The sequence below is a fragment of the Hyperoodon ampullatus genome, assembly GCF_949752795.1.
Source record: "Hyperoodon ampullatus genome assembly, chromosome: 18".
Lineage (NCBI taxonomy): Eukaryota > Metazoa > Chordata > Mammalia > Artiodactyla > Ziphiidae > Hyperoodon > Hyperoodon ampullatus.
The window spans coordinates 31,794,977-32,083,334 of NC_136931.1; the positions used below are offsets into that span (position 1 = coordinate 31,794,977).

At 37.9% G+C, this 288,358-nt stretch overlaps 1 protein-coding gene across 7 annotated transcripts; it reads right to left on the reverse strand.

Annotated features, from left to right (window-relative positions):
- Positions 1-22,129: 22,129 nt before the first annotated feature.
- CHD9 (chromodomain helicase DNA binding protein 9) lies at positions 22,130-186,930 on the reverse strand (the record flags this gene model as incomplete). 7 transcript variants are annotated; one of them, XM_079723134.1, is made up of 38 exons in its annotated part: positions 22,130-23,096; positions 25,409-25,513; positions 28,411-28,539; positions 34,387-34,608; positions 35,161-35,300; positions 39,778-39,946; positions 40,687-40,959; positions 41,702-41,865; positions 42,810-43,718; positions 45,922-46,124; positions 48,789-49,008; positions 50,145-50,187; positions 53,805-53,862; positions 54,506-54,623; positions 55,128-55,231; positions 67,700-67,789; positions 68,237-68,396; positions 73,028-73,227; positions 73,691-73,887; positions 78,619-78,729; positions 92,849-93,028; positions 93,721-93,888; positions 95,146-95,341; positions 97,214-97,424; positions 98,512-98,767; positions 98,864-99,007; positions 100,361-100,537; positions 104,632-104,875; positions 108,054-108,175; positions 117,489-117,626; positions 117,855-117,941; positions 120,883-121,000; positions 121,679-121,734; positions 121,818-121,886; positions 122,827-122,973; positions 126,512-126,623; positions 139,278-139,609; positions 185,458-186,930. In XM_079723134.1, the coding sequence occupies 38 exons, from the start codon at positions 186,913-186,915 to the stop codon at positions 22,218-22,220; spliced, it is 8,709 nt and encodes a 2,902-aa protein (XP_079579260.1). In that variant the 3' UTR covers positions 22,130-22,217. The 7 variants fall into 7 exon arrangements, with proteins under 7 accessions (XP_079579260.1, XP_079579264.1, XP_079579263.1 ...); XM_079723138.1 differs by having other exon boundaries at positions 34,387-34,581; positions 40,735-40,959; positions 41,702-41,862; positions 185,458-186,915; XM_079723137.1 differs by having other exon boundaries at positions 40,735-40,959; positions 41,702-41,862; positions 185,458-186,915.
- Positions 186,931-288,358: the final 101,428 nt, after the last annotated feature.

The window sequence follows — 288,358 nt, forward strand, 5'->3', positions numbered from 1 at the left end:
CCTGCGTGTACTTATCTAAAAAATAAAGATAATAGTAAGGGCCTGTCTGCCTAAATTCAAATTTCGGCGTCATTCCTAATTCTAGTTCTTTCCTATGTTTTAATTTTATTTGCGACTTTCAAATAATTATTGGATTTTTTTAAAGTAGTAATTCTTTTTTTCCCCATAGGGTGAATTTACATTCACTATAAGTGACATATTTGTCCTACTTTCAGTCACCCAATTGGCTTAAATTTACATTTCCTTTATTTTTATTTTCATTTTGCTTTCCCTTTTCAAATCTATATGAATCACTTTGTTTCCAGTCCTCTTTGATTTCTTAAAGGGGTATGGTATAAAACGTTTTCATGCACGAGGAGCCCTAAGGCATTTCTGGTTTGCTATGGGGTCACTTTCTCTCTTCATTGACCCTTTGAACCCAGCCACCATGCTGTGAGGAAGCCCAGGTCACTTAGAGAAGCCTATTGTCGAAGATAAACAAAGCTAGAAGTCAGTGAGAGGGATGAAAACATTTTATGCAGTCATCCCTGACAGTAGGGGAAAGTGTTGGACTCTGTTCTGATTTGTGCAGAGATAATTGGGGATTTAAAGGGAAAAGGAAAGAGTAGAGATGGGTGGGGAGGGAGCAGAGCTCAAGCAAAAAGTTACAGAGGGTTGGTCACTATATATGTGATTAGGCCAAGTGGGCCTGCTAGTTATCAATTTGTTGAAGTTAGGATTGTATCCTCCCACAGAGACTGGGAGTCAGAGACTCTATACTTCCTGATGATTACATTTCAAAGGAATGGCTTTCAGGTCATTGAGAAAGACACTCCTGATTTGTAGGATATACAGTTGGTCAAAAGTATTCGCAGGTTGTGCATCCGCAGGTTCAACCAACTGTGGATCAAAAATATTAAGAAAAACAAAAACAAGGACTTCCCTGATGGCGCAGTGGTTAAGAATCCGCCTGCCAATGAGGGGACATGGGTTCGAGCCCTGGTCTGGAAAGATCCCACCTACAGTGGAGCAACTAAGCCCGTGCTCCACAACTACTGAGCCTGTGCTCTAGAGCCCACAAGCCACAACTACTGAGCCCGCATGCCACAACTACTGGAGCCCACACGCCTAGAGCCCATGCTCCGCAACAAGAGAAGCCCCCACAATGAGGAGCCTGTGCACCACAACTAGAGAGAAAGTCTGCGTGCCCCAGCGAAGACCCAGCACAGCCAAAAATAAATAAATAAGTAAATTTAATTAAAGAAAAAGAAAAAACACCCCACTGAAAACAAGACTTTTCCTTTAAAAAAAAAAAAGAACAAAAACAAAACAAAACAAACAAAAAACACACAACAATTCCAGGAAGTTCCAAAAAGCAAAGCTTGAATTTGTCATGTACCCTGGCAACTATTCACTTAGCATTTACATTTATATCCCGCTCACATTTTATTAGGTATTATAAGTAATCTAGAGATGATTTAAAGTTTACAAGAGGATGTGCATAGCTTATATGGAAATACTATGACATTTTATATAAGAGACTTGGGCATCAGCAGTTATTTGTATCTGCAGGGCTCCTGGAACCAATCCCCGCAGATACCAGAGACAACTGTACATCTCAAAAGGACAGAGGAAGGTATCACAATTGTAAGCCCTATTTAGTAAATGCTATAAGAAAGGGAAGGCTGAGGCCTTTCCTCAGGTGTTGGCAAGAACAATCTTTAAATTCTGGAAGCATTGAGGTTTCTCAGGCAGGCATTTTATCAATAATAGGGGCTGGAGTCACCCTAGGACACAGCCTTATGCTGCTAGAAGCCATGCTAGAGTTATGGCATCTCAGTGCAGGGGTTTGGACGAGAGTTCTGCTGTTCTCACCATGCACATAGGACCTGAGACCCCTGGCCCTCAGCCCCAGCCATGTTGAATGAGCCTGTTTACAAGCAGATCCTCCAGCTTCCAGTCAAGCTGTCCCAGCTAATGCTGTATGGAGCAGAGATGAACCTTCCCGCTGATCCCTGCCCAACTGCAGATCTGTGGGCAAAAGCAATAATTATTTTGTTTCAAGTCACAAAGTTTTAGGACCGTTTGTTATGCAGCAATAAATAACTAAACACCTGTTAAGTGTAAGACATGTATCTATCAATTATCATGAAAGAAAAAAAATCACTTAATAATTGAATTTTTTCTTGGTAATTTTTTATGCCTCCACTAGTCTCACCAATAGATTAAATTTTTTAACTTTGAAAAGCTAAAATTACTTAATAATTGTCATTAACATTCCTTAAAAAAGAAAAAAGAAAAAAGAGGCACTTTTAATGATGGAGATTAACTGACTTAGGCATAGTTAAGAAAAGAGTTGAAACTGAATTTCTAGACTACGGGTACAAAACATTTCTATCTCTTATCGTATCTCCTTCTCCTCCAGAAGTTAGAGTGGCCATCTTAAAACACAAATCTGATCACCTCTTTCCCCTAGTTAAATGGTTTCTCACTGATCTTAGAAGTCAACATCCTCCATGGCGTACAGGTTCCCTCCCACCTGCCTCTATATTCTCATTGAAAATTGCTTTCCTTCAGTCAAGTACCACCTTCAATGTCAATTTCTCGGATTTCCCTATTAAATATTCTCATGACACATTATAGTCATAGTGAATTATTTATACATGTTTATCTTTCATGTCTATTGTCCTCATTATGTGTTAAGTGCTATGAGAGTAGCAACTGTGTCTGTTTAGTTCCATCCTGTGACCTCAGAGTCTAATATGGTCCTGGGCATCTAGTTGACTTGCCAAAATATTTATTGAATAAATGACTGATTATGATAATCAAGATATATCTTGTTCTTATTGGAGTCTCAGGTTTTGTGCATGTAAAATCCTTACTCTGGCTGTGATCTGATAGTCCAATAGAATGTCAAAGACCATAAATGGCAGTCATCTAAAAATAAATTTTACCTTTATATTATTTATATCACCCTAAAATATATGACTTAACTGTGAAACATCACATAAACATTTTCTACAATGAAACATAGTGGTCTTTAAATGCTTTGGTATGTCCTCCTAAAAAAATCACCTTCTAGCATACTTTAAAGTTGACATCTAAAAGGTTTCATTAAAAGTTTGATCAAGAGCAAAGGATGTAACATCCAGCATGTAACTATAGACCTTTTAAAGTGAAACTGTTACTAAACTTGAAATATTTCCATTGGACCCTAAATATCATAGCAGATACTCATTATCATTCGTTTTAAAAATACATGAACAGGGAATTCCCTGGTGGTCCAGTGGTTAGGACTCTGCACTTTCACTGCTGAGGGTGCAGGTTTGATCCCTGGTCAGGGAACTAAAATCTGGCAAGCTGAGCAGCATAGGAAAAAAGAAAGAAAGAAAGAAAAAAAGAAATCAAACTTGCACACAAAAGACCCTGAATAATCAAAGCAATCTTGAGAAAGAAGAACAAAGCTGGAGGCATCACACTTCCTGATTTCAAACTATATCACAATATTACAAAGCTATAATAATCAAAACAGTATGCTATTGGCATAAAACAAACACATAGATAAATGGAACAGGATGGAGAGCCCAGAAATAAACTCACGCATATATGGTCAATTAATTTACAACAAAGGCGCCAAGAATATACAACGGAAAAAAGATAGTCTCTTCAATAAATTGTGTTGAGAAAACTAGACAGCCACATGCAAAAGAATGAAACTGGACCACTATTTTACACCATACACAAACATGATTTCAAAATAGATTAAAAACTTGAACATAAGACCTGAAACCATAAAGCTCCTAGAAGAAAACACAGGTGGTAAGCTCCTTAACAATGAATTTTTTGGATTTGACACCAAGAGCAAAAGCAACAAAATCAAAACAAACATGAAGAACTATATCAAGGGACTTCCCTGGTGGAACAGTGGTTAAGAATCTGCCTGCCAATGCAGGGGACATGGGTTCGATCCCTGGTCTGGGAAGATCCCACATGCCATGGGGCAACTAACCTTGTACACCACAACTACTGAGCCTGTGCTCTACAGCCTGCGAGCCGCAACTACTGAGACTACATGCCACAACTGCTAAAGCCCGCGCACTCTAGGGCCCACGTGCCGCAACTACTAATCCCGTGTGCTGCAACTACTGAAGCCCACATGCCTAGAGCTCATGCTCCACAACAAGAGAAGCCACCACAATGAGAAGCCAGTGCACCACAACGAAGAGTAGCCCTCGCTCACCGCAACTAGAGAAAGCCTACGCGCAACAACAAACACCCAACACAGCCAAAAAAAAAAAAAAAAAAAACTGCATCAAATATATATATATATATATATATATATATATAAACAAAGTGAAAAGGCAACCTACAGGATAGGAGAAAATATTTCAAATCACACATTTGAAAAGAGGTTAATGTCTAAAATATGAAAAGAACTCATATAATTCAATAGAAAACAAACTATCCCATTAAAAAATGGATGGAGGTCCCATTTAAAATTGCATCAAAGAGCATAAAATACTTAGGAATAAACTTAACTAAGGAGGAGAAAGACCTATACTCTGAAAATAAAACATTGATGAAGGAAATTGAAGATGATACAAAGAAATGGAAAGACATCCCATGTTCATGGGTTGGAAGAGTTAATATTGTTAAAATGTCCATACCACTCAAGGCAATCTACAGATTTAATGCAATTCCTATCAAAATACCCATGACACTTTTCACAAAATAGAAAAAATAATCCTACAATTTATACAGAACTACAAAAGACCACAAATAGCCAAAGCCATCTTGAGAAAAAGAAAACAAACTGGTGTGTCAAGCCCCTTGACTTCAGACTATACTATAAATCTACAGTAAGCTAAACAGTATGGTACTGGCACAAATACAGACACAGAGATCAATGGAACAGAATACAGAGCCCAGAAATAAACCCATGAATTTATGACCAATTAATTTAAGACAAAGAGGCAAGATTATACAATGGGGAAAAGACAGTCTCTTCAGTAAGTGGTGCTGGGAATACTGGATGGCTACATGCAAAAGAATGATATTAGAACATTTTCTCACACCATATACAAAAATGAACTTAGGATGGATTAAAGACCTAAATGTAAGACCTAAAACCATAAAACTCCTAGAAGAAAACATAGGCAGAACACTCTGACATAAATCACAGCAATATTTTTCTGGCTCTGTCTCTTAAGGTAAAGGAAACAAAAGCAAAACTAAACAAATGGCGTCTAATTTAACTGTAAAGATTTTACCCTGCAAAGGAAACCACTGACAAAATGAAAGGACAATCTACTGAATGGGACATGACTGATAAGTGGTTAATATCAAAAACACATAAACAGCTCATGCAACTCAATATCAAAAAAACAAGCAACCCAGGAATTCCCTGGCAGTCCAGTGGTTAGGATTCAGAGCTTTCACTGCCATGGGCCCAGGTTCAATCCCTGTTTGGGGAACTAATTACCCACAAGAAGCACCATTCGGCCAAAAAGCAAAACAAAACAAAAAACAAAAATGAAAACAAACAAAAAACAAAAACAAGCAACCTGATTTTAAAAATCAGCAGAAGACCTGAATAGACATTTTTCCAAAGAAGACATACAAATGGGCAAGAGGCACATGAAAAGATGCTCAGCATTGCTAATCATCAGGGAAATGCAAATCAAAACCACAGTAAGCTCTCACCTCACACCTGTCAGAATAGCTATCATCAAAAAGACTACAAATAACAAATGTTGGCAAGGATGTGGAGAAAAGGAAAACCTAGTACACTGTTGATGGGAACGTAAATTGGTGCAGCCATTATGGAAAACAGTGTGGAGTTTCCTCAAAAACAACAACAACAATAACAACAACAAAAACAAATAGAACTACCATATGATCCAGCAATTCCACTTCTGGGTATTTATTGGAAGGAAATGAAATCACTAACTCAAAAAGATATCTGCACCTCTATATTCATAGCAGCATTACTTACAGTATCCAAGACATGGAAATAACCTAAGTGCTCATTGACAGATGAGTGGATAAAGACATTTGTGTATAATGGAATATTATTGAGCCATAAAAAGAAAGAAAGCCTGCCATTTGTGATGACATGGAAGGAACTTGAGGGTATTATGCTAAGTGAAATAAGTCAGACAAAGAAAGACAAATACTGTATGATATCACTGATATGTGAAATCTAAAAAAAAAAAAAAAAAAAAAAACCAAAAACCAAACTCCTAGATACAGAGAACAGATTGGTGGTTGCCAGATGTGGGCAATAGTGGGTAAGTGAAATGGGTGAAAAAAATGGGTGGACAAAAGGTACAAACGTCCAGTTATAAAATAGATAAGTTATGGGGATATAATGCACAACATGGTGACTATAGTTAACTATACCATATTGTGTATTTGAAAGTTGCCAAGAGAATAAATCTTAAAATTTCATGTCACACACACAAAAAATTTGTACCCATGTGTGGTTATAGATGTTAACTAAATTTCTTGTGATAATCATATATATATATATATATATATATATATATATATATATATATATATACACACACATATATTAAATCACTATGTTGTACACCTAAAACTAATACAATGTTGTATATCAATTTTATCTCAATTTTAAAAAGAATTAAAAAAAAAGAGAAATCAATCTTGGTTATTCCAGAGGTTTAGTTCTTGGGGTCTGATTATTCTTTCACTCATTTATTCATTAATTCAGTTAGCCAGAGATCCTGTCATCCATCCACTCAAATATTCAGCAAATGTTTAGTGAGTGCCTACTATGTGTCAAGTACTTTGCCAAACACTGAAGATATAGTAGTGAATGGTATATGCATGGTCTCTGCCCTCAAGAGCTTATGATCTCATGAAAAAAAAAGACCTAGAACAAGTAATTATCAAGTGTGAATATATTACCAAAAAAAGAAAGTCAGGGAACTACAGGATTGCATCCCAGAAGACCTTTCTCAGGCACAGGGGCAGGAGTGCCTGGGTGGTTGGAGGTGGACAAAGGCTTTCCCTTCTTCCCCTTCATTTCCCTGAGGAGAAATCTAAAAGTCATAACTAGAAGAAGGAAACGGTTCATTTCAGGTAGAGGATAAAGCTTTTTCAAAGACCTCGAATTGGGAAAAAGCAAGGGTGGTTCAGGGAGTTATAGGAATACGAATGTGGTTGAAGTGTAAAAAGCAAGAGGAACAGGAGGTATGGATAGAGATGAGGTCAAAGCTCTGGTTAAGATTTTGGACTTGATGCTAAAGGTGATTGGATGCCACTTAAGGCTTTAGGGTAAGGAGAACAGTGACACTCTGTCTCCAAAACCTAGAACAGTGTTGATCACTTAACAGTAGTTCAATTAATATTCATTTAACTAAACACCTAGTTTGACTTCAAGGCCACCACTGAATTCTGTGAGGCGCAGTGCTCCTGAGATGAAATTGACCAGGCTGATCAGACTGATTTCCTGTTTTCATTAAAAAAATGCAAACCCTTGCATAGCACATTTATAATAATCTGTAAGGGAAAAGAATCTGAAAAAGAATATATATATGTATATATATATATATATATATGTATATATATATATATGAGTGTGTGTGTGTGTATAAAAAACTGAATCACTGTTGTACACATGAAACTATATATATATATATATATATATATATATATACGTGTGTGTGTATAAAAAACTGAATCACTTTGTTGTACACATGAAACTAACACAACATTGTAAATCAACTATACTTCAATTAAAAAAAAGAAAAAAAAATACAAACCCTTCCAGTCATTCCTCTCTTGAGTTGCTTTGGTCAGGATGAAATATCTTTCTCCTCCATGACCACCGAATCCTTGTGTGCTCTGGAACTCCCAGCATTTCCTCATATCCCCCAGGCTTCAAGGCCAGGAGCAGGGGCTCTGTCCTCTCTGCTGTCCCCTGTGCCCACTGAACCCTTACTCTTCCATTCTCAGGTCATCGAAGCCCATCCCCGAACTCCATGGTCTCCATTTTTCACCCCTCAGGAAAAGGCAACATCATTCTTCCAGTTGACTAGGCCAAAGAACTTTGGAGTCATCCTTGATTCCTCTTTCTCTCACCTTCTCCATCCAATCCACCAGCTCAGTCTTCACTTACTCAAAATCCATCCACCTCTCAGCTCCTCCATTGCCAGTCGTCTGATCCAAGCTTCCATCTTCTCTTACCAGCATCCTTGCAATGTCCTTCCATCTGGCCTTCCTGCTTCTGTCTTTCCTTTTACCACAATTTCGTCTTAACATAGAAGTTGTGATGGTTAAGTTTATGTGTTAACGTTACTGGGCCACTGTGCCTAGAGATTTGGTCAAACACTATTTAGGATGATTCTGTGAGGGTGTTTATGAATGAGATTTACATTTAAATTGGTGGACTTTAGGTAAAGCAGATTGCTCTCCATAAGAAAACCACATTTCCAAAAGATACCTGCACCCCAATGTTCATTGCAACACTATCTACAATAGCCAAGATATGGAAGCAACCGAAATGTCCATTGACAAATGAGCGGATAAAGAAGATGTGGTATGTACATACAATGGAATGTTACTCAGCCCTAAAAAAGAATGAAATAATGTCATTTGCAGCAACATGGATGGACATAGAGATTATCATACTAAGTGAAGTAAGTTAGACAGAGAAAGACAAATATCATGATATCGCTTACATGTGGAATCTAAAAATAAAAGATGATACAAACGAACTTATACACAAAACAGAAATAGATCCACAGACATAGAAAACAAATTTATGGTTACCAAAGGGGAAGGGGGAAGGACGGATAAATTATGAGTTTGGGATTAACATATACACACTACTCCATATAAAATAGATAATCAGTAAGGACCTACTGTATAGCACAGGGAACTGTACTCAGTATTTTATAATAACCTATAAGGGAGAAGAATCTGAAAAAGAACTTATAAAAAAACATATAACTAAATTACTTTGCTGTACACCTGAAACTAACACAACATTGTAAATTAACTATATTTCAATAAAAATTTTTTTAAAAGGAAAAAAATAATTAAAAAGAAAGACTGGATGAGATCACCTTGGGAATAAATGCGCAGAGGAGGAGAAGAGGTTCCAGAACTCTTGCTTTTCCCCTTGGTCCCCAGGGAGTGCTTTAGTAGCAGGAGCTGCTAGCTAGTTTGAGCCTCATGGATCAGAAAAAGGGGTAGGTGGAGGGGGCAGAGGTTTCCACATGTCAGTAGGAACTCCAGTAGAGGGACAAAGTGGGTACTTAGTAAGGTTAAAAATTTAAAGATTTTACATTGAGTTTGTACATTTTACTTTCTGTCAGTTCTTAAAAGCAACTTTATTGAGATACAATCCATACACCATACAACTCACCCATTTAAAGTATACAGTTCAGTTGTTTTCAGTATATTCACAGTTATGGAACAAACCAAAATCTGTTTAGAGCATTTTCATCATCCCATGAAGAAACCCCATAACCATGAGCAGTCCAACACCTCCAATCCTAGGCAACCACTAATTTACTTTCTTTTTTAAAAAATTTATTTAATTAATTTATTTTTGACTGTGTTGGGTCTTTGTTGATGCATGCAGGCTTCCTCTAGTTGCGGTGAGTGGGGGCTACTCTTCGTTGCAGTGCATGGGCTCTAGGTGCACAGGCTCAGTAGTTGTGGCTCGCGGGCCCTAGAGCACAGGCTCAGTAGTTGTGGCGCACGGGCTTCGTTGCTCTGCAGCATGCGGGATCTTCCTGGACCAGGGCTCAAACCCATGTCCCCTGCATTGGCAGGCGGATTCTTAACCACTGCACCATCAGGGAAGTCCCTCTATTTCTTCTTGATTCAGTTTCACTAGTTTGTGTCTTTCTTGAAATTTGTCCACTTCAATCTAGGTTATCTAATTTATTGGCATACAATTATTCATAATATTCCCTTATAATGATTTTTATTTCTGTAATATTGGTAGGAATGATGTTCCCTTTTGATTCTAGTAATTTTTTTTTTTTTTTTTTGCTGTACTACTCAGCTTGCAGGATCTCAATTCCCCAGTCAGGGATTGAACTCAGGCCCTCAGCAGTGAAAGCACAGAATTCCAACCACTAAACCACTAGTGAATTCCCTGGTTCTAGAAATTTGAGTCTTCTCTTTTTTTGTTGATCAGTCTAGATAAAGGTTTGTCAATTTTGTTGATATTTTTAAAGAATTACCTTTTGGTTTCATTAATTTTCTCTATTTTCTATTTCAGTAATTATGCTCTAATCTTTATTTCCTTACTTCTTGCTTTGGGTTTAGTTTGAGCTTTTCCTAGTTTCTTAAAGTGCAAAGTTGGGTTGATTTGTGATTTTTTTTCTTAATGTAGATATTTACAGCTATACATTTCCCTTTGTGCACTGCTTTGGTTATATCTCATATGTTTTGGTATATTACTTGTTTGTTTCCATTCATCTCAAAATATTTTTTAACTTCTTTTGAGATTTCTTCTTTGACTACTTATGTATGAGTATGTTGTTTTTCACATATTTGTAAATTTCCAAGCTTTGTTACTGATTTCTAATTTCATTCTTTTGTGGTTGCAGGGCATACTTTGTATGATTGAATCTTTTTAAATTTGAGACTTGTTTTATGACCTACTATGTGGTCTATCCTGCAGAATGGTCCTTGTGTGCTTTATGAATGTGCATTCTGCTATTGTTGAGTGGTGTCCAATAGATGTTTCTTAGGTCTAGTTGATTTATAGTGTTGTTGAAATCTGTTTTCTTGTTGACCTTTGGCCTTCTTGCTCTATTTATTATTGAAAGTGAGGTATTAGTCTCCAAATATTATTGTTGAATTGTATATTTTTCCTTTCAATTTTGTTAGGTTTTGATTCATGTATTTTGTGGCCCTGTTGTTAGATGCACACATGTCTATAATTGTTATATTTTCCTGACAGATTAACCCTTTAATCATTGTAAAATGTTCTCCTTTATTTCTAGTAACTCTTTTTCTTTTGGTTTGTTCTGAAGTCTATTACTCTTTTATTAGCATAGCTACTCCACTTTTCTTATGGTTACTCCTTACATGATATACTACTGATATATCATGTGTATCTATGATAGATATGGTCTAAATCATATATACCTAAATAATTCACATATACATATACATGTATGAATTACTTAGACTATGACCAATGCAGGTACATCAAATTAGTGGAGAGATTATATACTACATGATGCTGGGACATTGCATAGCTCTCTAGAAAAATTCAAATTAAGATTCCTATCTTATACTATATGTTACCAAAATAAACTAAAAAAAGAGTCTACTTTTTATGTATCAAATTGACAGAGACTTCAAAAAAGTTATAATGCCCAGTACTGCTAAGGTGACATAGATAAGAAAGTAGTTTTATACTCTACTGTTGGGGTATAAAATGACAACAATCAAACGGGTCTTAAAATTTGAACATTATTATTTCATGCCTAGGTATTTATTCTAATAAAAAAAATCAGTGTATGCAAAGATTTGACTACAAACACATTACTGTTTAAATAGCCCCAAACTGAAAAATATCTAAATGCTCAATAATTGGGTATTAAATAAATTATGATGTTTCTACATATATATAAATGTGGAATGAGAAACCACTTAAAAATGTGAAAGAGAGGGTAGACAGCAGAAGCAAGAAGAACTACAGTCCTGCAGCCTGTGGATCAAAAACCACATTCACAGAAAGATACACAAGATGAAAAGGCAGAGGGCTATGTACCAGATGAAGGAACAAGATAAAACCTTTGAAAAACAACTAAATGAAGTGGAGGTAGGCAACCTTCCAGAAAAAGAATTCAGAATAATGATAGTGAAGATGATTCAGGACCTCGGAAAAAGAACGGAGGCAGAGATCAAGAAGATGCAAGAAATGTCTAACAAAGACCTAGAAGAATTAAAGAACAAACAAACAGAGATGAACAATACAAAAACTGAAATGAAAACTACACTAGAAGGAATCAATAGCAGAATAACTGAGGCAGAAGAATGGATAAGTGACCTGGAAGACAGAATGGTGGAATTCACTGCTGTGGAACAGAATAAAGAAAAAAGAATGAAAAGAAATTAAGACAGCCTAAGAGACCTCTGGGACAATATTAAACGCAACAACATTCGCATTATAGGGGTCCCAGAAGGAGAAGAGAGAGAGAAAGGACCCAAGAAAATATTTGAAGAGATTATAGTTGAAAAATTCCCTAACATGGGAAAGGAAATAGCCACCTAAGTCCAGGAAGCACAGCGAATTCCATACAGGATAAACCCAAGGAAAAACACGCCGAGACACATAGCAATCAAACTGGCAAAAATTAAACACAAAGAAAAATTATTGAAAGCAGCAAGGGAAAAATGACAAATAACATACAAGGGAACTCCCATAAGGTTAACAGCTGATTTCTCAGCAGAAACTCTAAAAGTCAGAAGGGAGTGGCATGATATACTTAAAGTGATGAAAGGGAAGAACCGACAACCAAGATTACTCTATCCGGCAAGGATCTCATTCAGATTCGATGGAGAAATCAAAAGCTTTACAGACAAGCAAAAGCTAAGAGAATTCAGCAGCACCAAACCAGCTCTATAACAAATGCTAAAGGAACTTCTCTAAGTGGGAAACACAAGAGAAGAAAAAGACCTACAAAAACAAACCCAAAACAATTAAGAAAATGGTCATAAGAACATACATATCGGGCTTCCCTGGTGGCGCAGTGGTTGAGAGTCCGCCTGCCGATGCAGGGGACACGGGCTCGTGCCCCGGTCCAGGAAGATCCCACATGCCACGGAGCAGCTGGGGCCGTGAGCCATGGCCACTGAGCCTGCATGTCTGGAGCCTGTGCTCCGCAACGGGAGAGGCCACGACAGTGAGAGGCCCGCGTACCGCAAAAAAAAAAAAAAAAAAAAAAAAAGGAACATACATATCAATAATTACCTTAAATGTGAGTGGATTAAATGCTCCAACCAAAAGACACAGGCTTACTGAATGGATACAGAAACAAGACCCATATATATGCTGTCTAAAAGTGACCCACTTCAGACCTAGGGACACATACAGACTGAAAGTGAGGGGATGGAAAGAGATATTCCATGCAAATGGAAATCAAAAGAAAGCTGGAGTAGCAATACTCATATCTGATAAAATAGACTTTAAAATAAAGAATGTTACAAGAGACAAGGAAGGACACTACATAATGATCAATGGATCAATCCAAGAAGAAGATATAACAATTATAAATATATATGCACCCAACATAGGAGCACCTCAATAGATAAGGCAACTGCTAACAGTTATAAAACAGGAAATCGACAGTAACACAATAATAGTGGGGGACTTTAACACCTCACTTACACCAAAGGACAGATCATTCAAAATGAAAATAAATAAGGAAACAGAAGCTTTAAATGACACAACAGACCAGATAGATTTAATTGATATTTATAGGACATTCCATCCAAAAACAGCAGATTACACTTTCTTCTCAAGTGCGCATGGAACATTCGCCAGTATAGATCACATCTTGGGTCACAAATCAAGCCTCAGTAAATTTAAGAAAATTGAAATCATATCCAGCATCTTTTCTGACCACAATGCTATGAAATTAGAAATGAATGACAGGGAAAAATATGTAAAAAACACAAACACATTGAGGCCAAACAATACATTACTAAATAACCAAGAGATCACTGAAGAAATCAAAGAGGAAATAAAAAAATACCTATAAACAAATGATAATGAAAACACGATGATCCAAAACCTATGGGATGCAACAAAAGCAGTTCTAAGAGGGAAGTTTATAGCTATACAAGCCTACCTCAAGAAACAATAAAAATCTCAAATAAACAATCTTACCTTACACCTAAGGGAACTAGAGAAAGAAGAACAAACAAAACCCAAAGTTAGCAGAAGGAAAGAAATCATAAAGATCAGAGCAGAAATAAATGAAATAGAAACAAAGAAAACAATAGCAAAGAGCAATAAAACTAAAAGCTGTTTCTTTGAGAAGATAAACAAAATTGATAAACCATTAGCCAGACTCATCAAGAAAAAAAGGGAGAGGACTCAAATCAATAAAATCAGAAATGAAAAAGGAGAAGTTGCAACAGACATCGCAGAAATACAAAGCATCCTAAGAGACTACTACAAGCAACTCTATGCCAATAAAATGGACAACCTGGAAGAAATGGACAAATTCTTAGAAAGGTATAACCTTCCAAGACTGAACCAGGAAGAAATAGAAAATATGAACAGACCAATCACAAGTAATGAAATAGAAAATGTGATTAAAAATCTTCCAACAAACAAAAGTCCAGGACCAGATGGCTTCACAGGTGAATTCTATCAAACATTTAGAGAAGAGCTAACACCCATCCTTCTCAAATTCTTCCAAAAAATTGTAGAGGAAGGAACATTCCCAAACTCATTCTATGAGGCCACCATCATCTTGATGCCAAAACCAAAGATACTACAAAAAAAGAATATTACAGACCAATACCACTGATGCATATAGATGCAAAAATCCTCAACAAAATACTAGCAAACAGAATGCAACAATACATTAAAAGGATCACACACCATGATCAAGTGGGATTTATCCCAGGGAGGCAAGGATTTTTCAATATATGCAAATCAATCAATGTGATACACCATATTAACAAATTGAAGAATAAAAACCATATGATCATCTCAATAGATGCAGAAAAAGCTTTTGACAAAATTCAACACCTATTTATGATAAAAACTCTCCAGATAGTGGGCACAGAGGGAACCTACTTCAACATAATAAAGGCCATATATGACAAACCCACTGGAAACATCATTCTCAATGGTGAAAAACTGAAAGCATTTCCACTAAGATCAGGAACAAGACAAGGATGTCCACTCTCAACACTATTATTCAACATAGTTTTGGAAGTCCTAGCCACAGCAATCAGAGAAGAAAAAGAAATAAAAGGAATATAAATTGGAAAAGAAGAAGTAAAACTGTCACTGTTTGCAGATGACATGATACTATACATAGAGAATCCTAAAGACGCCACCAGAAAACTACTAGAGAGCTAATCAAAGAATTTGGTAAAGTAGCAGGATACAAAATTAATGCACAGAAATCTCTTGCATTCCTATACACTAATGATGAAAAATCTGAAAGAGAAATTAAGGAAACACTCCCATTTGCCATTGCAACAAAAAGAATAAAATACCTAGGAATAAACCTACCTATGGAGACAAGAGACCTTTGTGCAGAAAACTATAAGACACTGATGAAGGAAATTAAAGATGATACCAACACATTGAGAGATATATAATGTTCTTGGATTCAAAGAATCAATATTGTGAAAATGACTATACTATCCAAAGCAATCTACAGATGCAATGCAATCCCTATCAAATTACCAATGGCTTTTTTTACAGAACTAGAACAAAAAATCTTAAAATTTGTATGGAGACACAAAAGACCCCAAATAGCCAAAGGAGTCTTGAGGGAAAAAAATGGAGCTGGAGGAATCAGACTCCCTGACTTCAGACTATACTACAAAGCTACAGTAATCAAGACAATATGGTACTGGCACAAAAACAGAAACACAGATCAATGGAACAAGATAGAAAGCCCAGAGATAAACTCATGCACCTATGGTCAACTAATCTATGACAAAGGAGGCAAGGATATACAATGGAGAAAAGACAGTCTCTTCAATAAGTGGTGCTGGGAAAACTGGACAGCTACATGTAAAAGAATGAAATTAGAACACTCTCTAACACCATACACAAAAATAAAATCAAAATGGATTCGAGACCTAAATGTAAGACCAGACACTATAAAACTCTTAGAGGAAAACATAGGAAGAACACTCTTTGACATAAATCACAGCAAGATCTTTTTTGATCCACCTCCTAGAGTAATGGAAATCAAAACAAAAAATAAACAAATGGGACCTAATGAAACTTCAAAGCCTTTGTACAGCAAAGGAAACCATAAACAAGACTAAAAGACAACCCTCAGAATGGGAGAAAATATTTGCAAACGAATCAACGGACAAAGGATTAATCTCCAAAATATATAAACAGCTCATGCAGCTCAATATTAAAGAAACAAACAACCCAATCCAAAAATGGGCAGAAGACCTAAATAGACATTTCTCCAAAGAAGACATACAGATGGCCAAGAAGCACATGAAAAGCTGCTCAACATCACTAATTATTAGAGAAATGCAAATCAAAAGTACAATGAAGTATCACCTCACACCAGTTAAAATGGGCATCATCAGAAAATCTACAAACAGCGAATGGTGGAGAGGGTGTGGAGAAAAGGGAACACTCTTGCACTGTTGGTGGGAATGTAAATTGATACAGCCACTATGGAGAACAGTATGGGGGTTCCTTAAAAAACTAAAAATAGAACTACCATATGATCCAGCAATCCCACTCCTGGGCATATACCCAGAGAAAACCATAATTCAAAAAGGCACATGCACCCCAATGTTCATTGCAGCACTATTTACAATAGCCAGGTCATGGAAGCAACCTAAATGCCCATCGACAGACGAATGGATAAAGAAGTTTTGGTACATATATACGATGGAATATTAGCCATAAAAAGGAACGAAATTGGATCATTTGTTGAGATGTGGATGGATCTACAGACTGTCATACAGACTGAAGTAAGTCAGAAAGAGAAAAACAAATATCGTATATTAACGCACATATGTGGAACCTAGAAAAATGGTACAGATGAACTGGTTTGCAGGGCTGAAGTTGAGACACAGATGTAGAGAACAAACTTATGGACATCAAGGGGGGAAAGCCGCAGGGTGTGTGTGTGTGAGGATGGTGGTGTGATGAATTGGGCGGTTGGAATTGACATGTATACACTGATGTGTATAAAATTGAGGACTAATAAGAACCGGCTGTATAAAAAAATGTGAAAGATTCTTTAATGGTATGGGAAGATTATTATGATATAGTAAATGAGAAAAAGGTTACAAAATGGTACGTACAGTTTAACTTCACTCGTATTAAAATAATACATAATATGTATATGCAAAAAAAATGATCCAAAGGTTAACAATTATGTCTGAGTATTCAACATTATGGGTTTTTTGTTTACTTTGTGCTTCTCCTCCTCTCTTCTTCCCCATGATTTTCTATAACATCCTGTCTTATTTTTTACTAAGAAAAAGGAAGAATGATTTAAAAATTCATTAAGATGTTAAGATGTGGATACACACACACACACACACACACACACACACTGGAATACTATTCAGCCATAAAAAGAATGGAATTTTGCCATTTGCAGCAATGCAGATGGCCTTGGAGGGTATTATGCTAAGTGAAATAAGTCAGACAAAGATAAATACTGTATGATACCACTTACATGTGAAATCTAAAAAATAGAATGAATTAGTGAATTTAACAAAAATGCAGACTCAGAACTATAGAGAACTAGTGGTTACCAGTGGGGAAAGGGAAAGGGGGAGGGGCAATAAGGGGGAGGGGATTAAGAGGTACAAACTACTGTGTATGAAGTATGCTACAAGGATATATTGTACAACATGGGGAATATAGCCAATATTTTATAATAACTATGTGGAGTATAACCTTTAAAAATTGTGAATCACTATATTGCACACCTGTAACATACATAATATTGTATATCAACATACTCCAGTTTTTTAAAAAGATGTTATTTTTGCCTGTTAGTAAAGGCAAAGATGATTTCAAATGCAATACACAGTATTGGTAAGAATTTGGGGTAAATGAGCATGCACAAAATGTATGCTGCTAATAGTAGTATAATGTTACTAATTGTTACTAATTAGTAACATTGTTACTAATGTCATTGGCACTCGCAACACAAATCAAAAGCCTTAACAAAAGAAGTATTTTCACTTCTAGGGGTTAAGGAAATCATTAGGGATGGATGCAAAAAATGCATATATAAACTCAAATGTCCATTTTTCGGTTCCTGGTTAAATAAATTACACCTGTATGAGCAATATATGTATTAAAAATCACATTGCAGGATACTTACTGACATAGAGGCCAGTATATTAAAGGCAAAACAGCCAATATTCTGTCCCATATAGTATTGATTTAATATGAAAATGTATGTTTCCTAAAGCTACCGTAACAAATTACCACAAACTGGATGGCTTAAAACAGCTGAAATTTATTCTACCACAGTTCAGGCCAGAAGTCCAAAATCAAGGTGTTGGCAAGGTTGGTTCCTTCTGGAGGCTCCGGAGGAGAATCTGTTCACGCTTCTCTCCTAGCTTCTGGTGGTTGCTGGTAATCCTTGGTGCTCCTTGGCTTGTAGCTGCACAGCACCAATCTCTGCTTATCGCTTCGTGGCCCTATTCCTTGTGTTTCTTATGTCCCCTCCTCTTCTTATAAGGACAACAGTCATTGGATTTAGGGCCCACCCTAATCTAGTATGACTGCATCTTAACTAATTTTATCTGCCAAGATCCTATTTCCAATTAAGGCCACATTCTGGGATTCTGGGTTGACATGAATTTTTGTAGGACACTATTCAACCCACTACATGTATATAACATACATATAAAAAGATTGGATAGCTACATGAACAGTATTTTAGGGTGTGTTTATGGATGATTTAAGTATTTTTTTGTTTTTCTGCATTTTAAAATAAATAGCTTACTGTACTGAAGTTGCATTTATGTGGAGATTAAATTCTTAATTTATTGAATGAGGTGAACATTACTTGTAGTCAAAAATTACTCTCCCCCCAAACCACTTTTTTCCCTCCTACAGCTCAAAATATATAGAATACATCATTTTATACAGTGTATCTTCTCTCAAAAACATCCAACATAGCCAATTCTTCCTCCAGCAGTGGAACATATTACTGATCCTCTGGGTGAGCACCAGATGAAGCTGTTGACTTGTGTTTACTATATTTTACAAAAAAGAAAGGTTTTCTAACGCATGGCAGTATAGTTGAATGTGTTCAAGTTAAATGAGGGGTGATGAGACTCCACTGTTCTACTTTTGTAGTTCGAGGAAAAACAAATTTCTTTCATATTAAAAAAACATCGCAAAGGGCTTCCCTGGTGGCGCAGTGGTTGAGAGTCCGCCTGCCGATGCAGGGGACGAGGGTTCGTGCCCCAGTCCGGGAAGATCCCACGTGCCGCGGAGCAGCTGGGCCCGTGGGCCGTGGCTGCTGGGCCTGCACGTCCGGAGCCTGTGCTCCGCAACGGGAGAGGCCACAACAGCGAGAGGCCCGCGTACAGCAAAAAAAAAAAAAAAAAAAACAACAGCAACAACAAAAAAAACATTGCAAACAACAGTGATGAATTAGGAAAGTCTCTAAGACCAAGGGAAAAAATAATTACTGATCTTCAAAATGGACTTCTTTAAGAGGTTAGGTATATCTCTGGGTCTTTCTGGATTTTTAAAGGTCCAGGGGAAGAAAACTTCAGGAAATAATAATATTGTGGATATAATTATAGCCAACTTCTGTCTCTTAAAAATTCTTCCACTTTCCTTTTAAAGATTTATGACTATGGTTTCTTTCATAACTGGAATAAGATAAATTATATATAAAAATAAAAAAACATTGTCATGTACAGAGGCTGACATCATGGGTAGTCAAAGAATATGTTTAATAAAAAATAATTAAACTTCCATTTGCTCTATAGAACATCATAGAAAGTAATTTAATAAATTACAAATGACTTTTTAAGACGTTTGCTCAACTACAGAAAGCAAATTCAGACTACACAAAACACAACTGGTAAATATTGCAATGTCCAAAAGAAAAATTGGACTAAGACTTGAATCATGAAACCTGAAACAAGGGCTATAAATACAAGGCAATAACAGCTATAATTCTTTTAGTAACTACCAACACATACTTGGATATCCTTTCAACTGCAGCTTTAGTATTATGTAATTCTACTGATTTCTTTTCTTATAACCCTTAACTTTACACAACCATGTTTGCATGTTTTTTTAAGCTGATAGCTGGACAACTTTTCCCCAATCAGTACTAGATAGAAGTGTCTTGAAACCCAAGAGAATGTTTAAAGTTAATACTAGCCTTAATGCTTTGAAAACTGCAACTGCCTTATTACATAGAAAGAGAATCACTAAAATGTTAACCAAATTCAATTGATCATAATTAGGAAAATACTTTATCTCATAAATTTGATATAAATTAGATTTTAGTGACAAGATCTAGGGCTTTTTCCCCCTTTATTTTAAATTGGAGACAGAAAGGAATGAAGATCATGTGGGTATAACTAGGGAGAGAGAAGGGAAATGTGGATGGTGCTGAAATACTTTACTGGCAAACTAAGTTAACTGTGTTTGAAAAACTTTGGCTATCTCATAGGTGTATTCTAGTTAAACAAAGGTGCAATACTGCAAAGGGAAGATACTAAATATGTAATATATCATTTTCATGATGAAGAATTACTACCCACTTCTCCTGGAAGGGCATTATAGTGACTATTGCTAAGACATTGCATAAAGGACTATCAATTCAAAGTACTATTTCGGGAAAATACAAAAATCAATACAATCCCAATGGAACTTATATAATTTTGTAAATACATATAACACTGTCTCTCTAATAAGGGGTTAGTTATTTTACATACAGAAACATAATTTACTGGTAAAGGTCTTGGAAAATCCAATATAATTGCTTAATTCATGACAAAGCAATAGAGTTCTATCAAAACATACTAAAAGTTATTTTTTCTCTGGGAGAGAAGTTGGGTACTTTTCCCCTCGCAAACTTTATCACTGGCTTATTTAAGTACCAGAAAAACGCTAACACTTATCTCTCCTTAGGATGTAAATGACATTTTCTTTCCAATTCAGTTCTAATTGTTTTAAATGTATATGAAGGTGAACCTGGACCTCTACCTTGTCAGAATAATAGCAGCTTTAGCAGGAGAAATTGTATCACAAATCAAACATCAGACAAATTTTACATGGTAAAGGGTTCTAAGAAATTGATCAGAAGCCTTTGGCTTCATTTTTTGTGGTTCATAGGAGTAATGTATATTTTTTTGAGATTATTCAAAGTGCATTTTCAAAATGGGCAACTCAGTATATTTAATATAAACTGATAACCCAACACTGATTCTGGGCAACATTTAGTCTGCTTATACGTAGGAAACTCAAAATGAATTGAGACTATCTGCATATTACTTTACCCTATTATCTGTTAATTCTGGAATATTTCCATGACGTAAAACACAAATAGAAACTACACAAATAAAGCAAACAAACAATTTCTTTTACATGAAGTATGCTGTGTTGAAAGTTCTTTTCAGTGGCATTTCATGAGTTTGCCTTTTCTGAACCCTGGAAACAGACATTACTCATCTGAGACAATTATTTCTAATAGGAGGCCAAACTTTGAAGAGCTGAAACTAAATATGTCTAGAGGGTGCCAAAATTACATGACACAGGATTATTTCATGACTTAATTTTACTGATTTTAAGAGTTAAGCTCAGCAAAAAGCAAGTCATATTTCTTGCCAGATTAACATGATATATAGGATGTGTTTAAAAAACCCCTGAAAACAAGTATAGAATTAGAAACGAATGTAAACTTCCTAAACTAACTCAGCTGAGGTAACAGGTAGCCAGTTAAATTGGCTGATTGGGAAACTTATTTCTTCTTTAAAACACACTTGTACCTGAATTGGAAATATCAGCAGTGCATCACAACACTAGAGCATTTTCATGTAATTAAAGCAATGGATGGTGATGTAGATTCTACAGCTTTCATGACATTCATTAGCTGCCCAAATTATTGCTGAGTTTTGATCTGTAAATTATAGGTGTCAAGGAGGCTGTAAAACTATATTCAAATTAAATCAGTAATATGCATAAAGTATTCTGTGTTCACTGCAAATATATTAAATATACAACTCTTATTGAGCATAATTTTCATAAAATTAACCCCCAACAAAATTATAATGCCTTTTGTTGTAATTTTACACCTTTATGTATTTGATAGTACATACGAGTTCAGAAACTTATGAATCTTAAGAAATATTACATGCAAAACGTCTCTGAAAGCAGTTTGCACTTCTAAACAAATAACTGAAATGTTCAGTCAGTAAGTTATTGATGCACTCAACACTGGGGTATTTACAATTAATAATTAAAGAAAAAAAATCCAAAATCAGTTCATAATTTAAGTGCAGTCTGGGAATCAGTCTTCATTACTAGAATCTGAATCCTCAGATGACGATGGTGTACTATCAGATCCAGATGAAGCATCGGCTTTCTCTGAACCCTCATCTGTGCTGTTTTCATTGAGAGGACTCGGTTCAGTTCCCCCTTTGTCTTCCTGATCTCTAACTCTGGAATCTTCTTCCTTTACTTCTACAGTCTTAGACGAGCCTAAGTCACTGTTTTTATTTTTCTGTACATCAAAAGTATTGGACTGGGACAAAGTTGGAATATGAAGATTAAGGCCTGGAGTGAGAAGCATCCCTGGATAAAGTATATTAGATAGTAATAGTGGGTTAAGAGCTAACGGGTTGGCAGCTGCAGCTGCACTTAATGCAGCAGTAGAGGATGCTGAAGGAGAACTTGACACAGAGCTTTCACCACCATTCTCTGAATTTTGGCTCTCTGTCCTTTCTTTTTTTCCTTCTAGCTCCGTAGAGTCATTTCCCTTTTTTTCTTCTGTTCCAGATTCTGTAGGCTTTGTCAGGAGTCCTCCCATGCCCAACAGATTTGGCAATCCAGTCATTCCTGACAGCAGCATGGGGAACATGGCAGCCATGTTTTTAGCTTCTCCTCCAGAAGAAAGGCCAGCAGGCATTCCCATCAGCCCTGCGGTTACTTGCAGTGACTGCAAGTTTTGTAGGTTTTGTTGTAAGGCCTGAAGAGTTGTGAGGTCCACACCTGGAAGTAATCCATTGGCTAATAAAGGATTGCCTGAAATACTGGTGGCAGTTGCAGCTGCTGCTGCCGCAGTGGCCTTTGCAATTCCACTTTTAGGCCGTCTCCCTCGCCTGCTTACTTCCTCTCTCACAACGGGACCAGTGAGAATACGTTCATACATACTTTCTGGAAGAAATCCCTAAAAAAAGAAAATTCATCAATAATAACCATTTTCAAATAAAATCAATAGCTATTAGTTTGTGATACAAATAAGCTATTAAAAATAGGTAATCATTCATAAACTTATTCTGTATTGATATAACATAACCAATTATGAGAGAGATAACCTAATTTCATCTTAGTATAAGTAGTGGCTTGAAACAGCTCTTCTCATTTTATCTTAAGAGGGCAGAAAGAGGTCTCTGGCCCTCTTTTATACTGTGAGGCATAAGTTAGTAGAATAGTTCTGGAAAACAGAAGGTCTGAAGAAATTTTTTCATGAGGGTTATTACTGCCATGCCCTTACATTTTTCACATCACCAATTGCTCTAGAAGACTAAAGAAGTGCCCCTCTTTTAATCTGGAAGAACAATAAGGAAAGGACAGAAGAAGTAAGTAAAGATTAAAATGAGATGCTTCATATGACTCTTTCCTGACTATCACTTTGGGAGTAAAGGAGACAGAGCCAAGCCGAAAAAGAGAATCAACAGGGGGGAAAAATCACTTGGCTCAGAACAGCAGTAGCACCTGCAGACCGGGAAGCACCAAGTCGAGGGCAATGGAGGGCAACCTATGCTACTTTCTTGAAATTCTCCCATGATTTTCTCGGGCTCAAAACTCCTAGAAGTAAAAAACAAACAAATGAGCCAAAATTCCTAAAAGTTTTAGGAGTTTAGAACCACTAGACCAGCACTGTGCAATAGAAATAATGTAAGCCACATATGTAATTTAAAATTTTCTAGTAGCCACAATAAAAAAAAGGTAAAACAGAAATACGTGACACAAATTTTAGCAATATAGTCTATTTAACATAACAAAACATTGTCATTTCAATATGTAATCTATGAATATTATTGAGATATTTTATATTCATTTTTCCAAACTAAGGCTTCAAAATCCATTAACAGTGCTTCACACTTACCACACCTCCTACTTCAGACTAGCCAAATTTCAAGTGCTCAATAGCCACATGTGCCTGGTGGCTACCATTTGTGACACTGTAGCTCTAGACAGTGGTTTAAGTCTCTCATGGGACTATTTTTAAATTCTGTTTTGAATTGATCAACTTATTTGTTCTCTTTACAAAAGCATTAGGGTTCACTACAGAAAACACGACAACAAAAAATACAAAGAAAAATATCATCCATAGTTTCACTGTTCAGAGATAACCACTGCTAACATTTCAGGATGTGTGCTTCCATCTTCCCCTTGTGCATATAAACAGATTTTACAATTCTCTTCACCTCTTTTCTAAAATTAAAAAAAAAAAAGAATCATACTGCACATAGGTTTACTGCCTGTCTTTTTCATTTAGACACCTGTAGACATAATAGCTATTATTTATCCAGCACTTACCACATGGTTAGGCTTTGATACTCCAAGAGCTTAACTACTACCCCATTTAACAATACTGTGAACTTTTTCTCCCTTGTCATTAGATGTTCTTTTAAGATATAATTTTTTAAATAGTTGCAGTTTTTCAATACATTGATGGACCATTGGTATATTCCCAATTTTTATTACTATATTATGATGAATAACCTTACATATATATATCTTTCTCCATCTTTGTTTTCTTAATATGCCTTTTAATCAATCAATCAATCAATCAATTAGGCCACACTGTGCAGCACGTGGATTAATTAGGCCAGGCTGTGCAGCACGTGGGATCTTAATTTCCCAACCAGGGATCGAACCCATGCCCCATGCAGTGGAAGCGCAGAGTTCTAACCACTGGACCGCCAGAGAATCCTGCCCCTGCCGCCCAATATCTTTGACTATTCATTGTGGCATTGCTCAAACAGTATCTTAGAGATTAAAATAAACACAAATCAGCATATATTGATTCTGCATTCTAACTCAAAAGCATCTGAGAAATTTGTAACATATTCTGCAAAACAAAAATTGTGAACTAAAAAATATCTTCACATATTCTTGGAATATTTTGTTAATTTTTTAAAAATAAATTTATTTATTTTTGGCTGTGTTGGGTCTTCGTTGCTGCGTGTGGGCTTCTCACTGTTGTGGCTTCCCTTGTTGCAGAACATCGGCTCTAGGCGCGTGGGCTTCAGTAGTTGTGGCGCACGGGCTTAGTTGCTCCGCGGCATGTGGGATCTTCCTGGGCCAGGGATCGAACCTGTGTCCCTTGCATTGGCAGGCAGATTCCTAACCACTGCACCACCAGGGAAGCCCTATTTTGTTAATTCTTAACTTAAAATTTAATCTAAGTTATCATTAAATGGCATCTAATTTTAAAAATGATTTCTGAATTAGCATTTATGAAATACTCACAGACTGCTTAACAACATCTCCCCATTCAGGAGCTACTCCATATTCTGTATTTTCTTTCAGGAACCGACATAAATCTTTCAGAGGGGGAGCAAAGGCACCTCCAACCTATAAATGAAAAACAGATTGTTAGACACTTAAAAGCACTATTAAATATGAAGACATTTCTTGCTTTTATTCTGTGCTGTACAGAGTTTATTTTTTTAAAACACATGTATTCATTGAACCACTTTTGACAATCTTTATTACATTAAAAAGGACTACCACAATCCACAAGAACTATTAATATACTATATAAACATGTGCTAATGTAAATTTTAAATGTTTTTTTTCCTTTTAAATTAATTAATTAATTAATTTTGGCTGCACTGGGTCTTCATTGCTGCGGGCAGGCTTTCTCTAGTTGCAGTGAGCGGGGGCTACTCTTCGTTGCGGTGCACAGGCTTCTTACTGTGGTGGCTTCTCTTGTTGCGCAGCACGGGCTCTAGGTGTGTGGGCTTCAGTAGTTGTGGCACGCAGGCTCAGTTGTTGTGGCTCGTGGGCTCTAGAGCGCAGGCTCAATAGTTGTGGTACATGGGCTTAGTTGCTCCGTAGCATGTGGCATCTTCCTGGACCAGAGATCGAATCTGTGTCCCCTGCATTGGCAGGAGGGTTCTTAACCACTGTGCCACCAGGGAAGTCCCTTAAATGTTTTTGAGTTACTGTGCCACCAGGGAAGTCCCTTAAATGTTTTTGAGTTACTGGAACAGTAAAATAAATAACTACCATTTACTGTGAAATTACTATGTTGGGTAGGCAGTGTAGCCTAGTTAAGAGTATATGCTTTGGAGTCAGACGTACCACCTACATGAACTAGGGTAAATCAGTAAATCTCTTTGAACCTCAGTTTTCTGATCTGCAAAATGGAGATAACAACAACACCTCCCTCATAGGGTTTTATGAAGATGAGATAATTCAAGTGCCTCAGCAAAGGTTCTGGCACATAATAAATATAAGCTATTATTATTATTATCATATTACCAACTATTGTGCTAAGGACTTTAGAGTACATAATTTATTTTAGTACTCACTACATCCATTTGAGAATGTATTATTTCTATTTTTCAAATGAAGGAACTAAGCCTCAGAGAAGTTATACAAGTTGCCTAAAGCTAGCTAGTAAGTGTTAGGATCAGCTTTCAAACCCAGGTCTCAAAAACCCATGCACTTATCTATTATGTAAACTGATAGCCTAAAAAGTATAAAAATATACATATCCCTTTAAATGTTTAAATGATTTGAACCTACCAATTTAATGTTCCTTTGGAGTCTAAAGATACTTCTTGAATAATTCCTTTTTCCACACCTTTTTGAATGAATACATACTGTATCTTGTTAGGATATAGACAGGGTTTAATATGGCCAGTTATAATACCTATAGGTATTCTTATCTAGTATTTCCTATAGTCTTTACTTAGCCTCTTAAGTTTCTGTTGCCATCTCCTTTTTATTATGACCTTCATTAAGCTCCAGTTTAAACTGGAGGCCCGCTGTATGGTTTATGGGGATTCAGCAAGTGGATCTTTTCCTTAGTAACTGATCAATCCTCAAGTCTGTACTCTAGAAACTCAGAACAATAAAGAAATCTACAAACTAAAGGAAATGAACAGGACTTTTATCAGGTTACAACAATGAAAAATAAAATTTAGGGTGTTTAATGTTAAACCTAACAAGTAAAAATTTAAAAAATGGTTCCATTTCCTTAAAACTGGCTAACAGAAATTTATTCATATCTAGAAATGCTAATTTCATTATAAGATGAAGTGCAAAGATTTGTAACACAATCTATGCAAGCATAAAATTAAGTAAAATGCAACTAAAATGTCTTCTTGTTCTTCCCCTAATATATCTATGACATCACTTTAAAGCACTAACAAAAGCTGAATAAGCTATCTCTACAAAATTGGGGAAAAATCAGTATTAATTTTAATGAGTTAGTGCATATGATAATATTAAGACAATTGTTATTTTAAAGGTAGTTTTCTTCCAATTTCAGTATTTCTTCTGAGAAAGTCAAATGATTTCATGTATTTTTATACTAGCAGTGAGGTCATTTAACAGAGAGCAAGACAGAACTAGGCAATTAATGTGAGCTATGTAGGGTAATTTAATTTGTGAGTGAAGGAACTCAATGAGAAATTTGCTGTTCTTACTCTGAGGCCATTTCTTCTTTCTTACTTATTTTGTTGCTTGCTCATCAGAATAGAAAACAATAAAAATGTCAAAGCTATGAACTTACAAAAGGGTGCCACAAGTGTTCTATCATTTACTTTAGGAGGTAAAGGAGACATATACCAATCCAAACATAAAACAGACACAATTCGGGGAAACAAATGTTGAGCCACATTTGGTTCAGAAATAGACTTTGGAAAAACCTGACTGTTACCATTCATCAATCAATAAAGCAAGAAGGTAAACACAGGGATACTATTAGTGTATAAGGTACCTTTGTTTAAGACATTTTATTTCCATCTATCAGAAAATTATGTAATATGCCAATTTTGATAGAACAAGACACTTAACAGCCAAATGATGGAAAATCACGTGATAAATATATAAATCTAAAATGGTCATGATCAGAACAGTGTCTCCTTTCAACAGAGTTTCTCAAATTTTGCACTACAGACATTTTGGACTGGTGTTGTAGGGGTTGTCCCCTGTGCTGCAGGAGGTGTAGCAGCATTCCGGGCCTCTACCCACTAGAGGCCACTAGCATCCTCTTGCTCAGGGCCACTGCTTAGGCACAGATAATGTAAACTAACTTGCTTATTTCATTCAACAGCTTAGACAAAGATGTGGGATTTGAAATTAGACTGCATAAAATTGTAGTCCATGTCTTTTCCTGCAAATCTTCTAGATTTAACCCAACCAGGTTTGTTAGAAAATACTGCATAACGAAATAAGTGTTCTAGAGATCTCTTAAGCAGTGAATCAACATGAAAAATTAACAACAAATATATAAATACCTTTCTGGCATTTCTTCTGTTTATCAGCTGAACACGTTCTTCTCCAGTGAGACTATTCACATCTAGTTTATTGGGGTTTCTGCAACGATGCCTTTTTTGCTTGGGTCTCCCCTCATGGAGCTGCATTCTCTAAAATATATGGACAAAGGAATGGCTTGAAAATCTAACTGTGCAACTAGTACAAATAAGCTGATCCAAGAAATTTAGTCATATAAAATTGAAGATATGTTATAGATAAGATATATTAATACAGTTGACCCTTGAACAGCATGGGTCTGAACTGTGCAGGCCCACTCATATGTGGATTTTCTTCAATAAATACGTACTACAGGACTACAGCATCCATGGTTGACTGCACCCAGGGATGCAGAACTGAGGACATGGAGGCTAACTGTAAAGTCATACTCAAATTTTTGGCTGTGGGGGTGGCATGCATCAGTACCTCTGACCCCCATAGTGTCCAAGGGTCAACTGTTTATATTACATATTGAAGATTTATATTATATCTTACATATATTCTATCACATATCTTCAATATATCATATTAAAGAATTTACCCCATAGCTATACGTTAAAAATATTTAAGGTTTAAATATTTTTATATTAATAAAAATGCTGAATAAGACAATGTTACATGAACCTTTTCCTCAAATTATATATTTAAACAATTATTCAAGGCAATTATTAATAATGATCAGTATTATCTTTCTGTATGAAAGTAGGCTCCTGAAATGAGGAGGACATTGCTAGTTCTTTCCTTAAATGCCCTCAAAGATCACTGTATTTCTAGAGTGTTACCTGAAGGAGTTATCAATAATGCTGGAAGAGCTTCCTCTTTACATTTTCTCCTGATGAATTTCACTTGAAACATCAGATTTTCTCAGTGCTCTGATACCATTTATATGTGTACACTAGTGGCTTTCATTTCTCTTCATCTCACTTATAAACTTTCTTATCTCTTTTCACATAATCCTCACAATACTCAAAGATATTATTCTTTTTTAAAAAAATGTATTCATTTATTTTGGCTGCTCTGGGTCTTCGTTGCGGCGTGCAGGTTCTAGAGTGCGCGGGCAGACTGTACAGCATGTGGGCTCAGTAGTTGTGGTGTGCAGGCTCTCTAGTTGCGGTATGTGGGATCTTAGTTCCCCGACCAGGGATCAAACACGGGCCCCCCTGCACTGGGAGCACAGAGTCTTCACCACTCGACCACCAGGGAAGTCCCCCAAAGATATTATTCTTTTTTTTTTGCAGTTCACGGGCCTCTCACTGCTGTGGCCTCTCCCGTTGCGGAGCACAGGCTCCGGAAGCGCAGGGTCAGCGGGCATGGTTCACGGGCCCAGCCGCTCCGCGGCATGTGGGATCTTCCTGGACTGGGGCACGAACCCGCGTCCCCTGCATCGGCATGCGGACTCTCAACCACTGCGCCACCAGGGAAGCCCCAAAGATATTATTCTTATTTTACAAATGGGAATCAAGGCTCAGAGAAGATACCTTCTCCTCAAGGTCATGCAGCTAGCAGGTGGCAATAAAAACTCTTTCCATCAAACCATGCTGCTCACCTCTGTTAACAACTGTTAACAAAGTAGGGCTTCATGTCTATAGTCATTTCTAAACAATTAGAAATTCCAACAGACTAAAACTCAAACTCTTCAGCATGGCACACCAGTCACATCACAGCCTGGACTGAATTCACCTTTTCTATCCAATTACTATTACCCCACTCATTCCCTCACATACTCTGGAATATCAGACTAGTCACTGTTTTATGACTATATCCTTTTTAGACTCTCTTCATAATTGTTCTATAATGCCTAGAGTATCCTCCTCTTATCCTGCCTAGAATAAGTAGGCATTTGACCAGTATTAACCTGGTCAAATGTCTACTTATTCTTTTATCATCCACCAGTCATAGGTCAGCTCTATTTTCTATCTTTTCCCAGATACTTTGCCTGGGCAGAGGAATTATTCTTTTATCAGTTTCCATGGCAGTTTATACATACCACTGGTATAGTACATATACCACGTTATGATCATTTTGTTGTACAGATACCACAGCAAAAGTGTGAGATCCAAGACACCATTAATGTGAAGTGCCCTTGGGAAATCATACCAGTTGTTATCTTGTATTCTGTACTCCAACAAATGCTACTTATAACAATGTTTTAAAATCTTAATAATAAAGTTATATAAAAAATTAGGACAAAAGGTTTATTTGCAGGGAAAGTGATGTACTTCTGTAAGTTAAAAAAAAAAGTAATAAAGATTCCTTTGCAGTGGTAAGAGAAAGGTATGACAATCTTCAGAGACTAGAGTATAACTGCCACGAGGGCAAGAACTTTATATTGTTCAGTTTTATCCTAAATCCCTTTAAATAGTAACTAGCACAAAATAGCTGCTCGATAAAAATTTACTGACTGAATAAATGAATGTTATTTTCTAACATGTTAATAAGTATAGGGTTATGGGCTTCCCTGGTGGCACAGTGGTTAAGAATCTGCCTGCCAATGCAAGGGACACAGGTTCAAGCCCTGGCCCAGGAAGATCCCACATGCCACGGAGCAACTAAGCCCGTGCACCAGAACTACTGAGCCTGAGCTCTAGAGCCCGCAAGTCACAACTACTGAGCCCACGTGCCACAACTACTGAAGCCTACGTGCCTAGAGCCTGTGCTCCGCAGCAAGAGAAGCCACGACAACGAGAAGCCCGCGCACTGCAACAAAGAGTAGCCCCTGCTCACCCCAACTAAAGAAAGCCCGCACAAAGCAACGAAGACCCAACACAGCCAATAAATAAATAAATAAAATAAAATAAAAATAAGTATAGGGTTAAACTAACAATTCTCATTATTTTTAGAATTGCAATACTCATTTTATGATTGCTCACCTTACTGACAACCCTTCCTCTCCTAATTACAAGAGCTTTATTTGGCTTTTTTTTTTTTTTTTTTTTTTGTGGTACGTGGGCCTCTCACTGTTGTGGCCTCTCCCGTTGCGGAGCACAGGCTCCGGATGCGCAGGCCCAGCGGCCATGGCCCACGGGCCCAGCCGCTCCGCGGCATGTGGGATCCTCCCGGACCGGGGCATGAACCCGCGTTCTCTGCATCAGCAGGCGGACTCTCAACCACTGCACCACTAGGGAAGTCCTGGCTTTTTTTTTTAAATCAAAAGAATTAAGAGAAAGTTTATTTGAGAATTTGTGGCATCTTTTGAAAAAATTAGGGATAGGAAAGCCATTCAAAAGCCAAGACTGAGGCTCCCTATTTTAGACTACCAGGTTATATCTTGGGGACAATAATAGCAATGTAAAATATTAAACTAAATATATATTACAGATACAAATATATAAAAATATATAAATTACAGTCACATTCTAGGGACTGGAGCTTTTGTGGTTCTTTTGCATGAAAAAATAAGGTAATGAATTTTTTTCTGTTAATAACAATCACTTTACCTTTATATAGTACTTTTTAGTCTCCAAAAGACTTTCATTTTTAATTTTTAAAATCACTGACTCAGTAAATATTTACAAGGAGCTAGATACCATCCTCTGTATCAGGAATTACGTACTAAGTCCTGGGGATACAAGGTGAATAGGACAGCCCTTAAGTTCATGGGGTAGGGGACAACTTCAATAGGTTATCCAATTAATCTTCATAATGGAAGCAGATAGAACAAGCCCACTAACTTCATTATACAGAGGATATGCCATTACTCTTTTACCTTCTAAAATATATAGAAACATCAAGGGAGACTGATACAAAATTTGGTACATCAGCATCTGACAGTAAAGCATTACAAACTTAAATAATAGATTTCTATGAGTAAGAAAGCCATACGCCCATAAGATAGTGAGTAGAAAGTATTTCAGAGGATAAGAAAAATGCAAATGAATATATCTGTTCTCATCTTTGACTAATATAAACCATGCATCTGAAGAGAACCAGAAGGTGTATTCTTATGAGATCGTTTTTGTTTTGTTTTGTTTTGTTTTCGGTACGCGGGCCTCTCACTGCTGTGGCCTCTCCCGTTGCGGAGCACAGGCTCCGGACGCGCAGGCTCCGCGGCATGTGGGATCCTCATGGACCAGGGAACAAACCCGCGTCCCCTGCATCGGCAGGCGGACTCCTAACCACTGAGCCACCAGGGAAGCCCTCTTATGAGATCTTAAGTGTAGTAGTTTGGACAGTGGATTTAAGACTTATTAGCTGTGTGGCCTTGCACTATTTATTGGGTTGGCCAAAAGGTTCGTTTGGTGTTTTCCATAAGATGGCTCTAGTAGCACTTAGTTGTCTTTAACTTCATTCGAAACAATTTCGTTAGACTGTATTGTGACAGCTGTCATATCAGCATGCATTAAAAAAAAAACTTATCAAAATTGGTGAATTTTTGCGTAGCCATTTTAATACTGAAGGTGGAAGGAAAAAAAGCAACATTTTCAGCATATTAAGCTTTATTATTTCAAGAAAGGTAAAAACACAACCAAAACATGAAAACAGATTTGTGCAGTATATGGAGAAAGGGCTGCGAGTGATCGAACGTGTCAAAAGTGGTTTGTAAAGTTTCGTGCTAGAGATTTCTCGCTGGATGGCGCTCCACGGTCGGGTAGACCAGTTGAAATTAATAGTGATCAAATTGAGACATTAACTGAGAACAATCAACATTATACCACGTGGGAGATAGCCGACATACTCAAAATATCCAAATCAAGCGTTGAAAATCATTTGCACCAGCTTGGTTACGTGAATCGCTTTGATGTTTGCGTTCCATGTAAGTTAAGCGGAAAAAAACCCTTCTTGATCGTATTTCCGCACGTGAGTCTCTACTTAAACGTAATGAAAACGTTCCGTTTTTAAAACAAATTGTGACAGGAGATGAAAAATGGATACTGTACAGCAATGTGGAACAGAAGAGATCGTGGGGCAAGCGAAATGAACCACCACCAACCACACCAAAGGCTGGTCTTCATCCAAAGGAGGTGATGCTGTGTATATGATGGGATTGGAAGGGAGTCCTCTATTATGAGCTCCTTCCGGAAAACCAAACGATTAATTCCAACAAGTACTGCTTCCAGTTAGACCAACTGAAAGCAGCACTCAATGAAAAGTGTTCGGAATTAGTCAACAGAAAACACATAATCTTCCATCAGGATAACGCAAGACTGCATGTTTCTTTGATGACCAGGCAAAAACTGTTGCAGCTTGGCAGGGAAGTTGTGATTCATCCACCATATTCACCAGACATTGCACCTTCAGATTTCCATTTATTTCGGTCTTTACAAAATTCTCTTAATGGAAAAAATTTCAATTCCTTGGAAGACTATAAAAGGCACCTGGAAGAGTTCTTTGCTCAACAAGATAAAAAGTTTTGGGAAGATGGAATTATGAAGTTGCCTGAAAAATGGCAGAAGGTAGTGGAACAAAATGGTGAATATGTTGTTAAATAAAGTTCTTGGTGAAAATGAAAAATGTGTCTTTTATTTTTACTTAAAAACCAAAGGCACTTTTTGGCCAACCCAATATTTAAAATTTCAGTATTTCCATTTCTTTATAAAGTTATAATGATGCCATTCTGATAAAGTTAGGGGGTGTTAAATTAGGTAATCCATGCTAAGTATAAAGCCAGGCACACAGCTAAGTCTCAATAAATGTTTACTATGATCATTTTTATTATTTTAAAACAAACTATTTGTGGGAAAAGATTGCAAGTTTTGTAACTTTACAACCTTCATTGAGTCTATGATAGTACTCTGTATATGAGAGGTGATTTTTATTACTTAAACACTTATTGAATACAGAATGGAAAAATGGAAAATGATATTGTATTGTATCATGGGAAAGATAGTCATTATTTTTTTCTGCTAATTTTCCTAAATCTTGGGCAGAACACATAAGTGGGAGAGAATTTATGCTTCATCATTATAGGTGTGACCAATCATAGAAGTAAAATATACCAAGTTTTATAAGGCATCACCTACAGGAATAAAAGCTCCTAAATCTTCCACATAACCTGGGTGCTCCTTAAGCCATTTTTCCAAATCCTTTCTCTTCGGTGCATCATCGCCTGCAAGTCTTGTCCCATCTTTAAGATTAATAACTGGAACGGGACTTTCTGTATCAGGAATTCCTTGAGGTTGAGTATAGGATAGTGCTGGATTTATCCCTGTAGAAATCTGTGAGGTGGTTAAGCCTAAAGTAACCTGTAGAAAAACATCAAATGACAATTTTATTTCCATGCTTTAGCATTCTGATTTTGGTCCAATGAAGCAATTCTTTTTGAAGAGGAAAAAAAAAGTTGTTTGAAGTTCTGCTAAATCTTTCAAATTTAAAATTTTTATGAATCTTGGCCAGTGCTGGATTCTACTGAGATACAATCTAAAGCTATATAGTATACTCCTAATTTTCTAGTTATCTTTATTATTCTACAAAACATTCACAAACAGCAATATGTATATTTACTAGAATTGAATTTTGGACTCAAGGATCAGTAGTTTGTTTTTTTTTTTGTTTGTTTGTTTGTTTTTTGCAGTACGCGGGCCTCTCACTGTTGTGGCCTCTCCCATTGCGGAGCACAGGCTCCGGACACGCAGGCTCAGCGGTCATGGCTCACGGGCCTAGCCACTCCACAGCATGTGAGATCCTCCCGGACCGGGGCACGAACCCGTGTCCCCTGCATCGGCAGGTGGACTCTCAACCACTGTGCCACCGGGGAAGCCCAAGGATCAGTAGTTTTTAAGCATTACTTTACTTACATGATTAGGTGGTTTATTTCTGTTGAAAAAGAGGATGTCAACACCTTCTACATTCTTCCTCCTTCCCCGCCTTTTTTTGACTACAGGCTGGTTGTCTAATAAAACTCCATTGGCACCAAGGGTTGATTGAATGGGAGTACCTAACAAATTAAAAATGCAAAAGAGTGATAAAAATCTAGTTCTTAAATTACAAGTAATTACTTTTCTAAATACATAGACATTTTGCGGGGGTTGGGGAGGGATGGAGTGGGAGTTTGAGATTAGCAGATACAAACTATTATATAGAGAATGGATAAACAACAAGGTCCTACTGTATAGCACAGGGAACTATATTCAATATCCTGTGATAAACCATAATGGAAAAGAATATGAAAAAGAATGTATATATATGTATAACTGAATCACTTTGTTGTACAGCAGAAATTAATATAACATTGTAAATTAACTATACTCCAATAAAATAGAATAAAATAATGCTTGTAATGATACTCATGATCAAAGAAAAAGTTTATTTAAAAAAATACACAGAAATTTAGTTCTTATTTTACAAGCAGTCAGACTAAATCAAGCAATTCTTGGACTAAAAATACCACCTCATTTCTCATTTAAAAACCAGGAGAATTGTAATCTAGGTCTCTTTCAAGTTTTGACTTGTCTCCTCAAATTTTTCCCCTGGATAGTCACACATCTTTTCTTTTGTCCCCTTTTCGAGGAAGAACCATGCCTTTCTCATGTACAAGACAAACCTTTCCCCCTTTTTGAACCCATTAATTCCTACTTTTTCTAAAAGTTTGTTTTATCATTTATCTTTGTTTTTTTGTGCCAAAATATCTTACTCTACATTAGATTCTTATCAACTTAAAAACATGGCCCAACTCAAACAAAAAATAAACTTCTTTCCGCTTTTTCATAACTTTCAAAACTGTTGAAAAGTTGGTTGCTATTATGCTCACCTTTCTCACGACAAACTCACTCCTCAAAACAGTCCACTCCTGCCCCAGCCTATTTAAGGTATTTTCTTTAAGATCACCACTGTTTCTTGCCAAATTAAACTGACCCTTCTCACTCTTCATTTCAGTAGGCACTCACTAAAAAATGTTTGTAAGAGGTATGAATGAAACAGTTCCATGCATTCATTTTTTTCCTAATAAATAAATACACATTTATCAAACAGCTATGTACAAAGCACTATGATGATTCAAAGGTAAGGCACAGTTCCTGTCCTTAAAGAGTACGTAATCTAGAACACTCTTATAAAAGAAAATATTAAGAATGAGATATTTGCTTAAAATGGTTCACAGTTTGTAGCAAGAAATGCATTTTCAATCATTCAAGGAGAATTTTTGACCAAGTCCTGTGTAACCCTGAAAGACATTTCCCGACATTTCCCCTTGGTTGGCTGTGTAACCTTATGGAAGTCACTCTCCTCACATCTCAGTTACAAAAAATACCTTAATTCATAATTAGTAAGGAATAACTAATTACAGTGAATAAAAATTATTTTTGCATATGAAAGCACTGAGGAATGTGACATAACATTATTAAAAAAGAACAGCTTTCATTATTTCATTAAAATCAGATTAACAAAATATTATGAATATTTGAAAATACTTTCACTATAGTACATTTTTAACTGTAATAATAGAATAACTTTCCTAAAATACTACTTTTAAAAGTACTATTCTGTTTTATAAGAACTTGTCGTGGCTTCCTATTCTAGTATGAATGAAATGCCTTACATCAAGCCTCATTCCTGCCTGACCACCAACCCAATCCCCTCCCCAGCTCACTTTTTGATGTTACCCATAATCTAGATTTACCTTTGCTAAGCAGTTTTTGACCTTATACAAATATCTCTCCAGTAAGAATTTAAACAGTAGCTAGGTCAGTCTTATCCTAAAACCATACAATTTTCCCAACATCAAGTCTCTAGTTCACGCTATTCCCTCTCTCTCAATGTCATTTTCCAGAAAGACCACTATCTAATCTTCCTCTTAAAAATTCTGTTCAATTCTGCCTCTTCCACAGGGCTCTGCCTAAGTCTCTAGACAGCAGTGACTTCTCTCTTTTCCAATATTTATTAACTATAATGCTGTGTAGCAAGATATATTATCTTGTTTTTAACGTATTGTCTAATATTTTAACATGTAGGTCTAGTCTACCAAGCAACTGAAAGGCAGAGACGGTCTTAAGTTTCTTTTACTTTCCCTTCACTGCTATCCCAGTGTTATATAAAAAGAAAAGTACTTAATACAATTATCTATGGAAAAACATTAGTATACACTCCAAAGTATGTATTTATAAACAAATCCTATTTGATCATTTATAAACATATCCAGTTTGGCAAATTATATACTCCCTTGACTTCTTTCGTTTTTTAAAACAACAACAAACCCAGCTACCCTGACTTCTCTTTGAGAGTGATTTTAATAAACATTACTGATTTATTTTAACCTAGAATCCAAAATGGAAAATTTAACCTAGTCTACTCTATAAAGCCTGTGTTGTCTTTATCTTAGATGTAATTACAACAATATTAAAAATACCTTCTTTCTATTGAATGCCTACTAGGTGCCATACTCTGAACTAGGTTTTACAAATGTTTTCTTAAATTACCAAAAACAAAACAAACAAAACACAGAGGTATTAAGCCCATTTTATAAATGTGATCAGAAACATTATGTCTCAGGCCCAATGTCACAACAGTGGTAAATGACAGAATTCAAATCCAGGCTGTTTGGCTCTACCATCTTTTGTGTACTATTCCAGGTGGTTTCTGGAATAGGCCCTTTAGTTTTGTCCTCTTATAATTTATGCTATTTTACTGTCCTTCATTAATTAATTTACATTATATGACGTATCTTCACTCAAAGCTTTTAGATAAAATTCAGGGGTGCCCATACAAACATAAAAAGGGCTTAATACGAAGAATTATAATAGCAGTTGTTGAGCATCTAATTCTAAAACCTAATTTTAACATCTGTTTAGCATCTAATTATGTGCCAATTTCCATACTAGTCACTTTACATATATTATTTAACCCACCTAACAATGCTACCTCTCCGTTGACCCCAACTCCTCACTTCACGAACAAGAAAAGGTTAAAAAATGTTAGCAGGTTTCCTAAGAGTCATGTAGGAAGACAGAGCTAGATTTCACATTTACAGGGACTTCTCTGGTGGTCCAGTGGTTAAGACTCCGATCTCCCAATGCAGGGGGCAAGGGATCAATCCCCGGCTGGGGAACTAAGATCCCGCATGCCACATGGCATGGCCAAAAACAAAAATAGATTTCACATTTGCAATGATCAAGATGGATGAGATACAATTCTTAGATAATTCTATCTAGTTTTAATGTTTGAGGCTTTTTAATATTTGGTATAGGTGCAAATTAGTGTTATAATTACTACTGATACTATTAAAACAGTATTATTTACCAAAGAATTACTTATAGGCAAAGACTGTACAATCTTCAGCTGCAATAGCAGTAAAATGTTCAGACGTATCAATCCCACTTTATAGAGTTATGGACTTATCAAGGTACAAGCAGTGGTATTATTAAACCCACTTAGGTTAGGCAAAAAAGCCCAGATCTTATCTTCCCCATCTCTTCCCATTTTCTCACGAAAAAAAAAAGAGCTCCTTGCCATTGTAAATCACAATTTTGGGGATTTATACTTCATTAAGAGAACTGTAGCTCATTCATACGTGTCTGAAAGTCCAGTAACTGGAGACTTACACTGAATGGTTAATGAAACCATAAGAGACAAAAGTAAGTCTGATGACTCTAATTTATAATTTAATTATAATTTATAATTAGAAAGTGGTAAGAGCAGCAACTGGAAACAGCGATCAATTTAACACCTATAATAAAGCACTATTTCCCCAAACTTCAGGAATTCCACACATTGTACATAGACAAAGGAGTTTTGAAATGTTTACAAGTTATTGTATGGCGAACGAATTTAGTAGAATACTGAAATAGAGTCCTTAGCCTTATGTATATGGAGGTATAAAGGAAATTCCAGTCACTTACCTGCTTTTAATTGAAAAGTTACATTTTTTACGATTAGTATGCTGTGGTCCATACATTTTAAGACTCAGCTGCTCTTAACTAAAATTATCAATTCTTGACAGCATACTTTAAGACGGACACAGAAAAAATTAAAGTACAACTAGATCAAGATAAACAAAATAAAAAAACTGCTTATGGATGGATTCCTCAGTGCCTAGAGAGCACAGAACACAGGGCACCAATTCAGTATTCAATAAATACTTGTTGATTCAAATAGTCAAAAGGTTAGTACAAAATATCGTCCCAAGGGGAGATATGATCATTTTTTCCAAATGTTAAGATTATCATGCAGACATAGGACTAGGTTAATTCTGTGAGGCCTTTGAAGACAAAACTTCAGTCACTGAGAAGAACCAATTGCAGGCAAAGTTTGCTTCCATCCAAATAAGAAGAAATTTTGTGATAATTAGAGCTTTCTAATAATAAGAGGGCTGTTTAAAGTAGTAACAATCTGGTTCTTTTAAGTGTCCTATGAGTAAGTAAAAAAGGATTTGCAAATGATGGACTATTTCATGCTGAGGCAATGATTACTAGCATATTCACCTGATACTGGCATGGATTTTGGAAAACTGGCGAGGCTGGTCTCTGACGCACCTTGAAGGTCCCGAAGTCGAGTGAGGTACTGCTGTTGCCCTAGAGCACCATCTTCACTGTCCAATGGCCTTCTCTGAGCAAGCCCCTGCTTCTGAAATGTCAACTTCAAACCACCTTCCTGTTAAACAAACACCATTAATAAGAAAGAAATGATTAAAAAAAAGAAACTCGTAGTATATTGAGAGAAATCTTTTACTTAGAAAAAGTGAGGTTAAAAACCCTGAAAAGTTAATCATGTTCTCCTATTCATACATCAATTGGAGAAAAACATTTAATCAATTTTTATAATGAATATTAAAATTTCTACCTTAAATGAAAAACATCCAGGTATTACATATACTTTTCTGAGTAAAACAAAGCTTTTCATGTGACTAGCACATTGTAACCTTTTCAGCTTCTGACCTATGTCTCTGTGTACACTATTCACATGACATATTAGAAGATATTACCCATGTTTTAGACACTGAGTAATCAATTTAGCTTCAAAAATCATACTGAACAATGAAATGTTACTGATAACAGGGCATGCTAAATGTTTAAAACAGGAAGTGCACTGACATACCATGTGAATACTATATAAAAGAACCAAACAATAAGAAACTGTCAGACTGTTTAAGAAAGCATCTTGATCTGCAGAAGGACTATTTTCAGAAGTATAGGTAGAAAAACATATTTAATGATGATTCCTCTAGTAGAATATTCAAGTTTAATAACCTGGATATCTAAAAGAAAACAATCCAAATGCCAGAAAACAAGTATGTGAAGGAAGTAAGAGTAAGAGCAGGCAGCCATTTGCAGGAAAAGCATGCTGCACACCGCAATCGCAATCAGGTCCTAGGGCAATAAAAATAAACATACGTCTTTGATTTTCACTGTAAACTCCTTTTCTCGTACATGCTTCTTCACCTTTGACATCTGTGTTGACTGATCGTGTTCTTCTTTAACGCCAGCACCTGCAGGAGTGGGCACGCTGGGCTCGTTATATTCTGTAGCTGCGCCAGAGCTGTCCAGCAGCTTTGTGGTATAGAAAGAAGCCACTGCATTGGCATCATAACTTCTTCTAGCTGAAGGCCACTTCCCTTTCAGGACTGTTTGACAAATACTGTCCAACCGGTTGATCATCACACGGTCCTGGAAAAGCATGAGCATCAAAGGATAATTTTAATAACTGAGTCAGAACTTTGGGGATCACAGCCTTGATGGATTTTACCCTGGTACAACATATGTGTATTTGGTATGCATACATATTCTCACATACATTTACAATTCTATACAAATTCCCATTGGTGACATTAAAAAATATTATACTATAAAGATATTTTTCTGTTCTTTTGTTTTTATAAGAGTAACACAGGTTCCTTGTAAAAAGTTCAAATAACTCAGAAGTATACAGAAGAGTAAAGAGTTCTCTCCTCTCCCATTTATTTCCCAACCTCACTCCTAAAGGTAAGTACTCTTCTACTAGCCTAGTCACATACTGGAAGAAGAACTATCTTAATCCAATCTGAACCCCCACCACTATATGTACATGTACTTAAATGAACCTTTTTTCTAGGTCACATATGGCTTGGTAAATTTCTTCAAGAAGACCCACTTAAAAGCACTTAATTCATAAAGAAGCACCTAAATACTAACTTGTATGTGAACATAGCATTCATTATCTTTTCTTCTAAATATTCTAAGGTTATATTGAGAAACACATACATTTAAGTAGACCTAATTTACTTGATAGTAATATTTGATACTTTTAATGCTAACACCAAAATGTCATCCCACATATAAGTGACCTTTTTTTACTACATAATATCTATCATTAAAGAAATATAGAAAAATACTCAAAAAAACCTATTCCAGCAAGAAATTACTCATTTACCTTTGGCCAGTATGAAGCTGCCAGCATGTATCCACCTTGTAGGATGTAAGCAGACTCTGGGGTCCCGTTGTTCATCTGGAAACTATCCTGGGTCTCATCCTGGGTAGTGCTCAGTGATGCGACGCTTTCTTCATCATAGGCTTTCACGTGAGGGGTACCTTCTGCTAAGAATAATTATAACCAATTATAACTGTTTTAAAAAGACTGCATAACTCAATTTTACATATACTTTTCAAATCCTATGTAATTATTCAGATATATTTGAAAATGAAAAGTTAGAAGTAAAAAAAATTCACCTAGAATACAATAAAGTACTCATTATTTTAAAAATTGAAACAAAAGCATAATAAGTGGCATAAAGGAGTTTGAGGAAAAAAGTGTTAACAAAACATCCCTTTCTGCATGAAAATTTGCCCCATGGTTAACACTCTAGGTCTGTTTCCCTGGAAATACATAAACTCTTGATTGGTAAACTGTATCTGGACTGGGAGGATACAAATATTGCTGGGGAGGCTATCATTCTCTGAAGAGGGGACTCTCATAATTGGGCATGTCCCTTGTGGTAACCCTGAAAGTCATGCTTATGGAGTTGTTACAGGAGATTCTCACTCTTGTGGGTATCACAGTGGCTCCTGTGTCCACTTGATGTTGACTCATTTCCTAAGCTGTTGGACTGCTATAAGGACACCCGCAGAAGAGGACCACCTAACACTACCGACAGGCTGAAGTTCCTATGCTAGATCTTTCTAAGTAGGGCCAAGTAGGGCCTATGATACTCTTGTAAGTTGGATTGGTGGCTGTTATAAAATATTACCTTTATTTGTTCACTGATCAACTTGTTCCAGGCAAGATGTAATACTAAATTTAAGGCAATCACAAAGTAATAAAATTACTGTGCCAAGTCACTAATCCGGCTTAACTAACCCATTTTTCAATGTGAATATTGAATACGGAGTAAGAACCAGGAATTTAGCTGCGTTTTCAGTAGTCCTTCTCTAAGAAAATCTGTACACATAAAATTTAAATATGCTTAAGTGATCCAAATCAATTCTTTTCATTTTCATGTGAAATGCTGTCTTAAAAGAGCAAAAGCACTTTATGCATATACCTCGCTTTTGGACTTCCTCTTCTTCACTGTCACTTTCTTCTGATGAAGATGAGGAGGATGATGAGGAAGAGGAGGACGAGGATGAGGATGAAGATGATGCTGAAGAACAAGAGGAGGAAGAAGAAGAGCTAGAGCCTGATCGAGAGTGGGAACAAGAAGAAGAGGAAGACGAGGAAGAAGATGATCTGGAAGAACAGGACGATCTCTCAGAATCAGAGTCAGAATCAGAACTAGACTCTGATCCTCTTTTGTGGACTCGCTGCTTCTTAGAAGCTGGGTTTGGAGTTAGAGGCTCTGTTCTGGCTGCAACCATGCGTCTGTCTGTTTCACCTTTTCCACCAGATTTCTGGTCTCCAGTAGCCTGTGGTAAAACACCATTCTTTGGACTTACAGGCTCAGACTTTATTAGTGTCCTGGTTTCCTCAGAAGTCATAGATTCTTCTTCAGAAAACTGAGGCTCCTCTTTAAGGTTTTCACTTTTAACTTTCACATCCTCTAGAATAATACCTTTAGGATCTAGGAGCCTAGGTAGAGAGGTAAGAGGAGAAGCAGAAAGTGCTACTTGATATTGCTGTAAAAGTGGGGTAGAAGTCCTTGAATGAGCCATCTTACTTTGACTGTAGTTCCTTTGAGCTGCCATAAATGAGAGTTCAGGATCACGAAGAATGTGATAGTCTGTTCGGCTCACCCCGTGTTTAGCAGCTCCAATGAGCAAGTCCCTATCATGAGGGCCACACTCCCACCAGACTGGTAAGTCTGGATTTGGATGGCAAAGCTTCAAGCGCTCAAACAACTGTGGATGTCGGAGGGCCTGTTCCCTTACTTTCCTTAGAAGTTCAATGCGATATAAAGTCCTAGAAGCACGTTCTTCTGTGATTGGCTGGATAAAAATATTTGGATCCACCAATTCTACATTGAAACAAGAACAAACATATTACACTCAAAGATACTTCATTATAGATTTAAAACAAATAAAGCAACTTCTAAAATGCACCTCTACTCAATATCATTGTATACTTTCCAGAAATTCTTTTTAACATTTTTAAATGAGGAAAAATATAAATTTTAGAAAAAAGTACTAAAAATCATGTAACATATAACATTGGATCTATAGAAAGTTAAGTAAAACATTAAAGTTATTTTGGAGGTGTGTTAATATAACTAGGAAGTTACTTTTAAGAAATTCCCTATGAGCTAATGTCATACTATTATGTGTTTTAATCAAAGAGAAAAGCACTCAAATTCATTTATAAATACAAATTAAAACTGTTAAATTAACACCCCATAAGCAAACCTAAGTCCACATATCCTTAACTGCACCAAGGTAACTCAGGGCATTACAGTGAACTCACAGGGACAACAAAGGCTTTCTTAAAATTTGATGGAAACATGGGAATAATTGTCAAACAGTGTATGAACTACTAGCCTGAGATAGTTCAGTTTCAACATCAGACCATACTCTCTTCCTTTTGAGGAGGTCTTATCTTTGTGAGCAGAGATACTGGCAGTTGAGAAGTCCTCAGAAAAAGATAGTGGCTTGTTGAAATAATGTAGAGACCACCTGAAGGAGTTACTAATGGCCAAATGTGGAACAATTTGAACATCAAAATGAATTCTGATAGTATTGGATTATAACCTACAGAATAAAAAATAAATACCCAAATGAAAAAATACTAATATGAATAAATAACTAAGCAGACTAGGGAGAAGGAACAGCTTTTCCTTGCAGGAGAACTGCATAGTAAAAACTGTTGCAGACAAGATCTACTGATGGTTACTGAAATCAATGGGTGAAAGTTTGAGTAGAACAGGATCTGTGTTGTCTCAAAGTATCTTCTTAAGATATCTGTTAACTACAGGGGAGAAGATAACAATTTTACACTGGAAAAATGCAGCACAAACTAGCTAATCCAAAGAATCAAGGGCAACATCATCAGTAATAAGACATAATGACATCATGAACCCCTTGACATTACATTCCAAGAAGGACACAAAATCATTTCTGAGGTATTCTTGCAAAAAAAAGGCATAACCTCAATCCAATTGTGTGAAAACACAAGACAAATCCAAATTGAGGGGTTTATGGCAAAACTGATCAAAGGTATCAAGGTCATTAAAGAAAACAACAACAACAACAACCCCAAAACTGAGGAACTGTTACAGACTGCAGGAGGCTAAGGAGAAAGAACACCAAATACAATGTGGGCTCCTGGAACAAAAAAGGACATCAGTAGAAAAACTAGTGAGATTTGAATAGGTATTTAGTTAATGGTATTGTACTAATTGGGCTAATAATTATACTATAACTATAGTCATGTAAGATTTTAACAATAGGGAAGAGTGAGGGATATATGGAAACTCCCTACATGGGCTTCAAAAACAATTAAATTCACCCCAGAACAGTCCCTTAGCTGAGCATTAGCAGCTCTGATTGTTTTCATTTTGTTTTGTTTTTTTGAAGGCCCTGGGTGTTTTTTTCCTATTAAAACTCTTTAAAATGTCTTTTGAGTGGAGGCCTCACTTCTTGCAAAATTACTTGTGTAAATAAGCCCTCTAAGCACAGTTCCTATAAGACGGACTAAACATACACATTAGCTCTGTTTACCAAAAGCTACCCTTTATCTTCCACCTCCCACAATCATAAATCTAAATCTAATAAAAACACTATTTTCTCAAAATTAAATGTGTACCTTTATTCTCTTTAGATCTCATTTCAATAGTAGAATTAATGAGTAAAGGATCTTTTTTTTTTTTTTTTTTTTTTGTGGTATGCGGGCCTCTCACTGTTGTGGCCTCTCCCGTTGCGGAGCACAGGCTCCGGATGCGCAGGCTCAGCAGCCATGGCTCACGGGCCCAGCCGCTCCGCGGCATATGGGATCCTCCCAGACCGGGGCACGAACCCGTATCCCCTGCATCGGCAGGCGGACTCTCAACCACTGCGCCACCAGGGAGGCCCTGAGTAAAGGATCTTTGAGCAGAGTTTATTTACAATTCAGAAAAACTGGTGAAATGCTGAATTAGACAGTACTAAAATAAAATAGCTGGAAATTTCTGAATTTTACTAATTTTGCTTCTTTGACTGAAACAAGGAAAAAAGAAATTTTATACATACCGTCTTTGGAAGGAAGACGACAAACCCTCCGACACATAGACATGAATGCATACAAATATTTCTCCAAACTATCATCAGTTTTCTTATGTAGCCTAGCCATAGCTCTAAATTTTGTCCAATCAAATTGGCCTCTGTCAGGATCAAACACCACTCCAAATGTAGATACAACTCTATAAAAGTCAGCTTCTTCTCTTCTTGTCCATCTATTTTGAATAGATTAAAGAAAAAGTCACATTTCTCACGGAAATAAATAAATATTAATGCAAAATACAATGACTATAATAAAAATTTTAAACCATTTCAAGTACCTAACACTTGAAAGGATTAAATCCAGGGCTATTTCCTTAGAAATAGATTTTAAAATGCCAGCTGACTCATCTATCCAAACGTGCTTCTTTTCCTTCAGACAATAATAGTTTTTTGCATACTTACTGTGCAAAAAAATATGCATGGGATACAAGATTGTATAGGATATGACGACCCTCCCTTTGGGAAAAAGATAAAGCATTTCAAACATATTTACAGTATAAGGTAGTATTTTACAGTTGTATGTATTATAGAAACCATGAATTTTAGGACAGCACAGAAGATGGAAGGATCTATTCAAACTTGAGTGATGAAGAAAGGCATCACAGAGTAAGTGGCATTTAAGATGGAACAAGGTTAAGACTAAGGGAGGGAACTAGAAAGAGGGCACAGAATAAGCAAAGTAGGAAGTAATCTACATTTTAAGGGGATGATGACTATTCCAGATTGAAAAGGAGATGGCTCATATTGGGGACAGAGGGAGATAGGCTTGGGGTCAGTTTATAAAACACTCTTAAATATCTGGCTAAGAATAGTCTCTATTCAGTTGAAAGTTCCTGAAGATACTTTAAGAGGGTAATATCCTCACACACCATAGATCTCCAAACACAGTAGAATATTTTCCCTGGTTAACAATCACAAGTTTGTTATGTAATGAGAAAAAGCATATGAGAAAGACCTTTGAAAAACATTAACAGGCCATTTTTATCATAATGATACATTAAGAAGATTAATGATGATGTAAAAATAGTCATTCTGGGAAACCAACCAATCAAGTCATATGAACCTTGTACCTGAGTGATAAAGTAGGAATGGAAAAGAAAGGGTCAATTCAAGGATTACATAGGACACAAAAAATGACACCTACCTTCAAAGAATTTACAAGTTAGAAAGGTAAGACATGGAAAGGAAAAGATGAATGTCATTACAGTATCTTTTATTATTTTGAAAATGAGTAGTTTTATTTAGATAAGTGCTATATGAGTGCAGAAAGCAGAGAGAATACTATGAGCTAGTCTGGTTGAGAAAAAAACTAATAGAGGAGATAGAACATGTGTTGAACTCAAGGAGTAGTAGGGCGAGGTATGGACTAAAAAGTAGGAAGAAGGGTATTCTGGGTGATTGGAACAACTTAAGTAGGGTACTGAGTCAAGACTAAGTGGGGCACTCAGGCAGAGGGAACAGGAGAGAATAAAGTTAGTAATGCATGCTGAGGCCTAAATTGAAGAGACTCGAATTAATTAAGCAGTTAGATTTTATCCCTATACTAAATAAAGAGCCACTGAATATCATGATAAAACTAGTACTTTAGGAAGATTATCCAGATCTGCCAGAGCGAGGGAAAATGTATGCGGTAGATTAAAGATGGTCATAAAGTCTTTGCCACAGTTCGCTTTGAGAGATGCAACCTATTTCCCTTTCCCTTAAATCCTGGTTGGCCCTGTGATCTTTCTGACCAACAGTAGGTGGCAGAAGTGACACTATGTAACTGCAGAAGCTGTGTCTTAAGAAATCTGCAGCTTCTGCCTTTGCCACTTGGAATGCTCCCTCTTAGAATATGAGCTCCCAGCTGGCAGTCAGCACCAACTGCCAACCATGTGAGTGAGGCCATTATGGACCTTCCAGCCCTCGCCTCACTCCAGCCAACACCACGGGAAGCAGAAGAACCACCTGGTAAACCCACAGAATAGTGACAAACAAAAAACTGACGTTGTTTTACATCACTATGTTTTGGGGTGGGTTGTTATGCAACGATAGATAACTGAAACAGTAAATTTACATAGGTAGTAGTATTTGAAGATTATGTCTAGGATAGCTAAAATCTTAAGTGTCAGACTAAATTCTGGTTACAATGAATGTGCTGCAAATGAAACAAAGGAACAATGATTTATCTTTCAGAAAAAAATCCAAAGATCCAGGTTTAATAAGGAGGCCAGGTTATTGCTAAACTTTCTTATTCTTTTCCATGTATTCTATCCTTTTTAAGAAGTTAAAGCTTTTGGAATGAGAGAAGTTTAAGTGTCTTCCTAACAAGCCTCTTGCAAGAAGTTCTACTACTATTTGTTCCCCTTTGACATCAGTAGTTTTAAGCGTTCATCCTCTGTAAAAAGCATAGATGAACTTCTCTTCCATACATTCTTATATTTCATTAATGTCATCATGTAAAATAAGATACAGTGGAATTTATTTCATATAATTTAAACATACGTTTCATTGATAATTTAATGAGTTTAATGAGTATTTAATGATAATTTAATGAGTCTTGAATTTGCACCTTCATTTTTCCCCATACCTCAACTGTTCATAAACATGACAAAAGAATGATTAAATATAAAGTATGGACTAATAACTATAAAATGCAATAATCTGTATTAGCTTAACCATATTTGTGTGTACATATATTTATATACATGTATATGTATGCATAAAGCATTTTGCTTTGACCAACTTCTCTACCTACATACGTTTTTCACAATGTGAGATAATCATACCCTAACAGACTTCAGAATGAACACTATATTTAGATACTATATATTAACAATTTAGTGCTATTGTCTTACCTCTGCTGTCTTTCTATCTTGGCTGCCATTTTAGGATTAAGAGTGGCTTCTTCATAAAGAGGCTGCATAACAGTGGCAGGCACTGAGAAAGTAGGTTGTATCTGCTGGATTTGTCTGTTTTTATTGGTACGCTGATATGCAGTGATGAGACGCCTCAAACGTGTGGTTAAAGCTGACTGAGTAGGCCAATAAATTTTATCACCCTCCATCAGTTGACCATCTACATTTAAAGAAACTCATGTCAATAAAAAAAAAAAACCAAAAACCCAAAACTAAACAGATACTGTCATGAAGCTCACAAAAGCAGCAAAATTTCCCTACTTAAAATTTTTTCTTTCAATCTGATTATGTGAAAAACATAAACAAAACAAATCTCTCAAAAAAGTTTTAACTATAGCTCTAAAAATTACAACAAACTTCAAGATCAAGCTCAAAGAGTAGGTCACAGTGGAATAAAGAACTACAATGTTATATATTTAAAGAGAATTTCATTTGCACAGAAAATACAACTCTTGCATTTCCAGGTCTAACATATCTTACTGGAAGGCAAATACTCAATGCCTTAACTTAAATAAATTAAAAGTCCAACTGAAATCCATTGAGAAGTTGAACACTATAAACTCTTCAAATTAAAGCTTTCTGTATTAAGTTTATCTCAATTTAATTAGAATGAAACACGTAAAAAGTCATCAGGGAGGAACATATATTTTAAAAAATTCAATATGACAGTGCTGTAACTTTTAAGTTTTCATTCACCTAATAAAAGTACAAGATCTAACTCTATATTTCTACAGTGTAATATAATCATATATACCATAATCAAGTGGTAATCATTCATGCTAAGGAAAAACTACTCCGTTATTCCTAATTGAATTACAGGAAGGTGAGGCACTATTCCCCTTGGGTACCAGCTGGGAATGAATGTACTCTAGCGACAGTAGGTTTCTATCTTGATATCAGAAGGAAGTAGAAGCAAGACTGTGTACAGAAAAGCCTGTAGAAACTGACTGATAAAAGAATGTTTCTCAATGTGTGTATGAACAAGTAAGAAATGGATTATTAAATTAACACTTTTGGTGTGTTTAATGGTGAAATGTCACATACTAGTGTAATAATCAAGCCAAAAAATCATCAAAGCTCCTATTCTATAAAAATTCAGTGAGTCACTGCGTAAAGATTTACAACTAAAAATATTGTTAAATTTCCAATCAACTTTGTTCTATAATGATTGCAACTGTCTTCAATAAATTTCACATACATTTGAGACATATAGAAGTGTATTAGTTTACTGATCTCATGGTATCATGGGAATGTTAATTTACAGTAATACTATGTAAAGAAATAAATGCTATTTACCTCCATCTGCTATAACAAGATCTCCTGGTGAGGAAACATCATCCTTTTAAAAGAAAACAGAAATTTGTCACAGGGTAACTGGGTCAAGATATAATAAGAGAATCGATTTTCTTTATAATAGAATACTTTCTTTTGCAATAGAATTTTAAAAATTCAATTTATTTAAACTAAAAAAACCCAAACCAAAAACATTTCACCCATTTCCATCCTGCCTCTAACCTCAAGCCTCTGGCAACCACAATCTGTTCTCTTTATCTATCAACTTAGTTAAAAAAAATTTTTTTTTAGATTCCACATATAAGAGACATCACACAGTATTTGTCTTTCTCTGACTTATTTTACTTAGTACAGTGCTCTCAAGGTCCACCCATGTTGTTGCAAATGGCAAGATTTCATTCTTTTTAAAGACTGAATAATATTCCATTGTGTATACACACACACACACATATATATGAATATACATGTGTGTATGTATACATATATATATATCTATATATCAATCTCTTTATCCATTTGTCTACTGATGTACACCTAGGTTGTTTCCACATCTTGGCTACTGTAAATAAAACTTCAAACCACATGTGATCGGGCTGCATATATCTTTTCAAATTAGTGTTTTCATTTTTGGGGGATAAATACCCATAAGTGTGATTGCTGGGTCATATGACAGTTCTATTTTTAATTTTTTGAGGAACCTCCATACTGTTTTCCACAGTGGCTGCACCAATTTACATTCCCACCAACAATGTACAAGGTTCACTTTTCTCCACATCCTAGCCAATACTTGTTATTTCTAGTCTTTTTGATAATAGTCATTCTAACTGGTGTGAGGTGATATCTCACTGTTGTTTTGATTGGCATTTCCCTGATGATTAATGATGTAGAGACTTTTCATGTACCTGTTGGCCATCTATATGTCTTCTTTTAAAAAATGTCTATTCACATCTTCTGTCTATATTTTAATCAGATCGCTTGGGTTTTTTTGCTATTGAGTTGTATGAGTTCTTTATATATTTTGGATATTAGCCCCTTATCAGATGTATGATTTGCAAATATTTTCTCATATTGAGTAGGTTGACTTTTTCTTTTGCTGATGATTTCCTTTGCTGTGCAGCTCTTTAGTTTGATGTAGTCGCACTTGTTTATTTTTGCTTTTGTGTTTTTGTTTTTGGTGTCAGATTCAAAAAACTCATCACCAAGACCTATGTCAAGGAGCTTACCAACTAAGTTTTTATTCCAATGACTACTAGTTTCTACTTTTGTCTTAGGAAGCCCAAAGTTAGAATTATCATCATTCCTTTGTAGGTGGGTCTTTTTCCTCTGGTTGTTTTTAAAAACATCTTCTCTTTGGTTGGTACTTGCACCAGGATGTTTCTTGAAGTGGATTTAGCTTCACTTATCGCTGCAAGATTCACTTTACTTCTTGAATCTAAGGATTCATGTATTTCATCAAGTCTGAAGAATTCTCAGCTGGTAACTCTTAAAATAGAGCTTCTCCCTTATGCTCTCTAGTCTGTCCCCCTGGAACGCCTATTAGACATACACCAGACATTATCATGCTATATATACTCTTCGTATCTAAAAAGTTTTTTTATATACTCCATTGTAGTGGTTTTTGGTTTGTTGCCTCTCAGCTCTAAATTTACTGCCTCTCATACCTTTTGCCAGCTCTAAGAGAAAAAAAAAAAAATGGATCTAGGCTCTTTATTTTTTCTTAGCCAGCCAATGTGATATTAAGCTTTGTCAGTAGTGGGAGCTGGAGAAGAAAGGCATTTTACTTCCTGGTTGTTGTGAGCTCCTCCACTGCTCAGCTCCTACAGCACATGCAACTTCCTCAGGGCCCAGCTCTTGAAGTTCAGGCAGTTTCTTTAGCACCTCTTGTCTGGCAGCTTCTCCTGAGCGACCTCCCCCTGGGTGGTTTTGTAGTGGAATGCCTCTGGTGAGACACTCCCCCAAGAAAATCTTGGCAACCCTAGAGGGTGGATTTCCAGCAAGTTGCTCAGGTGTGGCAGCACAACAACTTTTCTTCCATCTAGTGAGCTGTGGTCATACCCTCCCCAAAAGGTCAGAACCTCAGCCCTGGTGGGGACAGGACCCTTCCTCGGGTGCTGTATCTCAGCCTTAGGAATAGTGGCTATTCCTATATTCTTTCGAGTTCTTGTCACTTCTTTATAGTCAATCTCTCAGTATTTCAACCCCCCTATTATAGTCAATAACTCTTTACATTAAACTTTCCCTGTTCAAATTACTATGTGGTTTTTCTCTCCTGATTGGCTCAAACTGATTCATCACGCTACATTATGGATAACTTCCTCTATTTTCTAAATAATTTCTTCTCTCATGAGCTGTGTCTAATCTGCTTCTCCAGCAGGATGTTTAACTTATTTGTTGAGTTTTAAATTTCAACGACAGTATTTTCCACCTCTAAAGTTACATATAATTCTCTTTCATATGTCGTCATTTAAAATCTTATCTTGTCTTTCTTTTTTTCCTAGTTCTTTCTTTAATGTCTTTAATCATTTAAAATTTTATTTATTTTCTATTTCAGGAGATATATTAACAGAAATTCTTAAAGATCTAATCTTGTTTTGTTGTACTGCTAACATTCACTCATGGTAAATTGCTCCTCATAAATTAAAAACTTTTGGACTTCGACCTCATTTTATGGAGGGCTTTATCTTCAAGACTCAAGTGTAATCTAGACTGAAGTCGTTTCTTCTAACTGTTCTTTTTCTTTGTTTGTTTTTACCAAGTACCCCAAGGGTATTACCAGCTTGGGATCTCTTTTTATATTACATTTTTGCCTTGAGAGTTCCTGGACCATGCAGATTAAGTAAAAGAAATCAAACCATAAACTCAAGAGAAGGCAGGCCTATGGCTATGAATTCTCAGGGGAAACAATTTTCTCCCTACCCAGAAACCATGCTGAAATAAATTTACTTGTTTCCCTGTGCTGTTTGGCAAAAAGTACTACCCTTTAAGGGTTCTGACTTTACTGGATTTCATTCTCATTGCTACACACTGGCCTAAGCCTCATCTTTCTTCCTCATATAGGCATCAATATCCAATTCCCTTGGCAACCAAGACCAAAAAACCCTACCTGACAGCCATAGCATTGTCTAGTCTTTACTATATTCTCACAAATATTACAGAAATTCTTCTCCTCTTTTAACATCATTTTCCCAACCCAACAGATTATATTCTGTACTTTCAACCAACTCTTTTTCTTCCTTTTGACTTTCTATAAACAGAACACTTAGAACTATGCTTTAGCAGCTCAGAATTCCTCTGGCTCCACCCTCTACTTCAGATTGCTTTATCTGTTGCTGTGTACTTTTAGTATCCAGCTCTTATTCTGCTTTGAGATTTTGCCCCTGAACACTGTGTTTCTTTGGTTCCTAGCAGTGTAGCATGTTGGGAATCCCCATTTCATCCATATGTCCAAACCAGCCTCCAGCTTGTCTAGAAGAGGAGATCAAGCACATTCTGAATGGTTATTTGTGATGTCTGGCAACCTAAGTTGGTCACTAACTTAGCTAATGTTCTAAGAAATGATGCATAATGAAAATATATGAAGGAAAAACATACAAAAGAAATAGCAAGCAAAAGAAAACATGGATAACTAGATTTGAGGATTTAAAATCATGATCCAAAGCATACCTCTATATCATCTTTAAAGATAGCTGGGGCAGGTTTGTATTCTGGATCTTCCACATCCCTGTTAAATACCAACAAATGCTATAATTATTGTACTGAACTTCAAATTTCTCGTGGCAGGACAAACAAATGGGGTACTGTTGGAAGGACTTCTTCGTATGTTTTAATGGTCTGACTGAAGCCTCTGTTCTTCAGCCAGAGGAGCCCAAGCCTAATAGCGTGAAGGCTATTTACATGGCAAGTCAGAAGAAAGCTAGTTCTAATTTACTCTTACTCCCAAGTTCACTTATAAATGTGGTATTAACCTTAACATAGTCTCTTACTTTTCTCTTTTGGTAAGAAAAGAAAGATAATAAAGGCCTCATAATAGGTATAATGAACATCATATATTTCTCTTCAGTTGTAATATGCTTAGCTTTCTTCTTCCCTCTTAGGTCCCTAAAATTTTATAGTCTTATTTGTCATGACCATTAAGAATGGAAAAATGAAGGACTCATCAAAAGAATGGGTGTGGGGAAGGTCCAGTCTTCCTTCATTGCACTCTGTTGGACAAGTGCTAACTTATTAGAATATAAGTAGCTCTTTTGAATTGTAAACTCCAATTCTCGTACTACTACATTATTTAAAGAGAAACATCACCGACATAGAATATGCTGATGTTGATAGAGCTATACGGAGAATGCATGACACTGAAATCCACGTACCCATCCATGTAATCATTCGCCCTCTGTTCTGCAGCAACTGCTTTCTCATCAGGTTTTCCCACTCTTTCCAAGAAGCATAATGCCGGGTCTGCTCGGATAGTGTTATATTTTTCGTAACCTAGAGGGATGACCAATTATGAAAGTAAAAAGGATAAAAAGAAGAAAAATATATAAATGTAAGCATTCCTCATTTATGATGAGTGATATTTCTGCACTGAAGGGACCATATATTAAAATGATATAGGTTAAACATGTTTTCTAGAAATTATCACAAACATTACATGGTCTGGCAATATGTATATTTAAAAATCTAGATTAAATATATCAGTTAAAAGGAAAAGAGGAAAAACTGACCACACATAACATATTTCACATAAAAACTCTTCCTGAGAGAGGACGTTATGTGAGACTTACGTCCAAGAGAAGCAATTCACATATGCCACCCATTCATGAGGAAATGTAGTGACTGACAAACATAGTTTGGGAGTGTATGCTTTATATGATGTATATAATAATATGGGTGTTACTGGAATAAAGCTGTAAGTGGAAATCAATAAATTGAGAAGTAGCTGAATTACACTATACGTAGATGAAGACTCTACTTATCTTACTTCTCACTTACCATGTTTAAAAACTCCAATAAGGAGTGACTTATCAGCATCAAAATCCCACCATTCAGCAGGAACTTCTGAGTGGTCTGGTTCTGGGACCCAAACATCAATGTCACTTAAAAAAAAATCATGACATGACTTTATGAGTTACTATAAACAAGTCTAAGAGGGGTCAAAATTTTACATAGCTTCTAAAAAGCATTGTGGTTTTTAAGAAAAAGAGGATACAATTTTATTTCATTTTAAAAAATTTTCCACAATTACCACATATTAAAATTACAAAAATGCACAATAACAACAAAGGTACCATAAAATGAATTAATATTCTTAAGCGCAACAGAAGAAATAAGTTTCAACAGGTTTACTTTATTCTTAAGGAATCATATTCTTTGCACTAATTTCCTTCAGATATAGACAAAAGGTTCTATCAGAAAGTAGGGTCTTATGTCAGCAAACAACTTGGCAAAAATCATCTAGGTCAAAAATTTCACTTTGTATATGAGGAGACTGAGGCCCTAAAAAAGCAAATGAATGGCTCTAGGCTGTAAAATAAGTTATGTCTCTTTTAGACCGCTATTGCTAGGAAAGTCACACTGAAAAATTAAGCACTGCTTACCAGTAAAGGAAGCCTAGCAAAGAGTTAATAATGTTTGACAAGGATTAGCAAATAAGTATCATTAATTTTGATATAAATACACGTCATTCTTATATTGTACTCAACAGTCAAAGAGATTGGATAGGGTAAATTACCTCAGGGAATCAAATATTCTACTTGAGATTTTCCCTATGACATTAATGTATTATCAATTTCCAAAGAATCAGAGATATAATAAAAAACTTAACACAAATTATATTAAGTAGAATTTCATCTCTTCATCATGGCACCATAAATTTTATAAATTAATTAAGGAAGGCCTATAGGTGTGAAGAAATGGAGCATTTCCTACTCATAACTAAGTTGTGTGGCAAAAGTTCATCTGTATGTTGGTTGTCTTTGGGAATGCAAAATAAATTTTCATACAGATATAAACTGATAAATGGTCAATATGTTCCTGGGCAAGTCCACAAGAACCCAACAGTTAACCACTAATATAGATGAAATAAAAGATATTGACATGCACTGCTGGTGGGAATGTGAATTGGTACAGCCACTATGGAGAACAGCATGGAGGTTCCTTAAAAAACTACAAATAGAACTACCTATGACCCAGCAATCCCACTACTAGGCATATACCCTGAGAAAACCATAATTCAAAAAGAGACATGTACCAAAATGTTCATTGCAGCTCTATTCACAATAGCCCGGAGCTGGAAACAACCTAAGTGTCCATCATCGGATGAATGGACAAAGAAGATGTGGCACATATATACAATGGAATATTACTCAGCCATAAAAAGAAACGAAACTGAGCTATTTGTAATGAGATGGATAGACCTAGAGTCTGTCATACAGAGTGAAGTAAGTCAGAAAGAGAAAGACAAATACCGTATGCTAACACATATATATGGAATTTAAGAAAAAAAATGTCATGAAGAACCCAGGGATAAAACAGGAATAAAGACACAGACCTACTTGAGAATGGACTTGAGGATATGGGGAGGGGGAAGGGTAAGCTGTGACAAAGCGCGAGAGAGGCATGGACATATATACAGTACCAAACGTAAGGTAGATAGATAGTGGGAAGCAGCCGCATAGCACAGGGAGATCAGCTCGGTGCTTTGTGACCACCTAGAGGGGTGGGATAAGGAGGGTGGGAGGGAGGGAGACACAAGAGGGAAGGGTTGTGGGAACAGATGTATATGTATGACTGATTCACTTTGTTATAAAGCAGAAACTAATAATTTTTTTAAAAATCAATTTTTTACATGTGAATGAGAAAAAAAAGATATTGACAATTAAAAATAATTTTAAGTTTTATAAGTAAATAAAACATAAAAAATGGATTAAAAAATTACTTTTTATTTTTCCTAAGTGTTTTGCCAGGAGACAAAAAGAAATTTTTCAACAATCTAAATGCACACCTCATTATATTTTATTTTGTCACTATCTCAATATTTTTTAGCTTAGTGCAGAAAGAGAGAAAGAGGAAGAGAGATTTTCCAGTGATATGGCAAAAGTTGAAAAATAGATGAGGAAAAATATAGTTAAAGAAGGTATTTATTTTTTATTGCATTCCTGGTCAGGATTAAACAAAGCAGAAGCACAGAAAGACAAAAGAAAGAGGAAAGAACACTGGAGACAGGATGCCAAAGGGGGAAAAATAAAGTGGGTCAGATACTGTACTTCCTCTTACCAATCATCAGGTAGCACTCTAAAGCTCAAAATATTTTGACTGTCATCTGAGGTGGAAGGTTTTTCCTGTTTTTAGAGAATAAAAGGCACTAAATATTATACCTCATGGGTTTTTAAAAATATATATTTATTTATTTTAACATCTTTATTGGAATATAATTGCTTTACAATGGTATGTTAGTTTCTGCTTTACAAAAAAGTGAATCAGCTACACATATACACATATCCCCATATCTCCTCCCTCTTGCATCTCCCTCCCACCCTCCCTATCCCACCCCTCTAGGTGGTCACAAAGCACCAAGCTGATCTCCCTGTGCTATGCGGCTGCTTCCCACTAGCTATCTATTTTACATTTGGTAGTGTATATATGTCCATGCCACTCTCTCACTTCCTCCCAGCTGACCCTTCCCCCTTCCCGAGTCCTCAAGTTCATTCTCTACATCTGCGTCTTTATTCCTGTCCTGCCCCTAGGTTCTTCAGAACCATTGTTTCTTTTTTTTGGATTCCATATATATGTGTTAGCGTACAGTATTTGTTTTTCTCTTTCTGACTTAACTTCACTCTGTATGACAGACTCTGGATCCATCCACCTCACTACAAATGACTCAATTTCGTTTCTTTTTATGGCCGAGTAATATTCCATTGTATGTATGTGCCACATCTTCTTTCTCCATTCATCTGTCGATGGACACTTAGGGTGCTTCCACGTCCTGACTTTTGTAAATAGAGCTGTAATGAACATTGTGGTACATGACTTTTTGAATTATGGTTTTCTCTGGGTATATGCCCAGGAGTGGGATTGCTGGGTCATATGGTAGTTCTATTTGTAGTTTTTTAAGGAACCTCCATACTGTTCTCCATAGTGGCTGTATCCATTTACATTCCCACCAACAGTGCAAGAGGGTTCCCTTTTCTCCAAACCCTCTCCAGCATTTATTGTTTGTAGACTTTTTGATGCTGGCCATTCAGACTGGTGTGAGGTGATACCTCATTGTAGTTTTGATTTGCATTTCTCTAATGATTAATGATGTTGAGCATCCTTTCATGTGTTTGTTGGCAATCTGTATTATCTTCTTTGGAGAAATGTCTATTTAGGTCTTCTGCCCATTTTTGGATTGGGTTGTTTCTTTTTTTGATATTGAGCTGCATGAAGTGCTTGTATATTTTAGAGATTAATCCTTTGTCAGTTGCTTTGTTTGCAAATATTTTCTCCCATTCTGTGGGTTGGCTTTTCGTCGTTTATGGTTTCCTTTCCTGTGCAAAAGCTTTGAAGTTTCACTAGGTCCCATTTGTTTATTTTTGCTTTTATTTCCCTTTCTCTAGGACGTGGGTCAAAAAGGATCTTGCTGTGATTTATGTCACAGAGTGTTCTGCCTATGTTTTCCTCTAAAAGACTGATAGTGTCTGGCTTTACAATTAGGTCTTTAATCCATTTTGAGTTTATTTTTGTGTATGGTGTTAGGGAGTGTTCTAATTTCATTCTTTTACGTGGAGCTGTCCAGTTTTCCCACTACCATTTATTGAAGAGGCTATCTTCTCTCCATTGTATATTCTTGCCTCCTTTATCAAAGATAAGGTGACCATATGTGTGTGGGTTTATCTCTGGGCTTTCTATCCTGTTCCACTGATCTGTATTTCTGTTTTTGTGCCAGCACCATACTGTTTTGATTACTGTAGCTTTGTAGTATAGTCTGAAGTCTGGGAGCCTGATTCTTCCAGCTCCATTTTTCTTAAGATTGCTTTGGCTATTTGGGGTCTTTTGTGTTTCCACAGAAATTGTGAAATTTTTTTTTCTAGTTCTGTGAAAAATGCCATTGGTAGTTTGACAGGGATTGCATTGAATCCGTAGATTGCTCTGTATAGTAATTTTCATAATGTTGATTTTTACAATCCAAGAACTTGGTATATCTCTTCATCTGTATGTATCATCTTTAATTTCTTTCATCAGTGTCTTATAGTTGTCTGCATACAGGTCTTTTGTCTCCTTAGGTAGGTTTATTCCGAAGTATTTTCTTCTTTTTGTTGCAATGGTAAATGGGAGTGTTTCCTTAATTTCTCTTTCAGATTTTTCATCATTAGTGTGTAGGAATGCAAGAGGTTTCTGTGCATTAATTTTGTATCCTGCTACTTTACCAAATTCATTGATTAGCTCTACTAGTTTTCTGGTAGCATCTTTAGGACTCTCTATGTATAGTATCATGTCATCTGCAAAGTGACAGTTTTACGTCTTCTTTTCCAATTTGGATTCCTCTTATTTCTATTTCTTCTCTGATTGCTGTGGCTAAATCTTCCAAAACTAGGTTGAATAATAGTGGTGAGAGTGGGCAACCTTGTCTTATTCCTGATCTTAGTGGAAATGGTTTCAGTTTTTCCCCATTCAGAACAATGTTGGTTGTGGGTTTGTCACATATCACCTTTATTATGTTGAGGCAAGTTCCCTGTATGCCTACTTTCTGGAGGCCTTTTATCACAAATAGGTGTTGAATTTTGTTGAAAGCTTTTTCTGCATCTATTGAGATGATCATATGGTTTTTCTCCTTCAGTATGTTAACATGGTTTATCACATTGATTGATTTGCTTATATTGAAGAATCCTTGCATTCCTCAGATATACCCCACTTGATCAGGGTGTATGATCCTTTCAATGTGCTGCTGGATTCTGTTTGCTAGTATTGTTTTGAAAATTTGGCATCTATGTTCATCAGTGATATTGGCGTGTAGTTTTCTTTCTTTGTGACATCTTTATTTGTGATACCACCCTGTGGTATCAGGGTGATGGTGGCCTCGTAGAATGAGTTTGGGAGTGTTCCTCCCTCTGCTATATTTTTGAAGAGTTTAGGAAGGATAGGTGTTAGCTCTTCTCTAAATGTTTGATAGAATTCGCCTGTGAAGCCATCTGGTCCTGGGCTTTTGCTTGTTGGAAGATTTTAAATCACAGTTTCAATTTCAATGTTTGTGATTGGTCTGTTTATATTTTCTATTTCTTCTTGGTTCAGTCTTGGAAGGTTGTGCCTTTCTAAGAATTTGTCCATTTCTTCCAGGTTGTCCATTTTTTTGGCATATAGTTGCTTGTAGTAATCTCTCATGATCCTTTGTATTTCTGCAGTGTCAGTTGTTATGTGTCCGTTTTCATTTCTAATTCTATTGATTTGAGTCTTCTCCCTTTTTTTCTTGATGAGTCTGGCTAATGGTTTATCAATTTTGTTTATCTTCTCAAAGAAACAGCTTTTACTTTTATTCATCTTTGCTACTCTTTCCTTCACTTCTTTTTCATTTATTTCTGATCTGATCTTTATGATTTCTTTCCTTCTGAAAACTTTGGGGGTTTTTTGGTTCTTCTTTCTCTAATTCCTTTAGGTGTAACGTTTGGTTGTGTATTTGAGTTGTTTCTTGACACAGGACTGTATTGCTATAAATTTCCCTCTGAGAATTGCTTTTCCTGCATCCCATAGGTTTTGGGTCATCATGTTTTCATTGTCATTTGTTTATAGGTATTTTTTGATTTCCTCTTTGATTTCTTCAATGATCTCTTTGTTATTTAGTATCATATAGTTTAGCCTCCATGTGTTTGTATTTTTTACAGATTTTTTCCTGTAATCAATATCAAGTCTTATAGAGCTGTGGTTGGAAAAGACACTTGATACGATTTCAATTTTCTTAAATTTACCAAGGCTTGATTTGTGACCCAAGATATGGTCTATCCTAGAGAATGTTCCATGAGTACTTAAGAAGAAAGTGTATTCTGTTGTTCTTGCATGGAAGGTCCTATAAATATCAATTAAGTCCATCTTGTGTGATGTGTCATTTAAAGCTTGTGTTTCCTTTTCCTTTTCATTTTGGATGATCAGTCCATTGGTGAAAGTGGGCTGTTAAAGTCCCCTACTATTATTGTGTTACTGTCGATTTCCCCTTTTATGGCGGTTAGCATGTGCCTTGTGTATTGAGGTGCTTCTGTGTTGGGTGTATAAATATTTACAACTGTTATATCTTCTTCTTGGATTGATCCCTTGATCATTATGTAGTATCCTTTTTTGTCTCTTATAATAGTCTTTATTTTAAAGTCTACTTTGTCTAATATGAGAATTGCTACTCCAGCTTTCTTCTGATTTCCATCTGCATGGAATAACTTTTTCCATCCCCTCACTTTCAGTCTGTATGTGTCCCTAGGACTGAAGTGGGTCTCTTGTAGATAGCATATATACAGGTCTTGTGTTTGTATTCATTCACCCAGTCTATGTCTTTTGGTTGGAACATTTAATCCATTTACATTTAAGGAAATTATCGATATATATGTTCCTATTACCATTTTCTTAATTGTTTGGGTTCATTATTGTAGGTCTTTTCCTTCTCTTGTATTTCCTGCCTAGAGAAGTTCCTTTAGCATTTGTTGTAAAGCTGGTTTTGTGGTGCTGAATTCTCTTACCTTTTGCTTGTTTGTAAAGGTTTTAATTTCTCTATCAAATCTGAATGAGATCCTTGCTGGGTAGAGTAATTTTGGTTGTAGGTTTTTCCCTTTCATCACTTTAAATATGTCCTGACACACCCTTCTTGCCTGCAGAGTTTCTGCTTAGAAATCAGCTGTTAACCTTAAGGGGATTCCCTTGTATGTTATTTGTTGCTTTTCACTTGCTGTTTTTAATATTTTTTGTTTGTATTTAATTTTTTATAATTTGATTAACATGTGTCTTGGTGGGTTTCTCCTTGGATTTATCCTGTATGGGACTCTGTGCTTCCTGGACCTGTTTGGCTATATCCTTTCCCATATTAGGGAAGCTTTCAAGTATAATCTCTTGAAATATTTTCCCAGTCCCTTTCTTTTTCTCTTCTTCTTCTGGGACCCCTATAGTTCGAATGTTGGTACATCTAATGTTGTCCCAGAGGTCTCTGAGACTGTCCTCAATTCTTTTCATTCTTTATTCTTTATTCTGCTCTGTGGTAGTTATTTCCAGTATTTTATCTTCCAGGTCACTTATAGATTCTTTTGCCTCACTTTTTCTGCTACTGATTCCTTCTAGCGAATTTTAAATTTCATTTACTGTGTTGGTCATCATTGTTTGTTTGCTCTTTAGTTCCTCTAGATCCTTGTTAAACGTTTCTTGTATTTTCTCCATTCTATTTTTAAGACTTTGAATCATCTTTACTATCATTACTCTGAATTCTTTTTCAGGTAGACTGTCTATTTCCTCCTCATTTGTTTGGTCTGGTGGGTTTTTACTTTGCTCCTTCATCTGCTGTTTATTTCTCTGTCTTCTCATGTTGCTTAACTTACTGCGTTTGGGGTCTCCTTTTCACAGGCTGCAGGTTCGTAATTCCCATTGTTTTTGGTGTCTGCTCCCAGTGGGTAAGGTTGGTTCAGTGGGTTGTGTAGGCTTCCTGGTGGAGGGGACTGGTGCCTGTGTTCTGGTGGATGAGGCTGGATCTTCTTTCTGGTGGGCAGGACTGTGCCCAGTGGTGTGTTTTGGGGTTTCTGTGAACTTATGATTTTAGGTAGCCTCTCTGCTAATGGCTGGGGTTGTTTTCCTGTCTTGCTAGTTGTTTGGCATGGGGTGTCCAGCACTTTACCTTGTTGGTCGTTGAGTGGAGCTGGGTGTTAGCGTTGAGAAGGAGATCTCTGGGAGAGCTTTCGCCGTTTGATATTATGTGGGGCCGGGAGGTGTCTGGTGGACCGATGTCCTGAACTTGGCTCTCCCACCTACAAGTCTTAGGCTGACACCCAGCCGGAGCACCAAGACCCTGTCAGCCACATGGCTCTTACATGAGTCCTTGGCACATAGAAAGCACTTGATAACTGTGAACTAATACTGCTATAACTGTAATTACAGGGACAAGCTGGGGGAGCGATTCATCTTCCTGCTAGTGTTGAATGGTCTCCTGCAGAGGTGGGGGCTGGCTGTGACTCATCATGGGGAGAAAGACACTGGCAGCAGAAGTTCTGGGAAGTACTCATTGGCGTGAGCTCTCCCAGAGTCTGCCATTAGTCCCACCAAAGAGCTCTACCTCACGGTTTAAATGTGCCATATGCATGTTAAGTGTTCCTTAACTGCTAGGGGAAGAAATACAATAAGGTGCATGTACTCCTATTGTTGATTTCTGCTTTTAGAGATTCAGTTCATGTGCTATCTCTTGCATAAAGCCTCTAACTTCCCCAGGCTAGATCATCCATTCAGAATAGATTTTAAATCTATTTGGATTTAAATATTCACAGTATTCACAATGTGCCAACAACGGCAATAGTAAGACAGACATATCCTTGCCCTTTTGAAGAGGTATCTGCAAAACCTCTTCAATACCTGTGATGAGTGCTGTGACAGGGCACTCTGGGTATGTGCTTTACCCAGACAGGAGAGGACAGGGATGCTGAGTTGATGTTGGCTGAGCAGTAAGAGAGGGAAAATGAAAGAAAATGGGAAAGAGAATGTTCCTGCAAGAATGCAAAGGCCTGGAGGCATTAGTAAACAAGGTATATTTGACAAATGCAGATCTAAAGTTCAGAAGAGAGATGTGGGCTAGAATTAGGTTTGGAAGTCATCAGTGTGGAAATATAAATTGATGCTGCAGAAAAGATGTGAACACCCAAGAGTAAGTGATGCGAGGGCCTATGTGAACACATTTAAGAGACAGGTAGAAGAGAAGGCTGAAAATGAAAAGTGGCAAGCAGAAAGCTAAAAAGAAAATCTGCAGGAGAATGGTATCACAGACACATTCTAATAATATGGAAGTGGTCAATAAAAGTAAATAAGATAAACATTATGATATATCCATCAAATTTAGCAGTGAGAATGTGGGTGAAGAACTTCTTAAAGTAGGTGGTGGAGTGAGGGGGTAGAAGCTGAATTGTAGTGGAATGTACAGTGAATGCGAGAAAAGAAAAAGAGGTCAGCAAATACAGATACTTCTTTAAAAAAAGTTTGGCTGTGAAACCAAGGAGAGTAATAATATGGTAGTCTGAGGAGAACTGGGTGCAAAAGTGGTGTGTGGGGCCTCCCTGGTGGCGCAGTGGTTGAGAGTCCGCCTGCCGATGCAGGGGATACGGGTTCGTGCCCCGGTCTGGGAGGATCCCATGTGCCGCGGAGCGGCTGGGCCCGTGAGCCATGGCTGCTGAGCCTGCGCATCCGGAGCCTGTGCTCCGCAACGGGAGAGGCCACAACAGTGAGAGGCCCGCATACCACAAAAAAAAAAAAAAAAAAAAAAAAAAAAAAAAGTGGTGTGTGTGTGTGTGCATGCACATGTGTGTGTGTGTTGAGAGAGATGTAAATATCTTAAAATCCAAATGAGAAGCCAGAGAGGGAAAGAATAATGAAAGAGGATAATTCATAGATCACAGTACAGTTCCTGGGAAATCACAAGGAGATTGAATGCAGTCAGACCAAGGAAAAAGAGGAGCCAATTAGTCAACAAATATTTACTGGGTGTTACTATCTCTCAGATTCTAGGGGCTGGGAACACAATGATCAATAAGACAGATAGCATACTTCACCTTCAACCAGCTTAAATTGTAATGATAGGGGAAATACAATTTAAAAAATAAATATAATTTTTAATACTAGTAGGCAACATGAATGAGATAAAATAAGGTTAAGTAATAGTGGGTGACTGGTAGGCTGCTTTAGCTAGGGTGGGCAGGGAAGGCCTATCTGAAGAGATGAAACTTAAGCTGAGACCTGCATGATATGAAGGGACAGTTTTGTGGAAGATTAGGGGAAAGAATATTTGTAGTACGGGGAACAGCATAGAATGAGCCTGACATGTTGGAGGAACATTGTGGATGAGGGACAGAATGGAGGAAGAGGTCCCAGAGTTATGTAGGGCACTGTAGGATTGGGCTTTATTCTAAGAGAAATGAGAAGCAACTGGAAGGTTTTAAGAAGTGCCTTGGCCTGATTTTTGCTTTAGAAAGATCACTCTGGCTGCTGTGTGAAGGTCCAACTGTAGAGAGGCAAAATAAGAGGCAAAGATGGGAAATCCCTGGTGGTCCAGTAGTGGTCAGGACTCTGTTTTTCCACTGCAGGGGGCCTGGGTTTGATCCCTCGTCCGGGAACTAAGGTCTTGTATGCTGCGTGGCGCAGCCAAAAAAATACCCAACAACTCTTGAAAAAGAAGAGGCAAAGAGACTCACTTAGGAGGCCACTGAAAAAGTCTAAACACGAGATAATGTTGGCTTGGACCAGGGAGTTAGCAGAGGAGAGAGTGAAAAGTGTTCAGGTTTGGCATATACTTTGTCAAGCTAACAAGTCTTCCTGTAGGGTTTGAGGGGAAGAGAAGAATCAAGAATTATACCAGAGCAACTGGGTGGTACATTTAGTAGGATGGAGAAGGCTTGTATGTGGGAAGGTGGGGAGGAAAGAATAGGAGACAGATTTGGGAAATACACAGGAAGTTTGAGCTGTTAATTAGATTTTTCAAGTGGAAATGTTTAGAGGCAGCTAACTCAGAGCTTAGAGCTGAGGGGAAACGTCTGGGATGAATATGTAAATCTGACTGTCATCTGTGTATAGATCATATTTACTATGACGAGGTTGCATGAGTTTACCGAAAGGGAAAGTACAGATAAAAAAGAAAGCTGAGGACACACGTCTTGGTCAATCCAACATCTAGAGATCTATTAGAGGAGTAAGAGCTAGCAAAGGAAAATGGAAAGGAAATACCAATGTGGAAAAAAGGACAACCAGGTGGGTGTAGCAGCAAGGATGCCTACCGAAGACATCACTTCAAGAAGGGAGAAGTAGGGTTTCCCTGGTGGCGCAGTGGTTGAGAGTCTGCCTGCTGATGCTGGGGACACGGGTTCATGCCCCGGTCCAGGAAGATCCCACATGCTGCAGAGCGGCTGGGCCCGTGAGCCATGGCTGCTGAGCCTGTGCATCCGGAGGCTGTGCTCCACAACGGGAGAGGCCACAACAGTGAGAAGCCCACATACCACCAAAAAAAAAAAAAGAAGGGAGAAGTAGAATAAGTTTAGAGACTGATCTCATGGTAGGTTATTAGTGGCCTGATTAAAAATCATTTCAGTGGGAGAGTGGAGATGAAAGATTAATTGGAATAGATTGAAGAGAAGATGCAAGGTAAAGAAGTAGAGACTGTCAACACAGACAACTCTTTATTTTCATGAAGGGGAGTGGAGAAATGGAGTCGTAGGATGTATGTATGATACATGATATTAAGGAATGTATATATGCCAAGAGAATGATTCAGAAGGCGATTACAGGCGTAAAGTCCTTAAAAGGTAAGAAACAAGTTCCAAGCATAAGGGTTGCTCTTAGGAGGAGGAGGATTTCTACTGCATCCTAAGGGAAGGAATAAATAGGGGGACACATACGACATAAGAGAACTGAAGGTAGCTCTTGTCTGATTGTTTCTGTTTTCTCTGTGAAACATATGGCAAAGTCATTATTGGAGGGTGATGCTGGTGGGACAGAAAGATGGCTTGAGGAGAGAGGTGTGGAATGGTCCTCTTGAACAGTAGGTAAGTGAACATCCTAGTCACGGTGGTTAAACAGCTTACTTGTGTTTAATTTTGCTTGAGATCAATGCTCATAAATTTGAAGTTAGTCATTCGGCAGGGTTTGTGTGATTTTCTCCAGCCATGTTCAACTGCTTAGGTATAGGCAAGGGGTAAAACGATTTTTTGGTTTAACGTGAGTTGGGGTTGTGCCACGAATGTCGAACAGAGGGGAAAGCAGGCAAAGAATCTCAGTTAGTGAGTACAGTGCTGGACTACAGAATGAAGGTTTATAATGAGGAAAGTGGGGCATGAAGGTGGAGATGGATAAGATGGGGGACATCGTGATGAAATTAGAGAATTAGAGTGAAAAGTACCCAAGTTAAGTGAGTCTAAAGGAAATAAGTGACAGCTGAAATGCAGATTGAAGAGTTAATGCTGTTACTGGTGATAGTAAGATTAAGTATATGATTGTGTGCGTGTGTGGCTGTGGTGGAGAGGAAAGAAGATTGTAGATAAAGGTCAAGGAACTGAGAGACTAAGGTGCTGGATGGATCATATAAGGACGTAAAAGTCAGTCACTGCAGTAAGAGGGAGGAAGGTTAAGTTTTAGATTTGGTAGCAGGAAGCTATTACTAATGCTGATGTTATTATTCTTATGATAACTTTCAGTGACAGAGCCAATGATGAGATTAATAGACGAAAGGCAACAAAATGGCAAGGGTCACTCTAAGTTCAGTAGATTTTTCTTCCTGTGAATTTCACTGAATAAGCATTCACTTAATATACAATTTTCTGGTCATTTAACTTTTGCCTCATTATGTTGTTGAAAAATAAACATGCTATTTAATTTACCTTGCATCAACTCCGTCAAACACTTTCTGACACTCATTTCCAATGACTTCTTGCTTTAGATAATACAGCATTCTTACACGAAGCAAAACTCTAAAAATGAGGGGAAAGAAATTCAAAAGACACAAAGACATTAATCAGTAAAGAATATTCATCCACGGGGTTAAAATTAGAAAAGAATTTGTATACAAAATTTTTATAATGAAATAATAATAATTACTTCTGATTAAATAAACCTCTTACTATCATATACATAAAATAGGTTTCTTCAAAATCTTTACAATCATCATTATTTAATATCCAAGTAAGATATAATGAGATCACTTGGAGGCCAGTTTTTTTTTTCTCTCTCTGCTGGTGAAAAGTGACGCAAGAGGTACCATGATTTGCTGAAGGTACCATGATTCTTACCCTGATAATAAGATTAGGATTGGTCCTAGACCACACTGTCTCTGTACTCAAAATCAGCATGCTTTACGACTGTTAATAAATTCAGAAGTAACTTGTAATGGGTTGTGTTAAAAATACCCTACTACCTACTTATTACAGTGGTGTTTTATATGTTTTTTGTAGCCTTCATCTTGAAGTAGCTGCTCAGGGTTGTATTTTCGAAGCCATTCTGCTTTTTGTATATCAAATGAGCTTGTTTGAGTCTTTACTTTCTTCCCTTTTCGACCTCTGGGTACAGGGGCTGACAGGCCTGTTAAAATGAGAAGGACAAATGAAATCAGGGATAATTTGTATAAAGACGTTCAATTCGAAACATTTTTTCAATGGAAGAAATTTCTGGAGCCTTTCAGATGTCTGTGTAGGCTATACAGAGATCTTTGAAATATTAATGGTAACAATATAAACTCAATCACAAGATAAGTCCACGATACCACACACATATTAACAGAATTTCTGCCAACCACCCAATTTCACCCAATTTCATATCTCCAATTAACCATTCTGATTACCTCTATGTTGCAAAACATTTTTTTTCCAAATGTAAAAACTGAAAGATCAAACCTTTCCCTCTGCTTTACTTTTTGCTTCCTTAGTTACAAAAACACAAGTTGTGGCCTCTTGATTTTCAAAACTGATTGTTACTAATAACATGGATTAGGTTTTGTGGGGTTCCTGTTTAAGAGAGCTAAATTCATTTGACTTCTTTGACATTTTTGTTGTGAAATATGTAAAAAATAAAAAAAGTATTCCCACTCTTAATCTTAACATATTCCATATTTGGTCAGTTTTTTAAAAATATTTATTTATTTATTTATGGCTGTGTTGGGTCTTCGTTTCTGTGCGAGGGCTTTCTCTAGTTGTGGCAAGCGGGGGCCACTCTTCTTCGCGGTGCGGGGGCCACTCTTCATCGCGGTGCGTGGGCCTCTCACTGTCGCGGCCTCTCTTGTTGCAGAGCACAGACTCCAGACGTGCAGGCTCAGTAGTTGCGGCTCACGGGCCCAGTTGCTCCGCGGCATGTGGGATCTTCCCAGACCAGGGCTCGAACCCGTGTCCCCTGCATTGGCAGGCAGATTCTCAACCACTGCGCCACCAGGGAAGCCCTGGTCAGTTTTTTATTAAAGGAAATAATACATAAAGTCCAATTCACTCCTTCCTTCCCAGAGATAGTCATTACTCTGAATTTGATTTTCATTTCATACACGTTTATACTTGTGTGTTGGAAGAATGTTCAGTATTTAAGCTTTCATTACATTATACATGCAATTCTGTAACTTATTTATTATTTTTAATTTTTTTCTGAGATTTATAAATACTTGCTGATTCATGCAGGCTCTAATTCATCCATTTTAACTGCTGTGTAAAAATCTATTCTATGACTATATCACCTGCTTATTATTCTTCAACGATGCTGGAGTTGTTTCACTTATAAGTTTTCACGATTACAAATAATACAGTTGCAATTCTTCCTTTCTTGTCTCATATCTTTCCCCTGCCATATTCTACCAGCTAGGAGTTTTATCACAATGGTAAGTAGAAGCACTACGTAGGTTTGTCCCATTTTTCCTTAGGATTTTTGCCTATATATTTTGATACTATTTTGTTCAGTGCATACAAGTTCATATTTATTATATCTTCTTTTATGGATTAGTCTTTTTTATTAAGTAGTATCCCTTTTTAATCTCAATTAATGCTTCCATCTTAAATTGCACTTTAGTCTATGTTAATAATGCTCTGTATTCTAGTCCTCCTGACCCTTGCTGGTTTGGAAACTAAATAGTGCATATTTAAAAATATACATATTGGGACTTCCCTGGTGGTCCAGTGGTTAAGACTCTGTGCTCCCAATGCAGGGGGCCTGGGTTCGATCCCTGGTCAGGGAACTAGATCCCGCATGCCACAACTAAGACCCGGTGCAGCCAAATAAATAAATAAATAAATATTTAAAAAAAAAAAAAAAAAAAAAAAAATATACATATTGAAACTTTCCTAATAAAATATGGAGATGTTTTATATTTTTAAATTTCTCCCTACCATAATTTCCTCAGATTCATCATTTAACCCTATTTACTTTTTCATGTAACTGCATGTTAACTTTTACATGTTAATTTGTAATTTTTAAGAGGTCTGTGCCTTGAATGTTTCTACAGTACTTTAGTCTTTTTTCAAATCATAGTATATCTGAAGTATCTTTGCAGATATTAATGATATTTTTTTAAAAGTTGTCTTCTCCTTTCATAATCTTTGTTTCCTACAAGTTCATTTTAGTGGTTTCTTTTTAGTCTCTCTCTCATGTTGGAGACGTTCCTCAGATGCCTGATGCCCTTGGTTATTTGCTCATATTTAAGAATGACAGAAAAGTTGATAGGCAGGCTGAATGAGTGGAGCTGACTGTTGACTCTTTGAAGGGTAATCCGGCTGGCTTTTTCCTGTCATTATCTTTAGGTTTTGGTCTGGTCATATTCACCAAGGACAATTCCTTAGTTTTCTTCCTTGAGTATGACACTGTCCAGTATACATATTCATTTAACAGCCATTTAGTAGCTCCATGTTGCAAATACCAATGAAACGCAGACATTCTCTATTTTATCTTCTCCAGAGAATAAACATTCAGTCGGTCTTCACCATGGCTACATGGAGTTGAAAAGGGTATTTAGGGATATGATCCCCCTTTTAAACAACTTTTAATCAAAGCCCCTGTCCTTTATATCCACTCTCAGAGGTCACGGATGTCACAAACTCCTGAAACTTTTAGATAATCTATGAAGCAAATCAGTTGGCTGTTGCCCTTCCCTACTGTTGACCTAAGATTCAGCTCTCTCTGGTTTGTTAAGTTAGTCATCACTAATCTAGTGCTTCTAGGTCCCAAAATTCCTTTTCCATTCTCTCTACTTTTAAGGGTTTATCCTTATTTATTTTTAAATTATGGAATTAAGCATATACAAACATAGATGGAATAATATGATGGATCACTGGATCCTATCATCCAACTTCATTAATTATCAATTCATAGCCAATTTGGCTTCATCTATATCCTGTTTGTTCCCCAACCTCCAACACTATTTTGAAATAAATCGAAGACAACCACCACTTCATTAATAAATGTCTGAGTATCTTTTAACATATCTAAAATATAAGGCTTCCTTAAAAACAAAACAAAAATCTACAATACCATCATCAGCCCTAAGAAATGCAATAACACATACTTAATATTTAGTATTCAAATTTACAATTATCTAATAAAGATAATAGACAAATTTCTCCTGGGCTGTTTGTTTCAATCAGGATCCAAATAAGGTCCACACACTGCAACTGGATGACGACTCATAAACCTCTTTCAGGTTATAGCAGGGTTTTTCAATCTTGGCACTGTTGCTATTTTCAGCTGCACAGTTTTTCACTGTAGGGGCAGTCTGTGCTCTTGTGGCCTCTACAAACTAGATGCCATTAACATGCTCAAAGCTGTGACAACCCAGGGTGGGAACAACATTGGGGCACAAGATCATGTCTGGTTGTGAACCAATGGTTTATAGATACCCTCCCCATTTCCTCCTCTTCTACTATTTATTTGTTAAAGAAACTAAAATTTATACCTGTATAATTTATAAAGCTTAATGCCTTGAATTTTTTTCCCTTTATTGACATATAAGTTGGGTTTAAGGAAGAGTGAAATTATATTTGTGTGAATCTTCCATCTTTACCAGAAATCAGCTCTTCACATTAATAATTTCATTGCCTCCTATTAAGATAGACCTCCAGTGATCACCCTAATCTAAACTAGGTGCTTTCTGTTGTCCTCAATCTCAGTACTTAGTTTATTTATTTCACAGTACTCATCATAATCTATAATTATTTAGGTAATTTATCTGCTTTCTTATTATGTCTGTCTGCCTGACCAGAATGTAAGGTTCATGAGCTCAGGGATCTTGTCTGTGTTGTTCCTTCTCATCTTCCCAGTACTTTGCACAAGAAGTGCAGAACAGGCACTTTAACAGGTATTTGTTGATTAAATAGAATAAAATTGTAACACCAATTTAAGGGCATAGTAATCTTTTTATCTTTATAGAAAATTCAATTATTTTACACAAAAAAGAATGTTCATAGGGTTATAGAGCAAATCCTAGTAGGGTTATGGAGCAAATGCTACTTGTATATACCTCTGATGGGACTATAAATTGACACAGCCACGTTTGACAGCAAATTAAAATAGTTATAACAATTTTAAATGTATATACCACAGTGTTCCAAATTTTAATATACATACTAATTGCTGAGGAACTTGTTAAAATGTAGATTCTGATGTAGTAAGTCTGAGGTCTAAGATTCTGCATTTCTAAGAAGCTCCTTGGAGATGCTGATACTGTTAACACACAGACCACATTTTAGGTCCTAAGGACGTATATATGCTGTACCTCAACAATTCAATTTCTTGATATTTACTTTAGTAGAAGGTTTATTCCTGTGCACAAGGAGGAACGTAAAAGGATCTTCACTAAAACCTGTTTTTCAATTATCTAAAATTGGAAATATCCTAAATGCCCATCATCAAAGGAGATGCTAAATGAATTAAGAAATATCCATACTATGGACTACTAAGCAGGAGTTTAAAAAATAAAATAGATCTACATGAATACAGATGGGATGACCTCTAAGACATACTATTGGGTCAACAACTTGTAAACAAATACATGTTTGATAACAGTATATAAAACCCAACCAAACTGATAACACTGATCTTTTCCAACATGGAACTTGAATTGAGAGTGAAGCTTAAGGGTTCTTTACCATTACCTGAAATGTTGCAATATTTTATAGGGTACTATGTTAAATGCTACTTCCATAACTAAAACTAAATTTAAAAAGGAAATAAAAGAATGTTCTTACCTAGATGATTTTGTAGCTCTCGTGTCTGCCCATCTTCAGTTGGAGTAATGAGATCCCATATGAAGCCTTTAATTTTCTCATCTCCTCGGTAGTGAACAAGGCAATAAGCTAACAGGGCTCGGCAAATTATTTCCACATCGTGCTCATTTAGCTGCCTTTTAAAACGGCCGTGAGATAGAATCTCTCTCCATCGGCCCCACCTAGTTAAAAAAAGGTATATTTATATTAAGATTGGGTGAAATTCTAGAGAAAACATAACTCATGGATAAAAAGCCTGAAACCTGCAAAAAACCCACTTTGTCACTGATAGGATTTACCTACTAAAGTTTTTTCCCCCATAGAATAAACTGCAGAGTCATGGTATAGTAATTTCTAGTATATTTTATTCAATAATGGATAAAAACATTATCCATTTTGTGTTACTGAATATGCAAATCTAAGAACAACAAGGAGTTTGATATTAGCAATACATTTATAATATTAAAATTTAAAGGTATCTTATCAATTGCTATTAAGTATATGTTAAATATATAAATGCATGGTACTTAAAAAATACATTTCATTAATTCTAACAAGATAAAAAGTATATTAGAATATAGTATATGTTTCCTGTAAATTTGTACACCAGACTACTAAGAGTAAACATTAAAAATAATATTTTACCCATAAACTAGTAGATTTTTCTCTACTCGAAAGCATTCAGTTCTTCCATAGCCATTCGAACGCTCACAGGGTCTCCGGAGTTTGGGCTTTTCATCTCCTTCACTTTCCGCTTCAGATAATTCAGCCAATTCATCTTTTGTGGCACTGAAGGGTCTTGTTTGCTTCCTAATTCTTGGAGTGTCAATAACCAAGCTGTTCTGTAAAATTTAACAGCTATTACTTGAAGGTCCTTTTATTATTTTGCTTATAACAATATTTTACATTTCAAACCGTACAAACAATAAAATAATTTTATAAAGCCAGAACAAAGAAATTACTAACAGTTCCACTGACTTACCAAATCAACATAAAAATTTTATATTCCTTTAAAATCCTTATTACCATTTGTCATAATTTCATATTACAATCATAGGATAAAAAAATTTGGTATATGGCTTTATTATTAATATGAAAGTTACTGTATTGTGCTTCTACAACCATAAACTATATTTTAAACTGAATTTATGCATCATAATTTTCTTTACCTAATTCATAATGTAATTTGAATTAATACAAATAGATTGTTTAAAATTTTTTAATATATAATGCTAAAAAGTACATCTTTGTAATCTAAGTTTATCCTAAAGATAAGTCCAAAGGAAGTGAAATATCCAGAAATGGAAATATTGGTCAAAGGGCATAATTATTTTATGGATCTAGAATCATGTTTCAGTGCTTTCCAAAAGACTTACACTAATCTACAACAAGCCAAGTAATAAGTATATGAACCTCACTATGTTCAATGCAGTTTAATTCATTCAAAACAACGTAAGTTGACAAACTTTTATCTTTATTGAGCAATTTCTCTAAGTTAGGCACTATGTTATGGGCTATGACTAAGATAGCTTTCTGCTCATGAGAAATTCACAGTCAAGGCTCAGTTTAATGTGTAAACAAATAAATGCTATTCAGGATGCAATATTTTATAAGATGGGTGCCAAAAAAGTCAGAAAGATTTACAAAGTAGTGATACTAGAAAGAGATCTTCAAGAATGAGAAGTAGTTTGCTAGGCATCCAAGGAGGAGATGGCATTATAAGTGAAGAAGACAGTAATGGACCTGAAAAGGTATTCTATGTTCAAGTCCTAGAGCAGGAGAGGGTAAACGCTAGGAGGGGAAGCAGGGACCAGACCACATAGGTTCTGCTGTCCCACAGTAGTATGAACACAGTGCACTGAACTTAAAGGGGTACATAATGTTAATAGGTCTTAATACTGGTGACATTAACCTTCTCTATTAACTTTTTCCACTGTAAACTTACTAGTTCTCCTTTTGTAATTAATAAATATTTTGAAAGATATACTTTGAAGATACATAAAACTTCTGTTTCTCCTTAAATTCTACACACTAATTTTAGAATTCATCAATGGGGTGGATTAATTGAGATTTTCTGTTTCTCTTATTCCTTCTACATTTATTAGTTGGCACCTTCTACATAAGAAAGAGTTGATAAGGACCTACTGTGTAACACAGGGAACTATACTCAGTATTTTGTAATAAGCTTAAAAGAATCTGAAAAAAAATTATGTATTTATAACAAACACTTTGTTGTACACCTGAAACTAAAACATCGCAAATCAACCTACTTCAATAAAAATAATTACTTAATTAAAAAAAAGAAAGAGTTGTCCCTTTCCCTGGTCCCAACTTAAAAAAAAAACAACCATAATTGTATTTTCTCTTGAGTAAATTTTCAAGTGTTTTTTGCCCATAATCTTTTTTTTTTTTTTTTTTGCGGTACGCAGGCCTCTCACTGTTGTGGCCTCTCCCGCTGCGGAGCACAGGCTCCGGATGCGCAGGCTCAGCGGCCATGGCTCACGGGCCCAGCCGCTCCGCAGCATGTGGGATCTTCCCGGACCGGGGCACGAACCCGTGTCCCCTGTGTCGGCAGGTGGACTCTCAACCACTGCGCCACCAGAGAAGCCCTGCCCATAATCTTTTAAGGTTTTGATTTATTTCTACTTGTGATCAATTTACATTAGCTTTTATATAATAAAAATATTAACTTTCATATATACTTCTGCTACAAATAGTCACCAGCAGTCTGATCGCAATTTTATTTTTCCATTACATAATTTTTAGTCATATATTTGAATATGCCAATTATTTCCTTTGTGGTTTGTTTCTAATTTAGAATGCTTTCCCACCAAATATTTGATAAAATAGAAATCTATTTTTACTATTTTTTCATGCTTTGTTTCAAAAATAATTTTTTATCACAAATTGGAGTTTACTTGGTATAGAGTAAATTATTAAAATGTTCCCCCAATGCTAATTCAAATTCTAATCATGATTATTAAATAATCCCTTTTTCTCTAATGCTATTTCTTTATTTACATCCTATAATTTGATCTTCTCCTGTTCTTATTCTATTCTTTGCTCTGTATACATTTCTCTCAGTATCATGGTTCCTTTATAATATGTTAATATGCTTTTATGTTTTAACATATAGTAAGTAATGCCAGTCTGTCTTCATGGTACTTCTTGTCAGAAAATTATAAAATTTTTGAAGAGTACAAATTAGAAAACATAACTGCAAAGTACTACATGACTATATGCTTATATAAGTTTATTTATAAAATCCATAACTCCTTAGGATAATCTATAAGGCCCTATTGATATGAGCCATACCTATCACCTCTGACCTAACCTGTCACCACTCTCACTACCCCCCTTCATTCTGACACAATGCCATTTCTATTTCTGGAACACTGTAAGCTTATTTCAAACAATGTCTCACTGCCATTCCCTCTAACTTGAAAGCGTTTATCTCATGTCTTTACACTGTTGGCTGGTTCTCATCATTCAAGTCTTAGCACAGATGTCCCCTCAGAGTGACCTCCCTTGACCACTTTCCCTAATGCTATCTCCACTCCTCCAGGCATTCTCTACCATCTTACCATTTTATTTTCTTCAGTCTCAGAAATTATCTTATATATTTGTTTACTTACCCACCAGAATTTGAAAGCTCTATTGAAGCAGTGCTTCATCTGTCTTGTTCATTTTAGCCCTAATGTGAGAATGGTACTTGGCTCACAGTGTGCTCTAGTTGGATCCAGCACAAATGTACGAGTGTCTGTGTATTACCATTATACTTTTGAAAAATCATAAACAAACATCACATTGTAAGTATTGTTCTATTTCTTTTCTTTTCTTTTTTTTTTTGGTGGTACACGGGCCTCTCACTGTTGTGGCCTCTCCCATTGCGAAGCACAGGCTCTGGACACGCAGGCCCAGCGGCCATGGCTCACGGGCCTAGCCGCTCCGCGGCATGTGGGATCTTCCCAGACCAGGGCACGAACCCGTGTCCCCTGCATCGGCAGGCGGACTCTCAACCACTGCACCACCAGGGGAGCCCTCTCTCTTTTTAAAGTTAACTGTCTTGTCTTAGAGCTCTATGTGAGTACATAGGGATCTACATGATTATTTTTACTTACTCCGTTAGACAGTATAAAAGTACCAATTAGTTTCTAATTTTTTTCTAAAATGAAAAATGTTGCAATGTACATCACTGTACTACATTATCATTGTACATGTGTGATTATTGCTGTAAGACGGATTCCTAAAAGTGGATTTAATATTGTTGAGTATTTATTTTTCCAGGGGAATTTTAGATTTTGTCTGGTTATATGAACAAATTATTAACATTTTGATTGGGGCTGCATTTCTATGTTTATTAACGCAACCTAAAAATGTTTAAAATATGTAGTTTTTCTTCCCAATTGACAAATCTCACAATTAAGTTTGGTAATTCACTTTACTGAAATCATATACGTCCAGTAGGTGTTCCCCTAAGTGTTCTAAATCTTCTTTTCTACTACAAAGTAGACTTCCTCTTCCATATATTTTTCTACTGCTGTTAGTACTGATATTTAAGAAGGCTACAGAGCATATTTCTCTTCTATCAGTTAATTCACTAATTCATCTATTAATTTTATAGTGGTTTGCAAATTCCATTGACTTTTTAAGGTATATAAACATGCCAATATGAAACAGTAATATTTTAATAAATATCTCTTTCTACTTTACTTTTTTATAATGTTTCATACAAAATTATACCTATTTCCAAAATATATAAAATAATAATTATTATTGGGCAGTGGCATTATTCCTCCTTGTAAAGTTTTACATCTTATAAGGTTATTGATTAAAATAGATCCCATGTATCAATGCTTAATATAAATTTCTTTTAATCATTTAGCAGTTATTTTGGAAGTAGGTAAGGCTCACAAACATTGATTCCTATAAATTATTAGACAGGTAGGTGTCTTTTGAAGTGAACAATTATGTTATTATCAGTTCCATGAATTCTGTGCTAGCTTTTTGGCCCTTTCTTCCTTAACTCTGAGGGATGTTATAAAAGAAAATTTAAAAATGCCACTTTCTTTATTTTTTTAATTTCATAATATTTACTAAGCATAGCTAGATCTATGAACGTAAGTAGGATTGGATCTTAAATTTTTTATAGTTCTTTGTCAGATTTTGAAGATGGCACTTTCCTGACTGCTTTTTTTTCTCCTTTTGTATTTGACTAGATCATTATTAATGGTATCTGACACCAAAATGACAAAAAAAAGGTTAAAAAGCGAAATAAAAGTAATCCATTATTTGAAGACATTTTAAGAATTAAAAAACATATTATAATTTTAAGAACATAAATACCCTCCAAAATTAAACTTTACCTGTATTACAACCTATCATGACAAATATCAGAAGAATTGAACAGAAGCAGTGCCTGACTCAATGTTATCATACTACAGCCCTGTATCAATTTATTTATGCAGATAAATTTATTTCAGTAAGTACATAGAGGAACACCTTAAAATATTATAATAATATTACCAAAGTATTCCCACAGGCAATATTTTTAATGGGAAATATATACTTACTCTACCACTGATGGCATCTATATCTATTTCTGCCTTTTTCGCCCATTTTTGCCAGAAGTTGGGATCATCTAAGGAAATATCTGTTCGATTTCCAGATGCCACAAAACTTGCCTGAAATACATAATGGTAGTTTTTCAAAATGTTTTGAAACTTAGAGGAAAAATCTATCAAAGTATATCTAAAATGTTATCTCTTCACATTTAGTGTGGATAGAATTTGAATTCAACATATACACACATACACTCACAGTACGTTTCAAACTTTAACGGTCTGAAACATAGCACAGCATATGCTTAAGGCAAAAGGCTTAATACCAACACAGGCTGGAGTTTTAGGAGCAAAATTAAAGAAGTTATTATTGTTGTTTCACTTTTAAACTTTGGGTAAGCAGGGATCAAATTTTTTTGGTCAAAAAACCATACAGGATACAAAATTGCATTTTAGAAATACTACACAACTACCCAGCAATCCCGCTACTGGGCATATACCCTGGGAAAACCATAATTCAAAAAGAGTCATGTACCACAATGTTCATTGCAACTCTATTTACAATAGCCAGCACATGGAAGAACCTAAGTGTCCATCGACAGGTGAATGGATAAAGAAGATGTGGCATATATATACAATGGAATATTACTCAGCCATAAAAAGAAACGAAATTGAGTTATTTGTAGTGAGGTGGATGGACCTAGAGTCTGTCATACAGAGTGAAGTAAGTCAGAAAGAGAAAAACAAATACCATATGCTGACACATATATATGGAATCTAAAAAAAAAATGGTTCTGAAGAACCTAGGGGCAGGACAGGAATAAAGACGCAGACGTAGAGAATGGACTTGAGGACATGGGGAGGGGGAAGGGTAAGCTGGGATGAAGTGAGAGAGTGGCATGGACATATATACACTACCAAATGTAAAATCAATAGCTAGTGGGAAGCAGCTGCATAGCACAGGGAGATCACTCGGTGCTTTGTGACCACCTAGAGGGGTGGGATAGGGAGGGTGGGAGGGAGATGCAAGAGGGAGGAGATATGGGGATATATGTATATGTGTAGCTGATTCACTTTTTTATAAAGCAGAAACTAACATACCATTGTAAAGCAATTATACTCTGATAAAGATGCTAAAAAAAATAAAAAAGAAAGGAAATACTACACGAATAGGGACTTCCCAGGTGGTCCAGTGGTTATGACTCCGCACTCCCAATGCAGGGGGCCTGGGTTCAATCCATGGTGGGGCAACTAAGATCCCAAATACCGCAGCTAAGCTCGTGCACTGCAACTACTGAGCCCGCACGCTTTAGAGCCCTCACGTCACAACTAGAGAAGCCCGTGTGCCGCAATTAGAGAGCCTGTGTGCTACAATGAAGACCCAGTGTAGCCAAAATAAATAATTTAATTAAAAAAAAAGAAATACTACATGAATATTAAGAAATTAGGTTACAAGAAGAATTTCAAACCTATCTGCCCTAGACAGTTCATTTTCTGGTACTATCCTACTTTATTTCCATCCCATTTTTACATAGATATGTCTCCTAAAAAATGCAATACAGAATATGAGAAATACAGAAAAATGAGTCACTGCCTATCTTTATTTATTTATTTATTTATTTATTTTGCGGTACGTGGGCCTCTCACTGTTGTGGCCTCTCCCGCTGCAGAGCACAGGCTCCAGACACGCAGGCTCAGCGGCCATGGCTCATGGGCCCAGCTGCTCTGCGGCATGTGGGATCCTCCCGGACCAGGGCACGAACCTGTGTCCCCCACATCGGCAGGCAGACTCTCAACCACTGCGCCACCAGGGAAGTCCCCTGCCTATCTTTATTTTAAAAACTCTTTTCCTTACAAAAAAAATACTGCATAAGCATTGTAAAAACTTAAGAAGTTACAGAGGAATAAAAGAAAATATAAATGATTTATTTTCTTAAATGTTGCAGAAATTATAAAATCTTTTCATTGGACCTAATTTCAGATATTACAGTTCAACACTGTGATTCATAAATAACCATTATTTGCAACTTAAGTTCCTAAAAATAGATATGCTGCTTCAAAGAAAATTTATCAAAGTGCTTTAAAAAAATGAAATACAGAGTGAAGATATATAATGCTTTAACAAAAGGGCTTGAAAGATGCATGCTAAACTTCTATAAGGATAAATGGAAGGAGCTTCCAGGTGTCCACTCCTCTGGTGAGATGGAGTCGGGAGATGCTCTCCTCAGCTCCTTGCCTGGGTGGGGAAGTCAGGCTGTAGGGCCGGCAGAAATCCTTATTTGAGGGCCCCACCTAATTCCCCAGTCAGAGTGTTGCAGCTGAGTGGAGCGGCTGCTTGGGACTACTGCTCGGGTGCTGCAGAAAGCCTTCTTGGAATCTGACATGTAATCACTTTGGGACTGTTGGCCAGCTGCTCCTAATCTGGCCACATGAAGGCTCAGACTGTTCCAGTCTCTGAACTGAAGAGAATCAACACTATCAGCATATCTCTCACCACCATGAATGCAAGGTATTTCAATGAAGAGTATAAGGAGGACATATACAAATCCCAGACTGGCGTGTGCAAGTTCTGAGGAATGGTGGAAAAACCCAATGTATCTGGGTGACCTTTGGAGACAGCTGAGACAGAGCTACAACAGGGCAGTGGTTGACACCCAACTCATAGCCCAGTTTTGTCAGCCATGTGGCTGACAAGGTCTTGGTTGTCCAGCCGCTCCAAGTGGCTGTCAGGCCTGAGCCTCTGAGGTGGGAGAGCCGAATTCAGGGCACTGGTCCAGCAGAGGCCTCCCGGCCCCACGTAATATCAATTGGCGAGAGCTCTCCCAGAGATCTCCATCTCAACGCTAAAACCCAGCTCCACTCAACGACCAGCAAGGTAAAGTGCTGGAGAACCCATGCCAAACAACTAGCAAAACAGGAACACAACCCCACCCATTAGCAGAGAGGTGGCCTAAAGTCATAATAAGCTCACAGACACCCCAAAACACACCATTGGACACAGTCCTGCCCACCAGGAAGAAAAGATCCAGCCTCATCAACCAGAACACAGGCACCAGTCCCCTCCACCAGGAAGCCTACAGAACCCACTGAACCAACCTTACCCACTGGGGGCAGACAATAAAAACAACGGGAACTATGAACCTGCAGGCTGTGAAAAGGAGACCCCAAACGCAGTTAAGCAAAATGAGAAGACAGAGAAATAAACAGCAGATGAAGGAGCAAAGTAAAAACCGACCAGACCAAACAAATGAGGAGGAAATAGGCAGTCTACCTGAAAAAGAATTCAGAGTAATGATAGTAAAGATGATCCAACGTCTTGGAAATAGAATGGAGAAAATACGAGAAACATTTAACAAGGACCTAGAAAAACTAAAGAGCAAACAAACAGTAATAAACAACAAAATAAATTAAAAATTCTCTAGAAGGGATCAATAGCAGAATAACTGAGGCAGAAGAACAGGTAAGTGACTGCGAAGATAAAATAGTGTAAATAACTACCACAAAGCGGAAAAAAGAAAAAAAGAGTGAAAAGAATTCAGGACAGTCTCAGAGACCTCTGGGACAACATTAAACGCACCAACATTCGAATTATAGGGGTCCCAGGAGAAGAAGAGAAAAAGGGACTGAGAAAATATTTGAAGAGATTATACATGAAAGCTTCCCTAACATGGGAAAGGAAATAGTCAATCAAGTCCAGGAAGCACAGAGTCCCATACGGGCTAAATCCAAGGAGAAACATGCCAAGACACATATTAATCAAACTATAAAAAATTAAATACAAAAAAAAATATTAAAAGCAGCAAGTGAAAAGCAACAAATAACATACAAGGGAATCCCCATAAAGTTAACAGCTTATCTTACAGCAGAAACTCTGCAAGCCAGAAGGGTGTGGCAGGACATAATTAAAGTGATGAAAGGGAAAAACCTACAACTAAGATTACTCTACCCAGCAAGGATCTCATTCAGATTCGATGGAGAAATTAAAACCTTTAGAGACAAATAAGAATTCAGCACCACGAAACCAGCTTTACAACAAATGCTAAAGGAACTTCTCTAGGCAGGAAAACAAAGGAGAAGGAAAAGACCTATAATAACAAACCCAAAACAATTAAGAAAATGGTAATAGGAACATAAATATCGATAATTTCCTTAAATGTATATGGTTTAATGCTCCAACCAAAAGACATAGAGTGGCTGAATGGATACAAAAACAAGACTTGTATGTGTGCTGTCTACAAGAGACCCACCTAAGACCTAGGGACACATACAGACTGAAAGTGAGGGGATGGAAAAAGGTATTCCATGCAAATGGAAACCAAAAGAAAGTTGGAGTAGCAATTCTCTTATCAGGCAAAATAGAATTTAAAATAAAGACTATTACAAGAGACAAAGAAGGACACTACATAATGATCAAGGGATTAATCCAAGAAGAAGATATAACAATTGTAAATATTTATGTACCCAATACAGGAGCACCTCAGTACATAAGGCAAATGTTAACAGCCATAAAGGGAAATTGACAGCAACACAGTAATAGTAGGGGACCTTTAACACTCCACTTTCACCAATGGACAGATCATCCAAACTGAAAATAAGTAAGGAAACACAAGCTTTAAATGATACATTAAACAAATGGACTTAAATGCTAATTAGAGGACGCTCCATCCAAAAACAACAGAATACACTTTCTTCTCAAGTGCTCATGGAACATTTTCCAGGATAGATCATCTTGGGTCACAAACCAAGCCTTGGTAAATTTAAGAAAACTGAAATCGTATCAAGTATCTATTCTGACCACAACGCTATAAGACTAGATATAAATTACAGGAAAAAAAGTGTAAAAAACACAAACCCATAGAGGCTAAACAACACACTACTAAATAACCAAGAGATCACTGAAGAAATCAAAGAGGAAATCAAAATATACCTAGAAACAAGTGACAATGAAAACACGACGACCCAAAACCTATGGGATGCAGCAAAAGCAGTTCTAAGAGGGAAGTTTATAGCAATACAATCCTACCTTAAGGAATAAGAAACATCTCAAATAAACAACCAAACCTTATACCTAAAACAATTAGAGAAAGAAGAGCAAAAAACCCCCAAAGTTTGCAGAAGGAAAGAAATCATAAAGATCAGATTAGAAAAAAATGAAAAACAAATGAAGGAAATGATAGTAAACATCAATAAAAGTAAAAGCTGGTTCATTGAGAAGATAAACAAAATTGATAAACCATTCACCAGACTTATCAAGAAAAAAAGGGAGAAGACTCAAATCAATAGAATTAGAAATGAAAAAAGAGAAGTAACAACTGACACTGCTGAAATACAAAGGATCATCAGAGATTACTGCAAGTAACTATATGCCAATAAAATGGACAACTGAGAAGAAATGGACAAATTCTTAGAAAAGCACAACCTTCTGAGACTGAACGAGGAAAAAATAGGAAATATGAACAGACCAATCACAAGCACTGAAATTGAAACTGTGATTAAAAATCTTACAACAAACAAAAGCCCAAGACCAGATGGCTTCACAGGTGAATTCGATCAAATATTAAGAGAAAAGTTAACACCTATTCTTCTTAAACTCTTCAAAAAAATAGCAGAGGGAGGAACACTCCCAAACTCATTCTACAAGGCCACCATCACCCTGATACCAAAACCAGACAAAGATGTCACAAAGAAAGAAAACTACAGGCCAATATCACTGATGAACATAGATGCCAAAATCTCAACAAAATATTAGCAAACAGAATCTAACAGCACATTAAAAGGATCATACACCCTGATCAAGTGGGGTTTATTCCAGGAATGCAAGGATTCATCAATATACGCAAATCATCAATGTGATAAACCATATTAACAAACTGAAGGAGAAAAACCATATGATCATCTCAATAGATGCAGAGAAAGCTTTCGACAAAATTCAACACCCATTTATGATAAAAACCGTCCAGAAAATAGGCTTAGAGGGAACTTACCTCAACATAATAAAGGTCATGTATGACAAACCCACAGCCAACATCGTTCTCAATGGCAAAAAACTGAAACCATTTCCACTAAGATCAGGAACAAGACAAGGTTACCTACTCTCACCACTATTATTCAACATAGTTTTGGAAGTTTTAGCTAAAGCAATCACAGAAGAAAAAGAAATAAAAGGAATCCAAATTGGAAAAGAAGTAAAAGTGTCACTGTTTGCAGATGATATGATATTATACATAGAGAATCCTAAAGATGCTACCAGAAAACTAATAGAGCTAATCAATGAATTTGGTAAAGTAGCAGGATACAATATTAATGCACAGAAACCTCTTGCATTCCTACACACTAATGATGAAAAATCTGAAAGAGAAATTAAGGAAACACTCCCATTTACCACTGCAACAAAAAGAATAAAATATCTACGAATAAACCTACCTAAGGAGACAAAAGACCTGTAGGCAGAAAACTATAAGACACTGATGAAAAAATTAAAGATGATACAAACACATGGAGAGATATACCATGTTCTTGGATTGGAAGAATCAACACTGTGAACACGACTATACTACCCAAAGCAATCTACAGATTCAATGCAATCCCGATCAAATTACCAATGGCATTTTTCACAGAAGTAGAACCAAAAATTTCACAATTTGTATGGAAACACAAAAGACCCCGAACAGCCAAAGCAATCTTGAGAAAGAGAAACGGAACTGGAGGAATCAGGCTCCCAGACTTTGGACTATACTACAAAGCTACAGTAATCAAGACAGTACGGTAGTGGCACAAAAACAGAAATACAGATCAGTGGAACAGGAGAGAAAGCCCAGAGATAGACCCACGCACATATGGTCACCTTATCTTTGATAAAGGAGGCAAGAATATACAATGGAGAAAAGATATCCTCTTCCTCAAGTGGTGCTTTGAAAACTGGACAGTTACATATAAAAGAATGAAATTAGAACACTACCTAACACCATACACAAAAATAAACTCAAAATGGATTAAAGACCTAAATTTAAGGCCAGACACTATCAAACTCTTAGAGGAAAACATAGGCAGAACACTCTGTGGTATAAATTACAGCAAGATCCTTTTTGACTCAACATCAAAAAAACAAAACACCCAATCCAAAAATGGGCTGAAGACCTAAATAGACATTTCTCCAAAGAAGGTATACAGATTGCCAACAAACACATGAAAGAATGCTCAACATCATTAATCATTAGAGAAATGCAAATCAAAACTACAATCAGGTATCACCTCACACAGATCAGAATGGCCATTATCAAAAAATCTACAAACAATAAATGCTGGAGAGGGTGTGGAGAAAAGGGAACCCTCTTGTACTGTTGGTGGGAATGTACACTGATACAGCCACTATGGAGAAAAGTAAGTAGGTTCCTTAAAAAACTACAAATAGAACTACCATACGACCCAGCAATCCCACTATTGGGCATATACCCTGAGAAAACCATAATTCAAAAAGAGTCATGTACCACAGTGTACTGCAGCTCTATTTATAAAAGTCAGGAAATGGAAGCACCCTAAGTGTCCACTGACAGATGAATGGATAAAGAAGATGTGGCACATATATACAATGGGATATTACTAAGCCATAAAAAAATGAAACTGAGTTATTTGTAGTGAGGTAGATGGACCTAGAGTCTGTCATACAGAGTGAAGTCAGTCAGAAAGAGAAAAACAAATACTGTATGCTAACACATATATATGGAATCTGAAAAAAGAAGAAAAGAAAATGGTCATGAAGAACCTAGGGGCAAGACGGGAATAAAGACACAGATATACTAGAGAATGGACTTGAGGATACAGGGAGGTGGAAGAGTAAGCTGGGATGAAGTGAGAGAGTGGCATGGACATATATACACTACCACATGTAGAATGGATGGCTGGTGGGAAGCAGCTGCATATCATAGGGAGATCAGCTCAGTGCTTTGTGTGTGTGGTGGGATAGGGAGCATGGGAGGGAGATGCAAGAGGGAGGGGATATGGGGATACATGTATACGTATAGCCGATTCATTTTGTTATACAGCAGAAACTAATGCACCATTGTAGAGCAGTTATACTCCAATAAAGGTGTTGAAAAAAAGAATAAATGGAAGAATATGGCCACATAAAATGATTTTCAAAGGAGAATATAATTAGTGAATGGCTGTAGGATAATGTCTAATTATCTGGGATAAAATGAAATGATAAAAATCTTCATTAAAGAACCCATTTCGATGGAATTTTAAAATGCAGAAAATTACACATAGGAAAGGTAATAAAACTATTACAAGCAAAGAAGGCATTTATGACATTCAAGGTAACTGAAAGTTTTAACACTCGGAAATTAATGATATCAGGAATCAGTGTTGGGAATTCCCTGGCGGTCCTGTGGTTAGGACTCTGTGCTCTCACTGCCAAGGGTGTGGGTTCAATCCCTGGTTGGGGAACTAAGATCCCACAAGCCGCCTGGTGCGGCCAAAAAAAGAAAAAAAAGGAATTAGTGTTAATTTTATGTTAAAACGTGATTAATAGTATCATGGTTGTGTTAAAGAAATCTTTATCTTTAGAGGTACAGATGGGAACATTAATAGAAGTGATGATACTGTGTCTGGGGCTTGCTTTAAATTAATATGATATGCAAACTATTATATACAGAATGGATAAACAGCAAGGTTCTACTGTATAGCACAGGGAAGTATATTCAATATCCCATAATAAACCAAAATGGAAAAGGTTATGTGTATATATATATATATGTATAACTGAATTACATTACTGTACAGAAGAAATTAACATAACATTGTAAATCAACTATACTTCAATAAAATAAATTTAAAAAAATAAAAGATAAAAAGTAAAATAATATGAAAGATGGGTAGGGTCGTGATGAAAGTTTAGTATGAGTAAATAATTGTTGAAGCTGGGTGATAAATACACAGGTCTCATTATACTATTATGCCTATATTTGTACTTTGAATGTTTATAAAACATCTAAAAAATTCCTAGGACAGGACTTCCCTGGTGATACAATATTTAAGACTCTGTGCTTCCACTTCAGGGGGAGTGGGTTCGATCCCTGGTCAGGGAACTAAGATCCCACATGCCACGCAGCATGGCAAAAAAAAAAAAAAAATTAAAAAAAAAAATAATAATAAAAATAAATAAATAAAGTAAAATGAGTAGGAAAAAAACTAAAATCCTAAATGCTTCTTGCTGAACTTTGCAATGTCTGTTCATGACATTGTTTACCAAGTAATAAATACATTCATTCCATCATTCTTTTGAGACTGGGTTATTAAAATGCTTGTTTATAGGAAGTATTTAACTATTATAAATGTTTAAAAATATGCATTTTTCTGGCATATTTATGAAACAAGTCACAGAAATAAATGCTTTAACAAAATGAATTTAAATTCCGTTTTTTTGTTTGTTCTAAACTGTAGCTTTATTATTATGAAACTACTAAAAAAAGCAATTTTTTATTTCTTTGAAATGATGAGTGTGGTAGGCTGAATAATGGCTTGCAAAGATATTTAGGTCTTAATTTCTGGAACCTTGTGAATGTTAGTTTATATGGCAAAAGAGCCTTGGCAGATGTGCTTAAGTTAAGGATCCTGAAATGGGGAGATTAGCCTATATTATCAAGGCAGGCCCTAAATTCAATCACAACTGTCCTGAATGCAAGAGGAAAGAAGAGGAGATTTCACTACAGAAGAGGAAAAGCCTGTGTGACAACAGAAGCTGAGACTGGAATAATGTGGTCACAACCAAGAAATGTAGGCACTCTTAAAAGCTGGAAGACATTAGAAACTGATCCTCTCCTAGAGCTTCCAGAAGACATCAGCCCTGCTGACATCTTAATTTTAGCCCTGTAAGACTCATTTTGGAGTTCTGGCACTCAGAACTATAAAAGAATAAACTTGTGTTGTTTTAAGCCACTAAATTTGTGGTAATTTGTTACAGTGGCAACAGAAAATAATACAGTGAGATACCTCTTAATGACAAACCACGTATTCTAAAAACTCATAATCAACTTAAAAGAGTAAAGGTTAACTAGTTTGATAAAATGAAAAGTAGATAGCCCTCATCACCTGCATAAAAGTATATGATGACAATTCATCAACATGGTATGAATATGAGTAACAGACATCTTAACTATACCCAAGTAATTCCAAATCTATGAAGGGACTTCATTTTGTTAATTCAGAAATGAATTTCTAATTGAGGACAAATAATATCCACATTTTCAAATCTTCATTAATATAAGCTCATGAATTTTCAGGAACAATGAAAAGTTCACTGAAATTCACAGGGTTTTATTTTGTCCTACAGTTTCATTGATATATGCTTCTTGAGAAGCCATTCAATATGAAAAGTCACTAAAAGGAAATAATTAGATTTTTGAAACATACTACTTTATGGTTGCTTACCTTAAAAAAAAGTTCTATGTTACAGTAGATAATCAATTTTGTGCTGCTACCTTATAACTGTTGATAATTAAAATAACTTGCCCAGAAGAAACTATACTTCACAATTAAATGGCTTTTAAAATATATATTCATTATAAGAAAAATGATAAATTCATTTTTCAATCTTAAAAATTTTTAATATTTGTAAATAATTCCAGATGCTCTTGTTAACTGACATATAACCTACTTTCAAGATGACATATAAAATTCTCAAAGTTCTTTTTTGCGGGGGGTCGCGCTGCACGGCATGCGGGATCCTAGTTCTCCCTGCAGTGGAAGCACGGAGTCTTAACCACTGGACCTCCAGGGAAGTCCCTCTCAAGGTTTCTAACAATGGATTAATGTCTACAGAAATGAAATGCCTGTTGTAAAAGATTCCATCAAGTACCGGTTTACTGCCTACTTTCAAATGTTAAATCTTAATATCCCAGTTCCCCTCAAAATATTTTTCTTAAAATGTATTCATTTAATCATTAAATTCCTTTATTATTTGCAAGGGAAGTTTTAAATGGTGAAGTCTATCTTCCTATATTGGAAAGTAGCAGAATATCTTAGGTGCCAAAGAAGGGCCCTTGTAAGTAAGCAATCCAACTGAAGCTTGATTTAGACCACTTTGTTTTCTTTTTGTAAATTAAGCAACTCAAAGCCTTTTGTTCTACACCAAATTTAACATCAGACCAGAAACTTTTCTGTTTCTAGGATCCACCTAACTGCCCTTATGAAAATCTCTCAAAACAAGATTTACATGATATAACCACTTGTAAATGAGGTTACCAATAATGAGTTCATCGATGGATATATTTACTAACTCTAATTAGTCTTATTATGCACCCTACTCCGTAAATGTAGCTTCTTATCAAAAACTCTTTGATAATACGTAGAAACATGGATTGGAATGACATTTACCAAAACCACTGAAAATAACTGCTCAGCTGAAGTTTCTGGACATTCCAATGAAAAGCAAAAAATAGTATCAACTTTATTCCTTTGGTGCCACTATACAGTAGTGCCATATTCCACTATGCCAAATGCCCACCATGTAGTGGCATTCCCACACAATTATGGAAATGAAAAAATTATAATACAAGTACAGGTTTATGTGGTACCTCTTCAGCTACTGCGGTACCTTTTCAGTAAGCTCTCTTTTCAAATGCAGCAATTACTCGCTGGTCTGAGGGTTTAAAACAGATACTTAAGTGCTTAAGTATTTCACGTTCTTAGAGTATAGCTGATTATGATTAGAGCATACCTGAGTAAAATAATACTCACATAGCACTTTATAGTAAAGTAGGAAAGGTCAAGCATGATTATTATGCTCTCCTTTTTCAGGACAAGAAAGACTCATAAAGGTTAAGTTAACTGTCCAAGGTCACTAAGCTTATGAGTCAGAATTCAAACCCTGAAGTTCTGACTTTCCATGATTATTATCATTAACATTGTAAATGAGGATATGCCTTCATTAATTAAAAACAAAAAACAAAACCCAAAAAACTTTAAGGAGAGTATCCCTATACTTGGCCTAATCAACAAAGGTGATTTCTGTGACTAATACCTTTTGGTTAAATTAAATTTCGGATAATTTCAGGCATAAGGGGAAAAGTATATGTACATAGTGTGTTGACAACTTGAGTAAGACCAAGGAATCCAAAGGAAACAAGATTTCTCAGGAAAGAAGAGAGAGCCAGGGTGTATCTATCCAATCGTGACCAGTTTTAGTTCTCAACCTTATACTTTACTTCTGCAGTATTCCTTTTGTTTCCACAATACTACTTTCTTCTGCTTTTTTAACTCCCAAATCTATATCTAGCCAACTCTCCTGGACATCTCCACATGGATGCCCTGTAAAAGCCACAAATATAACAGCTCCAATATTTTATTTTCTCCATATAAACTTCCTTCTCCTGAATTCTCTATCTTACTTAATGACACCATGACCCTCCTAGCTATTTGGGCCAGAAATCTATCTTCAAGTTATTTTTGACTCCTCCTTCCACAAATTTCTAACTGGTTATCAATTCCTGTTAATTCAAGTGGGTCTCCAGTGCCCTGGTTTGCCCATCGTCACAGCCTATAGAAGCCTCTTATCTGGTCTCTATGCCTCTAGTCTTTCTCATTTCAATCTCATTCTCTACACTGCTGCTAGAGTTAAATTTCTAAACCAGAACACATTATGCCCATTTTCTGCTTGAAGGGATTTCAAAGCTTTTTAACTGCCTCAGGATCAAGTTCAAATTCCTCACAATGGAATTTTTTGAGCCCTTCACAATTTGGGTCCAACGTCCCTAACCTTCATATTCATCTCCATTTAATTTACACTGTGCATCCATACACACCTACGCCATAGTTCTTGAAATCTTCCTTGTAGGTTAGTAACATATAATTCATTTATGTGCCTTTCTCTTTTTGTAACACAACGGAATTAAAACTTCCTTCAAGACTCAGCTCAAATGTTATCTTCTCTGAAAAGGCTTTCTTGATTTACTGTTCTCCCATTTTACGCAGAATTAATACTTTCTTTACTTTTTTCAGCAACTAGAATCCTTTCATTTTAGTGTTCCCAACACTTAGTAAAGTACCTAACACAAGATTACATTAGTTTCCTGAATGAATGCAAGAAAAAAATTTTCATATGAAGATTGGTATCATTACTTTTGGTGTAGCACCTGGACCACCTGCTATATACTACAGTGCTCTCCATAAAGATGAAGAAAGACTTCTGGGTTGGAAGTGGAGAGGGGATGAATGAAGAAAATGTAGAAAGAAAGTAAAGTGGAAAGGAAAAAACCTGTATGAATCAGTGCAGGTGGGAGAGAATACTGCAATAAAAAACTCTTCAGATAAATGCAAGATACAGGTTTACCATGTCTCTATTGGGGGTTGGGGGGAAGAACATACAGGCAGTTAGTAAACTTTTTAAATGTTTTCCCCAAATAGGGGTGATACAGTTATTAATATTTCTTTTCAAGACACAAATTTCATTTTATCCTCCCCAAACTTGATTTAAATATTTAATTAGAAATCCTTTCTCTCCTTGAAGTACTTTAAATTATTATAAGTTAATGTAAGATGATTTAACCTCCTACATTATATTACTTGTATTTTGCTCTGACTTTGGCATATATGTTCTTTTTAAAAAAAATTTTTATTTATTTATTTATTTATTTTTGACTGTGTTGGGTCTTTGTTGCTGTGCCTGGGCTTTCTCTAGTTGTGGTGAGTGGGGGCTACTCTTTGTTGTGGTGTGTGGGCTTCTCACTGCTGTGGCTTCTCTTGTTGTGGAGCACGGGCTGTAGGCACACGGGCTTCAGCAGCTGTGGCTCACGGGCTCTAGAGCTCAGACTCAGTAGTTGTGGCGCACGGGCTAAGTTCCTCTGTGGCCTGTGGGATCTTCCCGGGCGAGGGCTCAAACCCGTGTCCCTTGCACTGGCAGGCAGGTTCCTAACCACTGCACCCGCAGGGAAGTCTGGCATATATGTTCTTTGATTTCTAAATTTGACTTCAAATTATCTACCATGATTAATGCTTAGAACCATTTCTAGTTATTACTCCTATTCCATTTCACTAGCATCAGAAGAGTACATGTGAAATTTGATGTGAGAGATCAGAAATAAATGAAGGAAAAGAATATAATACCTACTTCTTTTGAGTAATTCAGTTTATATAAACATTAAGTAGATGCTCCTCAAATAATTAGTAGAGTAAGAGACAGTTAAATTTTTTTTATGAGAGAACATTACAGGTTTTTTTTTTTTAATAAAATATCACTCACTGTTACCTTGGCAAATGTTGACCCACGTCCTTCTGATTCAATTGTAATGGTTTTTGTACGACGTAGTAAAATCTGATCAATATCTTCTTCACAGAATTTAGAGCCTTCATCTTCTTCTTCCATAATGGCACCATAAGCACCTCTTCGAAGCAGATCTTCTATTTCCTTTTTGGAAAGCTGTTGAATCTAAAGAGACAAAATTTTGGTAATAGTTTTTTCAAGTTCATAAAATGAGAAAGTATCCCTAAAGAATGTTAAAGAACACAGAAGTCATGTTTAAATTGCATTTGGGGCTTGGGATGTACCTGAGAGAATTCTCTGAAATAACATATTGAGGTTGTTGACTCTTTACTATCTTTAAAGTATAATTTGCCATTTGCCTAAAATAACTCCAGTTAAAACAAAACCTCTGGGGCAGGTAACCTCTCAAGGTTCTTTTTAGTACTAGGATTCGAGAGTTGTTATAAGCACAAAATATAAATAAGATCTTGAGGGGAAAAAATGTCAAAAACATCATTTATAGCAAGAGAAAGCCAACGCTAATAGTTTGGCCCTAAAAAAACAATTTGAAAAACTGTTTATAGAAAAAATGCAGAAAAACACAAATCCTACTTTGCTGTGCCATGATACAAATGTCCTGAAAGGAAGAATTTCTACTTGAAAACACATTCTTAGAATTTACAAGCATTGACGCTATATAGACAGAACAGCTTCCAAAAGTACTAACTAAATATAGCTCTATTCTGACATTCCGCCTTACATAAAAGTATCTATTTACTGTTTAGTATGGATCAAAATTAAATAATATGCTATCTGAGGTTTAAACTAAATGTAAACAAAAACAGGGAAACTCCAGGTGAAGAAGAAAATATACGTACACCACCAACATTACTTTCTCTTCCACTCATGCTCTGTAATACAGCCTTATCTAGACCCAGTTTCAGACTGGCTCGGTCAAACATCTCTCTTTCATATGAGTTACGAGTTACTAGTCGGTAGACTTTAACTGCTTTATTCTGACCGATTCTGTGGCAACGAGCTTGGGCCTATAAAAAATGAGAAGTTATAGATTAAATTAATTTATAAAGTAGCACAAAAGGCATTACGCATTAAACTATATTGATGGAATATAAAAGTATGTGCAAGAATTTTCAGACACTCTTGCTATTGAATTGCATATAACCTTTCTCTGGAAATGAAGGTAGAACTTACTAAAATGAGACATGATTCCACAATCAGCAATAAATTAAAATTTAAACATATTTGAGAGACTATAAATCCATGAAGAAATACTATTTTTTAAAGAGGGTGTCATCAGCATAATTCTAGACAGGAACATAAACTCTGTGAACAGACGTTTTTTAGCCTCTGGTTTTAAACTTAAAATCTAACCCTAAATTTCTAATTTTTTTTCTACTACATTATCAAGAATCTTTTCAATGTATTTTAGTTAAGCTGGGTAATTCTGAGGGGAGTAGAAACCTAAGGTGAACAACTCTGGAGGCCTAAATTTTATTTAAACAAAGAAAGAACTAATTATCTAATATGCGGACATGTTGGAAGTAGAGACATCAGAGATCACATAAGAGCTTCACATTTTATCTCGGGTTCCTAAACTTAAAACTTGTCTGATAAATTTTGAACTGAATTATACACATGAGAGGTTAAAACATCTTTTATTAAGTCAGGTATATTCTCAAGAATAATATCAATTACAGTACTACTGAGACTATCATGAACAATAAAAGAAGAATTTCTCCAATACTTTGTTCTCTTCTCATATCCTTCCTAGATACACATTTTCTGTAAACTTTGACTCACTCTAATCACTAATTAATATTCCTATGTTCCAACAAAGTTCAAGTACAGTCTTAATTTATATGTATACATTAATTTTCTACAGTATTTCATAAAAAGGCAATTATGTCTCAACTCCATGCATACTATATTATGTAATGATTAAGAAGATGATATCAGGATAAGCAAGTACTTATTTTTAAGGAAGTAAAATAAGTTATTCTTAAAGTATAGGCCTTTCTCAAATTTACATGATATACTTTGAACAATACTGAACTTGAGTAGGTAAACCTTTTTTAGAAGTATGATACGTAACCTAAACAAGTATTTTTTATTTTATTGTCATTAAATTAAAATAAAAATAATTTCACCTATTTTATTTGGCATAGATATTTCTTAGGGAAACATATATGTTAGTTTGTCCATATAAAAATAAAACAGGTGGATTATCAAAGATAGCTATGGGAATTTAAAAAAAAATTCTCTTAGCCAAGAAATTTGTTCACCTGAAGGTCGTTTTGAGGATTCCAATCAGAATCAAAAATTATACATGTATCAGCTGCAGTTAAGTTGATGCCCAACCCACCAGCTCGGGTACACAGAAGAAAAACAAATCGATCTGAATCAGGTTTACTAAATCGATCTATAGCAGCTTGTCGAAGATTCCCTCTGACTCTTCCATCAATTCGCTCATATAAATATCTATCAAATGAAATGCAATAAATTTAGATAGATGAGTATAATGAAAATGAAGGCATTCTATCAAATGTGACAGACACATATCTGTTTTCCTGCAACATTATGTTTACTACAAAATTAAGAAGTGATATTATCCCAACTAGTTTCTATGGTTTTATTCTTCTCAGTGTTGGTGCTAAGTAGGAAACACAAAGTAACACAAAGTTACAAAATCTCTGCATTCCTGGATGTATAGGTAAAATACCTTTATAATTAATATACTTTATTGATCTCATTGTAACAAACGATTTTTTTTGGCAAGAAGCAAAGACTTTCATAAAACTTGATATAAGAAGCTTAAAAACATTTCTCTCTACCTCAATCATGCTATTCTCTCAACTGATGTACTTGCTTGTAAACTATAATTTATTAAGGGCAAACTATAATGCTAATCCTTTACAGTCATCACTGCCAAGCAATTGAATTTTAACTTCTTGTATCCTTCCTCATTTAACATCAATAAAAATAAAATACATAAAGATTTAGGAACTAGAAGAGGAATACACATGACACTTGCCACACCTCTTCTGGTTCAAGACACTTCTTTCCACCTATAATTTACTAGAGTCTCAGCAGCAGCTCCACTGTTATCTCTAGTACCTGTGAAACGGGGGTGTGACTCCTAATAATGTTACTTTTGACATTACTTTTGACATTAAAGAAATTTGAGGTTTTCCATGAAATTCATCATAAGTCAAATTTATCTTTAGCTTACAAAGTTCTTCATGTAAAGACATCAAGAAAATGCAAGAATGGCTATTTTAGGAATACTGCAATTTAATCTCCTACTTATGTGGTGTAAAACTGAGAATAATACACATTTTGGAATAAGACTAAATGAAAGGGACACTGACACTAAAAGTGGAACTAAAAACAAAATGAAAAATAAAAATGAACTACAAAATCTCTGATAATATAAAGTAGTATAGACAGATCTTTACTTATTAATAAGGATCAAAATATAGTAAACTACAATTACAGCTGAATCTTCAGATTCTCTTTTTGTATTAATGTGTTGATTTCTAATTGACCCATAAAGTGCTCTGATAAATATCCTATGATAAATATTCTATTTATCCAAATACCGATTAGACATTATTTAAGACTATCTTACTGTCATGCACCAAAAAACCAAACCAAAACAAAAAACCTACATTAAACACATCAGAAAAACTTAAAACATGAGCAAGTATTATATAGTGTACAATAAGTCAAAGTGCAGCAAGTTCAGGTTCTAATTTTAACAATGAAAAAGATCTGAAAAAGATCTTGAATCATTTTAATTTTGAAGATAGTTATAAATCCATTTAAAATGTTGCTACTACAAGATTAACAAATCAAATAAAATGTACACTAGGGCTTCCCTGGTGGCGCAGTGGTTGAGAGTCCGCCTGCCGATGCCGGGGACACGGGTTCGTGCCCTGGTCCGGGAAGATCCCACATGCCGCAGAGCGGCTGGGCCCGTGAGCCATGGCCGCTGAGCCTGCGTGTCCGGAGCCTGTGCTCCGCAACGGGAGAGGCCACAACAGTGAGAGGCCCGCGTACCGCAAAAAAAAAAAAAAAATGTACACTAAAAAACCCATTTGTAGGTCAACAAATACCTGTCAATTTGCAAAATTTTCTTAATCAGTCTCCTTAGCCCTGTCTACTATTGCAACATATATAGGTTAGGAAAACACCTGACACATAATCTTAAACAATCTTTATGCAGAGACTTAAATGGATTCTTACCTAGATAAAGAGGAAGATGTGAATAAAGTTGGGTTACAGTACAGTGCTGCAAAAAACTTAACAACATATACTTAGCATAATTCAGTGGTGAATTATATGCCTTACCTTTTATGTATAAGATAGTCCTCCAGGATATCAAGGCAGCGTACCATCTGAGAGAAGATGAGCACTTTATGACCCCCTGCTTTCATTTTAGGAAGCAATTTATCAATAAGGACCAATTTACCAGCAGACTGGATCATTGCTTGAAGATGAAAATCAGAAGCAGCTGGATTATATGTATCTCTAAATTCTCCAAGTATTTTCTCCTCAGCACCTGTCAAAGAAATATAAGACAGCATCAGTGCACAAATGCAGATGACTCCCAACTACTTTTTTAAAATAGTGCTCCTCTGTGCTTCTGTAACATTAAAATTTTCTAATGGTAGGTACACTGCTTTTATTAGAATTGTTTGTGGCTAAATCCCCACAAATATCAGCCTGTAACTGAGGATATGGACAGTGTCTTAAGCACTTTTTATCTCCCAAGACACTGGGCATAATGTCTTATATAAATTTTATGTTTGTTAAATGTTTAATGAATGCTATTAGGAAAAGTATTAATGAAAATGTGGTTCTAACTTAGGTGAGTAAACACATATTTTTAAATAAACATCTAGTATTTAAACACCAATGTAACAGTGATCATGACTGAAAGGTGATCATACTTAATCTGGATGGGCATCTTGCTTGCCATCAAAACAAACAAACAAGAAAAATTAAAAGGGAAGTCAAGTTACAGGTCTTTGACCATACTTCTTCCAGAGTCTAGATTAGCATTAGGGGCTCTCTGCTTTCCTTCAGCCTATCTAGCCATAAGAGTACCAGGATTGCAAGTGAGTTAGTTACTAGTCTAAGAAATGGCTTGTCTTGGATAAAGTTAAGAGTATATTCCCAGGAATAAGTGAAAATAACCAAATGTTGTACAGAGAGACCATTAGTAGAGAAGCTGACAAGACCTTAAAAAGTAATGTTACTAGAACATAAAAATTGAGAGACAATAACTAGGGTATCCAGACTGAAAAGAAACCAGGAAGAAAAATGCAAATTCGGAGGTTCAAAGACAGGCTTTGCTGTCTTTGTCCATAAGGAGGATTAAACTGGAGGAGGAATTACAGTCTACGTTAGACTGAACACAACTCCTGCTTTTGTAATCTGGTGATGCTAACATGGGACACTGTAATGAAGTAGCTCACACTGCCCCTGACTCCGGAACACTTGTAATCCCTCAGAACACCAGGGTGGTGAGTTATAGGATCACTGCTTCTCTTTATAACAGCCACTACAGCTGTAGTGGTGGTGTGTTATTTTTTCATGAGTGTTTGTTGACAGAAGGGAATTTGTTTACAGTCCTTTTAAGCTACCTTTGATAAGATATGGGTGATTACAGCACTTCCTGAGCTCCATCATGGTATTGACCAAGTTGGGTACATTAGTCTGCCCTGCTCCTTTGGATAAAAACGAAAAGTTCTTCTCCAGAATAGCCCGGTAGTATTTCTTCTGAATGTTAGTAAGTTCCACTTCAATGATGGTTTCTTCCTTAGGTGCCAACTTCTTTTCCACGTCTTCTTTCAATCGTCTCAACATCATTGGTTTCAAGATAGCCTGAAGTTTCTGCACCTGCATAAAAAATGATGAAAATATATGTAGCATACATATACATAATTACAATGAGAAGAGATTTGATGTGCTTATTTACAAAGACCAATCGGACACCTGTTCCTCTGTTTTCAGATCCCCAAATTCTTGCATGAACGTTGATTCAGAAGGAAACCTTAAGGGTTCCAGAAAGTGAAGAAGACTGAATAGTTCTTCAACTGTATTTTGGAGAGGTGTGCCAGTCAAAAGCACCTTGTGCTCCTATATAAAGCAAGAATAACATGTCAATAACATGTACTATAGTGTTCATGTCAAACACCATAGGACTAAAATTATACGAAAGCTGACATAGGTTATCAAAATTTTCAGTGTTTGAAAAGCAAATATTTTTCTGACCATAATTTTCAAGAGTCAACCCAATACATCTCTACCCATACATGATCATTTACTTTCTCAATCACTTTTTAAAAACTCTATATCATTCTCATAATAGTTTACTTTGTCTGCTATTAATTCTTACCTATTGCTTTTGAAAGAAAAATTCTAAATAATTAAGAAGCATATTTTAGGTTTTTTTTCAAGGAAACAGACATTTTAAAGAACAAAGAGGGCATTTTGGGGGTTACTCAACCATTCTTGGTATGGTAATTTGTATACAGAACAGTGCTCATTCTTTATAATTTGGCAGATCATCACTTGACTTCTTACACAAGAACAAATTCTTAAATCATTAAAACTACAAACCAACAATGTGAAGGGCTGATTGGAATATACTTCTAAACTAGAATTGCATTACAAATTAAACATAATAGTAACAAAAGGAAATAAAATATTTTTAATGATAATGGTACAAAGTATTTGAAATCTGCTTTGACAATACCTCTAAATTCCTAACCTAAATATTTGTATATGTATCTGTATGTCTGCATAAGTATTTAATGTTAGGAAACAGTCTAGACAGATATATACCAATCTGCAAATATTACAGTAAGGAGGGGAAGAGAAGGGGTGGGGGTGGATGAAGAGTAAGAAGGAGCACTTTAGTGTTTTACTGTATGTAGTTCTATAACTTTGAGTCATTTGTTCAAGTGCTCATGTACTAATTATGTGATGTTAATTAAATCATAATGTTAAAAAACAAAATGCTTTGATTTTAAAGCAAACACACTAATGACTTTCAAAAATCCCATTAATTATAATAAATATATGCTAAGTATGTAGAATTGTGTAGAAACTTTATCCCTCTATCATAAATGATCTGAATAATATAACTTTGGTGAAAGGGCTTTTTATTGAGGAATTTCTGCCTTAAAACTTGTAGTTTTATTTCTTTCAATAGGACACTCTACAGAGGTTTCTCTCTCTTTTTTAATTCCAGCAGTTAATTACTAAAGCTTTTCGGAGGAAAGAATTAAAAAATTTAAGTCTTAGAAAACAGATGAGATTCTTTCCCCCTTACTAATTAATTAAAGCAAAATAATCTTAATTATCACAGATAGAAATCAGAAATCTGTATTTTAAAATTAAAAAAGGAGTAAGTTTTTGGCATTAGCTCTTTTTACTATGTAGCTAAGAAACAGAAGTAAGTCATAAAAATGACATTAAGTTACTTACCAGATTCATGAGTTTCAGACCTTCTAGAAGTTTACAATTTTTATTTTTTAATCTATGTGCTTCATCAATAATCACACATCGCCATTCAATTGCATTAAGCTCTCCACAGCCTCCAAGAATCATTTCAAAAGTGGTGATGATAGCTTGGAATCTGTAAGCTCCTCGAATGATTCGCCCCTAGAAATTTATTACCAAATAAAATAATTTGCTAGAATGTCTTGATCATAATTTATAATTCCTGTCAAGCAGCATAAAAATCATTTAATGACATCTGCTATAAAACATTTTCCACTGAAACTTTTATGTATGCACAGACACTCCCTTAAAATGAGGAACTTTAGCATTAAAACTGTATCAGATTGCTATCTTCAAGAATGTTGTTAAAAATTATACAATTAATAATTATATCCAAATAAGTATTCCTTGATAAAACATTTTATAATTTTTAAGAGTTGTAGTAACAATGTTAAGTCAAAAAAGAAATGGTTATTATAAAATCTAGCCAATGAAATTTCAGTATTAATGCTTATTACTTATATCCATGACTCCACACATATAATGGTAGATAAGTAGTTAATATAAAAATTGGCCACTGGGCTTCCCTGGTGGCGCAGTGGTTGAGAGTCCGCCTGCCGATGCAGGGGACACGGGTTCGTGCCCCGGTCCGGGAGGATCCCACATGCTGCAGAGCGGCTGCGCCCGTGAGCCATGGCCGCTGAGCCTGCGCATCTCCGCAACAGGAGAGGCCACAACAGTGAGAGGCCCGCGTACCGCAAAAATAAATAAATAAATAAATAAATAGGCCTCTTATGTCATTTATTCAGCAAGTATTTATTGAGTGTCTCTGTTCTAGTTGTTGGAGATATAGTAGTAAACAAGACAGACAAAAATAATTATCCAAGTGGAACTTACATTCCGATGACTCAAATATAGGACATAGCCATTAAGAAAAACAGAAAAATAAACACCAAAAATTAAAAAAAAAAACTAAGAAAGTAATAGAAGTCATAGACTAAAATAAAACAGGGATGGGGAGTAGGAAGTATGGGGTTGGAGGTGACCATTCCCATTTTATTTATCATTAAGAAGTGACATCTGAGCAAAGTCCAGAAGATGAGGGAGGAAGCCATGTTAGTATCTAGAGACCTGCAAGAGAAAGAATTCTTGGTAGAAATAGAGAGTGTGAACACTGTAATGTGGGAGTCTCTTTGGCAGTATTCAAATAATAGCAAGAAACCCAGAGTGATTGAAATCCAGTGAGAATGGAGGGGATGAGGCTATATACGGCCTTAAAAGCTGTGGTAAGGACTCTGGCTCTTACTGTGAGCAAGAAGCTATAGGAAGGTTTTGAGACAAGAAGTGTCATGATTTGACATATATTTAAAAAGAATCCCTTGGCTGTTCTGGTAAAAATAGTCTGACAAAGGCCAAGGATAGGATCATAGAAACCAGTTAAGAGGCTGCTGTAGTAATCCAAGCAAGAGATCTTCAATGGAGGTCATGAGAAGTGCTCAGTTCCGGATTTAATTGGAAGGTAGAACCAACAGGATTTACTAATGGATAGGAGTGGAGTGAGATAAAGAGAGGATTCAAGTTTGACTAAACTTTTTGGCTCAACTAGAAGTTGGTGTTGCCATTTACTACAATGAGGAAATGCAGGATTTTGGTTTTGCACATGTTATGTTTGAGATGTCTATTAGATATTCAAGTGGAGAAACTGAGTAGGCATTTGCATATGACTCTGGAATTTAGGAAAGAGGTTAGAGCTGGTGATATAGATTTAGGAGTTTCCAGCAGTACAGATAGTAATTAAGTTGTGTGACTGAATGAAATCTCTGATGGAATGAGTATGGATATAAAAAGTCTGAAGACTGAGCCCTGGGTCACCCCCAAGATTAGATATGGGAAGAGAAGAAAGAATTGGTTAAAGAGGGCTTCAGAAGGAATAGGTGGTGACATAGGACAGTATAAAGTACTGGAATCCAAGTGAAGAGAATGCTTAAATGTGACTGAAAATTATAAACTATTAGGGATTAGAAGAAATGAGTGGTTAAGAAGGATCATGTGATCTGATTTAGATTTTAATTCCTATCAACTCAATTACACTAATTTTAGAATAATTCATATTGATTGTATATGCTGGCCATTAAGCTGAACAATAGCTCCAGTAGAATATTATTAAAATATTGATAGTTATAAAGTATAAGTCTATGGTATTTACACAGCTCTAAAAACCTGGGATATGATGCATTCAGTTAGAGTAATACTGCAGTGTTTAAGAACAAGGGCTCTTGAGTCTAACTGACTTGGGTTTATTAATCCCAGTTTTGCTCTGTGATTTTAGGGGAAACTACATCACTTCTTTTTACTTTGGTTTCCTCATTTGTAAATGAGTATGATATTATCACCTATTTACAAGGTGATAAATTAATCTTTGATATTAATCTTTGATATTACAAAGATTAAGTGAAATACTACATGCAAACTGTTTAGCATAATGCCTGGCACATGGTAAATACTCAATAAATGCCTGTGGATATTAGTGTTACTATCTCTGTTACTTTTTCCAAGGCAATTGAGAAAATTACAACCTAATTTTACTACCTATGTGATTTCAAGCTTATTTAATAACTTGGAAAAAGCAGAAGTTAAATGTTCATTTAATTTATACTAAAATATATTTGAAAGAATTAACTCTGAAAATTATTTCTATGTTTGAAATATAGAGCTATTTAGCTCATTACAAGACATCTTTACCTCTAGAAATTTTAAACCCTTCACATAATATTCTTCTAGAATGTATAACATTTAGCATAAAAATATAATTTAATATATACTATTCAGTTTACAACACATCAAGAATCTTTCAGCTTCTGGCTATCACATTTATACCAAACTCATACAAGACATATATTAAAACTGTAACCTTGTTAAAAATCCTTAAACTTCCAATATTTGAATGTACCTTTAAAAAATGAGATTGAACTAAATGATTTTAATGATATCATAGAGCTCTAAAATTCTATAAATGTACAATTAAGAATAATAAAACACTATGGTAGGAAATGAAACTATAACTTTAACTAAGATGTCATAGGCTCCAAAGGTGCAAGGGTAATAATTTTCAGTACAACTGATTGCAGACATACTTAATTTCATAGAAATCTAATTATTTCAACCATAGAAGGGAAATGAGGTTAAAGGAAAAAATCAATTAATTTTATTGATATTCAGCCTCAAATAAATAGAAAATCAGTTGTAATTGGGAGGCAAAAGTAGAAGGCTATGCACTTTACCTTACCTTAACCTATATCATATCCCATGACCTGGCCATATGTTACAATGGTCCTTATAAAACAGAAGAATCAGTGAAAGAAAATAAAATATTAAGGTGCTATATTGAGGCAGAGTGCCATAACCTTTTCCAATGAAAAAGCACAATTTTGTGTGAGTTGTTTTAATTAATTTTGTTTCTTATTTCTTAATAAAAGTTTTACCTAAGAAGAGTCAAACTACCACTCAAAACTGCAACTCAGAACTTCATGTTTTCTAGTCTTAACCTTCTGCTAGGGAATTCTTTCTTATAATGTCATCTCAATTTTATGATCTGTGTATTTAGCAGAAAAATAGGTATTCCTTCCTAAAGAGTAAGTGGCCAAAGTAAAATGGAAAATGTGCCCCTAGGATATAGGGAAGAAGAAAACCATCAAAGCAATAGAGTAATGAAATAACCAATCCAAAGGGTAGAAAGATACAGATGTATGCTTGTACCAATATATGTAACAAACCAAATTTTAAAAAACCGTCTAAAATCAAAATTCACTGAACACACAAGAGAATCTATGGTTTCACCTCAAAGGGCATTCAAACCCATGGTGGTCACTGAAGATCTAAATTTTAAAATGGAGGAAAAAAACTGGAGGATGATCAAAGAGACACATTACTTTTAAAATAAATTTAATGTGTAGTTGAAAACAATTAGTAAAACAATTATTCTAGTTGAAAAATTAAGTATACAATCAAATTTGTACATTTGTATAAATCAGCATACTTCCTTCCAGTGAACTAGAGCGTGAACTTGGCTACTTCTGTCATTTTTCTCTTCAGCTACTAAAATTTATTGTAAAATAAATATGATGAATAAAGAGATCAGATTAAGATTTAAGTAGGCAATTAAAATCTATCATAAATTTGAAAGTAATTAATATGTAATGCTTATCTTTTGCAAACCTGACCTTTCAAACAACAACAAAAAATCACCAATAACACACCTGTGAGTCCCTGAAGTACATCTCATATTGCTGTATCATTTGTCTGCTAATCAGGCTCCCATGATAAACCACAACATTAATATCAGTCCACGTACGAAATTCTCTCTCCCAGTTTGCAATAGTAGAAAGTGGAGCAATAATCAGGAAAGGTCCTCTTATACCAGTCAGAAGGATTTCGTAGAGGAATGTAATTGATTGAATGGTTTTGCCAAGACCCATTTCATCTGCTAAAATGCAGTTTCGTCTGAAATAAACAAATATATTACCCATGTAGATTTTTGGGTTTTCTGTATACTACAATGTTTTAAAAGATAAATATTTTAAAAAATAACCAGTGATCAAGTTAAAATACTTGCATTTATAACGTAGAAGTTGCTGAAGTGTAGATATGGCTAAAGATTATAATTTTATTATAATATTGCAAAGGGAAAACTATAGATTTTTGTAGCTCCAAAATAAAGATACCACCTGTTAAGATATCTGATTTTTTAAAAGAACGAAATGGCAAGAGCAAGGCAAACTAAATATGTTATTTATTCAGGAAACATTTATTAAATGCTTTCTCTATCTCACGGATAGTATGAGAAGATGGGATACAAAAGAAATAGAACATGTTCTCTGTCTTCCAGGGGCTTGTATCTATTAGAAAAGCAGACCTATGAATAAATAAACAAATAGTCATGCAATGTGCTATCACAGAAGCACAAATAAAGAACTGGTTTTCGACTCTGGCTATACATTGGAACAGCCTAAGAAACAGATACCCATGGCCTTCTCCTTTACATTCTGATTCAATGTGCATGGAGTAGGATAAAAGCAACCATAATTTTTAAAATAAACGGCACAGATGATTATGATATATGGCCAATAAGAATTATCAGTGTTTATTATGGAACCTCAGAGGAGTAAGCATGTAACCCTGGCTAGAAGAGATGAGAGAAGATAAGACTGCCTTCAAAGAGGAGGACAGTAATGAGTAGGATTTTGCCAGAGGGCAGAGCAAAGGAGCATAAGTGTAAAGAACATGATCAACTGGGAGGCCACAAGTTATTTAATATGGTTTTGAGGGAATAGTAAAGGGAAGGGATCTTACTAAGATAAGCAGGGGTCACAAAGGTTAGAAATCATTCTACAATATTATGAATGAGAGTCACTTAACATTTTTAAAGAAACCTGATGAGATTAGGTTTGTACTTGAAATTTACTCTGGTGCCACTGTGAATATTAGAAGGTAAAGTGACTTAAGTTTGGACAGTAATTGGGAAAGTACCGCAATAATGCAGGAAAGAATGGGTGGACATTTGGACTAAGGTAGGAGGAATCAAGAGGAGAAAACCGATCCCAAAGTTAATTACATGTTAGAATGACTTGGACTTAGTGACCAATCAGATATATGGAGTGTAGGATGACAGTCAGATTTCAGTTTGGGTGACTAAATAAGTTGTGTTATTATTAACCAATATGTAAAATATTTGAAAAATAAGTTTGATATGGAAGAAACAGGAAATAATAAGGTTAATTTTGAATATGCTGGGTTTAAAGAATCATTGAGATAGACATTAAAGTAGCCAGAAGTAAACAAATACGGGCTTGGAGTTCAAGGCCTTAGTTAAAGATGTTATTGATAAGTGAAGACACGGGGGAGTAGAGTTTGGCTTAGGGAGAACAAACATGTAATATGAGAAGAAAGTAAAAAACAGAACTTTGGGAAAGAAAAAAACCAACAACACTAAAAGGGTAGGCAACGAAGAAGAACCAGCAAGGACTATTGAAAGGAAGAGTTACAGGAAAGGAAGGTACTGGAGACCTAGGAGAGTCACACTGTGGAAGCTATTGGGAGTGAGAATGGGGGAAAAGTTTAAAAAAAGAAGGACTAGCAACTACTATCTAACACAGCAGAGAAGCAAATTAGGGCTAAAAAATATCTTGTGGATTGGAAAACTAAGAATTTCAGAGATGATACAGAATCAAAAGTCAAACGACAGGTTTAAGGAGAATTGGAGATAAGAAAATGGGAAGAGTTCATGCAGGCTATACTTCCTAGACCTTTGCCTAGGAAGTTACAAAGAGGGATCAATGTAGCTAGAAGGGAAAACAGAGCCAAGAGAAGGTTTACCCTTTCCTTTCCTTACTTTTATATATAAGTTAAACCCAAATTTGTTCACAGACTGAAGGGATGGCACTAGTCTTAAGAGATAGTTTGAAGATATGACAGAGAAGGATAATAAGTGATTGAAGTGAGGTTCTGAAAAGATTGGATTAGATGCCTGTCAAGAGTTGAGGTGGTAGCATTAGTCTTGGTTCTGAGGAGGCACCTTTTAACTTCTGATAGGAGGACAGAGGTAAGAATGGCTAAGGATGGAGATACATTTGTAGGCTTGGGTGTGAGGGCAGGCAAGAATCTGAATGAATTCACCTACTGGCCCTAGGCTTCTCTATGAAGCAGTCATATATAGAGAGTGAAGGGGATAGGGTTGTGACAAAGTGCTTGAGGAAAGTGGTGCAAGTTTGAAACAAGTAACTGGGAAAGGGTATTGATAAGAGAAGACAATTAAAATAAAATTTTGTTAACTATTTTACCAGGAAGATTCTCTTGGGAAAAATGATTAACATTTAGAAAATATAAACCAGGGGAAAGAGCACTGTATGGAATAACAGGTTTCTCCTAACTCCACCTGACTGAGTTTCATGACTCACCATTACTTAGTGAAACAGAAGAATCATGTGACAAGTAAAAACACAGAAAAATGATTTTGAATATGTCATAAAATTTTGCTATTATTATTAATAATAGTACCTTCATTTGCTCTTTTATATACACTATCAGACTTCTTTCTCAATCAAGATACCATTTTTTACTTCTCTTGCAATTAATTTTCCATCTCACTAAAAAAAGGTGAGATAATATTCCAAAAAGCATTTTGAACAACTTGGAAAATTAATAATAAATGAGGGTAATTCATTACTAGGTTCTTATATTTAGTATTCTATTCCTTATCAATTGCTGACAATCTGCTTCCTTGAAGACATACATTACAGACCTATCTAATTCTTATAGGTGGAACTGCTGACACTTTACTAACTAGATTCAACTATTGGCAGACGGTAGTATAAGTTGAAAAACATTCTGTAACATAGCTGACATTTGATGATGTTAACAAAGGTATTTCAAATTTAATTATGAATTAACATATCAACTTTCTTCTATTCTCCCTGGTACACATTAAAAAGAAGCAACTGTAGTCAAAATCCTAAATTATAACGTACATATCTTCTTGAGCTAACCACAACTTCATTTTCAATAATGAAGACTCCATGACAGTAATAATGTAGCAACATCAGTACCAATTTTACTTAATGTATTTTGGAACACATAAAAAAACCACACATTAAATTTTTTTCTATTAATACATACTACATACCTATTGTACCAGTTGAATAAGAGCCAGTTGAGTCCTTCCAGTTGATATTCCCTGAGTTGATTGCCATTTTTATAATCCCTGGATTGATCTATTTTTTTCCAAATATTAGAAGGAGGACGGTCCTTTGTGGAAAAACAAAGAATGATGTATTTTAGATGTTTTGATCTTCCCTACATCTCATACATGGTAAAAGCATTGTTTTTAAAATAATCAGAAGAATAACATTATATGACATTATGATGAAATTTTACAAACATCTAAAGACCAAATAAGTTCTACACGAACTCTTCCAGAAAACTAACCAGAAGAGGAAAGCATACGTCCCAACTCATTCTATGAAACTCTGATACCAAAATCAGACAATGGCATTACAGGAAAACTGAGACCAATATACCGCATGAACAGAGATGAAAAATTCGTAACAAAATTTTAGCAGATGGACTCCAACAATATATAAAAAGGGTAATACAGCATGACCAAGTGGGGTTTTTCCCAGGTATGGAAGGTGGATTAACTTTGAAAATTAATCATTGTTGATCAACAGACTAAAAAACAAAAATATGATAATCTCAGCAGATGCAGAAAACCAAAGAACTGAATGCTTTCTCCCTAGGATCAGAAAAAGGTAAGGATGTCCACTGTCATCACTTCTATTCAACATTGTACTACAGGTTCTAACAGGAGCAATCAAGTAAGAACAAGAAATAAAAGTCATCAAGATTGGAAAGGAAGAAGTAAAGCTTTCTTAATTTACAGAAGACATGATTTGTCTACATGGAAAATCCTGTGGAATCTAGAAAAAAGATAAATTAAGAAGTGATTTTACTAACATTGCATGATATAAGATCAATATACAGAAAACTGCATTCTATATTGTAGGAACAATTATAAATGTTTTAAAAATACTATCTTATAATGGCATCCAAATATGAAAAATTTAGGGTTTACTAAAAAAAAAAATTTCTTAAATGGTAGCCAATGAACTTTAAAATAATTAACATATAATATTGCTCTAATTATTGTTTAAAATAATTTCCACATTAATTAATATTCTCCATAATTTTCTTTTCAGCAATCCAATCACTGTTTCCTTAGTTTAGGCCAGGAACAAATTTCATTTGATCAAAGATACTTTACATGTTTTATATGTTGTTTTATTTAATAATAATAGACTGGCAAAAAAAATCACTTACCCCCTACATTATTTGACTTTGATAAACCAGCACTGTTGTCAAATTGATTTTACATTAACTGAGGGGATTAATTTTATTGGCTGAGTACCCTTTACCAAGGACTACATTATACATCTAAGGCACTGGCTCTTCCCACCATGTGCTTCAAAATCACCTTTTTTTTTTTTTTTGCAGTACGCGGGCCTCTCACTGTTGTGGCCTCTACCGTTGCGGAGCACAGGTTCTGGACGCGCAGGCTCAGTGGCCACGGCTCACGGGCCCAGCCGCTCCACGGCATGTGGGATCCTCCCGGACAGGGGCACGAACCCGTGTCCCCTGCATCGGCAGGCGGACTCTCAACCACTGCACCACCAGGGAAGCCCTAAAATCACCTTTTTAATGACACCTGGGGACCACTCTCAGATATTCTGATTCTGGAGCCAGGATATAGAAACTAGGCATCTCTAATTTTTTAAGAGTTCCAAAAGTGATTCTGATAAGCACCTCTGACTGAGAACCACTGATCTAAAAAAATAGCTTACTTAATGAGGCTAAAGATCAGGTTACCACTGAAGCATGGTTCCCACCCCAAAAAGAATACCTTTCCCTTTCATAATATCCTTTAGACTACTCCTCCCTGAATTAGTTAATTAACACTTTTGTTTCCTGGCTCAAGGAAAGGTACTTAGAAGTCAAAAGGAATGGAGGTGAGCTGCTATGTTCTTGGTAATAGACGGTGGGTATTATTGGGAGATAAACTAAGAAGACCAGAAAATAAGAAGACAACCAGAAAAAAAAAACTGTTATAAAAACAATATGATCTATTCCATGGAACAATTCATTCATTTCCTTCTCTTACATCACATTGCCACACTTTTCATGGCAGCTAATCATTAGCTCTGGTGCTAATCAAAAAGTGATCTGTTCTTGTCTTTTCATGCATAAACTCCCTCTTTAGTAAAGTAAGAAATTTCTATGACCAAATTATATTTGAAAGAGGACTGGCCAAGGGCTTCCCTGGTGGCACAGTGGTTGAGAGTCCGCCTGCCGATGCAGGGGACACAGGTTCGTGCCCCGGTCCAGGAAGATCCCACATGCTGCGGAGCGGCTAGGCCCATGAGCCACGGCTGCTGGGCCTGCGTGTCCGGAGCCTGTGCTCCGCAACGGGAGAGGCCACAACAGTGAGAGGCCTGCATACTGCGCAAAAAAAAAAAAAAAAAAAAGAGGACTGGCCAAAATATTTAATAAAATCATAATATGTCTCTTTAATGTGAATTTGTTTTGGTTGGCTCCCCAAACTGGATTCACATGACAATTAAAATATATATAATTATTAAAATATCACAACTTGCCATTGCCTTCCAGAATTCTGTAGTCTTTGTATTAGAAAAATCAATAACTGACTCAAGTTTTTTTTTTTTGAGCAGGGAAGAGACAGATGTATCAATAAAAAAATCAGTGTACTTATGGAGGCGTTTTTTTTAATTGGGGTATAATTGCTTTATGATGTTGTATTAGTTTCTGCTGTACAATGAACTGAATCAGCTATATGTATACCTATATCCCCTCCCTCTTGGACCTCCCTCCCACCTCCCCCCATCCTACCCATCTAGGTCGTCACAGAGCACCGAGCTGAGCTCCCTGTGCTATACAGCAGGTTCCCACTAGTCATCTATTCTACACATGGTAGTGTATTTATGTAAAATCTAAACTCACAATTCATCCCACCCTCCCCTCCCCTCCCCGTGTTCACATGTCCGTTCTCTACATCTACATCTCGATTCCTGCCCTGCAAATAGGTTCATCTGTGCCATTTTTCGAGATTCCACATATATGTGTTAATATACAACATTTGTTTTTCTCTTTCTGGCTTACTTCACTCTGTATGACAGGCTCTAGGTCCATCCACATCTCTACAAATGACCTAACTTCGTTCCTTTTTTATGGCTGAGTAATATTCCATTGTATATGTGTACCACACCTTCTTGAAATCTAGTCATCTGTCATGGACATTTAGATTGTTTCCATATCCTGGCTACTGTAAATAGTGCAGCAATGAACATTGGGGTACATGTGTGTTTTTGAATTATGGTTTTCTCAGGGTATATGCCCAGTATTGGGATTGCTGGGTCATATGGTAGTTCTACTTTTAGTTTTTTAAGGAACCTCCATAGTGGCTGTATCAATTTACATTCCCACTAACAGTGCAAAAGGGATCCCTTTTCTCCACACCCTTTCCAGCATTTATTGTTTGTAGACTTTTTGATGATGACCATTCTGACTGGTGTGAGGTGATACCTCATTGTGGTTTTGATTTGCATCTCTATAATGATTACTGATGTTGAGCATCTTTTCATGTGTTTTCTGGCAATCTGTATGACTTCTTTGGTGAAACGTCTATTTAGGTCTTCTGCCCATTTGTTAATGGGGTTGTTTGTTTCTGGATATTGAGCTCCATGAGCTGTTTGTATATTTTAGAGATTAATCCATTGTCCATTGCTTCATTTGCAAATATTTTCTCACATTCTGAGGGTTGTCTTTTGGTCTTGTTTATGGTTTCCTTTGCAGTGCAAAAAGCTTTTAAGTTTTAATTAGGTCCCATTTGTTTATTTTTGTTTTTATTTTCATTACTCTAAGAGGTGGGTCAAAAAAGATCTTGCTGTGGTTTATGTCAAAGAGTGTTTTTCCTATGTTTTCCTCTAAGAGTTTTATAGTGTCCGGTCTTACATTTAGGTCTTTAATCCATTTTGAGTTTACTTTTGTGTACTGTGTTAGAGAGTGTTCTAATTTCATTCTTTTACGTGGAGCTGTCCAGTTTTCCCAGCACCACTTACTGAAGAGGCTGTCTTTTCTCCATTGTATATTTTTGCCTCCTTTGTCAAAGATAAGGTGACCATATGTGCGTGGGTTTACCTCTGGGCTTTCTATCCTGTACCACTGATCTATATTTCTGTTTTTGTGCTCGTACCATACTGCCTGATTACTGTAGATTTGTGGTATAATTTGAAGTCGGGGAGAGTGATTCCTCCAGCTCTGTTTTTCTTTCTCAGGGTCTTTTGTGTTTCCATACAAATTGTAAAATTTTTTGCTCTAATTCTGTGAAGAATGCCATTGGTAGTTTGATAGGGATTGCATTGAATCTGTAGATTGCTATGGGTAATATAGTCATGTTCACAATGTTGATTCTTCCAATTCAAGAGCATGGTATATCTCTCCATCTGTTTGTGTCATGTTTCATTTCTTTCATCAGTGTTTTATTGTTTTCTGAGTTCAAGTCTTTTGCTTCCTTTGGTAGGTTTATTCCTAGGTATTTTATTCTTTTTGTTGAGAAGGTAAATGGGATTGTTTCCTTAATTTCTCTTTCTGTTTTTTCATTGTTAGTGTATAGGAATGAAAGACATTTCTATGCATTAATTTTGTAACCTGCAAGCTTACCAAATTCACTGATTAGTTCTGGTAGCTTTCTGGCAGCATCTTTAGGATGTTCTATGTAGAGTATCATGTCATCTGCAAACAGTGACACTTTTACTAGCTCTTTTCAAATTTGGATTCATTTCTTTTTCTTCTCTGATTGCTGTGACTAGGACTTCCAAAACTATGTTGGATAAGAGTGGTGAGAGTGGACATCCTTGTCTTGTTCCTGATCTTAGTGTTTAAATGCTTTCAGTTTTTCACCATTGAGAATAATGTTTGTTGTGGGTTTGTCATATATGGCCTTTATTATGTTGAGATAGGTTCCCTCTATGCCCATTTTCTGGAGAGTTTTTATCATAAATGGGTGTTGAATTTTGTCAAAAGCTTTTTCTGCATCTATTGAGATGATCATATGGTTTTTATTCCTTAATTTGTTAATATGGTGTATCACACTGATTGTTTGCATATATTGAAGAATCCTTGCATTCCTGCGGTAAGTTCCACTTGATCATGGTGTATGATGATCCTTTTAATGTGTTGTTGGATTCTGTTTGCCAGTATTTTGTTCAGGATTTTTGCATCTATGTTCATCAGTGATATTGGTCTGTAATTTTCTTTTTTTGTGATATCTTTGTCTGGTTTTGGTATCAGGGTGATGCTGACCTTGTAGAACGAATTTGGCAGTGTTCCTCCCTCTGCAATTTTCTGGAAGAGTGTGAGAAGGATAAGCGTTAGCTATTCTCTAAATGTTTGATAGAATTCACCTGTGAAGCCATCTAGTCCTGGGCTTTTGTTTGTTGGAAGATTTTTAATTCCAGTTTCAATTTCATTACTTGTGATAGGTCTGTTTGTATTTTCTAATTCTTCCTGGTTCAGTCTTGGAAAATTGTACCTTTCCGAGAATTTGTCCATTTCTTTGTGGTTGTCCGTTTTATTGCCATATAGTTGTTTGTAGTAGTTTCTTATAATCCTTTGTATTTCTGTGGTGTCAATTGTGATTTCTTCATTTCTAATTTTATTGATTTGTATCCTCTCCCTTTTTTTTTTTTTGATGAGTCTGGCTAAAGGTTTATCAATTTTGTTTCTCTTCTCAAAGAACCAACTTCTAGTATTAATGATATTTGCTATTGTTTCCTTCATTTCTATTTCATTTATTTCTGCTCTGATCTTTATGATTTCTTTCCTTCTACTGACTTTAGGTTTTCTTTTCTCTTCTTTCTCTAGCTGCTTTAGGTGTAAGGTTAGATTGTTTATTTGAGATTTTTCTGGTTTCTTGAGATGAGATTGAATTGCTATGAACTTCCCTGTTAGAAATGCTTTTGCTGCATCCCATAGATTTAGGGCTGTCATACTTTCCTTGTCATTTGTTTCCATGTATTTTTTAATTTCTTCTTTGATTTCTTCAGTGATCTCTTGGTTGTTCAGTAGTGCACTGTTTAGCCACCATGTATTTGTGTTTTTTACAGTTTTTTCCTGTAATTGAATTCTAATCTCATAGTGTTGTGGTCAGAAAGGATGCTTGATACGATTTCAATTTTCTTAAATTTTCTGAGGCTTGATTTGTGACCCAAGATGTGATCTATCCTGGAGAATGTTCCATGTGCACTTGAGAAGAAAGTGTATTCTGCCACTTGCAGGTGGAATGCCCTATAAATATCAATTAAATCTATCTGGTCTACTGTGTCATTTAACACTTGTGTTTCCTTATTTATTTTCTATTTGGATGATCTGTCCATTGGTGTAAGTGGGGGGTTAAAGTCCCCCTATTATTGTGTTCCTGTCTATCTCCCCTTTTATGGTTGCTAGCATTTGCCTTATGTATTGAGGTGCTCCTGTGTTGGGTGCATAAACATTTATAATTGTTATGTCTTCTTCTTGGATTGATCCCTTGATCATTATGTAGTGTCCTTCCTTATCTCTTGTAACAGTCTTAAAGTCTATTTTATCTGATATGAGTATTGCTACTCCAGCTTTCTTTTGATTTCCATTTGCATGGAATATCTTTTTCCACCATTCACTTTCAGTCTGTATGTATCCTTAGGTCTGAAGTGGGTCTCTTATAGACAGCGTACATACAGGCCTTGTTTTTGTATCCATTCAGCCAGTCTGTGTCTTTAGGTTGGTGCATTTAATCCATTTACATTCAAGGTTATTATCGATATGTATGTTCCTATTACCATTTTCTTAATTGTTTTGGGTTTGTTTTTGTGGGTCTTTTTCTTCTCTTGTATTTCCCGCCTAGAGAAGTTCCTTTAGCGTTTGCTGTAGAGCTGGTTTGGTGGTGGTGAATTCTCTTAGCTTTTGCTTGTCTGTAAAGCTTTTGATTTCTCCATCGAATCTGAATGAGATCCCTGCTGGGTAGAGTATCTTGGTTTTAAGTTTTTCTCTTTCATCACTTTAAGTATATCCTGCCACTCCCTTCTGGCCTGCAGAATTTGTGCTGAAAAATCAGCTGATAACCCTATGGGGATTCCTTTGTATGTTATTTTTTGCTTTTCCCTTGTTGTTTTTAATATTTTTTTCTTTGAATTTAATTTCTGTTAGTTTGATTAATATGTCTTGGTGTGTTTCTCCTAGGGTTTATCCTGTATGGGACTATCTGCCCTTCCTGGAGTTGGGTGACTATTTCCTTTCCCAAATTAGGGAAGTTTTCCACTGTAATGTCTTCGAATGTTTTCTCAGAGCCATTCTTTTTCTCTTCTTCTGGGACCCCTATACTTTGAATGTTGATTTGTTTATTGTTGTCCCAGAGGTCTCTGAGATTATCTTCAATTCTTTTCATTCTTTTTTGTTGATTCTGTTCCTAGGCAGTTATTTCCAACATTCTGTCTTCCAGCTCACTTATTCGTTCTTCTGCCTCAGTTATTCTGTTATTCATTCCTTTTAGTGTATTTCTTCATTTCAGTTATTGTGTTGTTCATCTCTGTTTGTTCTTTAGTTCTTCTAGATCTTTGTTAGACATTTCTTGTACTTTCTCAATCTGTGCCTCCATTCTATTTGTGAGATTCTGGATCAACTTTACTATCATTACTCTGAATTCTTTTTCAGGTAGGTTGCCTATTTCCTCTTCATTTATTTGGTCTTGTAGGTTTTTACCTTGCTCCTTCCTCTGTGACATGTATTTTTGTCATTTCACTTTTTTTTTTTTTTTTGATTGGTGGGATTGTTCCCTATCTTACTGGTTGTTTGGCCTGAGGCTTCCAGCACTAGAGTTCGTAGGCTGCTGGATAGAGCTGGGTCTTGATGCCGAGATGAGGACCTCCGGGAGATGTCACTCCAATGAATATTCCCTGGGGTCTGAGGTTCTCTGTTAGTCCAGTGGTTTGGACTCAGAGCTGCCACTGTAGGAGCTCAGGCCTGATCCCCAGCTCGTGAACCAAGATCCTGTAGGCTGTGCAGGGCAGCAGGGGAAAAAAAAAGCCGGAAAAGGCCTTGGCTGTGGGGGGCAGGGCTTAGGCAGGGGCAGGGTTTAGGTGGTGGGTGGGGCCTATTCTCAGGACCCACAGGGCTGGAAAAGGCCGTGGGGGGGTGATCAGGCTTAGGTTCAACCACAGCAGGAGGGACCCAGGAGTGCCTCTGGCCTTGGAGAGTGGAGGACCAGGTCCAGGACCCCAGCAGGCTCCCTGGGCCCGAGTAGGCGGAGGAAATGATAGGCACGTTTCCCCTGATCCTCCAATCACAGATGGTGTTCTCCCTGTTGGCCTCTCTTCTTCTGTCCCACCCATGCCCCTAGGACCCACATGGCCAGAGGGGGCCCCCAGAAGGCAGGGGACCAGACCGGGAAGCCTAACAGGCTTACCGTGGCTGAGTGCAGGGGAAACACCCAAGGCACTTCCCCTGATCCCATGGTCCTGGAGGGTCCCCCCCCACCGCTGCCTCTCCTCCTCCCTCCCTCCCTCCTACATCCCTAGGACCCACGTGGTCTGGAGAGGGCCTTGGAGGGCCGGAGACTGGCCCAGGAGACCAGCAGGCTTCCTGGGGCCTGACCGGGAAGGGGAAACGCTAGGCGTGCTCCCCTGATCCCCCAAGCCTCCGAGGGTCCCTCCAGGCGTGGGAACCCCTCCCCTCTCCTAGCCACCCCTCAGGGGCCCCAGTCCTGTCTGGCCTCCAGTTCTCCTCCCCCCTCACAATCCCCCACATCCTACCCGGTCACTCGGGGGTTCCTCCCATCTCCTTGGGTGTTAAGGTCCCCCACCAGCGTCTGGCAGGTGCCCTAGTTGTGGGGAGATGCAAACTCCATGTCCTCCCACACCGTCATTTTCACTCCAACCCACTATGTAGGCCTTTAACAATATTCTATATAAAAGGTTTTTCTAAAAATAAAGCTACTATGGAAGTAGAAGAACTATTTAGCTATGAAGAAATAACTGGTTTACAGAAAACAAGGGAAAGGTGGGTATAATAAGGATTCTTCTTTGATAGAGAATTCATAACTGTGCTTAGAGCTGAAACTGGTATTCTTGACATTTTTATAAATGACCTGAGAGAAAAAGTAGTGGGAAAGTTTTAAATTCAAGATGAGGTAGAAGTATTTGCAACTTTTCCAGAGGGAAATTTAAAAGGAAATACTTATCAAACTTTTGAATGCATATATGTTCTGACCAAACAATTATACTTCTGATTTATCTTACAAGGGCTCAATGTTCAATGTAACATTGTTTATAAGAGCAAAACACTGGAGTATCCACTAATGGAGGAATAGTTAAATTAACATACATAAGATACTATGTAGTAATTTTTAAAATACAATATTAATTGCATACCAGACTAAATTAAAATTTCAAAAATTACATTAAATCTGTTGAATGAAGAAGTGCTAAGATTTTATGATGCTAAGGCATGTTCTTACCAAATGTCTTGTGTCAGGCCGTGAAGCTTGCAACTGTTCAAACTCTTCTATTTTTGCAAGATCTACATCTTCTTTTAGTTCCCAAGTACTATCTTCATATGGTAATGAGCACCACTTTACTAAGTAGTAAATAACAGGCTGTAAAAAAATTTTTTTTTCATTTTACCATTTTGAAAAAGAATAGTAAGAAATAGTTTAAATTGAGAATCCCTAGAAATAGTTTAAATATATTAACCTACATTGATAAAAACTTATGAAACTTTTTTTGGTGTTTTTAGGTCATTAACTTTAAAAAAGTAATGCTTTAATATTTGGAAGTCTTTAGGTTTTTCTTACTTACTTAATTTCTACCAAATATTTACTTACCTCACCAGTATCTTTATCTTCACAAAAAGAGACTTCTAATACTCTGTCTACTTCAACGTAGTCTGGGTTAAATGGTTCTTCTTCCATCTAAAATTAAAAAGTAACTTAGTTGATATATGATAAAGTAGAAAGATGAAAGTGAAATAAAGACATTTACTAGCTATTTACTATAGAACAAACACATAAGTTTGATTTTAATTAAATTTCCAAAAAATGGAATACTTCCATTTTAATTTCAGAAAGATTGCTAGGATATTTGTCTATATTATGAATCACCATGTTACATATAAAAAACTCAACTAAACAGCACTAAAAAATAGGTACTCCAGACAAGTAAGTTACTCTAGAAGATGTGTTCTTTAAAAATTTCCGAAAGGGAGCCTCTTTTGGAAAGAGGCTCTCCTTTACCTTTGTAAAGGTACTACTTTTCTCAGGTCCAAGAGTTGAAGACTAATCACCCGACCTGGAGGCTCCTGTCTCATTTGTATCAAACACTCTTTATCTACTGATGGTTCTTGTGCTCAAGACCCCCTTACCTAACTAAATGCAAACTCTCTGAGCTACCTCACACTCGACTGCACTCATTTACTCTTCAACCTACACTTCTTCCTATAGTTTCTAACTGGGTTAACAGTAACACAGCACCAACTTCACACCCTACTCCCAGTTACACAAGCCAGCAATGGAGAAGTCACCTTAGATTCCTTCTCTTTTTTAATCTCCCACATCTCTTAACTCATCAATTCACACAGATCCTACTTTTATCTGTAACTCAAATTGCTTCCTCCTTCCTCATTCTCACTGCTTCATCACTCCTTACTTGGATCTTTACAAATAACTTCCTAACTAGTGACCAACTACTGTCTTGCTCCCTTTAACTTATTTTCACACTGTCCCCACAGTACTCTTTCTCAAATATAAATCATATATTGCTCCCTTGCTTCAAATCCTTCGATGACTCTCCCATTTGGGAACCAAGTCCAGATCAGTTTCTGTGGAATAAAAAGGCTCATACCTTTTCCTCCAGCCTCATCTCCTACTGCTTGACACAGCTGTAACCCAGATTTCATGCTTTAGAGTACAAAAACAGATGCTTTTCAAACTCCATGTTCTGTCACACCTTCATGGCTTTATACTCATTTTTCTCTCTTCTGAATAGATTGCTGTTCCTTCTCTTGTCTGCTTGGCTAATTCCTACCCATTCCTCAAAGTCTTACTTCCAAAAACCCATCTCAGCTACCTTTGCTGCCTCTCCTCCTCTGTTTAACCTCTAAATGTTATAGTACTCCATGGCTCTGCCTTTAGTTCTCCTCACTATCTTAATCCTTTCCTAAGCAATACTATCATCTCCATGTACAGGACACAGTTGGTAACAAAGAGCACTGCCCAATACCAGAATGGTAATAAGGTATTCTAAGAAAATCTGCACAGCTCCGGTTTATCTTGTACCTGAGTCATGAATGTACATAATCTTCATGAAAAATTAGAAGATTATTAGTTAAGTACTTCTAAAATCTTCAGCTCATTAGAAACTTCTATATCAGAGTGAGGAAGTTAGAAATTTTTGAGGACCTCCCAGCATCCATAAACTGATAGGTCATACAGTCATCAAATTTTTGAAGTAGATTTTATAATTACAAAGAAATAACAATAGCTTCATGGTGGAAAAATCTGCCATAAGATATCAACCATTATCTAGTGATTAAAGTTAACACCACCAGTAACTGGGCAAATAGGTATCATGTACCTCCTGATATGATACACTGAGAACGCTGCTGCATCATCTCTGTAGTGTTGTTTTAAATAATGCATGACCTGAAGCTGAGGAAACATCAGATAACCTCAAACTGAGGGATGTGCTACAAAATAAACCACTTAAATTCTTTAAAAAGTGTCCAAGTAATGAAAAACAAAGAAATATTGATAAAGGAGACATGACAACTAAATGCATTATATGCTGCAGGATTGGATTCTAGACCAGAATAAGCATACACACTCACACTTCTTTTTTGCTATAAAAATACTAGTGGAACAATTAGTGAAGTATGAATAGAGTTTATAGGTGAGATAACAGTACTACATCAATGTTAATTATACTATTATTATGTAAGACTGTTTCTAGAAAATACTGAAATTGAGACTTAATTTTCAAATGTTTTAGAAAAAAATGTATGTGTGTGGGAGAAAGGCAGAGGCAGAAAGAGAGAGGGGTGCACAGAGACGAAAGGAGAATTAATGTTAATGACAAAGCAAACATGGTAAAATGTTAACATTTAGGGAATCTAGTTAAAATAAATATATGTGGGAATTTGTTGTACTAAATTTTTCAAATAAAAAGTTAAAAAAATTTACATGAATCTAAAACTGCTCTAAAAAAGTCTATTAAGGGACTTCTCAGGTGGTCCAGTGGTTAAGACTCTGTGCTTCAAATGAAGGGGGTGCAGGTTCGATCCCTGGTCAGGGAACTAAGATCCCACATGCTGCGCTACGCAGCAAAAAACTTAAAAAAATAAAAAGTAAAATAAAAGTCTATTAAAAGAAAAATGAAAAAAAATTTAGAGCAGGAAAGGACATCGGACTTTTTAGTGAGGCCTGGAAAGGTTAATGAATTTTTCCAATGAGGTTCTGTTCATGCATACACAAAGATGATACAGAAAATATGCAATATATTTCACATACTGGAAAATCTTCTTTTCCATTTATTTGCTATGCTACCATTTCCATTTCTTGAAAAACTTTGCTGATAAAATACTTTAAGATATTAACACACTCACAGTCAACTCTAAAAAGTATTGAAATATATGCTAATTTAAAAATACAAGAGTTAGCTATCATTCTGAATTATCACTGTTCCTGTTTTAGCTATTTTCCAAGCTAAATTTAGGGAAAGAAAAAATACATAGATAGCATTTATATTCAAATATCATAAGAGGAAGCCTAAGAATTAAAATGAATAATTCTTAAATTTTTGATACATAATACTACATGTGTTCAGAGTTCAACACATAACAGTCTTTTTTTTCCTTACGTCTGCAAAAAAATGTGCTCTTTGTGCTTGTCTCAATTTGAATCGTTTGATTTTCTGCTGGATCCTTTTATCTTTCAGAAGTTGCTGTTCTGTGGCCCACTCACAGTGAAGATAGGAGCTAAAATTTTTATAAAAGCAATATATTAGAATGATATAGAAAACCATGTTTTGAGTTTTTATAGATTTATTTTTAATCACAGCCTCTAAGACAAAATATTATCTTCAACTTTACAAACAGGTAGTTCATCATTTCATTTAATGTCAATAGACTCCATATCATTACTAAAATAAAGCCACTGTGATCTAAAGGTCTGCAATTTGCCATATGGAAGCAGAATGGTAAACTGAATCATAAGGGTAACAAAATATGACTTTTAGTTTATTTCTTCATTATAATCATTTTGTCATGATCAGAAAGCTAACTTGTTTTGAAACCAATGTAATTTTATTTAAAATACCTTCCTTCACCAAAGTATAAGAAAAAGTTGAACAAAATCTGAAAAGTTCAACAATATAAATATGATGGATAATGTCTATAATTTGTAAAAGTGTAATTTATAAATATTACTGCATTTTGATGTTTATAAGTAATGTTTCTGGGAAAAAAATAAAACACTCAATTTTAACATGAAATGTTTTCAAAATCTTCACTTTTTAATAATTTTTAAGTTCATGCAATAAGTAATAAAATATTTTAAAATGCAGATAAAATAAAAACCATAATTTAACTTAATATACTTAAAATATTAATTCATATTTAAATACCTTTCTATTATTTTTCTACTCAAATACTTACTAATTCTTGTATTTTACAAAAAATTCTTCTGTATCAATCATCACTCCAGGTGATATCTAAGAAAATAAATTCAATAATTATGACTTTTATGATCAGGCCATGGAATATAAAGTGTAAAATGTAATATATCATTACTTACTTCCTTTTTTATAATTCTAGAAGATAGTATTTTGTCCACAATTGCAGCATCTTCTTCACTCGGATTCTCCTATGTGAGGGAAGAAAAATGTATGATGACACATTCTGAAAACACTTTAGTTGCCACTCTGTTTATGAATATACTAAAATTCAACAAACATTTATTTAACACGTTCCAGGGACCATGTTAAATGTTAGGAATACGAAACTGAAAAATATCAATTGTTGTTACTGTCCTCATCATCATTGGCATCATCATCATAGTAAACATATGGTGCTTTTTAATGTGTTAGGCATTATTCTAACCATTTTACATATATTAACTAATTTAATCCTTGCAAATACACTATAAAGGAGGTACTATTATCATCTCCATTTTGCAGATTAGGAAGCTCAGGCATAGAGAAGATAAGTTCTTGTTTAAGGTGCCAGATCCCTCAGCTAGCAGATGAATGGTTGGTTTACAACACAGATAAGAGAGAGTAAAAAGAACTTTACCAAGAGGAAAATGCATATGCAAAGACATAAAGGTGTCAAAACATGGCATTTAGACAACTATGTTCATAAAACCAGAGGACTGACTGGAGAGAAGTGGAAGGACATAAAGCCAGAAAATCCATACAAAAGGCTTTATAAGTTATGCTGAAAAGTGTATTTTCATTTTTTTCTGACTTAGGACACCATTAGAGGAGTTTTCAGTGGAAAAGTACTGTGATTAGGCTTGTAACTTAGAAATATACTGCAAGAAGGATAGAGCTTGGAGGAGTTTCAGGAATATATATCTAGGAGGTGAAAAATGTAGTAAAAATTGGATGAAGAAGCAAAGATTAAAAAAAAGAGAGAACAAATCCCTAGGTTTCTGATCTGAATAACTAATGGTTCTATTAACTACAGTACGGAATCTAGGAGGAAAAGCTGGAGCAGGTTTTAGGAAGAAAGATAATGAAAATATTTTTTAAAATTTACATTGGTTTAAAATGTTTTTTGTCATAATCCAAAATCTGTCTTACCACAAATAACTGTAAAGGCTGTTCACCAGGTAAAGGAGCTGAATGCTTTTTTATTTTTATAGAGCCTTTAACATCTTCTTCAGATTGTTTCCCTTCTGCATCTTCTGCATATTTTTTTCTTTTAATTTGTCGATTTGATCTTCTTTTCTGTAATGAACGATAAGGAGCACATATATGATTATTTTAAAGGAAAAAAAATCATTTCTAGTGTAGCAATTTTGTACATTAAATTTTCAAAACTGTATTCAACATTCATCTTTTCTAATTTTTCCTTTTAATTAAAGGAAGATTATAATTTGCCCTTTGCCAAAGGTTTACAACCTTTAGTTTTACTTCCTAAAGTGTCAAATAACAATGATTAATAATAATACCTTTATTACTTTTCTTTTGAAATTGCTAAGAATAAAAAGGTTTCTTTTTACTTAACTATTTCACAGCTTGGGAAACATATTTTAAACTATTAATACTTTCACAGTTTTTTCCCCCAATCCTAAAAAGTACACATCAGATGAATGTTGGTTAAATAATTAATCAGGGGCATAAAACTAAAAGAAGAAATTAAATAATATTTGACACAAAATCCATGAACTTGTGTTTAAAACAGACTTAAAAAAACCCAAAATAATATAAAATGTTTTAAAAGAGATACAGAAAATAACAAAGTATGAAATCTACCAAAAAATTAAACGTGAATGGAGGAACCAGTGTTTTACTAGCTTCCCTTAAAAATAAAGAACACCACTATCATAAAAACAGAAGTAAGCTTTTCAGATAGTATTATGTGTAGCAATATAATTTTAATAATAATCTGAATGATTTAAAATCAGGTATCAAATGCACATGGCTTTACTTACCTCCCTAAATATCAAATATTTGATGTTCCCACTATAAAGACAAATCTCACAATGGCTTGAAAATCCCAAAGGACTTAGGTTTGCTTTTGCTCACCTCCCTAAAATCTCGTGGGTGGAGGCATCTCAGCCAACTGTTCTACTGCTCAATATTCCTTCCTCCTTTTACTATTCTTCTGTGTATTTAGTAACTCCCATGACATTCCCCCCACATGCAACCAAAAGAATAACCCATGTGTTCTCCTTTTGGTTTCTGCCAATGTCTTCAATTTGGGAGGTCTTTCATACTTCCGTTGCCATGACAAAACTGAATCAGTGCAGCAGTGTGGGTACAAACTGTTATTTGCATCCAGAAAGGATGCAGCGCCTCTTTCTCTTGAGAGTAGTGGAATACTGAGAGAAAGAAAGGCACTACTGTGGTGAGGTAGCTCAGCCAAATGTAGTAGAAAAATTCCATGCCTCAATTAGGATGGGTCACCATCTCTTAGCCATGAAGATATTTACACTTTCAAAACTCAAGGTAACAATTTTGTCATTATGGGAGACAGGAAGGTGGCATACAAAAGTTATAAAAAAGGACTTCTTAAGAAACCCAATTTTCCCACATCCTGTTTTGGAAAATATATGAAATATTTATTATTCCCTGGGAGGGAAAATTCTATGGATCTCAAATCTAATACTAGGCTAAAGGAATGTTTGGAGTTCGATTACAGGCATCATATAGTTCTTAATGCTCAAGAACAGTTTAAATTAATAACCATTCATGACATTTATTATTCTAACAATAACCTATACAACCAATGTTATGTCTCACTAGGCACAAATCTTTTAAATAATGAAGTTTGGGAATAATTCAGTACACTTTAGAAGATTCTGTAGATGATTTCAGCATTAAAGTTGCCTTTCTGGTCACTTAGGCATCTACTGGTACTTTGAAATGCCACACACAGTTCTTAGTAAGTAGTAAACAAGTGGCCTGAAAGAATCCTTTCAACTCACAAAAGTGCACATTCAGGTAATTTTTCAGGAGACAGAATGAGAGCCATTTACTGTAAACTGCTCCCTCATTCTATGAAGACTTTATCAGTCTCTGAGTAATTAAAAAAACTCTTGAGTTTTTCAACTCTATGAGCTGATTTCGTCATAACTTACATTCCACTAGAGCATATAGTTACATATTAGGCAAAGCCAAGTAAGGTACCACTCTCACCAATTAACTTTCTCTGTCATACAATAGTTCTACTACTTTAAAAATACAAAGCTAATTTGAATGTCCGCATTTTAGGCTAATGTGGATATTTTTGGCTTTCTTTCTTCATAATGTTTTTTGAAGGACAATTTAAAACAGTGACAAATTCTTTCTTCATATTTCTTTTTTCTAGCTTTACTCTTCTGTCTTAAAGGCTTTAATAGAACAGTCAACAGCTCTTCACATAAGAGGTCAGAAACATGCTTTTAAATGACTGAATAGTTCGTTATGATATCACTTGTTTCCTATAATAATCCTAATAAAATGTACTATAGGGACTTTTTAAAATAATTTAAGTCTCTAAATACAGTTAGACTACTGCATTACTCTCTATCAGGTAAAAAATTAAGTATGATAATCATGTTTTCAGATTTCCACCTGACTCTAAACCTTACATTACTTTTCAAGCCTTCAAATCTTGACAATCCATCGTGGTTGAAAGCTACTTTTATATATTTATACAGTATTTATATAATAATATATTTAAATATATCAATAATATAGATTTATAATTGTTTACCAGAAAATTCTTTTTTCCTTCCCCACTAAATTTTTTGTGTTAAAGCAACACATCTGTCAAAGCAACCTGATTAACTACAGTGAAAAGTATGGAAAAAATGTGCATGTTAACCTATTCTACCATTTCGTTGTTTGTTAATTACATAATGGAAAAATGGCCAGCATTATTTTAGTAAAAATTTAACTAAATTTTCTCATGTTGAATAATTATAAGTTTGCCTAAGTTAAGGATAACATATGAAGAAAAAGCCAGGCCATATAATATTAGGAGCTTTAGTCACTGCCCTTACCTCAACTCTTGCAGCAGCCCAGGAGCCTTGAGCCACTACTCTCCCATTGGATAAGAAGCTGCATAAGGAAGAAGAAAGGCCATTCAGGGGCTTTCTGGCCCCGTAATGCAACAAATGCCACCACCCCTACGGCCTATAGTCGTACTTTAATTATTAGAAAGCAGAGGGTGGCCTGAATTATTATGACCTTCACTATATATATATATATTTTTTTTAACTTCACAAGGTTATTTTGAATATACAGCTATTCAAAAACAAAAAGAAAGAAAAAGGAAAATGCACAGTATTTTTGTCTATATTAGGGGATTTTTAATATAGTTGTTTATCTTTTCTTCAATAGAAGCAGACCAAAGGAATTATCTCTAGGAATGATTCAACCCATTTGCTTTATCATTTGTATGTGACTTTTAAAATTAATATCTCCAGCATTAAATTCATTCAAAAGTACTCTATAAGTATAGGATAATATCACTGGATACTTCTCCATGTTAAAAGCCACCAGGGACTTTGGATTGTTACTTAAACTCTCTGGGCTTCAGTTTCATTATCTGAAAACTAAGAGGGTTTGGAGAGGATGTGTAAGTTTCCTCCCAGGTCTAACATTCTATGGGAATACTACTAGGACCATATTGTAATAATGCTGTCATATAAGTTCTACCATACAATAAAATGTATTTTTACCACTAAACTATAGTATAAATACCCATAAAACAATATTATGCTATCTAAATAATTCTGCCAGTGCTTCATTTCTCAGAAAAAATTTTAATACTCACTTGAGAGTCTTCCTCTTTGAATGCATGCTGTGGCACCTGCTCTGCATCAGATATTTCATCTGAAGACTCATTCTTTCTTTTTTGTTTCTTACCCAATGTAATAATGAGTTTGCTGTTTCAAGAGAAATAGAGTAAACAGTAAGATCTCTTTGTACTTTTCCATTTTGGGGCAAATTAAGATTCCTATGATAAACTTTTTTCCATTTTATATCACTTGAATGTCCAACCAAAGATGCTATTTATCATGAAATCCATAATGACATTTTCACATGATAAACTCTATTCCAAAGGAACAAATACAAACCAGTACTACAGTTAACATATTTCTAAGCAAAGAAAGGCAGACAAATTCTATCACTTGTTTCTTTAGGCTCAAGATTATTTTTCATGAGAAAAATGTCAGGTGATATAGCTATTTAATAATTAAAGTAATTCATTTATTTTATTATCTTGTAGGTTTGGAATGAGGGACTTTTTTCCTTCTACCTCCTATTTATTTCGAATTCCACTCAATTCCTTTGAATCCCGCCTATTCTCCAAAAGCCTCTACACTTCTTTCTACCCTACAGTAGTTTCTCCCTTACTTAAAACACTTTACCAATTGATTGTTCTTTGATTATTTCACTTATGTTAAGGCTTTTCTTAGCTATACTATATGTTCCTAAAGAGTAAGAACTTTCTTTTATTTTTTTATATTTCTAACATTCTCTAATATATACATGTATATATATGTATATTAACACACACTGACTCTAAATGTCTAAAATAAAAATGTGTTTTCTATGTTTTTTCCTGATCAAAGATAGAAGTACATCCCACATTTCCATATCTGGTTCAACAGATGAGATGGAATGATCTTCAAGCGCCATCAGGAAAATTCTATTTTATTTTATTTTATTTAAAAGATTTTTTTTAATGTGGACCATTTTTTTTAAGTCTTTATTGAACTTGTTACAATACTGATTCTGTTTTATGTTTTGGTTTTTTGGCCCCGAGGCATGTGGGATCTTAGTTCCCCAACCAGGGGTTGAACCCACACCCTCTGCATTGGAAGGTGAGGTTTTAACTACTGGACTGCCAGGGAAGTCCCTGGAAAATTCTACTTTAGATTTCTGTATTTCAAACATAGAAAACTCCCCAAATATTTACTTTCAGGTATGATATATCGGAAATATATCAAAGTTTTTTAATAATTATTTACTAATGTTGGAGAACTTGAAGTTTAAGAGCATGCACTTTGAAATCGTAGTTTCAAAGATTTAAAGCTTGATTTCACCATTCACCTATCTGTGGGACACTAGGCAAATTACTTGATAGCTTCCTTGCCTGTAAAATAGGGATATTACAATAGCTAGTTCTATTGTTGTTGAGAATTAAGTGGGATAATACATGTCTGAGCACAGCCTTTAACACACAGTACTTTCTCAACTAATGGTAACTAGATCTAACTGTGATATGCCAGGCACTTTCCTAGGTTCTAGGATTTGAAGATAGAGTGGACACAGTTCCCAACCTTAACACATCATTGTTAGAATATGATCCCAGCTAAAATGCTAAAGAGGAAGTTAGCACAAGATGTAATGTGAAGACAAAGGGAGAAATCCTTATATTTACTGAAGAGTAAAGGAGGCTTTACAGAAAAGGTAAAGTTTGAGATAGGGAACTGAATGATGAAAGAGAGTCCAACAGTAATGAAAAAAAAAGGTAGGGTACATTGCAGAAGAATGAGAATAAGCAACGATAACAGCATGTCAGGAACACACAAAGTACTACAGGAGGAGATGGGTCAAGATCACAGAAGACCTTATATCACATGCAAGGACTTAAGGTTTTAGTTTAAGCTCAGCTTTAAGCTCCACATGGCAGGAATTTAAAAGAAATCTGTCTAGTTCATGACTGACAACAAATGGCACTGAGATATTTTTGAATGAATGAAAAAAATAAACCAACTGGAAGATGTAAGAATTTTAAACATTCTAGGGATGTAAACAGCATGGTGACTATAGTTAATAATACTGAATTATATATTTGAAAGTTGCTGAGTACATCTTAAAAAGTTCTCATCACAAGAAAAAAATATATAACTATGTGAGGTGATAAGATGTTAACTAAACTTATTGAGGTAACAGTTTCACAATATATACACACAACAAATCATTATGTTGTATACCTTAAACTAATACACTGTGATATGTCAATTACACCTCAATAAAATTTGGGGAAAAAAAGAATTTTAAACAAGGGAGCAATGCAACCGGAAGAAAGTGAAATGCAAGTCAGGGAAACCAGCGTTAAGACTGACAATTCAGGTGAGAGAGATGAAGAGTGAAATATAGGGCCATGGTAGTGTGGGTGAAGAGGGAAAGAAAGATACAATTTTTCATTTTGGAAGCAGAAACAACAGGACTTGGTTATTGACTGAATGAGAGAGGTGAGAAAAGAATTCTAGAATGATTTATCCCCAGGGTCTTCTCATATTGGTTTGATCGCCACCTTCAACAGGATAATGGTAATTCTTACTTGATATCTCACTTGCACTTTTCTGAGTATGTGAAATAAATACGAGCAAACATATAGCTTATGTTGGAATCGGGAAATCAGAGGAAGTACAAAAAGATACTCTGAAACAACATTAAGGAACCAACCATAGTTATACGCTATTCCCTCTCCCCGCTTTCAATGGTCATTTCCTCAGTCTTCTGGTCCCTTTTCCTTTACTCTGGTTTCCCTCCTAAAATAAAAATCTCCCTTGAGGTCATATCTACTATTAGATACCACATGATCGTCCTCCTCCTTATCCACAGTTCTCAAAGAAGTCATCTATACTGTTTCTTTCATTCTTCAACCCACTATAATCTGAAGTCTTAAAACTACTTTTCATATTCATAGCTTCCATTTATTCAGTGTTTACTGGGTCAGCCTCTGCTGGTTTTACATGTGTTCTCTCACTTCATGGTCATACAACTCTGACAGGCAAATTTTATAAGAAGAGGAAATTGAGGCTTAGAGAAATTAAATTACTTGTTTAAAGTTATACCACAGTAAGAATTGAAATAGAAATTAAATAAGCCTCACTAAACTCCTAATATGTTTCTGAACTCCTAATGTCTAAGGCCACAAATGACCCCTGTAATGCCAAATCCGATGGAAATTCTAAACATTTTAATCTACCATCACATAACTAATCACTTTTTCCTTATCTGCACCCTTGGATTCATGACACAACATTCTTCTGGTTCTCACTAAACTTCTTTGGCTCTTCTTCTCTTAGTATGTTGATTTTCAGCAAGATTCAGTTTGTTCTGCCAGTCCCTTAAACTTTGGTATTTCTCAAATTTCTGTCTTCAGCCTTCTTCCCTCTCTATATACTATTCCAGGAAATTTAATTTAATCTATTCTTAACAACCACTTAGAAGTTGAAGATTCTCAAATCTCTTATCTCCAGTTCAGACCGTTCCCCAAACTTCAGATTCATTCAATAAACCAACTGTTTATCAGTATGGATATCCCACAGACATTAAAATCTCAAAATGGCCCCAAATGCAATCCCTCACTTTTCCTAAAACTAACAGTGTACTAATATTACAGTATAATGTAAATTCAGAAACGTGCACACATCAAAAGAGTACATACAGCTCAGTGAATTTTCTCAAACTGAACATAAATATATAGCCAGATCCTAGATCAAGAAACAAGACACTACTGGTTTCCCAGAAGTCTCCTGTCATGCTTTCTCTTCAAGGAACAACCTCCTCCTTAGGGTAACCATGATGCTACTTGTGGTTATTTAGTATAACCTAAAGTACTTGTGCAGATGATTTTCAGTGGCAAGGTAAGGGATAACTCAAAGTAAACTGATTGGTAGAAACAGTTTTCTTGCACTCCCCCATTTGCTATCCATCTCCAAACCTAAATGCATATTTTAGACTAGTTTGTAGAAGAGGACAACACTAGTGACAGGAAAGTTCAGTTACTTAGATAATAAATTCCTATGAAATACAGATCAAGGTTTGTTAATAGCCATCAATATACTGATTAAAAAGGAATTTTCTCAGTGTTTGGTAAGCTAAATAAATTCTGTATACATATTCTGATATGGTATCTGTGCAGCTGCTTCAAGACTCAAATCCCACTGAATAAAACTTCAATGAAATCAGGAGCAGAGATATTTAATTTTTTTTGTATTTATGACTATGAAGAGGTTGCACTTTTCCTTTCTAGTAGTATAAAGTAATTAAATGAAAACTCTCTAAGGACAGTGGACTAAGCTGTTTAAACATATTTTTATAAATAAACATTGCCTAAATACTAGGTTCTACCAAAGAAATCTTAAACACTCACCCTTTTTGGTGGAGGTGGGTAGGTTAGATATAAACGTTTCCTATAATAACTTAGATAAACCTTCATTATATTATTTGAAAATTGTACTTAAAACAAAAAAAGAGGGACTTCCCTGGTGGTGCAGTAGTTAAGAATCTGCCTGCTAATGCAGGGGACACGGGTTCGAGCCCTGGTCCGGGAAGATCCCACATGCTGTGGAGCAACTAAGCCCGCGTGCCACAACTACTGAAGCCTGCCTGCCTAGAGCCCGTGCTCTGCAACAAGAGAAGCCACCACAATGGGAAGCCCGCGCACCGCAACGAAGCGTAGCACTCGCTCGCCACAACTAGAGAAAGCCCGCGCGCAGCAATGAAGACCCAACGCAACCAAAAATAAATAAATTTTTAAAAAAGACCTCAAATCTTATTTTTCATATATTCTGCATTTTCTTCCAATATTTTCCTATAGGCCTGGAGTAGCATCTTATTTCATAAACTCATTAACGATCCTTAACCCATGCAAAAATATTTTTCAAACTGTAACTTTGTAAGAGCTATTTCAAATGTAATAGTTTCCTACTAAACTTCTGAAATCCAAAATATTTACATATGCCCATTCTGTTAAAAAAAAGGCACATTTCCATTGTAGGAAAAAAGTTGATTCTAAAACTTGAAGTCATTCTTGACTGACGTAATTCTGAGTTAAAAAAAAACAATATATCTATACACACACACACACACATACATACATACATATACACATACTATGGTTACTTACATAGAACATTGATTCTTGGAAACAATGAAGTCATATCAGTTTATTATATGTTCTAAAATGGTATATAAGTGAAACTACAAAGAAGAACAAACATTTGGTTGGTATTGATCAGTAATTCCTAAATCTGTGAGGCAGGCTTCATTAGAAGCTTGTTTGTTAAAAATACAGATTCCAGATGAATAGAAAAATAAGGCAAACTCAAATTGAGAGACATTCTACAAAATAACTGGCTAGTATGCTTCAAAGTTGAAAGTATCATTAAAGACAAAGACTGAAGAATTATTCCAAAATGGAGGAGTGTTAAGGAGATATGACAACAAAATGAAATGTAGGATCCTTAATTGGATCCTGGCTCCCAAAAATGGAACAAGTCACACAATTTGCATGAGGTCTGTAAATCAGTTAACAGAATTGTGTGTTTACTTCCTGATTTTGATCATTGTGCTTAGGTTACATAAGCTATTAACATTTGAGGAGCCTAAGGGAACTTTGACCTATTTTTGCAAGTGTGAGACTAGTTCAAAATAAAAACTAACAAAACCCCAGATTTGTAGGTTCCAACTCCAGAATTCTGATCTAGTTAAGTGGGATCCCAATCAGACTTTAAAAAAATTCTCACCAGGTTTGGGAACCACTGGCTCAAAATAATTAGTGAAGAAAACTCTAGGAACAAATATTCAGGATAATAAAACTATTCTATACTTATAGAACACTTAAAATTTCAAAGTGCTTTTGTCTATAATATCTCAGTTGATCCTCACAGGCGAGGCAGACATTGGTCCCACCAAACTAATAGGGAAACTTTAGCCCTGAAAGATAGAACAAACTGCCAAAATCACAAGTCCAGTAAAAGACAATAAAGGTCTCTTTACTCCTACTCTACTATTTCCAACATATCTTATTGATTTTAAAATAAAATGACACTATACTTCAACTAGTCAATTGATATTTAATATCAATATTGATATTTAATATCAATAAATATAGTTTAATGAATAAAGAGAATTATGAAACTACATTATCTTTAGAAAATCATTAAGGTTGAAGTTTATTGACTTTTGAACAACCAGAAATTTCTATTGCCTCTACAATGACAACTGATAGCCATAAATGTTATCTGAAGAAAATGAGATGATCCAAAAGTAGAATAAGATAATTTCAGCTCAGTAAAATACCCAATTACCAAAGAGCATTCCATTCTTCCATCATGAATTACAAGGAGTTTACTATATTAAACTAAAATAAACTTCTAAAATAAAATTTCATTATACGTACATTCTACAAATAAATTGATCGTTTGCTATTCTTAGAAATATCACAGAGTAAAGCAACAAAATAATACAGACTATGAATAATAAAGGCTTTATGAAAGTTTTGTTTTTTAAAACATGAAAGGGATGTTATCAATGTTAGCGAACTGCAGCAACAGATATTCAGGCATATAAATGAACTAAATATTAAAACATAACTTATTTCAGACAGCAAAGGGCAATTTCACACTAAGTATAAGTATAAATTTGAAATGTTAATTCATTTGACAAGTACAGGCACTAGAAAACTTCAGTGTTTATACTAGACGTTTATATTTGATTTTCAGATGTAATTTATGCACTCATCTAAATCCTGCCCACATGTTACTCATGGAGGCTGTGTAACAAGCTGCATTCTACAGTGTCAATCTGCAGTTGCCCCCTGTAGATTCTCTCATTGCAATAACTGGACAAACAATGAATCTTATCCAATTAGTCCATTCGTTGTAATTAATATACATCCAATTCATCATAAGTAAAGGAACAAGCAAAAATACTATTTTACATTAAATTTTTTTTTTCTCTTTGCAAGCCCAGTGGAAGGCACTGGAGTTATTTTTAAAGCCATCAAATATATATGTGTGTATTTTTTTTTTTTAGAAGAAACACATTTAACTTGATGCAATCACTCCAGTTTAAAGTTCAATTCAAGACTCTAGCTTAAACTCATCTGGAAAAAACAAGTTTTAAAGTGGTTCTTTATTTTAGTTAATCCTTAAATTTGTGAAAGCAGCATTGTAATGTAAATTTTTGGTAACTTGGATTATAAATCACTTCCTGTTTAGCGAATTCTCTGGTGGTCCAGTGGTTAGGTCTCCGTGCTTCCACTGCAGGGGGCACGGGTTCAGTCCCTGGTCCGGGAACTAAGATTCCGCATGCCGGGTGGCACAGCCAAAAAATAAAATAAAATAAAGTAAAATCAATCAATCAATAACTTCCTGTTTAAGATTGGATGTCATTTTTTTCAAAAAGTTTAATTCACTGAGTTGTTTCATATAGCCACTAAGGTGAAGTATTAGCTAAGTATTAATCATAGGCAGTATATTTATCAGCACAGTTTAATTTTTATTCTTTAAAAAACTTATTTCTTCTTTTTTAAAAAAGAAAATGACGTTTATGCTTAAAAATACTGACAAAACAGCAACATTAAAATCAAATACTTTACTTCAGTGTCCTAAGATACACATTTTACCCACAGGTTAACATCTATGAAACAAACATTCATCTAATAAACAAAGATATGCCATAGTTTTAACTGGCAATATATTTTTTTCTTTCTTACTGACATATAAAATAATGGTGTCTCTTTTTTTTTTTTTTTTTTGCGGTACGCGGGCCTCTCACTGTTGTGGTCTCTCCCGTTGCGGAGCACAGGCTCCGGATGCGCAGGCTCAGCGGCCATGGCTCACGGGCCCAGCCGCTCCGCGGCATATGGGATCCTCCCAGACCGGGGCACGAACCCGTATCCCCTGCATCGGCAGGCGGACTCTCAACCACTGCGCCACCAGGGAGGCCCAATAATGGTGTCTCTTATAATCAGTGACATTTTAGACTCAATGAAATAACAGCACATCATTTGCTAATAATGATAAACCTTACTAATACATCTTATATAAAGGTATACATCTTAAAAATGGACCTGTAAATCTTAATTAAATTCACAATAATACATAATGTATATATCAATTCTTTCTGCAGATGAATATGTTTCAGATTTTCACTGACTTTAAGTTTAGATGTAAGGAGTGAAATCAATAAAACATTTTATCTTCTTGGCATTTAAAAATTATAGAACTTACATAGAGACTACTAATGGCATGATTAATAATTAAAATATATATAATAAATCTATATCATATATTTTTCAAAGTGCTTTTTTATCATATGCCAAAAACAATTAATTAATTAATACATTTATATTTTATCCAAACAGATACTAAATTCTTATTATTTTGAATACTTGCAATCAGGGTCTCATCTGTTACTTTATTAACATGGACTATAAAGTGATTATTCCCAATTTCTGATGATTCATCTTATTTTCCCTTCAGGCTTTGTTCATATTATTTTTCCCTTACATTATTATTTAGTTGTGTCTCTAGACATACATGTGGACATACATGTTGTTTTGTTTAAAAATACACACATACATATCTATGTATACACATGATGGTAGGTAATTAATAAAATGTTATTTTGCTTCTTCCTTCTTGGGGGTTCAGAATGACTATCGCAAAGAAGGGCATAATATAATTTCCAGATCTAATTTAACGTCTTACTGTTTTTCTTTATAACATGACACCCTTAATTCCAACTTGATTTGATATTTCCTAATTTAGATGTTTTCTGCCTTAACTAAAGAGAAAGGCTACTTCTAGCACCTGATAACTCCCATTCTTGTAACAAACAGAAAGAATAATTATGAATAATACAAAAAAGTATTTTTTTACTTTTAATCATGAAGCACCTTTACTGATTAAATTTACAGGGCCACAAGAGCATTTTAAAGTGTCAAAGGCATTCTACTTGTCAGTCTGATAATCTAATGCAAGAAGTAAATTATAACTGACAACATGGAAACATAGTTTAAATGTCAAAGTTATAAAACATAAATCTAAAAATGCTTCAATCAAATCATGTGATATTTTATTACATAATCTAAAACTGAAGAGAGACGAATAAGAAAATTCTACCAGAAGTCTTAGAATGAATTTATTTTAGAATTTAACTCTCTACTATAACTAAACTATTAGTTTTGTCCCTGTGATTTAATGAAGGATTAGCTTGCCACTTCTAATCTTGATTTAACAAATCAAACACAACCATTTGGCATCATTTAATATTTAACCTTCCATTCATTCATTCATTCCATAAAATTCATTCCCTCCCATTCATGGAGCATCTATTATGTACCGACCATTATTAAAGAAATACCTGCTCTTCTACTTGAAAGGCAGCTTGTTAGAACCTGACTGCCAAGATCATGAAAAACGTCAAAATAGAAGAAGGTTGTTTCCAGTCCTACCTCACTCTTCATTTTACACCAGCCATTTCCATTTCAACTTACACTCTTCCACATAACCATGTAATTCCTTTCAAACTCCAAGCATATTTCAAAACAAAATTTACCTGTCCTAAATGCTACTCATATGAAAAACAACAACAACAACATTAATAGGTTAACCTATTATCCTTCTTACCAGGTAGCAACTGTTTGTTTTCATCTGTCTGCTTGATTTTTAAATTCATCTTATTAGGAACAGGGCCTTATTGGAAAGAGAACCTAGGCAGATAGGTGAGAGTTTAGGCTTGAAGGAAGGGGCATGGCTCCTGGCCTTGGCTTTTTCCTTAAATAGTTATATGTTATTTATATTTTCAGAAAATAATGGCTAACATTATTAACAGGTATTGTTCTATATTTTTTAAGTGTTATTAAATAATTTCATCCTCAAAATAACACTATAAGGCAAGTGCTATCATTATCCTCATTTTATGTCTGAGGAAACTAAAACTTGGAGAAGTCAAGTATTTGTCCAAGGTCACACTGCTTGTGACAAAGGGGGAATTTGAATAAGTGCAACGGGTTCCAAAGTCAAAGAACTTAACCACATTATCATACTGCATGCCCAATCTAACTCACAGAATTGTTGTAAAGATTAAATGAGACTATATTAAAGTCTCTGAAAAGGACACTCTATTCCTTGTATTAAAAAAAATTAATCTATGAAAGTGACAGAAAACTGAAAAGGTTTCAAGCACACTAGCAAGCAGAGGCAAGGCAGTATTGGTTTTCTTCAGATTAGTATTCTTAGATTATATCACATCACGTATGTGGATTAAATAAACACCAACTCTGACTATATATCAACCATAACTTACTGTCTACAAATCTAGTTACTTTTGAAATTTATATTTCACATTGCTTATGGTTAAGTTCCAACACACACTCTCTTTAATTTTATCTGATATAAATCATCTGATATTAGCAAAAGTTCAATTCTTCTAAAACTCATAGAAAAACAAAATCTTTACAAGAAAACATTTAATACATCATGAAATATTATTAATTAAAATGATGCAAGTTGGGCTTCCCTGGTGGTGCAGTAGTAGAGAGTCCACCTGCCGATGCAGGGGACACGGGTTCGTGCCCCGGTCCGGGAGGATCCCACATGCTGCGGAGCGGTTGGGCCCGTGAGCCATGGCCGCTGAGCCTGCGGGTCCGGAGCTTGGGCTCCGCAACGGGAGAGGCCACAACAGTGAGAGGCCCGCATACCGCAAAAAAAAAAAAAAAAAAAAAAAAAAAGATGCAAGTAAACTTAATATTAAATGATGCTTCTTCTCAGAAACATTAAAAATGGTAAATTCAAAATTATAAAATGTAGTGGCTTACTGGAAAGCACAGTAATGAAATATTTCAAGTGACCAATACAGAACTCTAGACTGTGTATGAATTTCATTTCCAACCATGCTTTTTCCTCCAACATGATAATAATCTTTGGTTGTCTGATAAAGATGATCAAGAAACTGTTTCACTCCAACAGCTTAATAATATATGGGCAAGCTTCACTTTTACTTGCTTGCAACTTATAAATTCCTCTATCAAAAAGTCATCCACTCTCAACAAGTTTTTTTTCTGTCAATTACTTAATACTTTGTGTCAATTACTTAATATCTCGCCATGGAAATATGTTTCCAATACAATTCTTACCTCTTTTCTCAAGAATGCTATCTCTAAAAACAAATACTAAATTGATCATGCTGTGCAATATTAAAATAATTTATTGTTAATAATCTACCTATTTCTAACAAAAATACAAATATCACAGAATACGTCAGATACTCTACTGTATTACTATTCCCTACATATTAATCCACATTTTTCAAAAATCCATGTTTCTCTATTACAATTTAATTATTTCTAATTTCCCCTTATATATTGTTTTTTCTTGAACCAGGTTCACTTCTGTTATCTTTTGCCTCTAGTTATCTCCCCCCCACCAATTTAAACTTATTGTTAACTCTTGAGGGTTCTCTACCTATTTTCTCTTATTTTATGCATTATTAAATACCCTTTCAAATGGTACCACTACTCTGCCTATATCCCTGTACAAGTTAAAACTGGAAAATTTTAATAACAGTAACTTTTAATACATTAAAGGATTAAATATGGGGTTTCCTAAATTAAAACTAGACAAAATATTGAAAAAATAAGATACTTTCATACCAAAACGTTTAAATAAAAAAGGAGCAGAAATCTAACTTTCAAATTTTATCTTAGCTATCTGCAAATGAAATGCAAAATCAATAATATTAATTATTTCTCCATTATAGCAAGAGAGCCCATGTTATTTAATGGTTTGGACTGAAAGGCATCAGGACCTAATGATATAACTCAGTTTGGTGGTTGCATTGAAAATGCTGTGAATTGTTTACAAAATTGTGTTAGTTCTAAATATATATATATATAATATATAAATAATTTTGTAAGCAAATGAAGATTTTTATAATAAGGGAATTTTTCCTGAAACAGATTAAATACTTTATCTAAAATTTCGTATAAAGCCTTCAAAAATAACCAAATATTCCTGCAAAACCGATTCTAAACTATGTTGGCCTTAGATTATTTTTACCCTTGCGTGCAAAACAAATATACATATAAAACAAATAATAACACATTATATTCTATTTTTTGAAAATGTATTAGGTAAGTAGTCAAATAAAAATACCTAGGATTAATATACCCTCCTAAAGCAATTCTTTGTCCTTATAATTCTCTTGGAGCATTAATCCTCACCTGGCCTCTTTATTACATAAAGTAAATCAGAAAGACTGTAAGGGGGGAAGTCTGTAAGAGCCGAGAGCTGCTTATTGTTGATTTAAATGGTCTTAGTTTTCTTGCCATTCCATTTAGTTCAATGTTGTGGGTTTATGAGAAAATATTATATGCCATGTTTCCAAACTATAAGGTGCCCAGGGAAGTACAACTAAGAGGTAAAGAAATCTTATAAAAAATTTCAAGGCATTTTTTTTTATAAAGAAAGTACATTAGGAACTGGCACAGCAATATGGGTTTCATTTTGTTTTTCCTTTTCCTGTTTTATATATAAAATGTTCTCCTATTTTAAATTCCTTTTACTAACATTAATATACAAAAAAGTATGTTCATAGACAAGTAAAATTTAGTAAATTCTGGAATATTACCTAATTCATTCAAAAAGGCAGTAAGATACACACAGTATCTAACAACTTAAAACTCCAAAGTGGGAGTAAACACATCATATGCAAATCAAAAGTAGATTAGACAGACTGAACTTTACAAAAACTTCAAAGGAAGAAGATTTAATTCTTAACCAACTTACCCAATTTTCGTCTTCTCTTTTAACTTAGAACAAGTTTTTGTTTTTTTGCTCTCTTTGTCCTTTGGCTTAGATTTCATCCTTCTACCTTTCTTTTCCTCTTTTCCTTCAACTGAAGCACTAGGAAAGTTTTCAGGGCTCATTACTCGTGGAATATTGCGTTCCCCACGCTCCTTTGCTTTTGCTATGGCCTCTGATATTATACGATTAGCCTTTTCTTGCTTGCTTTCTGATTCCACCTTTTTTCTCTGCTTCTTCTCAGACATGATCCTCACCTGGGTATTCTGCAACTTAGTATATGTCCCAGAACCATCACTCTTCTTGGAAGATGGAGGCTAGAGAAATCAAAATAATTTTTATACAACAATACCAAAGTACATTTAAACAATTAACATAAATAACCAAAAATTAAGAATTAAGCTTTAAGAAGTAAAATACATAAGCAAATATATGAGTGCTACAAACAAATTTAAAATTAAAACATTTTGCTGATCTAGAAATTAGTGTAGGTATAAAATAAAAAGCTCAACTACTGCTTTTAGAAGTGAAAGTTAAAGAAGGATTATATAGATTCATTGATATTTTCATAGCATTCTTGATTAGTTGATTCAAATTTTGTCCTAAAAATATAGCTAATTCAAATTTAGTCATGTAAATATTCTGGGCATTTGGAATAAGTCTCTTCTTTCCTCTTCATTCCGGAACTCTGAAAATTATTAATAAATTTTAAATAGCAATTTTAATTTAGAATGACTACTCCCCATAGTTTATTATGATTTTTAGAAAAACAAAGCCTCTCTGCTTTATAATAAACTGGAATGAGAACCTGAATTCATTTAAATCATTTTAATGTGCAATCTATGCAGCAATGTAGCTAGTTAGTCAACAGACATTCCCATACTTACAATTAGAGAAAGTTTTAGTTTTTCTGTGAAAGAGTTAAATGAGGATTTTTTTTCTCTTTCTATATCATAATATTTTGCTCAAGCAATTCTGGAAAAAAACAAGTTCTAGTTTTACATTAAAATTATTAATATTTTAGTAATATCACAGGAAGCAGATCAACAGCATTTAAAAAAGAATATCCTCTTCAAACACACATTCATCCCATAGTCTTAGATCACAGTTTTGTTACGTTCTTACCCGTAAACATGCCTCTGACTACAGCAAGGGAAAAAACCACCAGGAATTTCCAAACACATTTTCATGCTGGTTCCAGTGTGCTTCACTGGATATCTTTTCTATACCTGCCTCATCAAAGGTTTCATAGCAGTGCTACAGCACTGGGAAAGGAGGGAGGGTTTAGAATCGCTCACTAAAATGCCACCTTAAGGCCTACAGGCTATAACAAATAACCAAGACGCGAGAAAACAGCAACAAGCTCAAGATGGCGATGCAGTACGACTCCGCAGCAGCAGCCAGTAATAAGGAAGGTTATTCAATCCCATTAGCCTTTTAGCCCAAAGAACCCCTCCTCCTCCCACTCATTCAGGCTTTCACTTACCCTTCCTCTTGGCCTCTTCACTGAAGACATTTTTGGCGTCAGACAAAGGCTTGCCCTCTGCTTTTTCACCACCCCAGGCAGTGCTCAAGAAAAAAGCATTGAAAGAAGATTCCTAAATGGCCTATTTAGCAAGCTGCAACCAAGAGATGCACAACCCTCCACAAATACACATTGTGATGTATCAACACATTTCTGCCTTGGCAAGTTTATATCCACTGTTCATTCTGTTTAGATATGAAAAAGACTGTAAACCCGTCCTAAAAAGCTGAGTTTCCTCAATAGCTGTAAGCAGATAGCCAGATTCCAACAAAGCACAGAAAGAAATGAATGCACAAAGCATCAAAATGCATCAGCATGAATATTAGAGATGTCGTTAAAAATACTGACTCCTTCTGAGGAAGTAGGCCAGCAGATGGTGCTACCAGTTATTATTCCATTAGACTCTGCAATTTAACCCCCAATGGACTGTTTCCCTCCATGTAACACATTAACTCTCACTCTACCATTTCCTGTAGTAAAGTTTTAAAAAATATACGTAAAAACCTGATTTAAAAAAATCATCTGAAAATGAAAACTGTAGTGAAACAGCTTTATGTAGCTATCAATATTAAAAAACAAAGTCCAATGCAATTTCTACCGGAGAAAAATACTTTTCTCCGTGATACTCTAAAATATTTAAAACATAAACACATCTGAAGACAAGCAAAGGGTTAAAGAGGAGGTCATGCAAATGAACCCATAACAAGTGACTTCTCTTTAAGAAATTAGATAAGGTTTCTTATTATTCTTCTAACAAAAAGCTAACAATGTCATTTTTAAAACAGAGATATGAAGCTATTTTCATTTAAATTCCAAAAAGCTTAAGATTTTGAAATGAACACATAAGAGCTGTCTATAAAAAAATAACTAACCATAGTTAAATTATTTCCTTACTTAAACCTGAATAAATACATTAATTTATTTTCCTAACTTAAAAAAACTCCTAAACATTCCTGACCTTTACTCCTCACATTCTATTTCAACTCAACTGTTGAGTTTTTAAGATAAAATTTTAGTTTTAGTCCCTTGCTAAAAATAAATAAGTAGCAAGTCCTCCTGAATTTGATCATTACATACCTATACTTTTCATCTATAAAATACTGAGACTATTTTAGTAAGCAATGACCTTAAATACCTAAAACAAAATTTTCACTGCCTCAAAATTCATGTTTACCTCTTTCATTAATACCATTTTTTTTTAAATTGGTCTTGGCAAGTCATCTGATACCTGTATTAAGGAACCTGTTTTTAGTTTTTTCCTTTCAGGCATCAAAGGTCTCGAAATGGAGCAACATTATATAAACAGTGTCCTAGAAAGACCAATCTAAAGATAAAGAACAGGAGAGGAAAGTAAAGGCATAGGACCACTAATGCAAGAAAAGAATCTTACTGACCTGGAGGTCATCTATGTAAAAATCATAATAACCAATAATAAGGGCTAACACTTACCAAGTGCTTATTAGGTGATAGGCAATATTATAAGCATTTTACATGTAATAATTAATTTAATCCTGAATAATAGGGTAACAGTGATAATGGAGAGGAGTAACAAATGGGAGAGATATTCTTACAGCAGAATTGCAAAATGATAGAACAGACCTAAGCGCGTAAGTTTTTAAAATCATAATTATAATAGCTAACACTTACTTATTCCCTACTATGTTCTAGGCACTATTCCTATTATGACATATACATGAACAACATGGATTTAAACTGCGTGGGTCTACTTACATGCAGATTTCTTTCAATAATAAATACTACAGTGCTACATAATTCACAGTTGGTTTCATCCAAGCATGTGGAACCACAGATATGGAGGAATCAAGAACTACAAATATGGAAGAATCACATATATGGAAAACTGACTATAAATTATACTTGGATCTTTCAATGAATCTCTAATCCTGCATTGTTCAAGGGTCAACTGTATATTAACTCAATTAATCTTAAAAACAACCCTGTGAGATATGTACTACTGCTACCCTCATTTTATAGCTAAGGATACTAAGGCATAGAGAAATAATTTGCCCAAGATCACACGGCTACTGAAAGATGGGGTAGGGATTAAGAGGCAGAGAGCCTCATAATGGAAACCGTGCTCTTAACCACTGTATTATACCATATTTGGTTCAAATATCATAACTTACAGAGATTAATTTGAACACAAAAGAAAGTAAATGACTTTCTCAAAATCTCAGAGATACTAGTAAGGAAGCAAGAACAAAATTTAGTTTTTTTCAGTGCCCTTTCCAAGAGGTGGAAATCAACTAGATATGGGTGGGTTTTGGCTGAAGAGCAGGAAGAGTCAATACTTGCTTTCTATACCAAGTACTGGTACAGGAGGAGATAAAAGAAATGTTGAGAAAGGGTATGTATGTGTGCATGATAAGTTTAATTCTTTCCACACTGAGTTTGAAATGAAAAGTTTGAGTAACTGGAAATTTTGGACTCGATCCTTGGAGAGGTCAGGGCTGGAATATAAGATGTATATTCTCTTGCTGTTTTCTTTGAATACCCTTAACTCACTGACACTATCCACAGAAACTAGGATGATTTCCAAAATATCTCACTTCTCCTTAAAGCTTTTCAATAGATTCCATTACTTGATTCAAAAATCCCAATTATTTAACAATAAATCTTAACAGTAGACAATCAAATATTTGTGATCAAACATTTCTGTGATCAAATATTTCTTCTACTATTAGGATTTAATATTTTAAATCTATATTCCCATAGAACATCAACACTGAGGTGTTAACTAATCATTTTTAATGTAGGTGATTTCCCAATTTACACAGACACAAACATACAAAAGGGTAGTTAATAGTAACTTTTCTCAATGTTACAATTTTTCTCTTTTTCACCTCCATAAGCAGTCAACAAATTCTGTCCAATCTACTTAATTGTGTTTTATTTTGTTTTCTTCCTCTCAGTCCCAACAGCTCCTGCTGTATTAATTTCCCACTTGTTATGGTTACATTATAGTGATGTAAGAAAATATCCTTATCTATAGGAAATATATCAAGTCATTTGGGGTGATGGGACATCCGGTTTGCAATCTGCTTTCCAATTTTTTACAAAGGAAAAGAATTTCTTTGTATTTCATTTGTGATTTCTCTGTAGGTTTGTCACAATTTCAAAACTCAACTTTTAAAATAAAGGCAGGGACTTCCCAGGCAGCCCAGCGGTTAAGACTCCCCCTTCAATGCAGGGGGTGCGGGTTCAATCCCTGGTTGAGGAGCTAAGATCCCACATGCCTCATGGCCAAAAAACCAAAACAAAACAAAAGCAATGTTGTAACAAATTCAATAAAGACTTTAAAAATGGTCCACATCAAAAAAATCTTTAAAAAAATAAATACATAAAGGCAAAGGCCTTGCTCCCCAAGGACCTGTATACTAAATGAGAAAAAAAAAAGTAAAAAGAAGGCAATAACATATCCAAATATTTATAAGAAAAACAAGTCATAGCAAAACATAAAGATGGTATCATATGTGATGTATCAATTATTTTGATAGTAACTAGAAGAATATATGAAAGACCCTGGATGTCATATTTCAGTACTAAAGAAACTCAAGGATTTATGGTATGAGTGTTTTTCAAACCATAGGTCATGATCTAATAACCTAATGATCTAATAACAAGTCATGATATAAATTTAGTGGGTTCAGACTAGCACTAAAGAAATGAAATATAACAGAATGAAAAAGAGTGGTACCTATCCTTTATGAATGCTACCTCTTAAAAATTAGATAGTTTTAATACCATGGTTACTCCTCTTTTCCTTCATGAGAGAAAGAAGCAAAGAGATTTGAGTAAGAAATCAGAGGTGTTAAAACCGGAGTGGGGACTCAGTTCTTCCTCCTCTTGGTGGAATAATATTCCCATATACCTACCCACTCACACTGGGGAATTCATCCATTTCAAGTATTTTAGTTGCATACAAATAATTTAAAAATTTGAATCACCAGTGTATAGACCAGAGTGGAAATCATAAATTTTCAAAAAGAAGGGGAGAATGATCACATGGCTACCATATATCTACTATAGAGCACAGGTTCTACTATCAGGGAAAATTACAAAAAATTTAAAGTTCTACTTCACACATTTTTAAAACAATATGAGGAAATAAAAAGTCTCCTTCAAAACAAATTATATTTGTTTTGAATATAAACAAATATAATTCCTTAGTAATAAACAAATATAATTCCTTAGTAATAATAAAACACAGAACAAAGAATTTTCAACAACATATATAAAACTGTATTATAGCTAAAAATCTTCCAACTTTTCTCAGGAGAGATGACTCTCAGGCTTCAGACCTGGGGGACTAGGTGAATGGAACTTGCAATGGAAGAGAAAACAAAACAGAATAGAGATAGCAAGCCTTGAGCAAGAACAAGTTTTACTGCCTAGAGAGACAACGCTGAATAAGAGAAGAGAACCATTAGTGAAAACCCAAAACACCAAGTTTTAAAGAGCTAGCAGATGAAGAGGAGTTAAAGAAGGAAAACAAAAAGAAACTACAAAAATGGTAAGATGAGCATCAGGAAAGAGTGGTGTCATGGAAGCCAAGAGGAAAGGATAAAAAGATCTGTCATCAAAAGGAAAGTAAATATCTGAGAGTAATTTGATATTATAAAGCTAAATTAGAAAGCATTTTAGTTCTGTTGAATTGTTTATAGTAAGCCAGTATGCTAGTTTTTAACATCTTTATTTTAGGAAGAATCATATAATTATGTACTTAAATATTCAAATTAGATAGCTAGTGGGAAGCAGCCACATAGCACAGGGAGATCAGCTCGGTGGTGCTTTGCGACCACCTAGAAGGGTGGGATAGGGAGGGTGGGAGGGAGAGGCAAGAGGGAGGAGATATGGGGATATATGTATATGTATAGCTGATTCACTTTGTTATACAGCAGAAACTAACACACCACTGTAAAGCAATTATACTCCAATAAAGATATTTTTAAAGTATTCAAATTAAACCAACCTCTAAAAACAATAAATTTGTAGTTAATTTTAGTAATACGTATCAAACATTAGTGGTAACTTCTTTTGCATTTATTGCATATAACATTTTTTTCCACAAGGTACCAATAAAGACTTGCTTTTAAAGAGAAGAAAAGGAGGAAAAATTGATCCAAATTATTATCTGTCAAAGTCTTCTGAGTTTTACCCTTAGATTTGTTCTCAGAGTTTTTGATGTATCTGAAGCAATTATTTTATTTCACTTTCTTCACATTTGTGAACTCACATGTTCACAAATTAAAAGGCTTATTTTCATTTTGTGACTTGTACTAGTATCCAGGTTTCCACTTTTAGCTAATGATGACATTCTTTTTTTTCTAAATCTTGACTTTTACAGTGATAAGGTAATACTATTAAAAGTATTCCATTTTAATCATCCAGATAGCAGTTCAGGCAAATAGTAGATATTCATAAAAGTTGTTTTTTAAAAAAATAAGCATTTATTATGTGACTTACAGGAAATACAGAGAGAGAAGAATATGTTAGAGGATACTATGGGAATGTAATCAGCAAAATCCAGAATGTGGGAAATTCTAAAGAAAAATGACTGTTTCTTCAGCAAAGAAATAATAAGAAACAAAACAAAGAAGGGTAATCATAGATCAAAAGGGCTTAAGACTAAATGTAATGCCAAAATAAAAAAAAAAACAGAAAAAAGAAAAGACAAGACACTTAAAATTCGTATCAATTGAATGCAATACATGGCCCTTGTTTTGACATAGACCTGAACAAGTCTGTAAGACTACATTTATTAATACTAGGGAACTTTAACTTTGATTGGGTATTTGATTATGAAGGAATTAGTTATTTTTTAAGTGTGAAACTAATTTTGAAACTGTGTTTTAAAGCTAAAACCTTTGTCTTTTAGATATACAAATTGAAATATTTACAGATAAAGTGATATCTGAAATATCTACAGATAAAGTGATATGATTAAGGTGTGTTTAAAAATAGTCCCTGAAGGGACTAATAGTCCCTGTATGATAGTCAGAGGGTCGTATAGATGAAAAACAATTGCCTATAAACTGATGGCTGTCGTAGCTGGGTGATGGCTACTCTACTTCTGTGTACACTTGAAATATTATATAATAAAGAAATTTAAACCATTACATTCTGGGTATAACAGGTAGTTTGGCATGACAAGAAAACTAGATTCATGTGGAAGAATGATAAGCAATAAAGACAGAAAGGTAATGGGTCAGATTATCAAAAGTGTTATAAGTTATGCTAAAATATCTGGACTTTATGCTAAAGTGAATTGGGGAATCAACAAGTGATTACATACAGAGAGGTAACAGGATCAGATTTTTAGATTTAGGGCTGCTAACTGGTTTCAATAAAAATACCCAAATACTTCATGGAAACTTTTTTATTTACAAAAAGGCCATATATGATATAAAAACAAGTAATATTTAACCTTCTATTTTATATTAGTTTGTGTTGCTTTCTCAATGCTGTATTTTCAAAACTTCATCTTTTGTTTCCAAATAAATCAAAAGTGTATTTTAAAAACATTAAACCACAAAATCTCACGAAGTTCCTTACTTACTGACAACATTAAATATACTGAATTCATCAGTCCATAAATTACTAATGATACTAAAAGCTGTTCTCAGCATAATGTTGTGATTTAAGGAAAGGGCTTTGGACTCAGCCAGCCCTGGGTTCCATCATCTGTAAAATGGAGATAATAATAGTGTCTACCTTCTAGGGCTGTTGTGAGACCTAACAGATAATGCTTGTAAAGTGCTTAGTATGGTGTCTGGAATACAAATACTCAGAAGTGCTAGGTACTATTGTTACTGCTGTAATGTGATATTGTGCCCACCTCTGTGCATCATCATATCAGGGGATACAATGACGTCAGTATGTCTTATAACTGGTACTGTTATCTTTAAAATATTTTATTTTATTTTATTTTTTATTTTTGGCTGTGTTGGGTCTTCGCTGCTGTGCATGGACCTTCTCTAGTTGCCTCGAGCGGGGGCTGCTCTTTGTTCTGGTGTGCAGGCTTCTCACTGCGGTGGCTTCTCTCATTGCGGAGCACCGACTCTAGGCCCACAGACTTCAGTAGTTGTGGCTCGCGGGCTCTAGAGTGCAGGCGCAGTAGTTGTGGCGCACGGGCTTAGTTGCTCCGTGGCATGTGGGATCTTCCTGGACCAGGGCTCAAACCCGTGTCCCCTGCATTGGAAGGCGGATTCTTAACCACTGCGCCACCAGGGAAGCCGGTACTGTTATCTTTGATCCCTTGGTTAGAGTAATGTCTGCCATTACTCTCTGCTATAAATTTCTTTTTATAATTAACAAGTATCTTACCAGACTATGCAAATATCTTGTTCTCATATATATTTGCCTAGTAATTTTAGCATGCATTGATGGTTCCTGCCTATAACTATTATTTCGTTATTCACCTAATGGAAATTTTTTATTTCCATCATTCCTTCCACATTTTCTACTGGAATTCTACTATAAACAAAAGTTCCCTCTTCTCCTTATTTATTCATTCAGTCATTCTTTTATTCATTCAATTATTGATACTGGTATAGACTCATAGACATTTATTTTATTCTATGGGTTATAATCTGATACTATGATTATTTGTTATGCAAATTGTCCCAGCTTTCACCATATAGAGCTCCTTCAAGTTGGTTCCTGAACCTTGTTTACCACCATCATATTTTGAACACTTCCTTACTTTCTGGCACTGTAAGATATTCCAGGTTCATGGTAAGAATAGTTTAACGGAGTGGTTGAGGCGGAAGCCATATTATAGTAGATTAAGAAGTAAATGGGAAGAAAGGAAGTAGATACAGTGTTAAACACTTTTCCCAAATAAATGAAGGGAAAATGGCAGGCTGCCGTGGAATTAGAAACTTGAGTATGTTTATTGGCTATAGAAAAGAAGTCAGTAGACTGCTTGAATATATGAGAGAGAAAGAAAAGCTAGAGAGTGAGTTTTATCACAAGTAGAAAATTTAAAGCATTTTCCATATAACAATTCAAAATTATCACACCACCAATAAAAAATTAAAATACTGTATATAAATATCACTTTGGTAAATAATATGAACTTCCCATAGACCTTTTCTAAAATGCTTCTTAGAGGAAAAAAAAATTTTTTAAGACTTCTTGAATATGTTAATTCAAAAACCATTTTCCTTCACAAAAGTCTTCACAATTTCTGGTGTATTTTTAAATTTGACTTCACAATATTCCTATTAATCAAATTATTAAAATTAATCAAATATTAATTATTCCTAACTGCAGATGAAAGAGTTGCTATTATCCATTTTCTCCAGATTAAGAAAGAGACTGGAGTGTGGCAGTGACAGTCTGACAAAACCAATAGGTGAAATACACTCTTAAAGTCTTGAGAAGACCTGATAAAGTGGAAGGGAAACAGTGTAAGCAAATTAACCAAACAGTTGCATAATTCGGTGGACAACGCTAACCATCATATTCTAAATTCTTTTGGCAATGTTTCCAAAAGTATTAATAAAACAAATACAAAGGAAAAAAACCTCTTTCAAGTCTTTTAAAGGGGAGATTGAGAGTTGGTTCTGTTGAAAGACACTGGTTTTTTGTATACAATGCATTATGAAAAATCAATTTTAATTTTCAGAATTCTGAGATTATATATAAAAAACTATTTGAACACAAGTAATTACTAACATAAATAAAAATGATGTTAAGGGAAGGCTAATATAAATACATTTGCAATAAGGAAAAAATTTAAAATAAGGTATTTCAACTTGATTTACAGTTTTAGGCAAAAGAAAATCAAATACTGAAAAGTAGCTATATATAAAAAGTCAAAAGCATTTTAGAAATCACAAAATATACTTAACTTCATTATATTAAAATTTCATCTTGCAAAATGCAAAGGAAGTAATGAGAGACACTGCATCTCTGGATGTAACTCTGACCATAAGAAAAAAAGTTATTTGTGGAAGTAGAAATGATGGGAATTACATGAAAAAACTAAACATGACCTTTTGGTGTCCATGACAGGTCTAGGCATAGTAGTTGTGTGTCAATAAATGTACGCATTTTGAAGTTAAAGAAAAAAAAGGTATCATCATATGGCCTGAAACGTACAAAAGCATAGACAGATCAATAAACTCAGGAAATACAGTTCAACAAGTCAGGACTCAAAATAAAATTCCAACAATTCAATAAGAAATGATTCTAACAACAACAAATGTAGTGTATCTAAAAATATTAGGTGCAGCCTTACAGATTTCAAAAAGTAGAATACAAAAGACAAATTTAAGAAGAATATGAGAGGGGCACTGACCTGTAACAGTAGTGCTGGGAAGTCCACAATGAGTTAAGGAGGGTGTAACTCCAATGGTGGGTCTGAACCTGGGGGAAGTCATGCTACATTTTTTTTAAGAATAGGAAGAGGCAAACCTACGCATGTCAACTGAGCTCTTCCAAAATTTGTACAACAGAATCTACTTCCTCAGCTTGTGCTAAACCGCTCCAAATGAATATTTTCAGTTTAAATTTGTGAACTGGTGCCATCTGGTCAATCTTCTGGGTTCCTACTAGCCTTTCACTTGAGCTTAAAATCTCTTCAGCAACCCTACCATTAGTTCTTAATTAGCATCCCTCTTAGATCATACACAAAAATGCTGATTAAAAAAAAAATCTTATGAGGCTGAATCTATAAATGGGTATTCTTGTGTGCAGGCGTGGACACACACATACATACACACACACACACACTCCTACCTACTTTAAAAAAAAAAAGTACATGTCTTAACAGCAGCTCATGTGAAAAATACCAGGGAATTTTAGCTCACTGTAAACTAAATGAGTGTATGGTGTAATGAGCTTGCCAAAAAACAAATGCAATCTTATAATGCACAAACAGAAATGTGGTATAAGGAACAAGGGAGGTGATAATTACAGTATACTCTAGTCTCACCAAGAGAAATGTATTCTGTTTTGAGTTTAAGAGGAATACAAACTAGATCACTCATTCAAGACATATTATTTGAGTACATACTACCTGCCAGACAGATTGTTATAAGTACTGGGAATAAAACAGTAAACAAGACAAAGTCCCTGCTTTAATGGAGCTAACATTTTTGAGAAGGAGATAATCAAAAAGGAAAAAAAAAAAAAAACCCATCAGGTAAGGGTAATGGCTATGCAAAGAATGAAAATAGGATGATGTGATTAAAAGTGATAGGGTGACTATTTTAAAATGGACTCAAGGAAAGTCTGAGGAGGCCACTTACACTGAAATCTGCATGAAAAGAAAGAACTAGCAATGTAAAGATGTGATGAAAGATGAATCAAGTTATTCTCAGCAGCCTTGAGAGATCAGCAACAAAGCACAAAGACCAACATACTGGTTTTTATACCTTAATAAGAAGTTTCCCTACTGGATAACATTTGCACCAACTACACTATACTTCCCAGTCTATATACATCTGGAGACTACTCCATGGAAGTACACCTCAATTCCTCTTCAGATCTTATCTGTTCAGGTTCTACAGTTTTTAAGCTGGTTCCTTCTAGTAATGAGCCATTACTATTCTCGATGGTCTGATTTTCTAGGTCAGTGTTTTTTAACTATGAACTAAAATCTCATTACAAGCCATCAGTTCAGTGGATAGCCATTAACATTCTTTATAAATGAAGTAGACTACTGTTTTGAGAAGCACTGGTTACATCTTAATACATACATGCCCCTACATATATACATTCATAAACATTTAAAAACACATCTATGCTGGGTCCCAGACAAAAACTTTGAAAAACACTGTTCTAAGAGGTTAATGAATACTTCCATGTCATTTTATAGGAGAGTTCAATCCAGACTCTTATTTAGGGTTGGAGGGCTTTGAGTCACCTGGTATTAGTCAACCTGGAGGATGGGATCAACCACATTGGGCAATCAATTAATCAATCAATTACATCTATTTAATGGAGCACCAATAAAAACTGACACTGAAGCTCAAGTGACATCCCTGATTAACAATACCCCGTGCATACTGTCATGCATCAATGCTGGGACCTGATTCCAAGGAGAGAGCTTTGTGTTGAAACCCTCTGAGACTGCCCTATGCATCCCTTCTTTGGCTAATTTTAACCTGTAACCTCCTCTGTAATAAACTGTAACCACAAGTATAACAGTTTTCAGTGAGTCCCACTAGCCTATTATTGAAACTAAGGGTAGAGGTTCTGGGAAACTCCAGAGTTTGTAGTTGGTGTCAGAAGTAAGGGCAATCTTGGGACTGTGTTAGCTTTGCAGTTTGGCTATCTCTTGAGTAATACTCTCCAATGAAAACAAAAAGTTTAATGAGAAAATGAGAGATCTTGATCTGATAACTATCTTCAAATGTTAGCCAACTGCAAAGCTTTTCAAGTTTTTTAAGATGTATAAAACTAAGACTGCAGGGCTTCCCTGGTGGCGCAGTGGTTGAGAATCTGCCTGCCAATGCAGGGGACACAGGTTCGAGCCCTGGTCTGGGAAGATCCCACATGCCGCGGAGCAACTGGGCCCGTGAGCCACAGCTACTGAGCCTGCGCGTCTGGAGCTTGTGCTCCGCAACATGAGAGGCCACGACAATGAGAGGCCCGCGCACCACGATGAAGAGTGGCCCCCGCTCGCCGCAACTAGAGAAAGCCCTCGCACAGAAATGAAGACCCAACACAGCCTAAATAAATAAATAAATTTATTTTAAAAAAAAACAAAACTAAGACTGCAATGATTCCATTCTACTGAAGGCCTACCTATAGGAAATCTGGATTGAGAAAACTGCTTCCTTAAATATTCCTATGCAAAATCTTAAAAAAAAAAATCTGTATACAGGAAAACAGCCATATAATAAGAAACTGGGTAAAGAATACACTAGACCTAGCTGTACTATTTTTTACAATTGCATACAAATCTGCAATTATCTCAAAATAAAAAAGTTTAATTTAAAAAAAAAAGAAGAAAGCTTAGGCCTTTCCTGAGCTCAGAGACAGTCTCTCCTCCTGGCCTTGAAGAAACAAGCTGCTGTGAGTTCTACAGCTACAAGGAAATGAATTCTGCTGACGATCCCATCAGTCTAGATGAGGGCTGTGAGCCTCCGATGAAATCACAGCCCCACTGGACTCACTGGATGCAGTCTTGTGAGACCCCAAGCAGAGAATCCAGCTAAGCTGTGCCTAAACACTTGACCCAAGGAAACTATGAGATAATAAATGGATGCTGTTTTAAGTTACTAAATATATGGTTAATTTGGCACTACATTCACATACCCTACAATTGAACAATTTCACTCCTGGGTACATACTCAACATAAATACATATAAAGTTCAATAACAGGCAAAACTAATCTATGAGGGTACAAGTCAAAATGGTGATTACCCTTAGGGTGAGAGCAAGCAGGGACTAGTAGGAGGCCCAAGGAGATTTCTAGGACTGTGATAATGTTCTATTTCTTGATCTGGATTGGTGAAATAGATGATGTTTACTCTGTGAAAATTTATCAAACTATTTACTTATAATTTGTGTACTTTTCTGTATGTATGTTATATGTCAACGAAACTTACATTAAAAGAAGTTACATTACATAACCCTCAAACTGAAGACTATTATTTAACTTTATTATCATTAATCTAAGTAAACAATTCATTACAACCAGATTTTAAGGAAAAAACCATCTGTTCTAATGCAATGATGTCTTGACACTAAAAACAAATTATTTTTCTTTATTGTGTTAGCATGATATTTCCTGCTTTTCATCCAGAAAAATAATAAAAAAATAAAAGGGAAATATGATATTATATGTTCTCTCAATAAGAGGAGAAATCTACAAAATGCTGAAAGACATCTGAGAGTTAATTCAACCAATGTTATTAGGGGAAGGTGGGAGCTAGAGGAAAAGGAAGTTTTTTAAAACCCACAATCAAAATGTGAAGATTTTAAACAGAAGTAGAATGTTTAAGTCTATACTCATTTTAGGTTGTTACGCTTCTGAATAACATGATCATTTTATCTCTTTTCAGTTATATCTCCAATTTTAAAATATCTGTTTTACTTTGTATTCTAGCAACACTGAAACAATTTCAGTTTTTTTAAAAAAAACAAGTTATAATAACTTTGAATTTACTGTTCTAGTTGTCCAGAGTGTCCTTTCTCTAAAAGGTAGCCTAGCAAATGTCTATTCAAAACTCAGTGTAGGGACTTCCCTGGTGGCACACTGGTTAAGTATTTGCCTGCCAACGCAGGGGACATGGGTTCAATCCCTGGTCCAAGAAGATCCCACATGCTGCGGAGCAACTAAGCCTGTGTGCTACAACTACTGAGCCTGTACTCTAGAGCCTGCGTGCTGCAACTACTGAGCCTATGTGCTGCAACTACTGCAGCCCGTGTGCCGAGAACCCATGCTCCGCAACAAGAGAAGCCACTGCAATGAGAAGCCCACGTACCGCAAAGAAGAGTAGCCCCAGCTCGCCCCAACCAGAGAAAGCCTGCGTGCAGCAACAAAGACCCAACGTAGCCAAAAAAAATAAATAACTAATTAATTAATTAAAAAAACAAACTCGGTGTAGATATCACTTTCTTTTTACAATATGTAATTTTACTGCTATATTTGCCATAGCATATTTTAGCTATTTATAAGTCAAGGTCATATTTGATTTGTACCTCTAAAACCTATCCAGTGTTTGGTACAGTTGCATCATCTATGCAACAAAGATAATCATAGTATCTAAAGGATCTTAGAACAGTATTTGACACATAACAAGCACTCAGTAAATATTAGTATTAATTATTATGATAAAGATTAATGTTCCTTATATAAAGAAGTCTCAGAACTCCATAATATGAAAACAACTATTCCAATTTTAAAAATGGGCAAAATTTTTGGCAGACACTGCAAGAGATGATAAATGGATGGCAAATAAACACAAGAAAAGATGCTCACATTATTAGACATAAGGGAAATGCAAATTCAAACCACATGAGATACCACTACACATCTATTTGAATGGTTAAAAAAAAACATGAACAATACTAAGTAGGAAGAGGAAGAGAGGATATTGAGAAACTGAAACTCATACACTACTGGTGGAAATGCAAAATGGTACTGCCATTTTGGAAAACAGGTGGTAGTTTTTTACAAAGTTAAACATACATTTAATATATGACCCCTGGCAATCCCACTCTGATACCTTTACCCAAGAGAAATGAAAACATATGGTAACATAAACACCGGTACACAAATGTTTAAAAAGGCTTGTATTCATAAATGCCAAAACCTGGAAACGATCCAAATGTCCTTTATCTGATAAATACATATACAATCTTTGGTTCATTCACATGATGGACTACTACTCAGTAACATGAAGGAACACACTACTGATACATGCAACAAAAAATACATTATGCTAAGTGGAAGAAGCCAGACTCATAAGGCAACATGATATATGATTCCATTTATACAACATTCTCAAAAATGCAAAACTATAAGGAAAGAAAATTAATCACTGTTTACCAGGATCTGGGGTTGAGGGAAAGGCTGAGTACAAAGAAGCACCAGAGGATGTTTTGGGGTGATGGCAAAATTCTTTATCTTGATTGCGGTGTGTTTATACAATGTACATGTTTGTCAAAACTCACAGAAATGTACACTAAAAAAGGTGAATTTTACTAGATATAAGTTATATCTCAATAAACCTGAATTTAAAAAAAGATTAATGTTCTTTAGGTCTCAATTCCATATTAAGAAGTTAATACCACTAGATTCTAAATCTAGGTTAATGTCTTGATATCCCTTTTCCTTAATCCCAGTAGCTGTCCTTGAAGCCTTATGCTATGATAATTATCTAAATCTCTAAACATTGCCTATTCCTAGATTTCTAGATGCTGTTTTCTCACTTATCTGCTTTCAGGAGTCTGTGTTATATGTGGCTAGACCTCCTTAATCCCACAAAATTGCCTAGTTAGACTTCTTTCTATAAATGACTGGGTCTTACAACACAAACACACATGCGCACATGCGCGCACGCACACACACACACACACACACACACCTCTTTACCAGGTCTTAGCAACATTAGAGAAATTGATCTCTTCCATGTCTGGCTGTGCAAAAGACTTCAACAGACTCTTCACAAAAGAAGATATGCATTTTTGGACAATAAGCCCATGAAAAGATGCACAGTATCATTATCCATTAGGAAAATACAAATTAAAACTATAATGAGATATAGTATACAGCCAATCAAGTGGCTAAAATTAAAAAGACTGACAATACCAAAGACTGAAGAAGAGGGAGCACCTGGAACTCTCATACACTGCTGGTGGGAATGTAAAATGGTGAAACCCCACTTTTGAAAACAGTTTGGCAATTTTTTATTAAGTTAAACATACATTCAACACAAGACCCAGCAACCTCATTACCTTTGTATGTATCCAAAGAAATGAAAACATATGTACACAAAAAGACTGAACTTAAATGTTCACTGAAGCATTATTAAAAATAGCCAAAAACAAGAAACAACCCAAATGTCTATCAATAGGTAAAATGGACAATTGTGGTGTACTCATAAAGTAGAATGCTAGTCAGCCATAAAAAGGAGCAAACTACTGACTCACCCAACAACATAAATGAATCACATATGCATTGTGCTGAGTAAATAAAGCCAGACTCAAAAGGATACCTACTGTATTATTTCATTTATATCATATTCTCAAAAAACACAACAAAAATATAAGGGCAAAAATCAGTGGTTGCCAGCAGCTGGTAGCTGGGGGAGGGACTGCTACAAAAGAAGATGAGGGAATTTTGAAGGGATAGGGAATCATTCTGTATCTTGATTAGTGGTGGTACTTACATATACTTGTCAGAACTGTGCACTAAAAAGAGTAATTTTTTACTGTACTTAAATTATATCTAAAAAACAAAACTACTGATACATGATATAACATGATAAATCCCAAAAATATCATGTAGAATGAGAAAAGCCTGACACAAAAGAGTACATACCATATGATTCCATTTATAGGTAATCTAAAACAAGTAAAACTAATCTACAGTGACAGAAAGTAGATCACTGATTGCCTGGGGACCAGGGATGAGAGGTAACTGCCTACACAGGAAAAAAGGAAAATTTGGGGGCTTATGGAAATGTTCTATACTTTGATTGTGATAATGATTATATAGGGTATACACTGTCAAAAATCATCAAATTACACTCAAAATGGGTATATTTTATCGTATGAAAATTATGCCTGAATATAATCAATTTTAAAATGTACTTACCCAGTGAACATAAACGTAACAGGATAAATTTTACCTTGACTTAACTATTTAATAATTCCTCTTCTTTTACTAGTTTTAATTACATCACTACAAACTAAAGTTAGATTATATTATCTTAATTTCTATAATTTATGCTAGTCCATTGGCTGGTGGTAACAAATTTAGAAGTATTTGCTAAGAACATATTACATACAGGTAATATGTTCAACAACAGACTCTCTGGAGAACAAATAAGAAATATGAGGGGGAGATGATGGTGGGATGAATTGGGAGATTGGGATTGATGTATATACACTAATATGTATAAAATAGATAACATAAGAACCTGCTGTATAAAAAAATTAAAATTCAAAAAAAGAAAAAAGAAATGCTGTCTACAAAATAAGTTGATATTTTTATTGCAGAGATTTATCTCTGCTTTTATTGCAGAGATTATATAGCTATATCTATACCACATTTCATGTATGACAAAAGAAAACAGTAAATAATCAGTTGTTTGAGGGAACAGCTAAATCAATATGGACCACAGAGGAAAAAGAGACTTGATCTGTGTTGCCTAAGAATAAGTTAATTTTTATAATGAAAAGATAATGAGAAGATATTCAAGGGAGTGAGCTAAGCATGAGTAAAAGCATAACAACTGAAGTAAAGATTTACAAAGACCAGCATTTCACAAGCTATATTCTAAGAAACTGTGGATATTAAACCATTCATATTCCTATAAAATTCTGAGAAGCTGCCTTGTATTTTACCTTTCTTGGAGCATTATGATAAAGTGTAATTTATTAAAAGCTCACTCTGAGAAGTCCATAGAGAACTAGTAGTAAATGACCTTGCATAGAACTGATAGGGCAAAATTAAGAAACACCTTTGATTTTTAGTATAGATAACAACTCTTTTGTATCTCTTAAAAATCATCATTTTTAAAGTACAAAATGTTGGAGGGGGAAGCGTAAGCTGGGACGAAGTGAGAGAGTGACATGGACATATATACACTACCAAATGTAAAACAGATAGCTAGTGGGAAGCAGCTGCATAGCACAGGGTGATCAGCTCGGTGCTTGTGACCACCTAGAGGGGTGGGATAGGGAGGGTGGGAGGGAGGGAGACGCAAGAGGGAAGAGATATGGGAACATATGTATATGTATAACTGATTCACTTTGTTATAAAGCAGAAACTAACACACCACTGTAAAGCAATTATACTTCAATAAAGATGTTAAAAAAAAAAGTACAAAATGTTTTTGAGTTGAGAAATCAGGTTTGTCACCACCTATCTCCACCAGACCACCCCCCCTCCAGATAGAAAGCCATATTATAAACTGCTATAATTTTTAGCAGCAAGAGAGGGATTTAACCAGCAATTTATCTTTCCATATTGAAAGGAAGCCTTAAGAAAGAGTTTGGGGGGACTTCCCTGGCGGCACAGTGGTTAAGAATCCATCTGCCAATGCAGGAGACACGGTTCTGTCCCTGGTCTGGGAAGATCTCATATGACGCAGAGCAGCTAAGCCCGTGCGCCCCAACTACTGAGCCTGCGCTCTAGTGCCTGCAAGCCGCAACTACTGAGCCCACGTGCCACAACTACTGAAGCCCATGTGCTTAGAGCCCATGCTCCGCAACAAGAGAAGCCACCGCAATGAAAAGCCCACACACCACAATGAAGAGTAGACCCTGCCTGCCGCAACTAGAGAAAGCATGAACACAGCAACAAAGACCCAACGCAGCCATAAATAAATAAATAAATAAATTTATTTTTTAAAAAAGTTTGGGGATCAATGTGTACCAGAAGTTTGTTGGTTCTATTCTAATTGCATCTGTGTGTGTGTGTGTGTGTGTGTGTGTGTGCACATGTGCATGTGGGGATGAGGGAATATAAATCACAGTTCAATATGGCATTTTGAGAATAGGCAAGAGTATTTTAAATAAGAGGGTGAGAGAATAAAAAATTTAATGTTATAGTATATCCCTGTAAGACAAATACAAAAATAAAAGTACTTAACTGAGTCTATACCACAACACAATATACCATCAACATTAATTTTTAATCTACTTTATTGATCCTAAGTGTTTAAAGAAAAATTAATTTATCTTCACTTATACCTCTTCTATACGTCATCCTTTAAGACATGGAATAAACTGCAGTGACTACAAATGCACTATATTCTAACAAAAGCTGCAAAAATATTTTACTAATTGTTCAGTTTAATGCAATCGTCCATGATGACCTATTAAAGCCAAAAAACAAACACTGGTATAAATAATGAATTAAACTACAGACCAATATCCTTATCAATATATACACATATATCAACGAAATGATATACAAAAATATAAACATCATTTATATTATCAATGCAAGGTTATTTTAATGCAAGGTTATTTTAAAATCTGAAAATCAATTAATGTAACAATATCAATAAAGAATTAAAAACACACGATCATATTAAATGACACAGAAAAAGCATCTGACAAAGATGATCATCTCTTCATGATAAAAATCACTCAATGAACTGGGAATAGAAGGGAACCTGATAATGGGCATCTACAAAAAATCCACAGCCAATATCATACTTAATAGTAAAAGATGGAATGCTTTCCCTAAGATCAGGAAGAAGAGAAGGATGTTTGCTCTTGCCATTTCTATTCAACATTATGCTAGAGATTCTAACCAGGCAATTAGGAAAGAAAAAGAAATAAAAAGCATAGATTGCAAAGCAAGAAACAAAACTATATTTATATGCAGAATACATATACATGACATGATTAATTTTTTAAAATCCTAAGAAAAGATTTGTAAGTGGTATCTATAAGGGATTTATAATAGATAAAGAATTCCTACAACTCAATAATAAAATGACTACATAATCCAATTTAGGGACTTCCGTGGTGGTGCAGTGGTTAAGAATCCGCCTGCCAATGCAGGGGACATGGGTTAGATCCCTAGTCTGGGAAGATCCCACATGCCACAGAGCAACTAAGCCCGTGCGCCACACCTACTGAGCCTGCACTCTATGGCCCACAAGCCGCAACTACTGAGCCCGCGTGCCTAAAGCCCATGCTCTGCAACAAGAGAAGCCACCACAGTGAGAAGTCCGTGCACTGCAATGAAGAGTAGCTCCCGCTTGCCACAACTACAGAAAGCCTGCGTGCAGCAATGAAAACCCAACACAGCCAAAAATAAATAAATAAATTTATTTTAAAAAATAATAATCCAATTTAAAAATTGGCAAAAGGCCTGAATAAGCACTTCTCTGTAAGAATGGCCAATAGGCCCATGAAAGATGTTCAGCATCTTTAGCCATCAGGGAAATGCAAATCACAACCACAATGAGGTACCACTACACATCCACTACGATGACTATAACCAAAGACAGATAACAACAAGTATTGGCAAGTATAGAGAAATGTGAACTCTTGTAATAGTTCCACAGTTCTATGAATTTACCAAAATTTATTGACTTACATACCTTAAATGGGTGGACTGTACAAAATGTAATTACATCAACAGAGCGATTATTTTTTTTAAATAATGAACTCTATAGAAGTAAAATAACTTTACTCTCATTGCTTTCTTGAGGATTACAAAGTTTCACTGAATTTACATTGTGACTCTTGTAAAATACTGTTATGGTCCTTTAAATAACCATTTTCTTTTTCCTAATTCATTCTTTTACTTAGTTAATCACTTAAATATCAAGCAATTCCCCTGTTAATTAAAAGAAACTGTTTCACCCACAGGGCCTTCTACATAAACTTTATCTCAAATTAAAAGTTGTAACTTACTCAAGCATATGGTAAAATTAGGCAGACCATACAAAACATGGAGATTAATTTCTTCTGTATAAATATTATTATATATTTTCTAAGTTTGCCAAAATAGTAATCAGAAGCTTACTGAAGCTTCAGATTCAGTAATCAGAAGCTCAGAATGTGATATATTTAGTAAATGATACATCACATTCCTGAGTTGATTATATATTAATATTTAAAATACTCATTTCTATTTTTCTCATCTTTTCAACCTTCAAAAATACTTTTATTTTTTCTCTCATATCTAGACATCTCAAGGTGAACATCATTGTGTATTTATGAATGATGGTTATTGAAACATGGGTATCTGTAATGAGTATGAGAGCCACAATTTCTCAAGTTTCTTATTATAGAATTTTAATTTTTGGCTGAAAGTGGAGATAAATACATTTTACTTGTCGTGTAAAAATTCTTTAGAACTGTAATTATTGCCATGCAGGAATTCATATGATATACTTAAGCAAAAACTGGAATGATTACATGAAACTTAGTTCTAGGAATGAGCAGACCAATATTAATACTAAAAAAGATTAAAACCAAAAGAATATATATATTTTTTTACTCATTTATTATGTAAACTAAGTTGTGTTTTTTTGTTGTTTTTTTTTTTTTTACAGTAGCTCAGATGTCCTTTTTTTTTTGGTTGCGTTGGGTCTTGACTGCGGCATGTGGGATCTTTCATTGTGGTGTGTGGGCTCTTTGTTGCAGCATGCGGGCTTCTCTCTAGTTATGGTATGTGGGTTTTCTCCCTCTAGTTATGGTATGTGGGTTTTCTCCCTCTAGTTATGGTATGTGGGTTTTCTCTCTCTAGTCATGGCGCACGGGCTCCAGAGCGCGTGGGCTCTGTAGTTTGCGGCACACAGGCTCTTTGGCTGAGGTGCGTGGGCTCAGCAGTTGTGGCGTGCGGGCTTAGCTGCTGCCCCGCAGCATGTGGGATCTTAGTTCCCCGACCAGGGATCGAACCCGTGACCCCTGCCCTGAAAGGCGGATTGTTTACCACTGGACCACAGGAGAAGTCCCCAGATGTACTTCTGAATGTTAAACTGGGTTTAATGTTAGCAAGACAAAACGCTTCTTTAAAATTTTTTTCTATATGTAAAAGAAGCTTAATGTCTCAGCATGATATTAACATCTCAAGCAGTATTTAATTCCTCTGGTTGATAGTAATAATCCTCAAAAAGTTGTTGAGGACTGGTGTCTCTAATTAAAAGTAGTAAAAAAAATTTTTTTCTACTATGCATGATTAAGCATGTATACTATCATTATAACATGCTATGTTAATTTAATTACATCATGGTATTTGCTTTTACCATGAAAATTCTGATGTATTTAAAAGGCTTCACTTTGTTTTTATTTATTAATTTTATTCTTAGTTGGTTAGTCTGACCTACTGTAACTTCAGAGGATAATCTTTTGGAGACACTTTCATGGCAACTGACATTGTCTGGGGAAAGAGTATTGTTAAGGACTCTCCATTTGGGTTTAATACAATTTCTGTTGTCATTTTCATAGTATATTTGAGTTAAGTTCCTTATGTTCTAGGTGAGCCAATTTTTTTTTCAAATTTCTGATGTTTAAAAAAAACTTCATTAATCAGATTTCAATACTTAAATATACATAAGAATTTGAGCTATAAAGAAGAAATCTAGCCAATTAAATGAAAAATAACTTTTGGGCTTCCCTGGTGGCGCAGTGGTTGAGAGTCCGCCTGCCGATGCAAAGGACACAGGTTCGTGCCCCGTCCGGGAAGATCCCACATGCTGCGGAGCGGCTGGGCCCGTGAGCCATGGCCACTGAGCCTGTGCGTCCGGAGCCTGTGCGCCGCAACGGGAGAGGCCACAACAGTGAGAGGCCTGCGTACCGCAAAAAAAAAAAAAAAAAAAAAAAAAAATGAAAAATAACTTTTTATGATTATTTTAAATGAGATTTCACATACATGTCCTTAATTCTATTAATAAAGCACTAAATGTATTAAAAGACCTACTTTTCATTAAAATTTATTATGCAGAATTGTAAATCCCAAATAAGATTAAATATTTTAAATATATTATGAATGTATGAATACATATGCACAAATGAGACTATAAATTAGCTAACTTTCTACTTGCTCTATGCTCCTTTCAATAATACTCTCAACAACCATCCACCTCCTACATAATACTTTTTTTAAGTTATTAAAATCAAAATGATTTAGCCATTTAAAAATATCAGTTTCTAGACTACGCCTCGAACACTAATCTATATGTTGGTACTTTTAAAAACGTAGCTGTGCAAAAACATAAAAGCGTATAGAAGTATTATACAAATACCCATAAACCCACCACCTAGGTTTAACAAATATAATATTTGTTGAAAATCTGTTTTTTTCCCTTAGATTTGCAAAACAGAACATACTTGAAAACTACTGAAATCCCCAGTCCCATTCCTTGCTTTCTAGAGCAAACCACTATTCTGACTTTGCCATGTTATCTTTTCAGTATGTGTTTCTGTAACTTCATCTTAGAGATCTGTATCCATTAACATCTGGGGAAGGAATGAGGAGAGGAATTGTTATATCTGTTTATTTAAAAGATAGAGATTTGAAGTAAATACGACAAATATTAATATCTATTCAATCTCATTTCATGAGGGTTAGCTTATTTTCTCTATGTTAAAAATAGTGTATAATTAACCATTAATAATAAAAGAAAATAGTGACTTTGGAGTTAGGCAGCCTTGGGTTTAAAACTCCTTTCTGCTACTTACCAGCCATGTAACTTTGGGCAAGTTTGTTAATCTTTCCAAACTTTAGTGTCCTCATCCATAAAATGTGGATAATATTGGTGCCAGCTACAAAAGATTGTCTTCACTATTAAAATAGGCTAATCCATGGAGTGCATAGCGTGATACCTGGCTATAATATTTTTTGAGTGCTTATTTTCTAAGCTCTTTACAAGTATTATCCTATTCAATCTTACATCTATCAGTCACTAAAAGAGATAGGTATGGAACTATCTCTTTTAGTGACTGATATCTATACAAAGGGTTTGTATGTAGTGACCTGTGGTTAGATTGTTATTTGTAAAGAAAGGGAACATTTCATTATAATGAATGGGTGATACTTTATAGCAGTGAGAGATTTGGGAAGTTAGATGGGTGCCATTTACAAGGCTTTGTGCCAGGCTAAGTGAAGACTTCGAGCAGGGAAAAATCACGACAAAAGCTATACCAGATTAACCTGATATTCAAGTGGAACAAAGCAGAGGCAGTAAAACTTCTTTTGGTGAAGAGGTCTACATTCAACTGAAAAATGTAAAACTAGATTTAAGAAGATATGTATTTGGGGAGTATCTGGTACAAATTTATAGAAGAAGGTATGGGACATACTAAGATAATTGAAGTAGAAAATATAGAGTGAGAAGACAAGAGAGCTTTAGCCAGAATCTTGGGGAACCTGGAATAATGGGGCAGGAGAAAATAAGAACCAAGAAATTAGAGAAAGAATAATCAGTCTAAGACTTTGTAGTGTCCTTGAATCCACAGAAACAGATTCCAGAAAAAGTGATAAGCAACAGTGTCAAAAATTGAGTAGCTATGAGAAGTAACTGGTATATCCCTTTCTCCACATTTCAGTAAGTCTAGATCGTTTCTCCTTACCAAAAGTTCTGTCATCTATATTTCCCCTTAATGTATTGCTAAAACAAATATTTTCTAATATTTATAACTCCTCTCATTCTTCTCTTCCCTCAAGAGAGAAGAAATTTAAAAGAGATCATAGCAACTCACTTGTCTTCATCAAATTATGCAAATCCCTTTAATTTATCCCAGTTTTAGCCAATGTTTCCCTGAAGGAAAAAGTAAATTTAGAACGCACATTAAAACAAAGGGAGAAAGTAATGGATTTGAAAAATGTCCGAGAGAATTCATAGCTGTTTACAGACCACTGCTTCGCCAAGGACATCCTGGCAACTAAAAAATACACAAAATTTGTAGGGCAGGATTATTTACTAATTTTTTTAAATGACAAAGCAATAAAGATTTGGGTACATTTTAAATTCTCAAGTCATGATCAAAACTACAGGGTTACAACATTTCATTAGGATATTTTAAGTGAAAGTGATAAAAAAAAACTCAGTAGTTTATCCTAACAATTGGAGAAATTTGAATATGAATTAGATTCTAGATGTAATGTGGAGTTACTATTAACTATCTTAGGTGTGATATTGGTTGTATAGAAGAATCTATCTCCTCATGCCTAAGGAGATGGAACATGAAGTATTTAGAGATAAAGTCTCATGATGACTGGAATTTACTTTCAAATCATAGAGCCTGAAACAACAAAATCTATGTATCTATAAATGAAAACAAAGCAAATATGGCAAAGTGTTAACACCTATTGAAATGAAAGGGCATTTATTTACTATTCTTTCATTTACTCATTTTATTTACTTTTTTGGATACTGAATATTTTTCATTAGAAAACCAGAGAAAATAACTTGTCCTGATCTACTGCCATACCAACAACTCATTGAGTGGAACACACACATATTAATAGGACAATTTCACTTTAATCCCAAGAACACAGACAACTTTGTTTTTAAGAAAATTTTAAAACTATATAGTCATCTACAAACTCTTTAATTCATAAATCAACAATACTTGAACTGACAGACACAAAGCCCAATGTATGGATAATGATAATGATTTCCATAGAGAGAAAATCTTTCTCTTGGTCACAGACAAGCTAGCGACCTACATCTCTCACTAATTTACCAGCTCGCATGAACTAACTTCACAAATCTGTGTCACTGCTCATAAAGAAAACGCCTTCCTTTACATCAGGCAAGAGGGGTCCCTCTTCCTTGAGCTGCACAATTTAGAGGGTCTGGTTCCTGTGTCACACCCCTCCTCAGGGCCAAAAGGATCTACTACCCCTCCCCTCTTCTAGAATATGCTCCAGGTACACAGGAATTCCCTACCTAAGACAGTCTCACACTCACTTGCAGAGCCCACCTTGGGTCTATTCCCTAGGTTTGTTCTCTCAAGGAAGTACTTGTATGGCAAGGAACACATATTGCCAGTATGTGCATGGTTAGGGCAAAGAGATGGCAAGAAGGAGGTGGAGCTTGGATATGCAGGCTGAGAAGTCCACACGTGTTCATGAGGCCCCTCAAGGTACAGGATGGAACCAGGGGTGGAAAGAGAAGTAGAATGGCCCACTTCTGCCATATTCTGGATGTGGAACTCCAGAGAACCCAAGACCTCTAAATTCAAACGAGTGTTTCTGTTTGTCAAGGAAGAACAGAACGTATTTAACAGTTTATTGGCTTTATTAGCAACTTTTAAATATTTTGACATACAATTTAAGAGCTTCCAATTGTACTCTTTCCCTGGGACTCACAAATATTAGGGGCAAGCCTGCATAAAAATGAGTTAAGAAGCAGTTATATAAGAAAGGGGGGGGAGTGTTAAAAAAAAAAAGAGCAACAGTTATGTAAGAAAAAGAACAATAAAAAGGAAATAGAATCAGGGGATCTCTTTTAGATCATGCCACTAAAAAGTTACGTAGACTTTATATCTGGGCCTCAGTTTTATACCCGTAAAATTTAAAAAAGTTGATTAATAATTAAAGGTCTTCCTAGTTCTAAAATTTTTTTTAAATCCTTAAAGCAAGGAAGCATTATTAAACAACAAGCTGACTTTACAATTTACAAGGCACTTTCAGATTTATTGTCACATTTATTAATCAGAAATGCTAAAAATATACAGCCACATATTACAGATGAGAAAACTTACCTAAGACTACAATGATACTAGATAGAAGGACTAGGACTTGAGCCTAGTTCTCCTCACTACAAATTCAGTGCTTTTCCAACTTTATCAAAGAAACTCACACCCGAAAAACCACCTGCAAAATATTTATTATCCAACACTGGAACTGAGAAACAAATGACAGATACCAAGAACAGAAATGAAAACTATCTAATTCCTCTTCTTCATAAATAGCTCATTTGTCTGATGACAAAAATTCATGAATTCAACTTTCTAGTAATTATGGCTCAATTCAGTAAGAGATACAGCCACATGAGTAACATTAAGAAAGTGCTGACGGAGCAACTAAGCCCATGTGCCACAACTACTGAGCCTGCACTCTAGAGCCCGTGAGCCACAACTACTGAGCCCGCGTGCCACAACTACTGAAGCCCATGCGCCTAGAGCCCTGCTCCACAACGAGAAGCCACTGCAATGAGAAGCCCACGCACCACAACGAAGAGTAGCCCCCGCTCGACGCAACTAGAGAAAGCCCATGCACAGCAACGAAGACCCAATGCAACCAAACATAAATAAATAAATAAAATTGATTCTTTAAAGAAAAAAAAAGTGCTGAAAGCATAAGTTATAAAGAAAGAGAGTCAAAAACAGCATTTTTAAAAACATCTTTATTGGAGTATAATTGCTTTACAATGTTGTGTTAGTTTCTGCTGTATAACAAAGGTAATCAGCTATACGTATACATATATCCCCATATCCCCTCCCTCTTGCATCTCCCTCCCACCCTCCCTATCCCACCACACACACAAAGCACCGAGCTGATCTCCCTGTGCTATGCGGCCGCTTCCCACTAGCTATCTATTTTACGTTGGATAGTGTATATATGTCAATGCCACTCTCTCACTTCATCCCAACTTATCCATCCCCTTCCCTGTGTCAAGTCCATTCTCTATGTCTGCACCTTTATTTCTGTCCTGCCCCTAGGTTCTTCAGAACCATTTTTTTAAAAATTTAGATTCCATATACATGTGTTAGCATACGCTATTTGTTTTTCTCTTTCTGACTTACTTCACTCTGTAGGACAGACTCTAGGTCCATCCACCTCACTACAAATAACTCAATTTCATTTCTTTTTATGGCTGAGTAATATGTATATATGTGCCACACCTTCTTTATCCATTCATCTGTCGATGAGCATTTAGGTTGCTTCCATGTCCTGGCTATTGCTAATAGTGCTGCAGTGAACATTGTGGTACATGACTCTTTTTGAATTATGGTTTTCTCAGGGTATATGGCCAGTAGTGGGACTGCTGGGTCATATGGTAATTCTAGTTTTAGTTTTTTAAGGAACCTCCATACTGTTCTCCATAGTGGCTGTATCAATTTACATTCCCACCAACAGTGCAGAGGGGTTTCCTTTTCTCCAAACCCTCTCCAGCATTTATTGTTGGTAGATTTTGATGATGGCCATCCTCACTGGTGTGAGGTGATACCTCACTGTAGTTTTGATTTGCATTTCTCTAATGATTAGTGATGTTGAGCATCCTTTCATGTGTTTGTTGGCAATCTGTATATCTTCTTCGGAGAAATGTCTATTTAGGTCTTCTGCCCATTTTTGGATTGGGTTGTTTGTTTTTCTGATACTGAGCTGCATGAGCTGCTTATATATGTTGGAGATTAATCCTTTGTCAGTTGCTTCGTTTGCAAATATTTTCTCCCATTCTGAGGGTTGTCTTTTCGTTTTGTTTATGGTTTCCTTTGTTGTGCAAAAGCTTTTAAGTTTCATTAGGTCCCTTTTGTTTATTTTTACAAAAACAGCATTTTTACAAAATAAAATACAGCAAGACTTTGGAAATCGGATTATCTGATTTAAAAAAACAGTACTAATTACTTGTGGGATCTTAGTTCCCTGACCAGGGATTGAACCTGGACCCTCAGCTGTGAGAGCTCGGAGTCCTAACCACTGGACTAACAGCGAATTCCCTCTTTATCTTTTCTCAATATCTAGTTTTCTCAAATCTGTGTTTGAGTTTTAGGTCTGTGACTTATAAACTGTGGTACCTTGAGTTTGTTTTTTTCATTTATAAGTTAAGGTGCCACAATTAACATTATAAGATTATTATGAGGATAAAATGTGATGACATATAAAAAGTATCCAACACTATCTGTATGACCCTAAGCAAGCTATGTAACTAACCTATGCTTCAAGCCAGTGTCTGTAAAAAAAGAGTAGATGATAAGATCTACCTCACAGAGTTGTTCTGAAGATTAAATGAAAAAAATATATGTAAAGCTATGAACATAAGTATAACTGCTCAATATTTATTGGCTGTTTGTATTTTTATTATTATTCATAATTGTACTAATTTTCAATGGAAAGTTTGTACATTTACCTTGATTTTCTAGGACTCTGTCTAATCATAGGTACACACAAAAATTTATCTACAAAAATATTCATCATACTATCTAAGAAAAATAAACTGGCTATATAAACCATAGTATTTCTACATTATAAATTATCATACAGTCATTAAATGGTGTTTTAAGCCTTCCACTTAAGTCCAAGATGGAATAATAGGAACTGGATTTACCCTCATGCTTAAATCAACCGAAAAACCAAGCACAATATATAAGACAATAATTTTTAGACACTGGACATCAGTCAACCCATGACAGTAATCTCTGAGAGAAGGGAAACAATTGAGCTAAGGCTATTATCTTATTTGGAGAATAAGGAGGATGCTTCCAAGCTGCAGAACAACAGTGATATCAGGAAGTCAGGTAGAATATCACAACCTGTGTTGAGACAGAGCTAGAGGTTCAGGGGAGCCAGAAAGACTAGTTTGCAGGGGAAAGTTCAGCAGAGTAGAGAGCTTCACAGGGAAAGGCCTCCAGAGATCTTCAGTAGGTCTCCTCTCAAGGCTTTAGATAAGTACTGATCAATACTACTACTTTGTGAAGAAACTGCCCAAGGCCCAGAACAAACCACGTGAAAGCAACTGAGATCATACACTAAGGCCAGGAATAGTCCATCTTTCCATCAGCCAGACTGGAAAATCTTGTATTTCACAGGAATTGGACAGAGAACTCACAAGGCTATTTTGTCAGTAGTGGGGGAAAATTAGTCCTAAATATTGTCCATCCAAAGAAAGCTTGGAAACAGATCTTATAAGGATACACCAATTTCCAAGTAACTTACTGTATCCCAGAACAAAACTCAAGAATATTTACACACACACACACACACACACACACACACACACACACACACACACAAAGAATATTTACAAAAATGCAAAACTTTCCAGCACTCATCAGGGTAAAATTCACAATGTCTGGCACCTATTCAAAAATTATCAGGCATGCAAAGAGGCAGGAAAATACAACCTACATTAAGGAGAGAAATAAATCAATAGAAGCAGGCTCAGAAATGACACAGATGATAGATTTAGTAGACAAGGATAAGTAACATAGCTAGTATAATTATATTCCAAATGTTCAGTAAATTAGAGGAAAGATTAAGCATGTTAAGTAGAGACATGGAAGACACAAAATGAATGAAAATGAGATTTAAAAAATACATTGGCTGGAATTAACAGATTACACAGCAGAAGAAAAGAGTAGTGAATACATATTAATAAAAACTATCCAAACACAGAACAACAACAATAAAATCCAAAACCAAAGACAGGGAAAAGGCTAAAAAAGAAAACACAAACACACACACACCGCATGAGTGAGCTGTGGAACAACTTCAAGCAGCCTAATCTACCTGTAAAGGAGAACAACAAAAATATTTCAAGGAAATGTTTCCATGTTTGACAAAAACTATAAGCACAGATCCAAAAAGCTCAACAAAACTCATGCACAAGGAACATGAAGAAAACCACATCAACAAGTATCAGAATCAAATTGCTTAAAAACATTAGAAGAGAGAAAATGCATAAAAGTTACCAGGGAACAAATATACATTTCATGCAGAGGAACAAAGATAAGAATTACAGAAGTCTTCACATCAGAAACAAGGCAAAACAGAAGACAGCAGAGCAACATACTTAAAGTATAAAAATAAACATAAAAACCACTGGCAACCTAGAACTCTATATCCAGCAAAAATATCTTTCAAAAATAAAAGGGAAATGAAGACCTTTTATTTTATTTATTTTTGGCTGTGTAGGGTCTTCATTGCTGCGCATAGGCTCTCCCTAGTTGCAGCGAGTGGGGGCTACTCTTCATTGCGGTGCGTGTGCTTCTCATTGCCATGGCTTCTCCTGTTGCAGAGCACGGGCTCTAGGCACACGGGCCTCAGCAGTCGTGGCATGAGGGCTCAGTAGTTGTGGCTCACGGGCTCTAGAGCTCAGGCGCAGCAGTTGTGGTGCATGGGCTCTAGAGCGCAGGCTCAGCAGTTCTGGCGCACGGGCTTCGTTGCTCAGCAGCATGTGGGATCTTCCCCGACCAGGGATCGAACCCGTGTCCCCTGCATTGGCAGGTGGACTCTCAACCACTGCGCCACCAGAGAAGCCCCAACACCTTTTCGACATATAAAAGTTGAAAGAATTCATGACCATCAGACCTACACTACAAGAAATGTTAAAGGAAGTCTTTCAAGCAGAGAAAATGATATCAGATAGAAATTGGCATCTACATGAAGAAATGAAGAACACTAGAGGGACTTCCCTGGTGGTCCAGTGGGTAAGGCTCCGCGCTCCCAATGCAGGGGGCCCGGGTTTGATCCCTGGTCGGGGAACTAGATCCCAAATGCATGCCGCAACTAAGAGTTCACATGCCACAGCTAGGAAGCCCAAGTGCCACAACTAAAGGTCCCACATGCCGCAACTAAGACCCAGCACAGCTTAAATAAATAAATAAATATTAAAAAGAAAAAAAAGAAAAAGAACACTGGAAATGGTATATATGTGGTTAAATATAAAATATATTTTTTCTTATTCTTAAAAGCTTATTCAAAGATAATTGACTGCTTAAAGGAAAATTAATAGAAATTTAGTGTGGAGTTTATAACTTCTATATAGAAGTACAATATACAACAACAAAAGCACAAAGTCCAGGATGGGGGAAATGGAAATACACTGTGATATCATTCATATAATATATATGAAGAGGCATATTACAATTTAAGGTAAACTGTGATAAGTTAAAGATGTATACTGTTAATATTAAAGCAACCACTAAAATAATATGACAAGAAGTACTAAATAGTAGCTCAACAAAGGCTTACTTTGTGTGCCAGATGTCAATTTACCACCTCTCAGGTCTAAATCCATACTTCATTGTCTGCTCCTGCAATAATGGAGTTGAAACCTGCACACATTTTTCCTTTGCCAGTGGCACAATGTCAAGCTTTGTTAGTAGGGGGCGCTGGAAGATTACTGGAAGATGAAGGGGTTTCAAATCCTGGTTCCGGTGTGTTCTCTTCAGCAGGCTACAGAAGAATACAGGAGCCAGCAGGACACAAAATCACCCCATGGTTAACTTCATATGACACCTTCTTAGGCAGCTTCAAGGGAAGTTTTGAGTCATAACATCGGTCTATGGGCACTGTCCGCCCCACCCCTCCAGTACCTCACAAAGCAGATGCCCAATGAGACTCACTAACAAGACACTGCAGCAAATTTCTCTAACATGTGGTGCTCCATGACTATGCCCCCTCTAATGAAGTCTGGACTGCAGACCTGGTGAGAGGTGCATGTCCAAGATTTTTTCCTTCCTTGAGTACTTTGTGTCTATCCTAGAGATGGTGGCTGCCCCATTTATCTGCTCTTTTTTGTACTTTTTTTTAAAAGATTTTTTTGATGTGGACCATTTTTGAAGTCTTTATTGAATTTGTTACAATATTGCTTCTGTTTTATGTTTTGTTTTTTTGGCCATAAGGCATGTCGGATCTTAGCTCCCCAACCAGGGATTGAACTCACGCCCCCTGAATTGGAAGCATGGAGTCTTAACCACTGGACCACCAGAGAAGTCCCTGTACTCTCTGAAATTTTCTTTATGCCTTAGTAGTCAGTCTCGCATTAGACCAATCCTGTTTCAGTTAATAATTATTAATTAAAATCTCCCTGCTCGGGCTTCCCTGGTGGCGCAGTGGTTGAGAGTCTGCCTGCCGATGCATGGGACACGGGTTCATGCCCCGGTCCGGGAAGATCCCACATGCCGCAGAGCGGCTAGGCCTGTGAGCTATGGCCGCTGAGCCTGCGCGTCCGGAGTCTGTGCTCCGCAACAGGAGAGGCCACAACAGTGAGAGGCCCGCAAACCGCAAAAACAAAACAAAATCTCCCTGCTCATATTAATGTATAGTTTCTGTCATCCCACTGGACCATGACCGACACAAATGAAATCCTAAAAATTACTCTGTTAATCCAAAAATAGGCAGAAAATAAGGGAAAGAGGAATGAAGAATACACGGGACAAATATAAAATTAATAGCAAGATAGTAGGTTTAAACATATCAATATAATTAATCACATTAAATGTAAATAGTTTAATCACCTCGATTATAAAACAGATTGTTAAGTTGGATAAAGAAGAGAAAAATCAATTGTATGTTGCCTATAAGAAAGCCACTTTAAATATAAAAACAAACGGGTTAAAAGTAAAAGGATGGAAAAAGATATTCCATGCTAACACAAACAGAAAACAGAAGCGACTATATTAATACCAAATAAAGCAGATATCAGAGCAAAGAATATATGTAAAGCCATGAACATAAGCTATAGAACAAACCTAAATAAATGTAAACAAATTCAAAACATAAAACTTTGTTCTCTGATCACAATGGAGTTAAATTAGAAATCAATACAAAAATGGTATCTGGAAAAAGATTCAAATATTTATAAATTAAATAAACATTTCTACATAACTCACCGGTCAAATAAGAAATCAAAGGGGGGAATTCAAAAGTTTTTGAAACTGAATAAAAATGAAATGCACCTAAGACAACACTTAATGGCAAGTGTATAGCATCAAACATCTATATCAGACAGGAAGAGTTCAATGAATGACTTCAATTTTTCAGTTTAAAAAAAGAGTAAATTAAACCCACAGTAAGCAAAAGAAATAATAAAAATATGAGAAATCAGTGAAATCTAAAGCAGGAAATAAGAGAAAATCAATGAAACTCCATAAAACTGATAAAAGGAAAGAAAAAAGATATTAATTATCAATGTCATAAATGTACTCTATTAACTGTACATTGAAAGGATAAAAATGAAAACATTATGCCAAAAAATTTGACAACTTAGATGAAATTTAAAAATTCTGAAAGGCACAAACTACCAAAAGCTTACTCATACATATATAACCTAAGAGACATAAGTTTATTAAAGAAATTAGATGTGTAATTAAAAACATTCCCAAAAATAAAAGTTCAGGCCCAGATGGCTTCAGTATTGAATTCTACAAACATTAAAAGAAAACAAAGAATTTCTACATGAAAACATAAGAAAAAACCTTGATGACTATAGGGTAGGCACAGATTTCTTAAATATTAAATAAGCACAGTCTATAAAAGAAAAGTAATAAATAGGACTTGTTCAAAATTAAAAACTTTTGCACTTCAAAATATACTATTAAGAAAAGGGAGGGGCTTCCCTGGTGGCGCAGTGGTTGAGAGTCTGCCTGCCGATGCAGGGGACACGGGTTCATGCCCCGGTCCAGGAAGATCCCACATGCCGCGGAGCGGCTGGGCCCATGAGCCATGGCCACTGAGCCTGCGCGTCCGGAGCCTGTGCTCCACAACGGGAGAGGCCACAACATTGAGAGGCCCGCGAACCGAAAAAAAAAAAAAAAAAAAAAAAGGGAAGCCACAGACTGGTAGAAAAAATTTGCAAAACATATATTTGACAACTAGAATACTACAACTCAATAATAAGAAAAAAACCAATTTTTTTTTAATGTGCAAACAATTTGGACAGAAACTTCACCAAAGAAGATATGTGGATGGCAGTAAGCACATGAAAAGATATTCAACATCATGAATGATTAAAGCAATGCAAATTAAAATCACAGTAAGACACCACCACCCACTCCTTAGAATGGCTTAAATTATTTTCCCAGTGGAAATAAAAGTATTTACTTGCAAAGACTGTACACAAATGTTCATAGCATCTTTATTTACAGTAACCCCAAACCAGAAACAATATCCACCAACAAGTGAATGGATAAACAAATTGTGGTGTATCCATATAATGGAATACTACTTAGCAATTAAAAGGAATGAAATATTATACCTGCAACTACTGGATGAATCTCAAAATAGTTATGCTGAGTAAAAGAAGCCAGATTAAAAAAGAGTACAAACCATATTATTCCATTATACAACATTTCAGAAAATGCCAACTAATCTATAGTGACAGAAATCAGATCAGTGGTTGCCTTGGTGGCGGGGGGAGTGGAGGATGGAAGAAAGGATTACAAAGGAACAATAGGGAACTTTTTGGGGTGATGAATATGTTAATTATCTTGATTGTGACGATGGTTTCCCAGGTATATACATGTCAAAATTTATCAAATTGCATACTTTAAATATGTTCAGTTTATTATATGTCAATATTAAGCTGAAAATTTGACAAATAGGTAAACGGTTATAGAGTATAAGACTAAAAGCATATAGCCCCAAAATATAAAAAGTGATTATTTCTAGTTGATGAGATGAGGGGTGACTTTTCTTGTTTGTGCTTTCTAAATTTTTTCTAAATACGTTCAGTGGACTTGTTTCACTTTTGTAGTTGTCAACTATCTATATCTCTTCACATACTAGGCAGTCAACAGATGCTTAAACTAAATCGTTTTCATTGATAAACTTGAAATATTATGAATTCTCAAAGGAGAAACACATATAAATATCTTACAAAGCTAGGTAAAACTTTAGTATCCACCATCATTTTAGATCATTTATATATTATGTCTAAGCATATAATACTGGAGGTTCATGCATATTTGTAATATGGGTCTTATCTCCCTCATGAGTTACAAAAAAAGCAGAATGCCTCATATATTGTCTTACATATGACAGGTGTTCAAAATGTTTACTGAATTCATAAACGAATGTCTTATAGACAAAGCTGTTTTAGAACTACAACTACATCAGTGCTTAGCACATAGTATGTTCTCAAAGATTTGTATCCAACTTTTAAGAAAATTTAAATCCCTCTGTTCAATATGAGTTTAACCTAAATCAAATACCAAGCAAGGACCACTTCTTATTTCATACATAGCACAGCACCACACGAAATCATAGATGGTGACAAAGTACTTATGAAATTGAATCCAAAATTTCTGGAATCACAAGCTTCCAACACAAAAACACAGCTAAGAAATTACACAACAGTACTCAGATCCTGTGGCATTACATAGGATAAATAAAGCAAATGAGCTCCTTAAAGAAATGGCTGATTCCAGGTCTGAGGCAAGGAAATTAAATACATCTTCTTACACCAGAAAGTAGAAGTACTTAGAGACTAATGAGGACATGTTAGAAGGGCAAGAGTTGGCTTGCAAAGATTCCCACTGGCAAAATATTCAAAAAGAATAATAATGGCAACGGATTATAACATATTCAATGTTTTTTTTAAATCCATGGGTCCAACTCTTTATAGAAAAATCCCACCTATTAATTACAAAGGGGTGAAGGTACTTTTACTGAGTGATAAAACTTAGCATCACCAATAATGGGACAAACTAAAATCATGTCTCGTAATGTAATCCAATAGAAGTATACAAAAATCATCTATGTGGCACCCTCACCAAGAAATGTTTAACTTGAATTATGACCAAACAACTAGACAAATACAGACAACAGGTCTGGACTTTTAAAAAAAATGGTGATGTCAGGAAAGAACAACAAAAAGGCATGAAAAGCCTGTATTAGGTTAAAGAATATTAAAGAGACATAACAACTAAATGCAATGCCTGACCTTTGATTGGATTCTGGATTTTAAAACAAACATCTATAAAAATTATTAGGATAATTTAAGAAATCTGAATTTGATTATATGATTTTCTGTTATTGATGTTTTATCACTTAGTAAAAGTAACTTTTATTTAAAATAAAAAGAGTGAGAAAGCAAATGTGGCAAAAAATTAACAGTGAGTCTATGTATATAGATGTCCACTGTATTATTCTTTCAACTTTCCTCTAAGTTTAAACTTTTTCAAAATAAAAAGTTAGGAAAAGCAAATAATACTTTCAATATAAACAAGTTTGAAGAAATTCATAATATTGATATTTCTAATATTGCTTAAACTGACTTGAAGTCACCTTTTTTCTTGTAAAATAACAAAAATACAGATTTGCAGGCCTAGCCTTAGAAGTAAGTCTCTCTGTATTTGTAATGTCAGTACCCAGCACAGTACCTGATATATAAGTAGCAGGTGCTCAGTGAATATGTTTGTTGCTTATGCTCTTATGATGTGATACGGTAGAAAACACAGTGAATTTAGAGTTAAGTTTCTGCTAAACCATTAGTAGCTGTCCGGTTTTAGACAGGTCACTTTCCCTCTTGACACCTCAAAAACTTGATCTGTAAACTCTGAGAAATAATACCAACTTATATATACCCCAGATTATTACTAAAAAGTTCAAATAATGTAAGTAAAACCACTTAAAAATACTATGCAACTTGTTTTATTATTTCTATCTCTAATTAAACTCTCAATGTTTACCATATTAGTTTTTAAAAATTACTTCTAAAAGTCTTACTTTCATTTGAGGAATTTAGAGGAAAAAAATCCTGGGAAATTTATTTAGCAATATAATCATTTAAGTCTATCTCTCAGTAACTAGTTATTTCTCTTTTGACAAAAAAGTAATGCTCAAAGTTTACTCACACAGCACAGGGTTTTGTTGTTGTTGTTGTTGTTGTTGTTGTTTAACACTTTTGTAATAGTTTGTAATAAATTTAAGTAGATTAGAAGCTCAAAAGAAAAGCGCCTTCTTTCTTGACTCTGCCATTTACAAGAGCCACTGGACCTTAGACAGTTATATATTATATGTACACATATTATAATATGTATATAAAATATATATGAAGGATCAAGTAAGTACAGACTGCCAAAATGTCATGAAACAAAGGGCTAATCTAGAAACTTAGAGGGATACCTTCTTTAAATTGGATGGATCAAAGAAATTAATTGTCTGTAATTATCACTCATTCCAAATCACTTACTTGGAAAGCTAAGGGAAAGTGCCAGAAACCTCTATCAACTGAAACTGAATCACAAATGAAAAGAGAACACCTCTGAAATTATAATATAGATCAATGGGAGAGTATGACTTAATTTTCAATTTGAGTTCTTCAAAGGCAAAGGACCATATCTGATTCATTTTTGTAACTTCAGTGCCCAGCATAATCTTTTACACCTGGTAGACATCTAATAAATACCAAACAAATAAAAGCAGCAAAAATGGAACTTTCTAAAACACAGAGGTTATATAAAATTCATTCATTCACACATCTACAGTTCATATCTACATTTGACAGATACAATAAGGGTGCACTTTTTAACACTAAAAGGATAGTTATAAACTGAAGATACGTTGAAAGGTATACATGGGAAAAAAAACACACACACAAAAAACAAAACCCAGCAACTCAAAGATATTTCTTAATTTGGAGACAACCAGTTGTAACTGTATCTTACAACACATTAATTGTAAGTGCCTCACCATAGTGTGGTATCATTCTCACTTCTGAACACCCTTAAACACTATAAAAAGGAATGTTAAGCAGTTATATGACAGCAAGCAAAATGACCTAACACTGTTTTTGCTTTTTGTATGAGGACAGAGTAAAATCTTACCCAGCTCTAAAATTCTATGATTCCATGAAATGTTCAATGTAAACTTGTACTGTTTTCAGGTATACAAACATATATTCATGTAGGGAAAAAAACTTTGCTTAAAGATTGGTTCTTAACCATTATTATCTTGTAATAGCTTTAAATGGAATATAATCCATAAAAATATTGAATCACTATGTTGTACACCTGAAACTAATATTGTAAATAATACAAAACTTCAATACAAAAAAATGATTGCCCTCCTTTCATAATTTGTAAGGTATTACTTGCATAATAAATGTGCAAGTTATTATTTGCACAGTTGACCTGAATAAATTATCAGATTTTATTTAACTGAAAACTGCAGTCTAAGCTTCCTAAAGCTTAGACTGCAGTTTTCAGTAACTATGCACTTTCTATCTCTTTCCATATATTACCCATACCATATTGTGTTAAAATATTTCCTTAACTTAAAATCATTTCAGTCCAATTACCCATACCATATTGTGTTAAAATATTTCCTTAATTTAAAATCATTTCAGTCCAATTACCCAAACAAACCTGATCTCCCATATTTAAGTACTCCAAAACAACTGTGTATTCATATTATCATAATAGGAATAAAGTCTGATGGCTCAGTAGCCCCTAACGCATTTTTTTTCAATTTCAGATATTAATAATGATAAGTAAATGACTGAGTGGTCCTAAGGTATTTGGGAGTGCACCTCATCAATAAAATTAAATACAATATACACCTGTAACTTATATACATCAACCATACTTCAACTTAAAAAAATAGCAAGGGTAAAAAACAAAAACAAAAGACTTAAATACAACAAAACTTTGTTAGACCTACTTTGAAGTTTGGCTTGAATCTCATGCGCTTCACACACTGCACTAATCCACAAATTTCTCACCAACTGCTGCCTCTTCCCCACCCCTGGAATTCACTTCCTGTTCACCTCTCACCCTTAAGTATGTATGTCAGAAGTCAACAGCCTTAAAGCTACTGTTAACAACTAGAGTTTGTTACTCAATGCAGAGCTCAATCCTTCTACAATATAGTACGTAGTTTAATAATTAAGATATTTTAGAACTAGCTAATATTCCACAAATTCCCAGTCCAAACAGAACATTTTAATCTAGAAGATTTGACAGAAATGTCAAAACCAAAAACTAGTCCACTATAACTGAAAAAAAAGCAACTAAAAGGGAAATTCCTGCATAGAATTTCTATTTTGTTTTGGCTTTGACAGCAAAGAATTTTGAAACTTCTTAAAGCAATACCTTGCCAAATGCATAAAGATTTAAACAAATTCTGATAAACAGAGGAATGTTACTTTGTAAAATTTTAAATTATTCAATGAAACAATCTAAATATCACTTAGGTAGTTTTTTCTCTTCTTTTTGTCTAGGGCATAAGCGGAGTGACAAGTTTTTAAATTATTCGTTATCTGTTGATATTTTGATGTGGGAAAGTTATGACTATTAAAAAAAAAACCCAAAACCAAAAACTAAAAAACCAAAAAAACTAGCAAAGAGCTTGGGATCCTCTGAATTCAAGGGGTATGAGCAAAGTATAGCAAATTCCTTGCTTTAGGTTTACATTTAGTTTTAGAGGTTTTCCTTTTTTTTTTTAATAACAATTTCACTTACAGGCAAAATTAGCTGTGCTTCTGCTTAAGATAACTTTCAAATATCTAATGTGTTCCAGTAAATTCTTACTTAAGTGAGGGTGATTCCTGGAGGTGTAACAATAACCATTACAAATTTGAACATACAAGACCTCCCTATAAAAATCTAAGATTTCTTTTCATCTTTTCCTAACTGATCGTTCTACCACCATCACCATCACCCTTGCGGGGGTGGGGGGGCCGCAGGGGGCAGGGAGCCATATAATTAAAGATTTTGATGCTTAATAGAATACATTTCAACTATCTGGAAAATTTACCCATCTATGATAAATAATTCCCTGATGTTCCTGGATAGCAGAGAACTCGTCACATTTCCTTACTTCCTTATTTGTAATTGCCACTCAGGAGCTAAACAGGCAATATGAATGATATATCTTAAAAAGAAACCTAAAATTAACAACCATAGAATCTTAAGAGTTGAAAAGAACCTACCAATTTAGTCCATTTTCCATCCACTGTAGGAATTCCTTCTGTGACACATCTGAGCCATTCCATCTCCCTGCTTTCAGTGAAAGAGCTTTACTTCAAACTTCCTTATACTAATCTGCTTTTCTGTGACTGCCACTTAGTAGACCCAATTCTGACCTCTAAAGTCCTTCAAACATCTGAAGATAATTATCAGGTTTACTTTTAGGGCATTTGCTGTTATCATCTTAAACACAATCTTATTTTAAAAATGTCAAAACACTTTTGGAAGCAACAGCTATTTCACTTTATTTTTGTTCTTTGTTGTTTTGGGGTTGTTTTTCCCTCTGATAATGAACAAACTATCTGCCAGTATAGCCAGAAAACATGAGATGAATGGTCTTCTCCACTTAAAGATTCTAAAGCAAGTTTCTACCTCATCAGTAAGGTAGATTTTTAAAGGGGTGGAGGGTGAGGTGAGAAGGGTGAAATCATTTAGTATATTATTGTTATATATTACACTGCATTAATAATATACTTTGAGGTAAGTGAAAGTAGTTAAGACCATATATAATGGAGTCAAATCTGATTTGAATCCAGTCTGGCCACTGGCTGTCTCTACACTGGCTGTGTGACTTGGGATATATTACTTAACTTTTCTGTACCTCAGTTTCCTCCTGTGGAAACTGAAGGAAATAACTGACTCCAAATAAAAGGACTGTTGTGAATGATCAATGTGTTAATAATATATGTTAAGTATTTACAACAGTGGCACAAACATAGTGCTCTATCATAGTGCTAGTTATTCTAATTTTTGCTTACTACTCTGTACCTACTTTAAATTGAACTATTATGGTAATAAACACAACAAAAATATAAACATATTTTAATTACCTTGATTCAGATTTTTCCAGATCTCAATAATAACTTTACTGTTATAAGGTATTTAGCAACCTTACAATGGCAAACTTTTAGCCATTCAAAATCATTTTCAGAAAAATATTTTATGACATGAAAAATGTCTGCAACATATTAATTGGAAGGTTAAAAAAGCAATTTGCCAAACAGCATAAACTATGTAATCTCAACCTTGTTTCTTAAAAATGCAAAAATATGTAGGTGGAGGACAAGGAAGAGAAAGACAAGTCTCACTGAAAACTGATACAACAAAATGTCAACAGGGGTATAGTGATATTACAAGTAACTCATTTTTCATCTGTTCTCTATGTGGTCCAATTTTTAAATAATGATTATGTATTAAAGTTTTCATCAGAAAAAAATCCAATATTTTATTATTTATTTATTTGGCCGCACTGAGTGGCTTGTGGGATCTCAGTTCCCTGACCAGGGACTGGACCTGTGCCCCCTGCAGTGAAAGCAAGGAGTCCTAACCAATGGACTGCCAGGGAATTCCCAAAAATCCAATATTTTAAAATGTGCCTTACATTGATTGTTCTAACCTTTCTCTAAGTTTCTTTTTTTTGAAGCTCATAAGTAATTAAGTTTCCCTACCTTCAGGGAAAAAAAATAAAAATTCAAGGTATTAAATAAAGTAATAAATTCATCAGAATACAAAAGCCAACAAGGAATTATGTACAATTATATACATCATAAAATTCTATCTCCTATGTTGATTGCTATTTTAGCTATCCCACATATCTTTCACTGCTGTAGAACTTTTACAGTAAATTTAATTTACAAACATTGAGAGATCGCACACTGCTCCAGAGTGTTTCCACTTTACAAATAATAAGACAAAAATGAAAGATTTTGTTACAAAATAGCAGTATGTCATAAAAGAGCAATGAAAAGTTGATAGTATTATTCTCTCAAAATTCCTTTGCTATAAAAGTTAGAGATGAAAATAAGCTAGTATTTTCTCTATTATGTTTTGTGAGTATTTACATTCAGGAACACTTCCTATTGCTTCTCATCTTTTTTCTCTTCTCTTTTTTAAATGGTAAAATTCTAGAGTCAATTATATAAGAAATGTTCTCAGCAATATTCACTGTTTTTAATGACTGACACAGACTCTAAGACATTTGAAATTATATCCACAAACACCCTACCTCAGTTGGGGAATAATAAAAAGCAAGGCTTAGAAATATTCTTTACATATCCAATATTCTCAGTGAAGCTTTCTAAAATTCTAAATAGAGTGCCATCCATGAGTTTTCAAACAGTAGATTAATAAATATCTTGTTTTGGCTATAACAATATGTGTCCTTTTTAAAAATTTTGATAAACCAAAAATTATGCCACTTTATTCTATACACATATTTAACAATGCTAATTTAGTCTGAAATGAAATTACTATGTTTGAGAGAGTTAAAAAAAAAAAAACCTAGGAAAAAAATACTTTTCATAGAACCTGGGGAAAACTGTAATAGTGTAACATTTTGTCTACGTCATAACCATAACTGTTCAGAAAATGCCAAAAATTACACAGATAAAAGACTTATATGCTCTGCCACAATTTGTCATAAATTATAAATATTAAATAATTTAAATTTCACATATTTAGGATATCTGACATGATTCTGTACATATAACACCTATATGCAATCCATATTAATCATAATCATAATCGCCTACCTTCTCTACCAATCCATCTCTATTCTTCACCCTGACAATGAGAAATGTCCAACTCTAAGTCTTAACACTAAGAAATAATAGGAAACTTGAGAACAGACTTTCAGTAAGTCAGATAAGTATTCAAAGCCAGCTGCCCTTTATCAGTTTTTAAACATGTAACAAAAAGAATAAGAAGTTAGTAAAACAAAACAAACTCTGAAACAAAAAGGTGAGTAGATTTAAATAAAACCTTATGAATGTATCAGTGTAGGTAAGATGACTTATTAAAGGCTGCTGCTGATGGGTCTGAAAAAAGTTTCTCTCAGATGGTATTAAGTACTGATATCTAAATATTAGTATTAGGTTTAGTAATAATATCTAAATATTAGTATTAGGGACTACTTTAGATATTTATAATTATCCTCCATTCATTCCAAATCTATAAAAGGGAAACTGTACTTCTTTTTAAAGCCGGTAGAACACGTCTAGGAAAACATGAATAAAAAAAAAATCCTCAGAAAAATACAATTAAGAAAAGAAGTTAATAAATTTCAGATTTTATAACTTCAATTATATGCTGGACAAATTAATTAGTCAAGGTAGACAGATATCTACATAAAAAGTAGATAGATGACCCTAGGTTCAATCAGTAGAGGTTTTCCCCCAGGGTCCTTCTAACTAAGATGCTTGATCCTCTTCCAGTAGAGGGAGCAAAATCATAATATTATTATATTCAGGCCACAAAAAGAAGGGGAGGAGGAGAGTTTACAAGTCCCTTTTAAATATCTTAAGTTTATCTAGACAATTCAAAAGCTGTACTGAAAATACCATGATCCCCAAAGGAAAAGAAAAAGATTTTATCTTTTTCAAACACTTCAAAAATGGTTCCTAAATACTTAGTTTCAGGAACCATGGTATACTTCATTGTCCACCAAATCTCACAAGTAAACAACGTACTGAAGCATTTTATAAATCTTTAATTTAACAACAAACTTTCAGAAAAATGATAAAAATATTGCATTAAATACATTTAAAAAATTTTTTAAATACATTCACATGACAAAAGCTATAAAAAACAAAGGAAGGTGTAATTGCACTACCCTAAAATAATCTATTTCCTTTCAGTATTTTTCATATGCATATTTTCATACTGCTTTGAAAAAAATTATAATTTTAATTTAATTATTTAATTAAATTAAAAACTAAATTTAATTACACTTATAAAAACATTTATTAAGTGCTTATTATATGCTAGGCATGGTTTTAAGCACTTTTACATGTTACAACTCTCTTCATCCTTATCAAAGCCCTTTTATTTTCCTTATTTAAAGATGAAGCAAATGAGATGCATAGAAATTATTTAAATAGCTAAAAGTCACGCACCAAATAAGTAACATAAGCCAAGATTCTAACCCCGGTAGTCTGGAACCAAAGCTTGTACTCTTAACCACTTTACTGTGATCTTAAGTTTGAATTATGTTTTTCCCCTATCACTAACATATTATCGAAGTCTTTTTAATGCCTATAATAGTCCATCTAATATGGATATGATAACAAACTATGCTGTTTCCAATTTTCCCTTATCGATACAGCAAGATAAATATCTTTTGGTATATTACTTTTGCTATGTTTGGGTTATTGTAATAAAGAATTTGTACACTCAAACATGCCACCAAATTGCTTTCCAAAATATCTGTATCAATTACAAAGCTATGTAAAAGTTCCAGTTTCACTATAAATTTGCCAGCGTTAAGCATCAAAATTAAAAAAATTTTTCTAGTAGGTAAAAATGAAACCACACCGCAACTGAGTTATTACTAAAGTTGCATATTATTCTGAACGTTATGTTTACTAATTCGACTTCCATTTCTGTGAATTTCAGCTTTTATGTTTTATCCAATTATCAACAGAGATATTATCAAATTATATGACTTTTTTATAGCAATATTAACTCTACACCCATTATATTTGCAATAAAATGTTCCCAATCTATTGTTTTCCTTTTAATTATGGTTATTAAGTTTTTGTTCGTTTTTGATAATAAATCTTTCTGTTAAAGGCAATCATAATTGAAAGTTACAAAAGACATCTTAATACCTTATAATTTTCTAAATATAGAAGGCTATTGCTTTGAGCACATCAATGAATCACTTTCAAATATAAGACTACTGAAAACAGAAACCTGTATCAAAATATACACTCACCTGACAGAATGAGCTTGAGAAATTCTGAATATGTCTCATATGAAATTAACTCAATGAGTAAAAACTCACCCCACCCCAAACCACCAAAATTAGAGCTACATACCTGTCGCTGTAAACACAGGCGATTTCTGTCATGTAAATGCTGATGATTAGAAAGGGATGAATGCCAACTCCGAGCCTGAGTATGCAACTGAGTTTGAGCCATATCAGAAGGCCGTGTCACAAGATGTGAAGTAAATTGCCGATCAAGGTCATGATCTAAAACATGACTTGAATTATCTTGCCCAAATGCTGACTCATCAAACTGGGGAAGGAGACCCTCCTGAAGGAGGTCTTCTGGGTCAAGTCCTGTGAACGGCTCAGTTTGAGATTCCACTTGATGAAGTAAATTCTCTTCTAAAGATGAAAAGCCATTAGTTTCTACATGATCATTGAAATGGCCCATTTGAGTTCCTGAGTCAACAGGATCCGGGAAGTTCATGTGAACAGGAGATAATTTTGAATTGCTGTAATTACCCTGAGGATGTGATGAATGCAACATTTGGAAGTTATTTGAATGCAGCGATGTGTTGGGATTTAACATATGCTGAGTCGATTCTTGCTTGATTCCCCTATGAGGTGAAAAGGAATTACTCCCAGTAAAATCAGATAAAGTCTGATTTGTATGATTAGGTGCAAGAACTGCAGAGGACTGAAGAAGACTATTTGGTGACACATGATTACTGGAAAAGGAATAATGTGAAGAAAACTGCTGTGAATTACTGACAGAACAAGAAGTCATATTTGGAGAAGGTCCATTAAAATTTCCTTCTTGATGATTGCTACACTTCAGGAAGTGTACTGAAGGATTTGACGTTTGAGAAAATTGCTGCATCGAAAGGGACTGTTGTGAAGTAGATGCATTATTAATTTGTGGTGGATGGTTAACACTGACTCTGTGTGGACCAGAAACATTAACATCCATAAAATTTTTAGACTGGCTAAGAGAATTTTGCCCTGGGTTAAGATTATTTCTGTTTTGTTGTGAGCGTAGTGAAGTGCACTGTGTTTGTTGTTCATTGGCCTGAAATAAGGCAAAGTCATGGTGTGCCACAAAGCTTTTAGTTTGATGCATAGAGTGAGAATGTCCTTGTTGGTGAAAAGGAGACCCATTTTGACTTGAAATGCTAGTAGCTGTCTGATGGCCCCACATTGGACTGCCATCTGCTACATCTGGAAACAAACCATTGGGCTGGTTCTGAGGGTGGATCGGAGAACAGTTAAACTGAGAGTGTGGAGATAACACATGTTCAGCTGGGCTACCAAAAGACTGATTAACTTGGTGAAATTTCATGGAATCAAACTGATTTAACTGTTCATAATCAGTCATCTTCTGATGTGTTGGAGTACCTTGAACATGGTTCAGTGAGTCTATGTGCAAAGGTTCAAATTCTGCACCCAAGTTCAATTCATCAACTAGTGAAACAGGTCCTGGTTGTACAAATGCATCATCTGACAAACCTTCTAAGGTCTCACCAAACAGATTGGCATCATCAAAAAAGTCCATCATTGGATCTGTCATCTTGAAAAATTCAATAACAAACTGGGCTGTTCACTCCAAATGGAGTATATTCAGTTTCTCTGTAGTAGATATTATTGGATCATTTCCAAAGGTCATCAACTAATCCGAAAGAGGTCAATGTTCATTATTGCTCTAGATAACGACATGTCAGGAAGTGTCAGAATCCTAGGAAATAAGAACAAAAAGAAAGTCTGATAATGAATACTCATTAAAGTTTTACAAAGTTTATATAGGATTTAAAAAACATAAAATCTCAGTGTACAGTATGTTTTGGTAGAGTAATTCATTGCAAATAGCTCATTAATATTCCCTACAAGGAATCGACATATATACACTACTGAATGTAGAATAGTTGGCTGGTGGGAAGCAGCAGCATAGCACAGGGAGATCGGCTCGGTGCTTTACGATGACCTAGAGGGCTGGGACAGGGAGGATGGGAGGGAGGCTCAAGAGGGAGGGGATATGGGGACATGTGTATGCATATGGCTGATTTGCTTTGTTGTGCAACATAAACTAACACAGTATTGTGAAGCAATTATACTCCAATAAAGATTAAAAAATATATATATATATATATATATTCCCTACAAGGAAAAAATTGCTGGTACGGGGACATGACTATATGCATTTAAAAATAATGATGCATGGGCTTCCCTGGTGGCGCAGTGGTTGACAGTCCGCCTGCCGATGCAGGAGACATGGGTTCGTGCCCCGGTCTGGGAGGATCCCGCATGGCGCGGAGCGGCTGGGCCCATGAGCCATGGCCGCTGAGCCTGCGCGTCCGGAGCCTGTGCTCCGCGGCGGGAGAGGCCACAACAGTGAGAGGCCCGCGTACCGCAAAAAAAAAAAAAAAAAAAGTAATGATGTATATTACTTCATTTTGAAGTTCACATGTTATAATGACAGAATGTAAAGTAAACTTGAGAATGGAATATCAGAGTCTCTCCCATACCATGAAATGGCCATCACTCCCCAGCAGCTCTAGCATATATAAAATATATGTGTATGACATTTTAATATTATGTCTTGCTAAGATAACTGACATCAGAATCCTCTTAGATTAGCAAGTATGTTGTGATCTTTTGCTCTAGACCTCTTGAGCAGATAAAGCTACTATTTCATATGGTACATGTGGAACTACATCAAGAAGAGCAATTGTATGAGGTCATGGTAAGCTGGCCCTAAATGAGATAAAAGTTAGCCATCTGATCAGCTGACAGACAACACAGACATGTGCTATGTTGGGGATGTTGCAATATATTGCCACCATGGTCCTCTTGTTCATCTACCATGGAAGATCAGCCTACTGACAGCCAACTGATTTAGACATCTGTGTAGCAAAACCAAGCACCTTTCTGTTAACAGTTATATTCGTTACTCTATCCCTAAGTGGCCCACCGTAAAATCATTTGGAATAACCCGTTGCTTATTATAGCTACTAAACTGTGCAAATAAAGTGTATTGATAATCAAGCTGAGGCAAAAATAAACAGTAGCTTAAGCTAAGCAATAAATTAATCTTATGATAGTATCAAGAGAAAAAATGATAACATTTATACACACACACACCTCACATATACATACATACAATTTATGTGTGGAAAGGATCTAATAGGTTACTTGCTAATGTGAAATGGCTGGTTAATTTTGTTCCAGGCTTGACTCATTCCAAACATTTTCAACAAAGGTAATTTAGGGTTCTGACCCCACTGTCTTGCACAGAGAACCACAAATGGAGATTCTTGCTTCTCTACATATTAGTTTATTCAAAAATTAGCAAAGGTCTAAGAAACTTTTCCAGAACTTCTATTTTGGGAGGTCCATTTTAGAAAATATAAATATCCTAAACAAAATGTCTGTTCACTATTTAAATGAAGAAATACTTCTGAAAAATTCTGAGAAGGAAAAACTACCAAAATCTATATTAATTTTACCTAGAAATGGACTTATCAATCACAATGGTATACAAATGCTTTAACAAACATATAATTTTTAAAAAGGTAAAATACAGAGAAAAAGAAGAAATTATTTTTCCAGATTTTATAATTGTGAGACCAAGCAGATAGAGTACTATATGTTCTGAACTGAACATGGCATTAGCCAAAAAAAAAAAAAAAAAAAAAAAAAAGTAGGTTAAGTCACTTCTCTGGAACATATCTTATATTTAGCTATAGACTCTAGACAAGGAAACAAACATCTATGTATACCTAACCCAACAGTCAGAAAAGCAACGTCCTATATATTTTTTAATGGATGTATGATAATTTACCAAGAGGAAAAAAGAAGAATTACAATGGAGGTTACCAAATCCAGTATGTTATCAAATACAAAGTACATAATTAGCTGATGTAACATGAAGAAATAAACTATAACACTATACCACTTTGAATTTTTATTTTCTAATCTGTGAAATAACTTTTAAGAACATTTTTAGACTTAGACTTATTCCAAACGATTTGAGAATTTCCTCTCCCATGAAGTACTCTTTTTGGTCCATAAACACCTGATTGTTGCTCTGTAAGAAAATGTAGAATTGCTGTCATTTCTTCAACAACAAATATTTGCTCCACTAATATTAAATTTATGCTCTGCTACTCTGTCTCTGTGCCTCTCTGTATAATCAATAACTTTTTTTTAAAGCTGAATAATAGTGTATCTTTTTAGAGACATTTTAAGTAATTAAACATGTATAGTACCGATGTACATAGCCCAGCTGAAGTGATGGCAATATAAAATCTATGACTAAGTTTTTGTATACACAGGCAATGACAACTACTCCCTGACAGCCACCGGGCAGACAGTGACTGAGACACATCCTAATATCAGAAATATTAAAAGTAGAAAAAATATGCATCTTAGAACTGATTAATTTCCTGAATATTCAGAATGTATTACTTCAAGAGTTCAGAACCCAGTACTACAAAAAACTACTGCCCAATCGAATGCTGAAGATAAATTATCTGAAGCATATGACTTTAGTTCATATATTCTTAATTATTGTGATAATAGTGAACATAAAATATAAAACATTCTGAATTTATATTGTGTACTACAGGCTTGTACATTTGTTTTATTCTTAAGAAATAGTTAAATGTTTTTTAGAACACTGTTCTGGAAATAAGTTTATGATGTATCAGAGCAGTAATATTCCATTTAGGAAAGAAATGATATAGTCTTTGAATTTTTGTACATTATGGTAGATTATGCTAAAGCAAAGTATTTTCTACGTTTATGTAACCCGAAGCCTACCGAAAATATGGGGAGAAGTAAAAAGTTTAATTAAGAAAACAATTTTGCTATCTACTTTTCCAACAAACATTTATTGATAAACAACTTCTAGGCACTAGGATGATGAATAATAACTGACCTCTGAAGGGGGATACAGACAAGTAAATAGACCATTACCAATATAAAACAATATTTGTGCTTTTATAAAAGTACAAACAGAAGAGGAACATCTAATGAGGAAAATGAATATAGATACCTTACTATACTAAGAAGATATACATTTCATATGCAACAAGATACATGTAAGTCATCAACCTTAGTTATAAAAAAAGAAAGTAAAGTTGAACTATGAAAACATGCCCATAAAATCTAAAAAAATGGTCATCTTTTCTGATTTGAACAGTTTATTCTACAATTGCTTAATTGATTAATCAATTAAGCTCCTCTTAAGAGCTATCATCTTATTTCATTCTAGTAAATGTACGATTTTCCAACTTTATCAAAACATCACATCTGTCCGATTTTAACTATTTAATTAAGCAAATATTTATGGACTGTCCATTACATCCAAAGCAGCTTTGTAGAAACTACAAAAGCCCCTGCCCTCAGGAAGTTCAGAATCTAAATGGGGGAGATAAGGAGTAATGGCACAAGAAAAGCACGTCATATACTGAATAAAATATGATAAACGTGGCTTAAGAGAGGCACAAGTTTATCTATAAGGTGATTTATAAAGAGAAGAGAGCATACTTGGCAAGTTATTCAGGAAAGCTTCTTAAAACAATTAGCATTTGAAGGGGTCTTAGAAAAGGGATTGGAAGGAAAGGCCAGGCAAAGAATTCAGGAATAAAGAAATGGCAGGCAGGAAGGAAGTATATTTAGGAAATAGTATGACCACTGCAGAGTATATAAAAGGAGAAAAGTGGAAAATAAAGGTGGAAATACAAGTTGGAGCAATGCTGTAGTGGGCCTTATCAATTAAGTACATTAAATTAAGACATTCGGGGGACAGAATTCTTCTAAAGTTAAAACAAGTATTTAGAATCAAAAACAAATTACTTATCTATCTTCATTTCTACAGTCATCCGATGCCAAACATGATGATGATCATATAAAATGGATTCAAATATCAATAGGACAGAATCCCTGCCTTCAAAAAATTCATAATCTAGAGGGGAAGAAAACACATAAACAAATAATATGATATACGTCTTAGCAGAGATGTATACAAATCACTATATTGTGGTAGTACAGACTGGATAGCAATTAATTATGTCCAGAAAAGATCAGGAAAGGCATAGAGAAGAGGTGATATTTGAACTGGGTCATATGAGTAAAAATAAGACCTCTAAATATGTGTTCTATAACAGAATATATATATATATATATATATATATAAACTTACTTCAATGGTAAATTTACTTTCCTTAGTGTCTAATAGTTGCTTTTTCTCCAAGACATTTCTATATTCTCTAAGTCTCTCAATAATTTTGAGACTAAATGAATTAGGCTTCCCAGTAATTTCCACACATTAATAGCTTTTCCAACTTAATACAACCATTGATCCCTACCAAGTTATTCAGTCCTCTATTATAGTCATGTCTGCAACATTTCTATACAGTATTAAATTTCTGCTACATTAATTTTTACTTTGTTTATGAACTACTTATAGCTATTTCATATTTGTACCTGGAGAAAATTCAGTTTAGGATGCATCTCCTATAGAATGACTCTGCCTACTCAAGCCTGTCTAGTAATCTGTGCATATGATAAATCATAAATAATATTGCATTGTGATAATATATTACGTTTTCTCTCCAGCAGACTCTACACCCTTGGAAAAAAGGAACACCTTTATAATCTTTGTATCCTTAGTATGTTGCCTAGCATGGTAGGCATGCAATACATTTTTGCTAAATCAGTGAATGACTACACAGGAATTAGAAAGAACATGATACTTTAAACAAACACTAGACCTGAGTCCTGGCTCTACTACCTTCTAGCTGTATGACCTTGAGAAGATCACGTACTTTTTGTTTTCATCTGTAAAAGAAACCCAAAGAACAAAAGTAACTATACAAAATATTAACTACAATTGTCTGCTCCAAAGATGAAAGGTAAAATACTCTACCAGTAAGCTGTAACCTCTATTAGGGTAGAGAACAGGTCTTTTACAATCCCCTCACTCTCTTGCATTGTACCTAAAACTGGCAAGAACACAGAGGGAGCACAGAGGGAACACTAAAGGAATGCCCAGAGGTGAGCCAGGACAAGGCATTTTGGGAACTACTCAATAGCATAATGTGGCCAGAGCATGCTATTAGCCCAATAGAGAGATGTCGAGAGGCAAGCAGAAGTCAGATATCCAGGTCTTTTATTAGCCATGTTAAGAAATCTGGACTTTATCCTAGAGGCAACAGGGAACTATTTCACTGATTAAAATTTCTTCTCTGGCTTAACACTTGACTAACATTTTTACTGTGGCCACTAACATTTGAAGTTATTGTTAGATAGCAAATATCACCTCTTCCAATGACAGTGACCAAAACACTTAAAGTTGGACCCAGGAACCTTTTTTAAAAAATTAAATGATAATGACAAGGATATGAGTCATTTTAAAGAATATCCTGGGAATTCCTCTCTATTTGCTAGATGGAATGCTGCCCAATTCATGAATCATTTAATAAAGCCAATTAGATCTTTAAAATTAAAAAGAAAAGAAAATTCTTACTTGGCAAAATAAAAAGCTGGCAAACTTGAGTTTGCCATTTCTTTCTTTAAAAATAAAAGTTCTGTATACTTCTAGAAACAACTCTTGTTAAGGCATTCAAACTAGGCTTAAATACCTGTTAGAAAGCTCTTCTTTACATCAAGTCAAATTTCCTCCTTCCTTTCTAGGCATTTACTTTGAGATTGTTTGAAATAAATTTAATTGTGACAAACCTTCAAATTCCTGAAGACTTATGTCTCCCTTAAAGCTTCTCTTTTCAAAGCTATAGGCAAAATATTCCCCATTTACTGAAATGGGAAAAATTTTATCTAAAACGGTTAAAGTAAAACGTTTAATGTTAAAGGGATAAACCTTCAACTATTGGTCCCATATTACTAATTTCCCTAGGGTTCCTATAGTGCGTCTAAGTACATGACAGGTAGATAGTACAGAATTTACTAGCTTAATACTAGTAAAATTATGTGACAATACACTAGTAACCAGGTGAAACCACCCTGAAATAGTACTAATTAATTTTCCAATAGTGTACTACAGAATTTCTATCATCAGCTTGTCTGGTTCAGCTTAAATGAAGGTGATTTTAAGTTGGAAGGCAGACTTAATTACCATAGTTAACAGAACCAAGATACAAAAGAATCTCAAGAGAATGGAGCAATGGATCAAATCTAATAACTTTTAACTATGGAGTTCTGTTTTCAGTGCAGATAACCAATTCTACAAGTACATTCAGGTTGCAAATTCTACAGAGGCCAGGCCCGTAACATAAATGAGTGAAGCTGGCCAGAAGAGAACTATGGCTGACTAAAAGTACAAAGTGGCAGCCACTAGTCAGCTTCAGTTAATTGTTGTTTCTAAGTTTTAAAGAGGAGCTGGAAATTCCCTGATTTTTAATGTTGATAACTACTTCATATTCTTTATATAAAATGCTCTTACATAGAAAACTATGTCCATATTATAAATGAACTCTCAGTATACTATTATAAATATATGAACTCTCCATACACTAATGTCTGAAATTAATGTGGCCTCAGTAAAAATTCCAACAGTTTTTTTCACAGTCAGACATGGTGTTTCTACATAGACAAAAAGCAAAGCCAGGAAAAGATCTGAAAAAGAAGGACAACCAGGAAGAACTAATCCTACTAAATATTAAAGCATTATAAAATTTCATTTATCAAAACATGGTGGTATTGACACATGAGAAGCCAGATACAGTAGAAAGTAACTTAGAAAGTAACTTACAGTAGAAAGTTACAGAAAGTAACTTACAGTAGAAAGTAACTCAAATTGGGGGGAAATGAACTACAAAATAAACAAGACAATTGGATGGCCACCTGAAAAAAAGAGTTAGATCCATACCTTATTCTCAAACCAAGATAAATTACAAATGGGTCAAAGATATAAATGTCAGAAACGAAAAATCATGAAAATACTAGAAGAAAACATGGACAGGGTCACCTTATTTTCTATTTATGGAACAAAATCTACATGTCATTAAAGAATTACTAATTATATTACACAAATAACTTTATGAAAAGATTCATAAATTAGGGAATTCCCTGGTGGTCAAGTGGCTTTCACTGCCAAAGGTGCAGGTTCAATCCCTGGTCAGGAAACTAACATCCAGCAAGCCGTGGCCAAAAATAATAATAAAAATTTTTTAAAATTCATAAACTAGATTACAAAAGAAAAGTAGCAAACTGAGAAATATTGCAACTCATTTACTGATGAAGTGCTCTTTTTTTTTAAAAGGCCTTGCGGTATGGGTTGCAGGATCTTCCCCAGCCAGGGACTGAAACCCAGCCCCCTGCAGTAGAAGCGCAGCGTCCTAACCACTGGACGGCCAGGGAATTCCCTGACGTGCTCATTTTTAAATATATCAAGATTTCCTATAAAATACTAATAGCCTAATAAAAAAATGGGCAAAGGATACCAACAGTCAGTTCATATCCTCATTCAAAATAAGAGAATGTCAATTAGAACCACACTGATATACCATCTTTCACCTATCAGACTCACAACAATTCTAAAGTCTAATAACACATATTAGTGAAGTTGTTGGAAAAAAATACTCTCATAAGACCGCTGTGAAGTCTAAAATGGTGAAATCTCTAAGGAGAGAAATTTGCCAATATCCATAAATATTTCAAGTGCCCATACCCTTTGACTGAACAAATCCCCTTCTAACAATTTATTCCATAAATATGTTCATGTATGACTGAAATGGCAGATACAGGTATTTATTGCAGCATTATTTGCTCCAGCAAAAGACTGAATATAGCCTAGATGTCCATCAACAGGATGCTGGTTAAACAAAATGTTATATTCACTTATGCTGGTCACACCAAATCTGGGTATAATATTCACACCTGAGTGTTTAATTTAAAGAAGAATACAGACAAAATGGGACATACTCAGAGGACAGCAAGCAGATTGGTGCAGTTACTTGAAACCATGCTTCTTAAAGTTTCTCTCCTCAGTCCTCGCCTCAGTCTAGATATCCTCCCTGGGTAAGCTCATCCTCTATCATCTACCTGCTGACAACTTTAAAATTTTTATGTCTAATACTATCTTTCCAGCTGCCTCCTGGACTTCCCCATAAGTATAAACTCAACAGGTCCAAAACCAATCTTTCTTCTAAAATCTTTCTCCTACATTCTTTATTTGGCTAATGGCAGTGTATAAATAAAACCAACCTTTCTGCCCAGAGTTATTTCCCCACTGTAATCTATCGTGCACATTGTGACCAGAGTAAGTTTTGTGAAACAGAGATTTGATGATGTCACTTGTCAAAGGAAACCTATTGTTCCCTAATGCTGACCATGTGCCCTTCAAATTTTTTCTCATCTCCAGTCACCAACCCACCATCTTTCCACATCCTCTACAATCTAATCACACCAATCTACTTGTTATCTTTCTATAATGTCCTATTGTTCATTTTCCATGCTATTACTCATGCTATCTGTAGGACCCCAAATGGCAGATCTAGAATGGTAGGTTACCAGAAAACTATAGGGGAAATTATTTTGGCTCAGTGTAAGAAAGGAATTTGAAACAGAGCTATCCAAAGACAAAGATAATGAGTTCCTTATTACTAAAGTTACATATTCAAACTTTAAACAGGCTGAGACCTCAAAAGAGATTTTGTAAAGAGGAATCCAGCAGCATATCAGTAACTGACTAGTAAGACTTAAAGTTCCTTCTGATCTTGATATTTTATGAATCCTGGCACTTGAGAACCCTTGGTTTTAATGTAGTACCTCAAAGTTACCTATTAGTGAGTTTTCAACAAGGTTTATAGGCATATAGATAATCTATACTACATCATTAATTGATCTAAGAATTTCATAGTAACTACCTCAAATCAGAAGATGCTATGAAACTGCAAAAAATTATGAATTTATATATACTTCAAAGTAATCCTAATAAATTGGGGGGGGATCATCCTATTTAAAAAATAGGATGAAATGTAGTACTAGGAAGGTTAAATTCAAGTTGATATAAACCTAGGAACTAAAACTGTCACTTCAATTATAGAATGGAAAATTATTCACAAGGTACAGGGGACACAGGTTCGTGCCCCGGTCTGGGAGGATCCCACATGCCGCGGAGCGGCTGGGCCCGTGAGCCATGGCCGCTGAGCCTGTGGGTGCGGAGCTTGTGCTCCACAACAGGAGAGGTCACAACAGTGAGAGACCCGCGTACCGCAAAAAATAAAAAAAAACAAAAAAAACAAAAACATATACTACCTTATAACTATAGGAATACACAGTATTATACAATACGTGCCAGAACATACTCCTGCTATATTAGTTAGATGGTTACTAGAGTCTTTACTTAAGCAAAATGCGAAAAGTTTTAATAGAAAAAAATGAGCATCATCAAAATTAAAAATTTCTGTACTTCAAAGGATATGAAGAAAGCGAAAAGAAACCCCATGGCAGAATGAGATGAAGAGGGTGACAATGTGAGAAAAATTCTGCAAATCATGTATCCGATAAGGGACTTGTATCTAGAATATACAAAAAAAATTCCTACAACTTAATAGTAGACAAATAATCCAATTAAAAAGTGGCCGAGGGATCTGAATAGACATTTCTCCAAGAAGATACACAAATGGCCAAAAAGCACGTGAAAATACAGTAAACATCATTAGTCAACAGGGAAATGCACACCAAAATCATAATGAGATACCACTTCATATACACTAGGATAGGAGGAAAATAATAACAGAAAGTAACAAGTGTTAGTGAGGATGTAAAGAACCTGGAATTCTCATAAACTGCTGTTAGAAATGCAGTCACTTTGAAAAACAGTCTGGCAACTCCTCAAACAGTATAAACCCAAAGAAATTGAAAGGACTCAAATAGATGCTTACACAACAATGTTCACTGAAGCATTACTGATAAAAAGAGGAAACAATCCAATATCCACCAACTGATGAATGGTGAAATAAAATGCAGTATATTGATATAATGGAATATTATTTGACAATAAAAAGAAATTAAGTACTGATACATGCTAAAACATGGATGAGCTTTGAAAACATGCTAAATGAAAGAAGCCAGTCACAAAGCACTACATATTATATGATTCCATTTATATGAAATGTCAAGAATAGGCAAATATATAGAGACAGAAAGCAGATTAGTGGTTGTCAAGGGGTGGGGTTAGAAGGATTGGTGAGTGTTGGATACAGGATATGGGGGTTCTTTGGGGGACAATGAAAATGTTATAAAATTACTTTTGGTGATAGATGCATAACTGTGAAATACTAAAAATCACTGAATTATATACTTGGGTGAATTATTTAGTATCTGAATTATATCTCAGTAAAGTTATTTTATAAAGAAAAAATTATATGGGCAAAAGTATTTTGAGTCTTCTAATTTTCTGTTCTCTCTCTCAAATAAGGATGAAGGTTATAGTGGTCAATTAAAATTTTATTTTCTTCAACTTCATTATCAACTAATTTTACTTGGCAAGTGTTTGCAAGGCAGATTCTTTTTTTTCGGAGAAAAAATAAAGCAAGTGAATTTGCTTTGAAAGATTTAGTCAAGTTACAATGGAAGTCTGTTAGTCTTCTCAAATAAGATATCTCAGCTATCCAATGTAATTTTGAAACTATAGCAGTGTTAAAATAAGCAAGTAATGGTAAATACAAATTATACTCTTGTAAAATTTTAAAATAAGAACTCTAAAATAAACATACTTTTAAAATGACTCAAGAAACACAGCTTCTGAAAATAAGCTATTGTGATTGTTTTTTTTTTTTTTTTTTTTGCGGTACACGGGCCTCTCACTGCTGTGGCCTCTCCCGTTGCAGAGCACAGGCTCCGGACACGCAGGCTCAGCGGCCACGGCTCACGGGCCCAGCCGCTCCGCGGCATGTGGGATCTTCCCGGACCGGGTCACGAACCTGTGTCCCCTGCATCGGCAGGCGGACTCTCAACCACTGTGCCACCAGGGAAGCCCTATTGTGATTATTTTAATCAAAATTTAAAACTTCAATAAAAAATGAAACTAAACTGATCCTTTCTGATGCTGTCACAAATGATAAAACCTGTTGCCTATCCTACACACTTATACTTTCCATATAAATGCAACGTGTTGTTTTATTATCATTAAAAACAGTAAGTGATGTTAGAATTGAGGAAGAGTTTGCTTTGGAATGTCACATGACAACTCAGAAAACATCAGCATAATATTAGTGAAAATCAGAATTTGAAATTTAATTATCTAGAATTTTTATTTTTTAAAAGGTAGGAAGTCCAGAGACTTTAAGCAACAAATACTAATTGAAAGGATGTAAATAATAAGTTAGTATGGAATCAATATTACCCTTCAATTATATAGAGCTGACCCTTTAAAAGGTAACAAGGACTGCCAAGTTCTGTACCTAATAAGGATTAAAGTAGGGGAGCAACTGTACTCCTCCCATCCAGGTTTTTATATTCATTTCTAGATCTACTTTCCTCTCCTCTTCTGAGGACCTTACTGATAGGATACAGATACTCATATACCAGAATAAGAATCTCCCACTCACAAGCCAAACTATTTCTGATCAAATTCCCAATCACATCACAAATAAATCTGAAAAATCACAGAAGACATTACTTTTTAATTTCCTCTGCTTTAGATTTTTTTTAACTTAAAAAATGTTTCATTTTTATAACAAGCAGTAAAAAGTTAATACTCTTTCCTCTGCCTTCCTTCTCCACTCCTACCTGCTGAAGGACACTGCAACAGTCACTCTTACTTCTCTCTCCTGAGTCATCAATTTTTCTCATTCTACTAGATCATTTTCATAGGCATACAAACAAGCTGTTATTATAGCTTAGGAAACTAAAATATATACAGAAAAGGGAATCAGAATGGTATACTACAAAAAAATCAATTGAATACAAAAAAAGAGCAGGATGAATGGAAGAATGAAGAGCATGTAAGACGTAAAAAAGCAAATAGCAAAATGACAGAAATAAGTGTTTCCTTATCAGTAATTACTTAGAATATAAATGAATTAAATTCTCTAGTTAAAAGGAAGATATTGGCAGAATGGATAAAAACAAAATCAAAAACCTGATCCATCTGTATGTGATCTACGAAAGACTCACTTTAAATACAAAACCACAAAGAGGTTAAAAATGAAAGGACAGAAAAAGATATCCCATGCAAATAATAATCAAGAGCGCTGCAATAGCTATATTTTCATCAAACATGGATTAAGTCAAAAAGGTTACAAAAAATGAAGAACATCATTACATATCAATACTTGGTTCAATCCATCAAAAATATGTAATAATTATAAACAAATATGTGTCTAACAATAGAGCCACATAATCTATGCAGCAAATATACATAGAATTGAAAGAAGAAACAGACAGTTCTACAGCAATAGTTGGAAACTTCAATATCCTATGTTCAATAGTAGATAGAACAACCACACAAAAAGTGAATAAGAAAATAGAGGATTTTCATACTATAAACCAATTAGACCTAAAATATATATACAAAACATTCCACCCAACAATAGCACAATGTTTAGTCTTCTCAAATGCTCCTGAAACATTCTCCAGAATAGACCACATAGTAGGCCACAAAACTTTTAATACATTTAAAAAGATTGACAGTATACAAAGTATCTTTCTGATCCCAACAGAATAAATCTGGAAATCAATAACAGAAGCAAAACTGGAAAACTCACAAATATATGGAAATTAAACAAAACACTTTTAAACAATCAATGCATCAAAGAAAAAATAACAAGGGAAACTAGAAAATACTTTCAGATGAATGAAAATGAAAACACAACAATACCAAACCTAATGAGATGCAGTAAAAGCAATGCTCCAATGGAAATCTATATCTGTAAACAACTATATTAAAATAGACCTCAGAGAAATAACCTAACTGTACACCTTAAGGAAATAAAAAAGAGCAAACAAATCCAAAGGTAGCAGAAGGAAAGGAATAATAAAGATTAGAGATAAGTGATATAGAGAAAAGCAATAGAAAAAAAAAATCAGTGAAATCTATCCTTAGTTCTCTGAAAAGATCAACAAAATTGACAAACCTTTAGCCAGATTGGCTAAGAGAAAAGAGAGAAGATCCAAATTACTCAAAGCAGAAACACAAGAGAGGACATTAATACAGACTTTACAAAATAAGGATTATAAAAGGATAATGTGAACAACTGTACATCAACAAATTGGATAACCTAGATGAAATGGACAAACTACCACAAAAACTACCAAAATTCACACAAAAAGAAAGAGAAAATCTAAATAGATCTATAAGAAATAAGGAGATTGAATCTGTAACCCAAAACCTCCCAATAAAATGATATCCCAATAAAATAAAATTTAAAAAACAAAACAAACAAACAAAAAACCTCCCAACAAATAAAAGTCTAGGACCAGATCTCTTTAATGGTGAATTCTATCAATTATTTATAGGATTGACACCAATCCTTCTCAAACTCTTCCACAAAAGTTAAAAGGTGGGAACACTTTCTAACTCATTCTGTGAGGTCAACATTACCCTGATACTGAAGCCAAAGGCATTACAAAAAAACAAAAACAAAAAACCCAACCAAAGACTAATAACCCTTATGAATACAGATGAAGAAATCATCAACAAAATACTACAAAACCAAATCCAGCAGATTATACACGTATATATACACACATATACAACATATACATCATGACCTAGTGGGACTTATCCTAGGTATATAAAGGTAATTAACATATAAATATCAATCAATATCATATATCTTATTAACAGAATGAAGGAAAAAACACAATATTAACTCAATTGATGAAGAAAAAGTATTTGACAAAGCCTAACACTCTTTCTGATAAAAACACTCAGTAAAGCAGGAATAGAAAGAAATGTCCCCAGTTTGATAAAAGCCATATATGAACAACTTACAGCTAACATCATACTCATTGGTAAAAGAATGAAAACTTTTGCCCCAATATCAAGAACAAGACAAGGATGCCCACTTTCACCACTTCTATTCAACATAGTACTAGAAAATTCAGCTGGACAAAATAGGCAAAAAAAGTAAAATAAAAGGAATCCAAAGTGGAAAAAAAGAAGTACAACTATCTCTATTCACAGGTAACATGATCTATAGAAAACTATAAATATACACACAGAGTTAGAGCTAATAAACGAATTTATCAAAATTGCAGGATACAAATCTACGCAGAAAAATCAGTTGTATTTCTGTAAGATAGCAATCACCATTCCAGAAAGGCAATTAAGAAAAAAATTCCATTTACAATAGCATTCAAAAAAATACTTAGGAATAAATTTAACGAAGGCCATGTAAGATGTGGGCAGTGAAGACTACAAAACATTGCTGAAAGGAATTAAAGTATATCTAAATAAATGGAAAGACATCCTGTGAATAATGAAATCTAAATAAATCAAAGACAAGGGGCTTCCCTGGTGGCGCAGTGGTTAAGAATCCACCTGCCAATGCAGGGGACACAGGTTTGAGCCCTGGTCTGGGAAGATCCCACATGCCACAGAGCAACTAAGCCCATGCACCACAACTACCAAGCCTGCGCTCTAGAGCCCACGAGCCACAACTCCTGAAGCCCGCGTGACTACAGCCCGTGCTCTGCAAGAAGGGAAGTCTTCGCAATGAGAAGCCCGGGCATTGCAAATGAAGAGCAGCCGCTGCTCACGGCAACTAGAGAAAGCCCGCACACAGTAACGAAGACTCAAAGCAGCCAAAAATAAATAAATAAAATAAATAAATTTATTAAAGAAAAATAAATCAAAGACATGAATTGGAAGACATAATATTGTTAAGATGACAATACTACCCAAAGTGACCTACAGATTCAACGCAATTCCTATCAAAATCCCAATGATGTTTTTTTGCAGAAATTCATATGGAATTTCAAGGGACCCAGAACAGCCAAAACAATCTTGAAAAAGAACAAAGTTGGAAGACTCACACTTCTCAGTTTCAAAACTTACTACAAAACTACAATTATCAAAACAGTGTGGTACTGGCATAAGGACAGACATACAGACCAACGGGATGGAACTGAAAGCCCAGGAATAAACCCTCACATCTATGGTCAACTGATTTTTGACAAGGGTACCAAGACCCTTCAATGGGGAAAAACAGTCTCTTCCACAACTGATGCTAGGAAAACTGAAGAGCCACCTGCAAAAGAATGAAGCTGAACCCTTACCTTATACCATATATAAAAATTAACAAAAGCAGATCAAAGATCTAAATTTAAAAGCTAAAATTCTAACACTCTTAGAAGAAAACATGGAGGCAAATCTTCATGACTTTCGTTTTGGCAATGATTTCTTAAATGTAACACTAAATGCATGGGCGAAAATAGAAAAAAATAGATAAACTGGACTTCATAACAACTGAAAACTTGTGAATCAAAAGACAGTATCAAAAGAGTGAAGACAACTCACAAAATGGGAGAAAATATTTGCAAATCATATCAATAATAGTTTAATACCCAGAATTTATAAAGAATTCCTACAATTAAATACTGTAAAGACAACCCAACTTAAAGGAATGGCCAATAAACACATGAAAAGTTACTCAACATTAGTCACTAAGGGAATGCAAATCAAAATCACAATGAGATATTTCATACCTACTAGAGATGCTGTAACATAAAGGAAAATAACAAGCATTGAGGAGAATGTGGAGAAACTGAAACCCTCCTACACGGCTGGTAGGAATGTAAAATGGGACAGCCAATGTGGAAAAGAGTGTGCTGGTTCCTCAAAAAGTTAAACATAGAATTACCATATAACCCAGCAGTTCTATCCCTAGGTATACACTATACACCCAAAAGAATTAATAACAGGGACTCAAACAGATATTTATACAGCAATATTCATAGCAGCATTATTCACAATAGCCAAAAGTTGAAAAACTCTAAGCGCCATCAACTGATAAACAAAATTTGGTATAAACATAAAATAGAATATTATCCAACCACAAAAAGGGGATAAGATTCTGATACATGCTACAACAGGGATGAACCTTATAAACACTGTGCCAAGTATAAAAGGCAGACACAGAAGGGAAAATGTTGTATGATTCCTCTTATACAAAATATCTAGAATAGGTAAATTCATAGAAACAGAAATATTAGAGGTTACCAAGAGCTGGTAAGAGGGGGAAGTAGGGAGCTATTTAAGGAGAGTTTCTGTTTGGGGTGATGAAAAAAATTGGAAATAGTGGTGATGATTACACAACATTGTGAATGGAAATGCCACTGAATTGTATACATAATGTTTAAAATGGCAAATTTTATGTTTATATATATATATATATATATATATATATTCACAAACACACACAAAGCCAAGCATGCTCCTACCTCGGGGCCTTTGCACTTGCTGAATACACTCTTCTCTCATTTCCTATAAATTCTGTTCTCAAAAGTAACTTTCTCAGTGAGGTCATTCCTGACCAACCTATTTAAAATGTCATCATTCTCCTCCAATACATCACATCTCTGTCCCCCCCACTTTTTGCCTTAGTATTAGCTAACATTCTATATACTTTACATATTTATTTTGTTTAAAGCTTATGTTACCCAGAAAATGTAAGTTCTAAGAGGTCAGAAATTTATCCTTATCATATAGTAAGCAGTAAAAAAAAATACTTATTCATGTCATATACACACAAAACTTTCTATTTGGGTAGGCGGCAAAGAAGGAATTCTATGTAAGGCAGAAACTGTTTTTGTCCTTTTAAAAAATCTTATGTGAAACTTTCTTTAAAAATGGCATTAGGGGTTATCTGGACATTAAGCTTATGACCCATTTAAAAATATTTTTAATTTTTTTCTTCCAGTTTTACTGAGATATACTTGACATACAGCACTGTGCAAGTTGAAAGTGTACAGCATAATGATCTAACTTACATACATCATGAAACTGTTATCACAATAAGTTTAGAGATCATCCATCATTTCATATAGATACAAAATTGAATACAAAAAAAAATTTTGTGATGCGAACTCTTAGGATTTACTCTCAACAACTTCCATATATAACATACAGAAGTGTTAATTCTATCATGTTGTACACTACATCCCTAATACTTGTTTATCTTATACTTTACCTTGTACCTTTTGATGGCCTTCATCCAATTCCCCTCCCCCCGGCCACTACTCCTGCCTCTGGTAATGACAAATCTGACCTCTGTTTCTATGAGTTTGTTTGTATGTTTGTTTTTGAAGTGTAATTCACCTACATTATGTTAGTTCCTGTTACACAAGTCTTTTTCTATACATTTCAAAATGATCACCATGGGGCTTCCCTGGTGGCGCAGTGGTTGAGAATCTGCCTGCTAATGCAGGGGACACGGGTTCGAGCCCTGGTCTGGGAAGATCCCATATGCCGCGGAGCAACTAGGCCCGTGAGCCACAACTACTGAGCCTGTGCGTCTGGAGTCTGTGCTCCACAATAAGAGAGGCCGCGACAGAGAGAGGACCGTGCACCGTGATGAAGAGTGGCCCCCGCTTGCCACAACCAGAGAAAGCCCTCGCGCAGTAATGAAGACCCAACACAGCAAAAATAAATAAATATATAAATTTAAAAAAAAAATGATCACCATGATAAGTCTAGTTATGATGTCACCATACAAAGATATTACTTCGTTATTAACTATATTCCCCACACTGTACCTTTCATACCAGTGATTCATTTATTTTTGCAACTGGAAGTTTGTACCTCTCAATCTCCCTCACTTCTTTCTTTCCTCTCCCACCCTCTTTCCTCTGGCAACCACCTGTTTGTTCTCCGTATCTATAACTCTTGTTTCTGTTTTGTTATGACTTTGCTTTGTTTTTCAGATTCCACATGCAAGTAAAATTATACAGCATTTGTCTTTCTTATTTCACTTAGCATAATACCCTCTAGGGCCATGCATGTTATTGCAAATGGCAAGACTGCATTCTTTTTTCTATATATACCACATCTTTTTTATCTGTTCATCTATTGATGGGCACTTGGGTTGCTTCCATATCTTGGCTATTATAAATAGTGCTGCAATTAACACAGGGGTGCATATATCTTTTCAATTAGTGTTTTTGTCCCCAAAACACAAAATATTTTAAAGTTTTAATCGTGGTAAAATATACATAGAATTTACCATCTTAACCATTTTTAAGTGTACAATTCAGTAGTTTTAAGCATATTGACTGTCGTGTAACCAATCTTTAGAAATTTTTCATCTTGCAAATTTGAAATCCTGTACCCGTTTGTTTAAACAACTCTCCATTCTCCTTCCTCCAATCCCAACCCCTGGCAATCACCATTCTGCCGTTTCCAAAGAATGTGACTACATTAGATACCTCATCTAAGGGGAACTATACAATATGTGTGTGTGTGTGTGTGTGTGTGTGTGTGGAAGTGGCTTATTTCACTTAGCATAATATATTCAAGGTTCATCCATGTTGTAGCGTATGTCAGAACTTCCTTCCTTTTTAAGGCTGAATAACACTCCATTGTATGTATATTATGGCCCATTAAATTTTTTTCCAGTATTTTTCAAGTTCTTTTTGAACAAGAAGCATGATATGCTATAGAATCTACCCTTCAGTAGTATACTTAGCTATTTTATGGGAAGTAGAGTAAAAGATGTCTGGATACCAAATCCCAAACTGTGACCCAATTATCAGACCTAACCTGCTGAGAAAACTTCTAACCAAAATACTGTACTGTGAAACTTAATTCTTTAATATGAACATCAACTGTGTCTCTCCTTAATTTACCTGATAGTTACTTATAAGCCTAAACAGACATTTTCAAAGTAGACTGAAAGGATCCAAAAGAGAAATTTCCTTATCCAATATTATAGACTAAAACCTATTAGTATTATTTGTTTTCCCCCTACCAGGAGACCAAAATTCTAATCTCTGTAACTAACTGAAAGTGTGACAATATACTTAACCGTCTGGCCCCCCAGTTACCTCGTCAATGACAGGTTTGGACTGAATGCTTATGAAGGTGTCTTATAACTCAACACTGTATACTTGGTTTATTTTCTACTCACATATTCACAAAACACCTACCCCAACCAAACTAGAGATATCAGGAAAAAAAGCTTAAAATCCTCATTAAGGAGTAAATGCAAGATAAAAAGTAGTGGGCTCTATATTCTAAAATAAAAGCTTATATTTAACTTTAAAAATACCTTTTAACTTAAAAAAAACATTATTTTTTCCTCTTGAAGACATCAACCATAATGTTCTATATCTAAAATTCTAAAAAAAATAGTAATAATTATGTTACGATTGTTCTATCCTCCTACTATTTGTAGGAGTATCACTGTCCTCATTTAAAAAAAATATTCAGGCTAGTATGACCTTAACATAACAACATGATCACCAGCAAAAACTAGAACTTAACAGAAAAATAAACTAATTTGTAATAGTTATCCAGAAGAACATCCTTCAAAATTATTCCCAGTAGACAACTTAAGATAACTTAGGTTGTTTTATTAATGTACAATACACAAAATCATCACAGAAGTCCACATAAGAAGCTTTACAAGTCATGTATTCCAATCTCTATTAACATTTGCGTATAGAACTCTATTAAATCCCATCCTTATGTCTGTTCTATGTTTTCTTGGTATGTTTCAGATTAATCTAACTGCATAAGGTATCCATCCAGCTGATTAATTATAAAATAAATTAGATCACTAGTCAATAAGAAAAATATCTGGCAAATACCAATCAGCCATGGCATACTTGAAGGAGCTCAGGCGTGAGTTCAAATTCTGCCATCTCTAAGCTGTATACCCTTCAGCAGTTCTTTTAAATTCTTTTTCCTCACCTGACCATGTACACTGCAGAGCTGTTACAGAGTTCAGAAGAATAAAGTCTAAAACATAGTAAGTGCTCAATAAATATGTATTTCCCTCTCACTGACCTGTAGAACTAAGAACATATATCAAGATTCTACGTTGGCTTGCAGAAAAATTACTAAGAGCCTGTTATATCTGATTGTACTTAGTTTCCAACTCATTTAAAAAATATACTAACCAACAGTATCATCATACGCCAAAACTCATCTTCGCCCTCCCAATATATATGCTTGCTCATTTTATTCCCTTACTAAAGATATCAATGCCTCTCCACCCATTTTTGCTTCGATTCCCCCACAGGTAATCCATGCCTTAACCATATTGAAATGTTGCTTGATTTCATCAAACTTTCTCACATCTCCATTAACACATACAGGAAGTTCTCTTCACCTATAATATCACTTCCCACCACCCCTGTTACTCTATTTAATGCTTCTGATATTAAACTCAAGTTCTACCATCTCTAGGAAGCCAGTACACACACACACACACACACACACACACACACACACACACAACCCGGCCCTCTGGAAATGTTAAGCATTCATTAATTTATTTTTTTATTTTTCGGCCATGCCACGCAGCATGTGGAACCTTAGTTCCCCAACCAGGGGTCGAACCCGTGCCCTCTGCATTGGAAGTGCAGAGTCTTAACCACTGGACCACCAGGGAAGTCCCAAGCATTCATTTTTTTGTATTCCACACTTTACACACTATATTATCATTCTTGGTCTACTTGTCTGTCTTCCCTACTAAACAAGAGGAGTGCAGAGAACGGTTCTTATTCATCTTTACACCTGACATCTACTAGTATAATTTCTGGCACATAGTAAATACCCAAATGTTTTCAAGAATTCAATGTCATAACGTAAAACAAAACAAAACCTCTCAATCCTTAATAGTTACGCCAAAAATTGAGACTCAAAAGCATTCTTTTAAGCAACAATGTACCATTTTTATGACTTGAAGTATGCCTCCACTGAATTGCACTTAAAAATGGTTAAAACAGTGTATTTTAGGCTATATATATCTACCCTACACACACACACACACACACACACACACACACACACACACACACACACACACACACACACACACGAGAATGTCTCAGGGATCCACTGAAGCTTAATTCCTAGTTATCCCTCAAAGAATTTTGCTTTCATTGATAAGTTATTCTACAAGGGACCCTATAGCATAGCTGTTAAAAGTAAGGGCTCTGAGGCTTCCCTGGTGGCGCAGTGGTTGAGAGTCCGCATGCCGATGCAGGGGACACGAGTTCGTGCCCCGGTCCGGGAAGATCCCACATGCCGCGGAGTAGCTGGCCCCGTGAGCCATGGCCGCTGAGCCTGCGCGTCCGGAGCCTGTGCTCCGCAACGGGAGAGGCCACAGCAGTGAGAGGCCCGCGTACCGAAAAAAAAAAAAAAAAAAAAAAAGTAAGGGCTCTGAAAAGAGACTGGTAAGCTTTATCACTTGCTAGCTATGTAATCTTAGGCAAGTCAATCATTTTGAAGCTCAGTTTCTTCATCTGCAAAATGGAGACTGTAATAGTACTGATCTCATAGAACTGTAGTAAATAACCCATATAAAGTACTGCATAAATACTGTTTTCAAACTGTGCTCCCTAGATTGTTGGGTAATCCTTAGCCAAAGAAAGAAAGGGCTTTAGACCACCCCTTCCCCCATTTCTTCCCCTATAAAAGATTTCACCCCACATATTCTTTTATTTTACAGATTGAGCTGTCAAGTAGGATTTTTTAAAAACAAAGCATTCCTTGGTTTAAAAGAACTGAAACCACTAATCTAATAGCACTCAACTGATGCTCATATTAACATCTCAGTCTGTAGATCGCCACTTACTAAATTCAACTATTGAAACTTACTTTGTTGGCATTCATAGTTAATTTAGCTTTGCTTTGCATCTCACAGAAAGGGAAATCTTTAAAAATACAATCTCATCTCTACTCTTGGTAAAAGCTAACTGGGAATAACTAATTTGGGGCTGATATTGAAGATAGATTAGAAGTTTCCTAGTTGCTACTGAGTCAGGTCAAGTTGTTTAACTGAAGTGGTCCTGAACATCAATCATACTCATAACCAAATTAAGAGAGTGTGTGTGTATACTATTAACATTAAAAACAGGAAACTGATTTAAATGAAGAATTTTCCATAGTTTGAAATACACTAAAAACTGAGACCCAGGTTGATTATCACTAACTTGCAAGGTTGTTGCAGAGTTTAAAAATACAAAGTTCCTAAAATACAGTAAGTGCTTAATAAATGCAGCTTTCCCTCTCATACCTGTCATCTCTTTTCTGACTTCCCAACAACCTACAGTCATTCAAACCTTCCCATGGCTGTTAGGCTTTTCTAGACCTCCTCAGACTCTTTCACTAATTATCTCCAATGCTGTCCTCTCATCACCTTCAAAACCCTTGTGTTCTTTTTCACTCACTCAACCCACCATAGTTTATTAACATCACCACTGTAATTTTACCTCCTTGCCTCAGTCCAATTCAATGTTTCTGAATATTTGTAATATTTATAATATTTACTATTTGCCTGGCACCAAACCTTTACCTTCAATGTGGTCCTTGCTTTTGTTTAATGTTTAAATTCATTTTCCTATGCTTCTAGGCTATCTCTTTGCAGTTATTTGTTTTCTCTCCTCAATTCTTCAATCCTAACTTCCCCATTCTCACCCCAAAACAATTTTGCCTCTTACACTTCTGAGGTTTTCCAGTTGAAAGTCACCAATCATCTTTACAGAAGCCATGTATCTGTCCTTGCATCTATCCCTTTTTCCTTCTATAAATACTATTTTCAGAAGAGGAAGCATGACTCTTCCCCAAAGATAAATCTTTCATCTCTTAATACCTACCATTCCATCTAGCCTTTCAAAGGGACTTACACCCACACATTCCACCTCTCTTGAGGATCTTTGATCACCCCCTGCAATTGCCTGCTTTCCTTCTAACTTTAGGCATCAGCAGATCTCTCCTACCTCAACAAAAATGTAAATGTACAAATGAAATCATCTTGTTTCTATCCTTCTGCTCAAAGACAAATACTGAAAATAAATTATCCACTGCCTCCATTTTCCAAATACCCATTTGCTTGTTAACGTCCTGTACTTTAGTTTCTGCCCCCCATAAAATTACTGCAACTCTTTCAAAGATAACTAAGAAAATATAGAGAAATATATTGAATTCAAGTCAGCTAATTCCATGAGAAAAAAAATTTTTAATTTACTCAAACTGTAGTAAAGCACAAAATTTTAAGATAAAACAAATTTTATGCAAAATATATGAAACCTAATCATTGTCCTCACTATTTTTTCCTTCTTATAAAAGAACTAACAAGATATATTAGCAGTTACCTTTCAGAAGAATACCCACTGATGTCCAATATTCTTTTTTTTTTTTTTTTTTGCCACATGGCTTGTGGGATCTTAGTTCCCCAACCAAGGACTGAACCCAGGCCTTTGGCAGTGAAAACATGGAATCCTAACCACTGGACTGCCAGGAATTCCTCTAGGATAAAATTTAATATGCTTTACAGGGCTGCTGCTTACTCAGGTAAACTAAACTGAAATAACCAATGGCCAAAAAAGATAATCTTTCTTTCCCCTCAAATTTCAAACCACGTCCATTTGTAGCAATAACAGTGTCTAAAATTACTGGTTAAAAAAGTTCTAAAGCATAACCAAAAAAACACACAAAAAACCCCTAGATATTCATTTAGCTAACTACATTTAATTATGCCAAATTACAACAGAAACATCAATATCTACAATTTGACAAATAATAGCTACTAATGACATAAGCTGTAATTTTTACTCATAAGCACCAGAAGCCTCATTTAAAATGATACATTTAATATCAGACTGCCTACAAGCTAATAACTTTCAGATTGCTAATTTCCTGAGAATATCAAAACTACAAGACTTTTCTATTCCACACCATCACCCAAGTAATACATAAACCCATCTAATACTATGTTCTAGTTCATTTTTTTCTCAAACCTTCATATTTAATATAATCTATATTAAGATATTCACAAATAAACTTTCAAAAACTGAAGTACATTGTTAAAAAGTAAGATCATTTCAGTTACCAATTTTTCTAACATAAATAGGAAGCCTAGTCCTTCCTCTCAAAAACGCATTCTATGAGGACTTCCCTGGTGGCGCAGTGGTTAAGAATCCGCCTGCCAATGCAGGGGATATGGGCTCGAGCCCTGGTCCGGGAAGATCCCACATGCCACGGAGCAACCAAACCCGTGCGCCACAACTACCGAGCCTGCACTCTAGAGCCCGTGAGCCACACTACTGAGCCTGTGCTCTAGAATGCGCAAGCCACAACTACTGAGGCCCGTGTGCCTAGAGCCTGTGCTCCACAAGAGAAACCACCGCAATGAGAAGCCAGGGCACCGCAACAAAGAGTAGCCCCCGCTCCCTACAACTAGAGCAAGCCTGCGCACAGCAACTAAGACCCAAGGCAGCGAAAAATAAATAAATATTTAATAGAAAAAAATGCTAAAAACACATACTATGAATATGTCTTAGTGTGCTGTCACACACATAGCTAAAGCTATCCTCACTGAGGCAGCCAGCACTAAGATAAAACCAGTCCTCACCTTCTGAAGCACTTGTCTATGGATAGTGTTCAAACCTTGATTTCTCACCAATCCTTTTTCTCCCCCATCTTCTTCTTCTCAGTACATCTCACAATCATCTATCTAATTCCTCAAGCCAGGAACGTGGAGATCTTTTTTTTTAAATTAATTTACTTATATTTTATTTTGGCTGCGTTGGGTCTTCGTTGCTGCACGCGGGCTTTCTCTAGTTGCAGCAAGCAGGGGCTACTCTTTGTCCTGGTGCACAGGCTTCTCATTGCGGTGGCTTCTCTTGTTGCAGAGCACGGGCTCTAGGCACACGGGCTCAGTAGTTGTGGCTCGCGCACTGTAGAGCACAGGCTCGGTAGTTGTGGTGCACAGGTTTAGTTGCTCCACGGCATGTGAGATCTTCCCGGACCAGGGCTCGAACTCGTGTTCCCTGCATTGGCAGGCGGACAGATTCTTAACCACTGTGCCACCAGGGAAGTCCATGGAGGTCATTTTTGACACCTTTCATTTACATCCAATTCATCACGCAGTTGTCAACTCCACCACCATTCCCATCTCCTGTCTCTATCAAATCAAATTTTATATATACATATACACATATATCCTTTTCCATTCCTTCATCTCTACAGCTGCTACCCTAGTTCCAGTTATCATGATGTCTTACCTCAACAACTGTAGTAGCACAATGTCTTTGCTTTTACCCTTGCCTTTCTCCAATCCATTCTCAGCCAAAGTGATGTTTTAAAAATTTAAAGTATATTACTCCTCTGCTTCAAAATCTTCAATGACTGCAATGTCCTTAGTAAAACCCAGAAGTCTTTAAAATGTCCTTCAAGGCCCTGCATGGCCCTGCATGATCTGCTCTCTGCCTCTCTCATTTCATCTTACACGGTTTCCCTCCATTATTATCCTCTTGCAACCCTGAACTTCTTTCATTTCTTCCAACATATTAACCTCTCTCCTGCCTTCATACGTATTTTTTTCCATTCTAGGAAACTCTTTTCCTGCCTGGTTTCTTATTCTTTACGTCTTGACTTAAATATCACCACCTGAGAGGCCTTCTCTGACCGTACAAACTAAAACCCTCCCCATTTTTCTCTCATAGCACTCTTTTCCCTTACTGAATTCACCCCAAATTGTAATTTTACATTTACTTGCTTGTTCATTATGTGTTTCCACTATTAGGCTGTAGATTCTACAAAGGCAAGGATTACATAACATATAATAAATTAATAAGTAAAAGCATCACTTAATAAATCTGCTTAGTGGATGAATGGATGGATGTGCATGACCTAGAATCCAGGAAACAAATTACAGCTTGAAGTGGCTTCCCCTCCTCTGGGTCTCCCATCGTCACTTGATCAACTTTCCAACTGTTACCAAAAGAGAGGAGCAAAAAGTGTTCCTGCAAACTCAAAGGCAATACAATAGAAGGAATGCCAGGAAATTGTACTCGATGTCAAATAGGTGAGACAAATAATGGTATGATTTCATGGGAAGGAGAAATCCTTAAGGGCTACAATGATGAGAGATGATTTTATTTACAAGGTGGAATTTGACCTGAGTATTCACACTGGTAAAATGTGGAGAGGTAGAATGTATGGGGAGTGAAGCCCAAATAAGGAGTTAAGAGACACAAAGTGTTAGAAGACAATTATAGAACTGGAATGTGGCAACTTATACTTACAAAGTAGATAAGTGTAAAAAAACTAAATCTCTCATCATGTAAGAAATCTGTATTTTGTTAAAACATGTTAATCACGTTAAGACCACAACATCTACAAAACATTTGAAAGGTTACAATAAAATCATTCTACCTCAGTCTCCATAAATCCCTTCTAATTCTAATCTTTGGCTTTTAAAGTTTTTCAAACATTTATGACAACACACTCTCATAATTAGTTTTCATAACTCATTTTCACTCTGACCAACTACCTCAAGTTTCCATATTCTTATCACTGTGTTCTTTATTCACTATACTGACACCTGATGAAATTTCCCCAGTAGATCTACTATTTCAATCATATTTATTTTTCCTTTACAGCCTTTGATCTCTCTAGGACTTCATTTTTTTCTTCCCTGTCGAAGTAGTTGACTTTTTCGTGTACTACATTTATTTCAATGATCTAACTCTTCAGAAAATCTAAAATATTCATATGTACCAACACTTTTACTATTGGTAGAAGCTTCAATACATTTTACTTCTAAATCTGTAATGTCACTTCAGTTCCTGCCTCCTAAATGTACACAAGCCTCTCCTTCAGTTCTATCTTGTTTCCATAGGTAAATTATCAAGGTCTAGTTCAATGCCTTATGGAAGGCATTCAGTTATATTAGATAAGGGGTTTGGAGTTAAAAGTTTCTAGAGATACTTCCAAATTGAAAATGCTATGATTTCATTAATCTTATCTTGTCATGGGCTTTTTCCATTGACAACACTGCTTATCTTTATTCATGCTTGCCTGCTTGAAGTTATTCTAAAATTGTTTTCCGGTTAAGGCCAACTTACCTGAAATACCAATATACCACTATTTCTTTCAAAACCTCTGCTTTTTCTAACACTTAAATCCAAGCATAATTTTTGCATTTCAAGGAGGATCTCAGGATACTTAGAATCACAGAATTGTCAAACTGGAGAAAACTAAGGTTCACAGAATTTAAGAAACTTGACTACATCTATATAGCTAGTAAAGTGACAAAGTCCCGATTCTCTCTAATCAGCACTCCTTCCAAGTCAAGGGGGCTTTACTGGTTACTCCAGCACAATGTTTTCTTCCTACTGCTATCTCCTATGTCCTTAGGACATCATCTTCTCCTAGTTAATCAATCACAACGTTTTTGTTTTTTAACCCTCAATTACCCACTCTCCTAAAACCGTTCAAGGATGACAGAGATACCAGAAGCAAAACTGGGAAGCAACTACTTTATTGTTTCTCAGATCATTTTATGTCTATATTATATGATCTGCATTTTATAGGAAATTCCCCAAGGAGTGAGACCTGCCAATACTTTGTAGTAAACTACAACGATTTAATGTGAAGTGCTAAGGCAATGGAAGCATAAACAGAAAAGTCTTGGAAGATACATGGTTTTACTTGCTTGGAGCAATAGATATTTTTCATTTAGTAAATATTTATCAAATACCAATCATACGGAAGGCTCTGTGCTACCTATGAGCAAAAAGTCACATTTAAATTCAAGTACTGTAAATCAAACAGAAAAGAAACACTATGCTCATCCTTTTGCATTGCAAAAACAAACACAGCACAACCCTCCCTCTGTAAAGTGGAATCCCCCCCTTAAGTTCAGCTTCTGTATATTCAAGTGTTCGTAGACCTAATGGTTCTAAGTACCTGTACAATTATACACAGAGTTTAGATAGAGTAACATTACAAAACAAGCCCTCTTTCCTTTTCAAGATCATAGCTACTTAAGTAAAAGTGGTGAGACTGAAATCAGAGAAAAGGAAAAGCTGAAAAGTGGAATGCAAAACTGAGAATTTAAACTGCGATAATGACTGCATTAAGGAAAATAAACTTTATTTAACGGGGCGGGGACTCTGAGGTACTTATGAGTATTTCACATAAACGGATAAAAGTCACAAAAGCGTCAAATCCCAGTCTTTCAAGAAAGTAACAGTGTAAATATCACCATTAAAAAAACAAATTCTTGTCTGCTTTGTTCTGAAAAGTTTTATTTTCCTTAAAAACAAAACAAAACAAAACAAGAAAAAAACAAAGGCAAAACAAAACCAAAAAAGGAACAAACAGAAACCACTCTGAGCTGGCGACTGCGACAGGCCAGTCAGACACCCAGGCTTTCTGGGTCGTGCTTGGCTTTGGGATGCATGTCCGCGAAGAGAGCCCTGGAACCACCCATCACGTCCCACACCCAGATCCCAAGAAAGCAGGAGTCGCGGCGGAGGCCCGACACACACAGGGGCTGGTGGGGTCCGGGGTCCCGGCCCTGCTGCAGACGTGGAGAGGCCCTCGGGACGGAGTATCACAGAGAGGCAGCGCGGTCGTAACCCGGACGCCTAGGCCTGGAAAAGCGCCGAGGGCGTCCAGGGCTCGAGGGCACCCAGCACTCGCGCGGGACGCCTTGTCATGAGTCACGGAGGCGAGAAAGGCGGGCGGGGGAAGAGGCTGCAGGATGGAGGGAAGCCCGACCCTCGGGAGGGAAGCGAGCGGACGGGGAGGCCCCGACCTCACACGGGGCAGGGAAGGGGGGCCCTGCCTACCCACGCCCGGCCCGCCCTGCCCTCACCTCCATCCGACGCAACAGGCGCTGCGGCCGGGTCCGGACCCCGGGGTCTGCGTGCTGGGGGGCGGGGGCAGCAGCCCGCAGCCATGACAGGAGCGGGGCTGGCCGCGGGCGGGCTGGGCCGCACGTGCGGGCAGCGGCCCCTCCCCGGCCTCCCCGCGCCCTCGCCCGCCCGCCCCCGGGGGCCGGCCCCTCACCTCGGCGGCGGCAACGCGGCCCGGCCTGCCCCGACCCCCCCACCTCGGCGGAGCGGCGGCGGCGGCACGTACTCACCGCCGCTCACGGGTTCTCGGGCTTCGCCATGACTGAGGCGCCCCTTTCGCCCCCCGCTTCGACCGAGACTGACACGCGCGGCTGGCCGGGCGGGGGCGGCCTCAGGCGACCACCCGGCTGACAGAACCCGCCCCCGCCTCTCCCCACCAGTTGAGCAGCGGCCACTGCCCAGCGGCGCCCCCAGGCTTCCTCCCCACGCCTGGGGCGGCGGGTGGCAGCGACGGGCGGCTGCAGCACTTACCGGCGGCGCGGCCAGGCCCCCCTGTCAGCGCGGGGCCGGGAGGGAGAGGAGGGAGGAGTGAAGGGGCACCGCCTCCCCCGCGCCGCCACGCACCCGCCTGATTGGCCCAGTTCACTCCCCCAGCGCGACCCCACCAGCCCCTGCGAGCGGCACTCCGGCAGCACCGGCGCGTCATTTGCATACTTGTGCCCGCGCCGCTGATTGGCCCGGGCTCGGAGGGGCGGTGGAGACGGCGGCAGCTCCCGCCGCTGCTCCCGCCGCGTCGGGCGACCGAGGAGGGAGGATCCCCTCTGCCGCTCCCCTTCCCTCACGGCCCGGCCTGACCTGGGGCGGAGGGCGGCGGGAGGCGGGGTCGCCGCCCGGCTCCAACATGGCCCCGCCGCGCCGCCGACCCAATCGCCGGTGCGGTTACTCCGAGAGCCCTGGGCGGCCTCGGGGCGGGGAAGTGTTGGGGCCGGGCGCCCTCTGGCCGGAGCGCGGGGCAGTGCAGTGGCCCGGGCTCCCGTCGCCGCCCCGCCGCGGCCGCCACGTCAGGCCGCGCCCTCGCGGCGGCCTCTCCCCTCCCCGCGGCCGGGCCGCCACGTCAGGCCCGGCAGGCACGCCCTAGCCGCGGGCTGACCGGTGGCGGGGTCGGCGCCGAGGTCACTCACACGCTGGGCATCTCCCCGCCAGCCCGGGGCCGCCGAGGAACCGCGAGAGTTTCTAGAGCCTCCCTTTTGACACGGCCGTAGTCTTGGACCCTCGTTCTCACTTCGCTCTGAGACTGCGGTGGCACACGCCTGTGCTGTAAAATCGGGAGCAAGGAGAGTGTCGCCGCGATGATGCAGCGATTCAGTCCAGGTGCTAAGCACCTGCCGCGGAAAAGGCACCAGGCTGAGGAGAGATCCAGCCCCAAGTCCTAATCTAGAGAGAGTATGCGCCTCGAGTGGTGGAGAGCTGGGGCTGACACACCTAGTCATCTCCATGGTCAGGCCCACGTTCTAAATTGCACAGCTATGAAGGGAAAGAAAGACCCCACGCCCCCGCCAGAAAAAAAGGGCGGGGGAGAAGGTGACGCTGGTCCAGGAGTAGGGGGCGTATAGAAAACCACGGCCTAAGAAGGCGTAGGGACACCTGGGTTCCCCCTCGCTCTGTCACTAATTAACTGAGTGACCTACATTAAATCATAACGTGTCCCAAGGCCTCGGTTTTCCCTTCTGTGAAATGAAGAGGCTGGACACATTTTCCTAAAAGTCTTCCGATTCTAAAATTCTACCGGTCTCTCTTTCAGGCCCTGAGCTGGCTTTAATACCTGACTAAAACTTCAGCATCCATATTAGAACGAAAGAAGACAAAATAATGGAACGTTAAAACTCCAGCCAGCCTACCTGATGTTTGTTCGGAAATGTTTACAGTTTCAGATCCTAGGAGGGTGATATCTAACATTCACTTTACAGTTGACAGAAGTCTCTTGACTTTCTGTCTTCACAAAGAAGCATAGAGCAATGTCACTGTGCTTGTTTATGCCTGACCAGAATGGAAATGGCCGCGGTATACAGAGTGCTAGTTGCCAAATAATTTCATTCTTCATATTCCGCATGAAGGCTCTCCAGAGTAGATCAACACAACTCTATTTAGCTGAGATACTGAAAGGGTTAGGAGAAAACGTGCTGAGAGAAGTTACAATTACAGTTTCGATTCCCCTCAAGGATACTTAATAACAACTACACACTAGGATAAGAATGCACGGAAACAGTTCATCTCTGAGCTCGCTACACTACTTATTTGAATACCACTTTAGTTTGCAAATCCAACCTGTTGAGTCAAATCTAAGGCCAGTAACATCTCAGTTATCAACTTTACCTACTTGACAGAACTTTTCTCCCCAAGAAAACTCACGATTTCTTGAATACAGCCCTTTGAAAAAATAAAGTTTGGTGATTAAGGAGCATCATTATCATTATCAACACTATTGCAGTTGATTATGACCAATGAATGCCCTCAAAATTATGTAGATTTGTCCCTATAATAATGACCTCTAGAAAGCTGTTTTTATGATTAAATTTACATCTGTTTGGTTGGGGTTTTTTTTGTCTCCTTTATCACTACTGGGCTGACACTTCTCCATTGTCCTACCTAACAACCTTCTTTCCGTTTTTTGTTTTTAATGCTTCTATTGTACTATGAACCTAGACACAGATAAACTTCTATTAGTTCAGACTTTCAAGATTTGAGTGAAGATTTTCTGTGGGGTTCTCCTGTGAGTTAAGCACATGAGGTTTTTGGGGGTTTTGTTTTTAATTAATTAATTAATTACTTTTGGCTGCGTTGGGTCTTTGTTACTGCACACGGGCTTTCTCTAGTTGCAGCAAGCAGGGGCTACTCTTCGTTGTGGTGTGCGGGCTTCTCATTGCAGTGGCTTCTCTTGTCGCAGAGCACGGGCTCTAGGCGCGTGGGCTCAATAGTTGTGGCACACAGGCTCAGTAGTTGTGGCTCATGGGCTCTAGAGTGCAGGCTCAGTAGTTGTGGTGCACGGGCTTAGTTGCTCCGCAGCATGTGGGATCTTCCCAGACCAGGGCTCGAACCTGTGTCCCCTGCATTGGCAGGCAGATTCTTAACCACTGCACCACCAGGGAAGCCCGTTTTTTGTGGTTTTAAAAATATTTATTTATTTACTTATTTGGCTGCATCAGTCTTAGTTGCGCCATGCGGGACCTTCTTTGCTGCATTAAGGATCTTCGTTGCAACATGTGGGATCTTTAGTTGCAGCATGCGGGATCTTTAGTTGCAGCATGCGGGATATAGTTCCCTGACCAGGGATCAAACCTGGGCCCCCTGTATTGGGAGCGCAGAGTATTAACCACTGGACTACCAGGGAAGTCCCCAAGCACATGAGGTTTTTTAACATCTATTTTGCTCAATGACGAGTTTTTGCTTACTTCTGAAATCTTAGTAGTATTCTTGGTAACTGAGGTTTCTGGATATGTGCACTCTGGAAAAACCATTGCAAAGGATGGCTCTAAATCCCAGAATTTAGAGGCTACATCAGTAAACACTGCTCTTTGCAATTTAAATTAATAAGAATCAATATCATCAACATCAAAATCTAGCACCACTGGCCTACTAGTTCCATCAGGCAATGGAATGTCCAGAACCAGGTGGTAGCAATGCTCTCTCCAGGATCCTCTATCCCACTCTAGAGTAAAACTGGGCCCATTCCTACCCAAAGTCTTTCAAACCAAAAAGACCCCCATATCTGTAGACACAATGTTTCAGGTCACTAGGAAGCCTCTGCTATGTCAGACAGCCTTTCTTCACAACCCAAATGAAGCATTCTACAAGTGTCTCCAATAGCTACATTTACTGAAATCTAACTAGTCCCAAGTACTGTGTAAGGGTTTATAAGGGTTTAGCCAAGGAAGCCAGCAACTTCCAACTTTGTTATAGTATTGCATATTTGTTATTTTATTTTATCTTCACAGCGACTCTATGAGAAAGGGATTACTTTCCCCATTTTACAGATGGAGAGGGTTCAAAATCTTGCCCTGGTTACACAATCATTGAGTGGCAGAGATAGGATTCAAACTTAGAACTGATTGGCCCTAAAGCCTGTAACTCTTAACCATTATACTATTTCCCTCCCTCGGCCTTAGTTTCCAATTCCATGTTTATCAAGCAAACTTTTATCAACTAATTTGGCACCTTGTAAGGGGGAGTTCCCTGTATAGGCATTTTGGTTGAGGTTACCAAAAAAGGAATATCTCAAAATGTATATGGTATATCAAACTTGGCATTTTCTTGCAAGTTTGAGGGGTATGAACCAATGCTCTGGTACTGTTCACTTTGGGGAAAAACTGATACAATCAAGATCCGAAAACTGCAAAACTAAGGATTAGACCCTACTTCAGTGAGACCTACAGAAGTGATGCCCACAGAAGAGTCAAAACAACCTTGAAAAAGAAGAAAGTTGGAAGACTCACACTTCCTGATTTCAAAACTTACTACAACACTACAGTAATTGGACAGTGTGGTACTAGCACAAGGATAGACATATAGATCAATGGAATAGAACTGAGAGTCCAGAAATAAACCTTTACATTTATAGTCAATTGATTTTCAACAAGGGTGCCAAGACATTTAAATCGAGAAAGAAAACTGTATATTCAAATGCTACAGAATGAAGCTGGATCCCTACCTCACACCAAATACAAAAAATAAATGAAAAGGGATGATAGAGCTAAATGTAAGAGGTAAAACTATAAAACTCTAAGAAGAAAACATAGGAGTAAATCTTCAGGAACTTGGGTTAGGCAATGGTTTCTTATATATGACACCAAAAGCATAAGCAACAAAAGAAAATATAAATTGGACTTCATTAAAATTAAAAACGTTTGCACAAGTAACTAAAGAAAAAATAAATTGAATATCAAAATAGAACACCTTTGTGCTTCAAAGAACACCATTAAGAAAGTGCAAAGAAAAACACCTACAGAATGACAGAAAATATTTGCAAATCATACATCTGATAAGGGTATAGTATCCAGATGTATAAAGAGCTCTTACAACTCAACATTTTTTTTTAAATCCAATTTTAAAATGGGCAAAGTATTTTTGAATAGACATTTCTCCAATGAAGATATACAATGGTCAATATGCACACAATAAAATGCACTCTAATAATCATTAGTTACTAAAGAAATGCAAATCAAAACCACAATGAAATACCACTTCACATCCATTAGGACGGCTATAATAAAAAAGACAGGCAATAACAAGTGTTGATGAGGACATGGAGAAGTTAGAACCCTCATACATTGCTGGTGGCAATGTAAAATGGTGCAGCCACTTTGGTAAACAGTTCTTCAAAAAGTTAAACATAGTTATTACATGACCCAGAAACCCCAAAGAAATGAAAACATATGTCCACACAATAACTTACACATAAATGTTCATAGCAGCATTATTCATAATAGCCCCAAAGTGGAAACAACCCAAATATCCATCAACTGACGAATGGATGAACAAAAGTGTTATATCCATACAAAGGAAAATTATTCAGCCATAAAAAGGATTGAGGGGACTTCCCTGACGTTCCAGTGGGTAAGACTCTGTGCTCCCAATGCAGGAGGCCTGGGTTCGATCCTTGGTGGGGGAACTAGATCCTTCATGCATGCTGCAACTTAAGAGTCCACATGCCACAACTAAAGATCCTGCATGCTACAATGAAGATCCCACATGCTGCAACTAAGACCCGGCACAGCCTAAATAAATAAATACTTTTAAAAAAAGGATTGAGTACTGCTGCATGCTACAACATGGAATAACTTTGAAAACATTATGTAGAATGATAAAAGCCAGATACAAAAGGCCACATATATGATTCCATTTATATGAAATGTCCAGAATAAGCAAATCTAGAGAGACAGAAAGTGGATTAGTGGTTGCCTAGGACTGGGTTGGAGGGAAGGGGACGAAGAATGGAGAGTGATTGATAATAGGTACTTATGGGGGGTAATGAAAATGTTCTGAAATTAGATTGTGGTGATGTTTGTACAACTCTGTGGATATACTAAATACCACTGAAGTATGAATTTTATGGTAAGTAAATACTATTTCAATAAAGCTGTTTTTTAAAAAGTAATGCCTAGCCAGCAACTTCTTTTTATAGTATTACATTCATTAAATCCATATATTATGTATATATGTGTATATACACACACACACACACATATATAGGAACACATGTTGAGACAAAAGGAACAGATATATTTTAATTATATTTATATTAATTAAGCAACAAATAATTGTTTTAATCTGAAGACTGTTGGAGTGGCACTGTTATTTCTCACACTGGGCTCACCAGTTTTGTAACTTTGGTATAATTTACCTTACCCTCACCATGTATGTGTACCAGACGGGGAGCTGTGTTGGCTACAGAAGAAGGGATTATTATTTTCATATAAATAATATTAAATTATTAATAATAAATACTGGGGACTTCCCTGGTGGCACAGTTAAGAATCTGCCTGCAGGGCTTCCCTGGTGGCGCAGTGGTTGAGAGTCCGCCTGCCGATGCAGGGAACACGGGATCGTGCCCCGGTCCGAGAAGATCCCACATGCCGCGGAGCGGCTAGGCCCGTGAGCCATGGCCGCTGAGCCTGCGTGTCCGGAGCCTGTGCTCCGCAACGGGAGAGGCCACAACAGTGAGAGGCTTGTGTACCAAAAAATAATAATAATAATAAAAATTAAAAAAAAAAAAAAAAAAAAAGAATCTGCCTGCCAATGCAGGGGACACGGGTTCAATCCCTGGTCTGGGGAGATCCTACATGCCGCGGAGCAACTAAGCCCATGTGCCACAACTACCGAGCCTGCACTCTAGATCCCGTGAGCCACACTACTGAGCCCGTGTTCCACAACTACTGAAGCACGTGTGCCTAGAGCCAGTGCTCCCCAACAAAGAGAAGCCATCACAATCACAACGAAGAGTAGCCCCCGCTCGCCGCAACTAGAGAAAGCCTGCGCGCAGCAACGAAGACCCAACCCAGCCAAATATAAATAAATATATTAAAATAATAATAATAAATACTGAACAAATGTGTGTGGACAAAATATCTTCTCATTCATCTTTTTTTTTTTTTTTTTTTTCGCGGTACGCAGGCCTCTCACTGTTTTGGCCTCTCCCGTTGCAGAGCACAGGCTCCAGACACGCAGGCTCAGCGGCCATGGTTCATGGGCCTAGCCGCTCCGCAGCATGTGGGATCTTCCCGGACCGGGGCACAAACCCGTGTGCCGCATCGGCAGGCGGACTCTCAACCACTGTGCCACCAGGGAAGCCCTCATCTTTATTGACATTCATTCACAGGTTGAGGCACTAAAGAAAATGTTGTTTCACAGACCAACTATAAGTACTTATAAACTTTAGGAATGCTTTTTTAATCTCTTACACATTTTATGTACATCCATAACTTAAATGTTTTCTGCCCCATTATATTATGGAATATAACATGATTTCCATCTTTCTGCAATGATGAATAGTAACTTGGAGAGCTTAGATACTTTTCCACTCTAGGAAAAGAATTTGAAAGTTGGTTCAGTAGTGAATAAAAACTAACTTCACTTTAGCCCCTGGGTGTTGTGAAATTTCCTTAACTCAGTGGAAAACATAGGTTCTTTTTAGAAGAAAGGGTAAAGGATATCATTAGAAAGCTCTTTAGCCTCCCTTTTCAGACTCTTGTTCAAGCAAACAGAAAAAAGGGCAGGCTTTCAGTTGTAGCTTAGAGCACCTCAAAGATCAATTAAAAGCATGTTCAGCACTGTTTTCAAATCTAGTGGCTGCTGATAACAACATCCAAAGGATGTGTTCAGCCAGGCAGCCATTCTTCAGACTCTTATCTTAGGCCTACTTAATCAGGGACAGATCTTAGAGTCTCTAAGTTGTATCTATTTTATCCCCTGCTTTTAGCTAGAAATATACTTCAAAGCATGATCCTACTTGACAGTTCAAATCTTCCACTGTTTCGCTTTTATAAACAGTTGCTTGTCTTGGGAATTCCCTGGCGGTCCCGTGGTTAGGACTCCGAGCTCTCACTGCCAAGGGCCCGGATTCGATCCCCAGTCAGGGAACTAAGATCCCACATGCTGCATGGCACAGCCAAAAACAAAACAAAACAAACAAACAAACAAAAGTTGCTTGTCCTAATCTTAAAAGGTCTTCAGGGAAAAAAAAAAGAGGTTTTGCTGTTTTCCTTGATAAGACATCCCTGAGCATCTTATTCCTTCTCTTTGTTCATCTGCTTCTCTTTGGGTAATATAAGCATTCCTGGAGAAGTTATATCTAAATCAAGTTTGGGGAAATGAAATGCATGATGTGCAGCTGTAATTTAAGAAATTAATTCATTCAACAAATATTTAAAGAATATCTCTGAAAAGGAATTCCCTGGTGGTCCAGTGGTTAGGACTCAGCGCTTTCACTGCCAGGGTCCGGGTTCAATGCCTGGTCAGGGAACTAAGTCCCGCAAACGGTGTGCATGGCCAAAAAAGAAAAAAGAAAAAAAAAAAAAGAATATCCGTGAAGTGTCAGGTACAGTGCTAGGTGCTGGGAATACAACAATGAAAAAGATAGGCATAGTCCTTTCGCCTCATGGCAAGTTTTGTCAAGTAAATAATACCCACTAATTAATTATTTTTATTAATTTATTAATACTTAACTTTCATTTACAGGTACTGTAATTGGTATACTAAAAAACCACGTATGCTCTATACCACAGAGCCTAAGGACTAATGGAAACTGTACACATGTATTTTTCTAATCAACTGGTTTGTTTTATAGGCATTATGGGCATCTTATTTCAAGGAGAAATCCATCCTGGTGCAATTTAAACCCATCTTGTCTTGTTTAAGCTTCAAAAAAGAGAAAATTGCACCAGGTTTCCTCTGAATATTTCTTGACTTGTTTTTCCTCGTTAGTTATAGCCATGACTATAATTTGGTCACCATCTTTCCATAATTCCATCGGCCAGGTTTCACGCTCCTTATTCTGTCTTGGAAAGAGCTTATAAAACTCGTATATTATTGTTAGGAATAAAATAAATCCTTTAACCATTACATGGTCTTGCATTTTTTTAAAATAACTGAGTGAGTTTTTTCTTACCTCATATGGATTTCTTAAGAAGGGCTATCTTTCTTATTAATATCACCTTTTAAAGCACTCTTCTTTTATCAAGGCAGCATGCGGTCTTACGTAAAAGCATGTGGAGATTATTGGAATTCCTGGACATTCCGATTGAGGATGCATATTCATTATAGTTGTTTTCTCTGCACTGAACCCCATGGTTTGTTTTATAGAGGAAGAGTAACAACATGCCAACCAGGAAAATTAATTCCAGGTTATATGACTGAAAAAAAATTTTTTTAATTCAAGAGCAGAGAGGCCTTAGAAAATTTTGTTGAAAGTAAGTCAGTGTAGCTTTCTGGTTACCATTAGATAGTAAGCAGTTAGTGACCCTGCACAATTTCTTTTTTTTTCTTTTTGGCCACACCACATGGCTTGCGGGATTTTAGTTCCCCAACCAGAGACTGAACCTGGGCCCTTGGCAGTGAAAGCGTGGAGTTCTAACCACTGGACTGTCAGGGAATTCTCAGACCCTGCGCAGTTTAAGTAGAAGTCTTGTGTGGAAACCAGGAATGGAGCTGAGTCAATGTTTCTTAAAACAAGAAATTCATAGAAATTGTCTCCTACAGGCACATATTTGATTCCTCCAACATTACAAATGTTTGACAAACATTTCACCTTCCAGAAAGTTTGGTTGGGTAGAGACCTCAAAACTAGTATGTCAGAGGACTGAATTTCCTCCAAAATGGGGCCAGTTCTGCCTCGCTGATTGGCTGTATTTGAGTGATGGTTAGCAACAAGATAAAAGACCAAAGAATTAGGCCAAATCCTCTGGATATCAAACACATAATTGAATTTTCCCTTTTTTCACGGTTTATCTCAGTGTCATGGAGGACTGCCTAACTTTTTCTCATAGTCAGCAATTTTTGGCTAATCCCATGGAGCCCTCTTTGTCCAGCACACAGTTCCCTGGCTCCTAGAAGACACTTCTCCTTGTGTTCCCTTTGCAGAGTGTGTACTATTTGGCAAGAATATACTGAGTGATTTGTGGAAACTGTAAGAACTGTCAGGCTGGAGCTTGCTCATTCTCTGGCACTCCTGTTTGTAGATAAACAAAAGTGACTGCAGTCTTTTCTGTTCCTCAAACATACCATTCTTCCTTGTCTCGGGAACTTTTCACCCTCTATTCCCTCTGCCTTTCCGTAGGCTCTAGGTATGGCTGCTCCTCACAGAGGCCTTCATTGACCCCTAATTACTCAGGTGGTTTCCTTCTAAACACCACAGTCCTGTGTGTGTGTTTGTCTCTGCCCACTAGAAACCAAGCATCTCGAGGCCAAGGCAGGCTCAGTCTTGTTCCTGCAAGTATTCTCAACACCTAGAACACAGGTGCTCAAGAAATGTGTATTTTCACCGCTATATTTATAATAGATAACCAACTAGGACCTACTGTATAGCACAGGGAACTCTACTCAATATTCCACAATGACCAGAATGGGAAAAGAATTTGAAAAAGAATAGATACATGTATATGTATAACTGAATCACTTTGCTGTACACCCGAAACTAACACATTGCTAATCAACTGTGCTCCAATATAAAATAAAAGTTTTTTTTAAAAATCTCACTTAAAAAAAAAAGGAATGTGTATTTTCCACTGAATGAAATGTTCACCCGAAATACCTGTAATGTCCTGGGAGAAAGAACTGCTGTCATTTGGGGTTATCTCACCTGGTTTTGAATAAGATATTGGAAGCCTCAATGAGAGATTCTCAAAACTAACTGCATACTAGAATCACCTGGGAAACCTAAAAGTTACCTTTGCTTAGACCTTGCCCCAACCTAGGGGTGATGGGTCTCAGGCACCAATACGTTTTAAAACCTCTGTGTCATTGCTTGTTCAGCCAAGGTAGAAAGTACTGCTCTAAGTGACACGAAACTGAATAACTACCCAACTACCATGTTCTTATCTTCTAGGTGAGTCGTTTCTGTGTCACCTCTGTCTAGGGCAACCTAAAGTGTTCTTCAGACTACACTTGTGGCTTCTGGATACCTGCCTCGCTATTGCAAAGGGGCAGAATTAGGCACAAACCAAATGAAAAATTAACCTCCCAGGAAAGAAAGAGAAAGGCACCCAAGTAACTGAGGTTCATCTGTTAGGACCTGCTCTCAAAACCTCAAACTCAAAGGGGAAAGTTCCAGCACACTTCTCTCTTCCTTCATAAAAGAAAGTCATCAACAAACCCCTTCATTTAGCTGTAGAAGTCAGAGGCAATCAAACAATCACTCAAGTGCAAAGCGAATAAAAAACAATGCTCCCAGAGGGATGTGTCCAAATTCCATCCTCTTACTTGCAGGAAACAGAGACCAAGTAGTGGTGGGCTCAGAAACACTTGTCCATATTTTTTGTTATGGCAAACTCTAAACTTGAAGACCTTACGAATAATTGGGACCTCTACTTTTTTTTTTTTTAAGGAAAAGCAATGGTTATTGATATTTTTCTCAAGCTGTGTGATTAATAAACTATTTTTTCTTTATTTATTCAAAATCACCATCAGAACTGTTAACAAAACCTAGATTCATGCTGAAAGTCAATTGGTTTCCCCTCCAGTTAGAAAAACCAAATGACTATAGTAAAATGGAGCACACACAGGATTACAAGTAGAAATTCAGGCCCTACCACTTGCCAACTGAATGAATTATAAGCAATTTTTCTTGCCTGTTAAATGAGAATCGGAACACCTATGCTCTCTGCCTCACATTTCTGTTTCTTACTAATAATGTTCACAAACATTATTCTCTGAAAATGTTGTGGTGTGTAAATGAAAATTACTGGTCTACTGTCTTGTAGGTGAACTTCTTTTTTTTGTAAGTTCTCTTTTAAATTTTTTATTAATTTAATTTATTTATTTTTGGCTGCATTGGGTCTTTGTTGCTGCACGTGGGCTTTCTCTAGTTGCGGCAAGAGGGGGCTACTCTTTGTTGCGGTGCATGGGCTTCTTATTCCGGTGGCTTCTCTTGTTGCGGAGCACGGGCTCTAGGTGTGCGGGCTCCAGTAGTTGTGGCTCGCGGGTTCTAGAGCGCAGGCTCAGTAGTTGTGGCGCACGGGCTCAGCTGCCCCATGGCATGTGGGATCTTCCCTGACCAGGGCTCGAACCCGTGTCCCTTGCGTTGGCAGGCAGATTCTTAACCACTGTGCCACCATGGAAGCCCATGTAGGTGAACTTTTAAGCAAATAAATAAGTAAATAAATCCAGTGGTTACAGTCATTAGAAATACTGACCTAGGCTGTACTATATGCCCAGCAAAGTGTTGAACAAAAAAGTTGTCCACTAGGGAAACTGAATCCATTAGACCAGAACAGTAGGTAGATCACCCAACAGGGAAAGCCATTTCTTTTGCAACAGGAGAAACTCAGCTTGGCCAAGTACAGACATAACACGATAAATCCACTTATTCATCCCCAAAAGTCTGATCTAAAGTTCTTTCATCTGCTACAGAAGATGTCCTGGCTATGCAAGGGACTATTTAAATTCAGAGACCCTCTTATTAGTAACGATCAGGGCATTAAACTTGAATAACTATGAGTTAACGAAACTTAATTCAAGGGTTTCAGTAGGTGAGAGGATCTGGAAAGTTGCAAGTTGACAGCAGTTTTGCAGCTGATCCTAGGACAGCTTAAAACAGAAGAACTCCTGCCTCCTAACTTCTCAAGGTTAGAAGCGACCTTTGAGGTTGTCTGGCTGAGAACATGCTGGGACAGGTATGGGTTAGAATCCTATGTGGTCCAGGTAAGTCTTTAACCTCACCTAGCCTTAGTTTCCTTACTTATTAGTAAAATAGAGATTAAAAATATCTCTTTTGGGGTTTCCCTGGTGCCGCAGTGGTTGAGAGTCCGCCTGTCGATGCAGGGCACACGGGTTCGTGCCCTGGTCCGGGAAGATCCCACATGCCTCGGAGCGGCTGGGCCCGTAAGCCATGGTCGCTGAGCCTGCGCGTCTGGAGCCTGTGCTCCGCAACGGGAGAGGCCACAGCAGTGAGAGGCCCGCGTACTGCAAAAAAAAAAAAAAATCTCTTTTGCAGTGCAAATAATCTGAAGCTTAGAGATGATATACCTAAAACCGGCACATATTAGATTATCAATAAATTATAGCTAATTGTTAAAAGTCAGTCGAGTGACTTTCAGATTTCTCCCAGTGTCAGAGCCCCTAGAAGCTGCAGATAACTGTGAAATGTTGATATAATTTACCAAATCATGGGAACCAGGAAAAGCTTATTTAGTAGCAAATACGACTCTATTTTATAGGTATATATAGTATCACAAAAACAACACATCTGATCACCTTAAATCCCCCCAAACAATCTATTGAACTGGGTCATGTGTCAGATCTTCCCAAACTATTTGTTGGCCACTTGTTGATTTGATTTATGCCTGAGGTGGGAGCTGGCAGCACTTGTAATCAGACAAGCAGTGGTAGACAAATGGAGAAAAGACCTATCATTTCGATTAGCTGCACACGTCATAGAGTTTGCAAACCTCAACTAATAACATATTACTGATACTGATCAACTAATTCAATGGTTTTGAAACTTTTTGGAAAATGAGGAAACTCTTTCTTTAAAAAAAATTTTTTTTTTCAGAAGCTCAAGATCTAACACACAGAAAAGCAGAAGTCCTGAACGAAAAAACAGAACAAAAGCTGAGCAGCCTTTCTGTGAGCTTTGGGATGCCCTGCCCTTCTCCACCCCTCGAATGCATGTCTGAAGACTTCCTGGGCTTGGAGGGGGACATTCTAAAAATCCGTTAAGTCCAGCCCCTCATTCTGCAGATAAGGGAGTTAAACCCCAAGGGACTGAGAGATCCACCCAAGGTAGCACCCTGAGTTTGTGAAAGAACCAACACTAGGACCCAGGCCTTTGAATTCTCTGTTCAGCGTTTTCTCTCATGCCACCAGGACGACTCCAAGGTTCCTAGCTTTGAATTCTTCAAATAGCACACTTGGGAAATTTTGATTTATTTCCCAAGATAACTGGTTAAAGAGATGAGGCAGAACCTTGGCAAAGCAGTCAACTCCCTAAAAAATTTACCTTCTCAAACTTGCAGGTTGATCAGATGTCCCTCCTCTGCCTACCTTTGCTATCGTGTTCCATAATGTACCAAAATTCTGTTTATATCAGACATCATAAATGGCCTGTACAGTGTATCCAACTGTCTTGGACTGGTTGCCAACATTTAAAAATCAGAAGATTTTGCCTAAAAATTTGGATTTCCACCTTCTGTTGAAAAATGAAAAATTCTAGCAATACTGAACTTTCATTCCCAGTTGATAACACTCCCAGGAGCTGAGAAGAGGCAAGCACTCTCCACTGTGTCTCGGTCCCCACCAATCCCTACCTACTTGTGTCCATTATTCTCTGGTCCCTGTAGGCATTTGAGTTTGTGACCCATGGTCTAAAGCTTTTGTCTATAGCAGGGTTTTTGAGAATGGGACTTATAGGAACAAAGGTAAACCTAAGATACAGACATAGGGGATAATCTCATTTCAAAAGATGAGGTGAATGTCATCATACATAATGCTGCTTTCTTGCATTGATTAAGGAGGAAACTTTCAGTTTCCTGACTCGTTTATTTTTCTGAGAGCTGTTAAATTAACCATAGACTAACAGAGCTACAAGTCTCAGACTTGCTTTCCTGTGTGTCCCCTTTTACACAACTGTCTGCAGCACAACTCCAAACACTCTGCCGAGCCCCCCGGGAGATGTTATTAAAGCACCCATCAGCCTGTTTCCTGCATCCCAGAGCACCTCCCTTAGCACTATGGTCAGGAGGAACTGGCTGAGAACCCCTGGATCAGCCCCAGGACTGGGCAACATGGGCGTGGACACAGCAGGCAAAATGAGAGCAATTCTTAAGGAGGATTCAGGCTTGCTCCCAGCGGCGGCAACCCAGGCCCTTGTGTCACATTCTTGCTCCTAGCAGGTCCTCAAATCTGTTATCACTGCACATACCTCCCCCTGTTCAATCACCTTACTCTCCTCCATCGCTGAAACTTACAAAAGTATCAGATAAATAAATTCACCCAAAGGTTTTAATAGTTCAGAACTGTATATTTTTTATTTTAGCATCTTAACCTAAGTGTGTATCACTAATAATAGAACTTTAGGGATCATGATTAGTTGGTGAAAAGAACATTTGGAGATAGAAAGGGCTTATCCTCAAATCATACCACAAAGGAGGTTTATTTACTTTATACCTGAAGGGCCACCATTATATCACCTCCCCTCCTCCAGGACTTTGTTCAAATGCTACTTTCTCAGTGAGGCCTTCCTTAACCTCACAAATTAAAATTGTGACCCTCGGGCTTCCCTAGTGACACAGTGGTTAAGAATCTGCCCGCCAATGCAGGCGACACGGGTTCGAGCCCTGGTCCGGGAAGATCCCACATGCCGCGGAGCAACTAAGCCTGCGTGCCACAACTACCAAGCCTGCGCTCTAGAGCCTGTGAGTCACAACTACTGAGCCTGCGTGCCACAAGTACTGAAGCCCGCGTGCCTAGAGCCCGTGCCTGCTCCGGAACAAGAGAAGCCACCGCAATGAGAAGCCCACGCACCGCAACGAAGAGCAGCCCCCGCTCACCGCAACTAGAGAAAGCCGGCAGGCAGCAACGAAAATACAACGCAGCCCAAAATAAAATAATTAATTAATTAATTATTTTAAAAATGTGACCCTCCCCCCTCGTCCCCACACTCCCTACTGCGTCCCCTGCTTTATTTGTCCCCATATCGCTTAGCACCATATGATATACTGTATCTTTTGTTGTTGTTTACTGTCTCTCCGCCTCCACTAGAACATAAGCCCCATGGGATAAAGATCTCTGTCTGTCCACCACATCCTCAGTGCTGTGGCAGTGCCTGGTCCAGAGCAGATACTCAATAAAGGTTTATGAAATAAATGAACTTGTCACGGATCATGCTCAAGCCTCGGGTGACAATTATTTCAATAGTTAACAGGGGACTTCCCTGGTGGCGCAGTGGTTAAGACTGCACTCCCAATGCAGGGGGCCCAGGTTCGATCTCTGGTCAGGGAACTAGATCCCACATGCATGCCGCAACCAAGAGTTCCCATGCCACAACTAAGGAGTCCACGTGCCGCAACTGAGGAGCTCGCCTGCTACAACTAAGACCTGGGGCAACCAAATAAATAAATAAATATATTTTTAAAAATAGTTAACAGATGGAAAGGAGAACTTTTTTTTTTAATATAAGTTTATTTATTTTTGGCTGCATTGGGTCTTCGTTGCTGCGTGCAGGCTTTCTCTAGTTGCAGTGAGCGGGGGCTACTCTTCATTGTGGCACGCAGGCTTCTCTTGTTGCGGAGCATGGGCTCTAGGTGCGTGGGCTTCAGTACTTGTGGTTCGCGGGCTCTAGAGCACAGGCTCAGTAGTTGTGACGCACCGGCTTAGTTGATCTGCGGCATGTGGGATCTTCCCGAACCAGGGCTCGTACCCGTGTCCCCTCCATTGGCAGGCGGATTCTTAACCATTGTGCCACCAGGGAAGTCCAAGGAGAACTTCTTGATGATGAGAGTGACTACATATTTTAAAGCTGGAAGGTTGCTCAGAAGTTTTGATGTAATCTTTCCTTTATATACATATATATTTGGTGGAAAGAACGTACGTATTTTCTTTCCTAAATATTTTCAAGGATGAAATACAGTCTTTTTTTTTTTTAATATTTAGAATAGATGTAGGGTAGCCCATCTGGGAAGCAGGATGCTAAATGAGATTGCTTTTTTTTTTTTTTCGAAATGCCACAGTGTAACCACACCATATGTAAGGTGTGGGGTGTGGGGTATGGTGATGGTGGTGGTGTGGTGTGTGTGTGTGTGTGTTTATTGTGGCAGTTGCATCTTTAACTAGATTATGAACCTTTCTTCTTTTCCTCTGAGCTAACAATGATGGAGTTTAGTTCTTTATCTGAAATATGTCCTAGTATATATATGTAACAAGACCTAATTTGAAAAAGCAGCAGAGGATGTTCCTGGCTACTTAACTTTGCAGCACTGCCTTCCAGCTGCCCTTTGGGAAATAACTATTTATCATTTTGTTGTTGGTGGTGGTATTTATACCTTTTTACCATGCTTCTTTGAATTCTTCTAACAGCACACTTGGGAAACTTTGATTTATTTCTCAAATACAAACAGCATGAAGCCTGAACTTTTGGTTCAAGTGTTCTAACCTGGCACCAAGGTTAGAACACAATTTGACTGATGGGTCCCAGACCAGTTTAGATTCATGGTAGCAACACAGGTACTATTTGTTGAACTAACTGGCCAATGTTCTGAGCAGAGGTGGGCACCAGAGACCAGTGAGAAACAGACCATCTTAGCATGAGACAATGCTGAAAAGTTCTTTTATCACTGCTGTGACTGGAGATAGCACCAATGAAAATTTAAAGACCTAGAGCATGTAAGATTAGGTTACCAATCACAGATCAAAGGAGTGTAGAACAGAGGCAAGGAATGGCCTGCCTTCTAAGTACCTGAACTTATGAAACCTCCCGAACATAATCTCATAGTAGAACCTTAATTCTGGTCTCTATCACAATCTATCCTAAGGAATAACACTTGTACAGGGTTATTCATTACAGTACTGTCAGTAAAGGCAAAAGTTTAGAAACAACTTAAGTGATCACCTTGGGGACCTGGTTAAACAAATTATGGAATACCCATACAATGGAATACAATAAAATCATTTTTAAAAAATGAGAGTACTCTTTATGAATGGAATTAGAATGATTTCAAATACAAAACCAAGATGTGGGATAATAGAGTATGCTATCATGGGGAAAAAAAGGCAAAACAAGAATACATGCATACAATTATATTTTCTTGTATACATATGAAATATCTCTGGAAGGGTACATAATAAACTGAATCATTGGCTTCTTCTAGAAAAGGACACTGGATAATGGGGAACAAGGTTTGGGAGACACTTCTCACTGTATATCCTCTTGAATTTTGAACCAGACAAATGTAACTCCTAGTCAAAATAAATTAAATTAATATTTTAAAGTAAAATAAAATTACAGGGCTTCCCTGGTGGTGCAGTGGTTGAGAGTCCGCCTGCCGATGCAGCGGACATGGGTTCGTGCCCCAGTCCGGGAAGATCCCACATGCCGCAGAGCAGCTGGGCTCGTGAGCCATGGCCACTGAGCCTGCACGTCCGCAGCTTGTGCTCCGCAACGGGAGAGGCCACAACAGTGAGAGGCCCGCGTACCGCCAAAAAAAAAAAAAAAATTACATTAAATAAGATTTTTAAAGTTTATTAACCCTCTTGGGGGGGAGGGGCAGTACAGGAGGTGGGCAGTGGGAGGTACAAACTACTGGGTGTAAGACAGGCTACAAGGATGTATTGTACAATATGGGGAATACAGCCAACATTCTGTAACAAATGTAAATGGAGAGTAATCTTTAAAAATTGTATAAAAAATTAAAATAAAAACGTTAAGTAAGCCCTTCTTAATCTATGACGCCTCATTCTTGCGCCATTTTCATAGGTTTGAAATTTTTTCAAAATGAGAAGATCAAGTAAAAACAAACAAACGAAAAAGAATATGCTCTGCTCTGGGGTAATAAGTTGGGTGCCTCCAGCTTGAGGCCGTGAAGGAAGGGGAAATGCCAAAGATAATTTGCTTGCTTCATAAGTATACTTATATTGGCCGGAGAGCTGAGGGCAGAGTGGAAACCCTTTCTTTGCTGCCATCATGAAATGGGTTTCCAACACTGGCAACGCAGTTTCTGATTGTGCCATCAGAATCAGGCACAACCTTCTTTAACTGAAAATGGCCAACTCCCCCTTGGGTTGGTTCAGTACAGGGGGGAAAAGAAAATGTCACAGTTAACCCTTTCTCTCCATGCTTTGGCAACCAAGCAGATAAAATGCCAAACATGTAGTAAAGGACTTAAACGAAGTCAAAGCTTCGGTTTTGGAAAAATTTTCTTGGCCAACCTCTGGGAAGAGAGGCAGCCCGTTGGGGACTCATAGCAAACAAGGTATTTCCTCTGTGTGGGCTTAGCAAGAGTAAACGTGCAATGAGGTAGTTTATGATGGAGGGATGCTTGAATGAAAAGGCAGGAGAGTCAACAAATCGTCTTTCAGTCCTGACTCTACCTCAGCACTTATCACAGGATCTTAATTTTTACAGCCTGAGTAGCCTCCTCTATAAAATGGAATCATAATCACTGCCTCACCCACCTTCCTGGACCAAAAGATATAAAAGGTTACAAAGCATTTTAAAAACTCTGTGGCACTAGAGGTGAATGTTAGGGAAATAAACATAAGACAAAATACCTTTTGGTGATAATTACGAAGTTTTCAGAGAGGCAAACATATCTTTAGGATCTGATACATCATAACTTTCTAGTCTTAAACCTCCATCTGCTGCATTACCTGGGACAAGTCCCCTAGCCTCTCTGAGCCTTAGTTTCCTCACTGAAAAATGCTGTTAATGCTACCTACTTAACAAAGCACTTAGCTATGAGAATTAGGTGGAGTAACCTATACAAAATGGAGAGCTCACCAGTTCCTTTCCCATGTCCCTTGGGTAATGATAGTTCATTTGCTGATTTGCTTCATTCCTCAAACTCTCTGTACTGTCTCTCAATTTTTCTGTAAATCTATAAGTGTTCTAAAAAATAAAATCTATTAGTTAAAAAAAATATTTATTTAAAATGTAAAGTGATTGAAAAGGGGGACTCTGGAGCCAGACTGCTTGAGTTTGAATCACAGCTTTGCCGTGTACCAGATGGATGACCTGGGGAAATTTAGTAACAGCTTTGTACTTCAGTTTCCACGTCTATAAGCACTATGTAAGTTTTTGCTATTAATATAAAATAATACTAATTATTACTTTTATTATTATTACATTGCACTCAACAATGGGAATACAGTGATGAACAAGGCAATTTAAGCAAAGCACTCTGAAAGCACCCACCGTTCTCTTAAATGTAGACCCGAAGAGGTTAAGTTACTCCACCAGGGCCACAGAGCTAGTTAATGAGAGAGGACTAGAGAAGACCAGCCAGGACTAGTTAGAGACTTCCAGATTGCAAGCCACTGTCTTTCCACTGCCCCGCGCTGTGCAACCAGATTCAAACCTGGACACTGCAGAGTCCTGGAACTACCACAGTGGATTCGGGAAGTCAGTTGGAATTGGCCCAATAATTCTGTGCATTCCTGACCTCCACCCTCTTTCTACATCCCATTCCTTAGGGTGTTGTCCTTGCCTGGCTTACATGTGGATCTTCCTGCAAATTTCAGATTTGGAGTTCACGGTGGAGACAATGTGGAAACGCCACATCCCCCATACCACTTGCATTTCTTTTGTGCTTGTGAATCTTATACAAGAACAAAGGTTGAGTCTCTCAGAGACCTTCTGGAAAGGGGCAGATCCAGCTGTGGTGGGGCCTGAAGTGTATACAATACTATAGGCTCGCTTTTAGGAAAGGAATACGTAATGACAAATTAAAAATTAGGTACCAGGCCTTGGAATGCATGCAAATGAAGGGGCCTGAAATTTAAGCATTATTAGCTTCCTGGTAAATCCAGCTCTCCTCCTACAGTTACTAATTCCCTTCTTTCCCTCCTCCCTTCGTCTTTGCTTCCACCCATGTCACTTGCACCTGCCCTGCCATCTAGCACTCACTGTGCCCCAGGCAGTAACTTCTTCTTAAGTTTACATTCTGATTAAAAAAATGGACTTTGCTCCAGTCTGCAGATTATTATCCAAATTATGATACAGGCACAGCTCTTCTTGATATGAAAGAATAAAATGATGTACAGTTAACCTGTGAGTGGTGTGTAATCATGCTACGTGGGGCTGTGCATTAGACTTGATAGACCACAATGTAGCCAGAAACTACCGCTTTCTGTTTGCATTTGTGAACACACCCAGGGCCAGGCTCTTCTATGTCTGGGACATTCAGCAAATAAAATGATCCTCTCAGAAGGGGCTGGGCCTGGGGTTGGGGGGTCCCTGGCGGTCCAGTGGTTAAGGCTCTGCCCTTTCACTACAGGAGGTGCGGGTTTGATCCCTGGTGGGGGGAGATCCTGCGTGCGGCAGGGCGCAGCCAAAAAATTAAAAAAAAAAAACAAAAAGAAGGAGGGAATGATATAACAATCTAGAGAAGAGAACATCGTATAGTTACGCATAATAATGCATGATTAATAGAATATTTTTACACATGCCATCTGACCTGACGCTCACACCATTTGATGTACGTAGTGTGATTTTATTAAACCCCTGCCCCTGGTGACAGATTGGAGACTGAGGCCTACAGTGACTGAAGTTTGATTCTGAACCCTTCCCTGCTAATTTCCTTTCCCACAGCACCGCCCCCGTTATCCTCACATCCAGGGGACACAAAGAGTGCACAGGCCGCAACTGCACAAAGAACCCATAGACAAAGTAAGTCGAGGCTGTTTTGTGGGTGATTGGGGGACGGGAACTTGTTCCTTGTGGGTAGGGGTGGGGTGGAGCCATTTTCTCAGGGCTGGGATTATCCCGATGAGTCATCTAGGTTGATCCCATGATTTGCATAGTTCCTCACCTTTTCCCTCCCCTGGACAGCAGTATCACCCAACCCTGGAGCCAGGATCGCATGTGCCCTTCACTGCCCTGCTTGTCCCCGGCAGCCTGCTCAGTCGGGGCCTGGCACGGAGCCACCAGCCCGAAGCAGGAGGGGAGGAAGCGTGTGTCTCCCAGTGGCTGTCAGCTTTCCCAGCTGACTCAACTCGACACCTCCCTCCCCCTGCCGGGCACACAGCCTCCTAACTCTCCAGTTTTCAGGCTTGTCTGGTGGTTCTCAGTGGGGGGCACCCCGCTCCTACTGCCCGGGGTGCCTGGTCTGCAGCCTGGGGCTGCCAGCAGCGGCACCTGGGCCCCCTGCCCGCTGGCCTGGCGGGCCCTCTCTCAGGACGATTCGAACCTGCTGCAATGGAGAGTTCAGAATATGGGTCAAGGTGCTCTCGGAAGGGCCAGGGGAGGATCACCTGACCGGGAGGTGGATGACTCAGCGGGAAGGGAAGGGGTGCGGGCTGGAGTCTCCTGGCCCACAGGGCCTGGAGGAGGAGGGCAAGTTGTCACCATCTGGCTGCCTGCCAGGGGAGGAGGAGGAAGGAGACAGAAGGAAGGATAAAATGACCGCCGGTGACCCGACTAGGGTGGAGTCCAAATCCTCCCCAGAGCAGGCTGTCGCCCTCACGGAGCTGAAGCCACTCCCAGGTCAAACTGCCACTGTGGCTGTAAAGACCTAATTAGCTGCCTCCCCTGCCCAAGTGGGAAATCAAAAGGACAGAGCGCTCATCTCTCCGACTCCATCCACCCAAGGCCCCTCCAAGAAACCCAAGCCACCGGCCTAGCATGCAAAGGCAGCCGTCCCTCATAGAGGCGATTTGGTTTCTCCCCCAATTAATCCCGAATGTGAAAATTACTAACCCATTTTATTTTACATCTCCACGCGGCGGGGGGGGGCCTCCTTTCAAGGGTGTGGCAGGGTCTGCAGTTGCTGGAACAGCAGCTGCGCTGTCTGAGCCTCACTTCCTCTGGCTCCAGCTGCAGGTTCGTCAGGGCCAAGCAGGGAGTTTCCTCATTCTCTGGGCTTTCGGCTTTTCTAGGCAGCCACCCGCACCTACCACCCCCCGCAGCTGCTCGCCGCCCTCTGTGGGTAGCGAGTTTGGGACTCCCTGGTCCCATGAGTCAGAGCCAGGCTGGAGACAGACAGCAGGCTTCCTTTATTAAATCAGCCTCCTGCCCTGTACACCACAGAGGGAAGCTATAATTACTCGTTTGGCCTGGCTCTGAGAACTGAGCCACAAATGCTTGACTAGGAGGGATGGTTCCTGATTCCTGCATTTATCTAGTGCACCCCAGTTTTGAAATACAAACGACAGCCAGGGGTTCAAGCCTGTTACGCGCATGTCAGATGTTTTGCACATATAACAGCGTGCATTGGACCTGGACACTGATGGAGATTGCTAGAAAAATTGCTATATTAATGCTGCCAGGAGTTTTTTGTTTTGTTTTGTTTTGTTTTTTTAATGCGTCCTGCCTTGTTGCCAGTCTCATTTGAGGCAGGCTGCTCATTGCTGATGTTGGTTTTTAAGAGATAAAGGAAAAGGCAACAAAACATTGTTTTGGATCCTCAGGACTGTTTTAGCCATCTGGCATAGAGACACAAAATCTCTGGCCTCCCAGGGCCTACAGAAGTGTTTGAAACCTGAACCCTGAAAAAAAGAATTGGCTCTAAAAGAAAAAATAAAATCACCAAATGAAAATAATAGAGCCAATCTTCATTAAGTGTTCAATTTACAATTCGTTGGCCTATTCACTCATTCATTCATTCCTGGAAGCATACATTTCTGCCATTCATTCACCAAAGATCTGCTGAGCTGTTTCTCTGGCCAGGTATAGTTTCAGGCACTATAGTTTCAGGGCTACATAAGTGCTAAACCAATTAAAGATATAGACAGAACTAAGCAGACAAATATTCCTGCCCTTGTGGGTGAATAACGGACACAAAAATAAGCAAATTATACGGTTATGTTAGAGATAATAAGTGTGATGGATAAGAGGAAAAAATAGAGCAGGGTTAGGGGAATAATTGGTGAAGGAGAAATTCATAAACACCTCATGACATTTAAGAACAATTTGCAGGTTAGAGTTCTCTCACAGTGAGAGTTCTCAAGTCTGCATAATAATTGCTGAGAAATTATAACCAATCATAAATTAAATGAGTTACATTTGACTACAGTAAAATTATAAAAATCTTCTAAGCTTTGTTTATAACCAAAATTTGGGTGCATGTTAAATACGTCTGATAGGAGATAAAAAGTAAAAGTGCCAAGGCTTCTGACTCTGCCTCTGGTTACCGGTAAGTAAAGGCACTTCATTCAAGTATTATTGGATACCTATAATATAGTGGTTAAGGGCTTGGGTGTCAGATGCCAGGGTTCAGGTATGGTAAATGGCTCCATCATTTACTATTTGTATGATTCTGGGAAAGATATTTAATTTCAGTTCCCCCTCTTTCATAAGAGGGTAATATAGAAGCTACCTTATAGGGTTTCTGAAATGATGAAACAAGATAATAAAAGTAAAGGTGTTGGGCTTCCCTGGTGGTGCAGTGGTTGAGAGTCCGCCTGCTGATGCAAGGGACACGGGTTCGTGCCCCGGTCCGGGAAGATCCCACATGCCGCGGAGCGGCTGGGCCCGTGAGCCATGGCCGCTGAGCCTGCGCGTCCGGAGCCTGTGCTCCGCAACGGGAGAGGCCACAACAGTGAGAGGCCCGCGTACCACAAAAAATAAAAAAGTAAAGGTGTTAGTTAGGATAGCACCTGGCACTTAGTAAGTGCTCAATACCCGTTAATCTATTATTATTGTTGTTGTTAGGATGATGACAGTGATGATAACAATGAGTTGCCAGGCACCGTGTTGGGTATTGGGGACCCACAGCTGAACAAGACAATGACATGGTCCCAACTGGGAGAGGCTTTGCAAGCATACTGTGCTTCATTAAATTTCATGGCCGCCCGGCAGGGTGATCCCCACTGCACCACTAATCATTGTTAACCATACTTGGATGGCCAATAAAAATGAACAGACCACAGTGAGACACCATTTGATAATCTTTCAGTTGGAAAAAAATTAAGAAGCCTGATAATGCCAAGTACTGGAGATGATGTGGATCGATAGGATCTTCACATGTTCATTGTTGGTGAGATGTTAAGTGGGTACATTCACATTGTTTTTCAGGAGATGTGTGCAAAACGTTCAGCTCAGCACGTTCAAAGGGGTGGAAAGCTGGTAACGACTCAAATGTTCACTGACAGGAGAATAAGTTAATACTTGTGGGGCCTCTCACCTTCTGAGATGGCCCACCCTCTGTCTGTGGAGTGTGTTTCTCCCAAGGCAGTTTTCGCCTTTTGAGATGGACCACATTCTTTCTATGGAATGTGTATCTCTCTAAATAAATCCACTTCTTACCTATCAAAAAAAAAAAAAGTACTCATGGGATGTGATAGAGAGGACAAAGGGACCATACATAGCTCTATGCTACAATATGGATGAATTACAGCAATATAATATTTTGAGGAAAAAGTATATTCCAGAAGACTACATACAGCAGAATATTCTCTTAAGGTAAAAACAAGATACAGCAGAATATTCTCTTAAGCAAGGTAAAAACAAGATCTAAGCAATGCAACTTTTAGAAAAATATATTAAAATTAATTTTTAGAAAAGCAATGAATGGTAAAGTCAAGATTCAGGATGGGTGAGGGAGGCAAAGTGATGGGAAGGGCTGAAACACATAGGAAGAAGTGGGTGGTGGGTTCACGGGTGTTTACTGTATTATAAATAAATAAGTTAACATAAATAAATAATAAATAACCAGATGCATGCTGTGCAAGGTCCAAATGAAGACGAAAGAATGTCATGAATCAAAGATTATGAATGATCCTGTGTACTTGGATTCAATAAAAGAGAAAATGAAACTCTACTCTTAGGATGGGTGTGAAGCACACCTTGGAAGGGTGTGGGTTTGTCAAGACAGAGTGGATAAAGGACCCCGAAGAAGGGCAGGGGTGTGTGAGTTTCCATGAGGATTAGGCAGCATTGACCGTGGAGGTGGGGGACCCTTCACCAGTCACGTGCTGCTGTGCCGGTTCAGAATTGTCACCTGCAGTCAGAGGGTAGGAGCAAGTGGTAACTGTGATGGGGGCAGCGAAACGTCCCTGGCAGAGCCCTGTTCAGGTCCTGGGTCTATCCACGTGGTAGCTGGCCCTCAGTGCCCTCTCCCTGGGGTCTTTGCCAGGCCTGCCTTGGATAGACTTCTAGTTCCTGTGTGTTGTTCTCTCTCTGCCCGGCCTGGCCTTGACTTGAGGGATGCTGGCTGTGTGCAGAGAACCCCGTTCCAGCTGGGAGTCCTGGCACCTCCCCAAGGAGATGCAGTTTGGTCACTGAACCCACAGTCCTAGCCCTTCTCTCTCTTGCTCTGGGGGAAGCCCAGGGGGAAGTGCACTCAGACAGCTAAGATGCCTGCAGTCATGGCCAGGCCCATGGGTCACAGGCTGGATGGAGGAAGCACTTTTTCCTTGATAAAAAGGCCCCGGAAGCTGGCACCAAGCAGAGAAAGCTTGTTAGACCCAGGTGATTGACTTCACGGACAGAACTAACTGGGATTCTCAGAGGCACAGGGAGGGCGGTCCTGCCTCTCTTTTGTGCTACTGCCGGTGGGGTCAGGGCTTTCAAGTTCTGGGAGCTGCTCAAAAGCCCCTCACCCAGCCCCACGCCTCAGAACAATCATTGATACCTCAAGAGACTGGAATCAGAAAGACCCCAGATCAGGTTGTAGGTGGGCAGTTCCTAACTGTCTCATTAGTTTAATTCTCTAAACCTAAACAACGGGGAAAATCATATGGCCATTGCCTGACTAAAAGGCATCAGTGAGGACCACATGACATAACTGAGAACAAAGTGCTTATCAAACAGAAAGGTCCAATACATTTGTGTTAGAACACATGCCCGTCCGTCGAGGGTGGGAACTGTGTTTGACTCCTTCTCTGCTGGACTCCCAGGATCAAGGACAGTGCCCGGCACGTAGTAAGTGCTCAATAAAAATACTTCCGGAATGAATGAATTGGAGTATTATGGATTAGAGTAAAACTAACGATGATGAGGATAATTCCTGACCATGATATGATAATTAATTTCATCTTGACTACATACCAGGCAAAATGTTACAAGTTTTTCATTGATAGTTCCATATAAGCTTCACAACAACCCAATGAAGGAGGTGCTAGTATTATTCCCATCCTGCAGGTCAGTTAATGTGATCCAGGGAAGTTAGTGATTTTCCCAAGGCCACACCCTGGCGGAACAGGTTATTACCCAAGTGACCTATTTAGGGGGTTCAGAGAGGCTCGTTCCCCGGAAGTGGAACACAGGCAGCCTTGGTGCCTGAGAGGCCACCATGATGATCAGTGGATTTTGACACTTTGAATGCCGCAAGATTCCAAATGAAAGTGCAGACACCTCTGGAAAACAGTGAAACCTAAATGTCTAATCAGGGAGTAATCTGGCTTATCTGTTTTCTTCCTAAGTGTAGATGCTAGGGTTCTCTTGCAGGGATGGGATTCAGGGGAGTTTCCCCGAGTGAGTGGGGATTACACATGGCGTTCTGGAGGGCTGCTAGGAAGGGGGCTGAGAAACGGTCCAAGATGCATGTTGGCTGTTCTGTTGAGAACTGGCCTAGGACTTCAGGAGGGCAAAAGGGTGTTTGGGTCCCCAAATCGCCTTTATGGGGTGTTTTTACAGAGCAGCTGGAGGACACTGGAAGAAGGCTATCTCAGAGAGGGGTAGCAGTACTGGGGAATTATCACAGGAGCCTTGCTTTTATGTTTGAATTTTTTATAATAAGAATATGTTCACTTACTACTTGTGTGGTTAAAAATATATTGAAATAAATGAAAAACTAAGTGAAGCGGGGGTGGAGGAAGGTTGAAAAAAGGTCATGGGTTGGATCCTCCAAAGGAACGCAGCTTCCAAGACTGCAGAGCCCGCGCCAGGCTGCAGCTCTCCAGGGCTTGGCTGATTTACTGGAGATGAACAGCAGCCCCCAGCATTCCCAGGGCATGGCGGCCAATGAGCCTGATCCACAGCTGGGGGGGAAGTATTTGCCTTTGCAGTTGGCAGCATGTCTGTGCCTCTGAGCCTTCCTCATGAGAGACTCATTATGCAGTTTGGTCACATGCCCTATGCATTTTAATGAATGAGTCAGGGGACAGACTCAATTTGAAAGAGGAATCGAAGCTCTCTAGGCTGGGTGAAGGGCTCTCAAGGGATGCTCTCACAGCTTGGATTACAAGAAAAGGAAAGAAGGAAGCTATTTCCGTTTAGAAAAAGGAAAGGAAGGTCAGAAGGAAGGAAGGAAAGAAGGAAGGAGAGAGGAAGCAAGGAAGGAGGGGAGGAAAGAGGGAGGGAAGGAAGAAGAGAAAGAGGCAGAAAGAACAGTGGAGAGTTCAGAAAACAGTCCTGGAACAGATGCTGCTCACCAGACACTCCCTTGCTCTTTACCCTCCACTTATTTACCCAAAACATTTAGTGCTTTTTAAGTGTCAGCTTTTTAAGTGTTAGGCAGGGGAGTTACAAGACAAATGAGATAGAGTCCTTGCCCCAGAGGTCTTTTTGCAAAAAACCAAATGGGTTTGGTCAAGTCAGAGCAACTACACAGGGGTCTAGTATGGGAGGTGGGGTGGGCAAAAGAAGGTCATGTTCACTCCCTTCCTGGGAAGGGAGGTCCCTTACTGATGGTCAAGGGCTATCATCTCTCCAGGGCTTCCCGCTTGCCAGACATGGGGTGAGCAGTCCAGGGTGAGCACGTCACTGAATCCTGGCAATAACCCCACGAGGCAGATCCTGTTACTGTCACATTTTTTACAGAATAGGAAACCGAAGCAGAGTGAGCCGCCTGCCCAAGGTCACCCAGGGATTTGAACTCAGGTCTGTCTGACTCCAGAGCTCTTGGCAGTTCAGGTCTCCGCTGTCAGCCAACCACTGGACGGGGAATGCTGGGGAAGGCCTTTCCCTTCCCAGGCTTCCTTCCAAGAACACTCTGAACCCCCAGGAGGAAGAGGTTGGTGTGAATCCAGATGCAGTCAGCGCCAGGCAGCCTGGGAGTGGATCTGAAACCTCACTGAGCGAGGCTGTATGTGAGACTCAGAGCCCAAGGGCAGCGGGGAGAGGAAGGAAACGCAGCCTCACGGCGGTCAGTTGGGGCGACGTGCCCGTTCCCAGCCTCCACACCACAAAACACAGGGCAGCAGATGCTCGGCAAACGGGTGTGTGGGAGTGAGCCGTACCCTTAGATGGCGGTCGAGCAGGCAGTATCACTGAATTACTCAACAAAGCCACCTCGGCTTTGAACTTTGAGCCAGGCTCTGCTGGAACAGGGCCTGCGGGGAGAGGGGGGGCTCTCACCACTGTGAAGAGGATGTCTGCCATCCCCCTGCCACCCCCAAGTGGGGGAACACAGCCTGGGAAGAAGGCAAGAACAGAAAAGCCACGGCACACCCACATTCTCTTGAGTTTTTCCAGCTGGAGAGAAAGAGCGATACACAAACATAGCAGGACACAGGGGCCCTGGGCTTCGTGCTGGAGAGAAAAGCAAGGCCACCTGCCATGAACCTGGCCTGTACACAGAGACAGGCAGCTTTTACGGAGTGATGACTACATGCCAGGGCTGTCATACACATCATCCCCCTGGACCCTCCTGCTTCCTCGTGAGGGAGGTACTGTCATCATCTATTGTACCCAGGAGAGACTGATGCCCAGAGAGATGAATAACTTGCCACTGTCTGTTTTTCCCCACTTCTGGTTTCCATGAGAAGGGATTTTCCCTGAACACACTTTTGGTCTTGACTCTCACTGCCCACGCCCGTGGAATGACGTCTGCCTGGAAAGCTTGGGAAGGGCTATCCGCAACGTTCTGCTCGGCACCCTCCTCCTTCCAGGCTGTTAGGAAGCCAGTTTGTTCTCACACTAAGCTACATCCCCCCATGCTAGCTTTCGTGATCACTAAGGTGGTACCTTGGCCCTCTGCCATTCCTTTGTCTTTTTTATTCAGTGTGTTCAGAGCCTGGAGGCAGAAGAGGGGTGCTGTTTTTTTGAAGGCTCTTTGGAGAGCCCAACAGCACTTAGGAGGGTCCCAAGAGCTCCGGCCACACCACCCCCCATTTAACTGGGGATTCTGCTCTCTCTCCACATCTTGGCAAAGGACTCCCTTGGCTCTGGGACCAATTTCCCTTGGGAGAAGTCAGCTTGGCAACAATCGTGGCCTTAGCCCTCCCCACAATGTGTTTTGGACTGGCATCTTTTTTCTGGGACGAGGAAAACTAAGTCCTGTACCCGGTTTCTTGTTGTACAGGGAATCGGTCATGAGGGGGTATCCCTGGGGTGGCAGGGTCTTGGCCTGTGTACCAGTTCACTCCCTTGCCACCTGCCAGGGCATCAGTGATGGGTACCTGACCCACCCCAGACTGCTGCCAGTCTAGACTGCCTACTCTGCAACAAACCTGGGCAGCTGATCCAAACCCCCTGTCAGGCCCTGATTAACCCATACACTGTATATCTCAGTTTCCAGTTCCAGTGGATCTGCCAGGGGATTCAGAGCCAGTTATGTTATGTGGCGCTATCTGCCAAGCCCCTATTACCTTGCTGTGTGACTGGGGGCAAAGTCTTGACCTGCTTTGTGCTCTGATTTCCTCATCTGTAAAAGGGGATAGTACCTGTCCTCCTGTCTGTCACCCATGACTGTTATGAGATCAAATATGCAGAACATATTTGAAAAAGAATAAAAATACTCCATGAGATAGAAGGGAATTTTTAAAAATCATTTTTATCAGCTTTGATAATGTGCCCAAAGACTTATGACGCATCTATAGCAAACATAGTCAGCTTTGTCACCAGGGCTGGGCCACCTTCGTTTTGGTAACCTTGCCCAACTCCCTCTGCAATTTCCCTCTAAGAATCACCCCTCCCCTTCCCCTCAGTCATACAGATCCAGGGACTCCGCCTACGAAAATGAGTGCATCTCATTTCTTTGGACCACAGTGATTGCTTCACAGATGGTCATGTGACCCCATGAGGATCAGTGAGACTTTTCCTAGGACTTCTGGAAAACAGATTCTCTCTGGAGATCCTGAAAGGATACAGGGGCTAAAGCGGATGCTGTCATCTTGTTTACCACTTTAACCCAAAACTCAAATTGAAACATAAAATATGGACCAAGAAGTAGAGAGAAACCAAGTCCTGATTTTGACATTAGAACCCCAAACCCAGCCAGGACCACCAGTGATAATGTGATTTATAATAAGCAATAGAAATATTTGGTCTTCCTCCATAGTTTTTGGCACGGAGGTCCTAAAACTCTTGGAATTTCCTTAATGAACAGAGCAGCAAAGGTGTCCTTTGTTATGTTCATAATGTGGCTTTTGGAAAGCACCTAAGGATGAGGGCTGGTTACCAGGAGAACCAAACAAGTGATCAGATGGTTGGAACTTTCAGTTGCACCCTTGCTGACCTCCCGGAGGGGTGAGGGCTAGAGATAGAGCTCAATCCCCAATGGGCAATGATTTAGTCCATCATGCCTATGTTATGAAGCCTCCATAAAACTCCAAAAGGACTATTTTCAGAGAGCTTCCGGGTTGGTAAACAGGGGATCTGGGGAGAGCAGTGGGCTGGGAGAGGGCATGGAAGCTCCACCTCCTTTCCCCATACCTTGCCTCATGCATCTCTTCCATTTAGCTGTTCCTGAGTTATATCCTTTCACAATAAACTGGTAATCTAGTAAGTAAACTGTTTTTCTGAGTTCTGTGAGCCACTTTAGCAAATTAAAGGAACCCGAGGAAGAGGCTGAGGGAATCTCTGATTTACAGCTGATCGGTCAGAAGCATAGGTGATGACCTGGACTTGTAAATGGTGCCTGAAGTGAGGTGGGCTTAGAGTGAAGGGCACTTGCGTAACCTGTGGGATCTGACAGGTATTTCCAGGTAGATGGGGTCACGACTGAGTTGAACTGTAGGACACCCATCTGGCATCTCAGAGAAGTCCTTGGACCACCCCCTCCAAACCACACACTGGAAAGTGGGTGCAGAACCCTCTCACCAGCCCTGGACTCCTCAGCTTAAGGTAAGGCACCAAATTCCTTTTTTGTCCAGAGGCATCTTGGGTTGGATTTTCTGTCCCTGGTTACCAAGAGAATCCTAATGGACACAGTATTACCTCGTTTAATCTTTTCACCAACTGTGAGCTAAGTATTGGAACCCCTAACTCTACAGATGAGGAAGAGAAACAGGCACAGAGAAGGGATGTGATGTAAACGGTGCAGGCAGGATTTGAACCTGGCCTCCTGACCCCTGGAGTCTGCATTCTATCCACTCCGCAGGGGCTTGGGAATACAGCTGAGGCTCATAGTCACCTCTGTCACAGACTTTAGTCAGCAGTAGAGCATCTGCTGGCAGAGGAGAGCCCTGATTCTCTTGCAGCCAGTGGCTGAAGGAGGACCTAATTCACTTGGTGTTCTCTGCCACATGTGCCCTCTTCCTGGAAGAAAAACACCAATAGAGGAGGAGCTTAGTCAATTCCTGCAGGGTTTAAGCTTGATGTCAAGGGCCTGGAGAGCTTGGAATGGCCCAGTATCTTCTCCTTCCAAGGATTGATGTTCAGTGTCTACCTTTTAGAGGTTTTTTTTTTTTTTTTTTTGGCCACGCTGCAGGATCTTAGTTCCCTGACCGGTGATCGAACCCGTGCCCACTGCAGTGGAAGCGCAGACCCCTAACCACTGGACCATCAGGGATTCCCTAGAGTTCCACTCTTTTCTCTGAAGATACCAGAGTCTGGTAAAATGCAAACACCTCTCAGGCCTCCAGGGCTTACAACCTGAGCTGCTATCAGTGGTGACAGTTTTGTAGGAATAATGGCTTTGAGAGGGGTTTAGGGTACCAGGTGCATGGCTGGGCTGGTAATGGTGGCACTCTGGAAGAGAAAAAGGGTGCAGAAAGGGACATCTGAGAATTGGATACGTTTCAGTTGGTTAAGGGAGCAGGTCATCCATGTAAGTGTGATAATGGGATCAAATAATATGCTATCTGGTATTTGCTGCAAAATAACAGGGGGATGGGGAAAGCAGGTGGAAATATAGATGAAATAAGATATATACACTAATATGTATAAAATAGATAGCTAATGAGAACCTGCTGTATAGCACAGGGAACTCTACTTCGCTGTACAGTAGAAACTAACACAACATTGTGAAACAACTATACCTCTCCCCCAAAAAAAAGATTGGCCATTAGTTGATCATTGTTGAAGCGAGGTTACCAGTACATGAGGGTTTATTTTGTCTACATAAGCATACATTTGAAATATTCCATAGTAATATTTTAAAGTATAATGAATAATTTTAAAAACATGATTTAAGGGCTTCCCTGGTGGCGCAGTGGTTGAGAGTCCGCCTGCCATTGCAGGGGACACGGGTTCGTGCCCCAGTCCGGGAAGATCCCACATGCCGCGGAGCAGCTGGGCCCCTGAGCCATGGCCGCTGAGCCTACGCGTCTGGAGCCTGTGCTCTGCAACAGGAGAGGCCACAACAGTGAGAGGCCCGCATACCGCAAAACAAAACAAAACAAAACAAAACAAACGAAAAAACATGATTTAAAAAATATGTTTTGTGCTTTATTCTTTATATCTTGTATGCACCTCACAAATGTTTTTCCCCATTTTAAAGATGGTAAAACTGAGGCTCAGAGAGTTTAAGTCATTTATGCAAGGTGGAATTGAGAGCTAAACCCAGGCTTCCCAACTCCTGTATTCCAAGGTTAGTCTGGGGCAGAGGGCAGCAGAGGCAAGTTGGCAGCCCCTGCTTGACGGGGGCTGACAGGCAAGGACGGGGACTAGGTAAGCCAGTCTTGTCCACAACCAAGTCTTGCCGAGAGGCAGCCCAGCCTGTGTGTAACTGGTGTGGCAAAGACCCCGGCAGGGCCTCACGGATTCATTGAGCGCACAGTGGAAAGCTCCTGGCCACTGATTTCACATGCTTCTTGGTAGTTAAGAAAACACTGAGTCCAGCACAGCAGGCTCTGGCTCTGGACCCTTTCATGGGCATCCTGAGGGCTGCTGCCTGAACATCTGGGTCTGATAAAGCCCACGTGGGCTTCCCTGCCGCCTTTGCCATAGCTATTTCCGCACGTACCCTTGAAGCTCTGTGCGTGTGGCGGGTCTTTTCTTTTCTTTCCTCCCAAACATATGGATGCCCAGCTCCTATTTCAAACTCAAATACTCCTCTGCTATAAACTCCCCAAAGCTCTCAATTTCCTTTTTCCATTGCTCATTCTTTCCTGAAGTGCATGAAAAAGCCTCTCTTAGCTCTGTTCCAATTTCCTTGTTTATGAAAGAAGGGCACGGAGAACAGTGATTTCAATGATCAAAGTTAAGCAAGCCTTGATTCCTTCCTTAGGAGAACACACCTCAATGACCTGGGAGATCCCAACTTACCAGGTACGAAAACAAATCACAGGAAAGCCCTGACTCCCCCCAAAACACTCATCCTGCAGGAGGCCTGATACAGTGCCAGCTGCTTCCTTTATCTGGCTGAAACGTCCTCTTTGAAAACCACTAATGGAATAGAAAGAAGAAAAGAAATGGGCAGGATTCCCAGAAGGTTACTGCTGTTGTGGGAGTGTGTTATCTGGGAAGGGAAGAACAGGTCCTTGCCTGCTCCTTAGCCTGTGGCCTTGTGTTTCTTCATGATGATGGCAACTTACAACTTAGAGGCAGAAAGAAGCCAGTCCTCAGCACTGAAACACTGGACACATCAGCACCAACAGGGTGAGGGAGGAAAAGGGACTCAGTGCATCATGAAGCACCTGGGGGACAGAAGGTTCCCCACCCAGGGAGAGACCCTCAGGTGCCTTCAGGGGCCCGGCAGGTAACATAATGATAAAAGGCAGTGGACACTGGTTTCAGCCTGGAGGAGCCCTGGGTAGTAGCAGTGGGGCCTGGAGACAGCAAGTCCTCTCTGGAGGGGGCAGCAGCCGTTCACCTCTGGCTGGTTATTCTTGTGGAAGAACGTGAGCCTGGTGTTGCCAGATCTTCCATTTTTCCAAAGACGTGGAGATCTGGATTTTACATGAAGTCTCCCAGTTTGGGAACTGATTTTGATAGAACATATTGCAAAGGCTGACATTATGAGCTCAATAAGATCTGTCTCACAGTGCGAGTTCACCCAGGCACCCCTGGTTTGCAGCCCAGACCTAGTAACTGGTCCTCTACACCTGCAGTGTGGTCGGCAGCCCTGGCAGAAGTAGCCAGGAAGAGGTCAGAGGCAGCCACGGGGCAAAGGGCATCGCCTGGCACAGGAAGGAGGTAGCCCTGCCTGCTGTTCCAGGGCTCATAAAACACTCACAGGCTTCTGTCATGTTACCATGCTGGATCTGCTACCAGTTGGGTCCTTACCAACAACGCTCCCATCCCCTTTAGAAATTCTCCTCCTCCCCAAGGCAGTTCATGTGGCTAGCTCAGAACTCTTTCCTTGGGGGAGGCAAGTGGACACTTCAGCCTCTGACCACATTCAAGATAACCTTCAAGACAACTTAAAATTCACCTGCCCATGGAAGAAGCAAGTGACACCTTCCTTCCTCTCAGGGTTGACAAAACCATGACCAGCAACTCTGCATCCTTAAGGAGCTCTTTCTTTCCCCCAGAAAGTCACATTGTGCTTTGAGGACAATTTCTGTTCCTCATCTCTGGGAGAGAGAAAAGAGGCACAGAGCTGGGAGCTATCTGCCCAAAGACACATCTGGGAGGACTCCTAATAGCTGGCAGAAACATGTGCTATTTTTTTAAAAAAGTTCAGGTGTCTTCCTGATTTGTACATAATGACGGTAAGTAGAATTTCCTCACAATGGGATGGTGCAGTAATCTAGAAGGCAGAGAGAGATGAGAAAAGCTTTTAGGCATGAGAATTCCCTGGTGGTTAGGACTCCGTGCTTCCACTACAGCGGCCCAGGTTCAATCCCTGGTTGGGGAACGAAGATCCCACAAGCCTCGGGGTGTGGCCAAAAAAAGAAGGAAAAAAAAAAGGTATGATCACAGAATCTCTTTCTCTGGCATTACCTTTACTCTACCAGGTAGGTTCTTTTATTCTTGCAATTCCCTGTATACAGGGAATGAGAAAGATGTGTGGGAGGAGATGACAAGAGAGAGTTTCAGAGCAAGGGAAAGTACACTGCACAAGCGATTGCCTGCAGCAGGGTGTGCGCCTGAATCTCTGGGTCTGGATTTGCATGCTTCGTCTGCATGCAAGCCATTTTGGTAGAAGGAGAAGTGTTGTTTCTATACTTCAGTAAATACAATACCCTCCTAAGAGAACCTTCATGACTCTTGTCTCTCTCTCTCTCATCTCACCAATACACTGTTGCTATTCATCTAATCAATATATATTTATTAAGCACCTTCTCGGTATCTGGCATTGTGATATGCGCTGAGATTACATTGATGAACAAGAAAGACACAGTCCTTGTCCTCAGGGGACCCACAGTTTATGAGGGAATCAGACAAGTGAATGGGAAGACGCCATTCAGTGGGGTAAGCCCTCAGATGGGGGAGGTGGACGTGGAGAGGGCACGGAGGAGGAAGCGTGACCTGATAGGCTGCGGGGGGAGTGGGGGAACGTATTCTGGGAGGAGTGAGGTCTAGGCTGAGATCTGAAGGTTGAGTTGGAACGAGACAAGGAAAAGGGAAGGGGAGCATTTCAGGCAGAGGGAACAGCATGGGCAGAGATCTGGAGGTCAGATTCTCCCTAGCGCTGGATGAAAAGCTACTGTTTGCGCTAAGGCAAGTTCCATCCTGGGGAGGGTTTCAGGGGAGTTCTGGAGCCAAGTATGGGACCAACGTGGCACTCGTCATAAGCCAACCTTAAAAATCATTGTTCTCTGATTTAAACTGCTCAGTTAAAAGCATTTAAAATGGTCTCCAGTCCTTAGGGTGCTCAGAATATAGGATGGAGAACTAAGTGCTCAGGGGACACTGGAATACAGTCCCTCCTCCTGATGAAGGACACAAATACTAAGGGTAAAGCACAGAACCTGAGAAAAACTGACTTTTTAATTCTAGTTTACAACAGAGGACAGAGAAAAGTCATACTTTTGTCCCCTCTCTCTCTCTTTCACGCGCACACACACACACACACACACACACACGCACTCTCCTGGTGAGCTAGGCAGGTTAGATTTCTTATGTTATTTTTTACAGAGGAGGAAACTGAGGCTCAAGGAGGCAAAGCATCCAAGGTTATTGGCTCCTTCATTCATTCACTGACTCAACAACCATTAGTGGAGCACATGCTGCCAGCAGCCTTGCACACAGCGGTGAATGACACACATACTCCCTACTCATGGGAGCCAGGGTTCTAACCCATTTCTTCCGATTCCCACCCCAGTGCTCCATCCAATACACAGAACTGCAGTTGGATACGTGTTCTCTGGTGCAACATGCCAGTGGACGGGTGTTTACGGTCCTGGGCCCTGTCTTTGTCAGCACTATCCCCAGCCCAAAACATACCATCGAGGCAAAAACAGCATAGTTGCTATGCAAACGTATCTTCAAGGCAAGGTGCAGACCCAGATTTTCCCTGTAAGTCCCTCTTGTATAGAAACTGTACCAACCAAAGGTTGTCCTGGCCCTGGTGGTCTTTGAGTCACTGGGAAATTTCCCAGTGCACCTCCACCCCCTGTACTAGCCCAAAGCGAAGGCTTTTAAACCCTCACCTTTTGCAAGTCTTCCCTCTAAACACTGTCGCATGGAAGTCGCGGTGGGATAAAGGTTCTTTCAAAGCAAACTGGGGAAGATTGAGGGGGAGGAGAAAGCAGGCTGCGAGCAAAGGAAGAGGAGACACCAGGCCCACTCTGCTTCCCGCACAATTGTGCTGTGAGCCAAATCTGGCCAAGGTCGGAGAGGACTGGCAAAACCCAACCAGACAGACATCCCTCAGAGATGCCTGGGAGAGGCTGGTGTATCTCCCCAGAGCCTGGGCAATGTTATTTCCTGGGGCGAAGCAAGTCACAAAAGATGAAAGCTGATGACTGAATGTCTGGGGCAGGGTGGGAGGCTTTGCCAGGAGTTGGAGGTGGAGTGGTGGAAAGGGAGGAGGGGAGGAGACTTGGCTGGTTTTGCACAGACACATCTCTTCATTTTTCCAGACTGGAAAAAGCTGTTTGCACTGTGCACATTTGCAGAGAGTCACAGTATTTACTACGCTTCCTGGCTCGACAGATTTCTTTCTGTCATTCAGTCAAACGCAGCTTGTATTTTTCATAGCCAGAGCCGAACAGACCGTGGAGGCTCTTCCCCCACGTTGTGTTCAAAAACACAGCACGAGTGACTCAGAAAGCCCGGCTCACGTGGGCAGCGGGAGCGGGTGGTGGTAGCATGTTGTAGAGATAAAGACCCATGTTTAGAAAAACACTGTCTTCCCCTTGGAGGGGTTTAATGACGCTCCTTGTTTTCCCGGCACACATTGTTTTTTGAGCAGCCGGAAGACCCAAATGCTGTACTAGAAACTGATTCCTGCCCTTTGCATGTGACTCTCGGTTATCCATACTGACAGCGGTGGGTGGTTCAGGGGAGTGGGATAATTTTTTTAAGTGGTTAATAATAATATAGAAAATCCTCTCTTGCCAAAATCTGCCTATCCAGGGAAAGTTATCTGTTGAACCACTGTACGCTTGCTAAGATATTCATTCAATCCAACAAACATTAACTGAGCAGGCCCCATGTGCACGGTATGGTGACAGGGGTGGAAGTGTCCAAGCTGACCACAACCTAACATGCACTTTACCTTTTTAATAGAAAACGACATGTGAGGCCAATGGCATTCACAGCCAGTGGTGGAATTCCAGGCACTAGGGATGGGCCAGGTCAGTAAGGAAAGTCTGTCGGGGGTAGGAGAGGGGAGAGCTATCCCAAACCCCTTCACATCATACTCCTAGGTTCCTGTATGTGTGATACCAGCCAAGCCACCACACTGGGAGTGTAGTCATCAAATCTTGCCCAAAACCTCAGAGTCATGCTGCCGGAGAGTCAGAGAGTGGGTGCCTCATCTTCAGAGAGGACATAACGACGTATTCAGGCAAACTCTGACCTCGCCAGCCAGGGGGAAGGTAAATAAACAGATACCCTTGATGACACAGGATAGCATCACCTGATGCAATGGAATAGAGCCTCTAACTTCGTCCTCTTCTTGGGTTGGCAAAGCAGAGTCCTCTTGCATTAATTTAAAGAGAGAAAGGGCCCACCCAGACTTCTCCTCAAACCTGCTTTTGAGCCAGGAGCCTTGGGACTTGGAGGGGTGGAGGCAGGCGGAGGAAAGTAGGGGAGGGTTTTTAGGGGACTAAGGGAGTCAGGGGAGCTAGGAATTCTGTACAGTCCAAGTTGACGATGCCAGATGTAGCTCAACTTTTTTTTCTTTTAAAAGACTATTATGGGTTTCCTTTCCAAAGTGGAAATGCAGGGATGGAAAAATGAGTTTCAGTTGCTATGGAAATAGGAGTTGGCTGGGCCTGTAGGAGCAGCAGCTGGAGTAGAGCTAGTGGCCGGGAACCTGGCCCCGTGACAGAGGGAGCTTCCGGCTGGGGATAAGACAACAACAGGCTTTAGCAGGAAGGAGAAGGAGGAAAGATGAGAGAAAAGGAGACAGAGACTGTGTCTCCAGACATCACAGCCTGTGAATTCTGCGGACATTAGCAGGGATACAGAATGGGGTTTGTGTGTGCATGAGTGTGAGTGGCTGTGTTGTATGTGCATCCCCACAGGCCAAAAAAAAATGAGAAGCAAAATAAATCCGAGAAAGCCCTAAGACAGCTGAATGACTGAAGAGGAGAGGCCGGCCATTTAGGAGCCTTCCAGGAGGTTGTGGGAAATGCCTGAACAGGGACTGGCCCTCACATGCTGTGCTCCCTCACCTTTTGCCCTCACACAACTCCTCAAATTGAAACTGGTGTGGGCCAGCAACACAGCCGACAAAATCCCCACAAGGTTAGCAGGACTACGGGTGTCGGTAAGCTGGTTGTTCTATTTCATCTGCACCTCTAGGTGACTGTTTTTGTTCCGGGTAGAAAGTATCCATGACCCTGGGACTCTGGGGTCTTCTAGCCTGAGGCTTTGAAGGGGTCTGGATGTTCTCAACATCACATTCTGGGGAGATGCTTTGATTAGGCCTATGGTGACTTTAGGCCTTTGCTGGATCCCTCAGCAGGGCCCACCTGACAGAATATTATGCCATTCCCACTCCTACCCCAGTAACAGGGACCATCCAGGCCCTCTCCTCCCATCACGTGGTGGTAAATAGATAGGGAGACCTCACATTTATGAAGGAACTCCAAGTTAGGCTTTTGACACTATATAATCCTATCACTCTCTCTATATATGCTGCCCCTGAGAAACACTGAGAGGATTATACAGTTTAAATGGACCACCACTCCAGTATCTTGTTTTGTATTTCTTCATTTTGCAATGTATCAGGAGCCTCAAAAAGTAGAAGTGAGCACAAAAAAGAATAAAATACTTAGGACTAAACTTAACCAAGGAGGTGAAAGACTTGTACACTGAAAAATGCAAAACATTACTGAAAGAAATTAAAGAAGATACAAATAAATGGAAAGACATCCCATGTTCATGGATTAATATTAAGATGACACTACTACTCAAAGTGATCTACAGATTCAATGCAATCTCTACCAAAATCCCAATGAGGTTTTTTGCAGAAATAAAAAAATCCATACTAAAATTCATAAGGAATCCCAAGGAACCCCAAATAGCCAAAACAATCTTGAAAAAGAACAAAGCTGAAGAACTCAAACTTTATGACTTCAAAACTTATTACAAAGGTACAGTAATCAAAACAATATGCTACTGGTATACAGACAGACATATAAACTAGTGGAATAGAATAGAGAGCCTAGAAATAAACCCTCACATATATAGTCAAATGACCATTATGACCTTATTTCAACAAGGTGCCAAAACAATTCAATGGGGAAAGGACAGTCTTTTCAACAAATGATGTGGGGAAAACTGGATATCCAAGTGCAAAAGAATGAAGCTGGACCTTCACTTTATGCCATATACAAAAATTACCTAAAATGGATCAAAAACCTAGACACAGGCTCTAAAACTGTAAACTCTTATGAGAAAACATGAAAAAAAAAAGCCTCATGTCATTGGAATTGGCAATGATTTCTTAGACATGACAACAGAAGCACAGGCAACAAAAGAAAAAATAGGTAAACTGAACTTCATCAAAAGTAAAAACTTCTGCTTATCAAAGGACACAACTAACAGCGTGAAAAGGCAGACTGGGGGAAAATATTTGCAAATCACATATCTGATAAGGGATTAATATCCAGAATACACACAGAACTCCTGACTCAAAACAACAAAAAACTCAAACTGATTAAAAATTGGGCAAAAGATTTGAAGAGACATTTCTTCAGATAGTCAAGTGACCAATAAGCATATGAATAGATGTTCAACATCCCTAATCATTAGGAAAATGCAAATCAAATCCACAATGAGATCCTATTAGAACTATTAATGAAAAAACAAACAAACAAACAAACAAAACAAAATAACAAGTGTTGGCAAGGATGTGGGGAAATAGGAACCTTTGCCCATTGCTTGTGAGAAAGTAAAAAGGTGCAGCCACTGTAGAAAATGGTAGGCGATTCCTTCCTTCCTTCCTACTTTCCTTCCTTCCTTCCTTCCTTCCTTCCTTTATTTATTTATTATTTTTGGCCGTGCTGTGCAGCCTGCGGGATCTTAGTGCCCCGACCAGGGATTGAACCTGTACCCCCTGACTTGGGAGCGCAGAGTCTTAAACGCTGGACTGCCAGGGAAATCCCAGCAATTCCTCAAAAGATAAAATAGAGAGTTACCTTATGATCCACTCTGGGTATATACCGCAAAGAATTAAAAGCAGAAATATTTGTACATCCATGTTCATAGCCATCTTATTCACAATAGCCAAAAGGTGGAAGCAACCCAAACATCCATCAACAGATAAATGGATAAACCAAATGCTGTATATGCATACAACAGAATATAATTCAGCCTTAAAAAGGAAGGAAATCCTGACATATGCTACAACATGAATGAACCTTAAAGACATTGTACGAAGTGAAATAAGCCAGTCACATAAGGACAACGATTGAATGATCCATCTTTATATGTAAGGTGCCTAGAGTTGTCAAAATCATAGAGACAGAAAGTGGAATGGTGGTTGTCAGAGGCTGTAGGAAGGAGAAAATGGGGGGGAAATTAAAATTAATTAAACAATTAAACCCATTGTTTAATGAGTATGGAGTTTCCATTTAGGAAGATGAAAAAGTTCTGGAACCACCTGGAGATGGATTGTGGTGATGGCTGGTTTTATAACAATGTAAATGTACTTAACGCCACCAAACCGCACACTTTAAAATGGTTAAAATGGGGGCTTCCCTGGTGGTGCAGTGGTTAAGAATCCACCTGCCAACGCAGGGGACACGGGTTCGAGCCCTGGTCCGGGAAGATCCCGCATGCCACGGAGCGACTAAGCCCGTGCGCCACAACTACTGAACCTGCGCTCTAGAGTCTGTGAGCCACAACTACTGAGCCCGCGTGCCACAGCTACTGAAGCCGGCGTGCCCTAGAGCCCGTGCTCAGCAACAAGAGAAGTCCCCGCAACGAGAAGCCCACGCACCACAACAAAGAGTAGCCCCCGCTCGCCGCAACCGGAGAAGAGCCTGAGCGCAGCAACGAAGACCCAATGCAGCTCAAAATAAAATAAATTTAAAAACAAATTTTAAAAAATAAATAAATAAAATGGTTAAAATGGTAAATGTTATGCCCTGCATATTTTACCATAATTAAAAATATACATATACAGGTACATAAAAGTGGAAGTGACCTAGGGTCAGCATCTCGACCTCTGAGGAGTCCAGTTAGGCCCAGTACCCACCGAGGAAATGGCCCGTCCCCTACTTCTTCTGTCTTGTTAAAACTTACCACAGGTGCAGACAAGACCACAGGCTGGTGTGGGAGCCCAGCGTGCGCAGGCGGGAAAGAAAGATGAACACAGACAAGGATTGCTGAGGAGGACGCAGGGTCTAAAGTGATAAGGGCCTTCGGGCAGGAGTGGACACAGCTGCCAGGAGCTCTGGCGGTTCAGAGGAGGAGGGAGGCGGGACTTCTTGCTTGGCTGCTGAGCGGTGTCACAGAGGAAGTGGTGTTTAAGGGGGGTTTGAGGGGGTGAGGACGTGCAGCTGTGTGAATTGGTGGAGGGCATCTAGGTGAGTTGTTTGTCTGGCAGGCGTGTGGTGTGACTGAGAGGCGGAAGTTGGGAGAGGAGGCTGGGTCGGCAGGGAGGGGAGGCGACCTGGGAGGAGGGTACCCCGTGCAGGAACTTCTCGGCCACACCAGCCTGTGGTCTTGGAAGGGAAGCACTGTAAAGGCATACTTGGCCTTGATTTGTAGCCTTCTGAAGCCAGATGCAGACGGATTGTGAACTGACAATAATAACAACTTCTAGTGACAGAGTCCTTACTAAATGCATCTTAATAACCCTAAGCGGCAGGTAGCAATCTCAGCTCCACTTTCAGCTGGGAAAACCAACGCCCCAGTGATAAAGCAGCCTGTCAAGAGAGCGCGCGCGCACACACACACACAGGCACACAGACACACACACACACAGCCAGTTAGTGGTGGGGCTGGAGTGTGAACCCAGGCCTACATGGGTCCCAAACTGGAATACATATAAGAGAGCCCTCAGGAGCTAGTTTAAAAACATAAATTCCATTCCCAGTAGCCAAAGCTGGAATAATCTGAGCAACGAAACAAAGTAGTATTGGATTATAGCCTGGGGTATAAAATAAAATCCACAAGTCCATACTATTACAAATTAAAAAAAAATTAATCAGTGGGAGAGAAGAGCCCGTGAAGAATTCTATGAAGAATTCTAAATAAATTATGTAGACACGTGACCCTAAAGTACGGGGGACAGACCGCCACTCCCTTACGCATGGGCTGCACATAATAATCTTCCTGGACTTCCCTGCTGGTCCAGTAGTTAAGACTCTGCACTTCCAGTGCAGGGGGTGTGGGTTCAATCCCTGGTCGGGGAACTAAGATCCCACATGGTGCACAGTGCAGCAAAAAAAAAAAAAAAAAAAACTTCCTTCCAAGAGAACAGTATGGAACAAGGGAAACAGAGTAACTTCACAGAGAAACCTGACAAATGCTACCTCAGCCAGATGATCCAGGGTAGTAGCAACAGTGGTAAGTCATGTTGATGTTATGGACAGGTCATGTGATGTGATGAAAAAAGGCACTTTATTTCTGTGGTCTTCCTCTCCAAAACCCATAACCCTAGTCCAACCATGAGAGAAATATCACACAAATTCCAATAGCAGGGTATTCTACAGTACATCTGACTGGTACCCCTCAAAACTGGCAAGGTCATCCAAAACAAAGGAGTTCTGAAACACTGTCACAGCCAACAGGAGCCTAAGGAGACAGGACAACTAAATGCAACGTAGGACATTGGACAAGATCCTGGAATAGAAAAAGGACATTAGGTAAATACTAAGAAAATCTGAATAAACTATGGGCTTGCGTTATTAATAATGTATCAGTATGGTTCATTAATAGTAACAAATGGACTATGGGTTAACAAACGGTTAGTGGGGGGACCTGGGTGTGGGGTATATGGGAACTCTCTGTACTGTCGTCTCAATTTCTCTGTAAATCTAAACTGGTCTAAAAAAATAAAGTCTATTAAAAACAAACAAATTCCTGGGTTGACCCTCAGAACCCCTGGCCTTCTGGTGCGCATTTGCACAGCTGTAGCGGAGCTGTGAATGAAGTCAGGCGCACCACCTGCCTGATGACAGACTGAAGAGAAGCAGCAGATACAGCAGAATCTGCAGGGAGGGAGACAGTTCACTCCAAGGACACTGCATGCCTCTCCTCCATCAGACTCCTCGAGGTTAGGGACTGTGCCTCTCTCATTGGACTGGCAGCCTTCCTAATGTGAGAAGTGGATCTCCCCTGTCAGACTGGGCAGCCCCTGAGGGGCAGGGCCCACTTTTCCTCTTGAGGAGCTCAAGGAGGCCCTTCTCAGCTGCCCCAGGAGCCACAAATTCTCTATATGCATTTCATCTTCCTTGACGTAAGTCAAGGTTCTTCATATGAGTGGGAAAAGAGGTTACACACAAAACATACATTTTAAAAAATTGAAGTAGAGTTAATTTACAATGTTGTGTTAGTTTCAAGTGTACAGCAAAGTGATTCCGTTATACATACGTACATATACGTGTGTGTGTGTGTGTGTATATATGTATATATATATTCTTTTTCAGATTCTTTTCCATTATAGGTTATTACAAGATATTGAGTATAGTTGCCTGTGCCATACAGTAGGTCCTGTTGTTTAACAAAATGTACATTTTTTAAAGGCTGGCAAAAGGTCTGCTTGCTCCAAAATAACAGGACTCCTAACTCTTTGGGTAAGCATAACCAATGCTCATAAGCAGCAAACTCAATAATTTGGATTTAGTGCCTTAAGCCTCCTCTTCCACCCCCTCCCTCTCCAGTGCCGCCCGTATCCCAGTCCTCAGGAATAGATGAGTGATAACAGTAGTAATAGCTTAAAATTGTGATGCTGCCGATTCTATAATGGAGCAAAACTCAATATCCCAGAAAGTTGCTTCTTGGTTGCAAGAAGCTGTTACTTGGAGGTACACAGCAAGTCACCCCAAAATGTGGGGACAGTATATCAGTAGAATGCATACAAAATGTCTGTGATGACTGATCTGCAAAAGTTCTTAAGGACAGGACAGGATGTGCCTCTGGACAAAGCAGGAAGAGCAAGGCCTGGAAATCAAATCAAGACTTGACAATGGAAAAAAAAAAGCCAATTGTATTAACATAAGCTGAAAAATATTAGGTAGAGAGAAATGGTGATGTCTGAGGAGCTGAGAAAAGGGGGTAAGAAAGAGCAAGTCTTTGAGAGTCTATCTTCTCCCACACTGTCCAGGGTAGTGGGAATCCCTTGAGCATTCCAGGCAGCTCAGAGCTTCCCAGAATTCTCTCTTGATAGGGATCTTAAGGTTGGTCCAGGGAGCAGTAGGAAGGCAAAGATTTGGTAATTGATTAGTCACGTCTATCATGAGCACAGAGATGGGGAATCAGGCCAGTAGTGCTGCCATTCTGGACCGCTGTATCCCTCAGAGGATACAAATATCTTAGGCCATCCTGGCTATTAAAATCATTCATCTTGTTCACCTTGTTTGGATTCCAGGAATGCCAAGCTTCTAAGTAGAATTTGGCATCCCCTGTGACTTTCCTACAGGGGAAAGAATGTGCTGATAGGCTGACATAAAGTTTTCAGGCTGCTTCACGGTGCTTGTCTCATTGTGATTTAATATATTTGTGGTCTGGCTTCCTCACCAGGCTGCTGTGAATTTGGTGATTCTGTCCTTTTTAGCCTGATCAGTTCCATGTGCACTAAAGGCACTCCATCTCTGACCTGCAAAGAATGAGCAACATCACCAGCCTCCAGCCCCTTGTCATGCTGGCCCTGAGGGGTTCTTCTCCTGACACTGCTAGCCAGCTGCGCTTTGCCACGTCAATCACCCCGACCACAGCCATCTACCCTGAGCCCGGAACGAGCTGTGGGAGGCCTGCAAGAAAAGTGCTACAGCAACCAAAATAAGTTCTGTTGGAATAAAAAAGAACAAGGAAGAAAGAGATCCTGTGCTTGGGGCAAGATGCCAAGAACACATGATAGAAAACAAGCAGAAGGAATTGGCAATGTTTAATCTAGAGCAGGGAAGATCCGGGAGGGCCAACCAGTTCCCTGTCATCAAATACCTGAAGGACTGCAGTGATGCAAAGGGGAGAGATTTGTTCCCTGGGGCTCCAGAAAAAAGTATGACAACCAAGAGGTGGCAGATACAGGGAGAGGGATTTCGGTGAGATAAAAAAGCAGAACTTTTAAAGGCAGTTTTCCTTTCATATCAGTCATTCAAATATCACTTTTATTTTTCTTCTTTCTTCTGTCACGTTTGTGAGAAGCAGTGTAACTCGGCGATTAGGAACACAAACTGAAACAGAAACGCTTGGGTTCATTTTCCAGTCCTGTCACTTACGAGCTACATAACTTTGGGCAAGTTACCTTATTTCCCATGCCTGTTTTCTCAGCTAATAATAGTACCTACCTCAAATATTAACCCATGTGACTGTGGTGAAGATTGATTAAATTATACATGCAAAGTGCTTAGGATAGCGCCCAGCACACATTATGTGCTCACCAAGTGGTAGCAACTATTATTTTTTATTATAATCTCATACCACTTATACTATTTTTAAGTAGACACATTATTTATCTAAATTTATTTGAAAGGAAGCTTTATATTACTACTGTAAAGGCAAAGCCAGAAACACTTGCCATGTATAGATGGAAACTGTACAAATAAACATAAAACAATGTTATTAAATCTCAGCTAGCTACTGTTGCCTGTTCCATCCCCTGAGTTTGAGGACTGCTGCCTTTTCCGTAAGAAGGGAGACGAACAAGTGTTACAAAAACGGTCTGGTACCTCACTGAGACTTCTTTTGTTGACTGTAGTCAGAAGGCAGAGGCTGGCAAGTTTAAGGAAGTGAAAGGCCAGTGTGGTTGCAGCTCCTGCTCTAGGGAGAGAGGCAGGGCCGGATCAAAGGGACCGTTTAAAAAGGAAATACCTCTCCGAGAATGAGGCTTCGTCATCTTTAACATTACAGTGCTCCGCCATACCGAATCATCCCACCAGGCACCCAGTGGTATGATCAGCACACTTCAAAAAGCAGTCAGAAACACTTCATAGACCACCGCGCTCCCCAGCGCCCCCCGGAGGAAACCTGCAGACAGTTTCCAGACACCCCGCCCCCCACCCGCTGCCTCTCACTTCTTTCTACTCGAAGACATTTTCTGGCAGCAGGCTACGTACTCCTGACCGCACACAAAAGTTGGGGGTTTGCTGGGACGCACAGTGTCTCTGAGCAGCCCCAGAGAGACTGAGCCGTTTGCCCCAAGGTAACTCACTCATTGACGCATCCTTCACTGGCTCTCCTTCCTTCTCCCGTCCGTTTCACTCTCACTGGGCTTTCTGGGATCACCTCCCAAATGAATTCCGGGCACCCAAGTCCTGGTCTCATGATCTACTTTGGGGAAACCCCAGCTATGGCACAGTTTAACTGTGGCACTTGAGAAATGGCTGAGAATGTTCCATGGAGATTCATGAGTCAGGTAATAATTCAACCAGGAGGACATTTAGTCTCCTTCTGACACTTAGGTCCATGATTCTGGATCGAGTCAGCAAACTACAGCCCATGGCCCATGGGCTCTCCCACTGCCTGTTTTTGTACAACCTGTGAGCTAAGAATGGTTTTTACAATTTTAAATGGTTGGGGGAAAAAAAATCAAAACGAGAATAACATTTTATGGCCCATAAAAATGATATGAAACCCAGATTTCAGTGTCCATCAATAAAGTTTTATTGGAACACAGCTACACTCATTCATTCCCACGTTGTCTACGGCCACTTTTACTCCATAACTGCAGAATTGAGTAGTTGCAGCTGAAACCATATAGGGTCCACGAGGCTCAAAACGTTTACTGTCTGGCCCTTTACGGAAGAGTTTGCTGACCCCTATTCAAGATCATTATCCTGCAGGGACAAGAGGCAGATTGACACCTGGTTGCCCAGTGGACGGGAAGCCCATCACCAGACCTAGTATTTAGGGGGTTTGGGGATCAGATGTTCACAGTTCCTTTTCCTACATCTCTGTGACCACCCTCACGACTCCCTCTGCCCTCTGCAGGTACCTAGGACTCCTCCACTGAGGCATTCATGTTTTTATACCAGGAGTCATTTTAGTTTTAAAAGGGCATGAGACCTTTTCTTCCCCACACTCTGCCCATTGTCCCAGGTGGTTTCAGCGACTCTTGATGGCTTCAGTTACTCATTCTTCCCCAAATCAAACCAAATCTCCAGCCCAGGATCATGTCCTGGATCTCAGATCAACACTCAGATGTCTGTTCAACATTAGATTAAGATGGTGGTGGGGAGATGGGTTTTGCTGCTTACCAGTGGTGTAAATTTGAGCAAGGCATATAACTGCCTGGGGCATCGATTTCATCACCTGTCAAAGGTGGAAACAACCCCGCCCAGCCTGCCAGCATTACTGTGCTAATTGGACGAAAGGTGAGCTGCCCACAAAACACTGCCACCTGGCCCCAGCCTCCCTCTCCAGCATTTTATCGGGCCTCTGCTTCCTCTGACCACTACACTCCCTGCACACTGGCTCTCCTTGAGCTCCCTGACTTTGCCAAGTTCTCACCTACCTCTGGGCCTTTGCACATGCTGCTTTTTCAGCCTGAAATACTTTCTCCTCATCTCACCCCCCACCCTGGCTGCTTCTCAGCCTTTCTGACCCCTAATCCATATGTATGCCTTTCTGTATGCCTCTCCATCTTTGTGCTTGATTCTCTCAGTGCATGTGCAGTGATGTCTAATTAGAGTCAATTCTCATTATTCACAGTGGTTATATTCTATAAAGTTGCCATGAACATGGAACTGGCAAATACTGATCCATTGATCCTAAGGGAAAACCTAAGGTTAGGTTTCTGCAAGCCTCTGGTCACATTTTCATCAACAAATCAATACCTAACCTTATTTTATGTGTGTTTCTGTTTCAAGACCCCTTATTTAATATATATTGTTGATTCATTCACATTGAACTCACAGCCAATACTACTACAACTCATGCCTGAACAAAGCTTATCTAACACACATTTTCTCCGTAAGGCACATCGCAGCCTTTTTGTGCTTGGGAACACTGGACAGCACTTCAGCACTATGTTTCGGGGTGATTGTAAACAGCAAAATCACCAACAGAAAGCACAAAAATGCAAAACAAACAAACAAACAAACAAAACATGGCACTAAATAGACCACAAAAAGGACACTTGTTCACAGTTCTGAGAGCTGAAACAAGAAAGCAGAGTGTCATCTTGTTTTGACCTCAGCTGGAAACACGTGTGTTGAGCGACTCAAATTTTTTGCCACTGTTTGCGTCCATGAATGACCATGAGAAGCGCTGTGACTATTGATTTGGGGGTTACAAATAAATTTTAGCGAGTGGGAGAATTTGCAAATACAGAATCTGCAAATAACGAGGATCCACTGTACTTTCTTCCCATTTCTCTCATTCACTAGCATGTGAGTTCACTGAGGACTGGTTTACCTCTGTCTTGCCGTTTTATCTCTAGCGCCTGGAAAACAGCCTGGCACACAGTAGGCTCTCAATAATAAATCCAGTTTAAATGAACACGAGTCAATCAGTGAAAGTGCTTCGTTGGCAGCAATGACAGCTAGTGTTTATGGAGCAGGCACCACGAGCTGCCCTGTGCTAAGTGCTTTTTCTATGTTTCCTCTGTCAACATGGGAAACGGCAGATTATTGTACTTTTGCCATGGGCTCTGGAATCAGACTGCCTGGGTTCAAACACAGGACCTGCCTTTTATTAGTTATTTAACCCTGAGCAAGTTCCTTGACCTCTCTGAGCCCCAGCTTCCTTCACTATCAAATGGGGTAGTTATAGTAGTACCTTGTGGGTTACGGTGATGAGTTGATGTGGCCATGCGAAGAAAGCATTTAGCACTGTGCCAGGCACAGGCAGGTCCGTAGTAAACATTACCTCTTATGGGCAATAATTCCCATGCCAACTCTAAGAGTTTTATATGATGCTATCATACCCATTTTGCAGATGAAGGAACTGAGGCTAGGAGTGGTTCCATGAGTTTTCAAGGGTCACACAGCCCAGGAAGGGCTGGCTCTGGGAACTCCAAGCCTATGCTCATAACCGCTTTGGTGTAAATGTAGCATTTACTAATATGATGAGGGCTGCTCCAGGAGGCCCCCTGAACTTCTGTAGGATCTGGGTAAAAAGAAACCCGCCTCTCTCACGAGTCTTTTCTCATATTCTACATCTGTGTCTTTCTGTTCCCTGCCCACTTTCGAGTTCAACCCTTTCAGAACCAGCCCTATTGGGAGGGAAGATGTTGGTTTGTTATCTTGGGTTTGACAGCTCAAAGGTGGAAATATTTCCTGCTTAAAAGGCATGTTGAAGAAGGAGGAGGAGGAGAAGAATCAGCATTCTGGGCTGCAACAACCGTCCTCCTTTTTCTCCAACCCTTTAAATCAAGGATCCTCACACTTGGCTGCTAGCTGGGAATCTCCTGGGAAGCTTTGAAATGTCCGGATGCCCAGGCCCCAACCCAGACCTCCTACATCTGAGTCTCGGAGGCGGGTGGGGTGGGAGGGAAACGGGGCATCAGTATTTTTTAATGCTCCCCAAGCGATTCCAATGGGCAGGCAAGTTGGAGAAAGGGTGCTTTGGATATTAGCACTCAGCTCCAAAGCTGAAGTCGCTCTGGGTAGCAGTAACTCTTTTCTCCTCCTAGGACTGGCTGTTCGGGGATTCGGGCAGGCTCTCCAGAGGAACCAGCTAGTGGAGGATGTTTGCGTGCGAGCGACCTGGCGTCCAGCTCTGCCCCTAGGCCCAGCTTGGCGACTGCGGGTCTCCAGGTCCCCACAGGCAACGACACGTGCGGCCGCTCCGACCTGTCTGGTCGTCCGCGGAGAGCGCCGGCAGGGCTCGGCGGCCGCCACGCTGCTCACGCCTCACCACAGAGGTTCGCGGGAAACGCCCGGGGCTCAGGAATCCTACCTTGGCTGTCGGCGCTGCCCTCCGGTTCCCGCAATCCTGAGACTCCGGTTCGATCTGTCGCCGGGCTCCGCGGTCGCTTTCGTCTGCGCCTGAGAGGCGTCCACTAGAGCGCAGGCGCCACCTAGTGGGCGCGGGGCGCCGGCTGGGAGGTGCGAGCGCAATCAGTCCCGGGCGGAAATGCAGCCCGGGCTTCCCAATTGGGCAGTTTTCCTACACGCTGCGCGCGCCGGGCGCAAATCCCAGCTGGGTGGGATCACCTTCACTCCTTAGAGGGCACTGGGAGCAGAACTTGCTGAACTTTGTTTTGGGGGCACGGAGGGGCAGCCAGGCCCTGGCTGCTGGCCTGGAACGCATAGTGGGATTTTCCTGGCGGGACTCAGGGATCTTGCCTTTCATCCAAAAGCTTTCAGTACACCCCAATGTGGCAGAGCCTCTGTTTTAAATGTACTGCGACCATCAGAAGATGCAAAGGACTGGGTTTCTCTCAAGCCCAGGGAGGCATTTTCCCTACTAGCAACCCTAACTCTTCTGCCCCGCCTCACACCCCGCACCTCCCTACCCCCTTGCCCTCCTACTCTGTTCCCTCCTGTCTCTTTAGCTGAACTTTATTAAACACCCAGCCTTTGTCACACCCGGAGACACGGGTCCCTAAGGAGCTGGCAACCCAAGTTATGTTTCTGACCCGGGTGACACTGACCTTTCTTTGGTTGAGGCCGTCCTTGGCACTACAGGACATTTACTTCCCTCACTCCCTGGCGCTAAATGCCAGTAGACACCTCATAGTCATTGTGACAACCAGAACCACCCCTCCATATTTCCAGTTGTCCCCCGGGTTGGAGGAGCACTGCCCTAGGCTGAGAACCTATTAGCTGATTATTAAGGTCAGGAAAATGGTGGCTTATTGAAAGTGTGTACATTTCCTTTATTTCTTCCTTCGACAAATGTTAACTGAGCGCTTACTATGTGCCACTTTCCTACGAACAAGGGATACTACAAAGGACAAAACAGCTCAAAATTTCTGCCCTTGTTGAATTCACATTTATGTAACAAATTAACTTTTAGCACACACACAAAGGCAATGCAGTTTAATTGAGCTCTTCTCAGGATAAGTACAGGATTTATTTTTTTTTTAAATACATCAATTTATATAGTGCCCCGGTGATGGAGACAAGTTTGGCAAAAACTTCTTTTAAGGCAATTTATCTCTGTGGTGATTTGGGGGGGATAAGTTCACCAGTGGAAATATTAGTCACACTCTGTGACAGTGAGACCTGAGCCAGTCCCCCCTCCCCCCATCTTCGTGTGCCTATTTAAAATTTGGTCTCTCTGTACTGGTGTCATCTGGTCAAAGTGACCATCAAGGGTAGAGGGGGAGGGGGAGGGAGTATTACCTATGAGCAATACCTGGAGGGGCAAGGGGTTCGCGCGTGCGTGCGTGTGTGTGTGTGTGTGTGTGTGTGTGTGTCACTGACGGGGGCCACCCCCAGCCTACTTAGGACTTGCTCGTGCCCTGGTGAAGGTGAATCAGTCAGAGAAGTGCTGACAGGTACACTTCCCATTCTGTCACTTTAAAGTGTCTCTGAGTCACTTCCAGTCCTTGCAAGAGCTCCCTCCTCCGCCCCTACACACCACCCCACTTTGGCCCAAAGCTTGCCCCAGCAAAGACCTAGATTATAACCTCTGCAAGTCTGATGCCAGGCATCACCTGATGAGGTTAAAGGTTTCCTAAGGACTTTAAGAAGAACTCTCCCCTGAGTTCTTCTAGCATTTTGTTCATCCCACTCATCACAGTGCTTTGCAAACTGTGGTTATCAACAGGTCTGTTTTCTGCATAGGTTCTCCATAGGTGATCTCCTTGAGGGTCTGCGCCATGTTGGATAGGTAAAAGTAGTGTCAATAATAACAATAATCATCTGTAATGTATTAGGCACTAAGAATTTTAGATTGACTAGTTGAATCCTCACAATAATCCTATGAAGTCATCACTATTATTTTACCCATTTTATTGATGAAGAAACTGAGACTCATAATGCTTAAGTAATTTGCCTTGGGTGGGAGAATTAGCAAGCGGTGTGGCCAGGACCTGAATTTGGATTGCCTGCCTGCAGAACCTTTGCCTCTGAGCACTCCACTGCTGTTGATGGAGCACCTGGATAACCGTGCTGGGCACTGTGTTTTAGACACAGGACAGCAAGAACAAGGGCTTCTCATGTTTAGCCCTCTGTGCTCTTGATCTGTCTACTCTTTCCTTCAAAGGGAGAATTTTGTGTGCTGCATTTTGTTTTTTTGTTTTTTTGCGGTACGCGGGCCTCTCACTGTTGTGGCCTCTCCCGTTGCGGAGCACAGGCTCCAGACATGCAGGCTCAGCGGCCATGGCTCACAGGCCCAGCTGCTCCGCAGCATGTGGGATCTTCCCCAACCGGGGCACAAACCCGTGTCCCCTGCATCGGTAGGCGGACTCTCAAACACTGCGCCACCAGGGAAGCCCTGCATTTTGTTTTTTAATAAATTCATAATGTTATGAGATGTAACCTATTTTTAGTAGGTGAGGACTTGTTTATCTTCTAGAAGCTTGCTGCATTAAAGAGGGTGAGGGAAATTCCCTGGCCGTCTAGTGGTTAAGACTTGGTGCTTTCACTGCTGTGGCCAGAGTTCGATCCCTGGTCGGGGAACTAAGATCCCTCAAGCCACGTGGCTCGGCCAAAAAAAAAGAAAGAGGGTGAGAATCCTCTATTTTCCAAAGTGGATGGAGCTGGAAATGGGTCACCGGGGGCATGGGCAGGGTGTCAGGATCCTGGCAGAAGGAGGGGTAGAGAAGGAAGGAGGCTGGGATGCCAGGGATCAACAACAAACGGGCAGGTGCCTATCCCAGGAAGGTCACTTGGTCTTGCGAGGCTGGTCCTTGGACTAAATGGAAACTTGACTTTTGGGGTCATATATGCTTATGGCAGAAGTAAGTTTGGTCACTTTTTGGTTTTGTTTTTGTTTTTTACGGTACGCAGGCCTCTCACTGTTGTGGCCTCTCCCGTTGCGGAGCACAGGCTCTGGACGCACAGGCTCCGGACGCACAGGCTCAGCGGCCATGGCTCACGGGGCCTAGCCACTCCGTGGCATGTGGGATCCTCCCGGACCAGGGCACGAACCCATGTCCCCTGCATCGACAGGCGGATTCTCAACCACTGCGCCACCAGGGAAGCCCTAAGTTTGGTCACTTTTTGGTCATGAACGGCATCTGCAAACCCTGCCAGATATTAAGAGGTGTATTAGCTGGATGACATATATGCTGTTTCATTGACTCTTCCCAAAAGTCCAGGAAACTGAGAGTCAGAGAGGTTAAACAACTTGCTGAAGGCCACACACGTGTACACTGTAGAGTTAGTATTCGATCTCAGGTTCTTCTCAGGCTGAATCTGGGGCTTCTAACCATGACCATTAGCTGCCTTTCCATAAACAAATGATGAATTGAACTGAGCTCCTCAGGAGGGATTTGCAGTTCTTCCTTTTGGCCAGGTTGTCCTTTCCTCCTCTATCAGCTAATATTCTGCTTATCCTTCTGGGTCCAGCTAGAGGAATCCCTTCCCTATCCCCTTTTCCCAGTGTGACCTTTTTCCTGTATTAAAGCACTTACTGCATTCTGCCTCATGGTTTAATTCCCTGCAAAGATGTTGCCTTCCTCAACAGATTCTATGCCCTTGAGAACAGGATCCATGTGGATTGTGCTAGATGGTTTGTTTACCTCTCCACATCTGCTCTCCTTTTCCACCCTGCTCTGCATCCTGGGAGGCTGACCTAAATGGGCAAGACCGAAGGCTTCTATGCCCACTGGCCTCAAATTGGGTTTGGCCAACGGGAGCCCTGGGAGGGATTGGAGGGAGGGAGGAAAATGAGGTTGGGGTGCTTACGGCCCCAACTCCCTTCCTGCAAGGTGCCTTGGGCCAGCCACTCTCCTGCACTACAGTCATAGCTGTAAGGTGACCCTCTGCACACAGCCCTCTCTGCTTCCACATCCAGGTCTCCTGAATTGCAATTCGCTAAGGTTCTGGAAACCGCACAACACCCCACATGGAACCTTGTAGCGTGAGGCTCAATAAACAGCTGTTAAGCTAAATTAGGGGCAGGTGTGTTTGTTTGTTTGTTTGTTCAAATGAAAAGCAGGAGAGAAAGGATCTTAAATGATCTTGAGAACTAGGACCAGATGGCAAATAAGCTCCTAGGCTCCTGGCAAACAGTATTTATTTATTTTTTTGTTTGGATGATCTTAACGTTTTTTTCCTTAACTTAATATACAGCAAATTTGACTTTAAAAATTTTCAGGTACAATTCTATGAATTTCAGCACATGTTTAGGTTTGTGTAACTACCACCACAATTAGGACACAGAACACCAAAAACTCTCAAGCCATCATTTTGTAGTAACACCACTGATCTGTTCTCCATCCTTATATTTTTGTCTTTTTGAGAATGTCATACAAATGAAATCAAACAGTAGGTAACCTTTAGGCTTCTTTCACTCATGAACATCTTTGAAATTACGTTACGTGTAACGACAGTTTTTCCTTTTTATTGCTGAGTAATATTGTGCCGTATGAAAGTACCACAGTTTATTTATCCATTCACATTTGGGTTGTTTCTAGTTATTGATTATTAATAGAGCTGCTCTAAATATTTGTGTACAGGTTTTTGTGTGAATGTAGGTTTTCATTTCCCTTGGGTAATGTTATGGACTGGATGCGTTGTCCCCCCAAATTCATATGTTGACGCCCCAATCCCCAGTGTGACTGCATTTGGAGATAGGGCTTTTATGGAGGTAATTAGGTTAGATGAGGTCATAAGGATGGGGCCCTAATCTCACCGAACTAGTGTCCTTATAAGAGAAAGGGACACCAGAGTTCTCTCTCTTTGTGAGCACAGGGGAAGGACCATGTAGAGATGCATCAAGAAGGTGGCCATCGGGCTTCCCTGGTGGCGCAGTGGTTGAGAGTCCGCCTGCCGATGCAGGGGACGTGGGTTCGTGCCCCGATCTGGGAAGATCCCACATGCCGCGGAGTGGCTGGGCCCGTGAGCCATGGCTGCTGAGCCTGCGCGTCCGGAGCCTGTGCTCCGCAATGGGAGAGGCCACAACAGTGAGAGGCCCGCGTACCGCAAAAAAAAAAAAAAAAAAAAAAGAAGGTGGCCATCTGTGAACCAGGAAAAGAGCTCTCACCAGAAACCAAATTTTCCAACACCTTGGTTATGGACTTCTAGCTCCAGACCTATGAGAAAATATCTATTGTTTAAGCTTCTGAGTTTGTGGCATTTTGTTATGGCAGCCTGAGTAGACTGATACAGGTAAATATTCTATGGTAAGTGTATGTTTAACCTTATGAGAAACTGCCAGACGGTCTTCCAGAGTGGCTTTACCATTTTGCATTCCCCCAGCAGCATATGAGAGTTCCGGTTGCTCTGAAGCTTTGCCCACCTATGGTATTATCATTAGATTTTATTTGTGTTTTTTATGTTGATACTTTCTGCGTGCTATGTTTTGTAGGTGGTAAAAGTCAAGGAAGCATTTTATTTTATTTTTATTTTTAAAGTTTTAAAATTTATTTTACTTATTTGTTTTTGGCTGCATTGGCTCTCTGTTGCTGTGTGCAGCCTTTCTCTGGTTGTGGCGAGCGGGGACTGCTCTTTGTTGAGGTGTGTGGGCTTCTCACTGCGGTGGCTCCTCTTGTTGTGGAGCATGGGCTCTAGGCGAGCAGGCTTCAGTAGTTGCGGCACACGGGCTCTAGAGCGCAGACTCAGTGGTTGTGGCGCACGGGCTTAGTTGCTCTGCAGCATGTGGGATCTTCCCAGACCAGGGCTCGAACCCATGTCGCCTGCATTGGCAGGTGGATTCTTAACCACTGTGCCACCAGGGAAGTCCCAATGAAGCATTTTAAAGCTGAAAATATTTTGAAAGTATCCTACTGTGGTCCCATCCATCATTGGGTGGTCCATTTCTCTTTCCTTGTCTTTCCGCTGCCTCATTCTATTTCTAGGGCAATGTCCCCTAGGTAGAGCCAGCTAGTGATCCGGCAAATTAGGGTCTTCATCAGAGGTGAACCCATCTCTGAGAAAGTTGAGGAAGAGGTTAAGTGTGTGTAGGTCTGGCTTTACAGGCCTTATGCTTCATTTAAACTTCTGTTGTCACCATCTTGAAATTCTTAATGATTTTTGAACAAGGGCTCACATTTTAATTTCACACGGGCCCTTCAATTATGTAACCAGTCCTGGGTGTGAGTGTCACAGGCAAGACAAGGTTGCTCAGCAGGTTCACTCAGAAAAGGGCCCTCATCTGTCACCAACCACACCTCTAAACGAACCCAAGCCCAACCTGGGGGTTTTTCCTGTCTCCTTGGTGCTCCTGATGCCTGTCTTTTGTGCTGACTTGGGATAAGCATGATTAATTTGGAGGCTTCACAAGAGACTTGTTGGCTTAGGATCCCAGTATCCAAACGAGGATTTGCCTTAGTCAGGACTTCTTAACTGGAAGGCAAATGGAACCTCCCTCTTCCACCCTGACACCCCCAAAATGTACTTTGGCGTTTATATGGGAGAGGTAAATCGACAGCATTATAATGTCCTCCTAATTGTCACTCTGCCAGCCCGTTGGCAAGAAGGTCATTCTAAGAAAGGTGATTTACAGGGGAGTCTTACCACATTCCTGTGGATCACTGAATGCCTAAGTCCAGGAAGATGAATGGTGTTAACCAGAGGCAGTGGGGGTGGCAGCAGGAGGGGACAAGGCGTGGGAAGGTCACAGGGTGTGCAGGCAGCATCCTGAGCTGGCTGCCAACCACGCATGTGACCTCAGGCCATTGACCTACCCACTCTGGACTCAGTTATTCCCCCTCTAGCGTGGCTTAACAATACTCCCTCATAGGACTGTTTGATTGTGAGGAATAAACGAGAGGACGTGTGTAAAACATCCGAGGCTGGCATGTACCCACCCCTCCGGAAGTGAATGGAGTTGGTGTCACCTTTGACTGTTGTGTGCATACTCGGGGAAGAATACAGTCTGTGCTTCTCTGAAAAGGTACTACATGGACCTGCTTGATCCTCTTTGCAGCTTCCTGGGAGCTGCGCCAGAACCATCGGGCCCCTTTTGGAGTTAGGAAAAAGAAAGCGAGGTGATCAGAAAATAAAAGAGGAGTCAAATATAAAGCTTTGAGAACGTTTACCCATGTGTCCCGGATTAAAAGAGCAATGACGGGGCTTCCCTGGTGACACAATGGTTAAGAATCCGCCTGCCAATGCAGGGGACACGGATTCGAGCCCTGGTCCGGGAAGATCCCACATGCCGTGGAGCAGCTAAGCCCATGCGCCACAACTACTGAGCCTGTGCTCTAGAGCCCACAAGCCACAACTACTGAAGCCCGCGCACCTACAGCCCGTGCTACACAACAAGAGAAACCACCACGATAAGAAGCCTGCGCACAGCAATGCAGAGTAGCCCCCGATCACCGCAACTAGAGAAAGCCTGCGTGCAACAACGAAGACCCAACGCAGCCAAAAATAAATAAATAAAAATTAATTAATTAATTTTTTTAAAAAAAGAGCAATGACAGGCCTACCAAACTGATGACACCTATGATGGTTTATGAAGATGGCCCAGTGGGGTCTTTAAAAGAGATAAGATGAACGTAGTGATAGAGTGGAATCCGGATGACCTGGGTTCTGATCCCAGCCCTGCTATTTCCAGGCTGTTAGACCTTAAATTATTCAACCTCTCTGTGCCTCAGTGTCTCCATCTGTTAAGTGTGGATTAAATAACACGACCTGCCTCTTAGAGTTGTTGTGAGGATGGAACAAGATGATGAATGTAAACTGTACTTGGTACCAAGTAGCACTTGGTACCTGCTAATTTGTTTATTTATTTATTTATTTATTTATTTATTTATTTATTTTTCCTTCTAGTTTTATTGAGATATAATTGATATATAACACTGTATAAGTTCAAGGTGTACAGCATAATATTTTGGATTTTACACATCATGAAATGATTATCACAATAAGTTTAATGAACATCCATCATCTCTTAAAGATACAACATTAAAGAAACAAAAATGTGTGTGTGTATGTGTGTGATGAGAACTCTTAGGATTCACTCTGTTAACAACTTTCATGTATAACATACAGCAGTGTTAATGCTTTTCATTACTTACATGTTTGGGTAAACCCTGGAGTCCACGATCTTAGCCCCATTCCTCAACCCCAGGTAGAGGTGGCATTCTAGGGTAGGGGATGGACTCCAAGCGGGGGGTCTGTGAGTCCCAGAACTGGATATGACCCTGGGACACGGAGGAAGGGCACAGCTAGTTGCTTAGTAACAGGGCTTTCTTTGCAGCGAAGGAAGGGCTGGTGTTTACAGGTAACTAGGTGGGGGGTTGTAATTTGTAAAGAACCAGTTACCGGTTAAACAAAAGGGAATTCTTCTGATGGAATGAATAGGGCTTGGTGCTAGCAGGAAGAGCCCCCTTCCAGACCCTGCCCATCCCACAGATGGGGCGGGGGGCGGGGGTTTCATTATGCAGATTGGACTGGTGTCTTCCTGTGACCATAGAAACGGAACCCGTTCTCTTTCAGCTGTGCTCTGAGGAAGGGCTATTTAACTCTGGCACCTGAGGATCAGCCACACAGAGCGTCCTCACCTCGGGGCATCCCAGGGCACTCACCCTCTGCGTCCAACTGAGATGGGATGCCACGCCAGCAAGAGCACCAAGGTGGAGGGGGCGTCCCAGAAACCCGCAGAACAGCCCGAGGGAGAGGAACCAAATCTGCGGGCTGGCACAGAGGCAGCAGATGGCAAAGACGCCTCCTTGAAGGATGGTGCCCCCGAGCAGAAGAACTGAGATGCTTCTCTCTGGATTCGGACCCTCACCTCATCCGTGGAACTGCCTTTGGCCAATGAAACTCGGGACAAACCTCATCCTGAGAAGCTCCAAAGAGAGGAGGAGAGAGAAATTCCCGCCTTTGGGATTCAGGCTTCAGAAATTACCTTCGTCGGCCTTTGCTCTGGAGCTGAGAGGGAGATGCGGCCACGGGGAGTCCTATTTCCCCAGGTCTCCGATAGAGAGGACGGAAGAAGTCTTCGCACATCCTGGGACTTTCCCTGAGCTTCTGGAAACGGGGGAGCCCCATAGCAGACTGCTCTGGCTCTGGTGAATCTCTGCTGTTGAGCTGTGACTGTCTAGTGACCCTACCCCCTTCCACGTGCCTCACTTTTCTGAACTCTGAAAGTTCTGTGGTCATAGCATCGATGGGGATGTGGTACTCGGTTTCTTTCTTTCCTTCTTTCTTTCTTTTCTTTTTTTTTTTTTTTTTTTTGGTTTGTTTTTTTCTCTCTTTTTTCTAATAGCTGGCTGAATAGCCAGTGCCCATCACAGGAAAGTTTTGGGTTTGGCTCACTCCACACTGTTTGTACGAATACTTTAATATTTAACTTGGAGAATTGTTAATGAATTATGGGAACAGTCAGGATCAGACTGTGATCATGGCAATGGGAGACAACAAGGCCTTGATCATCCAGTGAGTAGAACACTGAGTGCTGGTGGGAAGGAAGGAGGAGGGATTCATGTTCTTGGTTTTTTAATCCCCAGAAAAATGTCCCTCTGCTGATGTTCCTGTGTCTCCTCACATCAAGAGTCTGTCAATCTGAACCCTCTAGCGTCTGAGCTATCTGTATCCAGCCTTTGGAAATATTTCGCTGTTGACTGACATGTCTGTCAGCTTCTCATTTTCCCCCCTTGCATGTGTTTTGTTTTTAATTCGACTCCAAAGCATTGTAATTTGAAATCAAATGGATATGTTTGCAAATAAATGATGACATAACACGTTTGAAAGACCGGACTGGGGATCCGGGATTAGAGGATCAGCGGGGAAGTGTGGGTGTGATTCTGTAGAACGCAAGTGAGCAAAGGGGCTATGGAGACAGCACGTTACTGGAAATGACCCTTCTTTTTGGCCATCAAAACCTCAGAAACTGAAGAGGATTCTTCTGAGAATCTGGCAACTGGGGTAAAGAGCAGGAAAGAAGGAAGGACAAGAAGTGGAGCAATTCGGCCTGCAAATTGACTGCAGAGCGTTCCTTTTGCTTCAGCGGAGCCTGACGTCTTTTAGGGAGGGAGCAAGAGAAATGGGGCCTCCTCAGCTGGCCCGAAGCCCTGCTTTTTCCCCGGGGGTAGGAAACTTGCAGTGGGCCAGGAAACAGGCCTGGGCTTGCAGCTGGGGATCAGGAAGTTTGGGGCCTCTTTCTACAGCTTTCTGGGCATAGGCCAAGCTCTGGTAACTGCTTTCAATTTTTTTTTTTTAAATACAATTCTGTTTTTCTCCCTCCTCCCACCTAATGGAAATTCACCCTGCAAAATAGGACAGTGTCTGGTAAGAAGCTGCTCACAATATACACCCTCAGGACTCCTGGAAAAAGTTCTCAGCTGGTGGTGAGGTTTTGAGGCAGGGTGGTGCTTATTTCACCAGCTTGTGAGGGGCGAAACTCACTCAGCTTCTTAGCAAATGAAGTGAAGGAGACTCCAGGTCCTTAGAAGTTCAGAAAACAGGGTGGTTTGTTTTGCTTCCTTCTGGGATGGTATAAAATGCTTGTTTAATTAAATTCAAGATCCCTGAGGGTTTTAAAAACTGGATTCTTCATCCACCTCCAGCTGTGGCAGGCACACTGCAATTTGCCAGGAAGTTAATCTGTAACAGGAAATAGGACCCAGTTTCTTTGTAAGGACATTCCAATTGTGCCATTGGGGCCCAGTATCACTCATCTGTCTCCCTCTGAGGCTCAAGTGCCTGGTGAAAGTGGCCAGAATTATGTTTACTCAAATGAGCTTTAAACTCTTGAAAGACAGGTCTGCATAGACTTGGCCCATAACTTGAAAGCCATTGCTCTGGCCCACCTCCAAAACTACTGGAAGAGGAGGAGTTTGTTTACTAGTCACCTTTCTATCCATCTATCCCTCCATCTATTCATCCATCCATCCATCCATCCATTCAAACTGCCATCCAACCAGTCCATTCAATCCATCTATCTGTCATCTGTCTGTTTGTCTATCCATTTACCTACATACTTACCTTCCTATCTACCTAGGCATTCAGCTCTTCCCTTGGATTTTTCAGTTATATGAGGCAATAAACTTCCCATTTCAAACCAAATTCATTCATTAAGCAAATATTTATTGAGTTTCTACTCTTCTCTATCACTCAATCATTTATTCCTTGCTTTATCCATCCATTAATCCAGCAGTTACTGGAAGACTACTCTGTGCCAAACTCCCTATTGGTAATGAAATGTTGAAGTGTGCCTCGTGGGAGCCCAGCCTGGAGCAGGGTGGTTCAGAGAGATCTTTCCAGCCTAGGTGAGACCCATGTGGAGCCTTAAGAGTAAGTAGGAATTGGCTAGAGAAAGAGGATGAGTGTTTCAGGAGAAGGGGAACGTATGAGCCGAGATTGGAGGCTACATCAGGCATGATGTGCAGTGTTGTGGGAGCCTGAAGGGCACATCACACAGTGACAGGGAGGTGAGGCTTAATAACTAAAAGGATCAGATCACGAAGGGCCTTATGCTTCATACTTAGAGGCTGAGACTTCATCCTAATGGTGATGAGGAGTCCACTGAAGGACTTTACGTAGAGGAATAATGCCAGGATGTCAGTTACTTTTGACTGCTTTGTATCTCGCCTTCGGGTAACAAGTCCTATCTTTTCCCTTTGGGGAACCCTTTTCTTACCCACTCTCAGTTTACATGACTTGCTGATCCCATTCTCGGGCTCAAGGCTGAGCGCTGTATGTGCCTGGTCGAATTGGCTAATTCAAGGAAGGGCATCTGACCCAAACCAGTCTTCCTGGAGACTTCTGTTGACACAACGAGGAAAGAAGTATTCACTTTCTTTTGGCGTTAATAAAATTGCAGGATTTTAGCTTGGAGCCTCTTAATGGCAATCTTCCCACCACTGGGGAGGGTCTGTTTGAGAATGAAGCCACAGCAGATAGTGGAGCTGAGAGGAGAGACAATATTCCTAATGAACTTGTTTGCGCAACTGGATCCAGCCATGCCAGAAGCTGTTACCACCCCGAGAAGATTTACACAAGCCAATAAATACTCAGTTTTGTTTTTTTTTTTCTGAGAGTGGTTTAAATTTGTTTCCATCATTTTCAAAGAGTTATGAGTAAATCAGACCAACTCAGATTTATACTTTAGGTAGAGTAACTTGGTAGCTCGTTGAAGAATGGAGTTGAGAGGGATAAGGCTAGAAGTAGAAACACCAATTAGGAGACAATTGCCTGACCTAGGAAAAATATATCAGGTAGCTATTACTATTAATACCTATTTTGCAACCAGCCACAAAATCTCAGTGGCACACAAGCATAAGCTTTTTCTTTGAACTCATGTGTCTATGAGTCACTGTGATTCAGGTGATCAAGGCTACCTGAGGAGTGTTCACATGACAAATAGCAGGAGCACAAGAGGCTGAGTCCAACTGCACAGCCACGGTCATGTCCTCTATTATTCCATTGCCCACAGCAAGTCACGTGGCCAAAATCAACATCAACAAGGGAGGGAAGTGCCCTTCTCTCATGGAGGGTGAGGGAGTGAATATTTGCTAAACAATAATCTACTCTGACACAAAAAGGAGAGTGAAGAGGACAAATTCAAGCAATATTTAGGGGATAGAATCAACCAGTTTTGGTGGTTGATTTTACATAGGGGTGGAAGGAGAGAGAGAAGTCAAGGTTTCTGCTTGGGTGATGGGGCCGTTGATGGTGCCACCATGTAAGAAAGGGATTCTGGGGGGAGGGCCATGTTTAGGGGGAAGATCAGGAGCTGAGTTTTGGAAGGGTTGAGTTTGAGATGCTAACAGGACAAAATAAAAATAATTCTAAGCTTGGAGATGGATGTTATCTAGACTTATTGTGGTGATCATTTTGCAATATACACAAATACTGAATCATTATGTTGTACACCTGAAAGTAATATAAAGTTATATGTCAATTATACCTCAATAAAAAATAATAATAGCAAACAGTTATATCACTCTTACTGGGTCCAGGCATTGTTCTAAATGCTTTACATATAGGACTCATTTAATCCTTTCAACCACTCCATCTTCTTTTTGCAGATTAAAACACAGAGGAGTTAAGTAATTTACCCCAGTTCTTTCAGCTCTCAGAGACAGAGCTGGAACACGTACTAGGCAGTTTGGCTCCAGAGGGTGAGACTTGGGGAACTCATTTGGGAGTTGTGGGGATCCTCTTGGACCCCCCAGAGTTGGTATAAAGATTATTTTAAAGTGAAAACATTTGAGCACAGAAGATGCAGAAACAAATCTTTTACAAATTTCCCTTAGCTGCCTGAAATTACGAAATACATCTGCCTTTAAACCCCCTCTGAGGGAGTTTCCTGCGGATTACCTGCCAAGAAGACAGAGTGTCCATTCTCATTAGCATCAAAAAGCCCAATAGAACCTTCCATACTCTCCCATTGAAGCCCTAAAAATCCCCCTTTTGTTAAATTGGTATGTATACACCTTTCCTTGGGGCTATTCCAAGAGTTTTCCATTACTGGGAGCTCCCACAGGCTTGTGTGAAAATAAATCCTGTCTTTTCTCTTGTTAAGCTTTTTTTTCTCAGTTAAATTATCAGGCCCCCAACGAGAGCTAGAAGAGGAAAAGTTTTCTTCCCAACACCTTTGGCAATAAGGATGGGATGGTTGGGATTCCCCACTCTCTGGAGACTCCAACTAAGATCTCAGGACCTCTGACAATGCCAGCAAAGGTAAACTTTATTTTACCAGTCAGAATCTTGGATCTCTGCCAGGGTCCGGACGAGCAAGGACAGGAAGAGTCTTTCCTTGCATTTTTCAAAAAAGATTTTCCAAATTTTAGATTTAGAGAAGAAAACTTTCGTTTAAAACCAGTTCTTTGGATACTGGGACTCTTGTAATAGGTAGCTATTGTGTCTGTCTCTTGCGCTACTGTTTTGTGTTGTGATGTCTAGAAGTGTTTGTTTCCTGAGAATTTGGCTTTGGACATTGAAAAGAGCATTCTCTCTGGTTTTCCACCTGCTGGGGGGTGTGATCTGCTGCCAACCATTAGGTGGCAGGCCCTGAGAATCTGTAGTCAGCTGGGCAGAAATGTGGGTAGCCTGGGTACCCCCTCTGCAGCTGGTGTAGTACTTACCATTACCAGCTCTCAGGGGATTCATCTAAGTCTAAATTCTAAAGGGCCACATCCCATAAGGACCCTTGTCTCTTTCCCCACTGCCTTTGTTCATCGCCTATGGCAATGGGAGCCTTCCCTCCTTCCTCTTGGCTACCTTTGAGTATGAGGGTTGTGTCTTCTGTGCCCTCTTTGAGGATGAGTTTTGCCCCCATAGTTAAGCCATAAAAATGCTTATGGTTTGAGTCACAGTTGAAATGAGTATACTTTCTGAAGTCGGATTATAATCTAGCATCTTTGTTTGGAAGATACCTCTTGGGCTAGAAATTCTCCTTCCGGTTTTGGTTTTGAGGCTTTTCTGTTGTTTGTTCTGAGGCCTCTCTATTCTCCCTACTTGATTCTGTTCCTCTCATGGGAACTTTTCAGTAGATTGAACTCCTCTCTTCTTAAACCCTCACTGACTGTATGCTCGCTCTGTAACCACGGCACTAACTCTGTCTGCTTCCTTTCTTGTTGGCTTGACTTTTCTAAGGATAATTTAGAACTTCAGTGGTGCCTTTGAGAAAAGTTAAATCTTCCAAGCTGGATTTTCTAAGATTTTTTGCTTTCTATTTCAGCCCTTCAACTCCCTATAGTCACTGGAAATTTAGGTTACCCCCTGGCCCTCCTCAAGGGCTCTCAAGGGACTCAGGGACCCTCAAAAGCAAGCACATGAGGCTGAAAAAGAAGAAATAGACTAACTGTAAACAAAATTTAGTCCACAGCCTCCATAAGATTATACATCAGGAAAAAAGGAAAAATCTTAAAAGTCTCCTCCACAAATACTGGATAAAGCTTTAGCCCTCATACTGAGCAGGCAACAACTTGTTCCATCTGTCAGAAACACAATTCAGATAAAAATATAAAGTGGGACAAAGACAAGAACCAACTTTTATATATAAACTAGTGAATTTTGTATTATTGTATGTCTTAGTTTGGGCTGCTATAACAAGATATCATAGACTGGGAGGCTTAAACAGCAAATACTTATTTCTCACAGTGCTGGAGGCTGGACACCCAAGATCAGGGTGCCAGTGCATTAGGGTTGTGGTGAGAGCCAGTTTTCTGGCTTGTAGGCTACTCTCTGTATTTTCACGTGGTAAAGAAAGAAGAAAAAGAAAGAAAGAGAGATAGGAAGGAAGGTAGGAAGGGAGGGGAAATAAAGATAGGGAATTCCCTGGCGGTTCAGTGGTTAGGGCTTGGCACTTTTGTGGCCAAGGGGCCGGGGTTCAATCCCTGGTCGGAGAACTAGAATGGGGAGAGAGAGAGAGCATGAGAGAGCACCCTCTTGTGTTTCTTCTTATAAGGACACTAATCCCATTCATGAGGGCTCCATCCTCATGCCTTAATTACCTCCCAGAGGCCCTCATCTCCAAATATCATCACGTTGGGAATTAGAGTTTCAACATGTGAATTTGGGGGGACATAAACAGTCCTGTGTTTATGGCTGATTCATGGCTAAAAATGCAAATGAAACCTATCTCTATTTGCAGCTGCCACTATGTATATGAATGTATGTTATGTATCTGATATTTTCCTACCTCTGGATGGTATTACCAAATTAACAAAGGAGATTTATTTTAATTGACTTAGAGAAAATAAGCACTTATATAAATTAAATATCACTCAAACTCTCAGAAATGTGGGAACTAACCCAAATGATCTTCAAATTCACATGATTTGGGTAAATCTTTGTTAAATAAGACTAGTCTAATATTGCTGGTTTAATAAAAACCTTCTTTGCCTACAATCATCCATTTTTATTCTACTTGGATTTTCTAGTCGAAGCTACTATGATATTTACTAGATGTTTAAAATTATAAAACTTATAGATTTGATTCTAATCAAATTAAGTCATTACTCTGGCCAACTTTATTTCAACAATGATTATGTTTTATAATAAACCTGTCAAAATAGTCTCCAAAATCTTTTTTGCTTACTTGCAACCTTAAAGCTTTACTAAGTTAAATGATAGATATTCATTAACTATCTAGATCACTTCTAAATAAGATAAAATACTGAAACATTAAGTACTGAACGTAAGTTTATATACTTTTGACTTCTTATGTTTACATAAAGACTACAGATACTTGGACCTGTTAATAAACATGTTCTTTTGCCACACTGGGAAATTGTGCAATGAGGAAGCATATGTCTCTTGAAATTGTGAGATGGTATATTCATAATTTTTCTTATCAACTACAGAATGCTGGTATATCACAGACAGTTCACAATTGTCTCTTTCCTAGTTTTCTCTGGAAAATAAAGATTACTAAAGGTTGAAAATTATAATCAATATATGTAAGCGGAACTAATGGAAATAATAAGAGCAGAGGAAAAAACTCTACGCAAAATGTGCCAGGAAAGTAGGGTATGTTTTTGATAAGAAAAAGTATACAATGTATTAAGGATATGTTTTTGTTAAGAAAAGAGAGAGTAATTTTGTCCTGAGTTAGTTGATTCAAGGTTGTTTAAAGGTTGTTCCAGAATGAGAAAGAGGAAGATGTAGGACAAGAATTAGATGGGTCTAGAAAGTTGTAAAGGGTCTGTGATAGAGAAAGAGAGAGAGAGAGAGAGAGAGACTAATCTCATATGGTCAAGCTGGATAGGATTAAATTGATTTATTATAAGATTTTTAAATGAGCTTTAATATCAGTAGTGTACTAATGCAAAACTAGAGTGTAATTTTTCTCTCTCTTAAAAAGACAAAATGTGTTGGATTGTTGGTCTGTTTTGTTTTGTTTTGTTTTGCGGTACGCGGGCCTCTCACTGTTGTGGCTTCTCCCGTTGTGGAGCACAGGCTCCGGACGCGCAGGCTCAGCGGCCATGGCTCACGGGCCCAGCCACTCCGCAGCATGTGGGATCTTCCCGGACCGGGGCACGAACCCGTGTCCCCTGCATCGGCAGGCGGACTCTCAACCACTGTGCCACCAGGGAAGCCCCTGTTGGTCTGTTTTTAATAAGAGATTGTAAAAGGTTTTCTCTACCTTTTGAATAATCCACCTAGGAAACAAGGATTTTGAATCTTATCACAATAATTTCCTGTGTTGTCTTTATCATGCCCTCAGTTATTTAAGAGAAATGATTCTGGGCTTCCCTGGTGGCATAGTGGTTGGGAATCCGCCTGCCAATGTAGGGGACATGGGTTTGGACCCTGGTCCAGGAAGATCCCACATGTCGTGGAGTGGCTGAGCCCATGTACCACAGCTGCTGAGCCTGCGCTCTTGAGCCCGCGACCCACAACTGCTGAGCCTGCGTGCTGTGACTACTGAGGCCCACGTGCCTAGAGCCCGTGCTCCACAACAAGAGGGGCCGCTGCAATGAGAGGCCCGAACACACAGTGAGGAGTGGTCCCTGCTCGTTCCAACTAGAGAAAGCCTGTGTGGAGCAACGAAGACCCAACGCAGCCAAAAATAAATAAATAAATAAATTTATTAACAAAACAAAACAAAAAAAAAAGAGAAACAGTTCTCACTTTTTATAAGAGCTGAGTTTCTTTTTAACAACCTTGTTACCTCCTATATTTACTTTTGAAACCTTTCATTGTTATTTTGGTTCAATTGACAATTAGGTATTGTCACACAGTCATCTGTGCTCCTGGGTTTAAACCCTTTGACATTTTTGACAACTTTCCAAAATCAAGTTCTACATGAAGTCTTCTTGACCTCGAACTGACCTTGAGATTTTGCAGAAGGCTCCTAGAACATCTCAAAGGGTTTGTTTTCTCACTTTGTAAAAAGAGAGATGTTAAACTAATTAGCCTTATTTGATGTGTTAAATTGCATGAAAAGCGTTGTCAAATGAGAAGTGATACTTAACCTTCCCTAGGCTATATTTGTATGGCTAAATATTGTCAATGTAACTACTTCTGAAATTGTATGAAACTCCTGGAAATTTTTCAGTGCCCTCAATGTCCATGATATATACTGGTATAATGGTAACAGTCATAATTCCAGTTATTACTTAAAAAGTTGTATGTCACTGAAACAATCAAATTTCTTTTGTGAAATTGTGTTATTTTTATAGTAAACTTTCATCAAATTTTTGACCATGGTCATTTTAAGCCCTTTATTATTCATGAATAGTTATTGCTTTACTCTGATGCTTACCTAAAAGCTCTTACAAACAGCTACAAGCCAGAATGCTTCATATTCAACAAAAGGGACTGTCTCAGGCCCATAGAAAGGACTATGGCATGTACTCTGGGGTATAGGCTTCTGGTGGTATTAATAACTTCGAGATGATATCACTGGATTGGGTAAAGAACTCTAGCTGAAACTGCTACTAGATCAAGTAGAACAAGAAGTAATTACATGGGACACATGAAGAATGATTATAATTTTTATGAGTAAAATTTTTTAATTTTCTATAATTTTTATATTAATTTTAATTTTATTATATTTTATGAAATAAATTTTATATATTTTATAAATTATAAATTTTATAAATTTATTTTAAATAAATACTTTATTATATTTATTTTTTATATTTATATTTTTATTGTAAAAATTGTATAATTTTTATAAAATTTTTTAAATTTATGATTAAATTTTTATAATATTGGGGGAACATTGCTGGTTCTTTAATGTTATATCTTCTGGATATAAGGAACCCCTTTATTTTTCTCCTAGGGTATCTATAACTTACAACAATTTAGTATATTAAATGTTTTTAAACAAAATTGAAACATTTATCTTTTTCCCCCTTCTTGTTCCTTCCAAAATTCAGATACCCTATTGAATACTCTCAGGCCCTGGAAGTGGTCCCCCTTCCTGCAACAACACTACCACTGACCATCCTCACTAAAGATGCTTCAAACCCAACATCTAGAAGTCAAAACTGAGCTGAAACCTGTGGGGCCCTCCGGGGTACAAAACTCTGTGCCCCCTGTTTCTCTTCTTTTTTTTTTTTTTTTTGCAGTACGTGGGCCTCTCACTGTTGTGGCCTCTCCCACCACGGAGCACAGGCTCTGGACTCGCAGGCTCAGCAGCCGTGGCTCACGGGCCCAGCCACTTCGTAGCATGTTGGATCTTCCCGGACTGGGGCACGAACCCATGTCCCCTGCATCATCAGGCAAACCCTCAACCACTGCGCCACCAGGGAAGCCCTCCCCTGTTTCTTGTTTGCAGAAAAAGGCTTTTAGTCTCCTAGGTCTTCCTTGAGTTCCAAAGAGCAGATTCAAGCAGTTAACTAATTAGGGAAGTGAGGGAATGCAGCAACAAAGGAAAAGCAGTCAAGAAACAGTAGTTCAGCAATAAAACAGAGTCCTAGTTCCTCCTCAAGGGATATACATAACAATCTGACACATATCTGAGTTGTTGTGCAGAAACTAAGACCACCACCCAGGTGGAGGGTGGTGACTACCTGCAGACCTCAAGCACTAGATTCCAGACTGGTTGGAACCAGAAGTTTGATCATTGAGATTCTTGAAACATTACCCTGTGACCTCACCACCAACCAATCAGAAGAAAGTCAGGCACCCTGTAACTCTCACCCCAAGTGTTGCTTTTAACAACCCTTACCTGAAAGTCATTGGGGATTTCAGGTCTTTTGAACATGGTCTGCCTGTTCCTCTTGCTTGGCCCTGTGATAAACCTTTCTCTGCTCCAAACTCCGAGGCTTCAGTTTGTCTGGCCTCACTGTGCGTTGGGAGGACAAACTTGTGTTCGACAACAGAATCTCAGCTGGTTGCCTTCTGGACTCAGAAACTGCATTTATAGTCTGCTTCAACCATTAATCTTTTTCTTTTTGATTCCTCATTCTAATCCATATTCTTCACTCCCTTTGGAGATCTTTTACCTCACAACTTCTAACCTGACTCTCCACAGCAATCAGCCTAGTTTCTTTTCTTGCGTGTAAAACTTGTAGTGTAGTTTCAGAGGGAAATGTGGAGACCCTTTTGGACCCCCAGAATTAGTATAAACACTGTTTTACAGTGAAAACATTAAAACATTTAAAGTGAGCACAGGCGATACAGAAGAAATCTTATCTGAATTTTCTTTATCTGCCCAAAGCAGAGCCTCCTGAAAATATAGGAGCTATTGACCCACCTCCTAGGGGGTTTCCTGAAAATTCACTTGCTGAGAAGACAGACTGCCCATTTCCTTTAGAATCAAGAAGCAATAGAAACTTCCATACTCTCCCAACTGAAGCCCTAACAAACCTCTCTTTTGTTAAATTGAATTGATACATATTTACACTTCCCTTTGAGCTATTCCTTGAGTTTTCCATTACTGCAAATTCCTGTGTGCATATTTGAAAATAAGCCTTGTCTTTTCTTCTGTTAATCTGTATTTCTTTGTTTTTTCTGTTAAATTTTCAGGCTCCCCACCACTGGATCCAAGTTGAAAGAGGAAATGTTTTCCTCCCAGTGTTACTGAGTCCAAGCTCTCTCTGCTCGCCTCAGGACAAGCCAATGAATCGGAGACGAGGTGTTGAGGCAAGGGAGGCGACTTGATTCGGAAAGCCGGCAGACGGAGA